Below are 288,358 nucleotides of genomic sequence, written 5' to 3'. Positions count from 1 at the left end.
CACAACTGCATTGTGTCCCACATATTTATTTAGCAACTTTTAATGACCAACTGAATTTGTTATCTAAAATGAATTTTAGCGTCATAATGCAATTTACATTTTCTGAAGAAGCAGAGCACATGCGATCCAAGGTAAAGAGGATTAGATTTAAAATATTTAAAAGTTTTAAAATGTTCAAAAGCTAGTTTTCTGAAAGTGAACTCAGCATTGGACAAATAGTTCTGATAGTTGATAGTCTTTAAAAAAGTGAAGAACATTCTGAGAATGTCATTCAGCAGACTTTTCTCATCTACAGAACAGGGTAAGGCTAATTTAAGTTTGTATAAAGAAAAGGCAATTATATAGACCTAACAAAATATTTTTTTCATTTGGTAATTAATAATTTTATTTAATGCTTTATTCATTTGGTAGGCTAATTTATTTTATTTAATACAGGGAATTTTGCTGGCATTTTTTCAAAAGTAAGCTAAACAATAATTTTATAGAATTGGGCTATACGTTAGTGTTCCAAAAAAGCACACTGAAGCTTTTCTCCTAGTATTGTGTATTTATTTTTAATTTAAAACATCTTTGTGCACAGAAATGACATGTTCTTTTGTTGTTGTTGTTGTTTTGTTTGTTTGTAGCCTATTGTGGGCTAATTCCATGACTGCCGTCTATTATTTTGAATGGTGTGGAAAAGATACTTTAATAAATAAACGGATGTCTACCGTGATTAAATTAATCACAAACAGTGGCCATTCATTTGTTCTCCTTGTACTTGTGATGACAGGTGCATGATACAAGATATTGTGTTGGTACTCCTGGAAGTGTCATGTTTGCTGCATCGGATCTATATGCTGTTAAGATCAATCCATAATCACGTACAATAAATTGGCTTTCAAGGATGTATACTGTCGGCATGATTAATGCCAATTTTCTCGACAAAAAGTGTTTCCAAACCAGTTTTTCGCGACATTTTAAGTATCGACATAGAGTTTATGCGCTAGAGTTAAACGGAAAAATATTATGTCGACACTTGTGAAATTTTAGCGATAATTTGCGTTTCCATCAGCTCTATTTTGATGCGCTAAAACTTTTTTCGCAAAAACTCCTTGGATGGAAACATACTGTTATTGTAAGTCTCCTCACAGCCTCGTTTTCATTCCCGTCAAAAATCAAAGATGGCGTTACTGTGAATAAGGTATATTGCTATGGCTGATTAAAGTTAAGTGTCATTTGGGATTAACAATTTAAACTCAATTGAAACTTTATTCATTTTATTTCTATCCGTACCTGAAGGGTGACCGCTAGGAACTATTGTCGCTGGATCTGTTTCCACACGGACTGCACCTTCTCTCTTCCTGTTGAGGTAACCACATGGGTGCGATGTGCATGCTGGCTAGCATCAATTTTTGTACATAATTGTATGTGTTATATTTGACAGTTCCACCTGACCGCTGTAGAGATGCAGGTGTCCAGTGTAAATAATGTGAAGATATATAATCTGAGCCATGGAAAATCTCTTCCGGAGGTAAAGTTAATCATTTGTTTGTGTTAGCTTAAAAGAGTTGTTTAGCAAGGCAAATAAAGTGAATGACGGTAAACCTTCTAGTGTAAATTTGTATCCTCTACTCATGAATCAGGCAAAAAAAATATTACCTTATTTATTTATTTATTTTTGTACATGTTAACCTGGCAATTTTAGGTAAACAATGTCCGCTTGTAAAGACAGTGACCAGTAAAGCAAATTGTATGTTTTATCTCTTTTTTTTTTTTTTTTTTTTTTTTTTTTACTTATTCGTTTATATTTGATTAATAGTTTACTGTAATCATAATAAGGCTGTTTATGCATTGTTTACAAAAAATAAGAGTCTAGAATTACATGCGTCTTCCTAACTGGAAAGAGTACCCTGCAAATAATGATTTTCTTACTATTTTTGGATTGTTTTCCAGTGAAAATATCTATACATTCTTAATACAAGAACCATTTACTTTAGAGGAAAAATTATATAATATATTTTGTCTTTTTCAGAGAAATCTAACTAAATTTAGTAACATTTATGCCTATAACAAGACAAACATATTTGCTCATGGGGTAAGAAAATAAAACTAATAAAAAGGAAAACTTTTACATATTTTTTGTGTAATTTTTAACCCCATTGGCATTTTTTCTCTCTTGTTTTAAGCATAACCTATACATTTTGTTAGATTTTTCTGAAAACAAGTACATCTTGTGTAATTCTTAAGTGTCTCAAGTCATTTTTCTTGTTTTAAGGATTTTTAGGTATTTTATTTTTTATTTGTTTTATTTAATTTTTGCTCTGTAAATAACCCATGCTTTGGTATTATGTAATAAATGAATTGCATTTGTTCTTGTATGTGTATTATTGTATTATATATTAAAATAATAATTTCTTCAATAGACTGTTTGTTATGCAGTGTTTTATGATATGTAATGATTGATGTTATTGAGGTTGTTGACATGTTTCTATGTTTGAGTAAATCTGTACTGTCAGATTATTAAACGATGCATTACATGTTCATTTCAGTGGCTATCTGATCAAAAGAAGAGAGCTTTACAGAAGAAAGATGTTGGTGAGTCTCTTTTATATTTAAAGCTGTTTTTCTTCATGCATTTATGTAAAATATGCTACATTTAAAAAAGAGCTTTCTTCTAACCCAATCGATTTTGTCAAATCATCAGATATCCAGAGAAGAATCGAGCTCATTCAGGATTTTGAGATGCCAACTGTCTGCACCTCCATCAAAGTGTCCCGAGATGGCCAGTACATTCTAGCTGCAGGTCCGTATCAATATGCCTTATAATGTGAAAGGAAAAATAATATAAAGAATTGTAGGTCTTGTTAAACTTTGTTTTGAAACTTGGTGTACTCTTTTGAAATACTTTCAGGCACATACAAACCGAGGGTTCGATGTTACGACACATACCATTTGTCTCTGAAGTTTGAGCGTTGCTTGGACTCTGATGGTAAGCGTTGTAATCACTAGTAATGCATGTCATTAATGAAAATGGTCTGTTTGGGGTGACAAATAACTTGCAGAAATGTTAGAAAGTCAAAATGGTTTATTCATCACATACACATAGTTAACTTGAACCTACACTGACCTAATCTTGTAGTGTAAGGGTAAAGTTCTTGAATAGTAAGAATAAAACTTGATGGGGGTCCCTCCTTGTATGTAAACCATGGAATTTTTTGCCTGTTTTACTGTCCTCCAAGCAAAAATGGCCAAAGTATGTTAACATAGAAAAGTAACAGCACACCTCTCATCAACAAACCATTCGATTTGATGGATCATTCAAGTGTAAAAGTGCACATAGGGAGTCATACATCTGTAAATGTTTAATGTTGTTAACCCTTTAAGCTCTGAGGGTGTTTTTAAAATTTCCTGTCTCAGTGGCTTACCCAAAATTAAGGGCTTATAACTCAACAACTCAACTTGGCGCCATTTCCTGGTGGTCATATGTAACAGTGACCAATCACATCTCTCTGCCCAAATATGGGTTATTTTTTTTAACTGATCTGACCCAGTCCATCATTTCCGATGACATCATGTGATCCAGGAAAGCTAACGTGTTTTCAGAACGATTGGAAGATGTCAGATTCTGTGTGCACATTATCTAACGATCTGTGCATCAGATTACCTTATGTGTGGGGCTTGTTTGCATGTAAGCAACACCTGTTTACATGAAACATAAATATCCAATACATATACTTTACTGACATTACACGCTATATTTTTAAAACATATAGGCTGGTTGTATTCTACTCTTTGAGAGCTTTTCCTTTCCAACATATGACACATGGCTATTTGACGAGTTTGATATTTTAACTAATTACAATAATATTTACAGTGCATTTTTTATTTTTTATAAATGATCAAAATGGAACACTTCTGATTTGTCTGCAAATTCCAAAGCACTTGTTCAGTTTTGGTCATAATGCCTGCATGCATTGTAAAGTACAGCTTCGAAGCTTTCAAATGATACCTTTTTTGTGTTGGTCAAGACTGTAGAACTTTGTTAATATTTTGAAATTAAAAAGTTTCTCGCGAGGCCAGTGGCCGGGTGGGCCCATCCGGGTTAATGTTCATGCACACATATGCAACATACAGTGTTCTTCCAACTAAGACAAGCAAGCAACAATTAACTGGGTTCAACCATTCGAGGGCCTTTAAGTGCATGCGTAAAAAGATATTAAGTATTGTTGAGCTAGTCCATTAGCACCTAAAATAGAGATAAAGTGCTATAATTATTAGAACTATCAAGTTGAGAACCACCGAGATATGGCTATTTTAACATTCCTGTCTGTTATAGCGCAACCTATTGTCTGATCTCCATTCAGAATCATATCGTATGAAATATTTGTACTAAATTTGATGAAAATCTTGTGGGAAAGTTGTTAAGAATGAGGAGATCTATCAGATGATATGAATAACGTGTGACTATTTGAAACACCATTGAATATTCAACCATTTGCATGCATGTAAAACGTGATGGCGCCTCCTGTGGCCAATTTTATTTTTTATTTTTATTTTGCACAGACCTCTTGGGCCAAGAGTCAAATTGGCCCACCATGTTTCCTTCCGATTGGCCTTTGTTAACCTTGTCTAATAGTGTCTAAAAGTTGATTGGTCGATGGCGGCCAGGTTTTTAAGATATGCGACTGTCCTCATAGGCATTGATGGATACTTAGACTAAGACACCGCATGTAAAATATCAAGTCGTTTTTTCAAACAGTTCCATAGTTAGCTATTTTTAGTTTTGCCATTTGTATAGCGCTGAGGCATCTTGACACTTTTGTCAAGTGGCCGAAGCATGCAATTTTTTTTTCCTAAATGTGTCCCAAAATTTGGTGAAAATATCTCATTCCGTTCAAGAGTTATAACCATTTAAGTAAAAGTGGCCACGCCCACTTATGTTTTGACATGCTGTTGTGACGTTGAATCAAAACGGCCTAGGACTAGTTCGAAAAAGTAGGTTTTGCAAAAATTCCAATGTGGCGGAAAAATTTTTGTGATGGAAATTAAATTGTAGAGTTTTGTTCATCTTGAGCCAATGATTCCATTGATATAAGGCACTTGAGTCTTTTTTGGGGGGGGGAATGCCCAATGCGCTCTAAGTCCTCATAGTGGCGCAGTGACTTGCCTCAATCTGGGTGGCGGAGGACAAATCTCAGTTGCCTGAGTTGCTTGTTGAGCACGTTACCGCGGAGACCTAGTACTATAATTTCCCCAAGTTTCAGGCCTTATGGTTTGTTCTTTACTAGGGATGCACCGATACCATTTTTTGGTGGGGGGGGGGGATTTTTCCCTTTTTTCTCCCAATTTGGAATGCCCAATTCCCAATGCGCTCTAAGTCTTCGTGGTCGCATAGTGATTCGCCTCAGTCCGGGTGGCGGAGGACGAATCCCAGTTGCCTCCGCGTCTGAGACAGTCAACCTGCGCATCTTATCATGTGGCTTGTTGAGCCCGTTGCCACGGAGACAGCGCGTGTGGAGGCTTCACGCCATCCACCGCGGCAACCACACTCAATTCACCATGCGCCCCACCGAGAACAAACCACATTATAGCGACCACGAGGAGGTTACCCCATGTGACTCTACCCTCCCTAGCAACCGGGCCAATTTGGTTGCTTAGGAGACCTGGCTGGAGTCACTCAGCACGCCCTGGGATTCGAACTAGCGAACTCCAGGGGTGGTAGCCAGCGTATTTTACCACTGAGCTACCCAGGCCCCACCGATACCATTTTTTAAAGTACGAGTACCGATATATTTTTTTTCTGGTACTCTCCGATACCTGTACCTGTACTTTTTTTTGTGATGTGGCAGTTTTCCGAGTACAACACAGTGAGACTAATGATTTTAGGGCAGATTCTTTATAATTATGAACAACTGTAACTCAAATACATTATGAAAAAATAAATCATTTTTATCTGCTTGTCACAGAGTTGTCAAAGTACAAACAAATTTCAGTGTCCAATAATCTCCACTACTAAACCAAGGGCATAATAAAACATCAAGTAATTTTTTTATCTGTCTGTTACAAAGTTGTCCAAAAGCTCCAAACAAATATCACAGAACAAATGTTTATAACACTGTGTAACGGTGTAATCACAACCAAGAGTTTAGTACAGTGAAATACAACAGTGCACTGTTTAATCATGGTGATAACTGTAGGAGTAGTGTTCATAAGAATTAAGCTATATAAGCTAAGGATGTTCCTCACAGCATTTGTACAGTAGGTTTTTGAAGGTGAAAATTCTAAAAGACAGTCAGTTAGAATTATTTTTCAAAAGTAAGTGGCAGGTTCTTTTTAAGGAACAGAAGCATCTCTGCATGTTCAGCTATAAGCCTGCTTCGGCTTTCATACAGAATGTGTGACACTGAGCTGAACAGTCTTTCACTTTCCACACTACTGCATGGGGCTGAAAGATATTTTTGTGCCATTTGAGCCAGAGCTGGAAATCGCAGATTATTAACTGCCCAGTACTTGAAGGGTTTGTCTGAACGATGCACAGTGACCTCTCCAAGGTATGTTTCCAGCTGTATGGCAGAGGCTGTTGGAGCTGTGCTCTTAGATGTAGATGCACATCTATCTGCAATTTCTTCAAAAACACTGTCCAGACTGGTACCTGGCTGGTCACTGTGAGGCCTTTTGACAGCTGGTTCTCCATGCTCCTCAGGTGTGGCTGTCTCTCCAAGAGATATTTTTTGCAGCTCCAGTACCAACATTTCTTTGACCTGCCTGGCAGTGTCTGTGTTGGAGAAGAATCGATCCTTATACCTAGAACAGAAAACAATGATGATATAATAAGCATTCATTCTGTGCAGTAAGAAAAAAAAAATCTTGCATATTATAATTTAAATGTAATAGATCACAACATTTAATCTTTTTATATTTTATTTATGAATTATTATGATCAAATTAAAGTTTATTTATCATAATTGAATTTAATAGCAAAAAACTATTAAACAATTACCTTGGATCGAATAAAGTTGCAGTGCCATAAAGCGGGTTTTGCTCCACGTTGGAGAAGCGCTTCTGCAAAGCAGCAAGCAAAGTTCATCGTTTTGATTCCGTGGTCCTCATCCATTTCTTTCAATAACAGTCTCTGTAGCACAGTGACAGCAGGAACTACATCTGAAGAACTCACTTGACGAGTCATTTCTTCAAAGGGAGCCAAGACTTTTACCATCTTCTCCATAAGATTCCACTGGTTTGCTGTTAGAGTGGCAGGGAGCTCGTTTTCAGACACATACTCCAATGGCCCGTTTCTGCTCAATCAGAGACTACAGCATGTAGAACGTGCTGTTCCAACGAGTCTGCACGTCTTGTTGGAGTCTTTTATTTGGTTGACCGAGCTGTATCTGAATATCTTGTAACCGAGAGTATGCCAGGTTTGAATGTTTAAAGTGGCCGACTATTTTGCGCCTAACTCCCACAGCCTCCGCAATGCTGCGCTGTGATAGCAGCCCCTCAGCGACAGCCAGCTGCAGCGTATGTGCCACACACGGAAGACTAGGAACTTCGGCCTCCTCCGTCCCCTTTATCATGTTTCTGGCATTGTCACGGACCACAACATGTACAGAACTTTTGGGAATTGCCCAAGTCGCAAGCATTTCCTCAAATACGCTCGCTATCGCTTGACCCGTGTGCGAGCCTCGGATTTGCTTTGCATGGAGCATGATTTGTTGTAGAGTGAAATCGCCATCTATCCATTGTGCTGTTAAGCTGATGAGAGACACTGGACTTACACTACAACTCCAAATGTCAGGAGTAAAGCTAATTGCTTTTATGTCATGCAATAAGCTGACAGTGTGCTTTTTCACTGCGTCGTGTATCTGTGGTAATACAACATCTGTGACATGGCGGTGACTAGGAATCTCATACTTAGGCTCCAAAACATTAAGAAGGTGACGAAATCCCACGTTATCAACAACTGACAGTGGTTGATCATCAAGAATAATGAATAGGGTAAGCATCTCTGTTATTTTTATAGCTCTTGGGTTATCTCTTGGCATTTTCTCTGGTCTCGCTATGGTTTGCTGCAGTGTTTGTTGCCGAGTGCTACCGCTAGCGGCACATTCTCTGTGCTCATTTTTGTTTCAATTTCAGATGTTTTATCAGATTACTCATACGAGCTAGTTTTGGTACCTCCTCTTGATACTTTTGAAGAACAAAGTTTGCAGTCTGCCATGCATGGGTTGTCATCATTAATTTTGAAATATTTCCATACCGCTGAGACTGACATTTTGTCTGCTGCTGCCGCCGGTGTTTCTGTGCGCTGAAAGTTGTCAATTACGTCACGAGAGGTATCGGTCTTTGGTATCGGAGTATTTTTACGAGTACATGAGCTCAGTATCGGGCCCCCATCCCTATTCTTTACGATCAGTTTTAGGACAGAAATAAAAATATAATAGTTTTAAAAATCCTAACAGAAACTGAGCTCAAACCCCTAAAAAGCACTGGCATGATTGGCAGAGTTTTACTGTTTCCAGCTCTCTGGTGTTCTCAGTGTCTGTAATAAAATCCCCGAGCACTGCATGAGTAACACTGTGGTTAATATTTAATCTGTGTGGTGACACACGAACAACCTGAGCTTTCATTAATACACATTTGATTACACATAACAAAAGAGACAATCACTAAGACTTCAGTTGACGTAATTAAGGAGGCTTCAGCATTTACCAAATGTTTTTACTCTCCTCACAGTGGTGGCGTTTGACATTCTATCAGATGACTACTCAAAGGTAAAACCCATAACCTTTTTTTTTGTTTTTTGCTGTTTGTGGTTTATTTACATGTGTATGTGTTTGCACACCACCGATTACAACTTTTTTCAATCTTAAAGCTGTGTGTTTTTATCATCTTTTCCAGTAAAAAACATCTGTACGACCTTAAAACAAGATACATTGGCTTGAGGAGCAAAATTGTGTAAACATTTTTGTGAGAATATATCTTGAATAAGTTGATTTTTCTTTCTCCATTGCCAAATAGTTTTTTCTTGTTTTAAGCATAAATCTAAGAACACTTAGTGAGGTGTAGGCTTAAAACAAGAAAACGTATAAATTGGTGTTTCTATAACTTCGTGCACTTTTGGCACTGTGTATTTCTAGAAAGTCTTGATAAAACATTTTGTACACACTCAGTAGTTTATTACATTTGTCAACTAACAATGTCCAACAGTGTATGTACATGCATCTTAGGAGATTTGTCATTTTTGTCATTTCTTTTGAAAATAAACCTCACATCTGAAAGACAAAAGAAAAAATCCTATACACTACAAGCAAAGACGATCAGAATTTATTGCAATGTTTCTGTCACGACCTTCATCAAGCATTTGTAAAAAATATGCTATAAATTTGAATCATCGTCGCAAGCTATTGTAGTGATTTTTTTCTTTTATTCAGAACATCTAATTCTGTATTGTGTTTAATAGGATTATATGGTGGAAATGATTATTTTTTTTATTTTATTAAATGATGACTCTCTTGTCTGGTTAAGGCTAATTTAATAGCTAACATTTTATGTATCCTCAATAATACACGATTAAATCATATTTTCACACTTTTTGCATAATTTGGCAAAATTACAGCTTGATTGGAAATAAAAATCTTCCGCTAACCAGTGATATTTACCTTGATTTTTCTTTGTGTTCTTTAAAAACAGACACTTATAGACTTGCTTTAAAGCTACACTGTGTAACTTTTGCCACTCTAGCGGTTGAAACAAAACGGCAAGTTACTCGCAGAGGAACACTTACGTCAGTTGTGATTAGGCACTGCTCTTCTGGTGGATTAATCTCATGATTTGAGAACTCTGAGATGACCTGCAGAGCGGATACATGACGAGCTATTTTCATGTTGATATGTTATTCACTTAAAATATATATTACTTTGAGGAAGATAAACAACATTCAATTATATTTTAATGATTATTAAAGCGTTTTATCCACGACACAATTTTTTTTCATTTTGGATGTTAATGCCAACGGCATAAACTTTGCCAAAGGTGTGTATTTTTGGGGGAATTTTGATATTTCAACCTCAGTTCCTATAATACATCTATAATACATTGTGTACACAAAATAGTTACACTCAGGAACTTAAGGACAAAAATGTCCCCATTGAAACCCATTAAAACGGCAATATTTGATCCCAGTGCCATTAAAGCATAAAATCATGAATTCTATGATATTATGCTTTCATTCCGGAGCCCTGGCTTCAAAACTAAAAAATTTTATATTTTCCACCAGATGGCGCCATTTTTCTCATGTTTAGCCTATGGAGCATATACATGCTTTTTTTTCCTATTTTCTGTTTGCTGTATTATAAAGCACTGCAGGCCAGTTTATTAAATGATGCAGCTAACATTGTGTGGGTGTGTTGGTATGGATGTCAGAGTGTATTTTGTATGTGTGTATAGAGAAATGTGTGTGTGGGTATAAAAAAAACAACAGTGGCAATATGTAAACAAACTGGCATTTAAAGGGTTAAAATCCTGAAAATGAATGAATAATTGTTAGTTATGATCAGGACTGATGTTGGTTTAAAAAATTAACTAATTGAAAGTGGAAAATAATAATATATAATATTATTATGGCAGTTTTTTGTCGTGGACATTTTTGACCTCGAAGGACTTCTGAGTAACTTAAATTAAAGCACAAGGGTTAATAATGATGAAATACTTTGAACATGAAAATAATATGCAGAAATATGCAATATAACATTTACAGTAATACATTTTGAATTGTTTATTTGGAAGTAAATTTACAATAGAGAGATGTTTACACGCTAAATAAATGATGAAATCGGTACATTTATTGACAACTTGAGATGAGCATACATTCATGGGGAACATACCTATAGTGGCTTTTAAGATCTGTTTAAACATCTGCTAAAAGGATAAAATGGCAAGTGTCCGTACCGATGTATTGCTCCAAAAATATTTATTGGCTTACAATTGCTTGCAGCGTTTAGACCATCAGGTATTCGTCAGGCAAAAAAGAAATAAAAAAATTCTGCTAAAGGGACTATGTAAGTGTAACCAACAGTGCATTTCTGTGACTGAGGTAAAAGACTAAAATAGCCTAAAAACACACATTTAGAGTCACACAGTTGGGAATTTTGAAACTGCAGCAATGTTGTAAAATACTCAGAAGTTATGAATATTAGTAAACATGTAACAGTAACTTCACTGAAAAAAACGAAACTTATAAACACATTGCAATCGGTACACAAGTAATGTTCGATTCATTAAAGCATGACAAACAATATAAGCTTCAACGATCCTGTCAGAAAGCATATCCAAGCAGTATAGCAGGTAAATAACTTCGCCAAACAGTAAAAAAAACATTAAATCCATTAGGAGAGTGATTTCACTCCGCTGCTGACCTGACTCCTGAAACCGCTGTCGCACTCGCTTCCCGCTTCTCGCAGCTGGACCTCCTTTCTCAGCTTACGGATATGATGTAAACGCAATGATGAATGACATATGCCTGCTATTTCGTGCCAAATCTGACCCGACAGCTCAAATTCCCTCAAAATAAAAATCATTATTGTAGGCTTACTGTAGTGAACCGGGGTAAGACAAGGACGTAGTTTTGAACATGGGTTTTTTATGTACTCGCTCAATAATGAACTTGTTAATTGTTACCAACAAAATCTTACATAGTGCAGCTTTACAACTATTTTAACTTTTGAAAATGCCACAACTGTGGGGCAGATATAATTTTTTTTAAATGTATTTAATTAAAAAATATATATATTTCAAATAAACTTTTAGATTATCATAGTACTAAACATGTAATCATTTTTATAATGGATTTTCCTGGTTTAATATTGAAAGTCTGGGATGAGGCTAAATCAATAAAATATTTACATAAGGCATTTGAAAAGTACCAAAACCTTTCATATATTAAAGAAACAAACATAGAAAAATTGTCTTGTCTTACACACTTTTGCTTCAATTATGTTATAACTTGTTTTATGGTTTAGATATATTTACTGGAAAACAAGACACAATTATTAAGAAAATGTTTTTTGCTGTGCAAGTATAATTGATCATTTGTATAATGTTGTCTTTGTTTGCTTATAGCTGGTGTTCCTGCATATAGACCGCTATGTGGAATTCCACTCGCAGCACGGTCATTACTATAAGACTCGCATCCCGAAGTTTGGCAGAGATTTCTCCTACCATTATCCTTCCTGTGACCTTTACTTCGTTGGTGCCAGGTGAGAGGCCACCCCAACAATTTATGTTTTTATTCAGGCCTATTTACAGCAAGAGTGAAAATTATTGTCATTATATTGCAATTTATTACTTGTATACAGTTGTGCTGAAAAGTTTGCATACCCTGGCAGAAATTTTGGCATTGATTTTGAAAATAGGGCTGATCATGCAAAAAAACCTGTGGCTTTTTAAATTGCAAAGTTGTTTCAAGGAGCACAATGCGATGATATTTGAACAAAAATGAGCTGCATGGTCGAGTTGCCAGAAAGAAGCATTTACTGCACCAATGCCACAAAAAAGCCTGTTTACAATATGCCCGACAAAACCTTGACACGCCTCACAGCTTCTGGCACACTGTAATTTGGAGTGACGAGACCAAAATAGAGCTTTATGGTCACAACCATAAGTGCTGTGTTTGGAGAGGGGTCAACAAGTATTGTGCTCCTTGAAACAACCACACCATCTTTTTCCAGAGCAGCCTGTATTTCTCCTGAGGTTACCTGTGGGTTTTTCTATGTATCCCGAACAATTCTTCTGGCAGTTGTGGCTGAAATCTTTCTTGGTCTACCTGACCTTGGCTTGGTATCAAGAGATCCCCGAATTTTCCACTTCTTAATAAGTGATTGAGCAGTACTGACTGGCATTTTCAAGGCTTTGGATATCTTTTTATATCCTTTTCCATCTTTATAAAGTTCCATTACCTTGTTACGCAGGTCTTTTGACAGTTCTTTTCTGCTCCCCATGGCTCAGTATCTAGCCTGCTCAGTGCATCCACATGAGAGCTAACAAACTCATTGACTATTTATACACAGACACTAATTGAAATTTAAAAAGCCACAGGTGTGGGAAATTAACCTTTAATTGCCATTTAAACCTGTGTGTCACCTTGTGTGTCTGTAACAAGGCCAAACATTCAAGGGTATGTAAACTTTTGATCATGGCCATTTGGGTGATTTCTGTTATTATTATGATTTAAAAAGGAGCCAAACAACTGTGTGATAATAAATGGCTTCATATGATCACTATCCTTAAATAAAAGACAGTGTTTTTTTTTTTTTTTTTTTTGCATGATCAGTCATATTTTTAAAATCAATGCCAAAATTTCACAATTTCTGCCAGGGTATGCAAACTTTTGAGCACAACTGTATATATTTACACTGGCGGCCAAAAGTCTGGAATAATGTACAGATTTTGCTCTTATAGGAAAGGAATTGGTACTTTTATTCACCAAAGTGGCATTCAACTGATCACAATGTATAGTCAGGACATTAATAACGTGAAAAATTACTATTACAATTTGAAAAAAATGTCCAGAACTTCTTAAACTACTTCAAAGAGTTCTCATCAAAAAATCCTCCATGTGCAGCAATGACAGCTTTACAGATTCTTGTTATTCTAGCTGTCAGTTTGTCCAGATACTCAGGTGACATTTCACCCCACACTTCCTGTAGCACTTGCCATAAATGTGGCTGTCTTGTCGGGCACTTCTCACGCACCTTATAGTCTAACTGATCCCACAAAAGCTCAATGGGGTTAAGATCCAGAACACTCTTTTCCAATTATCTGTTGTTCAATGTCTGTGTTTCTTTGCCCAAAAAGTTCCTTTTTCTTTGCAATTCTTCCCATAAGGCCTGCACCCCTGAGTCTTCTCTTTACTGTTGTACATGAAACTGGTGTTGAGCGGGTAGAATTCAATGAAGCTGTCAGCTGAGGACATGTGAGGAGTCTATTTCTCAAACTAGAGACTCTGATGTACTTATCCTCTTGTTTAGTTGTACATCTGGCCTTCCACATCTCTTTCTGTCCTTGTTAGAGCCAGTTGTCCTTTGTCTTTGAAGACTGTCGTGTACACCTTTGTATGAAATCTTCAGTTTTTTGGCAATTTCAAGCATTGTATAGCCTTCATTCCTCAAAACAATGACTGACTGATGAGTTTCTAGAGAAAGCTGTTTCTTTTGTCATTTTTGACCTAATATTGACCGTAAGACATGCCAGTCTATTGCATACTGTGGCAACTCAAAAACAAACACAAAGACAATGTTAAGCTTCATTTAACAAACCAAATAGCTTTCAACTGTGTTTGATATAATGGCAAGTGACTTTCTAGTACCAAATGATCAATTTATCATGATTACTGAAGGATAAGGTGTTGGAGTGATGGCTGCTGTCTAGATTTGATCAATAATGACTTTTTTTCAAATAGTGATGGTGAAAATAGTTGTTTTTTACATCAGTAATGTCCTGACTATACTTTGTGATCAGTTGAATGCCACTTGCTAAACCGTATATTTGACAATTGATTTCTTAGCACTTGTTTCTTCATGCATGATAATATTGTTTAATCTCAAATCAATGTTTCATGTAAATTTATTTATGTATTTGGTAAGCAGCCATAAAGTCTGTTGTGAAATCAAACTGCCACTGCATTAAAGTGAGAGAAATGTACATTATTTGATGGCTTGTATTGTGCATAAAATTTTTTGTTGTGTTTTGTTTCTTTTGGGCCATTAGTTCAGAGATCTTCCGCCTGAATCTTGAACAAGGCAGATTTCTCAACTCCTTAAAGACAGATGCAGCGTGAGTATCTCACCACCAGAGGCCGCCATTATATCTTGTATATTGTTCACAACTTTTCTTTCCCATCGCCCCATACATACTTCAAAATCTCAGAAGATAGCAGACTGCTGGTTCGAACACTTTGTGGATGCGATACCATTGACTAAAGCATGCTTTCGGTGACTGATAGTTTGCAATGAATAGGATATCCTTTATTTTGATGAGTCCTCTAGTGTTCATAAAGCAAACGTTTAAGAATGCTAATACTGTTGTGTTCAATATGAATTCTAAAAATCACATGTCTTTACAGTGAAATCAATGTATGTGACATCAACCCTGTTCATCATTTATTTGCTGCGGGGACATTAGAGGTATGTATTATTCTCAGTAATGTATGACTGATATTTGTGTTGTTGTGTATTAATGAGATGTGTGTTTGTGTGAAGGGGAGAGTGGACTGCTGGGACCCTCGAGTGAGGAGTAGAGTGGGTGTTTTGGACTGTGCTCTCAGCAGCATCACTGACGGCACAGAGTAAGTTACAGTCACATTACCTCCATTATTTCCAAAAATCTAAAATCAGGTGGTTAAATGTGCAAATGCCAGCAGCCTTAATTCAGGGTTCTGAACGCAACATAAGTTAGGAAATCTAGACAAGAGGCCTTTTCTTAATATCTGAGTCTCAAAATCTGAACGAAATTGTATGCCATGGACACATTATTTATTTATTTATTTTTAGAAAAATAGGGATGTCAAAATTATTTTCTGTGGTAATCAACATTATTCCACAAACACTGTCAAAAGAGTTTAACTTGTATTAAATTCTGAAACATTCCTTGTAAGAATAATTAGTTAAATATTTTCACACCCCATTCATGCCCATTTCTTTAGTATGAGGTGTGAATGACTGGTGCTGAACTAGGGGGGTTTCATGACACTTTAAGCAGTCAGAAGTACCCATAATTGAAGTCATGAGAATCCCTTTGATTTATGGATTTTGTTAATGATTAAAGTGTTGTTGGTATCAGTCTCAATGTGCTTTTAGTTAGTTTAGCCTGTTGTGTATACTTTACCAAAGATCGTAATTCAGTTTTTGTCATATTCCCACATGTCCTGGAAAATCTGGAATTTTGCAATGCAGTTTTCAGTCATGGAAAATTAGAATAATACCTAAATGTCCTGGAAATTAATTATTTGTCCTGGAAAATACAGTTTGCATACCCTGGCAGAAATTGTAAAATTTTGGCAATGATTTTGAAAATATGACTGATCATGCAAAATAAAACTGTCTTTTAGTTAAGGATAGTGATCATATGAAGCCATTTATTATCACATAGTTGTTTGGCTCCTTTTTAAATCATAATGATAACAGAGATCACCCAAATGGCCCTGATCAAAAGTTTACATACCCTTGAATGTTTGGCCTTGTTACAGACACACAAGGTGACACACAGGTTTAAATGGCAATTAAAGGTTAATTTCCCACACCTGTGGCTTTTTAAATTTCAATTAGTGTCTGTGTATAAATAGTCAATGAGTTTGTTAGCTCTCATGTGGATGCACTGAGCAGGCTAGATACTGAGCCATGGAGAGCAGAAAAGAACTGTCAAAAGACCTGCGTAACAAGGTAATGGAACTTTTATAAAGATGGAAAAGGATATAAAAAGATATCCAAAGCCTTGAAAATGCCAGTCAGTACTGTTCAATCACTTATTAAGAAGTGGAAAATTCGGGGATCTCTTGATACCAAGCCAAGGTCAGGTAGACCAAGAAAGATTTCAGCCACAACTGCCAGAAGAATTGTTTGGGATACAAAGAAACACCCACAGGTAACCTCAGGAGAAATACAGGCTGTTCTGGAAAAAGACGGTGTGGTTGTTTCAAGGAGCACAATACGACAATACTTGAACAAAAATGAGCTGCATGGTCGTTGCCAGAAAGAAGCATTTACTGCGCCAATACCACAAATGACAACACCTTGACACACCTCACAGCTTCTGGCACACTGTAATTTGGAGTGACTAGACCAAAATAGAGCTTTATGGTCACAACCATAAGCGCTGTGTTTGGAGAGGGGTCAACAAGGCCTATAGTGAAAAGAATACCATCCCCACTGTGAAGCATGGTGGTGGCTCACTGATGTTTTGGGTGTGTGTGAGCTCTAAAGGCAAAGGGGAATCTTGTGAAAATTGATGGCAAGATGAATGCAGCATGTTATCAGAAAATACTGGCAGACAATTTGTGTTCTTCTGCACGAAAGCTGCGCATGGGACGCTCTTGGACTTTCCAGCTGGACAGTGACCCTAAGCACAAGGCCAAGTTGACCCTCCAGTGGTTACAGCAGAAAAAGATGAAGGTTCTGGAGTGGCCATCACAGTCTCCTGACCTTAATATCATCAAGCCACTATGGGGAGATCTCAAACGTGCGGTTCATGCAAGATTACCAAAGACTTTGCATGACCTGGAGGCATTTTGCCAAGACGAATGGGCAGCTATACCACCTGCAAGAATTTGGGGCCTCATAGACAACTATTACAAAAGACTGCACGCTGTCATTGATGCTAAAGGGGGCAATACACAGTATTAAGAACTAAGGGTATGCAGACTTTTGAACAGGGGTCATTTCATTTTTTTTCTTTGTTGCCATGTTTTGTTTTATGATTGTGCCATTCTGTTATAACCTACAGTTGAATATGAATAAGAAATAAAAGAAATGTGTTTTGCCTGCTCACTCATGTTTCCTTTTAAAATGGTACATATATTACCAATTCTCCAAGGGTATGCAAACTTTTGAGCACAACTGTATTTTAGTATAAAAATAACTGTTGCTTAAAAGGTTTTTATTGCATGCACAGGAGTCAAATGCCATTCGAATTGTTTTGTCACTGCCGGTGCCTGCGCATTATGAAACGACGTCAGCGGTTAACTGTCACATACATTCTGTGCTCATCTGCTGGCATCTCTGCTTTGCTTCAACAAAATAGTTTTAAGTATTGATATAGTACAAAATAAAAAAAAGTGTTCCAACATTGCTGTTGCGTTAACTACAAAAACATTTAAATTATATATTTTAGACAACGATGATGGTCAGACCATGGATTTTTTTGACAAGGAATTCACACTCTGAGTTGGTGATTTGGCCTTCATACCTCGGGATGTGTATACATTTTTAATAATTCAACAATCTGAGTCTGCTTATACCACGGTTACCACATGTAGTATGTGGAAAACTTGGAAGGAATCATGGAATCTAGTTAAAAATGCATATGTTAAACAGAGAAACGCCATGATAAAAGCTCGATTTAAATAGACGCATGTGTTTTTGTTTAAATAGTACACTTGTTGGACACATTGAAATGTCCTGGAAAATAGTGCCTTGAAAAGAGTGGGAACCCTGTTTGTGTTCGTCAGTAGCGTGCTTTAAATACTCTTTTCTCTGTTTGTAGGGTGAATGGCTTGCCTTCAGTCAGTGCACTAAAGTTTAATGGCTCTCTGGGTATGGCGGTGGGCACCAGCACTGGACAGGTCATTGTTTTACCTCTTTAACCCAAATATTTAAAGTGTAACAACGTCATGTAAATTCAATTCTAGCACTGAATGATTGTCATGGTTCATATTGACTTGTAGTTGTGCTGTTTTCTCAGATTCTTATCTTTGACCTGCGTTCCTCACGTCCACTGCTGGTTAAAGATCATTATTATGGTCTCCCAATCAAAGCCCTTCACTTCCATGACCCGCTGGACCTGGTGCTGTCTACAGACTCAAAAATCATCAAGATGTGGAACAGAGACAATGTAAATGAATTCTGGACTTTGATGGTATATTTACATCCAGACTTGGACATGTTAATTACAAAGGAATTGTTTATTTTCATTTCAGGGCAAAGTATTTTCTTCCATCGAACCTCAGGCCAACATCAATGATGTGTGCCTCTACCCTGCTTCGGGTTAGTACACACATATTCATAAAATATTGCGATAAGTAAAGCTCTACCACCAGATACCAGTTCAGTTCAAACTAGATAGTAAAAGAACAGTTCACCCAAAAATGAAAATTCTGTCATCAGTTATTCACCCTCGGGTCATTCTAAAAAAGACTTTCTTCCTTCCACCAGCTAGCAATAGCAAGTAGCAGAGTGCCTTAGATCAGTGATTCGCATCTGGGGATAAACAAAAAAGAATTACATTTTGCCATGTTAAGCCTAACAAAATCTTAAATGTATGGCTAAAAATAATAAAATTAGGGATGGGTTAAAGTACTGATTTCCCAATTAATCTCTATCTTCATTTGAACAATCCCGATATCGATCTTTTACTCTGAATTTTGGCACTGAGATTTTCACTGTGTTGAGAGTAAAGGTTTGGTTTGACTCGTCCCTTCAGGGCCGTTTCTAGCTCTAAGCGGCCGTGACGCAAGGTCGTTTTTATTTTATTTTTTTAAATATACTAAAAGATGCGAGTAAGACTCGAAGAGAGACAGTTATATGGGGACCCGCCTTGCTTCCTTGATTGTGCTCAAATGAATGAACGTTACATTTATATAGCTCTTTTCTGACACTACACTCAAAGTGCTTTACAGTGAACAGGGGAATCTCCTCAACCACCACCAGTGTGCAGCGTCCACCTAGATAATGCAACGGCAGCCATAGTGCACCAGTACACTCACCACACACCAGCTATTGATGGAGAGGAGAGAGTGGAGTGATGTAGCCAATTTATAGATGGAGATTTATTAGGAGGCCATGGTTGATAAGGGCTCATGGAGGGAATTTGGCCAGGACACCAGGGTTACACCCCTACTTTATGAGACGTGCCCTGGGATTTTTAATGACCACAGAGAGTCAGGACCTCAGTTTAACGTCTCATCCGAAGGACGGTGCCTTTTTACAGTATAGTGTCCCCGAACTTTATTAGGAACACACATTTACCTACTTTTTCATGCGATTATCTAATCAGCCAATCGTGTGTGCATAAAATCATGCAGGTACGGGTCAGGAGCTTCAGTTAATGTTCACATCAACCATCAGAATGGGGGAAAAATGTGATCTCAGTGATTTCGACCGTGTCATGATTGTTGGTGCCAGATGGGCTGGTTTGTGTAGTTGCTGATCTTCTGGGATTTTCACACACAACAGTCTGTAGAATTTACTCCAAATGGTGCCAAAAACAAAAAAACATCCAGTGAGGGGCAGTTCTGTGGATGGAAATGCCTTGTTGATGAGAGAGGTCAACAGAGAATGGCCAGACTGGTTTGAGCTGACAGAAAGGCTATGGTAACTCCGATAACCGCTCTGTACAATTGTAGTGAGCAGAATAGCATCATAGAATGCACAACATGTCGATCCTTGAGGCGGATGGGCTACAACAGTAGAAGACCACTTCGGGCACATTATTAGGACCATAGTGTTCCCAATAAAATGCTCAGTGAGTCTAGATTAAAATCTGAATCTTGGGATTTAAGAATCTATATCGAGATTGTTCAAACAAAGATCGCGATGCATAGGAAAATCAATATTTTTACCCAGTTACCTAGTTGTAAATATTCTTTGGCAAAATAATAAAAAACCGCTAATAAGATCCATTATTCCTGTGTTTCTCAACTGTGGGTTGCAGGTTTGTTTAAACTCTTAATAGTTTTAAAATTCATAATTTAAGACTTTTTATTTAGGGACATTTTTAACTTTTGGACAGTAAATAATCGAAAACCAGTTAAGAACCATCAAATTATTTAATGATATATCTTTATTGGGAGTATATCAAGAATGTTTCAATCTGCATGCACACGTTCACACTGCCACATCAAATATGATCACATCAAGTATGAAGAACAAGCATTCAATGACAAAGTATCACTGACCTGTGCTGTTTAACTGTGCTTTTCTAATGAAGTGTTTTATCTAATCACTGTTACAGGTATGCTCTTCACTGCCAACGAAGATCCCAAAATGAATACCTTTTACATTCCTGTAAGTCATAAATGACATATTATGAAGTATGGTATTTAAAAGCAATCAAAACATTGAGCACACTTTGTTCCATGTTTATGGTTTAGTCACTGTGTTTCTGTGTACACCCTGTTTTGCAATTACTCCTTTTTCTGTCTTTCTAAGTAAAAGCATGCACACCTAAAGGAGACATGGTTATAGTTACTAGAGCGTAGTAGTTCAAGGTAAACAAAGCATTTCTGAGAAACTGTGTTGTGATTAAGACCGTCATATTATATAGCTGAGTGTGTTTGGCAATATGAGAGAGAGTCTGCGCTCGAGTTGATTAGAACACACACATTTTCTTTGCAATCTGTTCATCAGTACAGACTACAACACACACTCGAGAACCCAATAAAAAATATAAAACAACACACCCTTCATGAGATCATATACAGTGGCAAGAAAATGTATGTGAACCCTTTTTGAAATTTGCTGGTTTTCTGCATTAATTGATTACAGAATGTGATCTCATCTTCATCAAAGTCACAAGTATAGACAAACACAATGTGCTTAACACACAACCAATTATAATCTTTCATGTCTTTATTAGACACTTATTTAACATTCACAGTGTTGTGGAAAAAGTAAGTGAACCCTTGGATTTAATAATTGGTCGATCCTCCTTTGGCAGCAATAACCTTAACCAATAGTTTCTGGTAGCTGTGGATTAGACCTGCACAACGTTCAGAAGGAATTTTGGATCATTCTTCCTTACAGAACTGCTTCAGCTCAGACATATTCTTAGGATGTCTGGTGTGAACATCTCTCTTGAGGTCATTCCTCAGCATCTCTATTGGGTTAAGGTCTGGGCTCTGACTGGGACACTCCAAAAGGTGGATTTTCTTGTTTTGAAGTCATTCTGTAGTGGATTTACTTCAATGTTTAGGGTCATTGTCCTGCTGCATCACCCAACTTCAACTGAGCTGGCGCACAGCCACCCTGACATTATCCTGTAGGATATCTTGATAAACTTGGGAATACATTTTTCCCTCAAGGATGGCAAGTGGTCCAGGGCCTGAAGCAGCAAAGCAGCCCCAAATCATGCCCCAAATCCACCTTACGTCACCACTGAGATGATGTTTTCATGTTGGTATGCGGTGCCCTTTTTACACGATACAATACATAGTGCTGTGTGTTCTTCCCAAACAATTCAACCTTAGTTTCATCAGTCCACAAAACATTTTCCCAGTAGCGTTGTGGAGTGTCAAGGTGGCCTTTTTCAGGCATGCAGCAGTTTTTTTTTTTTTTGGAAAGCAGCCGCTTCATTCGTGGTGTCCTGCCATGTCTCCATTTATAGTTGAGTTGAGACTACTATACTAGTCTTAATGTCTGCTGAAGGTATTATCAGATTAAAGGGATTAGTTCACTCAAAAATTTAAATTCAGTCCTTGTTTACTCACCCCTGTGTTGATATTAACCTATATGACATTCTTTTTCTTAACACAAAGGGGAAAATTGTGGAGAAATGTTGTGCTCCATGATGTCATACAATGGCAGTTTATGGTGACCACCTCTTTGAGCTTCAAAAGAACACAAAAGTATAATTCAGAAGTCTAATAAATTATTCCATGAGACTTATGATTATTATGAAAGAATACGATAAGGTTTGGTGCGAAACAAACCAAAATCTTATGTATTATTTTGTGAAAATGTTCACTGACCGTTGATCTCCTGTGTGCATTCATGATAGGACACGAGAGCAACAGTTCACACAGTGGCTTCACAACATTAGGGCGTTCAAGCGAAAACTCGTTTATCTAAAAACAGTCTGCCATAGCGATAGCAACATCAGAACACAACACAGCTGCACAAAAAACAGAGAACAGAACTTCCAAACATGTCTGAAAAGTTTTAGATGATCAATTGATGCATTTCTATGCCCAGCCTCGTATCTTATGCTTTCATAACAATCATGAGTCTCATGGAATAATTTATTAGACTTCTGAATTATACTTTTGTGTTCTTTTGAAGCTTGAAGAGGTGGTCAGCATAAATGACATTGTATGACATCACTGAGCACATTTTTTTCCCCCCAATTTCTCCTTTTGTGTTAAGAAAAAGAAAGTAAGTCATATAGGGTTATAACAACACAGAGGTGAGTAAGCAATGACTGAATTTTCATTTTTGGATGAACTTATCCTTTAACTAAAATATTTATTAAACAAACAAATGAGAAGGCAGGGAATGTGTGGAAATTTGTAAATGATGTGTCTCCCAGTTCTGCTGAATTCTGTGCCTGCATTCCTAAACATTCCTAAAGAGAGTTTAGCACAGTGTGGTGGACGTTTTATGTTTTGCATGAATGCAGTTTTTAGTTTTTTAGCTGTGTAGCCTAAATAAAGAATATGGAATGCACTTGCTTTAAACAAATGTTTTTTTCATGTAAATTCTATCCATTATAATTTTTGTAATTGTGCAGTGCTATTTTCCATTCAGTCACATTAACTGTGGTTGGACCCTCTTTTGCGTTGCGCTGTTTTTAGGCTCTTGGTCCGGCTCCACGCTGGTGCTCTTTCCTGGATAACCTTACAGAAGAGCTTGAGGAGAACCCAGAGAGCACCATCTATGATGACTACAAGTTTGTCACCTGCAAGGACCTGGAGAACCTGGGTAAGATTTCTATCAATCTCTCAATCTCCTGCCTGACTGCTTTAAGAACAGCAACCAATCAAATACCTGCATGAGATGTACCTGAACTGAACCCGACCTGGAAAACTGCCATTTCAATGGCCTCATTTGTAAAATGCCTGGATTCCTTGGATTTGATCCTACGTCAAAAGTGAGGAACAAATCAGGATTTATAAAGGCAGAAACTGACGTGAAAATGTTCTTGTGTATGGCAACTGACAAGTATGTTTATTAACGTTTTTTATTCATGCTGTAGTGTTCCAGTGTGCGCTTCCAGTGCAAAGCAAGTCACCACTTCATTCAAATCTTGTCAGGTGTGCACATTGAAGAAGGCCTAAGTGCCGAAACATCCCCAAACATTGTAATTTTGTTGTGAGGCCAGTGAAAATGTTGGCAGGGCATGTACATATCTAAAAAACTGGCTCCACCAGACCAGCAAATAAAATCTGTTGATCTGTGCAGTCTATCTACTAAAAGTCCAAAAATGACGTGTACAAAGGAGGAGTGCTCAGACTCTGGCCTATAGCCATGATTAGATCCGGTCCAGTGGACAGAAGGTGGGAGACACAGAGTAAAACAGATCAGGAATGCCGCCATCAGCAGTCCGCGGATCATTTGACGTAGGGGGGCAGGGGGTTCACCACGCTTGCAGAATACAGATTATATAACAGTGGGCCTTGAGAGAGAGGAGGGGACGCATGTGTCGTGAACTTTTTCTTGTCTGACTTTGGTGGGCTCCACACACAATATCCTTTCTTTTGAGAGGGAAAACCCTGCAGTATAAAGAGTTTTATTGGCTTGGAGAGAATGAGAGGCCACACAAAGCTCAATCACCCTGCCTAACATTTTGTCATGGGTTCCTTATACACACTCGAGTGCAAAAGTATACTGACAGAATTTTTAAAACAATGGGCCTCATTCATGAAATTTTCGTAAATCTATGAGTAAATTGGAGGTTATTTACGCGTAAAACGGACCTTCCCAAAAACTTTCCTCCAGGTTCACAAATGCTGTGTACACCCAAGGTTTGTTCTTTAAATGTGTGTTAGTGAATTCCAAACATTCGTAAATATGGGGTGTGTGCAGGTTCATTCATAATTATCGTAATTCACGGCAATGAAAACAGCATATAAGGAAGTCACCAGACTCTCTACTAAATGCTTTTAACATCTATATGGAACAGTAATGAAATCTTTTTTTAAGAATGAAGTGGATTCACAAAATAAAATACAGTGACATATATTTTTGCTGTCATTAAAGATCTTTGGTGAGTCAAATAGTTTTAGAGGTTAAAAAAATGGTTTGACATGAAGCTTTAGTGTAAAAAAAAAAATTTCATGCTGGCAGGAGGGTGTCCACCACCATTAACCTTCTCTGATTCTTTTCTTTGGCTGAAATGCTGTAAACTCAAAGATTTGCAAACTACAACAGTGTGCCCATGATGTGTGTATTTATGGATTTAACAGCATTAGCATTGACTAAACATTATCAACTGAACGAGATTTAGCGATGCCTATATACACACATTTTAAAACAAAAACAAGTAAAATCCCAAGATCGATATTTGACTTTATAGTCTACTTTAGTTTTGGTCATGTTGATTATTTTATCTGTATTAAACTACACAGTTTGGGCACTGAACAGTGTAGCTGTGAGAGAATTTCTTTATGTAAGCAAAATGGACATTATAACTAAAAAATATACCCAAATGAATCAGAATGGAATCAAATTGTATCAAAATCGGTAACGAATGGAGAGCTTGTAAATTGAAGCAAATTGGGGATTGTGTATCAATACCCAGCCCTAGCTCATATGAACTAACATAAAATGCTTTTACAATTTTTTTAAACTTGCCCTGGGAAAAAAAGGACAAAAAATAGTAAGATTTACTTTTTTTTTTAAGTGTTTTGTGACTGCATTCAGTTTTAAGTAAATTCTAATTATATAAAATTAAGCAAAATACTTAATGACATAATATTGATTAAAGTGAGTGCATACATTTTACTTAAACATTTCAGTTCATACAGTAACCTTTTTACTTACAAATTGAATGTACATGGTACTTATACATTTATATTAACATTTTATCAGAACATTTCAAACTTCTTAAACACATTTAATCATGCTTCACATGACAAACAGAAGCCTTCCTGTTTAATGCATTCTTTTTAGTCTATTAGACAACATCACTTTACAGGCGGTAGAAACAAGATACAGAGCTGCTCATGCAGACCTCAACACTTTGTGCACAAAACAAAACATGATGACGGTAACTGACGATAATTTTTTTGATCATTAACAGTTCATTTTGATTAGAAAATTAACATCAGACTTCACAAAACAAGAAGTCATCAAACGTAACAACAAAACCAACAACAACAAAAAAAACTATGTAGATAATCTTGCAAACAGTGAAACCATGCAAGCTCATTAATTATTCAAGCACGGTGTGTGCTGGGAACACCAGCTTCGAAAAGTCACATAAAATGTACTTATTTTATTGACCTGTGAAATGTACTCAAATTAGCATATAAAAATGACATGGTTTTCTACTTTAGGATTGAAACATGTTGACGCATTATAAAGATAACAATCATACATATTTACTTGGAGCATTCATTTTTACATATTTGAATTGAGTACAAATGCAGAATTTACCTAATATGTTTAGGTTCGACGCTTTAACTTTTTCAGTGTAGAAAGTAGTTAATCTTTTCTGCTATATTTACTTCACTAAATCATTGTTTAGTGTGGTTAATGTTTATTTCTACCTACCTATACATTTTTAACATTACAGCACTTATAAACCTTCGTTAAATTTTTAGTTAGTTTTTGATAACCTGCATTAACTAATGTTAACTTACAAAACCTTACTGTAAAGTGTTGGCAATAATTACTTGTGTGCGTCATTATTTGAATGAACTGAAGGAAAGATTTTCAGTCAATAAGATCTTAAAGTTCTGTCTATTCCTCCCACAAAAAAGAGTTGAGGACTTGGAATATAGCACATGAGTCATATGGACTATTAAGATACTTTTATTGGGTTGTTTTTCCCCTTTTTGAAGCTTGACAGCCGAGGTCACAGTAAACTGTGAACACTCCTTTTGTGTTCCAAAACAAAAAAAACAAAAAAACCTTTCCTGATATCAACAGATGTTTTGAAAGAGTGGATCAGTGGAATAGCTCATCCAAACTCAATACACTCAAAGGTCACTTGAGCTGTTTTTTGTTTTTGTTTTCAGAACTATCTTTTTCCATTATTACAATGACTTTTTAAGCAACTGATATTAGGTGTTTTTTAGATGAAGTCAGTTCACACAGTTCTCCTAGTAGAGTAAACCGAGAGTTCCGCACATAAACTTAAGACAAGTTCCACTAACAACCAGAAAGTGTCATTACTTTCTGTCTTTATTTTACATTGTGACTTTCATGCATTTTTAAATGTGGCTTAAGTGTCCAATACATTTTAGGACCACACTATGTAAATGTACAGTGGGGGTCCAGAGTAGAGTCCACTTGTGAAAATACTTCTATTTAGCATTTATCTATTTTTATTTTTTTTATTTTTTTATTACAAATTATCAGCATAAAAATTTGAATGAAAATTGGATTGGGTTTCTTCGAATTTGGTATTAATGTTAGAACGATATATCGGCCAGGCCGATGTATCGGTCGATATTTGGCCAATTTGCGATTTAGCAATATCAAGTGTTCACTTGACCAATTAACCAAAGTGTTAACTTTCCCTTGCGTCAGTTTCAAAATCTACCAAAATGTTTGTTAATGGATATTAAACCATTTCTATTTTCAAGGATATTTTTTCATTTCTAGCAAATTTGAGTGAATATTGTATAAAATAAATGTTTGTTTCACATTAGAAATCTTTTGTACATCTGATTTGCAATTGTTAAATTGTATTATATCAATACCTATAGTAGATTTTGCCGATACCGATAACTAAGATGGTGAAAAAGGCTGATAACCGATTAATCGGCCAGTAGTTTTAAAAATTGATTTATAGAATGTTAAAAAACGTATAAAATCCCAGTTGCTGTTCATTGTTCAACCAAAATCACAATAATAAACAAACCCCCCCCCCCCCCCCCCCCCTCTTATTCTTATTTTACTCTTATTTTGAAATGACAGAAACTTGGCTCCGTTACAATGCTCTATATTTATGTATTAGTCAAATAAAGCTTTTTATAGCCTATATATTCACCAGATGAAGGGTTATGTGTATAAATATATATGTATATTTCACCAGATGAGGTTTAATGAGGAATAAGGTTTATTATTCAAAAGATATGAAGTTGGAGACACAATGTGCTGATGGAGCATATTTCCGTATTTTTCTTTGCATGCCCTTCAATTTAGAGCACTTGATTATTTTAGAAAAAATAACAAAATATGCATTGAAGTGAGGACAAAATAATGGATGAATATTGTCAATGATGAAAGATTTGAATACAGCAAATCCCCACGAGTTGTCAGTGTTTTTATTTAACCGTTGGCGCTGTTATAGGAACTATAAGCATAGTTTTTGTCGATAACGATAGTTCCAAAAAGGAACTATCGGCACCGATTAATCGGTAAAACTGATATATCGGCCTACCTCTAATATGAACATTTATATCAGCCATCCTGCTCTCTAGATATCGGCATCGGCCACTAATTGGTATGTCCCTCTTTTACTTAAACCACATCATGGAGTCCACAACTTTGTGCAAACCCTGATGATCCTTGTTATCCGGCATGATTTGAGAATGTTTCAAAGAGCATCTGGTGTGCTTCACTGAAAGCAAGGAAATCTGACTTTTTTGTACATAGTTGCATACAGTCAATGTCATAAATTTGCTTATTTGATTAGCGACATAGAGCAGCATGGTTTTTCAGTTTACGTTGGACCCCACTGTGCATTTACTATGTACAATGTACATCTTCATCAATAATCAACTTTTTCATTTTTGACATGGAATGGGACCAACTGAGAAACCTTGGTGCAACCGCACCTCCATAAGGAGTTCTGTTTTTTTAATTTCCTAACTTTTTTTTTTTTTTTTTTTTTTTTCTCCAGGTCTGACTCATCTGATTGGCTCTGCTCTGCTCAGGGCTTACATGCACGGCTTCTTCATGGACATCAGGCTCTATCACAAGGTTCTGATGAGCTATACATTGTGTCGAAGCATTTGTGCATGTTGATGTGTTTTACAATATTTATATGATTCATTGTTGTGGATTGATAATAAATGTTCTATTGCACACTGCTCCAGGTCAAGACCATGGCAAACCCATTTGCGTATGAGGAGTATCGTAAGGACAGAATCCGGCAGAAGATTGATGAGTCGAGTGCGCATAGAGTTCTGCTCAAGGTGACTGGGTTCATACCACATATCCACCCTGTGTGTGACATTGTTCTGTGCTTATCTTAGTTGTATAAATGAGTGAGCTTGTTTGTTATGTTGGGTATCTGTTTACTGCTAAAAATACATTTGATATATAATAATTAGGAGAACCTGCCTCTCACATTACCAGGGAGATGAAAACAAAAATAATGTATTAAAAAAAAGACCATGACAGAAATTTTACAACTCAGTACATCAGAGTTACAGATAATGATAATTTGTAGCACAACCTCTGATCGGAATAAAAACGCCAATGTTGAATTAAAGGAAATAAAATGTATAATTATTAAAACAGAACAATAATGTAATAAAATTGTAACAAGAAAAATAAAAATTAAGCGCAAAGACATAAAATGAATAATGTTTTGAAATGTTAGCATTATTTGAAATATCACGGGGTACTTCAAGTAAATAATTTAGATCATAGGGGTTCAGCTGACAAAAAAGTCACTCTGTGTTTGGAAGGCACGCTGCTGTCCAAGTGCCTTTATCACCTATGCTAGGATCCACCTCTGATAAGGGGAGTATACAGAGTATATGTGGCAAAATGGCCAGAAAACATTACATTTATTCAGATTTTCAGCAAATATAATCCATGTCAGAAATATTCAAATAGTCATGGTTGAGTCAATGCAACAATCTTTTTTTAGAGAGTGTTTTACATTCACATGGCCAGTTATCTTCAAGGCTTTGACTGTCTCTGTTATCTCTGTGCATAACAGAAGCTGCCCAAGGTCAATAAGGAGCTGGCCATCAAACTCATGGATGAGAGAGACAATGAGCTGCGAACCAAGAAGAAAAAGAACAAGGTGAGAAATTCTTTCATCATCTCACAATTCCAAATTAAAGATTGGATCAACCCTTTAAAAGACTTGCTGGGAACGTCTCCCTTTTTTTATTCTGTATTTCTCTCCTTGTGTTATCTTCTGTTTGTTATCAAGGCCTCAGCCAATCTCCTGACGGACGACCGTTTCAAGGTGATGTTTGAGAACCCTGATTATCAGGTGGATGATCAGAGTGAGGAGTTCCGTCTGCTCAACCCCATCGTGTCTAAAGTGGGTGAGCAGAGGAGGAAAAAACTCAGACAGCTCATCCAGCAAGTGGAAAAGGAGCAGGTACAAACACTTAAATCTAGCATTTCTTAGTTCAAATAAAAAAATGTAAAAAAATTTAAATCCTGCTTCAATCCAATCTCAATAGCAGGATGAGGAAGAAGAAGAGGTGGAGGGTCGTGCCAGCTCAGAGGAAGAGAGCTCTGATGATGATGATAAGAGTTGGGTGAAGGAGGTGAGGGAGCAACGGCGCCTTATACGGGTGGAGGAGAATGAGCGCAGGTTCAACGAGAGGAAAGAGCGAAGGCAACAGGACCGCAACACCAGCTTACAGAGTTCAGATCCAGCCAGAAATCCCCAACAAGAAACTCAAAACCAGCCTCGATTCTACCAGCTCAAAGCAGGAGAGGAGTTCCGTAGCTTCAGTGACGTGAACCGCAAACAAAAGATGCAAAAGTAGGTTAATGTTTTCATCTCTATTAGTGGTCATATCTTTAATTCTTTTTATTTTACCCTGTGCTCCATTGATATTCTCAGTCAATGTTTTGTGTGCTAAAATGAAAGAGCATATTGCTAAGCTCACGCACGGGCTGCGGGTTTGCTGTCGGGTAAGTCTTTAACTGCCCATCCTCTTGCCATTGTAACAAAAATTTGCACTGATATATACTGCTCAAACGGATAAAATCGGGACTGATTTTCGGCTGTTTAGGCTTGTTTCTATCCTACATTCTCTTTACTTCAATGGGACTGGCCGGCCAAGTTTCTGATCACCCAATAGGCATCATTGATATGTAAATGTGGGCATCATGTGTTGATTAGGCCTGTGTAAAAATATGGATTTTCTGATTAATCAGATTTTTTTTTTCTTTGAACAATCCTGATATCGATTCTTACAATACCAAGATCAATCTTTTACTCGACGCACCACCATCTACAATGCGAGTAAATCACAAATTACGTGCTATGCGACTAAAAAAAGTCTGTGATTGGCCAATGAATGGTTCATTTTCAGATTTCACTCACCAGTGATTGAGTAGTTTAGTGATTAAGCCTGTCATAATTATGAAATAACCTTCTGATCGCGGTTATTTGAGACAACCATGATTATTGCGTGTTCCAATTCCAATCATGTTTTATTGCCCAAATAAGGGAATTTTAAGTGAATATACTGCATAAATGCCATGAACGGTGCGTTTGTGTGTCATTCATTTGAAATCGAAGTCCAAGCGTCACTGAGCCGCACCGCAGATGTCAACCAGCTCCTGTCCTGAAGAGCGCGTGAAGTGCTCTGATGCGTGCACTGTTAGCAGAGGCTCGTGCCAAACTCCCGCGGAAATACAGTTGTGCTCCAAAAGTTTGTGTACCCTTGGAGAATTGGTAATATATGTACCATTTTTAAAGAAAACATGAGTGAGCAGGCAAAACACATTTCTTTTATTTCTTATTCATATTCAACTGTAGGTTATAACAGAATGGCACAATCATAAAACAAAACATGGCAACAAAGAAAAAAATGAAATGACCCCTGTTCAAAAGTCTGCATACCCTTAGTTCTTAATACTGTGTATTGCCCCCTTTAGCATCAATGACAGCGTGCAGTCTTTTGTAATAGTTGTCTATGAGGCCCCAAATTCTTGCAGGTGGTATAGCTGCCCATTCGTCTTGGCAAAATGCCTCCAGGTCATGCAAAGTCTTTGGTCGTCTTGCATGAACCGCACGTTTGAGATCTCCCCAGAGTGGCTCGATGATATTTAGGTCAGGAGACACCTTTTTCTGCTGTAACCACTGGAGGGTCAACTTGGCCTTGTGCTTAGGGTCATTGTCCTGCTGGAAAGTCCAAGAGCGTCCCATGCGCAGCTTTCGTGCAGAAGAATGCAAATTGTCTGCCAGTATTTTCTGATAACATGCTGCATTCATCTTGCCATCAATTTTCACAAGATTCCCCGTGCCTTTAGAGCTCACACATCCCCAAAACAGCAGTGAGCCACCACCATGCTTCACAGTGGGGATGGTATTCTTTTCACTATAGCCCTTGTTGACCCCTCTCCAAACATAGCTCTTATGGTTGTGACCATAAAGCTCTATTTTGGTCTCGTCACTCCAAATTACAGTGTGCCAGAAGCTGTGAGGCGTGTCAAGGTGTTGTCGGGCATATTGTAACCGGGCTTTTTTGTGGCATTGGCGCAGTAAAAGCTTCTTTCTGGCAACTCGACCATGCAGCTCATTTTTGTTCAAGTATCGTCGTATTGTGCTCCTTGAACCAACCACACTGTCTTTTTCCAGAGCAGCCTGTATTTTCCTGAGGTTACCTGTGGGTTTTTCTTTGTATCCCAAACAATTCTTCTGGCAGTTGTGGCTGAAATCTTTCTTGGTCTACCTGACCTTGGATTGGTATCAAGAGATCCCCAAATTTTCCACTTCTTAAGTGATTGAACAGTACTGACTGGCATTTTCAAGGCTTTGGATATCTTTTTATATCCTTTTCCATCTTTATAAAGTTCCATTACCTTGTTACGCAGGTCTTCTGATAGTTCTTTTCTGCTCCCCATGGCTCAGTATCTAGCCTGCTCAGTGCATCCACGTGAGAGCTAACAAACTCATTGACTATTTATGCACAGACACTAATTGCAATTTTAAAAGCCACAGGTGTGGGAAATTAACCTTTAATTGCCATTTAAGCCTGTGTGTGTCACCTTGTGCGTCTGTAACAAGGCCAAACATTCAAGGGTGTGTTAACTTTTGATCAGGGCCATTTGGGTGATTTCTGTTATCATTATGATTTAAAAAGGAGCCAAACAACTATGTAATCATAAATGGCTTCATATGATCACTATCCTTAAATACAATTTTTTGCATGATCAGTCATATTTTCAAAATCAGTGCCAAAATTTCACAATTTCTGCCAGGGTATTCAAACTTTTTAGCACAACTGTATAAAGAATGAGTATAAACTGTGATAATGAATGCAAAGCGCTCTGGTTTCACTTTAAAGATCGTGTAATGGCAAATGTTCCGGGTTCATACACACAGTGTTAATGACACGCATGCAGTGACAAAGACGAGGAGAATCATGCTCACTCTATTTCTGTAAAGTGATGAAATTATAAAACTAGGGTTAGGGTTAGTCCCAAAGGTTTTACTTCATGACAAATAAGGACTGTGGGTTTAAAAAGAGCATTAAATAATGTATGAAATTGGGAAAGAAATGTTTTACTATTGCATATTCTAATACAAATATAATATGAATATAATAAATTATTTAAAAAAATTATAAAATTTATGAGTTCAAAAAAACAAGTGTAAATGTAAAATTAACCAAAACTGTAGTTGACCAAAAAGAGACAGTTTTTTAAGTATTTAGGAATATTTTGATATTTAAAACATTATTTTTCATGTCATTCATAAGTTTTTAAAGCCTTAAAAGGAAATCATAGTTTATTCCTATTTTATTATTTGATTTATTTATATAAAAATGAGTTCTTAAGGTGAATGAAGTGCACATGCAGGAAAAAAAGCACACCTTTAATATGACAATTTATATGACGATTAATTGTGAAAGCCCTTAACTAGACAGTTAATCGTCATAATTGCAATTATTTGTTGGACAATTAATCGTCAGCCAAATTTCATAATTGTAACAGAAGTTCAGCAGCTAAATCTTTTCACATTTAATTCTAATAACACGTAGCACAGCTTCGACTCGTTTATCTGCGCTCTGCTCAACCAAACACTTGTGTGAGATGCTTTCTAAACTGCTGCTATTCTTAAAGAGACTGTTCATTTTTAGCATTTGCTCTACATATCAATTTAAATATTAGAGGTAGACCGATAGTTTTTATTTTTTTATTAATCAGTGCCGATAGTTGCATTTTGGAAATATTGGTTATCAGCAAACAAATCTATGCCGATAGTTGCCTATATATATATATATATTTTTTTATTTTTATTTATTTTTTATTCCTCCATATTTCTTTGTGGTATTGCACTATTTTTAATTAAATGAGTAATCCAAATTGAAGCAAGGGCGTGCAACAAAAAATGAAATGTATATACAAACTTTTTATTTGATGAATATATAGGCTATAAAAAGCTTAATTTGGTAAATACTTAAATATGTAGCATTTTAACAGAGCCAAGTCTCCATCATTTAAAAAAAAAAAACGAGTCCCTTATGGGTTTTGGGCCTGTTTACATTTAAAAGTCCCACTTTATGCACCAAATCTTTATTTTTTGGGTTATTATTGGGATTTTGGTTGAACAATAAACTGAATCTGGGATTTTATTCATGTTGGACTCTTGTAGCCTCTATGTCTGTGCCTGTTGTAGTTTATCAATTTTTTTTTAGCATTCTTCAAATCAAATGTAAAAACTATTGGCCGATTAGCTGCCTTTTCCACCACCTCAGTTTATCGGTATGGGCAACATCCACTGTCGGTCAGCCGCTAGTAAATATTTGTAAACATATAACTACATTTATATGTGCAATATATCTTTAAATCTGTGCCTGCTTGCAATTTATTTTACCGCCAAGCTGGCTTTTTCAAGTGCTGGATAATCGAGTCAGGTCCCGTCTTTCACCGGACCATGTTGATGTTAATTTTGTTAGAAGTTAGAAGCCTAGAAAATTATTATTTTAGGCGAGATATGCAAATTCTTTTTACCCTGCTGTTTAAGAAGGCTATTTTCAATGATGCTAAACTGCTTAATACAGTATATCTTTTATTCTGTGTTCACGTCATGTTTAGAACAATACATTAGGTTTATTGTACATTTCTCACAGGCCCCTTTTTTCTATGCTAGCTATTTTTTATTTTTATTTTAACATCGTAACTGTTATTGGTAAACATTCTTAACCGAACAGATGTCATATTAGATCACACGCTAATGCACGATGTGAAATACGTACAACTTTTCAGCAAATTTTTTCTCTCTCGTAGATTTGGCTTACCTGTTAATTATTTTCAAAAATGTCTTGACTGTTTTAATAATTTAAGTAACTTTTGGTGAATTCCGTTTAGATGTATTCGCTAATGTTGATTCAATGAATGCGTGTCATGTTCTATATTTAATGTACAGTGATCACAGTGCAAGGCAAACACGTTGCAGGAAAATGCCCCTTTTCAGCAGAATTTAGTGTTGGATTTGACTTTTTGACTGTTTTCTGAGGGTATCTTTCTTTTTAGACTAGTTGACTCCAAAATGTATGTTTCAATGACAGTAAAATTAGTCGTTCCGCACACCCCTAGTCTACACAGCTAATTCGCATGTCATAATTCACCAAACTTGAACTCCACGCGAAATCGGCGAGTGGAAATTCTTCACCACCGGAAGTCCATCGCGCAGTATTCACAATCAAGCAGATTCCCATTGAGATGACTGTATTTTGCTCGTGGAATTTCATAGTGTGAAGGTAAACATAGTTAAACCCATAAGTTTTACTACTCATTTTTAATTCATCTTTTGCTGAATCATTGTGCATTTAGGCAATCTGTCACTCTGTCTACCTGCTCAGAATATTCGATGTTAAAGGTGATATTTATGTTTCTCATCGCACAGGACGTCTCTAGAGGAGCGACTCAAGCGGGAGGAGAGGTCGGGGATGTTAAATCTCAGTGACACAGCAGTTGGAAGCAAACAGCTCACTTTCACTCTCAAGAAGGTAAGAAAGAGGGCCCTGTTACCACCTGTAAAGATGGAAGTCTAATGCTTAGGTGCATGAAGTATGTATATATATATATATATATATATATATATATATTAAAGAGGTCATAGTCTATACTTTTTAGGATTTCATTTTTTTCCCTTTATAATGTTAGTCAAGTTCATGATTTAGTTTTTCATGACCATTTTCCAGTAGGGGTTGCACGACAACTGATTTTTAGTAGTCGACTAGTCGAGGCCATTTTGAATTGAGACTGTTAATGGAAAATTGGACAATTTGAAAAAAATATAATACATGTACATTCACTAGAGGTCTGCAAAGGCCTTAAAATGAAACGCCACCCATACCCAAGACTGCGAGTCCGAAACCTACCCAACCCAAATGGTACTGTCAGATTTTAAGCCTGAACCCAACCCGAAATCGCTCACTCTCTTTATAAATTCTTCTCCAAGTAGTTGTTGCAATTGGCTGTTTTTTATGTAAGCATTGTAGGCAACATTCATAATTGTGTAACAGTAAACATACACAGTTTTAACAAGGCACTGCAGCTCCTCGGCACACCAGAGCAGAAGAGAAAAAACATTGGTTTACCATTTATCAAGCACCGAAACTTTGCTCGGTGTAGAAAGATCTGGAATCATGTGTAACAATAGCCACTTTTCCACTATTGGGCCAGTGCGAGCCAGGGCTATCAACTGGCCAGCTGGGGCCAATTAATTTTTGGACCTTGGACCTCAAGCCACGAAATCAAAATCGATCTGCATTCCCACCATCGGGCCAATAACTCCAAAGCGTTGCCCAAAAATGCTGCTGTGGTGCCAACATCACACACCCTACCCATTTCACAAACAAGAGGGAAGCTGAAGCTGAGGTATCATGTTATCTAGAATATAGAGTTTATATCGAATGTAAAAGCAAAATAAGTTGACAACTCACCGACTGTAACTGCCATGGTGTCCCAAGTAGTCTCTTCACTAACAGCAGGACGATGTCCCAGCTTTCACACCATCTGTGAAAGTAATTACTTTGGGGCACCGCTTTGTCCATTTGGCATTTTAAAGGATTTATACTGTGGCCGCATTTTTTTTATTTTTTTTTTATTCCCCAAACCTGTACAGTTGTACGCTGCTTACACAACCTGGGAAGATCACCGAAACTCCGCCTTTGACATTTAATCCACCTCAACCCCAAGTTGGCCTTGTTTAGCCCAAGGGTAATCGGCGGGGCCAAAGGCTATTGCCCGTTGGCCCTGAGAAAGCCCAGAGGAGGCACGATGAAGCCCCGGAAGTGACGGTTAGAACACAACTGGCCCTGGCATGCAATAGCATGCCCTCGTTTGGCCCGACAGTGGAAACGCGGCTAACGTAACAGTCACATGAAGTCCTTTTCAGCTTGAACTTCTTCCCAATGTTGAAACTTTGTGCCAGATGGGCTGGTTTGAGTATTTCTGTAAGTGCTGATCTCCCGGGATTTTCACACACAACAGTCTCTAGAATTTACTCCGAATGGTGCCAGAAACAAAAAACATCCAGTGAGTGGCAGTTCTGCAGAGAGAGGTCAACAGAGAATGACCAGTCTGGTTCAAACTGACAAAGTCTATGATAACTCAGATAACCGCTCTGTACAATTTTGGCAGCACGAGGGGGACGTACACAGTAATAGACAGGTGGTTTTAATGTTGTGGCTGATTGGTGTTTAATGCTACAAGGGGTGCTGAAGTCAGCAAATTTTAGTAATAGACCTACTTAACTCTGTGTAAAAAATAAAATATCACTGCCACCTTTTTTTTTTTTTTTTTTTTGCTCAAGTCATAGGCAAAAAAAATATATTTTGACAAAATAATGGATTACTCTGTAAATATTGATCCATGGCATTTTATATGTAGGTTTTATCTTTTCTATCTTCAGAAAAAGTATTAACCAAATCAAAAATTTCAGCTGAAACTTGGTTGATTTAACTATAACAATTCATAAATAACCGTATTCATTCACGTTTAACATCTTGGATATTGTACTCCTATATCTGTGTACATATTATATTTGTCTTCATACAAACATTCAGGTGCATAACCTATCCACAGACATTTATATTCTTGTGTATATCTCTTTTTCTACTATTCATATCAGCTTGCATATTATTTGTTATGTAAATCTCTTAATTTCTTATCCGATGAGTTCTGAATTCCATACCATGTACCTCATTTATTGACTTTTCCCAGTCTCCTACCTAAGGTGGTATTGATTTTTTTTTAGAGCTGTAATTCTCAGAATTCTACAAATAAATTTTCAACTGACCCAAAACTATAATTTCAGGTTTCTGATTCAGTGAGTATCTGAAAATTTGGCTTTATCAATAACAGGAAAGTAAATGGAACAGGTTCGACAAGTGTTGTTCACGGGTCTGAGAAATTAGATACACTGTAGTTTTTAAGTCTCATGACCTTCATAAATGCATCACCTGCAACTTACCCTTGAACTTCATCTCTATCATTGTTTATCAGACGGAGAAGCAGAGATTTCAACAGCAGGCAGAACGAGAGCATCATGAGGAGAGGAGGAAGATCAGACGCTCTGCAGGACACTTACATTCTAACAGAGGAGGAAGAGGCAGGGGAAGAGGACGAGGAAGAAGACCCTTCTAATATGTCTGACATACAGGACTGTGAATTATTATTATCCCTGGAGGAACGTGTATTTTAGTGTGGAATGCACAAGATGTTTAAAAGATGGATGGACACTTTAAATTGCAAATGTTGTTCATGAGCAGGAACTGTTTCGCATTGAGAGTGTATGCTGTTTATGTGTGTGTATGTCAGACCTCCCTTTTTTCCAAAACATCTCTCAGTGCAGTCTAAACAGAACTTTTGTTTTGTGAAGAACTATAAAACATTTTTAACCACGTCTGTCTGCGCTCTGTCCTGTTACATTGAATCTGGTCTTGTCTGGTCTGGTCACATTGTTGCAATGCAAAATTACTTTTACGTCTCATTCTAAATTTCGCGGCAGTTTCCTGGTGAAATGAACACTAGAGGCGCTACAACAACAATGACTTTTATTAACTTTCACACATCACAAGTAAAACGGCAGTTAAAAAAACACTTTTCACCCTGTTTCTCACACAATGCTTTCTTATGACATCTAAACCCTTTTACTATAGCGCATGACTCATTTTAACGTTTGCAGGGAGGGAGGTCAGTTTTGTTGATTTAAAACTCAGAGCATTAACATTTAAAAACCTAATTTGTTTGGGAGAAAATGTAACTCTTAGCGCCAGACAGTGGACATTTCACCTCGGAACTGCCACAATACATTATGGACCACGTAATATCATTTTACAAAAGTCATGCCACAGCCACGTACTTTTCACAAGATCATGCTGGTTACATTCACACTACTCAATTAATTTTGAAGCCGTAATTCACTTGAGAGCTAAAGATTTCTGAAATGTTTGGCTGACAACATGGTTTTAGACTTATAAAATTAGTTCAACAGAAACATCAATACAAAGAGGTTGGCAAAATAAAGCATTAGCATGAGTCACATGCTGGCCCACATGGAATCTGTGCCCGCAGATTTGAATCAATGTCTACACATTGCCCTGCCCTTGCTTGTTTGATGATTAAATAGCTCTGTTTTCAAGTACTAATAAAAGTACTACAAGCTTAAAATAAATCTACCAAATCTACTAACAGCAGTTGCGAGGCGAATGGGTCTTATTAGAGCAGACGCGATAACAATGGCGGTGAACCGTGAAATATCATAATTTATGACAAATCCCAAGTGTCCTGATACACTGATTGTGGCAGGGAGGAGGGCGGGGCCGGGTCGAGATGCTGCACGTCCGGCCCCTAATCAGGCTAATCAAGCCCTCGAGAGGGATAAAGGCAACCGGAGGCGGCAGTTCCAGAGAGAGAGTGAGTTATGGGCAGCTTCCCGGCATGTGTTTGTGTTTGTCTTTTTAAGTTTATTATTAAATTATTATTTATATTGTCAAGCCGGTTCTCGCCGCCTCCTTTCACTTTTACCTCGTTACACTGGTGCCGTAACCCGGGAAGGAGGAGGGATGCGCGTAGTAGAGTCCGTGCCACTACCATCCACCCCAACGGAGCCGCTGCGGCCATCCGCCTGGGGACGGAGGAGCGCGGCCGCCTGAGAGCGGAGGAACGGCCGCCAACCGCAAGGGGAGGAGGGGCTCCTAGCCGACCGCCTGGCACAGTCAGGGCAGCTGCCAGGGGCGGAGGAGACCCCTACCAGCCGCTAAAATGCGGCGGGGTCAAGAGGACCGCCTGGAGTGGGAGACCCGCTGCCAGGGGCGGGGGAGACCCCTTCTACCCACCGAAAACGGGGCGTTCCATCCGCCAGGGGCCGGAGGGCTGCCTCCGATCCGCCTGGGGAGGAGTGGCCGAGGACCAGGCTATGGCATATCAGAGAACCGGCGTGTACGTTTTTTTTTTCTCTCTCTCTCTCTCTCCCGCTGTCGCTCCGTGTTGGCCTTTCCTACTCGTTTTTTGTTGTTGTTGTTTTTCCCTCCCAGGTCCGAAGAGGCGGGGATGACCTGCCAGCAAGGGGGGCCGGGAAGGCACCCTGTCTCTGGCCCTCTGTCTAAAATGCTCTGTTTTAAATTGTCTGGCCCTTTAAGACTTTAATGTAAATGCCCACTGTTGTGATTGGCTAACATTTTGCAGCCCTTCCAGTTCAGCCATTTGAAACTCAATCCGAAGAAAATGAACAAACTCCACACAACATTATAAAACTACATATCAGGATTAACGTATAACGCACGCCCATTACATTTTATATGAATATACTGTAAACTGTTCACTCAAGCAGTACCATAAACTATCAAACAGTCATGACATATGACATATTTATGTATTAAATTGTTTACTTATGGATTTCCAGTACAATAGTGTTTTAAATGCCCCATCCTTCAATAACAGTTCCTGTGACTGGATCACAAGCATACAACGCAATCCATGCTGAAATCTTCTAAATAGGCAAACGTAATACAGTCCATGGTGATGTTGGGGTGCTTCAAATCTTGTGTGTTTGTTTACACACAGTACTGCGTGTGTTTCTCCCAGTCAGTGGCAGCTTGAGAATGAGACACGTTTTTAAAAGTTGTGCTTGTATGCTCTTAAAATGCGGTGCACATCGCCAATGTTGTGCAGAAATGCACTGATACGATCAAAGATGTCCATGTTTACAAAAGACACACAATTAAAAATAGCACAGATGGGTGCAAAAATGGTCCAGGATGCCTTCAAAACAGCACAACAGCAAGGCAGCGCAGCTGAATGAAACACATTGGGGGTCTCTATTTTAGAGTTATAACTTGACATCGCATCTTTTAAAAGTGGCACGAGATGTAAGATAATGGTCAAAGCCATGCACGTTTATGTAGAAAAACATTTAAATCTAGACAGGCACATAAAGGTGTCTTGTGTAAGTCCACTTTGGATGAATCTCCCATGACAGGCCCATCTCTCTCCTTTTCACCTGTGTGACTGACTGAGAACCAGTGGGCGGGGCCAAGGGTGCAATGACAAAAAATAGGCATGGGTGGTTTGCTGAAGAGGCAGTCATATGCAGATGTATTTAGTCCTTGTGATGTCACAAGTTCCACAAATTCCAAACGAGCCATATTTGCAGCTTGGTTTAAATAAATGCTCTTTTTCTATAAAGGAGGAAGTTTTGAGTTCTGAAACTTACAGTATGTTTTTATAGTACAATTACCTCTTATATGTCAAAAGATCAAGGAAAATTGTATTCCTCATGTCATGACCCCTTTAATTCATTTTTAGGTTCATGCATTTCAAAACTGCTTAGTGGTCTTTCCAGTCTTGAGACATTCTATCTATTTAACTAATGTCACACTCCAACTAGTAGCCAATTTTTATAAATAGTATTTTTTTTTTTTTTTAACTCAACCTTTTAGTCTTAATAAATAATGTAGAAAAAAAAAACTTTTAAAAAGATTATTTTATAACTATATTGTTACCTTTGAAAATTAAAGTAATAGTTGCTAAATCACTGGGCTTTTTAGACCTTTTGCTCACTTTGAAGTGATAGAGAAAATTCAAAAGAAGATCTGCTTCAACAGAACATGAAACTTTCAGCTGCTAATATTTGAATATTGCGAGTAATATTGAGAAGTGAAAACACAGAATTCCCCGTCCTATTTGAGATTTGCTGTTAAACACTTCATCCTGCCCTCTGTTTCACATTTCCAGTGACCTTATGGCACCCAAGCAGCATGTATACTGCAAATAACAATATCAGAGTTTTTTTATTTATTTTTTTTAAAGATTGTTTAAAGGTGCACTTTAAAGTGGCTTGGATGCAGCATAATTTAAAATCAATAGTTTTCAGTTTCAGATGACATTGTAGAAATGTAGTATTCACAGTCAGTCATGATTACTTTAATCAATGAGTGAAAGTGTCAAATAACAGAACGGTTACTGAGATTAAGTGAGTAGTATTCAGCTGGTCATGTGATTTCAACATGGCAGCCCCCATGTGTGGACCCTCTCCATGTAGAATAAAACAGCTTTTATAAGTTTACTGATATGACTGGAGTCTTCATTTTAATGTGAGTGCTCATGATTTCCTACATACAGTACTGTGCAAAAGTCTTAGGCACAAAATGTTTCAAAAAACATTTGTTTTATATGGTTATCTATATTTTCAGCTTTAGTGTGTTAATAGGAAATATACATTTTAGACTACCAAACATTCTATTTGCAAATAGAATAGGATAGAAGAACGGGGAGCAACAGATGGCATGACACCCACAGAGCCCCCCACTGAACATCAGGTCAGTCTGGGATTACATGAAGAGACAGAAGCAATTGAGAAAGCCTAATTAGATAGAAGAACTGTGGTGAATTCTCTAAGAAGCTTGGAACATCCTATCTGCCAACAACCAAGAAAAACTGTGTCCAGGTGTACCTAGGAAAATTGGGACTGTTTTAAAGGTGGTCACCAAATATTGATTTAGCTTTTTTTATGTTTACTGGAATTTGTATGACATTAACTGATAAATGAAAACTATTTATGGCATTATTTTTGAAGACATCCTCACTATGCAACATTTTTCACAAGTGCCTAAAACTTTTGCACAGTTCTGTATATTGCAAAATTACAATTCATGTTTTTAGGAATTCAACTTTTTAATGAGGAAAAAATTATTGAGTGCATCTTTAAACATCTCACCACTGTTCAGTTGCAGAATTTTTTCTTTATTGGGGTTCCTAACGGGACCGGTATGAGAATGGGTTAGTAATTGAACACAGTTGCTGCTGGTGTGAACAGGCAATGTTCATTCCACGGTTAGTAATTAATCCTGAGTTTTCATGTTCTGAGGTTTCACACTGTACATTTGTAAACCCTGAGTTAACTTTCGTATTTGCATATTTATGAGGTCAGTAACATTGATTGGACGTTCAATGCAAAACAACTCGCTGTGACATTATAACACTGAATCGTTTCACACTGTATACCTTTACCACCACAATTTGGGATTGACGTTGGTTAGAAATTTTGTCTTGACTTTAGTTGCTGCCTCATCACCATGACGTACTTGCAGTATACCATCAAATAACTGCGAGAGCGATTCGAAATCTGCCAGCTGGCTCAGCTGGTGCAGTTGCAAATTTTTTGATGATGACACTGCTTATTCACTATTAGTCAGACTCTCAGATGACAAATATGTGGTACGTTTCATGGGCTGAGTTCACAATCGCATACTACCCATATTACTGTTTTACTTAGCGCCTGATTTGCGACTAAGGTGATACATTTTAAAGTTTGCATTACTTAACTAACTACATTTACAAGCTTGTTCAAGTGTGATCAAATTGTGTGGTAGCTCAACTGATAGAGCGTTGCACTTAATTGCGATGCAAAGGACCGAGATGCGAGTCCCGAAGAGCACGCAAGACGACACGTGAGCCGAAAGTGTCTTTGAAGCACCACAAAATGATATGGTTGCATCAGCAATTGTGTTTTTAATCTCACATTTGCTTTTTTTGACACTATTGGTGAGGTTTAGGTTTCAGGTTAAGGGGTAGGGAGGTCGGATTTGTTTTAAAACTCAAAGCATTAACCTTAAAATCTCTAAACACCTCAGAACTGCTGCAATACGTGAGCCATGTAACACCATTTTGCAAAAAGATTGCCACAGTCACGTAATTTTCATGAGATCAGGCTATTTCAGTTAATGAAATTGTTTCTATTTACTCTTTTTCGTTTCATTTTTACGTTAACAATAACAATACTGATGCAAAGACATTTTTAAGTGCACAAATACTACACATACTTGTATTGTATATGCATCATCTCTCTGGGATGTGCATTATGAATATTGAGACAAAAACCCAGTTCCAGAGTTTTTCACTTCACTTCATGTTCAGTGGGTAGATGATATGGAAGGAGAGAGGAGTTTTGGTTGGATTTCACACATCCAGTGCCTGAACGGGTTTCAGACAGGCAAACAAAAGGGGGTCTGCTTATTCAGTGTAATCCTCCCGCAGTGATCCAGGTCAAAAGAGCTCCTTTACACGTCACTGTCTGATCCTAAGAGCCGCAATAGGATTTGCAGGCTCAATGCTGCAGAAGGAAGCTGGGAATATCTAAGAGAAGAGACTGTGTCCCTCTTTAGTTCATCACACTATTCATCTATGAAATGGGTCCTTCCTGCTATGCAGTACATTTTCATTCCTTCATCAAATGTCATAACATGTCAAATAAAATATACAAATTGTTTAAAGATCATATTATTTATTTGTTATCACAATTAAAGGAATATTCTGGGTTCAGTACAAGTTAAGCTTAATTGGTAGCATTTGTGGCATGATGTTGATAACCACAAAAACTATTTTCAACTTGTCCCTCTTTAATAATAAAAAAAGCAAAATTGCAGTTACATTGAATTACTTATAATGGAAGTCAATGGGGCCAGTCCATTAACATTAAAATATATGATAAAATTGCTTAAACCTATCTGTGTAAAGTTATATCCAATATTAAAACTTTGTTTCCATGGTGAATCAACCCCGATAAAACCTATAAGTGATTTTATTATATTAAAATCATTTAGAAAAGAGATTTTATTCTGTTCAATTTGAAATAAATTCACTACTTCGATTTGATAAGATGTTGCCATATTTTCCATGTCTGTATGTGTTATGCACTCATTTTTACAAAAAAAAAAAAAAATAAGTTTCATCAAAATATTTCAAACAAAACATTTTCTTGAGAATACTGTTTTAATTCGTAAACAAATTATTGGGTTTTTTAATGTCCTCAAAATCACTTACCATCAATATCAATTTATCAATATCACCATCCTGTTAGTCTTTTGTAATATCCCATTAACAAAAAATAGTAAATTAAAAAAAAAAAAAAAACTGTTCCTTAATGACATCCTCCTCCAGGAAGTGACATCATTTTTAAAAGAAAAACATCAGTCAGCATTTTATTGCAATGAATTTAATTAATGTGATGTTATGCTGTATTAGTTGATTTGTCTAACTCTAAAACCTTCCACCCTTATTTCTTTCTTTTTTCTTTTCTTCCCCTTTTCCCCCAATTTGAATCCCCAATACTTACTAAGTCTTCATGGTGGCATCTGGGTGGCAGAGGACAAGTCTCAGTTGCCTCCGTTTCTGAGACCGCCAATCTGCGCATCTTATCACGTGGCTCGTTGTGCATGACACCGCGGAGACTCACAGCATGTGGAGGCTCATGCTACTCTCCGCGATCCACGCACAATTTACCACGAGCCCCATTGAGAGCGAGAACCACTAATCATGACCACGAGGAGGTTACCCCATGTGACTCTACCCTCCCTAGCAACCAGGCCAATTTGGTTGCTTAGGAGACCTGACTGGTGTCAATCAGCACACCCTGGATTCGAACTTGCAACTCCAGGGGTGATGGACAGCGTCAATACCCGCTGAGCTACCCAGGCCCCCAGTTTACACCCTTTTTGATAAAATTACACAAAAAATATAAATATTAACATGTAAGCAGGGTTGTGAGGGTTACTTCTAAAATGTATTCCACTACAGATTACAGAATACATGCTGTAAAATATAATTTGTAACGTATTCCGTTAGATTACTCAAGGTCAGTAACGTAGTCCAAATACTTTGGATTACTTCTTCAGCACTGGCAGATTTTTTCACTTGTTTTGCCTATAACAGAAAATACATTCTTTGAAAAAAAAACAAACAAAAGAAAGAAATAAAAGCAATGTTGCATCTCAAGTAAATGTATCTTGTTTTAAGGAGTTTTAGATATTTTTTACATTAAAAGTTTTTAAACAAGAATAAGATTCTTGCAGTACATCTTTGCCCTAATGTCAAAGATCTTATAGAGAAAACAAATTATGATCAAACATGGATTTTCTTTTAGGAATTCATTATCTTGTTTGGTGAACGGTGCATGTAAAAGAGCTAGAAATAGCATTTTAGCTTAGCATAAAGCTAAATATTCACATGACAATTTACACAAGGTTAACTATTTCTGCTGCTCCAAATTTACTTCAAAACCCCACAGAGTGTACACAACAACATATTTTTCTGATCTTATGTGGATTCTTTTTATAGAACGAGGCAGAAAATATATTATTTGTAGCTTTCTACACGATGCTAAAGGCTACATTGGTTAGCATTTCTCATATGAACATCTTTTATCCTTGTTTAAATACCCAAACCATTTAAAAAACATTGACAAACCATTTATTATTGAAACTGTATTTAATGGATGCATGTTTTATCAGTCGAAGCATTTCTAACTGTTTTCTGTTAAGCTGAAGAAACATGCTGTAGTTTCTCTATTAAGCTCCCAAGAGAAAGTTTCTCAATAACGTCCACATTTTCAGGCATAAAGGTGTGAAAGCCCCCTCTGTCTGCTTGTATGAATAAAACATATAATAAGAAATTGTTTCAAACACTATTCAAACGCTCTTCAGATTGACTAAGTATTAAATGATACAAATGACAATAAAATGCAAAGTAATCTCTTCAGTAATCAAAATACGTGTTGAATGTAACTGTATTGTAATTACCAATGATTTAAACTGTAACTGTAGTGGAATACAGTTACTTATATTTTGTATTTTAATGTATTCCGTTACTCCCCAACCCTGAATGTAAGCCAACCCTCACTTAGCAATGGCTAACTTTAGCTCTTTATTTCCATCCTGTAAAGCATCCAGTTCATTTTCTTGCCATTGTGTACATTATCAAGTCAAAATGAATAAAGTTGACCAGAGAATATTCTGTACAATAGTCTGGTATACCCCTCTGGGTGATTCCATGTCAAATCAACCAAATTTCAGAAACTTCCCCAGCTGAAATTTTAGATTTGTTAGTACTTTTTCTAAAAGGTAAACATGAATGATGATGAAAGACAACAAATTAAATTCCATTCATCAATATTTATTGTGATAACATAACGTGTTATTCTTAATAATACTGTATTATTATACTCTTGAAAATTGAGATTTTTACTATTGTTTTTATGTGAATAAGTACAGGCACATTTTCAACATTATTTGTACTTCAGACCATTGTTTTGTTGGACATGAAAAACTAGCTTCATACCATGTGACTCACATTTGGCTTTTGACTAATGAAAATGGGTCAAATGTAACAATTTATGAATGGAGCACAGTTTAGAGCCCCATATCTCTGGGATTTAACCATATAGGGCTGTAAAAACAAAAATACAAAAAGGATATTAAGGCAATATACACATACACGCTTTTTTTCTCCATTTTTGGACTTGCATCATTAGCATATAATGCAACAAGGGGTTCTGTTAACTGATTTTAGTAATAGATCTATCTATCTCTGTAAAAAATAAAATAATGATGCTGCCACCTTTCTAAGGTTATTTGTTTGACCTGTAGTTTTGCTTCAAAATCACAAGTGAAAATTGTCGTTTTGACACCCCTTTACAAAATAATGGATTACTCAGTAAACATTGATCCATAGCATTTGATATTTTGACTTTTGTTATCATTTATGTTAATCTTTCCCCAGTACATTTTTTTATTAAAAACTAAATTTGGAGCCAGGGACCTCTGATTGAGTTAAAGGAATAGTTCACCCAAAAAATGAAAATTCTCTTATTTTCTCACCCTCATGCCATGCCAGATGTGTGTGACTTTCTTTCTTCTGCAGAACACAAATTAAGATTTGTAGAAGACTATCTCAGCTTTGTAGGTCCATACAATGCAAATGAATGATGAATAGAAATCTGAAGGTCCGAAAAGCAGATAAAAGCAGCACAAAAGTAATTCATATGACTCCAGTGGTTAAATACATATCTTCAAAAGCGACAAGGGCGTAGCAGCCGTGGGGGACGTGGGAGACACATCCCCTGCACACTTTAAAAAGGTGCACTTTTTCAAGCTAAATCCATACTGTGTCAAAATGCTGGATTTGTATACAGTATTCTTTGCATTTTGTTTCTTTGGGCTGATTGAGCAACCCTCCAGCCAATCACAGGTGAGTTTCATGAGCTGAAACAACCCTTATGTAATAGGCCGTCAGTCAGACAGTCTAATCAACACGGCTCCGTTCATTTCTACAAAGCTGCTTTCAGCAATGCTCATTTAGCCTTGTTTTTTATCGGCAGTGATGTTGATCTAAATGAATAATCTAGAGATGAGGAACACGCAAACGAGAGTTATTTATCGGTATATCGTTCTTGATTGGCAGCATTACGTGAAATGCACTGCAGAAAAAAAACAAAGGACAATCCTTCTTTTAAGCACACATTGTAAGTGGAGTTTATAACAGCGCATGAGTCTTCTTTAAGTTATGCTTTTTACATTATGTTTGTGAGGTAATAGTTTGATCAGTTGTTTTTGCCAATTTAAGTTGATCTGTGTTAAATATGTAAAGCTATTTTTAATATCAGCTCCTGTTTTTTACCTCTATGTTGGTGTGCAGTCGACAAACTGTAGGAATAAAGACAGATCTGCTGTGTTCTTAGAACACTTATGCATTTTACTGAAGTCAATAGATATGTAGACATGTTTTTTATACATGAAAACGTACGGACATTATTCAAACTTATTATAATTGTTATAACACTATTATTGTTGTCTTTTGATAAAAGTCATGCTCAGCAGCTCACAAACTGTAGGGAAATGATAGATTTCATTGTTCTTATAAAGCTTAAAACCTCTACTAAAGTCTCTTTGTAGATCTGTAGACATATACATTTTAAAGGATTCAAATTTTCTTTTGATCGTTGATTCAGTGACTAACTAATTTCACACAAGATACTAATTTGTCACCACCTTCTGGCATCACCAGAAACAGTCACTGAATCATTAAATGGATCTGAACGAATTTTGGTGAACGTAGTCAAAACACTCAGACACTTGGATACATTTAAATCCCACAATGAAAAAATAAATTGCTCATGCACAATTTTCATTATTGTAATTGATTAAATAATTTATTCAAGGACCAGCTTGTGCTCAGTCTTTTATTGTCAAGTGCTCCACAAGATGCCCTTTATTTTTGCAGCTAATTATGTGAAATTTTGCAATACTTGATTTGAAAGTAAATAATATGTATATATTAATATAATACTTGTATCGTACATATATTAATGTATACTGAAATATATTAATACTGCACTGTAAGTGTTAGATCTGTGCGAGCCACCTACTAACAGCTGTGTCCCCCCCACTTTTAAAATGATTGCTATGCCCCTGAAAAGCGATATGATAGTTGTGGGTGAGAAACAGATCAATATTTAAGTCCTTTTTTACTATAAATCTCCACTTTCACTTTAACATCTGAGAATCACATGTGGTGCCTGTTTAGTTGTGAAAGTGGAGATTGACGGTAAAAAAAAGGACTTAAATATTGTTCTGTGTTCTGCAGAAGAAATAAAGTCATACACATCTGGGATGGCATGAGGGTGAGTAAATGATGAGAGAATTTTCATTTTTGGGTGAACTATCCCTATAACTCGGAATGTCCCTTTTATAAAAATACTTAATTAAATTACACAAAGTACAAAACCAACGGTGTCAGAGAACACTAGCATTAATTCTAAGTGCACTCCTGACAATATTCATATTGAACTATTTCTGGTGGCAGATTGTCATTCTCCACAAATGTTTGTCCATGTGTGTGAGAGGCACCTCAATCATGCAAGCCCTTCCTTTGATTTCTCTCTTGCTCTCATATCCGTCTGTCCTCATTTATCCCTTTTTGATCCCTCGCTCATTGACGTACCCCTTCTGATCTCTCTTTTGTTTCCATCCTTTTCTGCGGGAGGAACAGAGGAGAGAAATGTGCTGACTCGAGCACTGCTGCCAGAGACAGGGATCTCACCACACTGAGACTTGGCATTTGTCCTGTCGGTCTCTCTGTCTTCTACCAGTCTCACATAGACTGACTTTTGACTATCAGAATATAGTCTGGCCCTCATTTCATCTAATTCTGGCCAAGAACTGCCCATTTAGGAAGGAAAAGACCATCTAACCAACATGTAAAACGACTACCAACAGTCGAATTTTCACATGCCTTTCAGGGCCGGGTTTATCTGAAATAGATTATAGCAGAATGATAGACCATCATGGAAAAATTAATTCATATAATGAAACGGCAGTCTCTGCAATAATTGTACAGAAAAGAATAGCAGAAAATGTGTCTAAATCAGTATTTTCTGTCCTTACAAAAGCAATTAGTAAGTTCAGAAAACAAAGCGAAATATATACAGTAGTTCTGCCCATCAATGTAATTTACTTGCCTCAAACAAAACTGTGAATGTCTTTAAAAGATTTGATGTGCATGCCAACCTGGCACATTGCGCACCTTCACACGACGCACTGCGCCAGAAATGGGCAAACATTATAAGAATGAAACATTTGAACGGAAGTGACGTGATTGGCACAGCGTCCATGATTTTTGAAAAACTTTGAGTAATAATTACATTAATATACTCCAAATCCTACCCCAAACCCTAAACCTAATCATAACTATTACAGTACTGAGACCAAAACAATGCTTTTTCACTTCTTTGAATGGATGAAATGGATATGACGTAAAAGGATATTCCAACCTAGTCTCATAGAATGAACGTTATATAACTTCATTTTTGCAAACTGACTTTCTACGTTTCACTGCAGTTTCCTGGTGAAATTAACTCTTGAGGGGCTATAACAACTGTGTGTTTTATTCACTTTCACACAAATCCCACGTGATATACACAGCCATCTCAACTTTGTGAAGTATCGGCACGCCACATGGTTTTTGTTTTGTTTGTTTGTTTGTTTTTCTTCACTTTTTACAAATGTAATACTTAACCCGCTAAGAATAAACGCAGATGCGGGTGAAAACACTGAAAACAGGTGGATCGTGGAACACTTCCATGTTCAGGAAAAAGGTGGATACCTAGGGCTTTACAGTACCAGTAATGGAGAAGCTACTTTTAAAACTCTTGTTTCCCAAGTTACTCATATCCTAAAGTATTTCTAATCATAGTTTATTTGCAGTAAAACCATAGTAACCACAAAATTAACCATGGTTTCTCCAGTTATGAAGAACAATATTGCTATAGTAAAACCATGATTCATTTTCGTAAGAGTTAAACAAATAGAGTAACAACATAAAATTGAGCATACATTCATACTTACTGTACATTAATAAAATAGAAAACACCATATTTTATATAACTGAATCGAAATAAAATGATAAACAGCAGAAATACACCAAAAATTGCTCCATTTGCAATACAATGTGACAAATGTAGCGTGTTGTGACGCTACAGCGATATACGTTTGAAAATGTAGCTCGTTACTGGAAAAGCTACAAAATAGCTGAGCTACTGTCACGTGTTACTAGCTTCGCTACTTTTAGTTACCTATAACTGAACAGTGCAGAGACCAAAACAGCTTTCTTTCACTTACTTCTTTGTAAACGTAGCATCTTGCTAGCTGGAGATCAAAAGGGATAACATGAAGGGCACAGAGATGGTGATTTCTGCAGCATGCATATACGCTGCATGGTAGACTTGTCTAGAATTCGAAACATTGGGTCAGAATGTAGATGGTAAAATTTGTAAAAAACACACAGATTTCCAGTTTGATCAAAAACTTGTTTGTCCTTTTACTCCTGGAGTGTACGTAAAGCTAGCCAGTTGGACCTCACAAATTCAGCCAGCACTTGCCATTTTTGTTTGCAATATGCATCAGACGGTCTGTTGATGTGATGTCTGGGTTAAGACTGTCTTCTGGAGCTCCAGACATCACAATTAAACAGGTCATAAATGACATTTATCCATGCAATCCTTTTATTTCAATAGTTTTAATGCATGGAGCAATAAGTGCATTTGTGCTAAAATAACCGAAACTATGCAATAATTTGATTGTTTTCATTACCATACTTCAAATAAATATTTCATTGTGCATCGTCCTGACTGTTTGGCTGCTTTCAGTGGCCTGCGGCTGTGCTCACCTGCTAAAGCCATATTCCAAACAGATCAAAAACAGCATGTAGCTAATCGAATGTGTTTTGTCTTTAAATAGGAATTAAATGCGCCCAAAGAAGAGTGCGGTCTGAAACCTCTTGATTTGTGCTTAACTTCAGACATGATGTAATAAAGGAAAGGATATGCAAATCCCTCCACGTCTTTTCTCCAAAACCCAATTGGAGTTGGATTGTTAATGTCTTTACCCGTTTAACTGTCATTAAACAAGCTGCTAAAACAGAGTAGGCTAAAAGGTGGCATTATGTTCTCTAAATGACAGTAAATAAAATCTGTTCTAACTTTTGTCTTATTAAAGGATTAGTTCACCCAAAAATGAAAATTCTCTCATCATTTACTCACCCTCACGCCATCACAGATGTATGACTTTCTTTCTTCTGCTGAACACAAATGAAGATTTTTAGAAGAATATCTCAGCTCTGAAGGTCCATACAATGCAAGTGAATGGTGACCAGAACTTTGAAGCTCCAAAAATCACATAAAGACAGCGCAAAAGTAATCCATGTCTTCTGAAGCAATCCAATAGGTTTTGGGTGAGAACAGACCAAAATATAATGCACATTCTGTATGTATTTTATAAATTTGTTTGATTCTAGTCTCATTCATTTTAATACTTGTGTGGAAGCAACTTTATTACACTAAAAACTGCATTTGCCCTGTGTCATATTTCTATAAGGTATTTTATAAGCATGTTCTTATCGTGATAAAAGAAACAAAAATCATTTGATTCTTCAATTCCGTCTTATACTAATGCCATCGTATAGAAAAGAAAACGTAGCTCTCTATATAACAAATATTCAAAAGCAAAATAACTTTTCATTATGTGTCTTATGTATCAAAGTCTGGAAGACCCACTTTACCTGAAGAAGGCCCATGCCGAAATGCGTAGTGGAGTTTTTTAACTTTTTATATATAGCCATGTGATAAATGCATTTTTAATAAGAGAAACATGATTATTTTGAATTTTTGTAATATCTCTACATATAGTTTGGACTTCATAAAATCTCTCTATTTTATTTGACACCTGCAACACAGACACCAAACACGTATATCTTTATCAAGTAGTAATCGACCAATATATCACCGAGCCCGATAAATTGGCCGATATTTAGCAATGTAAAATGATCTGCATCGGTCAATACATTTTCCCATTTGGCCGATTAGTTTCTTGAGCCACAATGGTGCCGAGAATCGCCTGCCTGAATGTGAAGGAGCCGTCTGAGAGCCGTAGCTAATGGGGTGAAAGGTGGCAACGATTCTAAAGGCCCACAGGTCCAGGGGGGCCCATAACAAATTTGAAACTGTATTTTTTCATATAAAAGGGGCACGGAGCAGTATACAGTCAAGGGATGCAGAATTCCTTGCCGTGGCCCTGCTAATGACCAATCATACTTTGTTTTGTTGCCATCGTGTTACTACAGTAATAGACTGGTGTGCAACACAGTCTCATTTAAATGGTCCTGCATATCAGAGCTGCGGCAGACGCGTAAGAGCTCATCATTTTAAAGTGTTTTCTCTCTCTCTCTCTTCTCATCAGTTCCCTGTAACTGTTAACTGTCTTGTCTAATAATAAAAAGGCAAATATTAACCATTGTGCACTGTTCATTTTAGAATCACACTTGTACTGTACAGGTCAAATTTGACCTGAAAACAATAAATGTGTATTTTTTTATTTTTATGAAAGAAATGTAATAACACTAAAGTTATGAATTTCTTTTGTGAGAATTTCATGTTATCTTCACTTCTATAAAAACCTTTATTTCAGTAAATTGAAAGATTGTTAAAACATCAAAATATGTCATGCAATGCATTTGCCTCTGGTGATATCTGCTGGAATAAAAATAACAATTACATGAAATGACAGCTATGGCCAGTAGATGGCTTCAGTCCTCCATGCATTGGTTGATCTCTGAAAGCCAATGTTGTAACAAACTTAATTTCTAGATATTATCACATTTAATGCATTATATATATTTAAACTTTATTTTATATATATATATATATATATATATATATATATATATATATATATATATATATATATATATATATATGGGAATTGACTGAAAAGGAGCGACTACTAGCTGCTTTGAGACATTGATTTCCTGTTCTTGATAGAGAATAATGATCAAACTGATGTCTTGCTCTAACAATCAATAGATCAGGCCTCAACAAACTGAAACAAGTGATGAGCGCATGAGAATCACACTTCATTAAGATCTGAATACTTCACGAATAATTCGTTCATTTTGAACGAATCTTTTATGTGACTCAGAAGAACGAGTAGTCTCAGTCAGTGATTCATTCATTTTGTGTTGGCCGCGCATGCGCATTGCGCAACCTCTGTTCGTTTGTTACGTGAAAACTAAATAGGCGCTGTACAGGAAACAGAAATTATTCGTCCACCTCTGGAGTCTTCTGGTCCGAGTCGTTCGTTCTTTTGTCACGTGACAGCCGTATACTCAGCGTACGACTTGGACAAGAAGATTCATTCCAGAGGTGAACTAATAATTTCTGTTTCTCATAATTTGTCTTTGGCTGCATTATCAATTTTACCTTATTGGAACTATAATCAAAGTTTGTGTAAATAGACGTGTTGAGAGATTTAACTACAGTAAATGTAACAGTTTAATTTAATTCTGCTCAAATTAACGAAATGACTCAAAGATTCAAGTCACTAAAATGACCCAAGCTTCCCATTCTTAAAATCAACTGTCTTTCTTCAACAGTATCATATGTAACTCAGAAGAACACTAATCTCACCCAGGGTAACTAAAAAATAAACTCGTCATAACATAAAACAACATAATTAAATTTAAATGGAACTAAAAACATAACTATAACCCCCAATAACTTTTAAATGTTAATTAATAACACTCCCCAAAACCTGCACAAATGTACCTCATTAATTATGCAATGACAACAGCCAATAGCAAGCCCTCAAGCATAAACAACAACAGACGTTAAAGTGTATTCCTGGTAAGGACTATAGTTCGATGTAGTTTTAGCATCTGATATTCATTTAAATAGCTAAACGTGCCATTTTGCCCTTTACACTTAGAAAAGTGAAAATCTGCTGACGTTTGATCGGTCCACAACCACTGATCTACAAACGCCCCGGAACCTGAATAAAACAAGCAAGAAATGAATGAAAGTTCATGAGGGCGTGCTGACTATCACTGCCATTCTATGTTGTTTGTAGACATGTGCTGAACCATAAGGAGATGTTCTGTTATACACAAGTCCAGATGTTTATGTAAGTAGTTATGATAACTTGCATGATATGACATATGATAGTCGTAGAATGACCATATACTCTTTGCACAATGTTATCAAGCTTATCAAGTAAAGTAACGGTCAGTTATTTTATCGAAGATCAGTCATAAAGTCAGCAGCATTAGACAAAGTAGGATAATGAACAAATATTTCTTTGTATCATATTACTGGGAATGAGGAAATAACTTTAACCCTTAACTCTTCAACTCACACAATGTCGAATGCAATATGCTGCTTTAAAAATGGTATAAAACACAGTACATATTGTGCTTGTGTAAAATTGCTGAATGAAGACACAAACAATAAAACGACTGTCAAACGATTTAATAGACACATAAAAAAGAGGGACCCATACACAAGAACACGCAGTTGAACCAACAGTGTTCCAGTAGTATCTGAAACCAAAGATAGCTGCCTCATCAAAGGTATGTGTGAACTGTGAATATAATGCAGTCTCTCTCTGTGTCAGCACGAAAGCAGATTTGAATCTCTTTTGTTAGATTACTTAAGTGTTCTTACTGTGTATGGACTAGTCAGTCACCATCATTTTGACAATCTTTTTTCCAAGTAAAACTTTTTATTGATTTACACAATTGACACAGAAAAGCAAAACATATATTCACAGAATCAACATTTAACCCCCATTATTCCCTTTCCCCCTCCCAATCCTCAACCCCACCCTGATCCTCAACAAATATCCCTGTGGTCACACTTGAGTATACACACACACACACACTAAAAAGGAAAAAAATATATATATATATATATAAAAATAATCACACACATTTAAAACTACACTTCTCTCTCGACTGCCCCTCCCTGAGAGCCCTCCAAAATGGCCAAATAGCTGCCCCATTTTTTATTAAATAAATCTAAGTTGGCTAGCCTCCTACATGACATTTCCTCGAATGCCGCTACCCTCCCCATCTCTGCACCACTCTTGAAATGAGGGTGCTCCAGCCGACTTCCATCCCCTAAGAACAATCTGTCTGCCGATCATAACACTGGCTAGGACCCAATTCGCCGAAAATATAGAGTCTGGGGCAAAATGAAATTTGAGTGCCCAATTCGGCACACATAAAACTCTGAACCCTCAACCAAAATTATTGGATCTTAACACACGACCAAAAAACATGAGTTGTGTCCCCATCTTCTGATTGGCATCACCAGCAGGTGGGTGTGTCTTTAAGACCATGCCTATACAATCTAGAGGGGCTCCAATAGAATCGATGTAAAATCTTAAATTGCATAAGGCGCACTCTTGTATCTCTAGATGTAGACTTGATGTTTTTTTTAATCCTAGCCCACACTCCCTCCTCCAATACCAAGTTTAAATCTTTCTCCCATAATCTCTTGAGAGAAGTTGAAGCTCCGTCCCCCAGACTCTGAATTAGCAAGGAGTTATACACTGATGCCTCATGACCTTTTCCAAAAGCAGTAATCACCACTCCCAGAGTATCTGCCGCTTTAGGGGGATGTATGCTACTCCCCAAAATAGTACAGAGCAGCTGGCGCAGCTGTAAATACCTGAAGAATTGAGACCTGGGAATCCCAAAATGTTGAACCATATTTTCAAAGGATCTCAACACTCCACTCTCATATAGATCACCGAGTGTAGTAACCCCCCTCACAATCCACACTGACCTGCAGAAAGGGGATTTATTAATACATAATTTGGGGTTCAGCCATAAGCTCGAGGCAACATTTAAATAAATGTCCGAATTAAACACTCTGGACACTTTTGTCCATACTGTGTGCAAATGCGAGATAACGGGCTGTAATTTAACTTCTCCGGTTAGTTTGACAGAAAGGCTTTGCAATGGCGAAATAAGGGCAAGAACTTCCTGTTCAATACAAAACCAGGGAGGGGCTCTCTCAGGTGGAAGCGACCAGTGAACCAAATGTGTGAGACTGAATGCATTATAATAAAACAAAATCTTGGGTAGGCCTAGCCCACCCTTGTCAATCGGCCTATGCAATTTACTAAAATCTGGGACGTTTACCATTCCAAATGAAGGACTTCGCTACGCTATCACATTGCTTGAAATAAGAGAGGGGGACATCTATAGGGAGAGATTGTAGCAGGTAGTTGAATTTTGGAATACAATTCATAATAACATTAACCTTCCCAATCATAGATAAATGTAATAAAGCCCACCTGCCCACATCACTCGAAAACCTTTTTATTAAAGGGTCAAAATTAACTCACACAAATTTGCTGGAAATAAAATACCCAAATACTTAATGCCCTGTTTGGGCCACTGGAAGGCGCCTGGCTGAAAAGCTGTTACTGAGTAGTACACTGACAGAGCCAAAGCTTCGTATTTAGACCAATTAACTCTGTATTCCGAGAACTTAGAAAAGGAATGAATAATTCTGTGGAGGCAAGGCATAGATCTAGTGGGGTCGGAGACGAATAATAAAATATCATCTTTGTAAAGCAAAAGCTTATGCACCACACCTCCCGCCATCACCCCTGGAAAATCATCCTCCTTTCTTATCACGACTGCTAATGCTTCCAGGGCAAGACAGAACAATAATGGGGAAAGAGGGCAACCCTGCCAGGTGCCCCTATCCAGAGTAAAATAATCTGAAATTAATCCATTCATTTGTACCACCACTACAGGGTGTCTATATAGTAACTTAATCCATCCAATAAAAGTTTTCCCGAACACGTACATTTCCAAAATCTTAAAAAGATCATCTCATTCTACCATATCAAACGCCTTTTCGCGTCAAGTGAGCGACCGGAGTCTGATCATTCACCATTGACCACATAATATTCATGAAACTCCTAATGTTATCAGAAGAGCTGCGGCCCCGAATAAACCCCACCTGATCTATATGTATAAGAGATGTCATAACTTTACTTAATCGGTTAGCCAAAAGTTTTGACAATATTTTAACATTCAGCTGGATCAGGGAAATTGGATGGTAACTCTTACACTTGCTTGGATCTTTGTCCTTTTTAAGAATCAGACTGATCCGGGCTTGTGTCATGGTTGGTGGAAGCTTTCCATTCTTTAATGATTCCGTATAAACTTCTAGCAAAAGTGGAGCCAGTTCTGTAGCATAAGATCTAAAAAATTCAGCGGCAAAGCCATCTGGCCCCGGAGCTTGCCTGTAGGCAAGGCCTTATTTACCTCGCCAAGCTCCTCCAAGTTTATTTCAGAATCAAGAGAATTGTTTTGCTCAGCCAACAGTTTAGGAAGTTCTAATGGTTGCACAATGTTTCTAATATCCTCTTCAGTAGATGAAGATGTGGAACTATAAAGATCGAGATAGAATTCTTTAAAAGCATTATTAATATCAGTGGCCGAGGTAAATATTTCACCACCAGCAGATTTCATGGAGGGAATGGTAGAAAAGGACTTTCTCTGTTTTATATATCTAGCCAGAAGCTTCCCTGCTTTGTCCCCCGACTCAAAATATGACTGTCTTGCTCTGAATTGCCAAAACTCCACCTTCCGTGACAAAATAGTATTATATCTGTATTTCAATCAGGTCAATTCTCTGAGACCATTAGACGACATTTGGCGCTTCAGCTCTGCCTCTGCACTTTTAATATTCCCTTCCAATTTCACGAGTTCTTGTGCTTTGGATTTTTTGGTGAATGCGACATACTGTATGATCTGGCCACTAAGAACCGCCTTAAGTGCCTCCCAAGCCACGCCCACAGAGGATACTGAAGACCAGTTGGTCTCCATATAGACACTGGTCTCCATATAGACATTGATTTCAGCCTTTAGCATTTATTGGAATTCAGGATTTTGCAAAAGGGATACATTAAAGTGCCAACTATATGATTTCCTTTTCTTCATATGTGGCAACACCTCTAAACACACTAGGGCATGATCTGAGACTAAAATGTTTCCAGTTGAGCAATCAACGACAGATGAAATGATTGACTTAGATATAAACAAAATCTATTCTAGAGTAAATCTTATGGACTGATGAAACAAATTTATAGTCCCTACCAGGTGGGTTCCAAAGTCTCCAAATATCTGTAAGACCAAGATTTTTACACATCCTGTGAAGCGTCAATGTTGCTCTAGGGCAGTGTTTCTCAACTGTTGGGTCGCGACCCAAAAGTGGGTCGCAGGTCTATTCGGACCGGGTCGCGGACAGCAGGGAAAGAACAATGCCATGGTTCTCCCATTTAAAATTTTTCGACGGCTGTCCAAGTGATAGCCTATTTAGGACTGCCGAGGTAAATTTAATGATACTCTCTCATTCAGCTAAAGGATTCTTATCTACACTGCGATATTTTCGCGGTTCGATTAATGCTTTCACGTGAGTGTAATGAAACCAGCTCGCACTAATGATCTGCTCTGATCTCTGCCACGCACGTGCAACAATAGGGCCTCCCTCGATATTGTGGCGCACAGACCTCAAAACTGATGTGACCCATTTCAGTTCTAGCGAGACTTTTCTAGTTTAAAGTGTTACAGAGGAAGTCAAGTCAAACCTCTCAAACAGTAGGCAGACCCAACATGCCATACAGCACTGAGGAGGAAAAGAGCAAAACTGTGCTATGCGCTATTATTTTTTGAGCACGTAAGTGTCTTTTAATGTCTCCAGAGCTCCTAGAACAGTTATGGAACAGAGTGTATCGAATCTCACCTGTTTATGTCATAAAAAGTATTAAAACTAGCAAAGTGCGCAGAGCTCGCCGTTCACACGTCCAATCCTCACATGGCATCACGTGACCCATGTTGACAATCTTGGAAGCTGGTATAAACTGGCCATATTATTATTTTTTTTATTTTTTTATAAACTGGCCCTATTGACTGCAGAATGTTGTTGTGATGATCTCACAACCATCCCAGTTTGCTGCCCCCCACTTCAAAACTTGTTCCTGCGCTGGTGGTCCAGCACATCCCACAGATGCTCTATCAGACTGAGATCTGTGGAATTTGGAGACCAGGTCAGCACCTTGAAATCTTCATTATGTTGTTCAATCCATTCCCGAGCAATGTGTGCAGTGTGGCAGGGCGCATTATCCTGCTGAAAGAGGCCACTGCCATCAGGGAATACCATTGCCATGAAGGGGTGTACCTGGTCTGCAGTGATGTTTAGGTAGGTGGCACATGTCAAATTGACATCCTCATGAATGGCCGAACCCAGGGTTTCCCAGCAGAACATTGCCCACATCATCACACTCTCTCCACCGGCTTGTCGTCTTCCCACAGTGCATCCTGGTGCCATCGCTTCCCCAGGTAAACTGCCCACATCCACGGCCGTCCACGTTATGTATAAGAAAATGGAACTCATCGGACCAGGCAACCTTCTTCCACTGCTCCAAGTTCCCAATGTAAGCGCTTTGGGACACTTACATTGAAATTTGTGTTGAAGTGTCAGATTTTGCAATGATGTTCCAATATATGCTGTCAAACCAGATAAAATCTGACTGTTACAAATAAAAGTAATTAATAATTTATTTCAAACAACAAACATCAAAAGTTTAGCATAAACTTAGTCACATAGCGGTAGACCTTTGTGGTATTTTTGGTATGTGTGGACAGGTTTGTCTAAAAATTTGTTGCTTTTTTTTTTATGAGCCCTTAAATTTATTGAATCAAGTCCAGGGCCCATATTCATAAAAAATCTTAAGGCTAAAAGTAGCTCCTAATGTGGAAATTTAGGAGAAACTCTTAAAAATTAGGGGCATGTCACTCCTAATTTTAGGACTCGTAAAATTTTAATCTAAGAGTAATTCATGAATCATTTTAACACTAAAAGTAACTCCTAAACCAACGACAGCTTAGAAGTCATCCTGAGGACTTCTAACTCCTTAAGAGTGACTCGATCCGAAGCATGGCTTCTGCTGTCAATCCACATTAAAAACAATATATTAGAATATTATTATGACATTGACCGTTTAAAAAGGTATCTTTTGAATCACAATTGAGTGGATGCATTTTAATAATATGATATTATATTATAAATATTATAATGTTGACATAAACCTTTAAAAAAGGTATCGCCTGAATCACGAGGTTGTTTTCATTATTGTAAACCAAGTTAGAGATGCAGTTACCTCTCCCAAAAACTGAAACAACCCAATTACACTGGAGATAAAGGTTTTGATAACTCTGTGCTCCCTGGCCACAGGCAAAATGAAACTGTGTAGCGCGGATGAATTGGAAATTTCCGTCATTTATATGTACATACTATATATACAACTGTATGCACAACTATATATGTCCTCTCCAGACTGCACATCATCTGACAGTTCATAGTGTATATTTTTCCTGAGGATGCGTGCTCGCTGTTTTGTGAATAGGTTTTAAGCAAAAACTCCTAGCTAAGAACTCTTTGGAGAACTCCTAGTAGTAAGATAAAACTCTTTGTGAATACAGCCACAGATCTGAACAACCTTTTGCAAGTAAGAGCCTGTTCACACTTGTTTTCTAAACAACATTGTCTTGATTCATTCTAAAGTATACTATATGCTCCATGTGACTGGCAGAAATTATACAGTATTTAAAACATTTTTCACTCTGATAATACTTTGATGGTTTAAAGTCAAGCTTTGTTTTATATGTAACCAAACTACTCCCTGATCAATGGGCATATGAAAAAACTATTTTCAGCATTAGAAAACAGAAAGTGTTTTGTTTGGCCTGAAAGTTTTGATTTTGTTTTGTAGTACACTCACGTCACATCACAATGAATGTATGTCATTGAGAATGTGACCTCTTATTTCAATGGTGGGTGAACAGTGAATCATTTCTGTCTGTACAATATTATCCAACACGGAACAACATATTTACACATATCCAAGTACATCCATTACGTAACTTATGACGTTGCTTTCTAGAATGTTTCCTCTTGAGAAAGTCTGATGTTTCATGACACATGTAGATCCATATGGAAATAGAGTTTTGTGTTTGTGGTAAAGTCTAGAGTAATAACATACACTTACAGGCTGCCATGTCCTGGAGATAAAATTGAACTCATGGCAATAATCTGACATCTGGTTCTATTTTATTACGCTTTATTATGTTCTCTTTTATTATCCAACACTGTACTTGTACAAGTCCAACACAGTCCCATGATAATTCATATAAGATGGCGAAATCGTAAGATTTCGTACCACTTGGCTCGTACGCAAAGGTATCACTTTTATTCCCATACAGACCAACCAAATAACAGAATTTTTAATCGATACAAACAAAGGCATCAAATATTAGCTAGCCTCCTATCCAACACTTTATTTTAAGAAAGGAAAAGTCTATGAACAAATCTGGTTACTCATTCCATGTTTATATATCTTAAAGGTGCACTCAGTATCTTTTGTCTTTGTGTCATCTTGGACTTACACTGACACCTAGCGGTGTGGATGAAGCATCATTTAAAATCAATCGTTTTCAGTTTCAGATGACATTGTAGAAATGTAGTATTCATAGTCAGTCATGATTACTTTAATCCATGAGTGAAAGTGTCCAATAACAGGACGGTTACTGAGATTAAGCTGAGAGTAGTATTCAGCAGGTCATGTGATTCTAACATGGCCGCCCCCATGTGCGGACCCTCTCCATGTAGAATAAAACAGCTTTTATAAGGTTACTGATATGACTGGAGTCTTCATTTTAATGTGAGTGATCATGATTTCATACATATATTGTAAAATTACAATTCATGTTTTTAGGAATTCAACTTTTTTAATAAGGAAACAATTACTGAGTGTTCCTTTAAATATTTCTTATTAAGTTTATGTTTTAACATTTCTTTGTTTTAAACATTTAAAATACTAAAACTTAGATTTTGAATCACAGATTTTCAGTGTGGACTTTTTGACCACACTATCCATTTTTCACAACATCTAATCAGTGTTTTATAAATATTTTTAATATGAAGTAACTGCCTTACACAATGCAATGCACATGATACTTTTCATTTGTTTTTGGTCTCATTCATTTTAATACATGAGTAGTACTTAAAAGCAGTTAAAAAAAAACTGTATTTGCCTTGCTCGATATTGATAATAAATTATTTCATCTTGATAAAAGAAAAATATCATTTGATTCCCCATTTTATAGCTTCATCATTGTGATTTGTATTTATATAAGAGTGTGTCGTGATCAAATGAAACAATTTTTCCTATAGGTTGTCTAGAAATGCATTCATGCATATATGTTTCTGTAGTTCTGGAACTGCTACCAGTGCCTAGGTCATGGGTTCAATTCCCAAGGAACACATTACACTATACAGAAGCATTTGCCAAATGCATAAAATGTAAATACAGTGTCAATGTGTTAGTTACAAGGTGTGTGACACCACTTATGTAAAGAGTTAGCATGCCCTAAGGGCACATTACACACTGTGTGTGTGTGTGTGTGTGTGTGTGTGTGTGTGTGTGTGTGTGTGTGTGTGTGTGTGTGTGTGTGTGTGTGTGTGTGTGTGCACGTGTGTGTGTGTGTAAATCAGCTGTAACAGGATGAAGAGAACAAGTTTGATCCAGACTCTACCAGCTCAAAGAGGAAACAATGTCTTTAAACAGTTTACACATCCACTGAGGATTTCAAGACTGCTGTCTACACTATGTCATGACCACATTTACTGTCACTTATATTAAAAATACAGACACATACGAATGCGGGGGTGGTTGCCAGGGCATTGATATGCGGTTGGTAAGGTGTTCTGGGTGTGTTAATCTAACCTCAACACTTTGTGCACAAAAAAACCAGGACAGTTAAACTTTTTTTTTTTTTTTTTTTTTTGATCATGAACTTGTAATTTTGAGTAGAAAATAAATTTCAGACTGCACAAAACAAGAAGTTACCAAACCTAACAAAAGAATATGGTGTAAATAAACTTGCAAACAGTGAAACCATGCAAGCTCATAAATTATTCAAGCCCAGTGCATGCTGGGAACACCTTTACTTACTTAAAAGTTCACCCAAAAATGATAATCTTCTCATGATTGACACCTTTAAGCCATCCCAGATGTGTATGACTTCTTCAGCAGAACCAAAGTGAAGATTTTTATAAGCATGTTTCAGCTCTGTCCATACAATGAAAGTGAAAGGGTGCCATCAGGATGCTGGCTGATTGATTGATCCAAAAGGCATATTTAGGTAGCATAAAAGTGATCTACACGACTCAAGTCGATCACTGAATGTCTTCTAAAACAAATCGATAGGTTTGTGTAAAAAATAAATTGATAATTAAAACCTTATTAACTTTTTAAAAATGCTTTCTGCCATTTCGACCCATCACGGCTGTTGCGTGATGTAAGCGCAATGGCAGAAGTGCGCTTTGTATACAGCAGAGGAATGAACGTCACGTGAGAGTTAGGTAATTTCAAATTTTTGTTTCTTACATAAACCTATCCATTTGCTTCAGAAGACATTAATTGATCGACTGAAGTCGTGTGGATTACTTTTATGCTGCCAACATTTTATTTTTGGACCTTTAAACAGCCAGCAGCTTCACGGCACCCATTCGCTTGCATTGTATGGACAAACAGAGCTGAAATGTGCTTATAAAAATCTTCATTTCAGTTCAGTTGAATAAAGAAAGTCATACACATTTTTGGGTGAACTAATCCTTTAAGATGTGTCCCAAACGACACACTCAGCCAAGTAGTCTATGAATTTTCTAAATGTAGTATCGTCCCAAATGGAACACTTAACGTTTTTTTACAACAAGGAAGCATTCACCGTTTAACAGCTGACAGAAGTGACGTTTCAAGTGCATGCGACGTGTTGCCGTTAGCTTTAGCACGTTAGCCAACCTCACTTCAACACTTGTATCTCAAACAATGTACATATTCACACAGCGTAGGGTGACTGTAAAGCATTCAACTCACATTTGTAAGGTGCTGTATCCACTAAAGTTTCGCTACCTGCTACATGCTCTTGTATTTATAACTGTTTTGTCAGACCAGCAGCACAGCCAGGAAACTCCGTCCCTTCCACTATGTACGGCAAGCCGCGTGCGCTGAGTTCATGAAGTTAAGACATTTGTTAAAAAAGTTCATCATCCGGATACTTAAAGTACACTTCTTTTTGCTGCATTTTCAGTGTAAACAAACTACTCGCACCACTTACACTATAAAATGGCGTAGAATAGTGCAGAAGTGTTCAGTTTTAGGTATGCACCTTTATTTTATTTACCAGTGAAATTTACTCAGATTAGCAAATAAATATGACAAGGTTTTCTACTTTGGGATTAAAACATGGTGACACATTGAAAAGATAACAAACAATCATAAATTATATTTACTTATGAGCTTGAGCATTCATTTTTACATGTTTGAATGTAGAATTTACTTAAAAAATGTTAACCACGCTTAAACTAACTTGTTTAAATGTAGAAAGTACTTAATCTTTTCTACACTATTTACTTTTTAAAGTCTAGTCGATTAAGAAAATTGCACATCCCTAGTACCCTTTACCTGCAAATTCTGTATTACATAGTAAAACTGTTCCTCAATAAACAGTACTTACTGAGAAAAAATGAGTTAACATCAAATCGCAATACTTGCAAAAATTGCAATACATATCGAATCAGCAACTAAATAACGTGTAATATCAAATTGAGAGGTCTGTAGCAATTCTGACCCCTAGTTTTTAGCATGTTGCTCTAGGTTCTAAGTGTTTTTTAGCTCGTCACTATGCGGTTGCCAAGGTGTTGCTATGCAGTTTTCTAAGGTGTTCTATTTGTTTTTAGCATGTTGCTGTGATGTTACAAATGCATTGTGGGTGGTTGCTAGGGTGTTGCAATGCAGTTTTCTAAGGTGTTTGTTGCTATGCTGTTGCTAGGGTTTTCAAGGTGGTTGCTTACTGGCCCAAGTCAAAAGGGCCCACCTCAACACCTCAACTCCTCAACAAGCCACATTATTTGAGGTATTCAAATCTATTGTTTGTAGGACAGTGCAGGACGAGTAACATTCTGAAGTTTAATACTTGTGGTTTCGAGAAAAAAAAAAACACTAATCCTAAAACTGCAAACTCAACAACCCCTGCAAACTCAACAACCCCTGCAAACTCAAAGACTGTTATTTCAGGATAAGCCAATCAAAGAGTGTGTGTCGTTGTGTCACCTGTGATGACACACATACTGTGTTCACTTAATGCTCTTAGAGGTCTGTAAGACCTGAGGCCATCCATCACAGATGCTGCTCCCAAATAAATGTCACCTAACCAGTCCTGGTAAACACAGAAGGCTTAAAGGCACCTGTGACATAGAAACCTCCTTTCCTAATCACTGTCACTCCACACACTTCAAAAGTTCACACCCTGCTTTATGTTTGTTTACAAACCACACCAATTCCACTATTGATCTTTATTTCCTGTTGTTGATAATGTGCTACTATTTCTTTTTTTTAAATATCTGTAATTAGGTTTGCACTTGTAATATCAAAAATGGAATTTCAACTTGTAAAATCTGTAATTTTTTATATCTGCATATTCTAGTATAACTAGTAGAACACAGTGATCTCAAAACGTGATTACAGATATCTATAATTAATTTCTTACTAGCTGAAATTCCAATTTCACATATCAGCAGTGTACTGCTTACAAGTTGAAATGCTAATTTTTTATATCAATTACTACATTGCTACTAGTGCAAAAGTCTACTGATATCTGCAATTGAATTACAACTGGTAAAAATGTGCTTTTTTGGTAATTTGGTTTTCACTAGTGGCAATGTTTCACTAGAGCCTCTATGATATTCTGGTCTCTAGATATTGCTCAGGTCACTCCTTCAATATAAAGGTGCAGCCACATTTACCTTGGTATGGTGAATTTCCGCAGGCTAAGAAGGCGTGGGCGGACGTTGAGCGTGTGTAAAACCAGAAAAAAAATAATAAATTGTCATGCTGCTCTTTATACGGGGCAGTGGTAGCTCAGCGGTTAAGGCTCTGGGTTACTGATCAGAAGGTCAGGGGTTCAAGCCCCAGCACTGCCAAGATGCCACTGTTGGGCCCTTGAGCAAGGCCCTTGACCCTATCTGCTCGAGAAGGGGCGCCGTATCATGGCTGACCCTGCACTCTGACCCCAGCCTAGCTGGGATATGTGAAAAAGAAGAATTTCACTGTATATGTGCAAATGTATAATGTGTGATAAATAAAGAAAATTATGAAATTAATTAATTTAATTATAATTATTATTATAATTATACTCTGGGAGAGTCAAACTAAAATCATATCCTTGTCCATACTGTGAATATTCAGTGTAGCTGTATATGAAGCACAGCCCACACAGAGGTCACTGCCAAATTGGGTAATTTCCTATCGGTCAACGTTCACCAAACTTGAACTTTTACCTTCACATTTACCTTACAGTCATCTCAATGAGTATCTGAGTGATTGGGAATTTCGCACCATGGATTTCTGGTGGCGAAGAATTTCCCCCATATATTCACTGTTGACCAAGTTGCTTGGTTTAGCAATGACATAGTGTGGGCGGTGCTTCATACACATCTATACTGAGTATTTACAATGGACAAGGATATCATTTTAGCAGTGAGTATAAAGTGCAGCATAAAAAAAGGCTGCATGGCAATTTTTTTTTTGCTGGTTTCACACGTGCGCAACGCCCATGCCTTCTTCAACAGTGGAATTTCATCGTGCAAAGGTAACCGTGCGTGTCCACTGGCATGTGGAGAACAAAACGAAGCTGCCGTTTTCAATACATTCCAATGGGAGCCAAGCGCCATGCTGGCGAGGTGGATTCTCATTGAAATGAATTGAAAACGCCCGCTTCGCTCACCATGCACCAGTTTGGTACGTGTCCACTGGCGTGGATGAAATCTGCTCAACGATGCTCCAATGGTACAGAGCTGCTGATTTGGGCCGTTTTTTGTAATATGTAAAGTGAGTGTGTATTGTCTATCATTGTTTTCAGTACACAAGAAATAACATCATCTTATATACAGTATGCGTGATTACAGTTGGAAAGATGCCAGCTTTATTTCCAAATGCCCAAAGTATGTAAACACTGTTTATTACACTTTTGTTTACCCAGCCACAGTATTGCCACAATGAATGCATGCAATCCAGCAGAAACATCAGCATTAAAGGCAGATTTTGAAGTGCATATGACAGACGTCACTGATTTCATCTCAAAGTGATCAGCTAGCCTATAGCTTTCCACATCTCATTTGCATAGCGTCAAGCACTTCTCAACTTTTTGACGCTCTCGACCGCCCTCAACACTTTCTCCGCACCACTGTCAATCCCATAATCCACCTTGCGAGCGTGGCTCTCGAAGCTCCGCTCGAAATGCGCCAGTGGACACGTACGGTAAATATGACCGCATCTTTAGAATAGGGATTCATTTGCAAATAGAAAATGTCCATCACTAAACTATGAGGATATTTTACCTTAAGTGCCTTTGTAACTTCTCTCCATAGCTTTTTTGTTTGACCACTCTCGGGACGTTGTTCTCAGTGATTTATATTGATAACTGAAACAAAAACTCTTGTACAACAGTGTCACTCGCTCAGTTATTTACCCAGCATGTTCTCTGTGTTTAACTGCTTTGACTCCAAACTATCCATGTTGCTAGAAATAAAGCTTTAGAGGTTAGAGGTTCAAGACTATGTATACTGTACATAGAGCATCTTAAGAGCAAGGTTACAAACAATAGCCTTATATTATGAATTTCTAAAATAGGCTTATACACATCCTTTACAGCTGTAAACATCAAGCTGTTACAATAATCTATATAATCTATAATAATATACTGTATTCTGGGAAAGGGGAAAACGTAAACTAGAGCTGGTCACTCCATACCTTCCATTGCATGACCTCTCTCCATTTAATGGCAAGGAAAATACATGATTAACATCTCAACATCTTGATAAGAGTGGAAAATGTGGCCACTTTAAAAGTTGTCTGGAGCCTTTAAATAGTAAAGGGAGGGGAAGCACTGACAGAGGGACACATGGGCATGAAAGAGTGATGTGGTTTTTGGTGTTTGAGGCTAGTAATCAAAAACGACCTCATGTACCAGCTGACCTCTGTAGAAAAAAGTCACAGGTCTGGCAAGACATTAAGAGCAAGACGATGAATTTGAGAAGGTCAAAGCGACCGCCACCACAGCGATGTAGACTTCATGGATCATAGAGTTCCTCAATATAGCGGAGCAGAGAGAATGGAAATACAGACGTCTACAGGACATTTTCCCAATTTTACATGACTCTCAAATGATAGAAGAAATAATGCACAAATTCAGCTTAGGTGCAACTCTGTAAGAGTCCAACTCAAACTTAATGCAGCAATATTTTGTTTGTATGTTGATTGATTAAAGGTGTCCAACATTAATTCAGATGGTCTAGTAAAAGCACAGTTAATTTTTTTAATGGTTATACAATCAGATTTTTGCACTGTCAAAACAGTATCTTTATAATAAAAGTCTGAACCCATGCAACAGTAAAACTCACTGTGCAATATGAATTTGTATTACATTTGCATGTGTACAGATGATTGCTAATGTTAAGTGAAGCTATTTGATTACATAATTGTGGTTGAAATACAGTAGTCTCATTGTACATACCATAAAGATAACGGCATGGCTATTGGCCAACTGAATGGCCATCATGAAATGTTATTACCTACTCACTAAATTATCAAAGATAACTGTTGCCTGATAATCTAATGCTATGATAAAATATAGTTAGAGAGGAAGTGGCAACTGAAATGTCTGAGCTGACCAATAAATTAATAACAAGGTATAAGAATATCTAAATGGGGCTAGTATGGTGTGTATGGTGTGCATGCAAATCTGTGTTCAAATTCTTCTGAGCCTGACTGGATCAGCGTTTCTATACAAGTATCATGTATTTTAGAGGGGAAAATTATTTCTTCTACATTGCCCTTTCTGCCTTTCCTGTACCAGGTGCACAGGATATAAGCATGATTAGTCTACTGCTCTGATTATAGGAGAGTTTTATGGCTGATATATTTAGGTGTAGTGTCCACTAATATCACGACATCGGGAAAGATGACAACAAAGTGTGCAGAACAGAGATAAAAGACGGAAGTGGACGTTTATGCAAAAGGTGATGAAACATCCATTTTTGAGATCTTCAGCGAAGTCCTGCAGTGTTGATTGGATGCGGCTGCCATGAAAGTGATGCAACCAGAACCAGATGGCCCAATTACAAGGAAGGAAGTTACAAAAGGCACCGAAATGTGAGGGCCAAACACTCCACAACATTACATCATCTTGTCTGCACTGGACCAGTTAGAACATGATAAAATCAGTGATCGGCAAAGGTAACTCTAATGTAACTGCTAGAACACTATGTTTTGTTTTTTTTCATGTTTAGGCCTACATGTACATTATATTTACATATAAATAAAAATGTATATATTTATATTTACTTCAACTCTCATTTGCAACTAGATCTTTAAGAAGGTTGTTAAATAAACACATTTTAAACTTTTCTACTACACAATAAATTTTAGTTGGAAAGTTTATAGATGTTAAAGGCCCGGGTATACTTAGTTTTTCTGCATTATGTATTGTGTTGATAAAATCTGGGTCGCACACAAACAGTCCTTTGGCTTGTAAACTTATACTGTATATTTTTGTGCGTTTCAGATAGGATTGCGCCGGGTCGAACACATTGCCTTTCAAAGTATACTCTTCTGACCACGAGGGGACACGAATGCGCACTATGACTGCTTTGTGATACTCTTTTAGTGCAGTCAACGTCAGGCGCATGCACCAACGATTCGCACAGATGAGGACTGGCCCACGTGTGGCCCAGATTTTCTCGAACACACAGACAGTACATGCAGACTGTAGTAATGACGGAATCTGAGTCACACATACTGTGTGTGGAGCGATCAGCAACACAGACAACCGAAGAATACCTTGGCCTTAAGGCCTGGGTATTTCTTCATTTTTGCGCGTTGTGGATCGGATAGCACGGGGTCGACCACGTTACCTTTAAAAGTATACTGTTCTGACCGCGAGCAAACACGAACACGTTCAACGAATACGCACTACAACTGCTTTGTGACACTCTTTTAGTACTGTCAACAGCAGGCTGATGCTCCGACGATGCACGCAGACGAGGATGTCCGTGTGTTTGAGAAAATCTGGGCCACACGCAAACAGTCCATGCAGATTGTGCTGATGAAGAAATTTGCATTCTGCATACTGTGCATGAAGAGATCAGCAACACGGGCAACCAGAGTACACTTTGATCTGTATACTTTGGCCTAAAGGCCCAGTTATACTTTATTTTTCTGCGTTTCGGATCGGAACACGCCAGGCCAAACACAATGCCTTTCAAAGTATACTCTTCTAACCGCGAGCGAACACGAATGCACACTACGACTGCTTTGTGATACTCTTTAATTAAAATCAACGGCAGGTGCATACACCGACGATGCGCACTGACGAGGACTCGCCCACGTGTGGCCCAGATTTTCTCAAACACACAGACAGTCCATGCGGACTGTGCTGATGATTAAATCTGAGTCATGCATACTGTGGGCGGAGCGATCAGCAACGTGGACAACCGAAGTATACTTGGGCCTGTATACTTCATTTTTGTGTGTTGTGGATCGGATAGCACCGGGTCGACCACGTTTTTCTGACAGCGAGTGAACGCGAACACGTTCAACTAATGCACACTATGACTGCTTTGTGATACTCTTTATTACAGTCAATGGCAAGCTCATGTGCCGACGATGCGCACAGGACTGTCTGCGTGCTCGATAAAATTTGCGCCGCACACGGACAGTCCGTGCAGTTTGTGCTGATGAAGAAAATTTGCGTTACGCATCCTTTGCACAAAGCAATCAGCAACGTGGACAACCGAAATATACTTTGGCCTAAAGGCCCAGGTATACTTAATTTTTGTGTGTTTCATATAGGATCGTGACCGGCTGACCGTGTTGCCTTTAAAAGTATACTCTTCTGATTGTGGCTGAATACGAACGTGTTTGACGCAGGCGCACGAAAACTGCTTTGTGATACTCTTTTAGTACAGTCAACGGCAGGCACAGGCTGTGCTGCTGACTAAACTTCTGTCTTGCATACTGTGCACAGAGCAGTAGCGGTTCTAGCTTGTATGGCGCCCTGGGCGAAACCCGCTTCAACACGCCCCCGAAGTTGCTGCAGCACAAGATGCTGCCTTGGGCAACTGCCCATGTCGCCCATGTCGCCCATGCCTAAATCCGCCCCTGGCACTGAGTAATAATTTGGCTTTTAGGCATCCAGGAAACCCTTATGTAGGCTGTTCTATTTTACATCATAATTTACGCATCTGTTGCATTAGTTTTAGTATGATCATTATTGATCATGTAAAAATGAGAATGCATTTAGGCACAACATGACATCATCTTACCTGCATTGGCAGTTAGAACACTATAAAATCAAACATTTGTAAGTAGTGAACTGTAAATGTAATCACTGTCCTCAAAAACAGAATACGTTTTTTTTTTTTTTTTTTTTCCAAGATTTACATTTATTCATATATCTTTTTCCTTACAAATTTGAGCTGTTGTAGCAGTAAGTCAGCTGTTTGACTTACAAATTAGCATTTTTTTTAATTTTTATTAAGCTACATCAGAAGTGGGAGGTAACAGAAAACTTTTCTGGTAAACAAGAAATGTTTAGTTGGTTAGTTTTTCAGGCAACCCTATGAATTCATTTTAGATTTCTGTCCCATCAGTGTGGTAATTATTCATAAATTTAAGATGTAAATCACATTGTTCCATTCAGACGCCTGAAACTCCTCCAGGCAGACACACACACAGGCGTGAGGCCCGTAACAAGAATGAACCGGTTCGCTCTTTCAGAGGAAGCCGGTTTCAACTAGTGCGTCACACTGGACACCACGTCACTATATATACAGCTGCACTTCAGCGCCGACATTTGCACTGAATTTGCGCTTGTAGATTACACACCCGTCTTGTGTGCGAGGAGAAACCGGTGTCCTTCATTTCCACCACTGTGGTCTAATGGGAAAAGTCTTTGTAAATGCGTTTTAAGGTGAGTCAGCGTTATTCGATCCGTTGTGTTGGCTTCGACTTTATCAGTCTCATAAATTAATGAAGAAACCGTTGAATTCGCATGTGTTAACATTTTTTGTTGTATTTATTTGGTGTATTTAAAGTTGTGTTTTATTGCTTGTATATATGTGTCGTATGTTTTATGGCCTCTTCAGTGCGAGTCAACGTGGCTGGTGTGTCACACTTTCCAACTCCTATATAACTTAAGCTTTGATAAATCATTTCTCGGTGACAGCTGTGTTAACCACAGAGAAGCTGCTCAAATATTTCTGGAATCTTTGGTCGAATCCGACCGTTATTCGGTACTACTGACAGATCAATGAAGTCAGTCAGTACGCTCACGCCGCAGAGCCTCACTAGCCCGAATGCGCGCGTTCGATTGGTTGAGCTGAAAACAGAAGCCCGCTCGATTCGATCAGTGATTGGCTGATAGCAATGCCTGTTATAGTTTTCCAAACAGGGCATCTCCTTATTGGGTAAATGGTGCAGTCGCGCTCTTGGTAGAGGAAGGACTTATTTTGCCGGATTTGCGTAAATGCTCGGCAGCAAATGTATCCAAAAATGTGCGTGTCAGTGCCAGCTGCATTGGGAAACCATTACCTAATTTTGCAGGAAAGAGATGCTTTCGATGAATACCTTGCTATGAACGTTTTGCACATATGCTATATTTCCTATACTTAAAAGTAATGCTTTGTTGCATTTATATGCGCTTCTCTAAAGAATGTGAAGTTAATGATTTGACTGTAATTCATTCTTTCAGAATTCTTGCTTGAGAGAAGTACACACTGGCCCTGGCCTTGAGGCTTATCTGAAAGGATTCAACTTCACTGGTGAACCGCCTTGGCTTCTGGACTTCTGATAGCTGCCGTATAATTCCATCTCTTCCTGTGAGTCACAGTCATTCCAGCCTTTCATGAATCAGTCCTGTACATTTGGGCTGTAAAACAGGATTAGTTGCCATTACATAAAAATATGCCGTTCTGCTTAGTTTTGATGCCTAAATATAGCAATATAGTATAAGGTTTCTGTTATGTTTGCGACTGCTCAAATTTAAGATTTTAAGTGAATGTTTTAAGGGCTTCAACATATCTTGTAATTTTAACTTCAGTAGATGTTATACTACTAAGCTTTCCTTAAAGAAATAGTTCACACAAAAATAAAAATTCTCCCGATGGTATGAGGGTGGGTAAATGATGAGAATTCTAATTTTTGGGTGAACTATCCCTTTAAATTTGTTTTATGGTAGCTGTAATCGCATGGTAGCTAAGCAGCGATTTCCTGTGCTGTATTTTAACTTTTAATAGTTGTCAGACTGTTGCTCAGTATACAGTCACACATAGTCACTTTTTTTTTTAAACAGCCACTGAATGGAGTCTGTTATCTTAGGTCACATTTTGTAACATCCCTGTCATTTTCATCAACAGTTTCTTTTGCAATCAAATCTTGAGATACGATGACCACTCTGACTGGTGCAGACTTTGATTTTACCTTCCTGGAGGAGGGCTTCTGTGCACGTGATATTGTGGAACAGAAGATCAATGAGTCATCACTATCTGTAAGTTTACACTTCGCTTTATACCCACTCATCCAAACCCACCCAACATACACTGCGTTCGTTGGTATTCTCAATGTATCTCAGTTCATACTGCCTTTTAATATATGCTAAATTAATTTTAAAAAATCATTATATTGCAGTATTTTCCATTTGCCTTTCAATTCTGATCACATGCCTATGTCTTGTTCCTTTAGGATGACAAAGATGCCTTTTATGTGGCAGACCTGGGTGACGTCCTGAAGAAGCACCTCCGGTGGGTGCGCGTGTTACCCCGTGTCATGCCATTCTATGCAGTAAAGTGCAATGACAGCAGGGCTGTCGTCATGACACTGGCAACTCTGGGAGCTGGTTTTGACTGCGCAAGCAAGGTATGTGCTAGATTCTTCACGGCAAATTTAACTTTTCGTCCATGTGTCTCAGTGAGCAAATGACATCTCCAAACTGTAAGTATGCTTACCTGCTTTAATCCTGTATTAACCCGAGTGTCTAATCCTATCCTCTCAGACGGAGATCCAGATCGTGCAGTCTGTGGGCGTGGATGCGAGCAGAATCATCTATGCTAACCCCTGCAAGCAGGTGTCTCAGATCAAATACGCCTCTGCACATGGAGTGCAGATGATGACATTTGACAGTGAAGTTGAGCTCATGAAGGTGGCACGAAGCCATGACAATGCCAAGTGAGTAACTTCACAGAATTATCTGTGAAACTCACAACAATATACCCGGGTCACATTTCGCCCCAAAATCAGAAAGGGAAAAAATGGATTGTTTTAACATAACATGGTGATATATCTATAAATGTACTATTTAAAAGAGCACTGTCGACTTGATTCAGTGTGATTAATTATATAAAAAAAAAATGCACAAAAAAATTACACAATCATTCCTCCCGACCCGCATGTAAATTCTGTAATAAAAGTACGCATTTTTTTTTGCCATCAATTCAATCTTGTATATGTATATGTAACTTTAGGTTTTTGTGTTTTTATGAGCCGCTTCAGCAGGGGGCAGTCAGCACGCTTCAACAAACCTCACAAACAGTTCAGCCATAGAATAAGAGCCGCTCACACAGGACGTGTTCTTGGCAGCTGAACAACAAAATGCAGGGATCTCTACATGCGACTTTCAGCGTCCTAAATACATGCCGTTTTTGATGCTGAGAACCAGTGAAACACTCCAAAAGCATGCGTCTGATGTACATGTACATAGACCGCCAATTAAAAAGAACAGACGGAACGTAAAACACAAGAGGTTGACTGATAGTGGATTTTGCAGAAACTGATAACTAAGGTGGTGAAAAAGGTCGATATCTGATTAATCGGCCGATAATTAAAAAAATCGATTCATAGAACATTTTTTTAGTCAGCACAGACATAGAGGCAAGAGTCCAAAATGAATGGAATCCCAGATGTAGTTTATTTTTCAACCATAATCCCAATAATAATCAGGAAAAAAAGATTGGGTGCACACCAATAAAAAAAGCCTGAAACATACCATGACTTTTATTTTGAAATGATGGGGACTTGGCTCTGTTACAGTGTTTAGTATTTACCTAATTAAGCTTCTTATAGCCTATATATTATTATTATTTTCACAAAATATGAAGCTGGAGACACGATGTACGTGCTGACGAGGGATGTTTCCATATAGTTGTATTTTTCTTTGCAAGCCCTCGCTTCATTTTAAAAAACGTCATTATCAGAGGAACACGGAGGGGAAAAAAACTATCGGCATAGATTTTTGCCATTTAACCGATAGTTCTAAAAACTAACTATCGGCACCAATTAATCTGTAAAACCGATATTGTTCTACTTGTAGTAAGAACACATCCAGTGAGAATGGGACAGATTGACTAACTCTATTGCAAAATGGATTTCCGTCGACTGTAGGTTTATGTCCAATGAAATGGGAATGAAACTAATAATATATTGACTTCCAAAGCCACTTTTTGTTTTGTCTAATCAATTCTCTACTCGTCTGCCACAATAATGCAATATATTTCAATCTGAATTATTATATTTGTTTTTTAACATATAAGAATGTATATAATATTAATATTGAATTATCTTTATTTCAGGGCCTTTCTCCGCAAATACTGATATACGATTAATTGCAATGAATTAATCTGCATGTCTAATTTAAAAATAGAATGTGATGAGTAATACAAATTATAGAGGTTAAATGTGCTTTACTGTTAAAAATATAAATATTTTTTTCAAGCAAAATATAATTTAATTTCTTTTGATCTTTGGGTGAAATATGACCTGCGTGTGGTTTTGACAGCTTTTTTGAGATGTAACTTTTTCTGGTCATGACTTCGGTCTGCTGACCCGCGTCTTTTTTTTAAATGGATTTTTTTATTGCAGACTGGTTCTCCGTATCGTCACTGATGACTCTAAGGCGGTGTGCAGGTTAAGTGTGAAGTTTGGAGCTACATTAAAGAGCAGCCGGCTGTTGCTGGAGAGGGCGAAGGAGCTGGGACTGGATGTGATTGGAGTCAGTTTCCATGTGGGCAGCGGCTGTACTGATCCCGAGACATACAGCCAGGCCATCTCAGATGCCCGCTGTGTGTTTGACATGGGGGTAAGGGACCATGTATTGTAAAAACTGAATCTATATACTGCCAAAAATGTGAGATTCTATTATATCATAATCTTGAAATTGTATTGTCCACCAGGCGGAGCTGGGATACAACATGACCCTGCTTGATATTGGTGGAGGTTTTCCAGGCTCTGATGATACCAAACTGAAATTTGAAGAGGTAAGTTTAGTTTTTTTCCTCTTTGTTTTCTTTTTACATGTGATGATTTGAAGATGTTCAAAAGTTGTGTTTTTATTTACAGATCGCTGCTGTGATCAACCCTGCACTGGATAAATATTTCCCCGCTGATTCTGGCGTGAGGATTATTTCTGAACCCGGCCGCTATTATGTTGCATCCGCATACACGTTGGCGGTCAACCTCATCGCCAAAAAGGTCATCATGAAGGAGCAATCGGCCTCTGACGGTACACTAAAACGGCCAAAACCATGTTTGTTTCTAAAATGTTGTTAATGTTTATTCTCAGACTTGACCTTTTATTTTTTCCACTTATACAGAAGAGGAGGATGATGCCAGTGACAGAACCCTGATGTATTACGTGAACGATGGTGTCTATGGTTCCTTCAACTGCATTCTGTATGATCATGCCCATGTCATGCCCACTCTGCACAAGGTACGGAATTGCTTCCATACAGAAACCGTTTCAGATCATCAGATTGTTCTCTTGCTACATTCACAATAGCATAATGCATATACTGTTACTATTAGTGCAATATGTAGTATGTATTCTATGTAGAGGTAGACCAATATATCGGTTTTACCGATTCATCTGTACCGATAGTTGCAAAAAAATCTATGTCAATCTATGTCTTCATTGTAAGGAAAGACGAAGATATTTTTTAACATTCTAAAAATCGATTCTAAAAACTATTGGCTGATTAATCATTTATCTGCCCTTTCCAAAACCTTAGTAATCGGTATCTGCAAAATCCACTATTGGTCGATCTCTAATTCTATGTGCAGTATGAACATTTTCTGCATGTATGGAATACAGTGGGGGATATCTGTGTTTTTTTTTTTTTTTTTTTTTTTTACTAACATGAACCCTTAACCAATCTCTTGTAGAAACCCAAGCCTGATGAGCGCATGTACCCGTGCAGTATTTGGGGTCCAACCTGTGACGGTCTCGACCGCATTGTTGAGCAGTGCAGCCTGCCTGACATGCAGGTGGGCGACTGGCTGCTATTTGAGAACATGGGTGCCTACACTGTGGCTGCATCCTCCACCTTCAATGGCTTTCAGAAACCCGATATTTATTACATCATGTCCCGAGCAGCCTGGTGAGAGATTCCGTTCTTGCATGATGCTCAATAAAATCTTATAGGCTTGTTGGATTTTCTGCTTTTTGAAGGTCCTTTTTTTTTTAATGTCTTTACCTAATGACACCCTTGTTTTATTGCAGGCAATGCATGCAGCAGATCTGCGCCCAGGGATTACCAGCTCCAGAGGAGCAGTGCACTGCGAACATGCCATCCCACTGCGGCCGCGAGAGCAGCTTAGATGTGCAAGCCAAACCCTGCCCAACTCGTGTGCTGTAACCAGATGACCACAACGAGAGCCTGTTCAGTTCTAAGCTATCGAATGATAGCAGCAGTTGTGTTTAATTCTAAATACAGCTGTTTTTGCCTCTGTGTGTATAAGCTGCAAACATTCAGACCTGTTAGACGCACAATATGGCTCACGGTTCTGTGACTTTTCCAAGTTCATTATTTCCGTTTTTTTTTTTTTTTTTTACTTTTTCTTGTTTTTAGATATTTGTTATTTGAAGTCAGATACTTGACTGGAGGATATGAGAGGGCTTAAAATGTATGTCCACTTGCATTTTGGATGAAGATCTATTCCATAACATCCAAATGTATGTCATGCAATAAGAGATTGCTAGGAGAACACTTGCAATGGCTGCAGCTGATTTTAATCCATTTTAAGATCTTGCTCTTAACATGTCATACAGATGTTCTCTTCAATGACCATTTCTGATTTATACTTGAGTAGTAACTTAATATTCTAATAATATTATTGACAAGAAATATGTAAGAATTTGATACATTTGCAAATGAATATGAAAGAGATATCATATCGCTTTCCTATGGAAACTTTTTTTTTTTTTTTTTTTAAGTTTTGTATTTTTTTATATAAATAAAATGTAGCTAAAAATGTTCTGGCTGCTCTCTGGTGCTTATTTAAACTATAAGGCATGAGAGGCTTTGCTATATTGTGAATATAGTCACGGCTGTAGGGCGTTGTTAGGCACGACGTGGAGCCCTTTCAGCCGTGACAATATTCACAATTTGGCACAGCCTCGAGTGCCTTTTTGCTTTTATATTAAGGTAACCACATCGTAAACTGGTTAAGGACACAAATGTTCATTCAAATGCAACATTTTATTGGTAAAATCATTAAATGCCATCCTTCTGCCAGAAAATATAATCCCTGGCAGTAATCAGAATGCAAAAATGACCGAATGCAAAAAACTTTAAGATAGTCTTGACTATGAGCACAGACTATTTAGCAGAGACAGGCCACTTCTATTAAAATGAATGGGAGAAACTGGAATGCCCAACTGCAGCCAACGGATGTAGGAAGGAAGTCCTGCCTTGCAGGAAAAATAACCAATCAACTTTTAGATACAGACATCACCTGTCAATTAACTTGATAATGCGCATTAGCTATCCACCTTTTTCCTGGGGGTCTTACCTGGGAAACAAATGTGGGTGGGACTGCTGCCAGAAGTTGTTCTACAGCATTCCCTTGCTCTGGGTGCAGTCATTTTAGATCCTGTATACAGCTGGTATTATGATGCGTTCCGGATGATCCGATCGCAAATGGTCAGTGCTAAATATAGCTGTAAATGAGGTGCAAAATGTTTTGTGATTGAATCACAAAAAAACATACAGAGGTTGTCAAATACTACATCGCATTTGAGGTTAGGGCGTTTTCACATCTAGTTCGTTTGAGCACACCAAGCACTCTCAGAGCTGAATAAATTGTCAGATTTTACTGCTGACCTTTGATCGTAATCTTGACCAACCGTTTAGGAGATTTCGGTCTTTCCCCATTCAAGTAGACAGGAGCTGCTGCAAATAAGTTACCTCAAGTTGTACAACACGTTGAGGTGTAACGACGCTCAACAGGTTTCAGTGACACCACTTTTTCCCTCAGCCGACATATCTGTGACCATCAGCGGTTGGAAACTACACCCGTAAAACTAAATCAAGAAAAATCTCAAATGCTTTTGATCCACGCCAAGTCCCAGGAAAGGTGTATTGAGGTCTGCACAAATATTGCCAAATTTCACTTTCGTGGACATTTAAATATATTTGATCTACGATTCATCTACGTATTCCGGTGTTCTGAAATTTCTGGTTTCTGAGATTTTTGGTTGCATACAAGAATATTCATGAGTTTCCTGTGTCATGTTAAAGCGACACTGAAAATATGAGTGCTGCTCCCTGAATTTCAATGCATCTAAACTATGTTTTCGCAAAGGTAATTGCATTAAACAAAGTTAGGCTTATACTATAACGGTTCATCTTTTCACAACAATTTATAGATTGTGTTGTGTTTTTTTCAGAATGATTACAGCCATTGATTTGGTTCTGGTATCGTAAAGATGCCGCTTCAAGTAAATAAATTAATCAACAACCATAAGTATTTTTTGTTATATTCTTCTGTTTTCCCTTGTGACACTTTAAATACCCCCTCCAGTGAAAATCAACTTTTTAACCTTGTTTACATGGTGTTTTTTTATATGCTAGAAGTCATACCATAAGTGAAATCAGCAGTCAACAACATGGCTGAGCATTTTCACCTTGGAACTGCAGTGTACCAAAGACAGTCTCAAAAACATGGATTCAGACAGCCAAGGTTTCATACGTCACTAACCTAATGAACCAATCCCGTCAACTTGCAGAGTGGGGCTTTCCATATCGTTCGCATACGCTATGGCGAAGCAAGGGGTATCAGGAGAAGCAGGTGTAGCTATGGATCGGTATTTTGCAAGGCATGTTCTGATTTTGGATACAAAACTGTGAAAGAATAAATGGTGAGCCTTCATGTGTTACCAAAGAATCAGAAAATCAGAGATAAATGGGTGCAGTTTATTGGGGAAAATCGTAATGTCCCAGCAAAACTTCCAGAGAAAACTTGGATTTGCAGTAGTCATTTTGCAGAGAACTGTTTTGAAACGTTTTACCCAAAACAGATGGGTTTTACCACAAAAATTATATTGAAGTCCAACGCAGTTCCATCAATTTATCCTGGGGACACAGCGAGCCCGAGCTGCAGGGGTGAGTGGAGATGGAGGCGGGAACTCATTTGCATATTCATAGATCTGCACATACTAAATGAGGCAAAGGTGTAGAGTTATATCTAAGCCATTTTAAGGCATGAAGGGATTATATTCATAGAAAAAAAAAACTTTTAAATATGTAATTTTGATGAACAAAGATGAATTTTTAGGGGTTAAACCAGTGACTGGAGAGGGACTTTAAAACTGTATTGTTGGATATTTTGTCACAAATGTATTTGTGGTTTCATAATAAAGTTTCTGTTGTAATTATTCGTTGCTATTCCTTAATCTCTTGCTCATTTGGTAAATAATTTCAAACAGGCTTGAATTCAAAAGATGATGCAAGGATGTGAACCGTTTTTCTATGACCATCTGCTTTGTTGATCTGGATTCAAACACACACCCACACACACAACTTTAATTCAAAATTATGGAAAGGTCATCACAAGATAAATGGCATTTATATTTTTAAGAACGCAAGTGAAAGACTGGTCCTAATATGAATATATTTTAATGTAAGCCGGCAAGCCTTAGCTTTGATATTTAAATGTGTCATAAGAGGACATAATGTAACATGCACTTAATTGTGAAAACAAACTGCCTAGGATTGTGAAATTGGCCAAATTGATAGTGAGTACGATCAACTGTAATGTTGCCATTCAGAAAACTCCAACACATTTCTTTTTTTTTTTTCCAATTAAATTTTTATTGATTCATAAATATATAACAAAATAAAAAATAAAATAAAAAAAACACAACATATATACACTGAATCAACATTTAACATTTAACGCTCCCCATCTCCGCACACCACTCTGGAAATGAGGGTGCCCTATCTGACTTCCATCCCCTTAAAATAATTTGGCTGCCCACCACAATGCTGGTCAGAACCCAGTTTTTTATGTGTTTATCCCCCAAATTCATGACCGCTCCATCACCCAAAATACAAAGTCTGGGAAGAGTGTTATTAATGACACCTGTGGTCGTTAAGTGAGCTGCAGCCAGCTACCTGTTGCTCGTGCTCGTGCACACACTCCATAGGGATGCGAGCGAGCATCGGCCAAAACAATGACGTAACATACAAAGAGACTGAGCGTGATCCACTGGCATCATGCTGACAGATGAGGTAGCATAATTAAAATTACACAGTTATGATTGTTTTACTACAAACTTTGTGACTAAACTAAAACTACTTATCAGCTAACATAGCATACTGATACACACATACAGCTACATACTACCGAAATATACCAGACAATTTACTTTTGCACTGCACTGTTATGTTGCACTATTGTATGTTTTGTATGTCATATGTTGTACTACGATCAAGAAACCAGTGTATTTGCTTAAATTTATCCTGTATACCTGACTTTTAACATAAAGAGAAGATCGTTGAAATTATTTGAAAGTTCCGAAGCAAGGCAGCTTGCAATTTGTCAGAGTTAGCAGGCAAGATCAAGTTAGCTAAAATTACACAGATCAATTCTTATGGCACTATATTTCACATGCTTTGCAGTTATGTAAGCTTACCTGTCCAATAAGAAGAACGCCAATTCAGGGTTGGTTTTGATCCCCAAAACCAAAAGAAGGTCCCTCCAGGAATCAAATGCCTTCCGATGTTCACTCTAGTTTTCGCTTGACCACGATCATGTTCCCGCTTCAGTAGAAGGTTCTCAGGAGCACGCATAAACGTCACATCCTTTGGATTTTCCTGGCAAAACTGACCCGCTCCTTTCGCATGAAAATCAGTCTACAGGCTTTAGAAGGCAACCTAAGAAGTCTGGGAAGGGCTAATTTTTTAAGTTGCATTACAAGCCGTTCACACATTGGCAAAAAAAAGGTGAATATTACATGAAAATTGTTACATACTGCACCTTTAAATTGCATAAGGCACACCCTTGCATCTCTAGATGCAGACTTGACATCTTTTTTAATCCTAGCCCACACTCCCTCTTCCAATAACAAGTTTAAATCTTTCTCCCATAATCTCTTGAGAGAAGTTGAAGCTCCGTCCCCCAGACGCTGAATTAGCAGGGAATAATACACTGATGCCTCATGACCTTTTCCGAAGGCCATAATCACCTCTCCCAGAGTATCTGCCACTTTAGGGGGGTGTATGCTACTCCCAGAAATAGTACAGAGCAGGTGGCGCAGCTGTAAATACCTATAGAACTGAGATCTGGGAATCCCAAAATGTTTAACCAAATGTTAAAAGATCTCAACACTCCACTCTCATATAGGTCACAGAGTGTAGTAACCTCCCTCCCAATCCACTCTGACCAGCAGAAAGGGGACTTATTAATACATAATTTAAGGTTCTGCCATATGCTTGAAGCAACATTTAAATAAATGTCTAAATTAAACATTCTGGACACTTTTGTCCACACCGAGTGCAAATGCGAGATAATGGGGTGTAATTTAACTTTTCCATCTAGTTTGATAGACAGGCTTTGCGATGGCAAAATAGGGGCAAGAACTTCCCATTCAATACAAAACCAGGGAGGGGCTCTCTCAGGTGGAAGCGACCAGTGAACCAAATGTCTGAGACTGAATGCATAATAATAAAACTAAATTTTGTGTAGGCCTAGCCCACCTTTGTCAATCGGTCTATGTAACTTATTAAAATGTAATCTAGGACGCTTACCATTCCAAATGAAGGACTTTGCTATGCTATCAAATTGCTTGAAGTAAGAGAGGGGGACTGTTATCTGTAACAGATAGTTACATTTTGGAATACAATTCATTTTAATAACATTAACCTTCCCAATCAAAGATAAATGTAATGAAGCCCACCTGCCCACATTGCTCGAAAACCTTTTAATTAAGGGGTCAAAATTAACTCTAACTAAATCAGACAAATTTGCTGGGAATAAAATGCCCAAAACTTAATGCCCTGTTTGGGCCACTGGAAGGCGCCCGGCTGGAAAGCTGTTACTGGGCAGTACGCTGTCAGAGCCAAAGCTTTGGATTTAGACCAATTAACTCTGTATCCTGAGAATTTAGAAAAATAATTAATAATTCTGTGGAGGCAAGGCATATATCTAGTGGGGTCGGAGACGAATAATAAAATATCATCTGTGTGAAGCAAAAGCTTATGCGCCACACCTCCCGCAATCACCCCTGGAAAATCATCCTCTTTTCTTATCGCAGCTGCTAATGGTTCCAGGGCAAGACAGAACAATAATGGGGAAAGAGGCCAACCCTGCCGGGTTCCCCTATCCAGAGTAAAACAATCTGAAATTAATCCATTTGTTTGTACTGCCGCTACCGGGTGTCTATATAGTAACTTGATCCATCCAATAAAAGTATTCCCGAAACCGTATATTTCCAAAATCTTGAAAAGATAATCCCTTTCTACCATATCAAATGCCTTTTCGGCAGCAAGTGAGATGGCAGCAACCAGAGTCTGATCATTCGCTACTGACCACATGATATTGATGAAACGCCTAATGTTATCAGAAGAGCTGCGGCCCCGAATAAACCCCACCTGATCTATATGTATAAGAGATGTCATAACTTTACTTAATCGGTTAGCCAGAATTTTTGAAAATATTTTTATGTCTAGCTGGATCAGGGAAATTGGATGGTCTCTCTTACACTCGCTTGGATCCTTTTTAAGAATCAGACTGATCTGGGCTTGTGTCATGGTTGGCGGAAGCTTTCCATTCTTTAATGATTCTGTATAAACTTCTAACACTGAGGGAATGGTAGAAAAAGACTCTCTCTGCTTTATATATCTAGCCAACAGCTTCCCTGCTTTGTCCCCCGACTCAAAGTATGACTGTCTTGCCCTGAATAGCCAAAACTCCACCTTCCGCGACAAAATAGTGTTATATCTGTATTTCAATCGGGTCAATTCTCTGAGGCCATCAGACGACATTCGGCGCTGCAGCTCTACCTCGGCACTTTTAATGTTTCCTTCCAACTCCACAAGTTCTTGTGCTTTGGATTTTTTGATGAATGAGACGTACTGTATGATCCGGCCCCTAAGAACCGCCTTAAGTGCCTCCCAAGCCCACAGAGGATACTGAGGACCAGTTGGTCTCCATATAAACATTGATTTCAGCCTTTAACATTTGTTGAAAATCAGGGTTTTGCAAAAGGGATACATTAAAGCGCTAACTATACGATTTCCTTTTCTACATATGTGGCAACACCTCTAAACTCACCAGGGCATGATCTGAGACTAAAATGTTTCCAATTGAACAATCAACAACAGATGAAATGAGGGACTTAGATATAAAAAATCTATTCTAGAATAAATCTTATGGACTGATGAAAAACATTTATAGTACCTAACAGATGGGTTCAAAAGTCTCCAAATATCTGTAATATCTGTTTTAGAAATACTGTGAAGCGTCAATGTTGCTCTAGGGGACTTGCACACTTTTGCTTCACTATGATCAAGGACTGAATCCATCAAAAGATTAAAGTCTCCTCCCAATATTATATCATGAGGGGTGCCAGCGGCTTGCAACATCCTTTCAAGATCTATAAAAAAGCCCTGATCTTCAGCATTAGGTGTGTAAATATTAGTCAAAATCAACCTTTGCTCCTGAATTTCTGCTAAAACAATAATGGCTCTTCCTAATTTATCATTAATCTGTTTGAGATATTTGAATTGTAGATGTTTACTTATCAATGTAATGACTACCCTGCTCTTACTTGAGCCAGCACTAAAGAAAACACGTCCACCCCATATCTTCCCAAATTTTTCAGTTTCCTGCGGGGAAAGATGTATTTCTTGAAGAAACACTATATCATATTTCTTATGTTTAAGAAAAGTAATAACATTCCTTCTTTTTATGGGATGCCCCAAAGACGCTGACTACCACCCCTGGAGTCACGAGTTCGAATCCAGGGCATGCTGGGTGACTCCAGCCAGGTCTCCTAAGCAACCAAATTGGCCCGGTTGCTATGGAGGGTAGAGTCACATGGGGTAACCTCCTAGTGGTCGCTATAATGTGGTTCTTGCTCTTCATGGGGCACATGGTGAGTTGTGCGTGGATGCTGTGGTGAATAGCGTGAAGCCTCCACACAAGCTAGGTCTCCACGGTAACACGCTCAACAAGCCACACGATAAGATGCGCAGATTGACGGTCTCAGACGCGGAGGCAACTGAGATTCATCTTCTGCCACCCGGATTGAGGCGAGTCACTACGCCACCACGAGGACTTAAGAGCGCATTGGGAATTGGGCATTCCATATTGGGGAGAAAAAGGGGAAAAAATCTAAAAAATAAAATAAAAAAAGGATACCCAAATCACAGAAAGGTTCACCTAACAAATATGATTTTTTATTTATTTTTTTTATTTTTTTAAACGTTGATTTGGATTCCTTTACACAGAAGTAATTTACACAGCCGAGGTAAGGCTGTTGTGTGTCTGCTTAAAATTCATTGTAAAAAAGCAATGCCACATCAAAGCCAGACTAAATTATGCCTGCTCTGACCCACCTCAGCTCCTAGCAAAGGCAGTTTTAATGCTGCTTTGGTTCTGTGTAAATGAAATGCAGCATCAGAAGACGCAATTTTCCCGACTTATATAGCTAATGCGCATGTGCGTTCTCGAGTTGATTGACAGGTGATGTCTGTATCTAAATGACAATTGGCCTTTTAACCTTTCTACATCCATTGACTGTTTGGTGCGAGCTTTTTGGTTGGGTGTTTCCAATTTCTCCCATTCATTTTAATGGAAGTGACCCATCTCTGCTGAATAGTCTCTGTTGTTACTCAGCATTATTGCCAATATTTGTATATTTCAATTAAAAAAAATATTCAACAATTCGTTTGAGTTATGAAGTGTTCAAAGAAGTCCCTGTTAGGCAGTTCTTTGTTTTTAAAGCAGTGCTGTCAGTTGCTGGGTTTTATCATCTGCGGTTCTACGCTAACTGTTACAAAGCAACTGAGAAAATGTCTAAAAAAAAAAACATACTGTAATTGTTTAAAATACACCCTTTTGATGAATGTACAATTTTTTTACATTTCACACTGTTTTACCATTAAGAAGACTGCAGACGTATTTAGCCTGAGATGGAGCACTTGTATAAAAATGAATTTGAGAAATTGGAACAGTTAATAGGGCAGGTGTTAAAAAATTATGTCCCGCCTTACAAGTCAAAGAGCCAATCACCTTTTAGAAACAGACATCACCGGTCAGTCAGCTCATTAGCATTAGCTGGGAAAATCTGAAAAATAGTGTTTTTTAGCGTGATTTGAGCTTAAGAAGTACAATTTATGACACCATTGTAGTCATATTTAACTGCTACTATCCATTCAAGTAGGCAGGAGCTGTACTTATCTGCCGCTTGTATCCATCGAACATAGCTGCCCGGTAGCATTCCAAAGATGGCTGCCAAGTGGACTGACTTGCCTTAAAAGGGACTTTTGACCGAAATCTCCAAAACGGTCATACAGAAGGCAATCAGTGTCAATGTGTGTGTGTGTGTGTGTGTGTGTGTGTGTTTGTTTGTCTGAGACAGAAGATAATTGATGGGGCTTGCTGCCTGTATGACTGGCCATAACTGTTATTATGTGTTATGTTCCTTAAAGGTGCACTCAGTAACTTTTGTCTTTGTGTCATCTTGGACTTACACTGGCACCTAGCGGTGTGGATGCAGCATCATTTAAAATCAATAGTTTTCTGTTTCAGATGACATTGTAGAAATGTAGTATTCAGAGTCAGTCATGATTACTTTAATCCATGAGTGAAAGTGTCCAATAACAGGACGGTTACTGAGATTAAGCTGAGAGTAGTATTCAGCAGGTCATGTGATTCTAACATGGACGCCAGCATGTGTGGACCCTCTCCATGTAGTATAAAACAGCTTTTATAAGGTTACTAATATGACTGGAGTCTTCAATTTAATGTAAGTGGTCATGAGTTCATACATATATTGCAAAATTACAATTCATATCTTTAGGAATTCAACTTTTAATGGCACCTTTAACAAGTACTAACTTTTGAAAAACTTTATTAGAGGAAAATTGTGTAGTATAGTGGAAATGACATGCCACAACTGTGGGACAGTCATATTTTTTTTTTTTAATCGTTAGAAATTATTTTCCCGAAAGTAAAAATTTAAATGGTTTAGTTTATGTGCATTTGACTCTTTGTTTAGATGACCATAGTTTTAAATATGTAATGGATAATAATGGATTTACATATTAAAAGTATATGTCTGGGACAAGGCTAAAACAGTCAAATATCTACATAAAAGGCATTTAAGATTATCAAAAATAAACGATGAAGGCTTGTTACATTTTTTTTTTTAATTTTTTTATTATTAATAACATTAATTATAATTTTTTATTATTATTTTATTATTCTGTGTGTACTGGAAGCTTCTTTAGGCACTGAAAATACCTTGTTATTGTGAGTGTACTTGGAAATTTGAGGTATTTATTTGTTGTTGTTATGTTTATTTAATGTAGCTTCTTTGTTGTATCTTAGGGCCCAAACATACTTCACGCAAGTACGTAGACTCGAGCGCTTCGCCAACGCATGCCCATCACGTGGTCCCGTTGTACATACATACATACATACGTGCGTTCTTGCGTTGCTATGGCGTTTTTTAGGCGCCACGAAACCGGATGTGGTAGAGACATCATGTTGACAGTTGAGCATTGTGCTTTTTTATTTGCTTAAAAGACGACAGAAACATATGTTTGTATAATCTAACTTGTTCAGCAAGACTGTCTTCAAATTGCTGCTCCGTCACGACAGTTGTTGATTGAAAAATAATATCTGCTGTAGCGCCCCTTGCGGCAACGCTGAGAATACAGCGCTTACTTGCTCTGACACATTTCACAACGCAACGACGCGTGAAGTCGAGCTTGCGCCTGCGTTCACGTACTTACGTAGAGTAAGTTTGAGCCTTTAAGCCGTGACGCCTGTACATAAGTACTGCAATAAAAAAATCTCTCTCGTTCGCACTGAGACTTTTATTTTGAAAGGCAATCCAGTCAACACTCAGTCACCGGAAGTAGTCACCAGCCGCGACTTTCGTTTGCACATGTTAGCATACAGCAAACGCTAGCAACGTTTGTTTTTTTTTTTTAATTTTTTTACGACAATCGTTTGTTTGCCAACCGCCATAAAACGCCAAAAGAAGACGAACGTTTTTACGTTTCATTCATCGTAATTATTTGAATGAAACATGGAGAAGGACTCGAGAGTTGTAAAGACATCCGCGCCCTCCGTGTCTCAGATAAATGCTGAATATGTCACTCAGGTGAGCTTCAGAAAAGAGTTTATGTGTTTACATGTACTGCAGATTTACATTAGATGCTCATTCGTTTCTGCGTGTTATGTTTTTTCTTAAGCTCTCAAATAAATACTGGGCTCCTCATGTGAAGAATAAACTCCCATTTGATTCTCAGGTAAGACTTGTGCACACACAAGGAGTACTTTAGAAAACTTCCTGTGGTTTGATCCTCATATTTAGCTAGGATATGCAGGGTTTTCTTTTCATTGTTTACTAAAGAGTAACCTATTCCGTACAAGGTGGAGATCATGTTAATGTGTGGTGAGAATATGAAATGTGTTCTGTTTTCAGATCATTGAAGACATCTATCAGAATGAGATTCTTAAATCAAAGTGAGTCGTTTCTCTAGCATAAGAAATCACTGTCAGCCTGTCCTGCTTGTCAGTACACAGTTTTGTTTGACAGTGTTAAGCACATCATTAAACTTTCACCACTTTTTCTAGATTTGCTATCCGAAAAATTATGTTGCTGGAATTCAGGTTGGTGATTTACCTATGTGACATATTAAGTAGGCTATATTTTAAGTCTGTATGTTCTGTTAGTTCTGTGTTGCATATCGTTTGCTATTGTTAAATGCTTTGTTTGCAGTCAGTACCTTGAGAATTACCTGTGGGTGAACTACACACCTGAAGCTTCAACTAACAGCTACCTGATGTCCATCTGCTGTATCATCAATGAGAAGTTTCGTGAGAATGTGCCCGCCTGGGAGGTTTGTATTAAAATGTTGACGGATTGATTAACTTACAGCTGAAGTATGTGATTTCTGCGACACTTGCGCCGGCGAACGGGACTGCAGAAATAAACAATGATTTCAAAACAGCTTTCCGAATACGCCCCTCTTCTGCTGTTGTTCAAACAGTCAGATAGTCCCGCCCCCAACTCACGCCATTGCTTGAGTAACGCTGTTGGGGCGGGTTGCTCAGAACAAACAGGAATTGTTATAGCACCACAGAGACATAGTATTTACAGATTTCGAGAAAATGAACCTCTGAATGGTTTATTGTAGTTGTTTGCTTATTAAGCTAGAATAGAAGAAAGTATTTTAACACCGACAAAGTTACATACTTCAGCTTTAACATTAAAGGGACAGTTCACCCAAAAATGAAAATTCTCTCATGATTTACTCACCCTCATGCCATCCCAGATGTGTGACTTTCTTTCTTCTGCAGAACACAAATGAAGATTTTGCTGAATATTTCAGCTGTGTAGGTCTATACAATGCATGTGGATGGTGATCAGAACTTTTAGGCTCAAAAAAGCACATAAAGGCAGCATAAAAGTAATCAATACACCTCCAGTGGTTAAATCCATGTTTTCATAAGTGATATGATAAGTGTGGGTGAGAAACAGAACCATATGTAAGTCCTTTTTTTACTATAAATTCTCCTTCGTGCCCAGTAAGTGGCGATATGCATGAAGAATGAGAATCGCCGAAGGTAAATGCTAAAGTGAAAGTGGAGATTTAATAGCAAAAAGGACTTAAATAATCTGTTTCTCACCCCGACCTATCATATTACTTCTGAAGACATACATTAAATCACTGGAGTCATGTGGATTACTTTAATGCTCCCTTTATGTGCTTTTTGGAGCTTCCAAGTTTTTTACCCTGTTGACTTGCATTGTATGGACCTACAGAGCTGAAATGTTCTTCTAAAAATCTTCATTTGTGTTCTGCAGAAGAAAGAAGTCACACATCTGGGATGGCATGAGGGTGAGTAAATGATGAATTTTCATTTTTGGGGGAACTGTTGCTTTAACATGGTCTCAAAAGGCTCAGAAATATAAATAAATGATGCTCCTTTTGAGAAGTTTTTTCGATTTCTATAAATAATTTTTAAGAAAAGTGAAATGGATTTATGAGCAGATTTAGGATCTCATAAATGCCATCTGTTGAACAAAACCATTCAGATGCCACTTTTTCCATGCATTACATGCTAAATTTGTGCAAATCTCGCAGAGGAACATGTTTGTACTTTATCCCCGCTCAGGTATTTAAGAAAGCACCTGAACACTTCCCTCATTTCTTCAAGTGTGTGATGGAAGCGTGTCTGTCGGGCGAGCGGCTCGGTCTGTCTCTAAAGGAACAAACAGTGCTGCTGCTCTTCCTCGATCACTGCTTCAACAGTCTGGCAAGTGACTCTTTAACTACATCATTAGCAGTTCTTAATGAATGCTTATTTTGCATATATGTGTCACTGTTGTATATACCTCTTGTACATATTTGTATTAGGATTAATCAGTGCCAATAGTAGTTTTTGTAACTTGGTTTTCGGCATATGTTTTTATATATATATATATATATTTACACTGGCGGCCAAACGTTTGGAATAATGTACAGATTTTGCTCTTATAGAAAGAAATTGGTACTTTTATTCACCAAAGTGGCATTCAACTGATCACAATGTATAGTCAGGACATTAATAATGTGAAAAATTACTATTACAATTTGAAACAAATGTTCAGAATTTCTTAAACTACTTCAAAGAGTTCTCATCAAAAAATCCTCCACGTGCAGCAATGACAGCTTTACAGATTCTTGTTATTCTAGCTGTCAGTTTGTCCAGATACTCAGGTGACATTTCACCCCACACTTCCTGTAGCACTTGTCATAGATGTGGCTGTCTTGTCGGGCACTTCTCACGCACCTTACAGTCTAACTGATTCCACAAAAGCTCAATGGGGTTAAGATCCATAACACTCTTTTCCAATTAACTGTTGTCCAATGTCTGTGTTTCTTTGCCCACTCGAACCTTTTCTTTTTGGTTTTCTGTTTCAAAAGTGTCTTTTTCTTTGTAATTCTTCCCATAAGGCCTGCACCCCTGAGTCTTCTCTTTACTCTTCTACATGAAACTGGTGTTGAGCGGGTAGAATTCAATGAAGCTGTCAGCTGAGGACATGTGAGGCATCTATTTCTCAAACTAGAGTCTCTGATGTACTTATCCTCTTGTTTAGTTGTACATCTGGCCTTACACATCTCTTTCTGTCCTTGTTAGAGCCAGTTGTCCTTTGTCTTTGAAGACTGTAGCGTACACCTTTGTATGAAATCTTCAGTTTTTTGGCAATTTCAAGCATTGTATAGCCTTCATTCCTCAAAACAATGATTGACTGATGAGTTTCTAGAGAAAGCTGTTTCTTTTTTGTCATTTTTGACCTAATATTGACCTTAAGACATGCCTGTCTATTGCATACTGTGGCAACTCAAAAACAAACACAAAGACAATGTTCAGCTTCATTTAACGAACCAAATAGATTTCAACTGTGTTTGATATAATGGCAAGTGATTTTCTAGTACCAAATGATCAATTTATCATGATTACTCAAGGATAAGGTGTTGGAGTGATGGCTGCTGTCTAGATTTGATCAAAAATGACTGATGACTATTTTGATTCAAATAGTGATGGTGCTGTTTTTTACATCAGTAATGTCCTGACCATACTTTGTGATCAGTTGAATGTAACTTTGGTGAATTAAAGTACCAATTTACTTCTGAAACAGCAAAATCTGTACACTGGTGGCCACAAGTTTGGAATAGTGTTTTTATATATATATATGTATATATATATATATATATATACACACACACACACACACACAATATTTAATATGGTGAATGTATAGGCTATAAAAAGCTTAATCTGGTAAATACTTAAATATAGAGTACTGTAACTGATCCAAGTGTCCATCATTTCAAAATAGGAGTCCTGAAATAAGTGTATTTATGCTCTGATTCTTCATTTTTTGTTGTTATTGGGATTTTGGTTGCACAATAAACTGCATCTGGAATTTTATTCATTTTGGACTCTTATAGCCTGTATGTCTGTGCCCGTACAAGTAAGGAAAGACTGAGAAAGCTTTTTAACATTCTTTAATATGATTTTAAAAACTATCAGATGATTAATCGGTTATCAGCCTTTTCCACCTTGTTAGTCGACCTCTAGTTGGATATACACTATCCTGTTGGATACCCTGTTTTTTGAGCACATCACTTGGTGGCACTGTTGTCCTGCTCAATGCAACATGAAATATTATAGGGTTCTTTTCTAGTAAGATATAATGCATTCTAATATCACTATGCAAAATGCTTTTAGAAACAAAACTGTTGCTCAGGCATTTATACATAAAATCATTTTAAATTCAAAGTTGGTCTATTTTTGGATTGCTTACAGCTATTTTAAAGCATGCTATCTCTGGATTTATAAGCTCATCCTCTAAACGTGTGCTGTGGATGTTGGACAGAGGCCGTATGGTTGAATTGCTTACAGCACCTTAAACTTTATGATCTCACATGTGTTTGATGCTCTTTTCTACAGGAAGTGGATCTGATCCGTGAGCAGGTGCAGAAGCTGGTGTCTTTGCCCATGTGGATGTGTCTACTGCCGGTAAATAATACAGCATCCCATACATTTCACATCGCATATGAGCTATCCGTCATTCACATGTACATTAGTTTACTATTCAAACAGTGTGCTTTGACTAGTTGTAGTATAACATGTATTGGTAAGAACTTACATTTGCTCCTTAATTACATTTATGATAACAGTAATAGCTGTGCTTTGTTATACACAAACATTTGTATATGTGCTCAACAAACCAACAACTTGTATGTATGAACAGATATACTATATAGTACCCTGCAAAAATATTAAGGGCCTTTAACCAATACTCACATTTTACAAATTATATATAATACATCAAAATTGTTGTTCATTGTGAATTTTGAAGATTCTTTTACTTTAAGTTTATAATTGGCATTTTAAATTATTATTTTTATTATTATTTTATCTTTGACTGTGTAATTACTCAGACTAGACTGCAGCAGGAATTGAAGAAAGTCCCAAAGCTGCAGAAGTTCTGGAACCTCATTAAGAAGAACTATGAGAAGATGGACACACAGGATATGGAACAGTAAGACATGTCATCTTACCTGATTAAGCTGAAACAAACTAAATCAATATCCTGAAGAACTCATAAAACTGTGTTTTTCACAGAGCTAAAAAGGAGCGCACCTTCCTCGCTGCTCTCATAAAGAAATTCCTTGTGGTTCTGATGTCCATTCCAGCATCAGGTAAACACTCTTAAGTGTCCTGCTCAAGTGCACAATGGTGACTGTTTACAATTCACTCCTAATAGGTCTCAAACCAGTAAGCCTCTGGTTACCTTTAGCCCCACTGCATCACACCATCATATATTTATATTGGCATTGTATAGGCCATCAGCTACCCATATCATGATATTGATATTGAGAAACCCATTTGACAGTGCATATAGAGTGATTCACGTTATACACTGTTGAGCCAAAACATTACAACCACTCACAGGAAAAGCGAAGAACATCAAGGCCACATGTCAAGGTCTGGGTAGATTAGATGGTAAGCAAACAATCAGTTCTCGTAGTCAACGTGTTGAATGCAGGAGAAATGGGCAGGTGTAAAGAACTGAGTGACTTTGACAAGGGCCAAATTGTTATGGCCAGATGACTGGGTCAGAGCATCTCTGAAACGGCAAGACTTGTGGGGTGCTTCCGGTCAGCAGTGGTGAGTACCTACCGAAAGTGGTCTGAGGAGGAACAAACCACAAACCGGCGACAGGGTGTTGGGTGCCCAAGGCTCAACGATGGCTATCCCGTCTGGTCTGAACCAACAGAAGGTCTACTGTGGCACAAGTCACAGAAAATTTTAATGATGGTTACGGGAGAATTGTGACAACACACAGTGCATCGCACCCTGCTGCGTATGGAGCTGCATAGCCGCAGACCGGTCAGAGTGCCCATGATGAACCTGTCCAACGTTGAAAGCAGCTACATTCATGTGGACACCAATTTGACACGTGCCGCCTGCCTAAACATCGTTGCAGCCCAGGTACACCCCTTCATGGCAGTGGTATTTCCCTGATGGCAGTGGCCTCTTTCAGCAGGATAATGCACCCTGCCACACTGCACACATTGTTCGGAAATGGTTTGAGGAACATGATGAAGAGTTCTAGGTATTGTCCTGGCCTCCAAATTGATCTCAGTCCAATTGATCATCTGTGGGATGTGCTGGACCAACAAGTGTGATCCACGGCGGCTCCACTTCGCAACTTACAGGACTTGAAGGATCTGCTGCTAATGTCTTGGTGCCAGATACCACAGGACACCTTCAGAGGTATTGTAGAGTCCATGCTTAGGCAGGTTGGTGCTGTTTTGGCGGCATGCGTTGGACCAACAGCATATTGGTCATAATGTTTTGGATCATCAGTATATATTGGCATTGTATCAGCCACTCTGATCACTACGGCACTGATATTGAGAAACCCATTTGACAGTGCATATAGAGTGCTTCACATTAAGATTCCATGTTCCTTCTGCCTCCTCAGGCTGTGATTTCTGTTTTGAGGGTCTCATCCTGAGATGTGACCCAACTTTGGTGCAGCTGATCATTGCCCGCTGGGCATCCGCCCACCTGTTCAGGCTAGAGATGGTGTGTCATTCAAGTGACTGCCCTGACCTCTTAATGAAAACATCATAATACTGTCACTGTCTCGCTTTTCTTTCCCTCTCGTACCCAGATCTGTCATGTTTCACTCCCATCTGGTGCTCCTTCTGATGTTAAAAACCACAGTTCTCAGTCTGTGTGAAATAATGTGTGTTATCAGTGGTTTCATGTGTGTTTTTGTTGCTGTAGGCTCCATCTCCATGGAGAAAGTTCACTACTGTGAGAGATTCATTGAGTTCATGATTGACCTGGAGGTAAGAGACAGTAAATGTGCTTTTAATGGTCGTGTTCTTCTCTGAACATCCCTTTGGTGATTATTTTAAAGGGACATACAGATTTAAACATATACAGTCAACTAATTTTGTGACTAATATTCTCACAGTATTTTTCAGTATTTACATTTATTCATTTAGCAGACGCTTTTATCCAAATGAGGTGTACAGCATGAGCGATTCATCTTAAGGAAGAACTAAAATGAAAAGACACATCACTTGCTTAAAGGGGTTAAAGTTTTTTATAATTTTACTTCCCCAGAGTGCTCTTATAATATTTGTAAAGATTTTAGTTTTTTATGAACTTTAGAAGTAAAAGCTTTTTTTTTTTTTTTTTTTTGCTGCTGTGTCTTTAAAACTTCTATGTAAATGCCCTATTTGCATGTGAAATGAGTAACAGCACTTTGCTGTGCTCACACACGAGCTACGGTTTTGCTGTCGTGTTCAGTTTCATTTTATCTCCTCATCCTTCAATAACCTTTTTGTAATGCTGCGTAACATTGTGACATTCTTGCCACAATCTGTGGCAATCTTTTATTTATTTATTTATTTATTTATTTATTTTTTAATGTGAAAGTGTTTCCTGGTGGTGCTTTATTAGCAGTTCTGCTATTTCTCTACCTTTCCTGTCCTTCTTGTTGATTAAAGATTTTTAAATGTTTCTTGTTGTCAGGCTCTGCTCCCAACCCGTCGCTGGTTCAACACAGTGTTGGATGATTCTCATCTAGTGGTGAACTGTCATCTGTCTTACCTCACACACAGAGAGAAAGAGGGTCACCTGTTCTGTCAGGTACCAGCACAAAACACAACACTGCACTGTTGTATACACCAGTAGATTACAGCAATGAGCCACAGGCGTTGTATGTTACTTTGATTTTGCCACTGTTAAAGGGGTGTTTTAGGCGAAAGTGGAAAAAAATCACTGTTGCACACTGAAGCAATGAGTTGCTTATTGTTTAAACGAATAGTTCACCCAAAAATGAAAATTCTCTCATTTACTCACCTTCATGCCATCCCAGATGTGTTTGACTTTATTTCTTCTGCAGAACACAAAGATTTTTAGAAGATTATCTCAGCTCTGTAGGTCCATACAATGCAAGTGAATGGTGACCAGAACTTTGAAGCACATAAAAGTAATCCATATGACTCCAGTGGTTTAATCAATGTTTTCAGAAGCGATAGGATAGGTGTGGGTGAGGAACAGATCAATATTTAGGTCCTTTTTTTACTGTAAATTCTCTTCCTTGCCCAGTAGGTGGTGATTTGCATGAAGAATGTGGTAGTGAAAGTGGAGATTGATAGTAAAAAAAAAAAAAAAAGACTTAAAATTAATCTGTTTCTCACCCACACCTATCATATCACTTCTGAAGACATGGATTTAACCTCTGGAGACTTATGGATTACTTCAATGCTGCCTTTTTATGATTTTTGAGCTTCCAAGTTTTTTACCCTGTTGACTTGCATTGTATGGACCTACAGATCTGAGATATTCTTCTAAAAATCTTCATATGTGTTAAACAGAAGAAAGAAAGTCATACACATCTGGCATGGCATGGAGATGGAATAAATTATGAATTTTCAATTTTCGGTGAACTATTTCTTTAACAAACAGCAGGAACCGCAATAAAGTGTCTTAATACACTTAACATTAATTCAACTTGTGAATAGTTTAATGCTGTTACTTTAAGATAATCTACTATAATAATTAAAAAAAAATGTTTTTTTTTTTTTTAATTGTGTAAAGCTGCTGGACATGTTGAAGTTCTACACTGGTTTTGAGATCAATGATCAGACAGGAAATGCTCTCACGCAGAAAGAGATGACCAACCTTCACTATGACAAAATCATCTCACTACAGGTAACATACACAAACATCTCATTTGTACCTCATCTCTTTGTAAAAATCTCCAGAGTTTTAAGTATGACAAGTGAGCAGTCTATTAATATGTACACACCTACATTTCACATAGTGTCTTTCACATAGTATGCTCCCTTAGCTCAAAAATAGCCTACCGAAAATCAGATGTGGTTCTTGATGATTCATTAGTAAGAGAGTGTAAAATATGAAATGCTTTATAATGTTTGATGTTTGAGGGTGTGTGACTGATGATTGTGTTTGTTTTGTAGAGAGCAACGTTTGCTCATTTTCCTGAGCTGAATGATTTTGCACTGTCTAATGTGGCGGCCGTAGACACTCGTGAGTCTCTCACCAAACACTTCGGCCACCTCAGGTATTAGACACGAGCAACCTGCATTACCTGTGACCGTTCCTGTGTGCAGTTAACTTTGGTACTAAGTACTAATATTTTAATAGGGATGTCTCTGTACCAGTTTCGTAATCTGGTCTGATACTGCGCTCACGTACTCATACTCACTTACAGTTGAAGTCAGAAGTTTATATACACTTAGGTTGAAGTCATTAAAACTCATTTTTTAACCACTCCACAGATTTCATATTAGCAAACTATAGTTTTGGCAAGTTGTTTAGGACATCTACTTTGTGCATGGCATGAGTAATTTTTCCAACAATTGTTTACAGACAGATTGTTTCACTTTTAATTGACTATATCACAACTCCAGTGGGTCAGAAGTTTACATACACTAAGTTAACTGTGCCTTTAAGCAGCTTGAAAAATTCCAGAATATGAGGTCAAGCCTTTAGACAATTAGCCAATTAGCTTCTGGTAGGAGGTGTACTGAACTGGAGGTGTACCTGTGGATGTATTTTAAGGCCTACCTTCAAACTCAGTGCCTCTTTGCTTGACATCATGGGAAGATCAAAACAAATCAGCCAAGATCTCAGAAAAAACAATTGTGTACCTCCACAAGTCTGGTTCATCCTTGGGATTAATTTCCAAACACCTGAAGGTACCACGTTCATCTGTACAAACAATAGTACGCAAGTATAAACACCATGGGACCACGCAGCCATCATAACGCTCAGGAAGGAGACGCATTCTGTCTCCTAGAGATGAACGTAGTTTGATGCGAAAAGTGCAAATCAATCCCAGAACAACAGCAAAGGACCTTGTGAAGATGCTGGAGGAAACAGGTAGGCAAGTATCTATATCCACAGTAAAACGAGTCCTATATCGACATAACCTGAAAGGCTGCTCTGCAAGGAAGAAGCCACTGCTCCAAAACCATCATAAAAAAAGACAGACTACAGTTTGCAAGTGCACATGGGGACAAAGATCTTACTTTTTGGAGAAATGACCTCTGGTCTGATGAAACAAAAATTGAACTGTTTGGCCATAATGACCATCGTTATGTTTGGAGGAAAAAGGTTGAGGCTTGCAAGCCGAAGAACACCATCCCAACCGTGAAGCATGGGGGTGGCAGCATCATGTTGTGGGGGTGCGTTGCTGCAGGAGGGACTGGTGCACTTCACAAAATAGATGGCATCATGAGGAAGGACAATTATGTGGACATATTGAAGCAACATCTCAAGACATCAGCCAGGAAGTTAAAGCTCGGTCACAAATGAGTCTTCCAAATGGACAATGACCCCATGCATACCTCCAAAGTTGTGGCAAAATGGCTTAAGGACAACAAAGGTATTGGAGTGGCCATCACAAAGCCCTGACCTCAATCCGATAGAACATTTGTGGGCAGAACTGAAAAAACGTGTGTGAGCAAGGAGGCCTACAAACCTGACTCAGTTACACCAGTTCTGTCTGGAGGAATGGGCCAAAATTCCAGTAACTTATTGTGAGAAGCTTGTGGAAGGCTATCCAAAACATTTGACCAAAGTTAAACAATTTAAAGGCAATGCTACCAAATACTAACAAAGTGTATGTAAACTTCTGACCCACTGGGAATGTGATGAAAGGAATAAAAGCTGAAATAAATCATTCTCTCTACTATTATTCTGACATTTCACATTCTTAAAATAGTGATCCTAACTGACCTAAGACAGGCAATGATTTCTGTGATTAAATATCAGGACTTATGAAAAACTGGGTTTAAATGTATTTGGTTAAGGTGTATGTAAACCTCTGACTTCAACTGTACCTATAGGCTACATGATGAGGGAGACCATTCAAAACACTTTGAAACCAGCAGACTTTGACTTCTGAGATATTATTCTGATATCCATTAATGTTGCATGCATGATTGAATTTTTTTTAAAAACCTGTCTTTATTGTGATTTTATAGACAAAACATCCATACAGTCAACATTAACATAAACATATCCCTCCCCCAGCATCTTATTAACAATCCACAAGTACAAACATAAAAGATATACTCCATTCAGAGCATTGGCACCCATAGGGAGGTATGTAAAGGTGAATGACAAATCTAAAAGTCAGTGTATATATATATATATATTAGACATAATTTAACTCTATTAATTAATATTTATAAGTATGTGTTTTAGTAAAATGAACATTTTTGTTTTCTATAAAGTACTGACAATATTTCTCCCAAATTCCAAATAAAATTGTCATTTAGAGCATTTATTTGCAGAAAATGACAACTGGTCAAAATAACAAAAGAAATGCAGTGTTTTCAGACCTCGAATAATGCAAAGAAAACAAGGTCATATTCATTTTTAAACAACACAATACTAATGTTTTATCTTAGGAAGAGTTCAGAAATCAGTATTTGGTGGAGTAACCCTGATTTTCAATCACAGCTTTCATGCGTCTTGGCATGATCTCTGCCAGTCTTTCACATTGCTGTTGGGTGATTTTATGCCACTCTGGTGTAAAAATTCATGCAGTTCGGCTTTGTTTGATGGCTTGTGGCCATCCATCTTCCTCTTGATCACATTCCAGAGGTTTTTAATGGGGTTTAGGTCTGGAGATTGGGCTGGCCATGACAGGGAATCTACCCGATTCCAACCTTGCTGAAGCACCCCCAGATCATCACCGATCATCCACCAAATTTCACAGTGGGATTGGTGATGATCTGGGGATGCTTCAGCAATGCTGGAATCGGGCAAATTCGTCTTTGTGAAGGACGCATGAATCAAGCCACGTACAAGGTTATCCTGGAAGAAAACTTGCTTACATCTGCTCTGAAAATGTTCCTCAACTCTGAGGATTGGTTTTTCCAGCAGGACAATGCTCCATGCCACACAGCCAGGTCAATCAAGGTGTGGATGGAGGACCACTGAATCAAGACCCTGACATGGCCAGCCCAATCTCCAGAACTGAACCCCATTAAAAACCTCTGGAATGTGATATTGGCGAGATTTTTGCAGATAACCGAAAGTTCTAAAAAGCAACTATCAGCAGTTTTAATCTGTAAAATTGATATCGGTCTACCTCTTTTGAGTAACAGTTGCTGAAACATAAAGGTGCTGTAAGCAAATTTTTTTTTTTTTTTTTTTTTTTTATACATGGACTCACCGGTCTCTGTGACAGCTCTAGACTTTGTAAACGGCAAACAAAAATGTGTCCGCGTTCCGTGGACAGTGACACTTTCTGCCTGTCAATCATTTTGTGCATTTTCATAGTATTGTAGTTGCAGTGAATTATTCAGGCATAATGCATTTTTATGCCATGTTGTTCATAACAGTTGTCAGTTGAGGGCGCTATTTTGCAGCTGTTGTTTTTAACAACCGTTTCTGCTCTCAATAAAGCTCATTTTGGGATCTTTGGAGTTCGGGGTTTTAGAAATTGGGGGTGTGGCTGATCCAGTGGCTCAGTCTTGTGGAAGTAGAACGGCTGAAATTGCTTACAGCACCTTTAACAGGCTGTCCTCAAATCATCCGTCTCTCAGTATTGTATTTGAAAACTAACACATTACAAAAGAAAAAGAAATGGGTATCGGTGAGTACTGAAAAGGAAGTATCGGTACTCGTACCCTGTCTCCAAAAAATGGTATCGGGACATCCTTAATTTTTAACTCCTTATAGTATAGTGAGATACACCATATAAGCGTTGACGATATACCAGTTGAAATTTGTGAACTGGTGCAAATGCAAAAGTGTCATGACAAAAGTAAAAGAATACCTGATTAAGCATTTCACTTACACAGCCAAAAACTAAAGCTAAATCTTTAACACTATTCTTCTGCCGCCTTGCAAGCACTGGCGTTTTTTCAGGAAATCTCCTTGGTTTGCTCTCTGAAAAGAAAGCTGATTCATCACCTTTCCTTTGAAGAGAGGATGAAGAGTGTTTGCTTCTGCTGCCTAGAGACAATCTCTCTCTCTCTCTCTCTCTCTCTCTCTCTGAGTTTAAGGGGTATTTTTCTCATAAATTGGCTGTGTGTATTATTGTATTGTATGAAGCAGACATCTGAGTCACTGCACGGCGGCTTCACTGTCATTGTAGGAGCTTTAAACGCTCTAAATGTGCTGATCACTAGCGAAATATGTTTTTCTAAGTTGTGTTTTCAGCACAAGCTGCCCAGGCTGAGCTCCCTGACGCCTGCCGTTTCAAACACATTCTGTATCTCCTCAAAAAACTGTGTTTTATCTCTCATACATGAGCCTTTTTCGTCTTTGTCAGCTATCCCAATATTTAATTAAAGATGACACGAGAGTACGCTCATTGGGGGGGGCAGCAGTGTGGAGCCTTTCCTTGATGTACAGTATATACTCAATAATGCCAACTGTTATTTGAAAAGTGTGTGTGATGTGCATTATCCATTGGTAAACATTTCAAACTGTAGTATGCTACATTGTTGTTGTTATATGACCTTGTTTTATTGTAAGTTTAATTCAGTTGCGTTTAATTATCTCCAAAATAAATGAAAACTTTTCATTTTGTAATTCCAAATTTGCGTAAAAATGACTTCCCATTTGGCATTCCAGTCAAATAACGAGTCAAGAAAGACTCTGTACTTCTGGTTCATCTGTAATACTTGAATTGGAAGGTCAAGTTGAGAACATTGCATCATGGGATGCTTTTCGCCAGCAGAATGTTGTACTTGTGACATCTACCAGCTGGGGCTAACTGGACCATGACAACAAGCCAAATGTCAGAGACTCAGTGTTGATGTTTTCTCTTTCTGCCTGCAGTTCTAACACACTCCAGCGGGTTTCAGCATACCTGTGTCTCCTACCTGAGCTGCCCGATGGAGAGGAGACAACCTACGATAAAGAATTCCTGTTGGAATTGCTGGTAGGTGCTTTGTTGCTTCTAAAACTAGTGTGCTGTCTGTCTATGCAGCATCATAGGTGTACTATGCATTTCAATCAGTGGCAGAATTGTGCTGCCTTACAAGATGCCTTATTTTAGCCAAAAGCAGAATGGAATTTGTCCTTCATAGGAAAGACAATCCTTAAATGCTTTGCAACAAGTGAAAAAATGGTGGATGGAGTCAAAAGAAATGTTATTTATAAATGTATTACATTCAATAGATAGAAGAAAGTTTCATCTAATTAGAAAAATCCTTTTTTACTAAATAGTTGTGTGCGCTGTGAATTTTGAGCTTCCATTTCGGTTTAAGATACTACCTTAGAAGTAGACAGACGATAATTTGGTAACGCTTTATAATAACTGCACGGTATTAAGTATTTGTAAACCATTCAATTATAGCTAATTTATCATTTTTAAATTATTGTTCCAATATTATTAATACTTTAATAGGTTACATACAAATAATCTATAATTCATTTGTTCACTAGGGCTGTGTGGATACAATCAAATATCAATATATTGCGATACATTTTCTCATGATATTGTGTTGATACTTTAGATCCATGGATCAATATTTATATTAAACTATTTGTGTATTTATATCATGTAAACACACAACAAAGTTGGCACACTGTTTCTTCCAAATTCATTTAATGAGCTCACCAATAGACAAAAACATGCTGTTTCAAGCTACATGCTTTTCGTCAGACATCAGTATGTAACTAAAATATCAGTATGTATATAAAATATTGGAATTGATTCATAACACTGTGTAACAAATTATTATTACTATTATTTTTTTCTGGGTAGTAAGTGTTATGTTCTAATTGCTTATGCCTCAAAAGTATAGAAAATGGCTATTATTCTCCACAAACTTTGCTTTTGTGACCAGGACAGTGATATTTAGAAATTTACCTATTTTCCAGAACATTCCAGATAGATTCAGTACTGTGTAAACTTGGAGTAACTTCTAGAACTTTCCAGTAATGTAAATAGTAGTATAAATACAGGGGCCTTAAGCCCACCAGTTCAGTTTAGTTCCAGCTGCCTAAGTGGATACATATCAAGACCTTGCTGGACATCTTGAAGCATGATGAGTACGGCTGGGAGGTCATATGAGACTTCAAAATGGTGGCATTCCTGATGGGTCTCCAAGGCGGTTTTACCAAGTTTCCCTGCTATCTTTGCCTTTGGGACAGCAGGGACACCAATGTGCACTACCACAGGCGGGACTGGCCACAGCGGACTGAGTTCTTTGTGGGGAGGAACAACGTCAAGTGGGTGCCACAGGTGGACCCCCGGAAGGTGCTGATGCCACCACTGCACATCAAATTGGGCCTTATGAAACAATATGTCAGAGCTCTAGATAAGAAGTCGGCAGCCTTCAAGTATCTTCAAGACTTCTTCCCTAAGCTGTCTGAGGCAAAGGTCAAAGCCGGTGTCTTCGTCGAACCACAGATAAAGAAGGATTTTGGATTCATATGTTGTTTTTTTTCGGACTTTATGTGAACAAAAAGACACAAATTCGCCCGTTTTCTCATTGGAAATAGGTACATTTCAAAATATCACTGTCCTGGTCACAAAAGCAAAGTTTGTGGGGAATAATAGCCATTTTCTATACTTTTAAGGCATAAGCAATTAGGAAATAACACACATTACCCAGGGACAAAAATTGTGTTACATAGTGTAATCGAATCACATTATGATATCATGATGTATCGTAAAATATCGAATCACGATATGTGTATTGCTATATATATCATATCGTGAGGTGCTAGGCAATACCCAGCCCTAGTGTTCACTGATGTAAACAGTTTATTATTGTTTAATAAACACAAATATGAGCAGTCTGATAATGGTTATTCATCCTTATTAAACAACTTTAATCATACCTATCTTAATGTATTTTAGGTGATGCAAACCAGTGGTAAATAGGTGTTGAGAACATTAAGAAGGCATAAATTCATAGTAAATAAAGCAATTATATATGTATTGAAATGGATATATGCATATGAATGGATCATGGAAGTGAATGGGACCAATTTTTAAGAGGGTTTAAAGGCAGAAATGTGAAGCTTGTAATTCCATAAAAGCACTTAAATGTATTCTTATGGTAAAACTTGTGTGTTTTTTGAGCTGTAAAGTTGTTTAAATCGTTTTTACGATTGTCATGGCAACAAAATTGTAAAATTGGATATCAAAATCACGTTAACATGCATATCATTTACATTTTGTGGCTATACTTTTGAAATGGTGAGCGCTTTTGTTTTTAGAAAAGGAGGGACAATTCAAAACATTATTTTGGTACAAATGCTATCGATATGACCTTAACTTATGTTGAACCCAGAATATTCCATTTATTAAAGGAATAGTTCACTCCAAAATGAAAATATTCTCATAATTTACTCATCCTCATGCCATCCCAGATGTGCATGACTGACTTTCTTCTGCAGAACACCAAGAATATCTCAGTTCTGTAGGTCCTCACAATAATGATCAGAACTTTGTAGCTCAAAAAAGCACATAAAGGCAGCATAAAAGTAATACATACAACTCCAGTGGTTTAATCCATGAGAAACCGATCAATATTGAAGTCCTTTTTTACTATAAATTCCACTTTCAAAGTCTTTTTGTTTGTTTTTGGCTATTCTCATTCTTCGTGCATATTGCCACCTTCTGGGCATTTATAGTGAAAAAGGACTTAAATATTGATCTATTTCTCACCCACACCTATCATATCACTTCAGAAGACATGGATTTAACCACTGGAGTCATATGGCTTACTTTTATGCTGCCTTTATGTGCTTTTATGAGCTTAATTTTTTGTACCCATTCACTTGCATTGTATGGACTGACAGAGCTGAGATATTCTTCTAAAAATCTTTGTGTTCAGCAGAAGAAAGTCATACATCTGGGATGTCATGAGGGTGAGTAAATGATGAGAGAATTGTGATTTTTGCGTGAACTATCCCTTTAAGCATCCATATATGTCCAATTCATTGCATATAAAAATGTACAAATAATTTCTTCATTAATTATGGATTTATAACACCTTAATGTTATCATAAACACTTTACTACTCATTTGCATTAAAATAAATTAGTTAGTTGTTAGTAGTTAATTAGTTGTTTGTTTACCATTATCAAACTGCTTATATATAAACTTAAACAATAATAAATCATTTGCACCTTAAAATATGAATGAATAACATACTATTTTTTGTACTGTATTAATGTATTAACATTATGATGATTTATAAATAATAAACTATAAACTAATGCTTAAACACTTTATACCATGTAGTCATTAGAAAGTGTTACAAATAACTGATATTATATAGTGCATTTTAAACATATTTTCTGCTGAATTCAGTCGCTAATAACAATTTTGATCTTTAAATGCAAATTGCTACTTGCCACATCCTTTGTTTTGGAAATTCAATTAGTGTTTGGTGTTGGTTTGAAATTTAGAACGGGAGGGTATGGCCAACTTCTTTTTTTCCCCACTTACTGTATGTTTTCAGTCTCTTAGTTCTTTGGGATGTTTGGGGCCCATCGCTGGTCCTGCTTTGGCCAGTTTTAATTACGCTCTCTAAATCTCATCAAGAACTTATGAGTTTCCTCTTAAATGATGTGGCTGTGTTGATGGAGTGGTTTTGTGCAGTCAGGGTTCCCTTGAGTGACCAACTATAATGTCAGTATAGGCCACAAACTAGATAAAACACTTAATTAAACTTGGACAGGATAAGCTGCCTGACACACTCCTAATTTAATTCATTTTTGATTTTCTGTGTCCCACATGAACCACTCACTTGCAAGCCCTCATTTTCTCATGGAAATTGTTCAGTGTTTTCTCACAGCATTTGCTCATTTAATTTTAAACAGTTAAGACTTCAGACAAATCCACATCATTAGTATGCAGTGGTGTACTGTGTATAACAATTTATCTTAAGATCGTTTGAGACCATGGGATTTGCATTGCAGAATTGAGGGGGAATGGGAACACACACACACACTAGAGGTGAGCACACGGACATGAAGCGGAGTACAGGCTTTTTAATTTTTTTTACATATTAGCAGTTAAACGTTAATTCTCTTTTTTTTTATTTTTAATTTCCAACCTTGTGAACATTTTTTGATAATGTGTAGTTGGCATGAAATTTCAAACAATGACAGCTCGTATAATTATTATATGTAATTTCATGACATCATATAAATTGATATCATCTTTTTTTTTTTTTTTACCTTTAGGAAGTTAAAATGTGATCAAGATGATGAGAAATTAATTATTAAATAAACTAGTCATTAGTTCAAATCCAATGTGTGCTGAGTGACTCCAGCCAGATCTCCTAAGCAACCAAATTGGCCCGGTTGCTAGGGAGGGTAGAGTCACATGGGGTAAGCTGCTCGTGGTCGCGATTAGTGGTTCTCGCTCTCAATGGGGCTTGTGGTAAGTTGTACGTGGATCGCGGAGAGTAGCATGTGTCTCCACATGCTGTGAGTCTCTGCGGTGTCATGCACAATGAGTCACGTGATAAGATGCACGGATTGACTGTCTCAGAAGCGGAGGCAACTGAGACTTTTCCTCCACCACCCGGATTGAGGCGAGTAACCGCGCCACCGCGAGGACCTACTGAATAGTGGGAATTGGGCATTCAAATTGGGAGAAAAGGGGATAAAAAAAAATTATTAAATAAACTATACTCTTTCACATACTAAAGTGTGTGAAGTCACATTTAAATGAATACTATATACAGGGTTTTTCCTGTATTGATTTTTTTTTTTTTTAAAGCAAACTCGATAGTATTCATCTTGTGTTCTGTGCTGCATAAGAGCTAAATATGCTTCTCAGCTCAAGCATTCATCTGCATGGCGTGATTGAAGCCTGTTTTAAAGTGAGTGTTGCGCGAGCACCACAGAATCACTTATGCCAATGATCTGTTCTGCGCAATCCCTGGAGCAGCAGATGCACGCATGTCAACCGGACATCCCTTCATAGCACAGAGCCTATCACTCGCACAACTCAATCAGGCTTCTCCTGATATTGCGGCGCAGATCACAAAACTTATGTGACCCATTTGAATTCTACTTGGAATTTTACTTTTCTTTAAAGCTCTATAAAGAAGTTATTTGGTATATTATTTTATTTGACTTATTACCACTTTACAATGCCTCATACATGGTCTTACCTGTGGTTTTGGCATTCCTAATGCCATGGTAAAAGAACTATGGTGAACATAAGGGCAAGCAGAATAAAGGGCTTTAAAATCTGGGCCTCCAAGAATTATGAACAAATTATGTTTTTTTTTTTTTTTTTACTTATATTAACTTCCTGTATAATATGCACTGTACTAATAAGGTTTAATTTGATATTTGGAAACAATGCTATGTTTGCCTTTAGATATTCATAGAGATTACTTTTTTTTTTTTTTTTTTAAATATCTGTTAATAATATCGAAATATCTGTAAGGAGTAGGAACAAACTTTTTCATTTAAAGCACTGTCTCACTTCTGAAAGGTGCTATATTCATGTTCAGTCAGAACAATATAACTAGCCTTAAAGAAATAAGGTGTTAAATTAAGTTAGTCTAGTTTGATTTCCCATAGCGCATTGAAAAAACAAAAACCTGTAAAATTCCAGATGCTTAGATGATCAAAGCTTGGGTCCCAATGTACACATGATATGCAACTACATTATTATGTTAAATATAAATTAATTTCTGTTAAGAAACCTACTCGAATGAACGTGTACGTCAGCCACCATCAAAGACCATTTTTGACAAAAGAGACATCCTGTGTATGTGTGTGTGTATAATGTATATATATATATATATATATATATATATATATATATATATATATATATATATATATATATATATATATATACTGTATATACACACTGATGAGCCAAAACATAATAACCACTCAAAGGTGAAGCGAATAACATTGATCATCTCCTATCAAGGCCACATGTCAAGGTCTGGGTAGATTAGATGGTAAATGAACAATCAGTCCTCGCAGTCAACGTGTTGAATGAAGGAGAAATGGGGAGGAGTAAAGACCTGAGCGACTTTGACAAGGGCGAGATTGTTATGGCCAGATGACTGGGTCAGAGTATCTCTAAAACAGCAAGACTTGTGGGGTGCTCCCGGTCAGCAGTGGTGAGTACCTACAGACAGTGGTCCGAGGAACAAACCACATACCGGCGACAGGGTGTTGGGCACCCAAGGCTCATCGATGGGTGAGGCAACAAAGGCTATCCCGTCTGGTCCAAACCGACAGAAGGTCTACTCTGGCACAAGTCACAGAAAATTGTAATGATTGTTACAGGAGCAATGTGTGTCAACACACAGTGCATCGCACCCTGCTGTGTATGGAGCTGCGTAGCCACAGACTGGTCAGAGTGCCCATGATGACCCTGTCCACCGTCGAGAGCACCTACAATGGGCACTCGAGTGTCGGAACTGGACCTTGGAGCAGTGGAAGAAGGTTGAATGGTCTGATGAGTCCCGTTTTCTTCTACATCACATGGACAGCTGTGTACGTGTGTGCCGTTTACCTGGGGAATTGATGGCACCAGGATGCTCTATGGGAAGATGACAAGCTGGTGGAGGGAGTGTGATGCTCTGGGCAATGTTCTGCTGGGAAACCCTGGGTCTGGCCATTCATGTGGACATCAATTTGTCACGTGCCACCTACCTAAACATCATTGCAGACCAGGTACACCCCTTCATGGAAATGGTATCCCCTGATGGCTGTGGCCTCTTTCAGCAGGATAATGCACCCTGCCACACTGCACACATTGTTCGGGAATGGTTTAAGGAACATTATGAAGAGTTCAAGGTATTGCCCTGGCCTCCAAATTCCCCAGATCTCAATCCGACTGAGCATCTGTGGAATGTGCTGGACCAACAAGTCCGATCCACAGCGGCTCCACTCGCAACTTACAGGACTTGAAGGATCTGCTGCTAATGTCTTGGTGCCAGATACCACAGGACACCTTCAGGGGTCTTGTACAGTCCATGCCTTGGCAGGATTGGCACTGTTGTGGTGGCGTGCGGAGGACCAACAGCATATTAGGCAGGTGGTCATAATGTTTTGGCTCATCTTTGTATATACAGTATAATATACAGCTCTGGAAAAAATTGAGACCACTGCAAAATTATCAGTCTTAAATAGTAAAATGTACTATTTATAGGTACGAGTTTGAGTAAAATGAACATTTTCTAGTTTTATTCTATAAAGTACTCACAACTTTTCTACCAAATTGCTTGGGAGAAATGTTGTCAGTACTTTATTGAATAAAACAAAAATTTTCATTTTGCCGTTTTCCATTACACAACCACTTTAAAAATGTTCCTGGGATTTGACTCGCCCCATTCCTCTGTGATATATGTAGCCTACATAGGGCCATCTGCCGTGTTAAAATGGTGAACATTACTAGCACAGGCTTACTCAGCGTGATGTGTCTAGTGGGCAGAGGATGTAGTGGCTAAGAGGAATCAAACCTTATGAAAAACTTCTTCATTTATGTTCAGGTGTCTCACCATGAGAGGCGAATCTCTCAGATTGAGCAGCTCAATCAGATGCCTCTGTACCCCACTGAGAAGATCATCTGGGATGAGAACATTGTTCCCACTGAGTACTATTCAGGAGAAGGTGAGCATCTCAGTCTCTTTATTCCATACATCATATTGCTGAATTAATGGAATGAGTAAAAATGTACTCTAAAGCAGTGGAACTCAACAGGTGGGTCATAGAACTGTTCTGATAATCACGGACAGCAGGAAAAACAATGTCAAATGCAAATAATAAAATGAAACTAACTATTTAGTTGTCTATAGTAAAGAAGATAGCAACATAAATAGGTTTATACATTTTTAAAAAGAGGATAAACTTCCCAAACTATACGCTTCACATATCGTTTGTTGTTGACAGCAAAGCCTCCAAGTAGACTCGCTCTACAGTAGTTTGGTGTAGCTTAGTAGAATTCGACAGATGTCAACATGGACAGTGTAACAGTTCAAGGTCGGGCAAGGAGGCGGGAACCGGCAGAACAGTAAACAAAGTTTTGATGTCAAACTTAACTTAAAACAAACATAAACTAACACAGACACACATGCAACACGGCTGCGTGCGTCTCTCTCTCTCTCGAACTAGTGCCTCCGGCTCTCCTTTATCTCGCTCTCCCACTGATCAGCTGATTCAGGCCCGGCCATGCCCTCCTCCTCGTCTCGCACTCATCCCCCACACCACCGGTCCTCCTGCTCTCTGCGGCCGGTAGCGACCCCTCTGTCCCCAGGCAGACGGCCACGGCTGCTCCCCTGGCGGATGGCAGCAGCGAGGACTCCCCGACAGCGCATCCCTCCTTCCTCCTGGGTTTCAGCACCACTGTAACAGCTAAAGGTGGGCAAGGAGGTGACGGGAACTGGCTGAACAGTAAACATAAACTTTAATGATATAAATGAACTTAAAACAACATAAAACATAAGGAAACAGACACACATGCAGCGCACCTCTCTCTCGAACTGGCACCTCCGGCTCACCTTTATCTCGCTCTCCCGCTGATCAGCTGATTCAGCGCTGGCCGTGCACCATCACGGCCCGGCCACGCCCTCCTCCTCGTCACAGACAGATTGTACGACAAGCACTCATCCTTAACCATGAACAAAAAAAGAAAATACCATCCAGACTACATTTAAATACAGATTCACACTAATTCAGAGTTAGTCGGCCACAGTTTGTTTTGTCTGGTGAATTCTTGGTTGCCGAGAGCAGTAAACCATTCAAGAGACACTCAATTTTGCATATTGTTGGGCCTATGCAGTAATACATTTCAGTGTTTGATTTTTCAGGTGATCTTTTCTATGGTGAACAATATTTTTACTGTTTTAGTCGCCATTTTATGTGCAATGTAAAATATTTGTAAACCATAGCAAAACCAGTTAAGAACCACTGCTGTAGAGAATATAAAAATATGCACATTCAACTTTGTGTGCACTCTTCAATTGCCTTGTTTATTTTATATCTTAAGGATGTTTGGCTCTTCCAAAGCTGAACCTGCAGTTTCTCACCCTGCACGATTATCTGTTGAGGAACTTCAATCTCTTTCGTCTGGAGTCTACCTATGAGATCCGTCAGGACATCGAGGATGTCGTGTTACGAATGAAGCCATGGTTGGTTTGCAATATGACTAGAGGTCGACTGATTGTTGATTTTGCCAATACGATAACTAAGGTGGTGGAAATAAATAAAAGATTAGAGGTCGATAAAAGATTAATCGGCCGATAGTTTTTAAAATCGATTTATAGAATGTTACACTTTCTCAATCTTTCCTTACTATGACTGGCACAGACATAGCGGCTACAAGAGTCCAAAATGAATACAATCCCAGATGCAGTTTATTGTTCAACTAAAATCCCAATAATAACCATAAAATCTTTTTTGGTAAAAAGGCATGTCCTTTTTGTCTACTGAGATGTCTTGGAAAGATGTTTTTTTTTATTTATTATTTTTTTTTATGTCTGAAACACTTTAACCCTGTTATGAAGCCCTGCTCAAGAGGCCAAAAGGAAACTGTTGCAAAGGTGAAACTGCTCGAATATAATGGTGAATCGTTAAAAGACAACCAATCCTAAATATTCATTAAATGAACCCTTCAATCACAGAAACGTTCATGTGCTGTGTTTAGTTTAAGCGTCTAAGAGAATTATTTTTGAAAAAGTGACAAGAGACAGTAATATTTTTGTAGTATGTTTCAGAAGATTTAAGACGACTAAAAGCGAATTTATGTTGTGACATATCCTCAGACGGACAAGCAGTTATTTAAACAGGTTGCGTGCTTGTCACATGGTGTACTCATCCAATCAATGTTATTAACCTTGGAATTATGCAATTAAGAACACTGACCCTGAGAAGTGACATACAGTGTGAATCTTTAAACATAACGGAACTTATTTATAGTAGCGCCATCTTTAATTTTAGACATGAACGTCACCGTGTCTGTGAGGATATACTTACAGTGTCTTCAATGGGTTTTACTGTTGTTTAATCTTTTAAGCTCAGATGGGCCCGCGAGAAAAGAAATAATCGTCAAAATATTAACAACTACAGTCTTGACCAGCACAAAATAGTTTAAAAGCTTAGAAGCTCAACTTTCTGATGTTTGCAAGCATTATGATCAAAACTGAACAAGTGCTTTGAAATTTGCAGACAAATCAGAAGTGTTCCGTTTTGATAATTTATAAAAAATTTGCACTGTTCAAATTATTGCAATCAGTAAAAACATCAAACTGATTAAATAGCCATGTGTCATATGTCATTAGAAAGCTCTTAAAGAGTAGAATACAACCAGCATATTTGTTTTACTCACAGAAATATAGTGAGTAATATCTAAGTATATGTCTTTGACAATTAAGTTGGTGTTGCTTAGCCATGTGTTGGGTTATAAATGTACGAAAAATAAATGGAACATAAAATATCACATACCATTACTTAGAGGAGGTGATTATCTTTCAAATGAGTCCACACACAAGGTAATCAGATCCATAGATCATTAGATTATCCACAGATGGCGCCAAGTAAATGACAGACCCGGTGATGACTCATTGATTGAAAAGAATCATTCTGTAAAATCTCATTACTAAAATCATGTCTCTCTGCTATGTAAACCTTTAGTCATTGTTGTGTTTGCATGTGTAATTAGTTCCTATGTACAGTTATGTTTTATTTGTTTGGAGATGCTTTTGGACACTATGATAAATTATTTTAGATTGGGATCAAAACAAAAGCAGTTTTTCAGAGCAACCTATTTACACCCAGAGTTTTATAATGTCAAATAAGAAAAAAAGTAAATTTTTGGCTCAAATCTCAGAATGTATCATATTCTATATCATTAAAAAATGTGAAACATTTTCTTTACAGTGATACAAAACACTTGACCGTCCTTGTTTTTTCTTTCTTTTTTTTTTTTTTTTTTTTGAGTTATAAGCCTTTAATTTTGGGTATGCCACTGAAACAGGAAATCTTTAAAAACACCTTCAGATCTTAAAGGGTTAAAATCTCTTAAAACCTGTTGGACCTGCCGGCGGTTTCCATATACATAAGTCAGGTATATGAGGTATCAGTTGAAAGCTTAAAATCTGAACTTTTCAGAGATCACAATCACATCTGCATTTGTTACTTAAAATAACAAAATAAGGCCTCAAATCGTTCACATTGAAAATTGGCGCCCCCCAGAGGTAATGGGGTAGAAATAATTATATAATAATAAAAGTCCTTCCCATAGCACAAAAATGGACAAGTCATATATCAAATGAAAGCTCTCATACTCAGGAATGTAACTGTATAGTTTATTTTGTTGCCCAAATACCACAGTTTGAAAGATTTTCAAAAGAATCACAAACTGAAATATGATTTCTGTAAGTTATCAAATACAGACGTCTCTTTAATGCGCCGATCGCTGCTGTAAGCCCCAAGTAGCTAAAAACTTTACATCCGCTTTTACCTTAGGCAGTTCTCTAAAAAATGAGCCATTTTTTACTTGTCTGCGAGCTTGCTTGGCTGAACAATCTAACGTTATATCTTAGATGTCCAGAACAAAATATGCCATCCAATAGGATAAGCATGCTAAACAAAATTATATTTTCAACTGTTGATAAAATGTTTTATATCACCACAAAGGGGAGGATCTCTGCTTTCTAATGACACTTAAATTCAGAGGATGAGATATTCAATGAAATAATGAGGGTGCTGCTTGAACTTAAAATTAGACTGAATGTCTATGGACGAGCATGTGGAATGTGCTAGAGAAAAAAATCTTTTTTTCTAGTGCTTGCTGCCATCTAGTGGAATGTAATAAGACTTTTCCATGTAAGTTGGAGTGAACGGAACCAGAATTACATTTACAAAGTTAGGACAACAACAAAAAAAGAAAAAAATAAATACAAAAAAATTGTTTATCATAAGATTATAAACACATACAATATTATTTATGAATAATTGGAGTATTTTTATTTTGGGGATTTCTGAAAAAATTAGACCAAATTTTGCAATTATTCCACAATTTTGCTTTTACATTTGAGTGTGAAAATTCCAGTGAAATTATAAGCGGTGATTCTAAAATACAAGTGTGAAACATTCATTAATACAGGGTTAAAAGTGTTAGATGAGATGTTAACCCAGTGTTAAGTATAGTGTACAATTTGAACTGATCAGATTTGTCCAGTTTCTCTTTTGATGTAGTTGTTATCATGCTGTTGTGCTGATGTGGTGGGTTTTTTCTTCAGGCAGTCAGAGTATGGAGGAGTGGTGTTTGGCGGATGGGCTAGAATGGCACAGACCATCGTATCATTTTCTATCGTGGAGGTGGCGAAACCAAAAATCGGAGAGAACTGGCCTGCCCGTGTGCGTGCTGATGTCACCATTAACCTTAACGTCCGGGATCACATCAAAAATGAGTGGGAGGGTAAGATATTCTATCTTTTCATTTGTCTCTCTCACCTCATTAGTTATACATCACTCTCTCTCTTGTTTTATTTGAGATGTTAATGTATCTCTGTCTCCTCTGCTCTTTTACATGGATCCTTTCTTCCGGTTTCCACTTAACCATCTTCCTCGCATGATCTGCTCATTCTTCCAGGGCTGCGGAAACACGACGTGTGCTTCCTGATCACGGTGCGGCCCAACCTGCTGTACGGCACACGCTTTGACCGCCGGCAGCCATTTGTGGATCAGGCTGGTCTGGTATATGTCAGAGGATGTGAGGTGCAGGGCATGCTGGATGATAAAGGACGAGTTATAGAGGAAGGTGAGTGCAGATCGACTGATATTGATACCAATACTGTTTTATTTATTTGTTTTTTTAATGTTTTAGTGTCAAATAATAGAACTTGCTCAAAAGAGTCATTTGTTCAGGAATTGGATGACACTGGTCGAGCTGTATGTTTTGTGTTGTAGATTCAAACGAACTTGCTCAAAAGAGTCATTTGTTTGGGAATCAGACTACACTGGTCGTGCTGTATGTTTTGTGTTGTAGATTCAAACGAACTTGCTCAAAAGAATCATTCGTTCGAGAATTAGATTATACTGGTTGAGCTGTGTGTTTTGTGCTGTAGATTCAAAAGAACTGGCTCAAAAGAGTCATTTGTTTGCCAATTGGACTGCACAGGTCGCTCTGTATGTTTTGACTCAAATGAGTCATTCATTCGGGGATTGGACAACACTGGTCATGCTCTGTTTTGTGTTGTAGATTAAAAAAAGAACTGACTCGAGTCATTCATTAGGGAATCAAATGACACTGGTGGCGCTGTAGATGCAAAAATACAGACTCATAAGAGTCATTCCTTTGGGAATCGGACTATACTGGTCACGCTGTGTTTTTCGCATTGTAGATTAAAAGGAATTGTCCCAGTCATTTGTTCGACAATCAGACCAGACAGGTTGCTCTGTATGTTTTGCGCTGTAGATTCAAAAAAACTGGCTTAGGAATCAGACTAAAATGGTCATGCTGTAGATGAAGAAAAAAAACAACAGCTGTTTTTTTTAATCTACAGATAAACTGGAAACAGAAGTAAGGATCCATGTAAAAGAGCAGTGGAGACAGAGATACATTAACATCTCAAATAAAACGAGAGAGAGAGTGATGTATAGATATACAGATAAATACAAAAAAATGTCAGTTATTCATTCGGGAATCCAATTACACTGTTCGTACTGTATGTTTCACACTGTAGATTCCGAAGCGGGCAGAACTGGTGCTGAATTGTGCTGCAGGAAACACTGTCAAGAGTATTTAAGTATGGTGCTCTGTCCGCATCAGCGGCAACTTGCAAGTTTAAGAAGCATTAATGGAACTGAAAGTCATAAATCGTACGGTTTCTTTAATCATAACCGGTTCCGATTAAGAACCAATTGTTGGTTCCCACCCCTACCAATAATACCAGCTATTTTTTGCTAAATAATTAAGTAAAAAAAAAAATGCTTTCTAAATACATTAATTAAAAGAATAACACATCAGCCATTTATCAGCAGACCCGACATTGCATAACCAATAACTGTAACCAGTTAAGTAGAACAGTGTGAATATTGGTAAAAATATTAGTCAACATGATTAACAGTCTTTCTCTTAAGACCTCATAGCAGACGCCCTCTGTGTTAGTGGGAATTGGAACCTTGGGTATAATTAGTTAGCATGGGCTGGAGGGAAGTTATATTTCAATTTATTTTAGAAAAAGTACGTAGAGATGTCCAGAATCGCTGGTCTTTTTTCTTCGGGTAAAGAAGCGCTGCTGTGATTTCAATGCCATTTACTTAAACGAGCCTCAATTTAGACAGATTATCAGTTTTTACATCATTACATTACATTTATTCATTTAAGAGAGGCTTTTTCCAAAGCACATTACAAATGAGGAATCATTAGATTGCTTCGTCATTTGGTGCTTCTGTAGTCAAACTGTGCTAAATTCCTACGCAGATTGTGTGCTGTTCAGTTTGGATTTAATTCTGATATATAAAGATAAATTAATGTTTTCTGATGTTTATCTAAAGGTCCTGATCCAAAGCCCAAGCTAAGAGGTAACACCAGAACAATCCGGGTGTGGCTCGACCCAAACCAGTACCAGCAGGACATGACCAACAGCATCCAGAATGGAGAAGAAGATCCCTACGAGACCTTCAACGTCATTATGAGACGCAAACCCAAAGAGAACAACTTCAAGGTCAGAGCATTCCTCATATGTACCTGTCAGGAAACTGTAGACTAACAGTATAAAGTCTGAAGCGGGGCCGTTGACACCAAACACATTTTGCATCTGTCTGCACTGTTTTTATTTGTTTTTCAGTGCAAACATGCGCAAGACGGGCATCTTTGACTGTTAAGCCGCATCTCGCTGTGTTTTTATCTTCTTGTGAAGGAGTGCTGCATATAGACTCTGTGCCAAGTTAAACACTTCTGTTCAAAACACGTTCTGTTCAATTCGTTGCGCTTGATCTAGCTTTTTTTTATGTATAGAAGCGTTGGTGAGAATCTCACCCAAACATACTGCTCACTGTAACTGTTTTGCGCACAGGCTGTGCTGGAGACGATTCGTAACCTCATGAACACTGAGTGTGTGGTACCTGACTGGCTTCATGACATCATTCTGGGATATGGAGATCCAGGAAGTGCCCATTACTCAAAGATGCCCAATCAAATTTCCTCTCTGGACTTCAATGACACCTTCTTGTCCATTGAGCATCTGAAGTCCTGTTTCCCCAATCACACGGTGAAGGTCACAGAGGAAGACCCCGCTCGGCAGGTCCCGCCTTTCAGGTTAGACTCTGAGATTAAAGCTGTAAATGTCATTAATGATAAATGTTGTTTAGTATTTTTTACAGCAATGCAGCTCACTAAGGTTTGGAACAGAGTTCAAATATACTCACTGAGCACTTTATTACGAACACCTGTACAGCCACTTATTCATGCAATTATCTAATCAGTCAATCATATGGCAGCAGTGCGATGCATAAAATCATCCAGATACGGGTCAGGAGCTTCAATTAATGTTCATGTCAACCATCATAATGGGGAAAAAATGTGATCTCAGTGATTTGGACCGTGGCATGATTGTTGGTGCCAGATGGGTTGGTTTGAGTATTTCTGTAACTGCTGATCTCCTGGGATTTTCACACACAACAGTCTCTAGAATTTACTCAGAATGGTGCCAAAAACAAAAAACATCCAGTGCGGGGCAGATCTGCGGATGGAAATGCCTTGTTGATGAGAGAGGTCAACAGAGAATGGCCAGACTGGTTCGAGCTGACAGAAAGGCTACGGTAACTCAGATAATCACTCTGTACAATTGTGGTGAGAAGAATAGCATCTCAGAATGCACAACATGTCGAACCTTGAGGCGGATGGGCTACAACAGCAGAAGACCATGACAGGCACTTTATTAGGACCATAGTGTTCCCAATAAAGTGCTCAATGAGTGTATACTTCATAGAGTAATTTGTAGATTTTATATGATAGAGGTAACATGGACCAGGTTTATTGAATTGTGTCTCTTTCCATGCAGAATTAAATTCCCTGTGCAGAATGTGAAGGGTAAAAAGCGTAAAGTGAATGAAGAAGAGGTTCAGGATGAGGAAGATCTCACACTGGTGGTGGAGCCTCACGTGATTCCTAACAGGGGGCCGTATCCATACAACCAGCCCAAAAAGTATGTTGAAGTCATGAACATGGTCACAGGTCAAACTCGAGGTCATGACACCAGAACTGTGTGAACTACGCTAATGTTAAGTTAGTGTGGAAACTCGGGGTCTGTTTTTTGTGATTTTAAAATATCTATAGTGAATGTTTTGCTCTAAAATACTTTTGAGTTAGGGCTGAACGATTTGGACAAAAAATCTAGCATCACAATCATTATTTTTTTGAATCCCAGTCAACTTGAATTTTATATTATTACAATAATAATAAGTTGTTGAGAAATGTTAAGAAATTGTTATAGAAATATATTATTGTACAACCCCAATTCCGAAAAAGTTGGAACAGTATGAAAATGCTAATAAAAACAAAAAGGAGTGATTTGTAAATTATATTCACCATTTTCTATATTGAAAGTACTACAACTACACATTATATGACAATATAAGAATTTAATTGTTTTTTGAAAATGTACAGTAATTTCAAATCAGATGATTGCAACATGCTCCAAAAACATTGGGACAGTCGAGTGTTTACCACTGTGAAACATCACCATTTCTTCTATTAACACTTATTAAGCATTTGGGCAGTGAAGACACAAGTTTAAGTTTAGAAAGAGGAATTTTACCCCTATCATCCATTATGCAGGTCTTCAGCTGCACAGTTGTACGGGGCCTTCCTCTAATGCGCATCATAATGCGCCACACATTCTCAATTGGAGACAGGTCAGGACTGCGGGCAGGCCAGTCTAGCACCCATACTCTCTGCCCACACAGTCATGCACTTGTAATCCGGGCACTATGTGGTTTGAAGTTGTCCTGCTGGAAAATGCAAGGACGTCCCTGGAAAAGACGGTGCTGGATGGTAGTATATGTTGCTCCAAAATTTCTACATATCTGTCTGCATTCATGGTATTCTCACAGATGTGTGAGTTACCCATGCCATGGGCACTGACACACCCCTTACCCATACTGACACTGGATTTTGAACCTGACGCTAATAACAGCTTGGATGGCCCTTTTCCTCTTTGGCCGGATAACATGACGGCTTTGTTTTTCAAAAACTTTATGAAATGTGGACCCATTGGACCAAAAAACACGGTTCCACTGTTCTACTTTTTTTGCTTCCTGCTTCGCTACTCTTTGGATGCTCTGTTTACTGCTCCGCGCTTTACGTATTATATCAGAAGTTCAGCACAGTGCTCAAAACGACATAATTTGGCACCCACTCTACAACCAGAGACACTTGGGACTGATATTTTACTACAAAAAGGGAGTTTTTCTGTGAAAGCGGTCTACCAGCCTCCTCCAACTGGCAGTTTACATACCTGAAAATAGACAACACAGCTGCCTTCACACAGACAGATGAGGAAGAAAATGCCTCCTTTCAGATCAAACGCCACTTGCTGCACAAACTGCCATAGACTTCTACAAAAAAAATCACAGTTCTTGAAACAAAACTACTTGCAGTATGGCCAACCTTGATGGATTACACAGGAGACTGTCACCGTGGACCTCCTCAGCCTACAGCCGGTGAGTCCTGTGAATCAAACGTTCCTTGACAGGCTATACTGAGATTTGAAAACCCAGCAAAACAGATGGCAGAAGTGACTGGTGAAAGTGAGGGCAAAAACCAACGGCATAAACAGGGAGCTAGACCCAATGGTGCTTGATATATCAGACAGTCACAAGCATATCACATATTGCAGCATTGGCATCTTCCACTCCAGTTATGACTCGACTAACCAATACTGGTATTCTTCCACCACCGATATGTCTTGAAAATAGAAACCATTAATGAATGTGGAGGAAGAAATCCCAAACGTTATCAGGCTTATATCACAACAGCCAGCAGCTAACACTACAGCTGGCATGCACTCAAGGTCAAGCAGGCAGCGGCATTCAGCTGAGACCACAGCTGAGCCCAGCACTCTGACCATTATCAGAAACATTGGTAGCGGGGCTACTACCACTTGCTGCATTCCTCGAGCAACAGTTTCTGAGGTAAATAAGGAACTTATGAACATTCTGATTCATAAGACTGTGAATCGAGTTATTATACATGTGGGGGAAATTGATATTCAGAACGAGCTGAATATCAACAAATCCAACAATAACACAGCAAAGACACAACAACATGGGGCTGAGCGCCACACACAGAGCATACTACAGTCAGACTGTGACGACTTAAAACTGCTCCAAGATACAGGACCCAAGGATGATTTCCGGGAAAAAAGCCAAGAAAGCCAACATAACAACAACATACATCACTCATCACTCAAAAATGGAGGAACTAGTGTATGCTGGTAGCTCTCATACTCCATTGCTGCGAGCCCCCAGAAACCAACCAAAAAATGGCGGGCTCCTCTACCACCAAAACCTGCAGGCCCAGCTCAACCTCCCTCTGAGAGAGCTCTCCAGCCACTGCCACAACGCAAGGGTACATCTCGTCGTCCTCCTGCTCTCGATGAACAACAAACAACTGATAACAGCTCTAATTGATGTGTATCTTGTCTCGCTACGGGAGCAGCAATACTCTCAAATGTTTACAGAACAAGGAGGAACCCGCTGTGCCAGTAGCTTTTGCAATATCTGTTATGTTAAGTGAAAGGAAGCCTAAGCTTTTTCAATACGGATTGCAAACCAATCTAATCTGTTGCATATTAGACGTAGATGAACTCGCACACAATCACGGACACACACTTAATCTGCTCATTAGTAAGGGTCTGAACATTGCGTCCACTCTTATTAAGGACGTTGCGCTGTCTGACCATTTCTGTATTTTCTTTGAAATATTGATTTCTCCTGCCACTGAAGTTACATCTGTCTCTGTCAAAAAGAGGTGCATAAATGAGGACACTAGTGTGCAATGTATCAAGGTTATATCTTTGAAACTGGGTATATCCGCAGACCGTGATGATGTTCTCCCCTAACTTTAACTCAAAAGTTAAAAAAGCTATTGATGGTATTGCTCCTGTAAAGGTCCGGACAATTGCTGGCAGGCGTAAAACACCTTGGAGAAACACAACAGCAATGAAAAACATGAAAAGAACATATAGGAAAGCAGAACGAATGTGGTGGAAAACACAACTTGAAGTCCATTACAATATCTAGCCTTCATGCTTTCAATTTGGAACTAGGCACAGCTAGACGGACCTTCTCAAACATTATTAACAGCAATATAAACAACACCCGCACTCTTTTTGCTACTGTAGGGAGACTAACAAACCCCCCAACACAGGTTCCCTGTGAAATGCTGTCTGATAGAAAATGTAATGAGTTTGCATCTTTTTTCATGAAGATCAATGATGTTAGAATGGCGATCAGCTCGTCCTCATGTTGCACTGAGGTCAGACAGAAATTAGTCACTATGTCTGATTTTGTGGAAATTGATGGCAAAACCCTGGAAGAAATAGTACAGCATCTTAAAACATCAACCTGCTGTCTTGACACACTCCCCACAACATTTTTCAAAAATATGTTTAGCTGTCTGGAAAAAGATCTGTTAGAAATAGTAAATGCGTCACTCCTTTCAGGCACGTTTCCGAAGTTCCTGAAAACCGCAGTTGTCAAGCCCCTTCTTAAAAAGTACAATCTAGATAACTCCATTGAACAACTACAGACCAATTTCAAATCTTCCTTTCATAGGCAAAATCAGTGAAAAGGTTGTTTTCAATCAGCTGAACAAATCATAGCACAGAGACGGCGCTCGTCAAGATCCTAAATGATATTCGGCTAAATACTGATTCAGGCAAAATATCAGTGCTGGTATTATTAGATCTCAGTGCTGCTCTTGACACTGTTGACCATTAACAGCTAAGTACTTGGTAAAACGAATTTGTTCAAATATAATCCCTAAACAATCTGAGACATAAGTGGAATATTCAGAATAATGTTATAATTATCAGAATAATAAAATACAGAGTAATGAAACTTAAATTCAGTTTAAAATTAAAAACAAGTAAGGCTTAAGGAAACATTTACAGTTTTTGTTCACTTCAACAGGAACACCATCCAGTTTACCCCGACTCAGATCGAAGCCATTTGTGCAGGGATGCAGCCGGGCCTTACAATGGTGAGATAAATGTACCTGTATGCAAATGTCACTACACATTTTTTCCCATATTTTTCTTGCATAACATGATCAGCAAAATAGTAGATAAAAATAATTATCATTCTCTAGGGATGTGCACAAGTAATCGATTAATCGAGTACTCATTCAGCTTTAATTATTCGTCTATTAAAAACACCCCTTGAATATTGCAATTTGATTTTCCTTTGTATCTTTGCCTGCCATTAACAACAATTAAACTGCCTCTCCCACCTAAATCTTGTCGTCATAACTCAATGCATTGGGTGGTGATGTACCTGCATGACGTTGTTAATGGAATAATTTATTTAAAGTGATTATACTATGTGTGAGTGCAATTATTTATTTAGATGTTATTGCTTATGCATAGTGATCATTTAACTTCTAAATCACTTAAATTCACAATTTCAATTAATCGATTACTCGTTTTTATGTGTTAGAGTACTTATCTACAAAATTAATCGAAATGCCCATCCCTAAATCTCTCTCACTGCCATAACTCATCATCATATAAACAACAGCTTTTATCTTTAAAGATGTTTTAACGCTTGTAGCTCTTCTTAAAATAATGTTTGAGAGAGAAGAAAACATGTTTTAATGGTATTAGTTAACCCTGACTGGTAAAGCTGAATTGCTTTTTGTTTTTCTTGATATAGTTCATCAAATCATCTACTGTGTTCTTTGCGCTGTAGGTTGTTGGTCCTCCAGGAACAGGAAAAACAGATGTGGCTGTTCAGATCATCTCTAACCTGTACCACAATTTTCCCGAGCAGAGGACACTGATTGTTACACACTCTAATCAGGTACGCACCACAAACTACATGACAAACACAACTAGAAATCACAAAACTCTACAAAATCAAAAGGTTAGCATCTGAAATGAAAACTGTGTCATCATTTTCTCAACTCTTGTCCTTTTAAAACCTGAATATCTTTCTTCTGCAAAACACAAAAGGTAATAATTGAATGTCTCGTTGGCTGAATTCAATACAATGACAGAACATAGTGACAAAAGTAGTCCATGTGACTTTTCTGAGAGCATATGATCACTTTGTATGATGACCTTAATTTAAAATGTTATTCCCTCTTAAATCAAATCATTAATAAACTACTGTACCTAAACAGTGCTGATATCCAATATGGCAGCAATGTGGATAACATTTACCTAGGGCTGCAACTAACGATTATTTTAATAATCGATTAATCTTCGATTATTTCTTCGATTAATCAGATAAAGTGACTGCATGCTATACATTATATTTTAAACCTTTTTAATACACATATTTCAAAATATAATATACTGTATGTAATGTGTACATTGAATATATGGGTTATTTTTAAATACAGTGCATCCGGATTAAATTCATTTTTTTCCTCAAAATTCTACAAACAATACCCCATAATGACAACATGAAAAGTTTGTTTGAAATCTTTGCAAATTTATTAAAAATAAAAAACAAAAAAATCACATGTACATAAGTATTCACAGCCTTTGCTCAATACTTTGTTGAAACACCTTTGGCACCAATTACAGCCTCAAGTCTATTAAAACTTTTCATAAGTTTTCCTTTCATCAGGCTTTTAATAATGTGGATAAGGCGATGCGTTTTTAGACGCTTTCAGAGGTTGCGCTAAAAATAATCCATAATTTTGACAAAATGGGAAGATTAAAGTACTAAAATCATGGATGACTGACAAGCGTGAGTTTGGAGAAACAGAAAAGTTCTGTTCATTAAATTGGTCAAGAAATGTGATTTTCGATTTGAAAAGGCACTTATTCACTTATTGTTCAATAAAATTTTAGCATCTAATTTACACCTATTTTAGAGCACTTTTTTTTTTTTTTTTCAAGATTTTCTGCTGGAAAGAAAAAATTCTTGATGTTTTATTTATACAGTGAACAAATATTAAAGGCCTTTTATGACACAATATCTGACAGAAGCTTTATGTTAACAAAATATTCTGGCTTGGCCCGCATGCCCCGGAGATTTTTTTCCATCTGGAACACTTGTCTATGAAGTTGAATAGCCCTGCTGTAGGCCTATTACAGAGTTCCCATGGGTCCTTAACCCTGTAAAGCCTGACATATTAAAGAATTGTCAGAAAATTAAAAATGTTTTTGACATTAAACTGTTTTTAGTACCATTAGAAAAACTATAAAAAGTGTTGGTTTTTTTTATGTATCATATTTGATACATTAGGCTTTAAAGGTCATTATCCTCCTGAGGCCCAGCAGTTCATTTTTGTGTAGGACATTTGTTATTAAAGTTTTTCTTAGCCCATACATGCTACAGTGGTAAATCTTGGGGTATTATTACAGATATTACAGCTTCATTTTCTGTTAAATCATGATGTTCTGTAAAGCGGCTTTGAAACAGTGTGCGTTGTGACAATCGCTATACAACTAAAAATGACTGGACTATTATCAGAAGATCCCCTGGGCTTTTCAGAGATACCAAATGTTTGAGAGTTTGGCCATGACAACTTCCTCTCTTTGCTCTATAAATATGGATTGAAATGTATCATAGTTCAATTCAGCACATCCTCAGGAACTTATGGTAAAATGACATCATAATAGCTTGTAATGCTTATACAATGTATATGTCAGAATTTTCAAAGCTCTGGGATTTTTTTTTTTTTTTGTTGTGGTTGGCATGAATGTAAATGTAATGGTGATTGAGAGATGAATCTCAAAAGCCTGTTGTATCATATTTGAAAATAATATACAAAATTTTAACCAAGTTGCTTATATTCAGCAAATACTCCTTTTAAAATATCAGTAAAACTGTAATCGTTACTGTTTTACTTCATTAAAATATTTTACATTAAAAAAAACTAGTGCATGCAATACAAAAGCGGACATTTTTGAAAAACAAATTTTTCTTCAAGAAACGTCCACCAGGTGTAGGCAGACTTCTAGTACATTGCAGACAACAGGGTTTTCGCCCAAATTTTGATTGTTAATGATGCACAGGCTTTAGAAAATAGTGTTGCAAATTTGATACAGGCAGCGTTACAGGGTTAAAATGTCCTAAATTCAGTTTTCTAAAATGTATTGTCATAAAAAGTCTTAAATATCTTAAATGATCAAACAAAAGTCTTAATTATTATATAAAGAGGTAATAAATTTAGGGATGGAAAGATAGGAATTCTGATATGGCTAATGTGATTATTAAACTTGAAAAGGCTACTATTTAAATAAATGCTTATGTTAAGTGTGAAGACGTGGCACTGTTGCATGTAGGGAGCTCTTGATACAGTATTTCCAGTAGTGGATATTCCACTTATGACAAGCGATGATCTATTTTTAATGAATAATGACAATGTTTTCTTTAAAGTGTTTATTTTTAATATGTTGTGGATAATTGTTAGAGTGCATATTTTTTTTACCTTATGCATCGTTATGTATCAGATCTTTTTTTTTTATGGTTATCGTTGTTTTTTTGGTTGCACAATAAACTCGATCTGGGAATTAATTTAATCTGTACTGTTGGTTACAAACTTTTTCTCTCTGGCCAACCACATCACAGGAGGGAAAGATAATTAAGATAGTCTAAACTGAATGTGTTAATTATCAATTGCGAAAAAAAACTATTGGCTGATTAATCTGTTATGGCCTTTTTTCTACACATTATTATCATATCAGCAAAGTCCAATATTGGTCGACCACTACTTCATACTGTATGTATTGATATATTATTACATAAACCAATTTTAATGTTTTATATATATATATATATATATATATATATATATATATATATATATATATATATATATATATATATATATATAGTCAGTCGATTAAAACATTTTAATTGCAGAAGTTTTAGAAGTTAATTGCTATTAATGCAGATTTTGAAACATTTGTTTTCTTTCCAAAAAATAAATAAATGCATTTTGACATGAAACAAAGTGTAAATAGTGTCAAAATCTGCGATTTAGTCGCGATTAACCACAAAAAAATACGCCATTGATCGCAATTAAAAATGTAACTTACAGCACTGATATATATATATATATATATATATATATATATATATATATATATATATATATATATATATATATATATATATATATATGGTTAGGTCAATGTAGCTAGTCTTTCTAAAAAAAACATAGTATTATTATAGTATTCATTATGAAAAATAATATCCTAAACACATTATGAACTTTACCATAGTTGTAAAAAATTGAAGTGTAATAGATTACTACTGAGATAATATTTAAATGTAACATTTCTGTTATTGTACCGTGATACATTTTAATAAGTGTGGTAATGTGTAGTTTAAAAAGCCTGCAATTAATGTTGTTGCAAGCAACTTTTTCTTTTCAATGCTCTTTAGAATGTCAGGGCTGTCTAGCAGTTTGAGAAGGTTGAGTGCCTCCATAGCGCTTTAAAGTAGAAAATTCTCAATCGAATTCAAATGGCTCGCATAAGTTTTGTGGTCTGCGCCGCAATATCCACAAGCATATTTAGCACATGTAAAGCACAGAACGCAAGATGAATATCTGAAACATTTCAGTAATCAATAATGAAACTCATTGTCGATAACTTTCATTTTAGATTATTATCGATTTTATCGATTAGTTGTTGTAGTAAGTCATTTAACCACATTGAAACTTGTGCATGACCAAATGTCCCATCATGTTGCAAGAACCAATTAGAGAAGCTCGTTCATCATAGTATGCGTGGTTAAATGAGAACTTGTTTTATTGCTAAACGGCACATGAGCTTCTTTCATAGAGCTCATGAAAGGGAATAGACGTCAAGATTTTCATTGAAAAATGACTTCAATTTTGAGTTGCCTCTCACTATCATCTATCGTTTGTCTTGTGAGACACATGCACTGCTTTTATGACACTTTGGGTCCTTTTAAGCTTTAAAGTGAGACTATAGACGGAGCGCAATTTTCATTGAAATCTCTTTTGTGTTAAGCATAAGAAAGTACATCATACAGGTTTGCAACAACATGAGGGTGAATAAATTATGAATTTTCATTATTGGGTGTTGCTACTATGCTTTAAAAGGACACATGCATCCTTTAGTCCTTTTCTGAATTCCTGAAATAATTGGAATTGTTTGTTTTCAGTCTGTGTAAGGCAGACTTGTCAACTATATTTAAACATCTGTATTTGTGTTGTCCAGGCTCTGAATCAGCTGTTTGAGAAGATCATGGCTCTAGACATCGATGAACGCCATCTTCTGCGTTTGGGTCATGGAGAAGAGGAGCTGGAAACAGAGAAAGATTTCAGCAGGTTAAATTATTGTTCTTAAACTCACTAGCTCACTATGCAACATTTTTAGGCATCATAGGTGGGCTTAGTAGATTGTTTAAACATTTCGGGAACGTCCCTACTAATGTGACTTGCTTTTAAGCTTAAAAGAGTTTCCATAAAACACTATAAAAGTAGTCCATGTGACTGGTATGTCATATTCTGAGTCTTCTGAAGGCATACGATAGATTTTGGTAAGAACAACGCAAACTAAGTTATTTCAAAGGGAAAATCTTGACTATTGCCATAAATCTAATGAGTGCTTGAGAGAAACTCATTCTCAATGGTTCATTCAGCTTAATGAACTCTCTCGTCCTCTGTGTTCAGGTATGGAAGAGTGAACTATGTTCTCTCTCGGCGTCTAGAGCTCCTCCGCGAGGTTGCTCGTCTACAGGAGAGTTTGGATGTTCCTGGAGATGTCTCCTACACCTGTGAGACTGCCGGACACTTCTACCTCTATCAGGTACTCTGTGATAACCTAGTTAATATGGTCTACACATACACCCTTCTTCTGCTCTCCTGCTTACTTCTGGCTGTGAGTTTTCTGAAGACGGCACAGGAGGAGGTAATGGCTGCTCAAACAAGAGCTTCTCACAAGTTGCTGGAATTTTGGCCCATTCCTCCAGACAAAACTGGTGTAACTGAGTCAGGTTTGTAGGCCTCCTTGCTCGCACACACTTTTTCAGTTCTGCCCACGACTTTATCGGATTGAGGTCAAGGCTTTGTAATGCCCACTCCAATACCTTGAATTTGTTGTCCTTAAGACATTTTGCCACAACTTTGGAGGTATGCTTGAGGTCATTGTCCATTTGGAAGACCCATTTGCGATCGAGCTTTAACTTCCTGGCTGATGTCTTGAGATGTTGCTTCAATATATCCACATGATTTTCCTTCCTCATGATGCCATCTATTTTGTGAAGTGCACCAGTCCCTCCTGCAGCAAAGCACACTCACAACATGATACTGCCACCCCCATGATTCACAGTTGGGATGGTGTTCTTCGGCTTGCAAGCCTCACCCTTTTTCCTCCAAACATAACAATGGTCATTATGGCCACACAGTTCAATTTTTGTTTCTTCAGACCAGAGGACATTTTTCCAAAAGTAAGATCTTTGTCCCTATGTGCACTTGCAAACTGTAGTCTGGCTTTTTTATGGTGGTTTTGGAGCAGTGGCTTCTTCCTTGCTGAGCATCCTTTCAGGTTATGTCGATATAGGACTCGTTTTACTGTGGATATAGATACTTGTCTACCTGTTTCTTCCAACATCTTCACAAGGTCCTTTGATGTTGTTCTCGGAATGATTTGCACTTTTTGCACCAAACTACGTTCATCTCTAGGAGACAGAATGCATCTCCTTCCTGAGCGGTATGATGGCTGCGTGTTCCCATGGTGTTTATACTTGCGTACTATTGTTTGTACAGATGAACGTAGTACCTTCAGGTGTTTGGAAATTGCTCCCAAGGATGAACCAGACTTGTGGAGGTCCACAGTTTGTTTTTCTGAGGTCTTGGCTGATTTCTTTTGATTTTCCCATGATGTCAATCAAAGAGGCAGTGAGTTTGAAGGTAGGCCTTAAAATACATCCACATCAGAAGCTAAATGGCTAATTGTCTAAAGGCTTGACATCATTTTCTGGAATTTTCCAAGCTGCTTAAAGGCACAGTTAACTTAATATATGTAAACTTCTGACCCACTGGAGTTGTGATGTAATCAATTAAAAGTGAAACAATCTGTCTGTAAACAATTGTTGGAAAAATTACTTGTGTTATGCACAAAGTAGATGTCCTAAACAACTTGCCAAAACTATAGTTTGCTAATATTAAATCTGTGGAGTGGTTAAAAAATTAGTTTTAATGACTTCAACCTAAGTGTATGTAAACTTCTGACTTCAGCTTTTAATAGCATATATATTCACCAGATAAGGATTTTATATATATATTCAGTGCCTATAGAAAGTTGACATACCTTGTCAAAATCCTTATTTGTCACATTACACTCGTAAATTTAAATAAATTATATCTAACCTTTTCTGGGTAGCTCAGTGGTAAAAGACGCTGGCTACCACCCCTGGAGTTCGCTAGTTCATTAGTTCGAATCCCAGGGCGTACTGAGTGACTCCAGCCAGGTCTCCTAAGCAACCAAATTGGCCCGGTTGCTAGGGAGGGTAGAGTCACATTGGGGTAACCTCCTCGCGGTCGCTATAATGTGGTTCGTTCTCGGTGGTGCACGTGGTGAGTTGAGCGCGGATGCTGCGGTGGATGGCATGAAGCCTCCACACGCGCTATGTCTCCGTGGCAATGCATTCAAGCCACGTGATAAGATGCGCGGGTTGATGGTCTTAGACGCGGAGGCAACTGAGATTCATCCTCCGCCACCCGGATTGAGGCGAATCGCTACGTGACCATGAGGACTTAAAAGCGCACGGGAATTGGGCATTCTAAATCAGGTGAAAAAGGGGAAAAATCCAAAAAAATAAAAAAATAATGAATTAGTAATATACCTGGTTTAGATAAGTGATCTGCCCCCTAACTGTAACTATAAGCATACTTGGCAATAAAGCTGATTCTGATTCTAAGAGTAACCATTACAAACTAGCTCAGGAACAACCAGTCACCTTTCAGATCACATACCTGCCTAATTGGCCCCCACCTGACATCAGTTGTAGTGGTTTTGATTACTTCAGACTAAAACCCGGCTGTTCCATGAGGATTCCGTTACTAGTAGTGCATGGTAATGAATTCAAGAATTCACCATGGTTGGAAAGGTTCTTACAAAAGTGCTCTGGGATAAAATTGTGGAAAGGAACAGGTTAGGAGAAGGGGGAAAAAAAAATATTTCAAGGGCTTTAACTATCCCTCTGAGTACTGTTCAGTGCATTATTAAGAATTGGAAAGCACATGGCACCACCAATATCTTGCCTAGATTGGGCCATTCCTCCAAAAGTTACTAAAAGTAACTTTTTGGACTGAACTCCAGGCGCTATATTTGTAGAAAACCACACCAACCAGAACAAACCTGTGGATGGACTTGAGAGCAGTCAATCACCACTCACCCCACAATTTGACTGAACTCAAACAATTCTGCAAGGAAGAATGGGCAAATATTCCCCAATCTACACTGGCGGCAAAAAGTTTGGAATAATGTACAGATTATGTACTTTTATTCACCAAAGTGGCATTCAACTGATCACAATGTATATTCAGGACATTAATAATGTGAAAAATTACAATTACAATTCTTAAACTACTTCAAAGAGTTCTCATCAAAAATCCTCCACATGCAGCAATGACAGCTTAGCAGATCCTTGGCATTCTAGCTGTCAGTTTGTCCAGATACTCAGGTGACATTTCACCCCACACTTCCTGTAGCACTTGCCATAGATGTGGCTGTCTTGTTGGGCACTTCTCACGCACCTTACAGTCTAGCTGATTCCACAAAAGCTCAATGGGGTTAAGATCCATAACACTCTTTTCCAATTATCTGTTGTCCAATGTCTGTTTCTTTGCCCACTCTAACCTTTTCTTTTTGTTTTTCTGTTTCAAAAGTTCCTTTTTCCTTGCAATTCTTCCCATAAGGCCTGTGCCCCTGAGTCTTCTCTTTACTGTTGTACATGAAACTGGTGTTGAGCGGGTAGAATTCAATGAAGCTGTCAGCTGAGGACATGTGAGGTGTCTATTTCTCAAACTAGAGACTCTGATGTACTTATCCTCTTGTTTAGTTGTACATCTGGCCTTCCATATCTCTTTCTGTCCTTGTTAGAGCCAGTTGTCCTTTGTCTTTGAAGACTGTAGTGTACACCTTTGTATGAAATCTTCAGTTTTTTGGCAATTTCAAGCATTGTATAGACTTCATTCCTCAAAACAATGATTGACTGAGTTTGTAGAGAAAGCTGTTTCTTTTTTGCCATTTTTGAACTAATATTGACCTTAAGACATGTCAGCCTACTGCATACTGTGGCAACTCAAAAACAAACACAAAGACAATGTAAAGCTTCATTTAACAAACCAAATAGCTTTCAGCAGTGTTTGATATAATGGCAAGTGATTTTCTAGTCCCAAATTAGCAATTTAGCATGATTACTCAAGGATAAGGTGTTGGAGTGATGGCTGCTGTCTAGATTTGATTAAAAATGACTTATTTCAAATAGTGATGGTGTTGTTTTTTACATCAGTAATGTGCTGACTATACTTTGTGATCAGTTGAATGCCACTTTAGTGAATTAAAGTACCAATTTCCTTAAAAAACAGCAAAATCTGTACATTATTCCAAACCTCTGGCCACCAGTGTAGGTGCGCTAAGCTAATAGAGACATATCCAAACAGACTGATTGTTGTCATTAAAGCAAAAATTAGCTCTACAAAGTATTAAATCCAGAGGTATGATCACTTTTCAAACTCTGTTATTCTATTTTTTTATGTTTTTTACATTTTTGGAACTGTAGCCTTTTTTTTGTTACTTGAAGGCAAAGGTTTTACATTTTAAATAAAGCTGCATATTTTTATTTTTTTATTTATTTTTTTTTATTTATTTTTTTTTAGAAAAATATAGGAATATAAATATTCCAAAGGGGTATGATGATTTTCTAAAGGCAGTGTAGATAATTCACCAGATGAGTTTTTTTTAAATGATTATTATTCACAAGTTATGAAGTTTGAGACATGATGTACAGTAAAGTCAGAAGTTTACATACACTTGGGTTGAAGTCATTAAAACTAATTTTTTAACCACTCCACAGATTTAATATTAGCAAACTATAGTTTTGGCAAGTTGTTTAGGACATCTGTGCAGGACAGGAGTAATTTTTCCAACAATTGTTTACAGATAGATTGTTTCACTTTTAATTGGCTATATCACAATTCCAGTGGGCCAGAAGTTTACATACACTAAGTTAACTGTGCCTTTTAAGCAGCTTGAAACATTCCAGAAAATGAGGTCAAGCCTTTAGACAATTAGCCAATAAGCTTCTGATAGGAGGTGTACTGAACTGGAGGTGTACCTGTGGATGTATTTTAAGGCCTACCTTCAAACTCAGTGCCTCTTTGCTTGACATCATGGGAAAATCAAAAGAAATCAGCCAAGACCTCAGAAAACAAAAATTGTGGACCTCCACAAGTCTGGTTCATCCTTGGGAGCAATTTCCAAACACCTGAAGGTACTACGTTCATCTGTACAAACAATAGTACGCAAGTATAAACACCATGGGAACACGCAGCCACCATACCGCTTAGGAAGGAGACGCATTCTGTCTCCAAGAGGTGAATGTAGTTTGGTGCAAAAAGTGGAAATCAGTCCCAGACCAACAGCAAAGGACCTTGTGAAGATGCTGGAGGAAACAGGTAGACAAGTATCTATATCCACAGTAAAACGAGTCCTATATCGACATAACCTGAAAGGCTGCTCTGCAAGGAAGAAGCCACTGCTCCAAAACAGCCATAAAAAAAGCCAGACTACAGTTTGCAAGTGCACATGGGGACAAAGATCTTACTTTTTGGAGAAATGTCCTCTGGTCTGATGGAACAAAAATGTAACTGTTTGGCCATAATGACTTTCATTATTTTTGGAGGAAAAAGGGTGAGGCTTGCAAGCCGAAGAACACCATCCCAACCGTGAAGCATGGGGGTGGCAGCTTCATGTTGTAATGGTGCTTTGCTGCAGGAGGGACTGGTGCACTTCACAAAATATATGGCATCATGAGGAAGGAAAATTATGTGGCTATATTGAAGCAACATCTCAAGACATCAGCCAGAAAGTTAAAGCTCGGTCGCAAATGGGTCTTCCAAATGGACAATGACCCCATGCATACCTCCAAAGTTGTGGCAAAATGGCTTAAGGACAACAAAGTCAAGGTATTGGAGTGGCCATCACAAAGCCCTGACCTCAATCCGATAGAAAATTTGTGGGCAGAACTGAAAAAGCGTGTGCGAGCAAGGAGGCCTACAAACCTGACTTAGTTACACCAGTTCTGTCTGGAGGAATGGGCCAAAAACATCTTATTGTGAGAAGCTTGTGGAAGGCTACCCAAAACGTTTGACCCAAGTGAAACAATTTAAAAGCAATGCTAACAAATACTAACAAAATGTATGTAAACTTCTAACCCACTGGGAATGTGATGAAAGAAGTAATTCTCTCTACTATTATTCTGACATTTCACATTCTTAAAATAGTGATCCTAACTGACCGAAGACAGGGAATGTTTTCTACGATTAAATGTCAGGAATTGTGAAAAACTGAGTTTAAATGTATTTGGCTAAGGTGTATGTAAACTTCTGAGTGTATGTGCTGACAGTGCACGTTTCCATAGTCACATTTTTCTTTTCATGCTCTTGCTTCAATTAAGAGCACATGATTTATCTAATCAAAATAACTACATTTGCATTGAAGTGAGGATAAAAATATGGATGAATATTGTCAGCCAGTAATTGTTTTCATTTTTACCTCTGGAGGCTGCTGTTATACTGTAGAACCAAGTTGCTCAAGCTATCGGCAACTATCGGCATAGATTTTTGCTAATAACCGATAGTTCTTAAAAGCAACTATCTGCGCCGATTCATTGGTAAAACCAATATATCGATCTACCTCTAGTATAAATGTGTCAGATGAACATCTTTGGCCATTTCGTCGCATCTTATTGTGTTTTCAGTGTCTCACGAAGATGCTGTGTTTTTACGGATACCAGTTATGATTATTATCATATTTCTTGACGTTTGAAACAGAACATTGTCATCAAATTAAAAAGCAGTAATTTAGAGTTTGTCATATTGCCAGTATGTTATGTCCAGATTTTACGCTGTTTTGTGTCAGTTGAGTGTTTTTTTTATTTTTTATTAATCTGCTAGCTGCTTCAGGTAAAGGGTTAAAAGCGAGATTTTAACTATTCTATTGAGAAAGGAATGAAACAGGAGGAGGAACAAAATGATCTGTTCAGGACAGCCTTGTGTTGTATTGTCTATCTAAATCTACCTGTAGCAGTGCACATGCATATTGCTGCTTTCATTTGTATTCATCTCTCATCACTCTCTGTAGTCCAATCCATCATGCTGTGGTCGTTAGATTCATATCAGTGTCTCACGGGATCAGTATGGGCCATTAACTGTGATCGTAGAGATTGCATTAAAACTCGTGTAGCACTAATTAAGTGTAGATTGTGACTAGGCTGTTTGTACAGGTATGTGCTGCTTTAACTCTTAATGAGTTCTGCTCGATAATCCCCTGGCACTGATCATATCTGTCTCTCTCGTGTGCTGTAGGTGATGTCTCGCTGGGAGGAGTACATGAGTAAAGTGAAGCCGAAGCCCGATGGAGAGGTGCGGACAGAGGAGGTAGCAACACACTTCCCTTTCCATAAGTACTTCTCCAACGCTCCTCAGCCAGTGTTCAAAGGCCAGTCTTATCAGGAGGACATGGACATAGCCGAGGGCTGCTACCGGCACATCCGCAAGATCTTTACACAGCTTGAGGTAACTGTATGTGTGAGAAAGGAAGTGTAATAGTCTCTAAGCAAACCTTGCTCTGGTGTAACCTAAATGTCTATTCCTCTACTAAAGAGAAACCAGTTCATTGTTTCTTACTTAAAGGGAAAGTTAACCCAAAAATGGGGGAATTTTGAAGAATGTTGTAATTCCTCTTTTAAATACAGTGGGAGTGGATAATCGTTTCACTTTTAAGCTTCAAAATGGATGCAACAGTATCATAAAGTTCTCTTTCAACATTCGTTTGGTATCTCACTATGGGAAACGCCCTTGTAGGTGTAAACGATGGAAGCAGTTTTATAGCACTACATCTGTCCAATGACAGACAAGACACAGCAGTGACCAGGAAGCCCCGCCCTTCCTGATATAAGCCACTGTCACCTGCCTTTACATCATTCTCGTTCTCTTCCCCATGAAGATAGTTTTTTGGGATTGTTGGCGTTTAACTGTTTTCAAGGACGAGCCGTTGAGGTACGTCACTAAACATGGTTATATAAAAAAAAAAAAAACTGTAATTGTCAGAGAATTTACCAACATGTTACGGTGGGTAATTTCTCTATCGTCTCTCTCACGTTACTGACGGTCATAGTTGGTAATATTACTGCACTGGTGAGGTGTTTTCGCGTTTAGTTACGATAAATAAGAGAAAGTGATTTTCTGCCTCAAACTAACACGTCGTGGTGAGTCGGGAGGATAATCACTGGACCATGGCCACCGCAAAACCAAGAGGATCGAAAGAAAAGGAACCTTCTCGCATGTGTGCTTGCGGGGCTATGATTTCGGTCAAGGACTTACACCCCCTGTGCATCGCTTGCCTGGAGGTAAAACATGCGCAGGCAGCCTTGGCAAATCCTGAGTGCTGCCCGCACTGCATTAGATTCCCGTTAAGGGTTTGTGAGGCAAATGCGAGTCTCGGCTGCGGGAAAAGTTGACTCGTATCTTTCTCCGCTCCCGGTGGAAAATGAACCCTCAAAACCTGAGTCCAGAAGTTGGGGGGACATTATGGAGGAGGCCTTGCCGAATCTCCTTCCTCTTTTCGATGTCTCCGTTGAGGAGAGACGAGAGGAGAGGAGGAGGATGACAGTATGAGTGATCACCTTTTCAAGGATGATTAGGAGGACGAAGAGGATGCGATCCTTCCACCTGAACCATCCAGGTCACTGAGCGGGCAGAGCGGAGGCTTCCCTTCTCCGACACCCATGGCACCAAGCTGTCTATTGACTGGCCATCTCAACAGATGGAACAGGGCACGGAAAGGGACTTGTATGATGGGAAGAGGCTGCCGTCGCGTCTCTCTCCCACAAAACAGTACATTCCTGCCATTCCGGCGTGCATGGCAAAGATGAAAAGGTTTTGGGATAAACCCTTTTCACACAGGGTGCCCATTAAGGGTTTCTTATGCTTTGACATACATAATATGCAGGAGATGGGTATGTCCCCGGTTGAATCGCCGGTGGCAAACCACCTCCATCCGTCATGCCGGGCAGCTTTCTCCTCTGCAAGCGCTTCTCTGCCTGGGAAAACAGAAAATTTACAGGTCATCAGCTCTTTCAGTGAGGGCTTTGAATGCCACATCCCTCCTGACGGCATACCAAGCTGAACTGCTGGAAGAAATGGGGAAGCAGATTGACGCAGAAACCCCAAACCCAGCAGTGTGGGAGAAAATCTGCGTTATAGCATATTTTAATTTACGCACCTCCCGAGCGGCAGTTCAGAGCTGTGGCCACAGCATTGGCCTCTCAGTGGTGGGAGAGAGGGCATTATGGCTGGGACTGTCGGATCTCTCTGACAAAGAGAAACTTGAATTTCTCGATGCCCCGGTGGAGCCTAAAGCTTTATTTGGGGCATCAGTCACAGCCATGAGGCAGTAGTGCGATCTCCGGAAGAAAGAAGCAACATTTCAGACATGCCTCCCTTGCAAGGTCATTGCACGGCCGTCTCAGCTGGCTCAGCAAGCTCCACAGCACCTCAAAGGGGGACAGGCAGGTTTTCGCCCCAGGCCCTCCCTCGCGCAGCAGACACCACCCGTGAACATGCTGCCAAGACTAGCTCAGGCAAAGAAGCCATCCTTCGTGGCAGCAGCTGCAAAACATCGCCCTGCCCATCCCCATGGAGGGAAGAGGCGGGCAACCTAGCTGCATCTCTGGTGGGAAAGAGGGGACAGTGAACGGCACCCAGGGTTTTCTGTACACCACCCCTACTCACGAAATGAGCAAACTATTCTCCCCCCTAAACAAGAAGAGAAGGTGGATGGAGCAGTCGCTCTATTTGAAGAAAAACTGTTCAGTGGCAAGTTCGGTTCTTCCTCTTCTCAGTTTAAATGGTGCGGAGGCATGAGTTCGAGTGCCCTCTGTATTAAACCTCCCCCATCCACCTACGGGGTTCAGTATGAGGGGAGTGTCTTGAATGTGAAAATAAACATGTTCCCTGTGCATCCAGGCAGTTCGCCAAGGGCACAGAACAGTATCGAAATAATAACAAACAAAACAAATAAAAAATATCACTATCGGGGGGCCTGGGTAGCTCTGTGGTAAAGACGCTAGCTACCACCCCTGGAGTTTGCTAGTTCGAATCTCAGGGTGTGCTGAGTGACTCCAGCCGGGTCTCCTAAGCAACCAAATTGGCCCGATTGCTTGGGAGGGTAGAGTAGTGATCGCTATAATGTGGTTTGCTCTCGGTGGGGCGCGTGGTGAGTGGTGCGTGGATGCCGCGGTGGATGGCGTGAAGCCGCCACACGCTATATCTCCACAGTAAAGCGCTCAACAAGCCACGTGATAAGATGCACGGGTTGACGGTCTCAGACGCGGAGGCAGCTGAGATTCGTCCTCCGCCACCCAGATTGAGGCTAGTCACTACGCCACCACGAGGACTTGGAGCACATTGGGAATTGGGCATTCCAAACTGGGAGAAAAAGGGGAGGGGAAAAAAAAATATATATATATATACTGTATGTATATATATATATAATCAATATCAGAGCTGCAGTTCCCAACTCCGCCACTGCATGGTGCCACCACGCCATCAGTGAGTGAGAGCTCAAGCGGCCGGCCCGCTGTTCGGGCAGAGAGCTGGCGCGCATGCGCAGTCCACCCCTGGAGAAGAGCCTTGATATAATGACAAGTGATTTTCTAGTCCCAAATTAGAAATTTAGCATGATTACTCAAGGATAAAGTGTTGGAGTGATGGCTGCTGGAAATGGGGCCTGTCTAGATTTGATCAAAAATGACTTTTCAAATAGTGATGAAACTGTTTTTTACATCAGTAATGTCCTGACTATACTTTGTGATCAGTTGAATGCCACTTTGGTGAATTAAAGTACCAATTTTCTTCCAAAACAGCAAAATCTGTACATTATTCCAAACGTTTGGCTGCCAGTGTATGTAACCTTACATTTTCTTAAGATTTTAGTGAGAACACATGGTGGCACAATTATGACACAAATCATAATTGTCAATTACTTCCCTTGACATTGTAATTGCAGTTAATATCGATTAATATGGTTTACATAAAAATACTTAATTTAGGTGGATGAACTGCATGCCATATGTTTTATGTACGCTTCACTTCCAAAACAAGCTGAGAACGGTTTCTGAATTACTTTATAGCTGTTTATCAGTAAAGGAAGACTAGCAACAGACTTGTCTGTGATTGGTTACAGCACTCAACCGCTGCTAAAAAACACATTAAAAGGAAAGTTTTGACGTGAAATGAATACACCTGCTACAATTGACACTTCGTGATTAGTTAACTGTAGCAGCTGTAATTGTAATCTTGATTATCTGTTCGAATAATTGTGAAGCCCTTAAACCATCTGAAATTTTAGTCATAATTCAGTGAAAATCTTGACGTTAGTTGTGCATGCATGAGGCACATGCGTGTTCACGTTTTTAAAGCACTTTGCTCTCGGTTGTAGCAACAACAAAAAAACCTTAGTGTGAACAAGCTTCTCTCATGAATGCGTAACAGACGTCAAGATTTTCACTAAATAATGACTTAATAGCATTAGCTGCTACACACAGTGGAGAACAGGCCCAAGTGTCTTGTTGCTTTTTATAAAACTGTTACTACATAATAGAAATATTAAAAATACAAATTTTATTAAAGTTTTCATTTATTATGCAAAAATTATTTAAAGGGGTCTTGAAATGCTCTTTCTTTTAAATAATTATATTATCTTCCCTGAGGTCCACTGATAATGTTATAAAGGTTTTTTTTTTTTTTTTTGCACCAAAACATAAGTAATATATGATCATATTCCACCTTGTTTCTGGCCCTCTGTCTGAAACGCTCGGTTTTGGCCTAAGCGCCTCCTTAAAACTTCAGAGTAAACGGCCACTGTAATGATTGGTTAACATCGTGCAGCCCCTCGAAATCAGCCATATTTGAAAATCAGTCGGAAGAGAGTGAACAACCCCACAATATTATAAAACTAAATTTCGGGGTTTACACATAATGCACATCCAAGACATTGCATCTGAATATATTAAACTGTTCATCTTAGGGCTGTTAATTGGGCAGAACAATCTAAATTCGAATTTTTACCTCAAATATTTTCAAAATTCAAGTTAAATTCAATTTTAAAGTCAGCTGATTTTTTTATATTGACATTGTTTCCTTAATCCACAAGAGTTGCACCATGTTATATTACTGTAAAGAACAGTCCTGGCTGTTAAAAAAAGAGCATTTCATTTTCAACTAATGTGCATAAAATAAATTAATATGAAGTTTTAATCTGTAAATATTTTCAAGTATTAAGTCAAAAGTAAAATGTAAATGTCAATAGACAGTTCACATGGTGGTGTTACACTTGCACTGATGCCACAGTATACTACCCCAAACTCAAGCTTCATAATAATAGCGAAATACCACATTGTTTTTTGTTCATTACAGTTGTATGTATTGTAGCAATATTTCCAGATAGCAGTGGTATTCGGCTGAACTCTGTGGTGAAGCGGCTCAGACTATGAGCACAGGCAAGGGGCTGTTCAAACAGACTAAATACAACAGAATGGAACTGAACACGAGGATCTCGAGATGCACATTTCCAAGTTGAACTCCTTTCCTGAAAAAGCGTTTAAAACAAACCTCATTGCTTAGTCTGAGAAACACTTATAAGAGAGCAAGACTCAACGGCCAAAGACCTCCACCTACTTTAAGGGGCTGTTCACACTGAACACACGCTTTTGCAATCATCCATTTGGTTTTCTTTGTAAATGTGTGCTAGACGAACATCTTTTTCGCTTTGTTTTTGTTTATTCAGCATCTTGTGCAGGAGCACTGTTTTTTTTAGATGCTGTGTCTAATTAAAAGAACTTTAAAATGCATCTTGAGACACCTGTTTTCTGTTAAACTGTATTTGTTGTGCTGTGTCTAGCCTTTTTAGCACAAGAATGTGATCGTTCTGAAGTCATCATCAGTGCTTGGCACACATCCAAAATTTTAATGCACAGTTTTAGCATTCGAATGTAAATTTTTTTTTTCTTCTGAAATTCGACGAATATTTGAATTTTAATTTGACAGCCCTAGTTTCAAGCACAACTGTTAACACACAGCATCATATACTATCAAACAGGCATGCCATCTAAAATATTTATGAATAAAACAGTTTACTTATTTTGCGATCGAGTCCACGTGTTTTTAACTGCCCCATTCTTCAATAATAGTTGCTTTGCAAAGCTTGCAATTATGACTGGTTCACAAGTAATTCACGCTGATATGAGACAAAAAACATGCAATCCACGCTGAAATATTATGAAGTCATATCCACATGACACGCACACATAATCCAAAGCACATTATGAACTAGACACACACACATCCAGCATCACATTGCCGGAAACGTATCAAAATGGTTAAAGACGTCCATCTAGCACATTTTTTCACACACCAACAATTAAAAAAAGCACAGATGGGCGAAAGAATGCGTCCATGATGCGTTTGTGCTCATAACAACAAGAGGCACAGCAGCTGAATGAAGTCGGAATAGATTCTCCTTTTCAGAGTTGTAACTTGACAGAGCATCTTTTAAAAGTGGCCCGAGATATGTATCAAGCGGTCAAAGATGTCTCTCTAGTGCATGAATATATACAAAAATAATTCCAAATAGTCCAGATGGGTCCCCTTTGGTGTTCAGGAATAGTGAGACCTGTCCATCTGGGCGGGGCCAAGGATGCGATGATTTTAAGTAGGTGTTTATGTTTTTGAGGTGTAGAGGCGGTCATGAATTAATGTACCCCAAATGACGTAGGGTGGTTGTGGAAGTAGAGAACGAGGCGTTTTTTGCAGCTTGGTTTCAATAAATGCTTCTATTGCATTGGGGATTAAGTTTTGAGTTCTGAAATTTACAGTATGATTTTATTGTAGAAAGACCTCTTATGTCAAAATATCAAGGAAAATTTGATTCCTCATGACATGACCCCTTTAAGTGTTGTCCTTCTGATAGCATATGTAGTCCCTGACATAGGACTATTGTTAACAATAAACTGGCGATGCACCATTGTATCAGCTGCCAATATTTATCTGCCAATTTTCGACCAAATTTAAACCACCGGCATCTCAGTTATAAGCATGAAAATGCCGATATGAAAAACCGATGGTATATTTATAATTAATTAGTAACACGCTGTAAAAACTCTGTGAATTTTCCCCTCCCCTTTTCTCCCCAGTTTGGAATGCCCAATTCCTAATGCGCTCTTAAATCCTCGTGGTGGCAGAGGACAAATCTCAGTTGCCTCCGCGTCTGAGACCATCAATCCGCGCATCTTATCACGTGGCTTGTTGAGCGCATTACCGCTGAGACATAGTGCGTGTGAAGGCTTCACACTGTTCTCTGAGGCATCCACGCACAACTCACCACGCGCCCCACAGAGAGTGTGAACCCCATTATAGCAACCACGAGGAGGTTAACCCAACGTGACTCTACCCACCCTAGCAACCGGGCCGATTAGTTGCTTAGGAGGCCTGACTGGAGTCACTCAGCATGCCCTGGATTCGAACTTGCGACTCCAGGTGTGGTAGTCAGCATCTTTACTTGCTGAGCTACCCAGGCCCCGTTGCATCCCTATTATCAAATAAAGGCCAAAGTTTACTTTGGTTGTCCTTGTGCTGGTTCGACACTTGCAGCCTACTTTTTCTAGACACGCGGACAGTACGTGTATTTGTGTGTTGCCAGCACATGCGCTGTGTTAAAAGAGTATCACAAAGCAGTTTCAGTGTGCATGTATGTATGGGCATGCAGTCAAAAGAATATACTTTAAAAGGCTGAGAGCTGTTTGTTTGCGTCTGTCTGTCGGCATCTGCAGGAAACAGTGTCTCTGTCCCTCAACTGTCACTGCTGATGACTCTGGGTTAAAAAATGGCCTCGATTGAATGTTTTTCATATTAATGCATCATCACATCAAATATTCATTTCCCAGTGGACAGAGTCCTGAAAATAAGCATGTGTGTTAAGCTCTCTTCACTGTAGAAAGTTGAGCTACTATTGAACAGGAACGGATACTCTAATGTCAAAAGTGTGCTGCCCATAGTGAAGAGGAAACTAAAGATTCTCATTTCTTACATAACAGGAAGTGGAGAGAAACACAATCTCCACCATCGAACCCTGAAATTGATCATGATTATGAAAATTGTGGTTAATCTAGCAGTAATTGCAGCAATACTCCAGCAGAGGTTGTGCATTACAGTGATTTTACCACAGGAAAGAAGAGTTCTGGGGTTCCAATTTGAAGAAGAGTGCCTAAAACCCTCATTACTGTGGTAAACGCACAGACTCGCTTTTATTTAACTGAGGCAACAGCAGTATGATAAAAAAATGGGTCAATGACGTGATGCAAATTTTTTTTTTTTTTGTCCAGATCTATTAAATTAATCAAAAATGCACTGCCTGGCCAAAAAAAAAAAGGTCGCCGTTTGGATTTAAATATGCATATATTTAAGAGCCAATGATTGGATTATTATTTCTTAAACAACCATGTCGGAAGACGTATCCCATGGACGTGGAAATTGTTACTGCTTTACAGAAGGGGCAAATTATTGGCCTTCATCAAGCAAATAAAACAGTTAAGGAGATTGCTGAAATCACTGGAATTGGGTAAAGAACTGTCCAACGCATTATTAAATGGATTGTGGTAAACCATCAGCTTCACGGAAGAAATGTGCTCGTTAAAAAAAATCTCTAATGATCGTGATCGTAGATCACTAAAACACTTGAAATTACATCATAATAAATCAACAGTAGAACTCACGGCTATGTTTAATAGTGAAAGTAAGAGCATTTCCGCATGCACAATGTGACGAGAACTTACAGGATTGGGACTAAACAGCTGTGTGGCCACAAGAAAGACACTTGTTAGTGAGGTTAATCGGAAAAAACAACTTCAATTTGCTAGGGAGCGTAAAGATTGGACTGTGGAGCAATGGAAAAAGGTCATGTGGTCTGATGTCCAGATTTACCCTATTCCAAAGCGATGGGCACGTCAGGGTAAGAAGGGAAGCGCATGAAGCGATACACCCATTATGCATAGTGCCCACTGTACAAGCCTCTGGATTCAGTGTTATGATCTGGGGTTGCTTCAGTTGGTCAGGTCTAGGCTCAGCAACATTATGTGGCAATAAAATGAAGTCAGCTTATTACCTGAATGTACTGTATGACCAGGTTATCCCATCAATGGATTTTTTCTTCCCTGATGGCACAGACATATTCCAGGATGACAATGCCAAGATTCTTGGGGCTCAAATTGTGAAAGAGTGGTTTAGGGAGCATGAGGAATCATTTTCACACATGAATTGGCCACCTCAGAGTCCTGACCTTAATCCCATTGAAAGTCTTTGGGATGTGCTGGAGAAGATTTACGGAGTGGTTTGACTCTTCAGTCATCAATACAAGATCTCGGCCAAAAATTAATGCAACTCTGGACGGAAATAAATGTTGTGACATTGCATAAGGTTGTCGAAATAATGCCACGATGAATGCCCCCCGTAATCAAAGTTAAAGGCGGTCCAACAAAATATTAGAGTGTGCAAATTATTTTTTTTTGGGCCAGGCAGTGTACATTTCAAATGTGTTTACACAAAACAATTTCTTAAAAACACCTTTTCTATAATGAACATATTTTCAATTACTGACTTATATGTCATTTTAATATTTTTTGGGGGGTTAATTATAGTAAAAAAATTTCATGTGGTGTGTCCAGAGATGGTGAAAAAGTCGAATTAAAAGTTGAAATTCTTGAAAAAATAAATGTTGGTATTATTATTTCTTAACAAAAATAAGTAGTGAAATTATTTTAAAATATTATTAATATTTGAAAAACTTTTGTTCGCCAGATCAAAGTCATGTAGTGTACCTAGGGCTGCCAACGATTAAAATATTTAATCACGATTAATCGCAAAAATGTTTAGTAGTTAATCGCGATTAATCGCAATGGGCAAAATATGCTTCATCCAGATGTATTTTTCAGTCATCCACACAAAATCTACCCCATCAACATAGATGAACAACAGAAAATGAACACAATTCAATTCAGATTATGTACAAAATATGGTAGTTGTAAGTGTATTATGACAGGATTTATTTGCTTCTGTTTATGGAGTTTTGACAGTCATAATCTTTCCAGGAGCACAGTGGAATTAAATAGCTCTGGTCATGTGACTATTTGCACCAATCATGCAAAAGAGTCTGCACTGTCATTTACAATTGACAACTCTGTGCAAAATACATCAAAAACTCCTTTTAGACCCGGGTCACAATTGTAACCGGTGGGATTAAATGGGTTGATGACAATGTAGATTACCTGTAGGGTTCCAGCAATGTCTCCAACTTCTGCATTGGCTACTTCACTATCAAACAGAGAAACTGTGACAGAACCTTGGAGACAGCAGCAGGGTTTCTGTTAACCGGTAATCAGTACTGCCGCTACCTATACGCATATTACGCAGTCTGCGTAGGGCACCAACTCCCTGAGGGGGCACCAGAAACTCCATCGGCTGCCCTTACTGGCACGTTATACATTATTCAAGGACCCGGTAGCAGTCGCGGAACACTGACGATTGCCTCGCGCTCACGCATTCACTTTGCGCTTGAACTGCGCCTCACAACTTTCATACCGCGCCTCGCAGTGCAAGGCAGGTGTTCAAATGGCAGCTGTCTTGCTGCTGCAGTCAAGTTACAAAGTTCAGAGCTCTATCTGTGCTTTGCGGGCATGTTCATTCTACTGTGCTACACGGATAAAATGCTTGACCATCCGTTTTCCCGACGGTCAATACATGTGACACTTGCGCCGTTTACATGAATTGACTCGCATCTCATGAACTACAGTTTATTCAAACACGTTATTAACGTGTTAACTTCGACAGCACTAGGTGTAACCAACATATAGGGTGCCTTTTTGTTGTTGTGACAAAAAAATATAAAACGGAGAGGACCCCTTTAGACCCTTAAAGGCGCATTTTGTTCAGGTCATTTGGATTAACCCTAAGAAAACAATTCATGATTTTTGTAAAAAAAAAAATATATAATAATCTTGAAAACTTTAAATTGCATATACTAGGTGCAAGGAAAGTATTTTTTATCCCGCCCCCCACCCCCCAATGAGCTCATTGTTTCCTCATCTCATCAAATCACTTTTATTGTCACACAGACATTTACCCAAGTGCAATAGTGGGTGAAAGTCTTGGGTGCAGTTCCGAGCAACATAGCAGTCATGACAGTGATGAGTCATATACCAATTTACAATAAACATCAGATTTACACATCACAATTTACATATCTAATATACACATAATTACACACAACACAATATACAAATAATAATATACAATGTACATTATACAATACAAACAATATAGAATACACATACACACAATATAGAATACACATACACACAATATAGAATACACATTATACAATAAGAATAGTATATGTAGTATATATAAAATGTGCAGTAGGTTGTATTGTACTGTATTGACGTTCAGGCTGTCGGTTGATAGTTACGTGTGTTGTGAAGAGAGAATATAATTTATGGCAGTCCAGTGTGAGATAATAAGATTAATAAAGTGCAGTGTTGATGTATGTTGATCGTGAGAGATCAAGAGTTCTGAAATCTGATTGCTTGGGGGAAGAAGCTGTCATGAAGTCTGCTGGTGCAGGTCCTGATGCTGCGATACCGCCTGCCTGATGGTAGCAGTGAGAGCAGCCCATGGCTTGGGTGGCTGGAGTCTCTGATGATCCTCCGAGCTTTTTTCACACACTGCCTGGTATATAAGTCCTGGAGGGAGGGAAGCTCACCTCCGATGATGTGTCTGGCAGTTCACACCATCCTTTGCAGGGCTTTGCGGTTGTGGGCGATGCTATTGCCGTACCAGGCGGAGATGCAGCCAGTCAGGATGCTCTCTACAGTGCTGGTGTAGAACCATGTGAGGATGTGGCGGTTCATTCCAAACTTCCTCAGCCGTCTCAGGAAGAAGAGGCGCTGATGAGCCTTCTTCACAACGGCCTCGGTGTGGACAGACCATGTGAGTTCCTCAGTGATGTGGACACCCAGGAACTTGAAGCTGCTGACTCTCTCCACCGATGCTCCATTGATGGTGATGGGGCTGTGTTCTCTGTCTTTTCTCCTGAAGTCCACCACAAGCTCCTTTGTCTTGCTGACGTTGAGGGAGAGGTTGTGCTCCTGACACCAGTGTGTCAGAGTGTGCACCTCCTCTCTGTAGGCTGTTTCATCATTGTCAGTGATCAGACCTACCACCATCGTGTCATCAGCAAATTTGATGGCATTGGAGCTGTGTGTTGCCACACAGTCGTGTGTACAGGGAATACAGCAGTGGGCTGAGAACACAGCCCTGTGGGGCTCCAGTGTTGAGGGTCAGTGAGATGTTGCTGCCCATTCTAACCACCTGGTGTCTGCTTGACAGGAAGTCCAGGATCCAGCTGCACAGCGAGCTGTTTAAGTCCAGAGCCCGGAGTTTCACATCAAGCTTGGAGGGCACTATGGTGTTGAATGCTGAGCTGTAGTCTACAAACAGCATTCTCACATAAGTGTTCCTTTTTTCCAGGTGGGAGAGAGCAGTGTGTAGTGTAGATGCAATGGCATCATCAGTGGAGCGGTTGTTGCAGTAAGCAAACTGCAATGGGTCCAGTGAGAGAGGCAGCACAGAGCAGATGTAATCTCTGATTAGTCTCTCAAAGCATTTGCTGATGATGGGGGTCAGAGCAACAGGACGCCAGTCATTTAAGCAAGTGATTTTGGATTGCTTTGGTACAGGCACAATGGTGGACGTTTTAAAGCATGTGGGGACCACAGACAAGGAGAGGGAAAGGTTGAAAATGTCCGTAAAAACACCAGCCAGTTGGTTCGCACACGCTCTGTGACGCGGCCCGTAATGCCGTCTGGACCCGCTGCTTTACGGATATTCATCTGTCGGAAGGATCGGGTTACATCCGCTACAGAGACGGAGAGTGAACTAACCTCTGTAGCTTCAGCTGCGAGAGCTCTCTCCGTGAGGGCGGTGTCATTTCCCTCGACATGAGCATAAAAAGTATTAGCTCATCCGGGAGAGAGGCAGCGGTGTTCACGGCAGAATTTTTATTCCCTTTAAAGTCCGTGATTATATTATTTCCCTGCCACATGCTTCTAGAGTTGGTGGTGTTAAACTGTCCTTCAATCTTGTCCCTGTACTGGCGTATGGCTGCTCTGATAGTTTTGTGGAGAGCATAACTGGCTTGTTTATGCTCCTCTGCATTCCCAGAATTAAAAGCGGAGGTCCGCGCATCAAGTGCTGCGCGAACATCACTATTTATCCATGGCTTCTGGTTGGGGTAGATCCGTATTGTTTTGGTCGGAACAACGCCCTCTACGCACTTTCTGATGAAACACGTTACGCTATCAGCGTAAACCTCGATGTCGTCATCAGAGGTGGACTGCGAACATCTCCCAGTCCGTGTGATCAAAACAGTCTTGTAGCGTAGGATCTGATTGGTCCGACCAGCACTCATTCTGAGTGTGGGTGCTTCCGGATCGTTCTGAGGGTGGGTGCTTCCTGTTTCCTGTAAGCGGGCAGAAGCAGAATGGAAGAGTGGTCCGATTTACCAAATGGTGGGTGGGGGAGGGATTTGTAGCCATCCCGGAAGGGAGAGTAGCAATGGTCCAAAACCCGGTCCCCTCATGTGTTGAAACTGATGTGTTGGTGGTATGTTGGTGCGATTGATTTGAAATTGGTTTTGTTAAAGTCCCCGGTCACAATGAACGCGGCCTCAGGGTGTGCGGTTTCCTGCTCACTTATACTCCCATACAGTTCCTTGAGTGCCCGGTCTGTGTCGGCTTGTCACAATGACAAGCACACACAATGACAGACACACCAGTCTGTGTCGGCTTGTGGGGGGATGTATACAGCAGTGATAATGGCCGCTGTGAATTCCCTCGGTGGCCAGAATGGTCGACACAGAAGCATGAGAAATTCCAGACCAGGAGAGCAGAAGGACTTGATAGAATGTATGTTCCTCTGATCACACCAGGATTTGTTGATCATAAAACACAACACCACCTCTGCTTTTACCTGAGAGGTCTTTCTCTCTGTCTGCTCGGTGCACGGAGAATCCAGCGGGTTCGATGGCTGAATCTGGAATCTCAGCAGACATCCAAGTTTCTGTAAGGCAGATAATGCAGCAGTCCCTCGTCTCTCGTTGGAAAGAGATCCGTGCTCTCAGCTCGTGGAGCTTGTTGTCCAGAAACTGAACATTTGCCAGTAGAATACTGGGTAGCGGGGGTCGATTTGCATGACTTCTTAGTCTGATGAGAACGCCAGCTCTCCTTCCCCTTTTCCTTCTGCGTTTCTGCGGCCGGGCTGCCCAGACAAAGGGCTCTGCTGTCGTGTTTGTAAACAGCGGGTCGGCATTGAGGAATTTGAAGTCCAGTTTGCGGTGTGTAATTGCAGAACCAATGTTCAAAAGTGTTTGTCTGTCATAGACAAAAAGGCAGACAACATCCAAGACAAAAAACATAAGAATTGTAAACAAAACAAACAAAAAACTGCAATGTTGTGTCGGAGCTCACAACGCAGCAGCCGTACTCGGCGCCATCTTGAGTCCAATTTCATGTTGACAGTGACAGCCGCTGACTGTGATTTTTATTGCTGTATTGTTGCACGTTAGTAGCCATTCTGTAAAACCAGCAAAAAACTAATTGTCAAGCAGCCTCTTTAATGCTGCACTTTATACTCCGTGAAAGTTAAGTTAAACTAATTCACTAAAGTTCACCAAACGTCATGTGAAATTCACAAGGGAAGATTCTTCGCCATCGGAAGTCCATCGTGCGAAATTCACGATCGTGCAGATTCCCATTGAGATGACTGTATTTCGCCCACGGAATTACGCCGTGCAAAGGTAAATGTGAATGCACCTTAAAGCATGTTTACTTGGAAAAACAATGTAGAACCACACAAGACATTTGGTGTGTCCGTTTTCGCAAGTCAATTTTCATTAATTACAAACCCAAAGATATTCTTAAACTGAACTGAACCCATCCCAAAACCTGATGGTTTGCCAGAGCTTGGATCAGGTAGCAGACCTCTACTTAAACTGAACGTAGGTCATGGAATTACACAAAGTTGTGGCAGTTTTCTTTTAAAATCTAATTCTTCTCTCCTGCAGGAATTCAGAGCATTTGAGCTGTTGCGCAGCGGTCTGGACAGATCCAAATATCTGCTGGTGAAGGAGGCCAAGATCATCGCCATGACCTGCACACACGCCGCCCTCAAACGCCATGATTTGGTGGAGCTGGGCTTCAAGGTATCATCATCATCAGTGTGTTGTAGAAGACTTCAGCATCCTATGTGCAGCCTCAATACTCACATTCAGCATCTTTATTTCAGTATGATAATATCCTGATGGAGGAAGCAGCTCAGATCCTGGAGATTGAAACCTTCATTCCTCTACTGCTGCAGGTACGACCCACCTATCCGATCACGCAGTAAATCAGACAGGATTTTTAATGTCAGAACTTTGAATTCTAAGAATGCATACCAATTATCCATAATTCTGTAGTTGTAATGTGACCTCTCTGACAACCGTTTCTGTATCCATGTTTTCGGCAGAACCCGGAGGATGGCTACAGTCGACTCAAACGCTGGATTATGATTGGTGATCACCATCAGCTGCCTCCTGTCATTAAGAACATGGCCTTTCAGAAATACTCCAACATGGAGCAGTCACTTTTCACACGCTTTGTGCGTCTGGGCGTACCGACTGTAGACCTGGACGCCCAGGGCAGAGCACGCGCCAGGTCAGTACAGGGCATTTTCACACTTTTGGTAAGGACCCGGGTACATTTGACATGAGAATTTAGTTTGGTCTGTGTGAAAGATGTTTTCTGAACTTGGGTCAAACCAAAACCAGGGTCAACGTCAGGACACAGTGTAATACATGAGTAGGAACTTCAAATACATGGCTCGGCCTGAAGTGTCCTACTTTGACTCTCTATCTCTCTCATCTGTCTCTGTCAGTCTGTGTAACCTGTATAACTGGCGTTATAAGCAGCTGGGGAACCTGCCTCATGTTCAGCTCCAGCCAGAGTTCCAGGCGCCAAACCCCGGATTCACATACGACTTTCAGCTAATTAACGTGGAAGACTTTAACGGCGTGGGTGAATCGGAACCCAATCCATACTTTTATCAGGTGAGCCCTTATGCCTGCTTTTACACAATATACATGTTTATTTTTGTTTTAATTCTGTCATCGTTCCAAAGCCATATGACTTTCTTTCTTCAGTGGAACACAAAAGGTGAAATTGGTTGATTTTTTTCTTCCGTATGATCAAAGTGAACAAAAACTGGGGCTGTCAAGCTCCAAAATGAAGCAAAAAGCAGCATAAAATATTGTAAAAGTAGTCCAGGGTTTTCAATGTCATACGGTAGCTTTGTGAGGAACAGACTGATATTTTCCACTGATGATCTTCCCCTCTGCGATGCTCTGAAATTAACTACAAAAGTTGAATGGTGCATTGATGCCACTGATGCCAAATGCTGTATCATGATCAAACATAATGAACGTTGATGATACCATCTTTGATTTGAGAGCTGCAGCAGAGAGGAAACTTTTCACTGTATAAAAAGTCTGAAACGATTAGTCAACATTATCATAAAAAATTTACGATAAAAATATTTGTCGAATAGTCATTTGATCTCTTCTAACTAGGGCTGTCAATCGATTAAAATTTTTCATCTAACTGATTACATGGTATGTAGATTAATCGCATACATAAATATTTGCTGAGAAAGCCCTTCTGATTAAATAATTCTAAATATATATATATATATATATATTATAAAAAATAATAATACAGATAATTAAAATGCATTACATTATTTAGGCACGCAAGTTAAAAAATGTGTAAGACAATACAAAAAGTGGCTTTAGAATACAATAAAAATATTGTTTATTTCCATATTATTGAACATAAGCCAATCATTGGCCTACAGTTCACAGCAATCCATTTTGCAGTTAAATTCGTCAATCAGTCTGAGATTTATTATAAGAGCTTGTTTCAGGACGCATCAATGTTCATCTGTGTGAGACGGATGTTTTTGGAGCGTCTCAGTTGCGTCGCATCATAAACACTGTTTTTAGGTCGCTGTGTCAAATTAAACGAAGTTTGAAACTCAGAAAAACATGTCTTGGGATCCCTGCCTTCGGATTTGCGCTCAAAATGTGTTGTAAGCTAGAACATGTTCTCATCTTGTGTTGTCTGCTTTTGGTAAGTGTGGTTTGTTGTGTCTGTTTGAGCTGCACAGTGAGTTCTGCTTACTGCCCCCTGGAGAAAACAGGTGGTACTCCATGCTTGAATTGTTATATGGAAGGAATATTTCATATTATGGTCCGAGGACATGATTAATTGCATTTATTTTTAGAATGCGTTATTTTTTTATATAATTAATCGCACTGAATTAAAGCGTTAAATCGACAGCCCTACTTTTAACGTAACATGAGATCATAAACTCAGCAAAAAAAGAAACGTCCTCTCACTTTCAACTGCTTTTATTTTCAGCAAACTTAACATGTGTAAATATTTGTATGAACATACAAAGATTCAACAACTAAGAAAGTAACAGTCAGTATTTGGTGTGGCCATCAGCTGCATTAAGTACTGCAGTGCACCTCCTCCTCATGGACTGCACCAGATTTGCCAGTTCTTGCTGTGACATGTTACCCCACTCTTCCACCAAGGCACTTGCAAGTTCCCGGACATTTCTGTGGGGAATGGCCCTAGCCCTCACCCTCCGATCCAACAGGTCCCAGACGTGCTCAATGGGATTGAGATCCGGGCTCTTCGCTGACCATGGCAGAACGCTGACATTCCTGTCTTGCAGGAAATCACGTACAGAACGAGCAGTATGGCTGGTGGCATTGTCATGCTGGAGGGTCATGTCAGGATGAGCCTGCAGGAAGGGTACCACATGAGGGAGAAGGATGTCTTCCCTGTAACACACAGCGTTGAGACTGCCTGCAATGACAACAAGCTTAGTCCGATGATGCTGTGACACACTGCCCCAGACCATGACGCTCCAGAGTACAGGCCTCGGTGTAACGCTCATTCCTTCGATGATAAACGCAAGTCCGATCATCACCCCTGGTGAGACTCGTCAGTGAAGAGCGCTTTTTGCCAGTCCTGTCTGGTCCAGCGAAGGTGGGTTTGTGCCCATAGGCGGCCTTGTTGCCGGTGATGTCTGGTAAGGACCTGCCTTACAACAGGTCTACAAGCCCTCAGTCCAGCCTCTCTCAGCCTATTGCAGACAGTCTGAGCACTGATGGAGGGATTGTGCATTCCTGGTGTAACTCGGGAAGTTGTTGTTGCCATCCTGTACCTGTCCCGCAGGTGTGATATTCGGATGTACCGATCCTGTGCAGGTGTTGTTACATGTGGTCTGCCACTGCAAGTACAAGCAGCTGTCCTTCCTGTCTCCCTGTAGTGCTGTCTTAGGCGTCTCACAGTACGGACATTGCAATTTATTGCCCTGGCCACATCTGCAGTCCTCATGCCTCCATGCAGCACATTCACACAGATGAGCAGGGACCCTGGGCATCTTTCTTTTGGTGTTTTTCAGAGTCAGTAGAAAGGTCTCTCTAGTGTCCTACGTTTTAATAACTGTGACCTTAATTGCCCACCATCTGTAAGCTGTTAGTGTCTTAACGACCGTTCCACAGGTGCATGTTCATTAATTGTTTATGGTTCATTGAACAAGCATGGAAAACATTGTTTAAACCCTTTACAATAAAGATCTGTAAAGTTATTTGGATTTTTACAAAATTATCTTTAAAATACAGTGTCCTGAAAAAGGGACATTTCTTTTTTGCTGAGTTTATGTAACTCTTAAGGAACAGAGGAAGTCAGAGGAACACTGCAGCTTATCTTATATGTTGCTTCTCAGGTAAATGTATATTGTTTTAAGAATTGATAGATATGTTTAAATGGAAAACAAGATGAAAACACTTGATAACAATATAATTTTGTTATTTTAAAAGTGATTTTACTGATTTAAACTAAATAAAAATCCTCAAGAACATTTTCCTGTAAATCAGTGGTGATTTTAGATGTATTCTTTAAAAGCTGCTTTCATCATTCTAACATTTTTTGTTTTTCTTTTTTTTTTTTTAGTAAGCATACATTTAATACACCCCTTATACTTTGGTATTTGGTATACATTTTTAAAAATTGGTCTAATTTTTCAGAGAACTGCCCGACAACAAAAAAAGACTCCAATTATTCATAAATAATATTGTATGTGTTTAACAGAATTTTGTTTTTATTTTTTTTGCATTTTTTATAACTTTGTAGACATGTAATTCTGGTTCTGTTCACTCTAACCCACTTTGAAAAGTCTAATTTTATTCCACTAAGTGTCAGAGAGCACTAGAAAAAATATTTTTTTCTCCATCACAATATACAGATCTGAAATGTAGGTGGCGCTCTAACACATTTTAGCCCTCACAGATGTGCTTGTCCATGGACATTCAGTCTAATTTTCAGTTCAAGCACCACCCTTGTTGTTTCATTGAATATCTCGTTCTCTGAGTGGACTAGAAGCTCAATCTTATCATCAATAGCGGAAAACATATTTTCTGATGATTTGTTTAGCATGCTTTTCCTGCTGTGTTGCATATTTTGTCCTAGACATCCAAGATATAACATTAGATTATTCAGCCAAGCAAACTATTTAGGGCTTACAGCAGCAGTTATCGGAGCATAAAAGAGACGTTTGTATTTGATGACTTACAGAAATCATATTTCACTTTGTGACTCTTTTGAAAATCTTTCGAGCTGTGGTATTAGGGCAACAAAATTTGTAACAATTTTTTACAGTCACATTTCTGAGAGTGAGAGCTTTCAATTGATATATGACTTGTCCATTTATGTGCTATGTGAAGGACTTTTATTTTTATATAAATATTTCTGCCCTAGTGTATTTGACTCCAATTTTGAATTTTGAAGATAGCTCAAGAATCGTACTTTTATGATAGCTTCTTTTGTGATGCTTTTTTGTCATTTTGCACTTTGAAAGATCCTGTCCCCATTTGCTTGTATTAAATGGAAAAGAGTGGCCAGGACATTCTTCAAATTTTCTCCTGTGTGTTCTATAGAAAAGAAAAATTGCGACCTCTAAGTTAAGTTCAGACGAGACTTGACTTACTTGACACACATTTTTGGAGAATTCAGGCAGATTTGGCCCTCTTAAATGGCCATGTGTTTGCACTGAAACTCTGTATTGTTTATAAGTAATGATCATGCACTGGGTGGCATGAAAATCACGAGTCCAATGATGTGCCCCTGATACTCTTAATGGGAAGCTGGAGGGAATTGTCCTCATTACAGTATCCATGCTAACACACATCACCCGTGCACATACACAACTCTAATGGGCTGTATGAATGAGCCTCTCGCAGGACTATAGGGAAGACACTGTTTGCTCAGTCAGTGCTTACAGCTTCTGAACAAATGTCTCTTAGTTTATTAGTTTTGTCTCTTATTAGTGCACTACTGGAGGCTGTTGCCATGTCAGCAGTTAATTAAAAGTTTAAGCTCAATCCAGAGCTGTTCAATGACTTTAGGTTCACACATACACTGGCAGCCAAAAGTTTGGAATAATGTACAGATTTTCCTGTTTCAGAAGGAAATTGGTACTTTAATTCACCAAAGTTACATTCAACTGATCACAAAGTATGGTCAGGACATTACTGATGTAAAAACAGCACCATCACTATTTGAAAAAAGTCATTTTTGATCAAATCTAGACAGCAGCCATCACTCCAACACCTTATCCTTGAGTAATCATGATAAATTGATCATTTGGTACTAGAAAGTCACTTGCCATTATATCAAACACAGTTGAAATCTATTTGGTTTGTTAAATGAAGCTTAACATTGTCTTTGTGTTTGTTTTTGAGTTGCCACAGTATGCAATAGACTGGCATGTCTTAAGGTCAATATTAGGTCAAAAATGGCAGAAAAGTATCTGGACAAACTGACAGCTAGAATGCCAAGGATCTGCAAAGCTGTCATTGCTGCACAAGGAGGATTTTAACCCTTTGAAGTAGTTTAAGAAGTTCTGAACTTTTTTTTTTTTTTTTTTTTTTTTTTTTTTTTTTAAATTTGAATAGTAATTTTTCACATTATTAATGTCCTGACTATACATTGTGATCAGTTGAATGCCACTTTGGAGAATAAAAGTACCAATTTCTTTCCAGAAGAAAAAATCTGTACATTATTCCAAACTTTTGGCCGCCAGTGTAAATATTGTTATATACTGTGTATAGGGCCTTGCTGAAGTATTCAGACCCTTTACCAGGTCTCTTGCTTTACTGAATTACAGATTATAAATTAAAATATCACAGAGTTACATTTCAAAGCACAAACTCAATCAAATTACAATATGACTTCATTGTTAATGTCATCATGAAATAGCATTGGCAACCTAATTTATTATTAACACATTGAGAATACTTTGTTACTAGTGCAAATGTTTAAATGTCCATATTGATATTAACAATAAAATTACAACTAATAAAAATGCTTATTTTAAAACCTGTAATTTGATTGTAACTAGGATGAAAGCTTTTTAAAGTTTCTTAAATTGCTCTTAAATTTACTGAATACCGAATTCATGATGAAACTTACATTTCACTATTATTTTCTATGTTTTACAATGTATAAATGTTATGAATTCAAAATCAGGCATGTATTTCCATCTCGCAAATCTGTTTGTCTTTATCACAAGCCAGTCTCTGTTAAACTTCGAGCAAGCGAGTGCGCACGCATCCGTGTCAAACCGATCACAACAGAGAAAGGGAGCACATTTATTTTGATTAAACTGTGCCGTTTAATAAACAAGGTTTTTTCTGTATTTAATGTTTTGTGGCGGCTGTCCATGCGAACATTTGTGCCGGAGAATCAAATTTAATTCTCTGCACTATCCTGTCTCTGGAGCACCATAAAAGTTATGCGACCTGTGAATTTCACTGAGTATTTCTACAGAGAAGTCAAGCCTCTCAAATGGCAGACAGGACTGATGAGAAAAAAAGACAACATAGGAGCCTACTATACACCAACATAAATTGCAAGGCTTTGTAAACTGCACATTACCACACTTGGGCTTCTAAAATTTATCAGGACAAATGTTTCAAATTCAATATTTGAATTTAGATTCAGAGGGAATCTACTAGACTTCATTTTATAACAACCGTGGTGTTATAAAACTATAAAAACTATTATTATTATTATTTTATTTTTTTAATGAAGACTAGCTACATTGAACAAACCACAGTAATGGTCTTTAAATATTTTACTGTTAACAAATGGAAGAAGTGTGCTAAACATAATGGCAAGTACAAACCTTTAATAGTTGTGAACAAATTATGGATAAAGTTTCTCATATGTGTATTATATGCTCATTTTTAATGATGTCTGATATTAAGAGACAAACTGGCCTGGTTTGACATCATAATTCTAAAGATTACCTAAATAATTAAGAGCCTGGTTAAAAGAAAACAATATCTGTTGTGGAGTAGGGAACTAACTTTTCACTAGAAGCACAGTCCAAACTCATTCAAGTAGTCTACTTGTGGGTACAGTCATAATGTTATAATGGCTGATTAGATAATGGCATGAATAAGTAGGTGTACAGGTGTTCCTGAAAGTGCTCAGTGAGTGTATATTATTGTAACATTTAAATTTTAAACCTTTAATACACAATGTATAGCTTACAATATATATATAAAAAAAATAGCATTAAATAATGGAAATAAAATGTGGCTTTTTTATTTGATTAATCGAATAATCAAAGATTAATCGATTATCAAAATAATCGTCAGTTGTAGCCCTTGAAATTATAGATATCTGTAATTGCGTTTTGAACAGGAGTAAATGACAGATCAGTAGCTATGGTTCCATCCAAGTTGTTTATTTTATGCAAAAAAAAAAAAATATTGCAAACACAATGTGCGAATAAAGTTTGTTTTTAAATGCAGTTACAGATATAAAAAATACATTTTTTTTTTTTTCTAGTTGTAATTTAAAGGGATAGTTCACCAAATGTTGACTATTGTGGCATCATTTACTCACCCTCATGTTGTCCCAAACACTTCCTGTGAAACACAAAGGTGTTTAGCTTTCTGTTTAGTTTAGATTATTTTGAAACTTCTTACATATTTCCTATATACTTCCTATATACGGTATTTTCGTTTATTCTAATTTAAATATGTGATTGATTGATATGTTTATTAATGACACTGTTACCAGAATGTTTTTATTCAGTCATTGTGACTGCACATAATTACATGTTCTCAGGTGTTGATTCCAGTACAGCTGTGTTTACTATGCAGATGTCCATATGTTCAGCCTCCATCACTGGGCACATTATGGAGCTATGTTTCCAGGCTCTGCTGTTGCTATGGTTACAGGGCTCTATAGATGCCTGAGAAATTAGACTTGAGTAACAGCTGCTGTGAATTAAATTACCAATGCAGTTTAGTAAACTTTATTTGATGCTTAGTACATGGGTAGATATAACAATAAAATAAATGTGTGAAAATTAGCCCAAATGTCTGGATTTGCTTCATGATATAACCAGAAGTCAAAATTCCAAAGATTTGTTTTTTCCTTGTTAGGCCTGCCACAATTTTTACATAATTGTCTGATCGCAAATATTAGAATGTTATATTTTGAGATACGTGATAATTGTGCATTTTAAATTGCAATCACATATTGACACCCAAATATGGAAGTGTTCTGAGCATGGTTCAAATGTGCATTGTTTTGTGGTTTCTTTTTATTTTCATGTTTGCTTGAACAAAAAAGACAAATTGTTAATTGCAATTATTTGACCATTACAGTTAATCTCCAGCCAAAATGCAATGATCTTGACAGCGCTATTCCTTGATAAACATCCAATACAAGCATGGAGACAAACTGTCCTCTACTACATACAGTACATTTACTACAATAACACAGGATGCTAACCAAGTTAATGTTAGTACCTTTATTCACCATGCATACATCATCTTCTAATACTTTCATTTTTTAACCCTATAGTTGAAACTGTACTGCATGTCGGCCAGTTAAGTGTTTTCCATCTGTATCATAGTCACAATTGCATGTTTGTCTGGCACTGCTGGCTGTTTCCTGATGCTCCAGGCGTGTTTAATTGGTTTATGTTGCAATATTGACTTGTTGTCTAGTAAAGTGCTCAGGATTGTTCAAGCAGCTTCAGCCTGAAATCAGTAAAGCTAATCATGATCAGTTAGTTTGGTTAGTGTTGGTGCTGTTCTGGTTATATAATGCTTAATAGAATGCAACAGTCTGGCTCTGGAAGTAAAAATCCCATTCATTTATCTCATAGATGAATTGATTTTCAACGATAACTTATAAAACTTTAAAGACAGACCTACCGTGAGCTACGAGGTTGTTCATCAATGGTATGCTTCTGTAAAAGCCATCCGTCTGCGTTATCTGAACTTCATTGTTTAAAAATCGTGTTTGATAGCGGAATTTATGGTAAACAACTACATTACCCATGATACAGCAGAGAAAGATCCACCAATCAGAGAACTGCGGCCAACAAAACCTGCGAAACGTGCCTCGGATTGACCACGCGCTCCCTTGACGCACTGTGAATGATGAAATCGAGTTGGTCTCCCTTCACACTTAAATTATTTATATATTTGTACATATCAGAATATTTTGCAATAAATGTCAAATATATTGTTTCTATACATATAATCAACCTGAAATCAATAGTTTTATATGTTCGCATCGTTTTTTATTCAATAACATCATTCGCAATGCTTCATGGGATGGTAGTCCGTGTCCTCATGAAAGACGATAAATACACAGTCTTGTATCTTTGTCTTTGTTCAATTTTCAAATACATTTTTTGCCTCAAAACAAAGTTTGTGATGTTGTGATTCTCCTCTGAGCTGGGTGGTTTGAAAATACTTTATGAAAATAATGTTGCAATGCAAATAAATGTAATCTTAAAAATGTATTTTGTAATCTTTCTGTAGAATCTGGCAGAAGCGGAGTATTCAGTGGCTCTGTACATGTACATGCGTCTGCTGGGATATCCCGCTGAGCGCATCAGTATACTCACCACTTACAACGGACAGAAACATCTCATCCGTGATGTCATCAACCAGAGATGTGCCAACAACTCATTCTTTGGGCAGCCCAATAAAGTAAGTACAACCATATTTGATGTTTCCATGACAGACGCTACAGTTCACAAGTGAAACCTCTCCCATAAAGACTGACTATGTTCAGAATGGAATACTAGTTTACTTCTTAATTAATGCTGCCCTGTATGCAGACTACTGTTCTTTTAAAAATAGTATGTGGGGGGGGCATGGGTAGCTCAGCGAGCACTGACGCTGACTACCACCCCTGGAGTCACGAGTTCGAATTCAGGGTGTTCTGAGTGACTCCAGCCAGGTCTCCTAAGCAACCAAATTGGCCCGGTTGCTAGGGAGGGTAGAGTCACATGGGGTAACCTCCTCGTGGTCGCGATTAGTGGTTCTCGCTTTCAATGGGGCGTGTGGTAAGTTGTGCATGGCTCGCAGAGATTAGCATGAGCTTCCATATGCTGTGAGTCTCCGCAGTGTCATGCACAACGTGTCACATGATAAGATGCGCGGACTGACTGTCTCAGAAGCGGAGGCAACTGAGACTTGTCCTCCGCCACCCGGATTGAGGTGAGTAACCGCGCCACCATGAGGACCTACTAGGTAGTGGGAATTGGGCATTCCAAATTGGGGAGAAAAGGGGATAAAAATAAAAAATGGTATGTGAAACGGTAGGCATCATTTCACGATAAAGTTTCAAGCACATAGTTGTCTCATGACGTCATCATGTTGCATGTGAGTGGCATCCTGTTATAATGTTGAACATAAAAGGGTGTTTCTATTCAACTTTGGGAAATTTCACGTCCCAGGGGTTTGATTTTTATTAAAACATACAGATTTTAACTTTTTTCTTTTTGTTAAAGGTATATTCCAGGTTCAATACAAGTTGAGCTCAATTGACAGCATTTGTGGCATAATGTTGATTACCACAAAAAAATTATTTCGACTTGTCCCTCCTTTTCTCCTTTTGTAAATGTCTCACTGTAACCCCGATTTTTGAAAAGGAGGGTCGAGGGGTAATCTACATAACGCCACAAATGCTGTCTATTGAGCTTAACTTGCATTGAACCCGGAATATTCCATTAAATTAAGGTCACATCAAAACTGACTTGCCAGACATTCATCATTTATTTTTGGTACAGTTTATAAGCCTTTTATGTATAGAGTGTATTGTTTTAACCTTGTCCCAGACTCAAACTTTCATTATTAAACTATAAAAATCCAAAATAAAAATACATATTATTAAATGTTTAAAACTATAATAAATCTAAACAAATAATACAAATAAGCACAAACCATTTCAATATTTAAAATGATTTCTATCAGCTTTTCAAAAATTACGACTGTCACACAGTTTTGACATCATTTCCAGCACACCAAATACAATTTGCCCCTAATAAAGTTTTTTCAGAAGTTAGTGTACTTGTTAACCAAGTGGACAAAAGTGTCAGTGAAGAGCACGCTGGAGATTAAAAATGCTTATGATGGAAATGTTTTAATTTGCCATCATTTCTAATCTAGTTGTAATTTTGCAGAATTACTTAATTACAGGACAAAGGAATTGGCTGTTTTATTATTTTTTTAAAAAGTAAAAAATGTCGGTAACACTTCTGTGAAGCCCATATTTATAATGCATTGTAAAGGCATTATAATGAATTAGTAATGTCTCATAATACACATTATAATCTGTTAGAACTTCTCATAAATAATTGTAACCACAATTATAATACTTACCTATTCATAGTTATACCTTTAGATTATGATGCATTGTAACACAAGCAACATCCAGTTTTATCTGCAGAAGATATAGTGTATTAGATATATTTGTAATATACATAATAGGTATGCTTTAAGTGACAAATGCAATGTCTTATAAACATCCATAAGATATTTTTAAGTGGTTATAAGACATACAGGTGCATCTCAATAAATTAGAATGTCGTGGAAAAGTTCATTTATTTCAGTAATTCAACTCAAATTGTGAAACTCGTGTATTAAATAAATTCAATGCACACAGACTGAAGTAGTTTAAGTCTTTGGTTCTTTTAATTGTGATGATTTTGGCTCACATTTAACAAAAACCCACCAATTCACTATCTCAAAAAATTATAATACATCATAAGACCAATAAAAAAAACATTTTTAGTGAATTGTTGGCCTTCTGGAAAGTATGTTCATTTACTGTATATGTACTCAATACTTGGTAGGGGCTCCTTTTGCTTTAATTACTGCCTCAATTTGGCGTGGCATGGAGGTGATCAGTTTGTGGCACTGCCGAGGTGGTATGGAAGCCTAGGTTTCTTTGACAGTGGCCTTCAGCTCATCTGCATTTTTTGGTCTCTTGTTTCTCATTTTCCTCTTGACAATACCCCATAGATTCTCTATGGGGTTCAGGTCTGGTGAGTTTGCTGGCCAGTCAAGCACACCAACACCATGGTCATTTAACCAACTTTTGGTGCTTTTGGCAGTGTGGGCAGGTGCCAAATCCTGCTGGAAAATGAAATCAGCATCTTTAAAAAGCTGGTCAGCAGAAGGAAGCATGAAGTGCTCCAAAATTTCTTGGTAAACAGGTGCAGTGACTTTGGTTTTCAAAAAACACAATGGACCAACACCAGCAGATGACATTGCACCCCAAATCATCACAGACTGTGGAAACTTAACACTGGACTTCAAGCAACTTGGGCTATGAGCTTCTCCACCCTTCCTCCAGACTCTAGGACCTTGGTTTCCAAATGAAATACAAAACTTGCTCTCATCTGAAAAGAGGACTTTGGACCACTGGGCAACAGTCCAGTTATTCTTCTCCTTAGCCCAGGTAAGACGCCCCTGACGTTGTCTGTGGTTCAGGAGTGGCTTAACAAGAGGAATATGACAACTGTAGCCAAATTCCTTGACACATCTGTGTGTGGTGGCTCTTGATGCCTTGACCCCAGCATCAGTCCATTCCTTGTGAAGTTCACCCAAATTCTTGAATCGATTTTGCTTGACAACCCTCATAAGGCTGCGGTTCTCTCGGTTGGTTGTGCATCTTTTCTTCCACACTTTTTCCTTCCACTCAACTTTCTGTTAACATGCTTGGATACAGCACTCTGTGAACAGCCAGCTTCTTTGGCAATGAATGTTTGTGGCTTACCCTCCTTGTGAGGGGTGTCAATGATTGTCTTCTGGACAACTGTCAGATCAGCAGTCTTCCCCATGACTGTGTAGCCTAGTGAACCAAACTGAGAGACCGTTTTGAAGGCTTAGGAAATCTTTGCAGGTGTTTTGAGTTGATTAGCTGATTGGCATGTCACTATATTCTAATTTTTTGAGATAGTGAATTGGTGGGTTTTTGTTAAATGTGAGCCAAAATCATCACAATTAAAAGAACCAAAGACATAAACTACTTCAGTCTGTGTACATTGAATTTATTTAATACACGAGTTTCATAATTTGAGTTGAATTACTGAAATAAATGAACTTTTCCACGACACTCTAATTTATTGAGATGCACCTGTAAGTCATGCTGGATGTTCTATATACTCACCAGCCACTTTATTAGGAACACCTGCTTATTCATGCTTATTATCTAATCAGCCAATTGTGTGGCAGTAGTGTAATGTATAAAATCATTCATCAGTTAATGTTCACATCAACCATCAGAAAGGGGAAAAATGTGATCTCAGTGATTTGGAGCGTGACATGAATGTTGGTGCCAGATGGGCTGGTTTGAGTATTTCTGTAACTGCTGATCTCCTGGGATTTTCACACACAACAGTCTCTAGAGCTGGGGTCGGCAACCTTTTTGAAATGGAGTGCCATTTTTTTATTTTCCTGGTCAATGGCTTTGCTAGCCAATCAAGTATTTAGCCCTTTTCGGTAAATTGCACCTTCAAAATCCTAAAACTTTATTTCCAGGTTTAATTTATATTTTGAATAGACTCAAATTTTTGAACCCCAAATTCATCACACTTGCATTTGCAAATTTCAACAAATGTTGTGGCTCTTTACAGAAAATGCACAGAATGCAGACTATATATACTGCAGAAATAGTGAGAGTAGCATGTTAGTATGCTTTTCCAAACATTGCCCATGATAGTGTTTCATGCTGATGTATCTTCCTTTGGATGGACCTCAACTGCAGTGGTATTTGATTAGTGTGTGAGTGTATAATTTGTCGTGTATCACACTGCCCTATGATCTTAATTACATTGCTCTTTGCTGCACATAATTTTCTGCCCAGCAGCCACTATTGTGACTTTTGCAGCAGTGAGCAGGTTTCATTTTGCTGCTGTTTCAGTATGACTGGCAGAAAAACTTACTGAAGCCTCTACAGGTCCTACTGGTTAAAGCTTTGCTAACAGGATGTCAGAATAGCTAAAGCAAAGCAAATTTAACCCTGAGCGGCTTCTGTCGGCTGAGAGTTCAATAAAATACTATTCCTTTAAATAGACGACAGATGACTGCAGCCATTTTCACTGCAAAAAATAACTTCATCAGCACTAGGAGAAATAATGAAGACCATTTTTCATGGTCTACTCAGAAAACCAAAGAAATAGTTCAATGTTGTTTCAAACATGTATGACTGAAAATACAATAATGCAAACTCAATGGTAAAACGATGGTGGTCTTACCCTAAAGACAACAGCTGAATAAGACTGATAATATGTTGTAGAAAGGGGTGTGAGACCAGTCAGTGTCACGCTCATTTGTATGTAAGGGGCTTTGCAGGGTTTAACTGGATGATCTGGTTGGGGACAGTTCAGTCCCTTATTAGCATTTAACATTTCACTGCAGAAATGGGCCACTCTCACTTTAGTATGCACATCATGTGTGAAACGGGAAAAGAGCATGTGTCCACACTCCTCGAGACTCGCTGATAAATTTCTCATTGAAAACCATCTGCTGAGAGGCAGCGCTCCAGTAACTGAACCTGAGGAAGAGCAGAATTATAATGACTATCAGATGTGTACAGTATGACATCACACTACCTGCTATTAGGGCTTGCACGACTACTAATTTTTACTAGTCGACTAGCTGCCCAGAAAATTAACCGACGATTCCATCATTCTTAGATTATAAAGTGCATTTGTAAAGAAGGGTTGTAAGTATACATCATGGTAGTATATACAGTTGAAGTCAGAAGTTTACATTCACCTTAGCCAAATACATTTAAACTCAGTTTCTCACAATTCGTGACATTTAATTGTAGAAAGCATTCCCTGTCTTAGGTCAGTTAGGATCACTACTTTATTTTAAGAATGTGAAATGTCAGAATAATAGTAGAGAGAATTATTTCTTTCAGCTTTTATTTCTTTCATCACATTCGCAGTGGGTCAGAAGTTTACATACACTTTGTTAGTATTTGGTAGCATTGCCTTTAAATTGTTTAACTTGGGTCAAATGTTTTGGGTAGCCTTCCACAAGCTTCTCACATTTAGTTGCTGGAATTTTGGCCCATTCCTCCAGACAGAACTGGTGTAACTGAGTCAGGTTTGTAGGCCTCCTTGCTCGCACATGCTTTTCAGTTCTGCCCACAAATTTTCTATCGGATTGAGGTTAGGGCTTTGTGATGGCCACTCCAATACCTTGACTTTGTTGTCCTTAAGCCATTTTGCCACAACTTTGGAGGTATGCTTTGGGTCATTGTCCATTTGGAAAACCCATTTGTGACTGAGCTTTAACTTCCTGGCTGATGTCTTGAGATGTTGCTTCAATATATCCACATCATTTTCCTTCTTCATGATGCAATCTGTTTTGTTAAGTGCACCAGTACCTCCTGCAGCAAAGTACCCCCACAACATGATGCTGCCACCCCCATGCTTCACGGTTGGGATGGTGATCTTCGGCTTGCAAGCCTCACCCTTTTTCCTCCAAAACATAACAATGGTCATTATGGCCAAACAGTTAAATTTTTGTTTCATCAGACCAGAGGACATTTCTCCAAATGTAAGATCTTTGTCCCCATGTGCATTTGCAAACTGTAGTCTTGCTTTTTTATGGCAGTTTTGGAGCAGTGGCTTCTTCCTTGCTGAGCATCCTTTCAGGTTGTGTCGATATAGGACTCGTTTTACTGTGGATATAGATACTTGTCTACCTGTGTCCTCCAGCATCTTCACAAGGTCCTTTGATGTTGTTCTGGGATTGATTTGCACTTTTTGCACCAAACTATGTTCATCTCTTGGAGACCGATGCATCTCCTTCCTGAGTGGTGTGATGGCTGCGTGGTCCCATGGTGTTTATACTTGCGTACTGTTGTTTGTATAGATAAACATGGTACCTTCAGGCATTTGGAAATTGCTCCCAAGGATGAACCAGACTTGTGGAGGTCCACAGTTTGTTTTTCTGAGGTCTTGGCTGATTTCTTTTGGTTTTCCCATGATGTCAAGCAAAGAGACACTGAGTTTGAAGGTAGGCCTTAAAATACATCCACAGGTACACCTTCAATTCAGTACACCTCCTATCAGAAGCTAATTTGGCTAATTGTCTAAAGGCTTGACATCATTTTCTGGAATTTTCCAAGCTGCTTAAAGGCACAGTTAACTTAGTGTATGTAAACTTCTGACCCACTGGAATTGTGATATAGTCAATTAAAAGTGAAACAATCTGTCTGTAAACAATTGTTGGAAAAATTACTCATGTCATGCACAAAGTAGATGTCCGAAACGACTTTCCAAAACTATAGTTTGCTAATATTAAATCTGTGGAGTGGTTAAAAAATTAGTTTTAATGACTTCAACCTAAGTGTATGTACATTTCTGACTTCAACTGTAAATGTCTGGACAGGGTGATTTTCAAGAATGTGATTTCTTTTAAGCAACGGCCTACTTTTAAAACTGCCTGGTGTCTTGTAGGTGACGACAGTAGACAGGTTCCAGGGTCAACAGAACGATTACATCATCCTCTCTCTTGTCCGTACTAAAGCTGTGGGACACTTGAGGTGAGCGCTCCTATTTGCATAGTACACTAACCCCTCTCAGTAACATCTGTCATTATTATTATTTTCATCAATTATCATTGTTTTTACAGCTTTAATTCGTGGATGTTATTGCCGTAGCAATATCATGTAAATTTAAAAAATGTCAGTCTCTTCCTGTTTAAGTGGGCGGAAAAGCAACTTTATGCTGATAGTCAAATGTCTGGTGATTGAAACTGGGAAGTAATTGATATCATTTGTCTTTTCTCTTTCCCCACTTCCTCTTTTCTTCTCTCTTTTTCTTTACCTCTTCCTGCTCTGTCCATGTCACTGTGTTTGTAGAGATGTGCGGCGTCTGGTAGTGGCCATGTCCCGTTCGAGACTCGGGCTCTATATATTTGCACGAGTATCCCTTTTCCAGAACTGCTTCGAGCTGACACCGGCCTTTAACCAGCTGACCGCTCGACCACTGCAGCTGCACATCAGACCGCATGAGTGCTACACCTCTGTGAGTACTGCTGTCATTCTGACACATTCAGTGTCTGTTTTACATGATTACACAGTGTCATACACCATTTGGGCATCGCTTTGATTTTTACACTCCCTTAGTCTTGAAAAAAATCTGTCATCGTTTTTGTTGTTCCAAACCAGTATGACTTTCTTTCTCTTAGCTTTTAGAAATGTAAGAACAGGAAAACCTGGAAAATCAGCTTGTTTTGTCAAAAAAGTGCACAAAAGTGCTTGAAATTAAATTTTTATGCAGTTATCATGTATAACAAATATAAATTTTCCACACATCCTTGATGTTTCCGATATCCCCTGCACACAGTACCCAAAAAGGGACCTCTGACCGACTTGAAAAGTGATCGACCACTTTGAAAAACCGCTTTGTTTTTTTACATGATGTTTAGGGGCGGGTAAAAACAAAGATCCTGCTCTTCTGTGAATGTCGAGGTAGATACACAACCCTCTACAATGCAAGTAAATCAGTTGCATATGCGACCAAATTGCATGTTAAGCGACTAAAAAATGAGCCACGGGCTAGTAAATGTTCACATTGATTGAGTTGTGTAATGGCAAAGAAGTTTAGCACCGAGATTCTTTAGTTGCGTGTTGTCGCATGAGTGTAACTGTCTATTTAAAGATAAGATCCACACACAAACGTCTTTTAATATTCTTTCTGTTCTTTACACTCAGTTGTTGATCAAAAAGTAAAAAGAAACATTAATCGCACATTGCACAGGTGGGGTAAAGAAACCATGAGATGACTCTCATTAATGTGCATTTAATCAAAACACTTTAAAGAGACAATACTGTTAAGCACTACATATTTATATATACTCTGATAAATTGTACAAATTATTTCAAACAGTAACAGCTCATATCATTGTTATACCATATATTCAATTGCATGACTTTAGTTGATAGAATATGGAATTTATACACTTTTAAAAATTAAAAATGTGATTATGTGAACGTTCACATACTTTACATTTATAGTGTTACTTTTCTTGGCTGGTTACATCCTTTAGGCTTTTCATTTGATAGTGGTCTGTTTCACGCAGTGTTGGAATTACTGCAATTACAAATTTCCGAATTGTAAATACCTTTCTGATCACTCGTAATTCAAGTTGAAAAGCTCCTGTTTTCTCACTTCTATGACGTCCTTGAAAATAGAAAAATTGTGCTGGAAAAAGTTCTGATTTTCATTCAGTGATTTCTGTATGAACCCTGGTTGGAGAAATGCCCTATTCACAGAGTTTATACAATTTTTTTTTTTTAATGTGAAAGTGTCTAATAATAGCAGCAGATATATAAGTGAGACAAGTGAGTAGTATGCAGCTGGTCATGTGATCTTAGCATTACTGCCACCATGACAAGGCAATCCGTCCCATGTAGAATAAAACCGCGTTTTCTGGGACATAGATCTGACTAGAGGGTTTTCAAGTGATTGTACATCGTTTTAAACAGATTTTTCAAGCTCCAAAATAGACAAAAAAAAAAACACCATAAAAGCATATTCAAACGTGATGTATCAAGACTAGGGATGTCATCTAGGGAGTACATGTTTTTGTACTTCTTTGAAAATGACCAAAGTGACATTGATTTTGCAGGTTAGTGTGAAACTATGTGACATTTATTATGCAGTTTCTCTGTATGTAGCCATGAATAGGTCTTTCAAGCTGTCAAACCACAAAACGATATACTTGTTACTGAAAATGCATTGTGTAAGTTATATGAAAGATGCATGTTCACAATAGATCATCCAGTGATGGCTAGAGTAAATACTCTTTGACCTTTATTAATGATTTGGGTCGAATTTAATGGAAAACTATGCGAGTTGCACTCTGTGGCTCCGTGAGCGTTGGCGATGTGTGCGTACCTTTTGTAGAAAATAAATAATTGTTTTGAATTTTAAAATGCACCATGTCGTCCGGTGTTGTGTTGAGAAATATGTCTGAAGAGAACAAGCAGCTCTATTTATATCTGGGGGGAAAAAATCGATATATATTGATAATCATCTGGAATATCTTCCAATTATCGATGCGTGAAAAAGGCATCGATCCCAAAGCTAAACAAGACACATCGTGACAGTTTTGATGGCAGTGATGCCTTGGGCTGTCACAATTATGAAATTTGGCTGGTGATTAATCGTCAAACAAATAATTGCGATTATGACGATTAATTGTTTGTTTTAGGGCTTTCACAATTATGATGATTAATTGTAATGCTTTTGTCATAGGTGTATGTGTACTTCATAAACCTTAAGAAGTCATTTATTCATATTTAACTTCTATATGATTTCCTTTTAAAGCTTTATAAACTTATGAATGACATTAAAAATTATATTTAAAATATCAAAATATTTCAAAGTACTTAAAATATCTGTCTCTCTTTTTGGTCAACTACATCTTGGGCATGACACAGGGCTCCTCTGTGTCACTGTGTGTCATTAACACTGCATGTATGAACCCACAATGACAAATAACATTTTCCATTACACAATCATTAAATTAGAGTGAAAGTGGTTCAGTTGGACGGTCGGAGTTCAATTGAATGAGATACTCGAACACACCTTTGTGTAAATGTGATTGATTGGAATTTAAAGTGCACGATAATCGGGGTTATCTCAAATAACCATGGTTAGAACAAGTGGTAAATACGCTGGCTACCACCCCTGGAGTTCGCTAGTTCGAATCCCAGGGCGTGCCGAGTGACTCCAGCCAGGTCTCCTAAGCAACCAAATTGGCCAGGTTGCTAGGGAGGGTAGAGTCACATGGGGTAACCTCCTCGTGGTCGCTATAATGTGGTTCGTTCTCGGTGGGGCGCATGGTGAGTTAGGCGTGGATGCCACGGTGGGTGGCGTGAAGCCTCCACACGCGTTATGTCTCCGTGGCAACGCGCTCAACAAGCCACGTGATAAGATGCGCGGGTTGACTATCTCGGACGCGGAGGCAACTGGAATTCGTCCTCCGCCACCCGGACTGAGGCGAATCACTACGTGACCACGAGGACTTAAAAGCACTTTGGGAATTGGCCATTCCAAATTGGGAGAAAAAAAAATAATAATAATCACGACAGGTCTAGTGATGCCAAACATTATTGGTTCGTGCGTGTCATGGAGTGATTTTGATGCCGTTAGTTTGAGTACGCTAAAGTGCAAATTACATTTGTGAGTTACAGCCAAATGGAAGATAGTAAATATACAATTTCGGTCTGTTCCTCACACACAGATATTATGACTTCATATAGCAAGTCAGGTCGATTACTTAATAATTTTTCATGGTACTTTATTGTCATTTTTGGAGCAGCATAAACATTCTGCCTAACATCTCATTTATTTGCCATGGAATAAGTCATACCGCTTTGGAACAACAGAATTTTTCATTTTTTGGTTCTCTACTCCCTTCTAGGTTTATAACAAGGGTATTACGATGTGGAAGACATCTGTTTCTTGATTTTATTTTACAAACTCTCTTATATCAGTAGATTTATTTCTCTCTCTCCTTTTCTCCGTTTATCAGACAAAATATACTGACAGGTCAGAGCATCGTTTTAAATTTCAGCCTTGTAACTAAACGGCAACATTTTTTCCTGGAAAAATGTGCTGATACATGCCTCTCTCTCTCTCTCTCTCTCTCTCTCTCTCTCTCTCTCTCTCTCTGCCTTTGTCTTTCTGTCATGTAGACGGAGCAGCGTTCCACCCAGCCGGATCAGGTGGTTAAGGACATGCCGGAGATGGCAAATCTGGTGTATAACATGTACATGCACATGATTCAGAATACACAGCAGTACAGACAAGTGAGTGTGCCTTAAATCCCATTTATTCAGAGACATTTCTGATGTTTCAGGTTTAATGTGTTAGTTGTGCACATTGTTAAAATTGACATAAATTGCTGTTTGGATCTCAAGTGACATATGTCTGAGTGAAATGGGATTTTCAACGAGAAACAAATGTAGGGTGGGACTTGATTCCCCCCCCCATCAGTAATAGATTGGATTGTGAAAAGGGGCCGTTCAGTACCTGGATGGAGCCAGACTGAATTTGCAACAATAATGCCTAAGGAGCTGTTTGTTTTTTGGTTAACAACATCCAATAGCCCGAGGCTTAATTGATGTCATCATAAAGATCAATGAACAACTAACCTCACACACCTGAAAAGTAATTGATAGGTGCGTAGGACACAAGCTGTAGCTAAGTCAAGAAAAAAGAACAAATCCAGCACACTGGCTTAGCTTGCAAAGCGTATTACAAAATGTATTTATGGTAATGTCGTCATAAAGAAAAAAGTGAAAGAGTAGTTATTACATTTTGATTAACCTTAGAATGCAGTTCCGGGTCAGTTTGACCCATTTACATTTTTAAAACAGATTTACATCAATGTAATAAACGTTGCTATAAAAATAGTAAAGAAGTTGTTATGGGACAATTTGACCCAGTTCATATAAAGAGAAAGCTGTAACATGCCTGAAAACTTGTATTTTAAAATTGAAATGCAGTGTCAAAATGACACCAGAGCCTAGAACTGTTTAAAAGCAATAGAAACCAATATCAGTATGATATATTGACCATGATGGGAACACCCACCCACCCAAAGCACACACATGCAAACCAACACGCATACATACATAAATTGTTATTAGCTCAATATAAAAACAATGGAAACGAATGGGGGAAAAAATGGAAACAAATGTTTGTGCGTGTGTGTTTTTCAGACAAAACCTGGCCCACATACACCTACCCACCCATCCACAAACACACACGTACACACATAAATACTAGGCTTAAGATCAATGCCTTTTTCATGCATCGATAATCAGAAGATTTTCCCGATAATATTTTCAGATATACTATAAATAGGGCTGCTCGTTGCACAATAGTCTTTGTCTCTTCAGACATGTTTCTCAACACAACTTTGGTAAAGTATGAGCGGCAGGGTAAATTAAAGGGGGTCACACACCGGACGCGTCTAGCGGACGACATGGCGCGTTCTAAAACTATTTTCTACAAAAGGTACGCACACAACGCCAATGCTCACGGAGCCACAGAGTGCAACGAGCATAGTTTTCCATTAAGTTCGACCCAAATCATTATTAAAGGACAAAGATTATTTAATCTAGCCATCACTTGATGATCTATTGTGAACATGCATCTTTCATATAGCCTACCCAATGTATTTTCAGTTACAAGTATATAATTTTGTGGTTTGACAGCTACATACAGAGAAATTGTATAATAAACATCGCCATTTCTAAATTGTTCAGTTGCTCAGTTAATGTGCAAATTGTGACTGCTGAACTGTGATTTAATGAGTCAGGTCAATTTGACCCTTTAAGTGCTACAGTGTTACTTAATTGCCAACTGCGCAGAAGGGTTAAAGAGTATGAAGACCAAAAAAAATTATTTGGAATAACATGAAAGGATAAATCGTTCATACTAAGACCAGGAATATGAATTAAAGGATTAGTTCACCCAAAAATGGTAATTCTGTCATGATTTACTCACCTTTAAGCCATCCCAGATGTGTATGACTTTCCTTCTTCAGAAGAACCAAAATGAAGATTTTTATAAGCACATTTCAGCTCTGTTTGTTCATACAATGCAAGTGAATGGGTGCCGTGAAACTGCTGGCTGTTTGACGGTCCAAAAGGGATATTTAGGCAGCATAAAAGTAATCCACATGACTCCAGTCGATCAGTTAATGTCTTCTGAAGCAAATTGATAGTTTGTGTTAAAAAGAAAATCGATAATGGGGGCCTGGGTAGCTCAGTGGTAAAATACGCTGGAGTTCGCTAGCTTGTTAGCTTGAATCCAGGGCGTGCTGAGTGACTCCAGTCAGGTCTCCTAAGCAACCAAATTGGCCCGGTTGCTAGGGAGGGTAGAGTCACATGGGGTAAACTCCTCGTGGTTGCTATAATGTGGTTCGTTCTCGGTGGGGCACGTGGTGAGTTGAGCGTGGTTGCCGCGGTGGATGGCATGAAGCCTCCACACGCACTATGTCTCCGTGGCAACGCGCACAACAAGGCATTTGATAAGATGCATGGGTTGACGATCTCAGATACGGAGGCAACTGGGATTCGTCCTCCGCCACCCGGACTGAGGCGAATCACTACGTGACCACGAGGACTTATAATCGCATTGGGAATTGGGCATTCCAAATTGGTAGAAAAAGGGGAAAAATAAAAAAATAATAAATAAAAAAATCTATAATTATAATGTTTTAAACTTTAAATCGTTGCTTCCGCCCACCGCTGTATTTCTGTTTGAAATGACCTAACTATTGCGTGGCGTTCGTTTCTCTGTTTTATACAAAGCACGCCCTTCCGACTTCTCGCGTGAACGCGGCATTGCGCTTGTGTAAGTATGCATATGTCACGCATCAGCTCCGTGATGCGTCGACTGATGGCAGGGAGCATTTTTTAAAAGTTAATAAAGTTTTGGGGCCTGGGTAGCTCAGCAAGTAAAGACGCTGACTACCACACCTGGAGTCGCAAGTTCGAATCCAGGGCGTGCTGAGTGACTCCAGTCAGGCTTCCTAAGCAACCAGTTGGCCCGGTTGCTAGGGTGGGTAGAGTCACGTTGGGTTAACCTCCTCGTGGTCGCTATAATGTGGTTCTCGCTCTCGGTGGGGCGCGTGGTGAGTTGTATGTGGATGCCGCGGAGAATAGCGTGAAGCTCCACACGCTATGTCTCCGCGGTAACGCGCTCAACAAGCCACGTAATAAGATGCACAGATTGACGTCTCGGACGCGGAGGCAACTGAGATTCGTCCTCCGCCACCCGGATTGAGGCGAGTCACTACACCACCACGAGGACTTAAAGCGCATTGGGAATTGGCCATTCCAAATTGGGGAGAAAAGGTTAAAGTTTTATTTTTTACACAAACCTATCGAATTGCTTCAGAAGACATTCGTTGATCGACTGGAGTCGTGTGGATTACTTTTATGCTGCCTAAATATGACTTTTGGACCATCAAACTGCCAGCAGCCTCATGGCACCCATTCACTTGCATTCGATGGACAAACAGAGCTGAAATGTGCTTATAAAAATATTCATTTCGGTTCTGCTGAAGAAGGAAAGTCACACACATCTGGGATGGCTGAAGCGAGTAAATCATGAGAAAATAAAATTTTTTGGGTGAACTGTTCCTTTAACAGTATACAGGGTCCATTTTGATTTCATATTGATTAAGTTAAAAACCATGAGCATGACATTTTGAAGGCTGCTCATTGTGGTTTGACGTGTTGAGTTTGGAGCTTCAGACACTTTCATCCCCATCACACCAGATTAAAATGTCAAAAGTTTAGAATATTGAGCTGCACTCCTCACTCACACAGCTTGTGCGGCCCACTGCTCTTAGCACACACGCACAATAACATATGGTGATGAGGTGTTGTGGTATGCTGTGAACTTATTTAATTTTTCTCGGTCATTTTTAAAATACATTTTAAACAACTGTTGTCAAGATTGTTTTTAGTGGATGAATGAAGTCAGTTCCCCTCAAGTTCATACAGGTGTCCTAGCAAAGTGTAACCACAAGTGGAGTATAGCACATTGGCTATCAACATGTTCCACTAACATTTGATAAACACAAATGTCTTCATTTTCAACTTTATCATAAACTTGATGTAAATACTATGCTTGGAAATTAGCTTGTGCTTGCTTTCTTTTAAATAAATGAATCGTTCTTTGATATTTTGGTGTAATGGCATTCCTACATTTTTAAGTCAAATCAATTTGATTTGTATAGCTCTTTTCACAACACTCATTGTTTCAAAGCAGCTTTACAGAAAATTATGCAGTGATGCCTAAAGTGTGTGGTTTAAATTAATAACACGATTGAAAATAATTCCTTAAATATTATTTGTATTTAGACCCCCAGTGAGCAAGCCGAAGACGACTGTGGCTAGGAACACAAAACTCCATAAGATGTTAGTTATTGAAGAAAAAACCTTGGGAGAAACCAGGCTCAGCTGGGGGAGCATGAATATAATGCCAATATTAGTTATCTGTGTGTAGTTCAAGTCTTGTTTTATGTAAGTAAACTGAGTAGATGTTTGGTGGGCAACGTTTAAAACTAAAGGATTGCGTATGGGCTTATTATTAAGTGTTACTTAAATGTTCAAATACCTTTTTGGGGTCACTGTACTCATTGATGCATGACATCATCATACTGTTTTTCTGCCTGCAGCAGCACCTGCTGAATCCCCCTCGTCAGGTGCGGAAGGCTGAGGAGCCCATGCAGGCTGATGATGGGAGTGCTGAGACTCAGAGTCAGAGTGAGCAGACGGCTGGTGCTGGGGAAGAGGAGGGTGAGAAGAAGATAAAGCAGGACCGCAGTGATGAGGAGGAGGAGACTGAAGAGCATGCTAAAATGCCTGAACATCCGGGCAGAGACAGTGACAGCGGGGACAGCGATGAGGATGAAGAACCCTAGAAAGTCCATCTGCCCTCCTGTCTCATTTGCTAAATTTATTTGTTTACTTGTGTTTTTTAGATTATTAAAATATAGGGCTTTGGAATGTTAATTTACCTTTTGTAAGAGAATTACATTTTGTAATAAAATAAAATCAGTCTTGAGGTTGTGCATTAATTCTCTGAACTACAACACCACCACTTATTGTTTTTATTTTTTAGAATTTCCCTTGCAAAAACCCTCTCAAAAATAAAAAGTTCTGTCCAATATGCAACAAATTTGCCACTCATTTTCAAATGCAAAGGAGCTTTGCAATTTGCCACAAATTTATTGCCAGAGGTGTTATGCTCTGAATTAAGAGTTTTGCGCAAAGCTCGTATACATGTGAAAATAACGAGTAGCAAATTTGCAGCATGTATGCCAGAACTCTAGGTTTTGTAAAGTAACTGTTTATTTGCAGCGCAAACTGGTCACTAGTAAACAGTTCTGTGGTGAATCTTTTGCAAATATCTGCAACTACTGGCAAACAGTTATTTGGCAAATATCTGCCACTACTGGCAAACAGTTCTGTGGCGAACCTTTGGCAAATATCTGCCACTACTGGCAAACAGTTCTGTGGCAAACCTTTGGCAAATATCTGCCACTACTGGCAAACAGTTCTGCGGCAAACCTTTGGTAAATATCTGCCACTACTGGCAAACAGTTCTGCGGCAGACCTTTGGCAAATATCTGCTGCTACAAGCAAATGGTTCTTCTGTCAACCTTTGGTAAATATCTGCCACTACTGGCAAACAGTTCTGCGGCAAACCTTTGGCAAATATCTGCTGCTACTAGCAAATAGTTCTTCTGCCAACCTTTGGCAAATATCTGCCGCTACTGGCAAAAAGTTCTATGGCTAACTTTGGCAAATATCTGCCATTACTGGCCAAATATCTGTGGCGAACCTTTGGCAAATATTAGCCACTACTGGCAAACAGTTCTTTAGCAAATATCTGCCACTACTGTGAAACAGTTTTACGGTGAACCTTTGGCAAATATCTGCCACTACTAGCAAATAGTTCTTCTGCCAACCTTTGGCAAATATCTGCTGCTACTAGCAAATAGTTCTTCTGCCAACCTTTGGCAAATATCTGCCACTACTGGCAAACAGTTCTGCGGCAAACCTTTGGTAAATATCTGCCACTACTGGCAAACAGTTCTGCGGCAGACCTTTGGCAAATATCTGCTGCTACAAGCAAATGGTTCTTCTGTCAACCTTTGGTAAATATCTGCCACTACTGGCAAACAGTTCTGCGGCAAACCTTTGGCAAATATCTGCTGCTACTAGCAAATAGTTCTTCTGCCAACCTTTGGCAAATATCTGCCGCTACTGGCAAAAAGTTCTATGGCTAACTTTGGCAAATATCTGCCATTACTGGCCAAATATCTGTGGCGAACCTTTGGCAAATATTAGCCACTACTGGCAAACGGTTCTGTGGCAAACCTTTAGCAAATATCTGCCACTACTGTGAAACAGTTTTACGGTGAACCTTTGGCAAATATCTGCTGCTACTAGCAAATAGTTCTTCTGCCAACCTTTGGCAAATATCTGCCACTACTGGCAAAAAGTTCTATGGCTAACTTTGGCAAATATCTGCCACTACTGGCAAACAGTTCTGCGGCAAACCTTTAGCAAATATCTGCCACTACTGTGAAACAGTTTTGCAGTGAACCATAGGCAAATATCTGCCACTGCTGTGAAACAGTTCTGTGGCAAACCTTTGGCAAATATCTGCTGCTACTGGCAAACAGTTCTGTGGAAAACCCTTGGCCAGTTATCTGACACTAATATCAAAAAGCTCTACTGCAAAAATTTGGCAAACATCTGCCACTACTGGCAAACAGTTCTGTGGCAAACATTTGCTACTGCTGGTGAACAGTTCTGTAGTAAACCCTTGGCAAATATCTGCTACTATTGGCAACTGTTTCTGCCACTACTTAGTTGTGGCAACAATGGACAATCCATCACAGCTGTCACACTCAAGTGAAATGTGATTATTCATTTATTTCGTTTTAAATTGTGAATGGAATATATTTAAACCAAGTTTAAATCAGTTAGAGAAACATTTCTCACTTGTGCACAATCATTGAGGCATATGTTAGTGTTTTGTATTCTGGGACAAACAGGGAATGAACAGCTATTTCAATATCTTCCCTTCCAAAAATTGTTTATTTGTGAAAAAGTGGCAGGTAATCTGTGGTCAATTTGCGGTAATAAATAATAATAATAAAAAAGTATGTTAGTGGTGAACCTGCAGCAAACCTTTGGCAACAATGAAGAGTTTTCTGCAAAGCTCATTTGCATGTGAAAATAATGAGTGGCAAATTTGTGGCATGTTTGTCAGAGCTCTTAAGTTTTGTGAGGGTTGTATTCTTGTTGCATCTCAAGGTTTGTCAGTGTTTCATAAGACATTCTCTTAATACTGTGAACTTAAGCACATATCGTCTGCCGGTATATCACATGAATGTGTTTATTGTGTAATTTGTGAAAGACGTCCATTCTCACAAAGCAGGAAGACAAGTCTTTCACCAGCTCTCTACTTCAGCTGATAGTGCTGTACATTGCTGCTGGAAATCTAAAGCTGTCTGCGTTTGGCCAGGGTCTCTGGCATCAATTAACAGAAACTTTAACGTTCAGGAAACATTTACAAAAAGCTTTCAGACTTGACAACTACGGAAAGGAAGAAGACACTCCTAGTAAGTTTGCGTTGTGTGCTTTTATCTAAAAAAACAAAAGTTGACTCTTAGAGGGTTTGGTCAATACTTGTATCATTTTAGGATAACTAAATAGGTAATTTAATCAAATTTTTAATGCAGCTTTTCAACAAAATAGGTGTTTTTCTATTTCATGTATTTCTCATGAATAGTTAAACTTTTCCTTTTTGTGAGATTGCACCATGAGACTCATCTTGTGATTTCAACCAGCAGCAGGAAGTCTGCTTTTATTGTCATACGTTTATCACGTGTCTTGTGTTATGTTTTTATCAAATAGCACATTCTTAGAATTATCGTGTGACTACTAGTGATGTTTGTATCAAACCAAATCTGAATTTCGTTCTCGGAATAGCATTACTGTCAATTAAGTATGATTTATGGAAGAGTGAGGGAAGATTTGCCACTAAAGTTGTCCTGACACTTTTGAAAATATGTTTAACAAAGTTAGACCAGATATATAGTGTTTATCAAAATAAGATTTTAAAAACATGTTTTCTCTCAATGTACCTTTTATTGCGTTTTAACCTGGTTTCCACCATGAAAATAGTCATGGTGCTAAATTGCAAACAAACTTAAATTTTCCTCTTGTCAGGGAGAAAGAAGGCAGATATTTCGGGCTGTCTCCATTTCATTGAAATCTTCCCATTTTAAAGTCTTTTATTATTTTCCATAAAACATTTAGTTTAAAAACATAAACCATTTTAGGAAGATTTAATTTTCAGAATATTGTGTGAATGTATGTGGTGAAACAATGTTGGCTTTTCCTTTTTAGAAACGACAACAAAACTAAATTCTTAAAGTTTACAGAAAGTGTTTACTTTTTTTTTTTTTTTTTTTTTTTTACTGCCAAAAATAGGCCGTTTACACGACAATGTTTTCAACTAAAAATGGAAAAAATGTTATGCGTTTTGTCTGTTCATTTACACGACAATGGCGTTTTGGGGCCTGAAAACGCAAACTTTTGAAAACGGTTTCAAAGTGCACGTTTTTGAAAACGATGCCGTTATCCTCTCCGTGTAAACATACAAAAACGCGAATTTGTGAAAACGATGACGCCATGCGCACACGTATTATGTGTTATATAAAGAATGATGGTTTGATAGGCATCAATTTGAGATGTATAATTATCAGTATGTATACTGGTGTCTGTGCAAATAACAATAATCAACAATTTATTCATTTGGAGTGTTTTGTATGGAGTGTGAACATTGTACCGTAGGCAGAACCTGCAATTTGAAAATCTTGAAATTAATAGATTCAGTTGGGAAAAATGTATTTTAATTTGAAATGTTATTTATTTACTTTATTTTATTTGATGTACAGTACCTTTACCCTGCAATTCATTCACCCACCGCTTATGTATATAGCCTATAGACAGAGATGTGATGCCATGTACAGTATTCAATGATATGCTTAGAATATGAAAACATGAGGCAGTGAAAATGCATGTTAGATCCAGTGTGCACAAGACCTCTCTCTCCATCAGAACATATCCATATATCAGCGTTCTGTCTGATATCCAAAACCAGTCGACATCAACAGGTTGTTATGTTAACTTACTCTCCTACCAGCCCAAGAGTCAGCAGGGGGAATACAGAAGAATGCAGGAGACAAAGTGATGGTAAAAATGAGCAGAGTTTATTGAATAATCTTGAGAGTTCAGTCTATAGGCATGCGCGCGAGTAATTTAAAACAATCCGTGAGACATTTAAAACTACAATGGGGGACTACAGGACTGTGTTTGTGCTGCTCAAGATTGAGTTTATTGATATTTCTCCAGCAAAGTAATTGTAGTAATAAAGAAACCTCATTGTCCATCCAGACAAAATTGCTCGATGCTTTCTCCATCTTCATTGTTTGTATTCACCACTCTGTGGAAGAATGCTTATGTGCGCAGGCGCGTAGTGTTTCTTTACAAAGTGACATCGCCAACTACTGGCCTGGCATGCATAATACAGCCGTTTTAGTCGTTTCCGCGGATCCGTGTGAACGGGGATTGTTTTGACAACGTTGTCCTCTGTACGTGAAACTTTTCCTTTTTTAGTACATCGTTGTCATGTAAACGTACCCTAAGTTAAGGGGGTTGTGCTGCTTAACCTCTGGCTTATCTTACCCCACTCTCCCCTATCTATTCCTGTTATCAAATCAAAATCAAATCACTTTTATTGTCACACAGCCATATACACAAGTGCAATGGTGTGTGAAATTCTTTGGTGCAGTTCCGAGCAACATAGTAGTCGTGACAACTGAATCACTGATCACTGAAACTATTACTGTTTCCCATGCTGAGATTTATGAATGTCCTCAAGGAATGTTCTGAATATGCATTTATGTTTTTGTCAAGAAACATAAACCCTCCTGTTTAACTTTAATCCTGCAGGTGAGAATGTCATGTGGCTCATGTTTTTGGGCCATCATCTGGCTGGTGGTTCTGCTGGTTCTTGCCTGGCCTTTGAGTATTGTGTTGGGGGGGCTGTATGGTCTCATCGCCCCTCTCACCGTATGCATCGGTCTGGACCGGCTGGCTGACCTGCTGATGGAGGGTGCCAGTCTGGGCCGAAAGTGTGCTCAGAACATGAGGCATGGCAAACCGTTGTGTTGAGATTCAGCTCAGCATGACAACGTACCTTTGAAGAACAGTCTGCAGAGTTTCAAAGTCTTTGAACCTTTTAAGTGTTTCGCCGGGCAAACCTTGCAACTGTATTAATAGTAGAGTTCCTGTTCGTCATAATGTTTTCAATGAGATGCAATTTACTGTTCACCCTCAATGGCTAACTTAGATTGTGATCTTGATAATGGTGCTCTATCTCACTCTCTCTGTATCACTGTTTTAGGCTATATTTGAAAAAATAAAACATTATTTCAGTATTCTTTGTGTTATGTGCAATGTTCAAATGTGCACAAAAGCGATAAAGGGGGTTTAAAATGAATTTTAGTGTAGTATCGTCTCAAATGGAACACTAAAATATTTTTATTACACGGAAGCATTTGGCATTATTCAGATGAAGGAAGTGGCATTTTAAGCACACACGAAGTGTTGCTGCTAGCTTTAGCATGTTAGCCACCCTCAGTCCAACAGTCTGGGATAGATAGATAGAAAGAATTGGGATGCAGCTAATTATTTAGAATAGAGAAATCTAAAGATTCTCTGTTTGACAGCTAACAGTGTTGACAATGAATTTTATTAATCAGCTTTTACATATTACACAAGTAATAAATGCATTATTATTCTTTTTCTATTGATGCTAGATAGACTACTTAATTTAAAGAAATAATTATAAGAATAAAGCATTTCAATTTCATAACAAAATTAATTCAAATTGAATTGAGTAATCTTAACTAAAATAAAATAAATATTTTGTTTTATTCATTACATTTTGGTATTAAATTCAAATGCATAAACCTTACATTTACATTTATTCATTTGGCAGATGCTTTTATCCAAAGCGACTTACAAAAGAGGAATATTACATCATTAGCTAAACATCTTAAGGAGACAGCGGTACGAAAAGTGATGCATTACAAAGTTTCACTAGCATCAGAATAGTAGTATCCAGGACAGATTAGAGTGCAAAAAGAATACTATATATATATATATTACACACACTGGTGGCCAAAAGTTTGGAATAATGTACAGATTTTGCTCTTATGGAAAGAAATTGGTACTTTTATTCACCAAAGTGGCATTCAGCTGATCACAATGTATAGTCAGGACATTAATAATGTGAAAAATTACTATTACAATTTGAAAAAAATGTTCAGAACTTCTTAAACTACTTTAAAAAAAAAAAAAAGAGTTCTCATCAAAAAAATCCTCCACGTGCAGCAATGACAGCTTTGCAGATTCTTGTTATTCTAGCTGTCAGTTTGTCCAGATACTCAGGTGACATTTCACCCCACACTTCCTGTAGCACTTGCCATAGATGTGGCTGTCTTGTCGGGCACTTCTCACGCACCTTACAGTCTAACTGATCCCACAAAAGCTCAATGGGGTTAAGATCCATAACACTCTTTTCCAATTATCTGTTGTTCAATGTCTGTGTTTCTTTGCCCACTCTAACCTTTTCTTTTTGTTTTTCTGTTTCAAAAGTGGCTTTTTCTTTGTAATTCTTCCCATAAGGCCTGCACCCCTGAGTCTTCTCTTTACTGTTGTACATGAAACTGGTGTTGAGCGGGTAGAATTCAATGAAGCTGTCAGCTGAGGACATGTGAGGCGTCTATTTCTCAAACTAGAGACTCTGATGTACTTATCCTCTTGTTTATTTGTACATATGGTCTTCCACATCTCTTTCTGTCCTTGTTAGAGCCAGTTGTCCTTTGTCTTTGAAGACTGTAGTGTACACCTTTGTATAAAATCTTCAGTTTTTTGGCAATTTCAAGCATTGTATAGCCTTCATTCCTCAAAACAATGATTGACTGACGAGTTTCTAGAAAAAGCTGTTTCTTTTTTGTCATGTTTGACCTAATATTGACCTTAAGACATGCCAGTATATTGCATACCGTGGCAACTCAAAAACAAAAACAAACACAAAGACAATGTTAAGCTTCATTTAACGAACCAAATAGATTTCAACTGTGTTTGATATAATGGCAAGTGATTTTCTAGTACCAAATGATCAATTTAGCATGATTACTCAAGGATAAAATGTTGGAGTGATGGCTGCTGTCTAGATTTGATCAAAAATGACTTTTTTCAAATAGTGATGAAACTGTTTTTTACATCAGAAATGTCCTGACTATACTTTGTGATCAGCTGAATGCCACTTTGGTGAATTAAAGTACCAATTTCATTCCGAAACGGCAAAATCTGTACATTATTCCAAACTTTTGGCCCTGTGTGTGTGTGTGTGTGTGTGTGTGTGTGTGTGTGTGTGTGTATATATATATATATATATATATATATATATATATATATATATATATATATATATATATATATATAATATTATTATTATTATTATTATTTTAATGAGTGCATGGCTAAGTGCTCATGGAAAAGATGTGTTTTTAGCCATTTTTTGAAGACAGAGAGTGAGTCTGCATCACAGATGGAGTTTGGAAGGTCTTTCTACCAACGAGGTACAGTGAAACCAAAAGTCTGGGAAAGTGTTTTAGTGCCTCTTTGTGTTGGTACAACAAGGCGCCACTCATTAGCCGACTGCAGGCTTCTGGTGGGAACGTAATCTTAAAAATAGGTTAAACATTTATTTTTTTGTATTTATTTTTTTTAGTAAGAACCTATAATTGAAATGAGGGAAATTAACTAAAAATCCTAAAAAATTTACTCATAATGTTGGTGATGGTGTTTTTGACATATACACAGATGAGCCAAAACATTATAACCACTCAAAGGTGAAGCGAATAACGTTGATCATCTCCTAATAAGGCCACATGTCAAGGTCTGGGTAGATTAGATGGTAAATGAACAATCAGTTCTCATAGTCAACGAGTTGAATGAAGGAGAAATGGGCAGGAGTAAAGACCTGAGTGACTTTGACAAGGGCATCGCACCCTGCTGCGTATGGGGCTGTGTAGTCGCAGACCGGTCAGAGTGCCCATGTTGACCCCTTTCCACCATCAAAAGTGCCTACAATGGGCACGCGAGCATCAGAACTGGACCTTTGAGCAGTGGAAGAAGGTTGCCTGGTCTGATGAATCCCACTTTCTTTTACATCACATGGACAGCTGTGTACGTGTGTGCCGTTTACCTGGGAAAGTGATGGCACCAGGATGCACTGTGGGAAGATGACAAGCCGGTTGAGGAAGTGTGATGCTCTGGGCAATGTTCTGCTGGGAAACCCTGGGTCCGGCCATTCATGTGGATGTCAATTTGACACGTGCCACCTACCTAAACATAGTTGCAGCCCAGGTACTCCCCTTCATGGAAATGGTATTCCCTGATGGCAGTGGCCTCTTTCAGCAGGATAATGCGCCCTGCCACACTGCACACATTGTTCGGGAATGGTTTGAGGAACATGATGAGGAGTTCAAGGTGTTGCCCTGGCCTCCAAATTCCCCAGATCTCAATCTGATTGAGCATCTGTGGAATGTGCTGGACCAACAAGTCCGATCCACAGCAGCTCCACCTCGTAACTTACATGACTTGAAGGATCTGCTGCTAATGTCTTGGTGCCAGATACCACAGGACACCTTCAGGGGTCTTGTAGAGTTCATGCCTCGGGGGGTTTGTGCTGTTTTGGTGGCACGTGGAGGACCAACAGCATATTAGACAGGTGGTCAAAATGTTTTGGCTCATCAGTGTAATAATGACACAGAAAATAGAAGCACAATCAGTTCATTTTGAACAGAAATGTAATTTTTTTAGATCCGGCTCTGACATTCTGCAGCCTCCTTTAGAAGTGGTTACCAGTTACAACGAAATAAAAGGATGGTTAATAGCATTCTTTTTTTAATGACAGTACTCTGTGTTAAGAGTGGGTGATATACCAGTCGCAGTGTTACCAGATCTTGCAACAGACACAAGCGACCTCGTCTCGTAAAACAAGCTCAAAATGTCTTGCTTACCCAAAACAAGCAAAAATTTGCATTCCATTTTTTCCCTGTGTGGATGTCATTCATTTACATAACTTTATATCGATTTAATAAACAACATTGGGGTAAAACAGAAGGGAGCACACACTCGTTGCTCTTGGCTCTTTGACTTTAATAAGCCATATGAAACCGAACATTATCACAAAGTAAGGCCTAAACAAATCAAACTGAAATAAAACTATATGGATAATTTAATTTAGATTACATATCTGATTCTCTGTCACAATCCTGCAGTATCAAATCTGTATTATTGCATCATATCTAACAATAAGTAATTGAAGACTCTGAAACAACTGGGAAATTCACTTGTTACCTCAAAATTAAAACCTTATTAACCGGCAGTGATCAGCGTTTAAAAATAACATTTATACAATGGAAAGGAAGTTTGTTCCCGGTTTTGGTTATGTTCTGCAAAAAGTTTTGTTCATTTTCTGTTTTTTGTTTTTCTCCTTGAACCGTTTCTAGTCCATGAGTACAATTGCTTAAAATTATATATAAATCTATACTAACTCACCAGATGCTGTGTCATAGCAGGTGAAATATGAACTGATGTTGACATTCGGTGCTATCTATCTGTCTGTCTGTCTGTCTGTCAATTAATTCTTGCACACTTTTGAGACACAATGTCCCAATCCTTTAAGAAAAAAAAATAGTGTTTCCTTCAAGAGTGTTTTGTGATAACAGCACAAGACCTACTTTGACTATCTGTGTATAGCCCCTCTCTCTCTCTCTCTCTCTCTCCCCTTCTCCTCCTCTCAGCCCTAAGGGGAAACTTCACCGGCCAACAGCACAGGCCATATACACACAAGGCCCGTCTCACAGCATGTGGTGCAGGGAACACATTTGACAGGCGCTGTGGCTGTAAATATTTCATTTGGCTGAGAGATGAAGGATGGAAAAAGGCCTGAGGGCCTCACTTCGCTTCTGCCATATGTGAAGAACTCACACACTCACACAGAAGAACTGATGAACCCCTCACACATGCAGATTAGACCCTCCTGTGGTGCTGTTTCAACTATATGAGCTATATCAGGAGGGAAGTCTGTGTACATGGTTTAACATCCTGATTTTGCTTGTGACTTCTAAAACCAATCCTAGTTTGTTATCCTGCCATGCAACAATTCAGTGTGTGCTTTACAAAAGAAGAAGAAAAAATGATATATTTTTACAAAATGTCTTCTTGCTCACATTGAAGCACACAAGATGCTCTTCGGAACATTCACAAATCATAGTGGATAACATGATCATCAGGTTTTGTTTAAAGTATGTCATCTTCAGTGTATGCTGTCATTAAAGCAGAAGAGACATACCAAATACTAAGACATTCTAAATTCATGCTATTTTTCCAACTGAACGTTTCATTCAAGTTCTGCTGAGAATATAATTTGTAATGATAAAAATGTAATAAACCAGAAAAATGCAAAACAGAAGCACTTTCACTTGTATGCTCTTAGACTTTTGGACCTCTGTGTATTTAATCCAATGTATCAAGTCCTCAGGAGGGCCTTCATTTTGGAAAACCTGATAAAATTGTAAAAGTAGAAGGAAAAAGTTAATATAATAAAATGTTGATGTTTTTTCTTTCTTTTTTACACGTTTAGTGATGCGAGCAGTCTGTTCCATCAAAGCTGAGCTTTTTTTTGTCATCTTCCCTCTCTCTCCTCATTGGCAGAAAGGGGTTTGTGTTGAAACCTGCAAGTTTGAAGTGAAGGGTTGAGTAAGCTACTCAAAAATCTGAATCCACTACAAATTACTCATTACTTCTCTAAAATGATTATTAGATTACTTTACTAAATACTTCATGGGAAAAGTAATCACATACAAATTACATTACTTTTAAGTTTTCACATAAATTCCACTCGACCAATTCAAAATAATGTCCATATTTCTTCCTTGTTCATTATTGCTGTCCCAGAAACAAACATACATATGAACATAATTCATGTTTTAAATGTATTCTACATAATATTAGTTTTGAAATACCCTGTGTGTAACACAAGTACTGTACTTAAAAGTAATTAACTCGATTGAAAGTCAGTAACTGTAATCTGATTACAAGAATTTGAATGTTAATGCATTGCACTACTTAGACAACAGTTACTATTTACTTTTGAATTCAGTTAATCTCCCAACAATGGAAGGGAGTGATCTCATCTCAAGTTTTGCTGGGTCGGTCTGGTGACTACCACAGACAAAGGCTGAGAACATCATTGGCATTGACTTCACTCACATTCATTTTTGGCTTTTACTGCCTTTTACAGGCTAGCCCTTTTCTATAATGTTTTAACACTGTGTTTTTTCCATAAGGGGAATACTCTACATGACCAAAAGTATGTGAACACCCCCCTTTAATTATTGGGTTTGGTTATTCCACTTACACTGTTGAGCCCATACATTATGACCACCTACCTAATATGCTGTTGGTCCTCCGCGTGCTGCCAAAACAGCACCAACCCACCAAGGCATGATCTCTACAAGACACCTGAAGTTGTGTTGTGGTATCTGGCACCAAGACATTAGCAGCAGATCCTTCAAGTCCTGTAAGTTGCAAGGTCCAGCGCATCCCACAGATGTTCAATCGGATTGAGATCTGGGGAATTTGGAGGCCAGGGCAACACATTTAACTCTTCATCATGTTCCTCAAACCATTTCCAAACAATGTGTGCAGTGTGGCAGGGCGCATTATCCTGCTGACAGAGGCCACTGCCATCAGAGAATACCATTGCCATGAAGGGGTGTACCTGGTCTGCAATGATGTTTAGGTAGGCGGCATGTGTCCAATTGACATCCATATGAATAGCCTTGGGTGCCCAACACCCTGTCGCCGGTTTGTGGTTTGTCCCTCTTTGGACCACTGTCGGTAGGTACTCACCGCTGCTGGCCGGTGGCCCCCACAAGTCTTGCCGTTTCAGAGATGCTCTGACCCAGTTGTCTGGCCATAACAATTTGGCCCTTGTCAAAGTCGCTCAGGTCTTTTCTCCTGCCCATTTCTACTGCATTCAACACGTTGACTACGAGAACTGATTGTTCGCATACCATCTATTCTACCCAGACCTTGACATGTGGGCTTGTTAGAGATGCTCAATGTTATTCGCTTCACCTGTGAGTGGTCATAATGTTTTGGCTCATCAGTGTATTTCTGTGAGGATGACTGCTATGCCATACAATGACATTCACTTTTGTGTGCTGTGGCAAAGGTTTGTAGTGGCCCTTTTCCAACGTCAGTGGCATACCTCACTGATGCTCTTGTGTCCAAATGAGAGCAAATCCCTGCAGCCATGTTCAGCATAGTGAAAAGCTCAACCAGAAGACTGGACGCTATTATAACAGCAAAGAAAGAGATTAATGCAGGAGGTTTTGAAATTAAATGCTCAACAAGTACATATGAGTGTGGTGTTTGAGTGTCTGCATATTTCTGGTCATGGAATGTATCATGGAAGGCTGCTTTTATGAAGTACACTCTGGGAATTTAAAGAGTGGGTCAGAAAATTCTGGAATTTATTCTTAAATTGCAGGAGTCCATCTGGAGTGATTTTTTCCCATTGCCATTGAAAACACCAGCAAGTGGGAAATCATTAGGAACAGCATTAATATAAACACTGGGACACCGTGGCGCTTTCAAAAAAGCTGTCCAACATGTCAATCCGTGCTCAGCAAACGACATCAGTTTGGGGCAGGACAACCAGTTTGTTCAACCAATAAGAGACAGGGGTGGTAAGAGTATTTGGGAGTATTTTGCAATTCCGTTTGATATTTCACTGAGGATAGTATAAGCTGATGTTAACACTAGTTTTTTTTAAATAAGGCGATACTGTCCTAGATCTGGTGAAATTACATAATTCTCACAGAAATGAAGTGACTCTTTACATTTTATTTGGATGTAAACTTGATATGATCAACATATTTGAATTAACTTTGTTCAAGATCAATGTAATTGCAAAATCAGACATTACATATTGATTAAAGGTCATTCAAAATTTCAGCTTGACATCTCATCTCCAATTAAGACAAAGTTTAAACCTTCAGTACACCTCTGGAGGTGTTTTAAAGGTGTTTAATTGCAGCTTTAAAGTGTTAAGTTTAATCAAAGTGGTGCAAAAGTTACATCTTACTGTCATTAAATTTGTTGCACTTTTCTGACTCAATTGACATTTTTTAAAATTTGCTCACAGATTTTACTTACTGAAAAACTCAAATCAAACTTAGTGCAAATTATTGTAAAGAAATGTTTGTGACCTGAATGAAAACAAAGATGATGTTATAACATATTTGGGTCATTTCACGAAATTGGTGCCTTTTCCATTTCAAAATGATAATTTTTAAAGTAAATTTCTGTAAGATTATTTTTATCAATCTATTAGACAATGAATGTCTTTAAGTGTTAATAAATTGCACTGTGCCATCTCAAGCTAAATTTAAAATTGTTAATATATGCAAAGTAACGGGTTGACAGTTTTACAGTTCATGTAGCCAATACTAGATGTCATTACGAGTTTATATATATATATATATATATATATATATATATATATATATATATATATATATTAATTTATGGAATTGTATGTTATTTTAATAAAATGTGCATATTAGCATAAAGGTACAGCTCCTATTTACTTGAATGGGGAAAGACCCGTAATCTCCAAAACAGTTGGTCAGGATTACGATCAAAGAACATTTTAAAACAGCAGTAAAATCTGACAACAAAAGTCTCATAAAAGGTGCTTCTTTAGCTCAGATCACAATAAAATAAACCTTTTTTTCAGACTGGCCCAGCTAATGCACATGCACATTCTTGAGATAACCGACAGGCGATATCTGTATCTGATAGGTGATTGGCTCTTTTCCCTGTAAGGCCAGACTTCCTTTTCTACATCCGCCACATTGAGTGTTCCAGTTTCTCCCATTAATTCAAGTTCTCCATCTTGGGCTAAACAGCCTTTGGTAATACCCAAGAAGAAGGCTGGGGACAGGCCAAAAGGCAGAGAAAGACCATGAAAAAAACATTTAAACATAAAATAAAATTACTGGATTTTTTCCTTATTAAAAAAGTTGAACTCCTAAAGACATGAACTGTAATTTTGCAATATGTGTATAAAATCATGAGCACTCACATTAAAATGAAGACTCCAGTCATATCAGTAACCTTATAAAAGCTGTTTTATTCTACATGGAGAGGGTCCACACATGGGGGCGGCCATGTTGAAATCACATGACCAGCTGAATACTACTCACTTAATCTCAGTAACCGTCCTGTTATTGGACACTTTCACTCATTGATTAAAGTAATCATGACTGACTGTGAATACTACATTTCTACAATGTCATCTGAAACAGAAAACTAGTGATTTTAAATGATGCTGCATCCACACCGCTAGGTGTCAGTGTAAGTCCAAGATGACACAAAGACTAAAGATACTGAGTGCACCTTGAAGAAAACTGCCTATTATAACATGTCATTCACTGTTAAATTCATTGTTTACACGTACACTATGTTAATGAGGGACACAAAAGGCATCAATTGCACGGAATTACCTATGCTAATATTGTTATCCTGAAAGGCAACAGTCATTTAGCAGATGCTACCACCAGTATTACAGTGTAAAGCAACAGATTTTAAATTCTTTAATAACAGAATGCATTTGCACTAACACCTTTTATAAACTAGCTGACGTACCGTACGTTTTTTGTACATGATGTTTTGTCAGAACTGCGCATGTCTACGCCCAACCAGTAGGCGGGGCTAAAGGTGTCTTAGAATCCGCTATAATAAACACGTTTCCGAAGGTCTCCAATATATTCAAGGACGTTTGGGTTAAAAAATACTCAGGAACAAATTTGAGACTCTAGTATAAAAATAAAAATAAAAAGGCAGAGGTCACATGCACACTCTTCAACTTGAGAGATGATGCTCAGAACGCAGGTTTCACCATCAATAGACTGAAACCACACCTACAAGCACAGCATATCCCTAGTTTATCGTCTCGAGAATATCTCAGATATGAAATCTCAATGTTTTGGCACCGGCAAATAAAGCCTCTGTTGTTCATGCATGACGCAGCAGGCTCTCCACAGCACTGATTGCACGTTAAATCCTGCCGCCCTCCACCCAAACCCATCAATTTGCTGTGGAGATCGAAAATAGGAGGGCTTACATGACTCCAGACTGAAGGCGAAGGGAAGTGTGGATCCTCTATCATCAGTACTGCCACAGCGCAGTGTGCCCGATCACAGCGGACAATAAGCAGCACACATTCACGCTTTTTCCCGGATTTCTTGCCTGTCTGCGGATGAACAGCCATGGGGGAATGGACCATATTAGAGAGGCTCCTGGAGGCTGCTGTCCAGCAGCACTCCACTATGATAGGAAGGTAAGAGCAAGTATTGGCGTCTCTGACACCGAAATCTAAAGCTTTAAAGGCGTTTGAAAGCAAAATGAAGCTTGCTTAAAGGCGGCACAGCCTGTTTCACTCATTAAATTGCCATATATATATATATAATGTAAAACAAACATGACATAACAACGGATATTATTAAAAAATTATGGAACGCAGTAAAAATGTGAATTACCTACACAGATTAAGAACACAGGTGAACTGGACATATATTGACATAATGATTTTGTGTGTTATTTTGCATTTTTTAATTTTTGGCCGTGTTTAAGGCAAAGTGATCCATCTTGCCAGCTGTGCACAAATAAATAAATAAAAAATAAATAAATAGAAATAAAACAATAATAATAATAATAATAATAATAATATATATATATATATATATATATATATATATATATATATATATATATATATATATATAGGTGTTACCGCCTATATCACTCATTAAAATGCAGTATAAAATAAAAGAGGAAACAAACATGACATTTCTAAAGTAATACATGCAATAGGATAAGATTAAACTACAGTGAAATGTAACTGAAATGTATCATTCTATCGTTGTGAACGCACCTCAATTTCAGCACCGGACAGCTCCCTTCACTCATGACTGAACCGGTCATATACAGTATATTGGCGCATTTATTCGGTGCTTTTGATTTTGTATTTTATTTGGTGCATCATTCAACGCCATGACTGAGGGAAAGTGATGCTTGCAGTATATGTAAAAAAAAAAAAAAATAAAAAAAAATAACAAGCAAATGACATACCTACATATATATTCGCATAATACATAGTATGGTAAATATAATGCAACATTATGCAACAGCAGTTAAATGTAACTGGATCCAATTGTTTAGAACGCACCTTGTTTGGGACAGCTCCCTTTGTAAATCAGCCGTTATATTGTCATATTTATTTTGTACTTTAATTGTTGCTTCATTTAAAGCCCTGTTTGAAGGCAAAGTAATGCTTCTTGCACTGTAAAAAGTGGTAACCTGCAATTGTTACCTCAAGGAGCTGCTTCTACCTGATCTAACCCTTAAAATAAATGTATACATATTCAGGTTGATTTAGTGATGGTAAATAACATTTATTGACTTGAATAAAACCAGTTGATTTAGTTGTTACCACATTTTCTCAGTGTGCTCACCGTGCATGGGTTACTGCCTATTTATCTCATTAAAATACAGTAGAAATAATAAATAAATAAATAAACACATGTGAAATACGATGGGACACAGTGAAAATGAACTGAAACATAGCGTTCAATTGTTGTGAACGCACCTCGTTTTGAGCACCAGACACCCACACTGATTGAACTGCTTATATATACTGACATGTTTATTTTGCGTTTGCTCATTTTCTAGGATCCTACTAACTGTGGTGGTGATCTTCCGGATATTAATCGTAGCTATAGTTGGAGAGACAGTGTATGATGATGAACAGACCATGTTTGTCTGTAACGCCTTACAGCCGGGCTGTATACAGGCGTGTTACGACAAGGCTTTCCCCATATCTCACATCCGATATTGGGTCTTTCAGATCATCATGGTGTGCACGCCGAGTCTTTGCTTCATCACTTACTCGGTCCATCAGGGAGCAAAGCACAAGGAGAGGCGATATTCCACTGCCACCGTCTTCCTCGCGCTGGACAACAAGGAGCAGGATTCGTTGAAACGAGAGGAGAGCAAGAATCAAAAGATCAAGAACACCATCTTGAATGGAGTACTTCAAAACACAGAAAACTCCACCAAAGAGGCCGAGCCCGACTGCTTGGAGGACAAAGAGATGACCAATTCGAAAACTAAGCCCGTCAAGTCCAAAATGAGGCGCCAGGAAGGCATTTCCCGGTTCTATATCATTCAGGTAGTGTTCAGAAACGTTCTGGAAATCGGCTTTCTGGTGGGCCAGTATTTCTTGTATGGATTCAACGTGCCCGCCGTGTATGAGTGCGATCGCTACCCGTGCATCAAAGAGGTGGAGTGCTACGTGTCCAGACCCACGGAGAAAACAGTGTTCCTCGTCTTCATGTTCGCGGTCAGCGGCTTTTGTGTGGCTCTCAATCTGGCCGAGCTCAATCATTTGGGCTGGAGGAAGATCAAAACAGCTGTGAGGGGCGTGCAGGCCCGGAGGAAGTCCATCTATGAGATCAGGAACAAGGATTTGCCCCGGATGAGTATGCCCAATTTTGGCCGCACTCAGTCCAGTGACTCTGCCTACGTGTAATTGCGCGGAAAGAGCAAATGTCCGCAAAGAGCAAAACTATGGACGAGTCCCCTTCGCCACTTAAGGGTCATGAATTGCGAGAGTGGGGTAGGACTTTTTTTGTTACTGTTTTAAAGACTTCATTGACAACTGTGGATGACAAACACGTTTGTAAAGCAGTTCAAACTGTAAATGCAACTTTTTAGCAACGTTTGTACTCTGAGATGTACACAAAGAGCAAATACTGATAGCTGAATGCATATTCTCCCAATGTAAGCTGCGGTTACACTTTACGTGACACTGTCCACAATGCATGTTATTACGATAACTATATGTTATTACAAACAGTTGTGCAAAATAAGCACTATTACTCAGTAATTACTGATGTAATTACACTGTAACGTGAACACTGGCATGTAAAGCGTGACCGAAGCTGCTCTGCTGTACTTGAAGGGAGTAAATACGTTTTGCACTAAAAAGTTCAAAACGTGATGCTGACAGTGTTTGACATCACATTTATGTGACACAATGCACATGGGGAGAGTCTTAACACAGATTTATCATTATTATACTGTATATCAAACACTTTTGCTTCAAATATGATTTCTTTCTTTTGGGTTGCCTGTACTGCACCATTGACCTTAACATAGACTATAGACTTAATTCGACTGTAAAATTGCTGTTGTGTGTGTGTGATAGCAGGGGGTGAATTTTCTGAAATCCTGTGATTTCCTTAATTTCAACACCAAAGCACCCACTGTGTTTATTTGTGAGGTGTCTTTTCGCTTAAGTGTAATCAAGTGCCATACTTGTATATAAATATATATATGCATATAAATATAAAATCTATTCTGATGAATATAATCATATCCATGAAAGTAGATTTATTGCTTGAATGATGCTTAATGCGTCCAGATTTGCATAAAGTGTATTAGTCGTAAATGAACTGAAATGGCAAAATGCATTTTTTTATTTTGAAAACGGCCAGAAAGTAAATAAAGTGCTGGTCTTTTTCTACACAAAACAACAGCAATCTATACAAATCAAATGTTTTTTCCTGCTCTGGTGCTGGCTTTTCCACTAAACAATTCCAGCAATATTTGTAACCCAGATGAGTCAGAATACATGAGCTTTGATTTGATTCTTTTTGAGATTTAAAATTCTGCCATATCTCCTCCACTCTCTATGACGATGCAAGTGTGTATGATCAGCCGTATGCTTTCTGCCATTAGGCCTTGTTCGAAATCTGATCATGATCATTCAGATGTGGTTTTGCTTTTCACATTTCAATGTTTATTATTTTTCATTATTATGATGCCACCATAGATTTATGACAAACAAATTTGTGCCCAGAGAGGAGACTTTTCTTGAGTTCTCTGCATTTCTAAGCTTGAAAGGAAAGTATTGCATGTTTATGAACCTATATTTAAGAAATCTGGACAATTTCAAGGCTTAAAATCTATTCGGCATTGCTCGGGTATTGATATATCACCCCCTCCCCCACATGGATTCCCCCCGATGTTTGAGGAAAAAAATAAAAAACACACAAGGGACGTTACCGGAGGTTGTGGACACATCCTGAAGGTCACTGATGATAAAGCGAAAGATTGGAACGGACTGTCCAGGATCATCCGGGGGCTAGCAGACCACTGAACACCTGACGGGATGACTTGGCAAAGCTGGGATTAAAATGAAAGCTCTGGAATCTCGGACCCTTAAGAGAGCGGCATTTTCTCCTAATGAAAGAAGGGATGGGGGAAATAGGAACATAACGACAAGAAATGCAAATTGCTTGGCTGTATGGTGCAATATTCTCTTTTTCTCTCAGTTCTTCCTCTATTCTTGGATAAGCATTCCAGGACTGCACAGATACCTTTTACAACTTTGCGGTTCTTACTGAGAAACTGTAAAGACCACAGAAATCCAAACGAGAGGTTTAATTGCAAACTGAGCTGAAGGACTGTACTGGATCTTAAAGAGCAAAGCTTTAATAAAACATGAAGACTCGTATATTCCTTGCCTTATATCTACTGCAGTCTCCCTGCCCCGACCCCTCCCCTTTCTGTCTGATTTTTCTCATTCTCTCCCGTGCATTTTCTGCAATAGCAGATGTGGTATTTTTACAGCTCCTTCTAAATGACAAAAGTATTGGGTTTGTCTGAATGTAATTCTGCATGCTGTGTCGAAAGGCTTGGTGAAATGATACCTGTGCTGCATTGAAGGTTGCGGCTGCGTTCATGTGAGATGCACCGATGCAAAGTGGTTTGATCTGTTAGGGACACTTGAGATGCATTCTGCACGCTGAGATGTCTCCAATGTAACTAATGCTGATTTACAAAAGGAAAAAAAATGTCTTGTTAATTCGCCAGTCTTGAAATGACGTAACAAGTTAGCATGGAATGCCATTGTTTTAAAGCAGAATGTTCTTTTGGGTATATTTTGGGCCTTTGTTTATTAGATTTTCCCTGGAGCTTCATCTCAAACCACAACAAAAAGAGAGATACCGACAGTTTGATGCAGAACTTCATATGCAGTCTCCTTGAAAATGCATCGCAATTTTATCCTTATCAATTTGCATATTGATAAAGAGGGTCTTGCATGAGGTGAACGCCAAAAAACACTGGACTGTTCCCTTTTCGAAACCATCAAGCCTCCAGTCCTTGTGTTTTGTGTAAACTGAATGAAACGAGGATGGATGATATACTGTGAATTAAATCCAATTCTTTACAAAGGTGGTGATGGAAGTGATGGGCCTGATCTTTTGTGTACTTGCCGCATACACACGCACATCCCCTCCAAGATTTCATTTAACTGCAGTGTCCTGGAAGGGCTGCGCAGAAACTCTGCAATGCACAACTGCTCTCACCTGCACAGCACTGAACATGGGCATTTGGAATCTCTATAAATGTATACATTTTGTATATATATATATATATATATATCTTTTTATTTTGGTTTATCCAGACAATAATTTGGATATAGCAGAAACTGCACAAATGTGAAAAATATTCTATTTAATGACTGTTAAATTGGGTAATGAGGTGTTGGTCAAACAAGTATATATACATATATATGTTAGTGTTTGTCAAAGTATTGTGTAATTCAACTGATGTTCAAAGAGTTTGAGAGTAAACAACAAGAGCTATTAATAAAGTTCAAATTTTAAGAACATGCACATTAAAAATTATCTTTAATTTGTTAATGGAAAAAAAATGTGAATGTATTTTTGGTCATGACAGCATTCTGTCTGGGTCTCGACGGTATGGCTCATGCTGTTTGATTTCATTTCCCAGTAAATCAGCACAAGAAATTTCGCAGTCATATTTGTTTGTATTTATCTTTTGATTTGAAAGAGTGTGTTGCATTGCACATTTATTTTGCTTGTATAAAAACAGACTTTATGAATTAAACTGCAAGTATTAACATTGAAAATGCAATCAAATATTATTATATGTCCTTCTGTCCAACTTCCTTCTTAATTGTTATCATTCACATTTGCAATGGGCAGATGCTTTTATCCAAATTGACAAAGTAATTTTAAGTTGTGAATTTTTATCTGTGTGTGTGTGTGTGCAGGGTTGGGTAAGTTACTCAAAATAAGTGATCCACTACAAATGTCTAATTACTTCTCTAAACATTTATTCAGATTACTAATTATTTTACTTTTAAATGACTTTCTAAATCACTTTTCCGACAAAAGTCTTTGGTTTTCCGCTCAAATTAAAAACTTATCTCCTCATTCATTGTCGCACACCCTTCAGCTGTCACAGAAGCGCTAACAGACATTCGTATTCGAAATGTATTATACATATTACTTTAGCGCAAGTTATGTACTTAAAAGTAGTTAGTAACTGTAATCTGATTACAAGACTTTAATATGTGATGTGTTACACTACTTTTTTGCCTAAAAAGTAATTACAGATTACAGTAACTAATTACTTTGTAATTGGATACACCCAACACCGTGTGTGTGCGTGTGTGTGTTCCAAAATAATCTCAGAATGACTCGTAATAAGTTGTACCGGATGGCAAAATCATATCACGTAATTATGACTTGGTTCGTACACATATTACTTTTTTCCCATTCAGACCAACGAATCAACAAACAGAATTTCAAATCGATACAATACAGGCAGCAAATTCTATCTAGCCTGCTATCCAACACTTTACCTTAAACTAATTTTTCCTATTTATTTATGCGATACAAATGACTGATATATGTCAATAACCTGTAATACACGTTCCTCGTCTCGTTCCAAACCGCCATGTTTTCTTTCTACAGCAGTAGACATAAGTTATTTCCCTATTAAAATCAAGGTTAAGTTTAGGGATTGGTTAAAAAGCTAGACTTTATTGGTTAGGTTTAGGTTGTGGGTTAAACATTATTTATAATGTATCTTGATGGGAGTCAAAGTCATACGTTTTTGTTATGAGCTAGCTTGTACGATGTCTTACAAATTCGCCATCTCGCACTATTATTACGACTTTTCATGAGCAGTGTGTGGGTCTAATCTGAATACACAGTAATTAGTTACTGTAATCTAATTACCTTTTGTCAAAAAGGCAGTGTAATGCATTACATTTTAATTTCTTGTAATCAGGTTACAGTTACTGACTTTCAATTAAGGTAATTACATTTAAGCACAGTACTTGGGTAACACAAAGGGTTAGAAATTAACAAGGGCTCAGGGCAAAAATGCCCCTGAAATTGAAAATGTGGGGGCTAAACATGCCCACTAATGAATTCCTTCTCATTTGTAACATAGGATAAATATTTATTCTAGGCCTAGTGTATTCCTTGAAATTATAGTACGCATTCAATTATTTGATGTTCATTTAAATTTAAAGACAACCGCTTCTCTGATTATTCAGAGTGAACATGTATTTAACCAGTTGATTACTTTGAAGTATCTGACATAAAACAATGACGTCTTATTATGTCATATTTTGTATGGTTCAAAAAATATGCCCTAAAAATGCCCTCATAAAAAATGCCCCTGAAAAACAACTCCAGGGGCAATTATAGCCCCTTAATGGAAAAGTTCATTTCTGACACTGGTCACACATCTTTCTAAAATAATATTATTTAAATATGATTACAATATGATTACAATATGATGTGTTCATATGTATGTCAGTTTGCTGAAGGGTGTAAGGAGGAAATATAGACATTTTCAATTTGCTGAGCGGAAAAAAACAGATATTTCTGTGAAAAGTGTTTAAGAAAGTATTTTAAAAGCAAAGTAATTAGTAATGTGATTACTTTTCAGATAAAGCAATCAGTAATTTTTGTGAAGTGAGTTACTTTTTTGTGTAATTTACACAATACTGTAAAACAATCGTTATCAGGGTTAGTGTGTTCCCTGAGTATTGAATATGACCTTGGCATTGCTAGTGTTTTCTACAAAGAAAGGCTTGAGAATGTAATGTAGAAACTTGAAATAATACTAGAAAACGACTAACATAACAAGATAACATTTTCAGAAAGTAATATATTCCATGAAGCCAAAGGCCTCAAAATATTGTGCATGTGGACCAATAGCTTAATAAAGCAAAACACTTTAAGACTTTATGGTGTTTTATCCTTGTCAAAACATGATGACAGCATATTTTCATCATGTATCAGTTATGGATCACGGCCTCGTGGTTTAACCTGTCCACATGTAACTCTATTACTGTGAAAGCAATTACTCTAAGAGCTTCCACTAACAACAACAACAACACACACACACACACACACACACACACATGTTGGTGCGGCTAACCTTATGAGGACTCTCCATAGACATAATGATTTTTATACTGTACGAACTATAGATTCTATCCCCTAACCCTAACCCTAAACCTAAACCTAACCCTCACAAAAAACGTTCTGCATTTTTACATGTTCAATAAAACATCATTTAGTATGTTTTTTAAGTGATTTAAATTATGGGGACACTAGAAATGTCCTCATAAACCACATTTATAGCATAATACCCTTGTAATTACCAGTTTGTAACCTAAAAAAAAGTCCTCGTAAACCACTTAAACCTGCCCACATACACACACACACACACACACACACACACACACAGTGATATCTGTCAGTCTGCACTAAAATAGAAAAGATGAGATTAGATTACATCAAAATGTTCTATATCACCCACGGATAATGGAACTAGAACCAATGACATTGAGGTTCTTTATCTCTGAAGCAGTGCAGTATTAACCTAAATAATTATATCCCCTACTGCTATAGTGAATATAATAAAACACAATTGCTGATAAAAGATAAACTCTAATGCTGTTATTGAGATGTAACACTGAAAACCAAAACTGAGCAGATTGTTTCCTAATAGAAACTGCTGAACTCACAAATCAATAATTTCTTTGACGCCATCTGCATTTTGTTGCTTTCTCTCTCTCCTTATTATCCATGTTGGCAGGTGAGGCACACGGCCCTTGCAGCCAGACCAGTTGTTCCTGATAAATCTTTACGCAACGCACCATTTAGCAGCCAATAAAATTCACCGGATGACCAACCCTAATCACTTAAAAAGCTGTTCTCTGTCTAACAAGATTAGTGCCGGCCAAACAGACCGAGCGAGGGAAAAGAGAAAACAGTAATGGCAAGTGAGAAAGAAAATGGGGGTTCGAGATAAGAAGTAAGAAGTATAGCAGAGTGAGTGGTGAACAGTGTTGGGTGTAATACGATTACAGAGTAATTAGTTACTGCAATCAAATTATTTTTAGTGGGAAAATAGTACTATAATGCATTACATTTTAAATTCTTGTAATCCGATTACGGTTACTGATTTTCAATTAAGTTGCCTGTGACAGTGACCACATTTACATGCACATAAGAAAGCGGTTTGTTCCAGGGTTTTTGCAGAAAGCAGTGTTCTGAAACATCATGCAAAGAATGGTGATTTCCTTACACTGTTTAAAGGATTAAGAGAAAGCCGTTTGACACACCTAGGTTTCTCCCAGAGATCACGGCTTCTGTGTGGTTATTTAAACATATAAACAGCGTTCTAACAGATGCGCATTTACGTGAACAGACCGAATAACAAACGTCATTGGATGGAGCCCAACAACAAGTCAACAAAACATTTTTGGGAATACAGTGGGAAAAGCACATACACTATAAACTATTCTCATTTATACACAAAAATGTAAAATATCGACGGCCCCTCACGTTCACTTATACGCACTCATACATTGAGGGAATTCCAGAGTTTTACGTAAGAGGGAAACCCCACTATTGAAGCGTAATTCTGCTGCAGGTCGCGATAGAAAGTTAAGGAAACAAACACAGCAACAACTTTGGAATAGCTATAAATAAAGTGAAGCAACAGGGAATAAAATAGTGGAAAATACTTCCTCGGATACCATGTTTGTTATTTACACGAGTGTCGCAGGTAATTTACGTTGTTGAGGAGAAAGCTGCTTACTGACCGAGCCACGTGTATACGGGAGTAAAGAGTACGCCACTTATACAGTGCAGTAAACTGGAACGCCACTTTCTCGCAATACGCCGCTTTCTGGTGTCCATGTAAACGTAGTCAGTGAAAAAGGAGGAAATTTACATTTTGAATTTGTTGAGCAGAAAAACAAACACCTCTGTGAAATGTGTTTAAGAAAGTAATTTAAAAGTAGTTAGTAATGTGATTACTTTTTAATGAAGTAATATGTAAAGTAATCTGATTATTATCGATTCTTCTGATACTGATGTTGTATTGAGAATATCAAACCTCGCTTAAAAATATCATTATTACGTTTTTTTAAACTAGTTATTTTATTATTTATTTAACATGACAATTAATGCATATAATATGCTTTGAAGTGAAACGAAAATTATATTTGCAAATAGTTGCGTATAGCACAGGAACTATTTTTGCTCATCTTAACTGGCAGAAATGCAAAAGGGATCAATGCTGTCTGATGTAATGATAGAAAAACCTCCAGCATCTGGAGTTAATTCACACTGAATAACAACGCAACATTTATTGTAATGGGTTTGCGTTATGTTTGTTCTAACTTTATTTAAATAAAAAGTTGTTAAAACATTGATAGTGTTCTGTAATTGTTGTTAAAAAATGATAAACAAGGACAGAAGTCTAATGATTTTATTTAAAAAATTTTAAAATAGTGTAAAAGCAGGCCTATAAGTGTTAAAATATTAAGGCTTTTAAATATAATATTTAAAATGACTAATTTTATTCAAATACATTTAATAGAGGTATCGGTATTGCTATCAGCGATGTTGGCATTGATAGTACTTGGTATTAGATCCAAAAGAAAATAAGTGGTATTGCCCATCTCAACCCAACACTGGTGAAAAATGACTTTATTTAAAATGAAGCTTTGGCACATGTACTATTTATCCTCCTGAGACCCGAGCGTTACTGCTGTGCACATTTTCCATTTCCCTTTTTGATTTGTAACTGGTAGCACCTAATAAAAAATAAAAAAAAGTATTCTAGAGCAAATAGTTTTCCCAAAAATTATGTCCACATATGTGGACAGCGAGACCACATTGTGAAATTTTAAATGGTTTATTATGTTTCCAGGAGTGTTGATTATTCAAGTTTTTGAGACGTTACAGACATTACATCAGAAATTATCATACATTTTTTTTTTTTTATGGATAACATTTTTTATTGATTCGACCATTAAATATCAATAGCAGAACACACATACACAGAATCAATATATAACCCCCACTATCCACCCCCCCCCCCCCACCCGACCCCCAGCAACACCCCAGTGGTCACACAACCATAGACACACAACAATAATTAATTAATTAATTAATTAATTATTAAAAAATAAAAATAAAACAATCCCTACACCTCTCTCTCCACTGTCCCTCCCTGAGAGCCCTCCAAAAAAGACAGATATCTGCCCCACTTCTTCACAAACACATCCAGACTCCCCAGTCTTCTGGATAACCCCTCCTCAAGAACAGCCACTCTGGCCATCTCTGAACGCCACTCCTGAAAAGTGGGCGCTCCAGTCGACTTCCAACTCCTCAAAGTGATCTGTCTGGTGATCATAACACTAGTTAGGACCCAGTTTTTCATGTGATTATTCTCCAAATTAATGACTGCCCCGTCTCCCAAGATACATAGTCTGGGGCAAAATAAAATTTGAGAGGCCAAAATCTTGCACATAAAACTCTGAATCCTCATCCAAAATTCTTGCATCTTAACACATCCCCGAAAGACATGGGTTGTGTCTCCATCTTCTGATTGACATCGCCAGCAGGTGGGTGTGTTTTTAAGACCAAGCCTATGCAATCTAGAGGGGGTCCAGTAGACTCTATGTAAAATCTTAAATTGCATGAGGCGAACCCTTGCGTCTCTGGATGCAGATTTGATATTTTTTTAGAATCCCAGCCCACACTCCCTCCTCCAATACCAAATTTAGATCTTTCTCCCATAATCTCTTGAGAGAAGTTGAAGTTCCGTCTCCCAGACTCTGAATTAGTAGGGAGTCATACACCGATGCCTCGTGACCTTTTCCAAAAGCAGTAATCACCACTCCCAGAGTATCTGCCGCTTTAGGAGGGTGTAAACCACTCCCAAAAACAGTACAGAGCAGGTGGCGCCGCTGTAAATACTTATAGAACTGAGATCTAGGAATCCCAAAAAGTTGAACCAAATTTTGAAAGGACCTCAACACTCCATTCTTATATAGGTCACCAAGTGTAGTAACCTCCCTCCCAATCCACTCTGACCAGCAAAAAGGGGACTTGTTGATGCATAGTTTGGGGTTCAGCCATATGCTCGAGGCAACATTTAAAAAAAATTCAGAATTAAACAGTCTGGACACTTTTGTGCATACCGAGTTCAAGTGCGAGATAAAGGGATGTAACTTAGCTTCTCCGATTAATTTGATAGAAAGGCTCTGCAGTGGCGAAATAGGGGCAAGAACTTCCTGTTCTATGCAGAACCAGGGAGGGGCTCTCTCAGGTGGAAGCAACCAATGAGCCAAATGTCTGAGACCGAATGCATAATAATAAAATAAATCTTTGGTAGGCCTAGACCACCTTTGTCAATTGGCCTATGTAACTTATTGAAATATAATTTGGGACACTTACCATTCCAAATGAAGGACTTTGCTATGCTATCAAATTGCTTGAAATAAGAGAGGGGGACATCTACAGGGAGAGACTGCAGTAAGTAATTGAATTTTGGAATACAATTCATTTTAATAACATTAACCTTCCCAATCATAGATAAATGTAATGAAGCCCACCTACTCACATCACTCAAAAACCTTTTTATTAAAGGGTCAAAATTGACACTAACTAAATCACACAAATTTGCTGGAAATAAAATACCCAAATACTTAATGCCCTGTTTGGGCCACTGGAAAGCACCTGGCTGGAAAGCCGTTTCTGGGCAGTACGCTGTCAGAGCCAAAGCTTCGAATTTAGACCAATTGACTCTATATCCTGAAAACTTAGAAAAGGAATGAATAATTCTGTGGAGGCAAGGCATAGATCTACTGGGGTCAGAGACAAATAATAAAATATCATCTGCGTAAAGCAAGGGTTTATGCGCTATACCTCCAGCCACCACACCTGGAAAATCATCCTCCTTTCTTATCACTGTTGCTAATGGTTCCAGGGCAAGACAGAATAATAATGGGGAAAGAGGGCAACCCTGTCGGGTGCCCCTATCCAGAGTAAAATAATCTGAAATTAGTCCATTTGTTTGTATCACCGCTACTGGGTGTCTATAAAGTAACTTAATCCATCCAAAAAATGTACTCCTGAACCCGTATATTTCCAAAACCTAAAAAGATAATCCCATTCTACCATATCAAATGCCTTTTCAGCATCAAGTGAGATGGCAGTGACCGGAGATTGTTCATTCGCTACTGACCACATGATATTGATGAGACGCCTAATGTTATCAGAAGAGCTACGGCCCCGAATAAACCCCACCTGATCTATATGTATAAGAGATGTCATAACTTTACTTAATCGATTAGCCAGAATTTTTGCATTTTTTTTTTTTACATCTAACTGGATCAGGGAAATTGGACGGTAACTTTTACACTCACTTGGATCTTTGTCCTTTTTAAGAATCAGACTGATCCGGGCTTGTGTCATGGTTGGCGGAAGCTTTCCATTCTTTAATGATTCAGTATAAACTTCTAGCAAAAGTGGAGCCAGTTCTGTAGCATAAGATTTGAAAAACTCAGCAGCAAAGCCGTCAGGCCCCGGAGACTTGCCTGTAGGTAAGGCCTTGATAACCTCGCCAAGCTCCTCCAAGGTTATCTCAGAATCAAGAGAATTGTTTTGCTCAGTCGTCAGTTTAGGGAGATCTAATGGTTCCACAAAGTTTCTAATATCTTCATCAGTAGACGAAGATGTGGAACTATAGAGATCAAAGTAGAATTCTTTAAAAGCATTATTAATATCAATGGCCGAGGTAAATATTTCACCACCAGCAGATTTCACTGAGGGAAAGGTAGAAAAAGACTCTCTCTGATTTATATATCTAGCCAAAGTTTTCCTGATTTGTCCCCCGACTCAAAGTATGACTGTCTTGCCCTGAATAACCAAAACTCCACCTTCCGCTACAAAATAGTATTATATCTGTATTTCAATCGAGTCAATTCTCTGAGGCCATCGGATGACAAACGGCGCTTCAGCTCTGCCTCTGCACTTTTAATATTCTCTTCCAACTCCACGAGTTCTCGTGCTTTGGATTTTTTGATGAATGAGGCATACTGTATGATCTGACCCCTAAGAACCACCTTAAGTGCCTCCCAAGCCACGCCCACAGAGGATACTGAGGACCAGTTGATCTCCATATAAACATTGATTTCAGTCTTTAACATTTGTTGGAAATCAGGATTTTACAAAAGGGACACATTAAGGCGCCAACTATATGATTTCTTTTTCTCCGTATGTGGCACCACGTCTAAACTCACCAGGGAGTGATCTGAGAGTAAGATATTTCCAATTGAGCAATCAACAACAGATGAAATGAGGGATATCAAATCATATTTGGATATAAAAAAAAATCTATTCTAGAATAAATCTTATGGACTGATGAAAAAAATGTATAGTCTCTAACAGATGGGTTCAAAAGTCTCCAAATATCCGTAAGACCATGATTTTTACACATCCTGTAAAGCGTCAATGTAGCTCTAGGGGGTTTACACACTTTTGCTTCACTGTGATCAAGGACTGGAGTCCATCAAAAGATTAAAGTCTCCTCCCAATATTATATCATGAGGGGTGCCAGCAGCTTGCAACATCCCTTCAAGATCTATAAAAAAGCCCTGATCATCAGCGTTAGGCGCATAAATATTAACCAAAATCAACCTTTGCCCTTGAATTTCAGCTAAAACAATAATTACTCTTCCTAATTTATCTTTAATCTGTTTGAGAAATTTGAATTGTAGATGTTTATTTACCAATATAATGACTCCCTTGCTCTTACTTGAGCCAGCACTAAAGAAAACATGTCCACCCCATATCTTCCCAAATTTTTCCGCTTCCTGCGGGGAAAGATGCGTTTCTTGAAGAAACACTGTATCATATTTCTTACATTTAAGAAAAGTAATAACATTCCTTCTTTTTATGGGGTGCCCCAACCCATTCACATTCCATGTGGAGAGAGACAGTACACTCATATTAACAACTGACATATTGATATAATAAAAAATAAATAAACTGTGTGTCAAAAATAAAATTATACAGACCACATTCCCCATTAGTGAAACAATCAAACCCCGAACTTCCCCCCCGAACAAAACAAACAGAAAAAAGAAAAACATGCGCATTAACCCCGCGCACGAAAGCGCCAACCAGCAACAATCCCTCCAAACTCAAAAGGTCCATGAACGCACTCGAGCCCCCACGACAACTTTGCCATCGGATTGCTCAATTTTGCCTCACAAATTTGTGAGGCAAAATTACATAACAGAAAATACTTTGTAAGATAAACCCAGCCAATAGGAAGAATGAACACAAAGAATGTGTAGATTCATTCACAGAACTGTCTCAAAGGTGTGATCTTCCACAAAACAAATTCCAGCTGATATAAAACTTTTCAGATTCCTCGGACAGACAAACGAATATTCAGTGAGCCAGCTGTTATGAGTTCAACGGATGACGTAATCATTCCAATGTCCCGTAAAAAAACTCAACAAAACAAACTACAGCCAGCAGGAGGAGTAAGCATGAAGAACGAACAGATTAATCCTCAGCTGTTCCAAAGGAGTGTTATTCAACAGAACAAGCTCCAGCAGCTAGGCGGAGCCAACACAAAAAGAAACAAAACCGGCATCCTGGATGGTCAAGTCAATTCACTCGGAGGCCGCATAAAAGTATATACCATGACTTTCATAATCCGTCAACTTTATAAAAGACTTCCTTTGTGTGAGCATGTAGATATTTTGCGGTCATCCGTAGTGTCCACTCTCAAACTGGCCAGGAACTTCAATGCAAAAGTAATCTTTCATCAATGCAGAAGTTTCTTTAAGGAAAAGTGTTATTCACAAAACAAGCTCCAGCCGCACGGCGGAGCCAACGCAAAAAACCCAAAATGTCGCCCAGCTCCCTCAAGCGTAAGTACAGTGAGTTGACCCACTCACATGAGAAACATCCAATGGTTTACTCCATTGATTCAATAAAAGACATTGCCTGATTGGGACATGTAAATACTTTGCGACCGACCTTTGTTTCTATTCTTAGTTTGGCTGGAAACATCAGAGCAAACGAGATCTTTCGCTGATGTAAGAGTTTCTTACATTCCTTGAACCGATCGCGTTTCTCTCTTGTCGAACTCGCAAAGTCCGCGAACAAGAAAATATTATGGTTCTTCCAAGAAAGTTTTCCTTTGCTCCTCGCCTGATCTTTATCGGATGATCTCAGAAATCTGTCCAGAATCGGTCGGGGCCTGTCTCCCTCAGCAAATTTGTGAGCAGGGACTCTGTGAGCTCGCTCAATTTCCAGCTTGTGGCCTGTTATGTCGAGCAGACTCGGGAAAAACTTGTCACCAGATTATAACATGAGAATAATAAAATATTTAGCAAAGTGCGCAGAGCTCGTCGCTCACACGTCTGCCCCTTGCATGGCGTCACGTGACCTCAGAAATTATCATAATTAATTCTGATACAAAGTAATTTCCAGCATCATCCAGTCACTGTCAACCATGTTAAAATAAAATGATACATTATAAATTCTGAATCTATGTACTGATTATCATTGTCACATGTCTGTCAAACATGTTGAGTGATCCAAACATCATCTGCAGTCTGAAACTGAACTTTTGATCAGATTTTAGGAGTGAATGCACTTAACTGCATAGAGAGCTATAGGATGCTCCCTTGCTCCCTATTTAGTGAATGACTTAACCTCCAGTGTGCTGTCTGTCTGCACTGGTCTTAGAACAGTTTGAAATGCACCTTATTTTCATCCTAACTCCATATAAAGCCTCTGAAAGCAACATTTTTCAGCTTTTGTATGAATAAATGTATTCTCAATGTGATAATGCACAGTAAATATTAATGTTAATGAATAGAACTGTATTGTACAATGATAAAAAAATACAATATAACAAAATGTATATTAAAATGAAGTGAAATGACCCACAGATGTGTTAATAGTGAAAGTTATTAAAAATTACTAACATGTTTTTTCTACTTTTGTGGAAATGCGGTAGGAGTTTCCTCATATGTGGACATCATGTTTATCAGCACACTGACGTGTGAAAAATGTACAGATTTTTTAAAGAGGCATATCAAACGAAACTAGAGACACTACTCTTTACAACCAAACAGGTAAACCAAACGTAAAGAAATTTCTTACCAGAGGCACTTTTGTTGGTGCTGCGTCCATAGGAGTGCTTCGTGGAAATATACGGCATGTTGTGTAACGTGACTCGTTGCGGCAGAAATTTAACCCCTAAATGACAGTCTAGAGTCTTGTGTACAGTATTCTGATGTTTTTTATTCATTTAAATAATGCGTTGCGTATAGCGAAGCCAAAATACAACATCCATGCATGTGGACGCGGGGTCGCACGAGGTTATGTTATACATATGTTATATTATTGTCTTCTCATTGATTCCAAGACATTTGACGATTGTAGTTTCAATGAACTCAGTGATGTTCCTTCCCTTTGTCTGTCACTCTTTTCTGTCTCTATGAACAGTTACGAGTGTGCATTTGTGAGAGAGACACATTTTCATGTGCTTTTCCATTGTTTCTTTGAGCCTTCTTCACCTTCTCTTTGACTTGTTGAAAATGGTGACTGCACTGAAAAAAAATGTTAACCTAAAAAAATCTAAATTAACTGGTTTGATTGAAGTCAAAAATATTACTTAACATGTCTGAATCAACTTGACTACAATAGGTTGCACCAACAAAACTAATTTTAAGGGTTAAATAAATTAGAAATAGCTCCTTAAGGTAACAATTGCTGGTTACCACAGTGTGGGAACTGATTTCTTGAATGATACATTTTGTGCATATTGAGAATCTGGGATGCATGAAAACAGGCCTTTATCATCATATGGGAATTATGTTCAAAAGAGGCACTGGCCTCCAGAATCAAAATATGAGCTAAATATAACCACAGCAATGAAACAGTATTTAGCTGGCAAAGGACATTCTTGATTGATTTGGAGATGGATTGTCATATATCTCTGTCTAAAACAAATGACATATTACATCATCCAAATGTTCATCATCCAACCACACCACATCATTACATTTTTAATTATGTCACCACAATAGTATGAGAGAACATACATTAAGAGGTTGTGTTTGCAGTACAAGAACAAACTGCAGAGTTGCCAGGATTTTACCAAGTAAGACATTTTTCTGGATTTTAGGGATAGGGTTTTTCAATGGTGTTTCAGCCACTGAAACCCATATTGGTCAATCACTTTGGTGGGCCAATATGGGTATATGTTTTTTATTATGTAAAAAAATGTGGACAAACACATTTTCTAAAAAGCACAAAGGTGCTCACCCACTTTTTCAGCCATCTTGGTTCTGGAAGTATTTTCCCTATTTGTTTCTTTCATAAGAATTACATAATATGCCTCATAATAGAGTTGTGAGCCATGAACCAAACCAGTCAGCTCCAAGGTGCATCACAACATTACAAACTTTGATTTGAAGGAAAAAAGTGATTAAATATTGGACAGAAAGACAATGGTACAAGACTGTGTGCTTAACATCTTTAATGAGCGAATGAAGTACAATCCCATAAAGCATTGCAAATGATGCAATCGACTTTAAAACAATGGAAAATGATACAACTATTGATTTAAAGTTGTTGATTATAAGTAAAGAAAGAACATATTTTAAGTTTGTAGCATAATATCTAAAAATATGTAAGTAGTTTGAGATTGTAGAGAGAGCAACTTCACTGCGTCATTCACAGTGTGTTATGGCAGTCACTACAGAGCTCTTTTGATGCACTTTGCTTGACCTGACTGTCTAATTGGTGGAGCTTTCTCCTCAGGATCATGTGTAGTGTACAGTAGCTCTTCACCAGGAATTCCCCCATTAAACATGATTTCTAAAAAATTCAGTTGAAAAAATGTGGACTGATGGCTTCAACAGAAGCAAATGCCATCAATTAACAACCTCAGGTGCTCCTATTTCCAGCAGGTTCTGCTTGTATTTATTTTTAAATGATCATGATGTTATGAGAACTGTAGATTAATTTGGCATCTAAAATACCAAATGTCCATTTTACTGTTCAGAATTATGTGTTAAATATAATTGAGTGTGGAAAGGCCAGGGAGGTTTAGATCAGAATGACATTTTTTGTCCTCTTTATAATTCATGTTGAATTCTATCACTGATTAATTATAGAGGTCATGTTGTTGTGGTGCTCGGATGGAGACTGAATCGAGATGTGTGTGTCTCAACTGGCTGCAAGCTGGTCTCTCTACAAAGAGCGCGTCGCAGTCACATGACGGTGAGGAACAGCTGCAGCGGGAGCGGGGATGTCCTCTGCAGAGCTGCAGGGGTGTGACTGATGCATCAGTGAGGGTGTGGAGGTGTGTTGTGTGTTTGTATGTTTGTAAAATGTGCCTGTGACCTGATTCGAGATCTGGCTAAGATTCCAACTGCAAAATGAAATGCAGTGTGTGAAGTGTATAATTAAGCCAGAGAGTATTCATTTTCTTCTAATGGTACCAATGGGAAGATACAATTCAGATGAATTCAGAGCAAGCAGTGGCCAATTAAAAATTATTATTCAGAAAATTGACTGATTTACTTTCTAACACACGTTCCTGATTTTATTGTGCATGATTATCAGTGCATGTTATTACAAAGAATTTTTTTATTTGTCTTTATCATCAGAATGTAAGGTCCCACTTTATATTAGGTGTCTTTACTGTGTACTGACATTAAAATACATACAATACAATGTACTTATTATATAACTACATGTTGTTCTGCAAAAAAAGCTTCATATTTGCCGCTACTGAGGTTGAGGTACGGGTAGGTTTAGGAGTAGGGTTAGAGTTTAGGGTAAGGCTTGGGGCTTTTGTAAATTTGGATAAATGCTAATGTACAATATGGATGTACTGACAGTTTCGAAAATGTAAACTTTTTTTTAACGTATTCAGAGCTTTAGAAACATGAAAATATTTACGAATCCTTTATACTGAAAATATATTTGTTTAGTTGCATTTTTACTATTTTATAGATATTTTAGATCCTTTAACCTAACCCAGACCATAAACCTAACCACTTCTCAACAATAAATATACAAAAAACAAAAACACTTTTATGATTTTTTTATTAATTTTTTTAGCTGTCTACTCAGTAAAATCCTTTTGTGTCCCACGGCAGACAAAATAAAAATTAAAGGATTAAGTACTTATTAAACGATTACGGAATTTGTATACATTTTAACATTTGAAAGTTTAGTCTTGGTTTAAGCGATAAAACACTTGTTGAATACAGCCTGATCTCATGGAAATTATGTGACTTTGGCAACACGTGACAAAAATGACGTGGTTCATTACATGTATAGCTGAAGTTTTGTGGTGAAATGTCCACTTTGTGGCGCTAAAAGCGAGTTAAATGTTCTCCCGAACAGATGAGGGTTTTTAAGGTGAATACTCTATGGAGTTTTAAATTAACAAAATCTACCTCAGTACCCTAAACCTTAAACCTAAACCTAGCCGATAGTGTCATGAAAGCAAATGTGAGATGAAAAACACAATTGCTGAAGCAACCATATCATTTTGTGGCGCTTCTGTGAAACTTTCGGCTCACATGTCAACTCGCAAGCTTTACTGGACTTATACCCCGGTCTTCAGTGTTCAAAGTGCAATGCTCTATCAGTTGCAACACCGTGCAACTTAATCACGTTCGAATATGCTTGTAAATGTAGTTAAAATGTATTGTCTTTCAAATCATGCGTTATAGTAAAAGTATTTCGATGTCATAAGATAGTATTGTGTGACTAAAGGGGGTCGCACACTGTAGGCGTCTGGTGGACGACATGGTGCATTCTAAACTTCGAAACAACTGTTTTCAATGAAGGTACGCACACCGCCACTGCAACTTGCCGTCTGTCGGTGGCGCCCAGCTACGACTCTGGAGGCTGCTCAAATTTCTGCCAAGCCATGGAGCGCAACTCGCATATTTTCCATTAAATTTGACCCAAATGATTATCAAAAGAAATAGATTATTTACTCTAGTGTTATTCATTTTTGAACAAGGGAAAAACTTGGTAACTTTTGTGTGTACTGTCTGCAACCTGAACCACATCGATGTGCCCTGCGTTTGATACCTGTGCCATGTCAAAGCCGTGATTTTCTCGTCAGGTGTGCGACCGCCTTAACAGAGCGAAAAATGAGTGTTTATGAACTGTTAATCTGCTGTTTTACTTGTGATTTGTGTGAAAGGGAATAAATCTCATGTTGGTGTAGTGCCTCCAGTGTTCATTTCACCAGGAAACTGCCAAAATACGTAGAATGAGGCACGTAAAAGTCATTTTGCAGAAATCTAGAAATAGAACCGTGATTCTATGAGACCAGAAATCACACAGAACAAACATGTCAAATTAGGTAAATACGTCAACTGGGTTAAATAAATGTAATGGCATTAAACATAATTAATTTAATTGATTATAAATACAATAAAATCAACCATTTAATTCCATTAATTCAATATAAGGATTCAGAAACATTTGTACATCTCTAAAGTTGTTCATGCGTGAAATGCTTTATGCTTTAGATGCTGTCAATATGTCAGTATTGTACGTTTCAAACAAGAGGAAATGCACGTGTACTGCAATGACCACTTTACAAAAGAATACCTACGAGTACTCATGAGATCACGTTAAATATAGAGACACTTCTCACCAGCCAATCAATTCCTAATGGATAAAATCATATGCCACACTAAATTTTTTTTTTCTCATTGAATATTGTGTGATATAAAGCACATATTAATACATTTGTTGCTTCCAAATGTAAATGCACTCAGAAATACTGTATGTTGGATTATGGAAATAAAATGGGTTGCGAATGGCATTTCATGTTTTTGAATTATTGAGGATTTTCTGGTACCACTTTACAATAAGGTTCTTTACGTTTACATTAATCATTAAGCATCATCAACTAACAAACAAAGTTTTCTTCAGCATTTATAACAGCATTTATTATCCTTAGTTAAAGGATTTATTAACTTAGTTGTTTCTTACACACCTATGGATTTGCTTCAGAAGAGCTTCATTGAACGACTGGAGTCATATGGATTACTTTTATGCTGCCTAAATATGATTTTTGGACCGTCAAACAGCCAGCAGTCTAATGGCACCCATTCGCTTTCATTGTATGGAGAAACAGAGCTGAAATGTGCTTATAAAAATCTTTACTTCGGTTCTGCTGAAGGAGAAAAGTCATACACATCTGAGATGGCTTAAAGGTGTCAATCATGAGAGAATTTTCATTTTTTGGTGAACTGTTCCTTTAATGTTGATTTATACGTACTATTGTTCATTTTAGTCCATAATGCATTAACCAATGTTAACATATACAACTTTTAATGTAAAAAATTCTTAATTTATGCTGAAATTCATATTAAACAAGATTAATAAATACTGCAAAAGTAATGTTCATTGTAAGTTCATGATAACTATTGCGTTAACTGATGTTATTATTACACAGAACTCTGACACACACCGGAGGTGGAGTTTAGCTGTTTCTGGAGACTCTGGAGATAATATAATTTCAGCTAAAATCAATATTTTATGTCCATTTATTTATTTATTTAGTAAGTAGTCTTGTAATAAGTGGGAAAATGAGCGGTCTGATGGTCCGACACTTTATAAATGCAAACTGGAGGGTAAATTCTGTTTCTGGAGACTCTGCGCTCTCTTTCTTCTCACATGAGGTTTGGGCCGGGTTAGGTAAGCCGGGCGGTTAAGGTAGGTAGGCCGGGTTAGGTAAGCAGGTTAGATAAGTGGTGTAGTAAGTAGGAATATTTACAGTTAGCTGGTCATTATCGTAAAATATCCCCTTTCAGGGTAATACAAAAATCTGCTCAGCTTTGATTATCCCTTACTTACAGAATACAACCTTGTTACATTGTAAAGTGTTGCCATGTACTAACTTTAAATCATAAAATAAGCCATAATCATTACATCCATGTAATTTTCTTAGTACAAGACCCATTTATTATTGCATTGTATACAATGCATTTTCCTTAATGAGCCAGAAAAAGCCATTACCAGAAATGGACTAAACTGTTTCAAGAGCACTAATAGACCTCATTGGCATCCAGTTTGGCAGTGCAACAGTTTATGAGCCTGTGCAGAATGGACTGCCCTCCTATGCTACTGGATTGTGTTTTATGGTGTGATTCATGTCCCATCAACCCTCTCCTCCCCACCAGTTCAGGCTTGAATTAATGCAGGCTGCATCACAGGGGCGGCATTATCAATCACCCGCAGCCCCAGTACAGCAGCACAACCGTATTATACTGCAGCTCAGCGGAGGTGCTTTACTGTAACACTACGCCGTACGGTAACTCCCTGATCACCTTTGCCAGGCTTCCTTCCATTTTATATCTGTCTATAGCGTTTTTCTATTATGCAAATGATTGATTCTCACCTGCCTAGATATCCCAGAGGGCACGGCGCATATCTATGCCACAAACACTATGAATATTTTAGAGAAAATGATCACTTGCTTTTGTCATTTTTCTTTGCTTCCATTTGAAAAACTGTGATTATCAGATGCTAATGTTTGAAATATTGTAAAGAATTTGAATACCTTATTTTCAGATTGACAATTAAAATAGCTGATTCAAAGGAAGAACCATTTTTTTATTATTATTTGTAAACACATTATCCTTCCTTGATTCCAGCTTTTCTCTATATAGTTATGAATGAAAAATTTTGACCTCAATGATTCTTGACTCTGATTGATCAATTACAGCATTTTGCGGTCAAATATTTTTGTGTAATGACCACAAAACTGTAAAATTGACCATTGTCACACACTGAAAAAAGTTAACCTTAAAATGTTCTATTTGTACACTGATGAGCCAAAACATTATGACCACTCAAAGGTGAAGCGAATAACATTGATCATCTCCTAACAAGGCCACATGTCAAGGTCTGGGTAGATTAGATGTTAAGTGAACAATCAGTTTTCGTAGTCAATGTGTTGAATGCAGGAGAAATGGGCAGGAGAAAGACCTGAGCGACTTTGACAAGGGCCAAATTGTTATGGCCAGATGACTGGGTCAGAGCATCTCTGAAATGGCAAGACTTGTGGGATGCTCCCGGTCAGCGGTGGTGAGTACCTACTGACAGTGGTCCGAGGAACAAACCACAAACCAGCGACAGGGTGTTGGGCGCCCAAGGCCATTCATGTGGATGTCAATTTGACACGTGCCACCTACCTAAACATCATTGCAGACCAGGTACACCCCTTCATGGCAATGGTATTCTCTGATGGCAGTGGCCTGTTTCAGCAGGATAATGTGCCCTGCCACACTGCACACATTGTTCAGAAATGGTTTGAGGAACATGATGAAGAGTTCAAGGTGTTGTCCTGGCCTCCAAATTCTCCAGATCTCAAGCCGATTGAACATCTGTGGGATGTGCTGGACCAACAAGTCAGATCCATGGTGGCTTCACCTTACAACTAATAGGACTTGAAGGATCTGCTGCTAATGTCTTGGTGCCAGATACCACAGGACACCTTCAAGGGTCTTGTAGAGTCCATGGCTCGGTGGGTCGGCGCTGTTTTGGCGGCACGAGGAAGACCAACAGCATATCTGTCTGACTACATTATCCACTACCTTTTTTAGATTAATATAATATTCTAAAAAAATTTGTGAAAAGAGAATGTAAAAGGAGACTGTAAGGGGGTTCAGTGGAAAGGAGGAGGCGAGAACCGGCTTGACAACTTTAATAATAATTTAATGAACAACTTAACCAAAAATACACAACCATAAACGCACACAGCGCAGCTGCCTGCAATTCTCTCTCTCTCGAACTGTCATCCCCGACCGCCTTTATCCCTCACACACCCCATCAGGCTAATTGGGGACCGGGCGTACGTCATTCCAGCCCGGCCCCGCCCTCCTCGGCTCTACACTCCTCCCGGCGTTGCCTCATACATCCCCCCTTCCTCTCCGGGGGGGGGGGGGGGCGTGCCTTGCACCCCGACAGCCGGCGGGTCATCCCTGCCTTCCTCGACCTGGGAGGAGACAGGAGGGGAAAAACATCAACAAAAACAAAATAGGCGCGGGAAAGGCCAACACGGAGCGACAGAGAGAGAGAGAGGAGAGAGAGAAAGAGAAACTCACCGGTTCTCTGATGCGCCATCGCATGGTCCTCGATCACTCCTCCACCCTCTCAGGTGGACGGCAGCCGCTCCTCCCCGGGCGGACCGGAGTCAGACCTCCGACCCCCAGCGGACAGAGCGCCCCTCCGCGTTCCCGCCGTCCCGTGGGGACACTTCTCTGCCCCTGGCAGCGGCCCTACCACTCCAGGCGGTCGGGGAGTCACTTCCCTCCTCCCGCCACGGACGGCGGTCTTCTCTCGACCCCTCCGCATTCCCGGGGGACGGCAGGGCACTCCTCCGCCCCCGGCAGCGGCTCCCTCGCTCCAGGCGATCAGGGAGTCCAGTCCCCACTCGCCTCGCGGACGGCGGCCGTTCCCCGCGTCCGGGTGGTCGGGCTACTCCGTCCCCCGTCGGATGGCAGCGGCGCTCCCCTGGGTGGACGGCAGTGTCGAGGACTCTGCAACGGGCATCCCTCCTCCTTCCCGGGTTTCGGCACCAGTGTAAGGGGGTTCAAGGGAAAGGAGGAGGCGAGAACTGGCTTGAGAATATAAATAATAGTTTAATAATAAACTTAGACAAAAACACACAACCATAAACACACACAGTACAGCTGCCTGTAATTCTCTCTCTCTCGAACTGTAGTCCCCGTCCGCCTTTATCCCTCGCGCGCCCCATCAGGCTGATTGGGGACCGGGCGTGCGTCATTCCAGCCCGGCCCCGCCCTCCTCGGCTCTACAGAGACATACAAGCTAAGTTGGCCCATGTTTACACTGCCACAAAGAAAGATTATCTTCTATGTCATGAGTTATAAGGTGTTTTCTGTAGTCAGAGGGATCAAACTCTCAAGATCAGTTCATGGCTGTTCTAAAATATATTATTTAAAGTGAGTGTCAGCTACATTAAATCAAGTAGGCCATCTAGAAAAGTTCAGTGCTTCATTCTGACTAATGTACAGGAATGAATCTCACAAAATTTAACTCCAAAAAACAAAAAACCCAAGAAATTATATTTTGCATAAAGAAACTGAAACTGTAATTGCTGTAATGCATCCACCATTTTACTGTTGTGTCTTCTTTTTTTAAATTAAAGGCAGTACAGCAAATACTACTGCTTCAATTCCTTAGCATTTAAATAATCTTTTTTTTTTTACATTACAGTAATAAGAATTTGGGGTAAAGTTATGCTTAATTGTCATCAGTTGTCAATGCAAAAAAATCTTAATGCATTGTAGTTGTAGTAGTGTTTTGGGAGAAAATAAAAGTGCCTTTTAAGTTTGATTTTGAGGTAATTTGATCTAATATTTAATACGTTTTAAAATGTTCCAGATTTATGTAGCTAATGAGAATCCCTCAAAGTATCACCTTTATTTTGAGATGAAATACTTATTTGTCATTTTCAGTTTTGTTCAAGGTGATTAAAACAAAAGTTTTTTTAATAACTGTCCAATAAGTGAAAGGACAGTATATGGGGTAAAAAGCCCCCCTGTTACCCCAAGTGTGGGGTAAAATGCTCCCTCACCACCATTTATGATTGTTTTGTTTTTAATAAAACAACTTTTGTTATAATTTTTTCACACAAATTATGTTGCTCCATCAATATTTAATAAAAATAAATGTATTTTTCAATCTTGATACACTTTGTGACCAGAAATAAATAATGGGCCTTTTGCCCCATTATGCCCCATTAAAGAAAAATATAATGTATTACTTCTTTCTTTTGATTTTGTGAAAATGTGACATGATCTTGATAGGTTTCTGAGATTGAGCCTCAATGTCAATACTCAATATGCTTCTAAAGAAATAAAATATCTGAACATATTTATTCATATTTAGTTCATCTAAAAGTTGCCTCTTGCCCTGATTTCTCTCAGTACTTCTTTCCTGCCATAACTATACAAAATTATGCTTTAAGAGTGCTGATCACATCCCCACAATGCAGCATGTCAGTGAGTGTTTTTTCTCGACTCATCTCTTCTGTAAAGCTGCTGAATCATGTGCCCATCTCACTCTGAGCTCACACTCGGGCAATGCTGCTTCAGAACTGATGGGCCCCGAAAACATGGTTTAATGAACCTCACCACTGTCACATCTAAGCCACTCATGAGCTCCCCGTCAGCACTGCTGCTGTTTACAACAAAACATTATGGTTTTCTGCCATAGAACTACTATATATGTTTAAATTATAACCATAAATCTAGGTAAATTAATAAAGCCGTGACTTAAGTATTGTGAAAACACAACTCCTTTTGGTCCCACTTTGTATTAGGTGTCTTTAACTACTATGTATTTGCATGAAAAAATTATGCATTTCATATTGTGTACATGTGTGTTGTTCTGCAATGATCTCACAAGACCCGCATTTGCTGCTACTGAGGTTGAGGTACGAGTAAGATTAAGGGTATGTTTAGGGTTAATGTTATGACTTGCAGGAATTTTAAATGTAAGTATACAATGTAAGAACACATTTCTACACAATAATTATATTGTTTTAATGCTTCTTTTTTAAAGTACAGGAAATTAAATACAAATTCTATAAAATGGGTCTGTCTTTCATTTAGCAGCTAATTAATGTACAGATACAAATACTGTAATGCCTCTTGAAGCAGTTTTCACTAGCTGATGGAAATATAATTAAAATATTTCTTCACATCATTCACAGGATTCTCATTAAAGAAATCATTCACCCCAAAATGAAAAATCTTTCATTATTTAATCACCCTAATATTTCTGCAAACCTTTCTTTCTTCTATTGATCACAAATTAAACATTTATGTAAGTTTTCAAACTCTGGGCTGTCAAGCTCTAAAAAAAAATAAATAAAAAAAAATAAAAAAGAGAGAGACTAAAATCATGAGTCATGCACTATATTCCAAGTCATACAGCCATACATTCACTTTGTGTGATGAACAAAATGAAATTTAAGTTGTGATTCACTCTCAAATCCAATCATTTATGAGTACGCAGTGGCCGAGTCAAATATTCAAATTGTATGTTGTTTTTTGTCCTTTTTGGAGCTTGACACTCCAGAGTCACCTTTCACTTTCATTATATGGCAAAAATGTTCATTTTCTGTTCCATGGAAGCAATGTGATCTTATAAGAATTCAAATGTATTCTTCTGTAAAGTGTGGTTCTAGTACACATACCTTTGCTTACGCTTGCACAGACAGCAAAACGTCCAATATTGAATCCAGGGTGTGCTGAGTGACTCCAGCCAGGTCTCCTAAGCAACCAAATTGGCCCGGTTAGGGAGGGTAGAGTCACATGGAGTAACCTCCTTGTAGTCACGATTAGTGGTTCTCGCTCTCAATGGGGTGTGTGATAAGTTGTGCGTGGATTGCGGACAGTAGCATGAACCTCCACATGCTGTGAGTCTCCGCGGTGTCATGCACAACAAGCCATATGATAAGATGCACAGATTGACGGTCTCAGAAGTGGAGACAACTGAGACTTGTCCTCCGCCACTCGGATTGAGGTGAGTAAAAAATGAAAAAACTGAAAAATTTTGATTTTCAAAACTTTCAGTTACATTAACATTTCTGAAACGCCCATCCTGGTTTGGAAACGCCCACTGATTACTTCAATGAGATTCCCTACTTTCATTGGATAGTTTAGAAACTCCCATCCTGGTTTGGAAACGCCCACTGATTACTACTATGAGTTTCCCTACTTTTATTGGATAGTTTAGAAACGCCCATCCTGGTTTGGAAACGCCCACTGATTACTACAATGAGATTCCCTACTTTCATTGGATAGTTTAGAAACTCCCATCCTGGTTTGGAAACGCCCAGTGATTACTACAATGAGTTTCCCTACTTTTATTGGATAGTTTAGAAACGCCCATCCTGGTTTGGAAACGCCCACTGATTACTACAATGAGATTCCCTACTTTCATTGGATAGTTTAGAAACTCCCATCCTGGTTTGGAAATGCCCAGTGATTACTACAATGTCCTTCGGATGAGATGTTAAACCAAGATCCTGACTCTCTGTGGTCATTAAAAATCCCAGGACACTTCTTGAAAAGTGTAGGGGTGTATCCCTGGTGTCCTGGCCAAATTCCCCCCATTGGCCCTTATCAATCATGGCATCCTAATAATCCCCATCCATTAAATGGCTGTATCACTCTACTCTCTTCTCTCCACCAGTAGCTGGTGTGTGGTGAGCGTACTGGCGCACTATGGCTGCCGTCAAATCATCCAGGTGGATGCTGCACACTGGTGGTGGTTGAGGAGAGTCCCCTTGTTCACTGTGTAAAGCGCTTTGAGTGTAGTGTCAGAAAAGCGCTATATAAATATAACGTTCATACAATGAGTTTCCCTACTTTCATTGGATATTTTAGAAATGCCCATCCTGGTTTGGAAATGCCCACTGATTACTACAGTGAGTTTCCCTACTTTCAATTGGTAGTTTTGAAACGCCCATCCTGGTTTGGAAACACCCACTGATTTCTACACTGAGATTCCCTACTTTCATTGAATAGTTCTGAAACGCCCATCCTAGTCTGGAAATGCCCACTGATTACTACAATAAGATTCCCTACTTTCATTTGATAGTTTAGAATTGCCCATCCTGGTTTGGAAACGCCCACTGATTACTACAATGAGTTTCCCTACTTTCATTTGATAGTTTAGAAATGCCCATCCTGGCCATTAAGAGGAATTGGAATCTAAACCGTAATCGATAAATTCCTACGATTCCCATCCTTACTTGCCAGCATATAAAATGTCATTATTTTACATATCAACATCTTTAGAGACATACAAATGTTTACAAATACAAATACTAAATTAATGAATATTGAATTCATGGAAATAAGCGGTTGATTTTAGTGTAGCCTATTTATAAGCAATGAGATGGTTTATTACATGTTCAATGGCATCAAATTTATTTATTAATGCAGTTGATGCAATTACCGAATTTGATACTATAATGGTTTTATTCTGTTCTGTGTGATTTCTGGTGCCATATTATATGGAGGGCCAGAAATATGTAATGTAATTAAAAGTAATGAACTTAATTGAAAGTCAGTAACTATAATCTGATTACAAGAAATTAAATTGTAATGTGTTAAAAAAGTAATTAGATCTATTTGAAATACTTTAACAGACTTTGAACTGACAAAACTACAGTGACAGCTATCTAGAACAAGCATAAGTGCAAAACATTACAATCTGTCCTTAGTAAAAGACACATCAGATACAAGATCAGTTCTTACAGTAAGACCAAAGAAAAAGAGAACTGATGTTATTGTGAACATGCGCTGTGTAATTTCACTGCTGTTTCATTTGTCACACTGGAAATGGAAGGTCAGATCATTGTGGGATATGGTCTTCCTCACATTATGTTCTGTTCTATATTGCAAATGAGTATTCTATAAATGCAGAATATTTACATACTGTACACAGAGTGCGTACTGTATAGTACTATTTGTAATATGCTATTCTGAACATAAACATTTTACTAAATATTCTTACTATTACAACAGCAATCAAGAGGAATTCATATTCTAAATGGGTAACACTTTCTATGAAGCCCATATTTATAATGTATTGTAAAGGCATTATAATGAATTAGTAATGTCTCATAATGCACCTTATAATCTGTTAGAACTTCTCATAAATAATTGTAACCACAATTATAATGCATTATAACACAAGCAACATCCAATTTTATCTGCAGAAGATATAATGTATTATATATATTTGTAATATATATAATGGGTGTGCTTTAAGTAAATTGGCAAAAGCAATGTCTTCTTATAAACATCCATAAGATATTTTTAAGTGGTTATAAGTCATTACAAGTGATGCTGGAAGACCTCTTATAATATGATCACGCCATAAAGTCTTTTGACTGTTTACACTATACAGCACTTATATGATTAACTTTATTAACTTCTGCTGCGTTAAAATTGGATGTTGCTTGTGTTATAATGCATTATACTCTAAAGTATAACTATGAATAGGGGAAGTCTTATACTATTTTATAAATGTAGTTATAATTATTTATGAGAAGTTATAACTTATTATAAGGTGTATTATGAGACATTATGAATTCAGTATAATGCATTTATAATGCCTTTACAATGCATTATAAATATGGGCTTCATAGAAAGTGTTACCCTTAAATGCTTTACTTCAGGCAAGTTAATGGTGCAATCTACATTTGCTGCCCATATAATCCAACTAAGCCTAAGGATTTATTTAGGGCCCGTATTTAACAGGTCCAACTAAATTACACTATGGCATATATACACACACTGTAAAAATGTTTTATCAGGTAATCTAAAAAGTGCTTCATGTGGTAAAATGTAGAGTAACTGGTTTAAATCATATAAATATGATGCTATATGACCTGACTACATTAGGTTACACTAAAGAAAGAACTTTTTTTAGGGTCTAATCAAGGGGGGAAAAAACCCTTAAAGGAACAGCGGCACAGTTTCACTCTTTACAGTTTAGACATCATTTGGAGGATGCACAGCAATGCAGAGGTGTTAATCTGTGTTGAATCTGCAGCTCAGACTCCTGTAGATCTGCTCATCTGGACCCTCAGCAGGAGTCTGGCAGAGATCTCCACTGCAGATGAAAACTGAGGACACGATAAACACGAGATGAAACGCAGAACAGGAACAGAGATGAAAAGAGAGAAAGAGGAAAGTAGGTGAAGGTCTGAGCAGGGATAGATACCCAGAAGTATTTACAACACCCTCATGTTGTTCTAAACCTGGATGACTTTCTGCGGAACACAAAAAAAGATATTTAGCTGCACGTTCATGCTGCACTTTAAATGAAATGAACGTGAAGATGGACTGTTGCTGTCAAGATAAAATAAAAAGACAAAAGTGCCATAAAAGTAGTCAGCCTGATCTCATGAATATTATGTGACGATGGTACCATTTTTGCCACATGATATTACATGGTACACATATTATGGCAGATTCAAGGTGTCCAAATGTCCTCTGTGTGGCACTAAAAGCTAGTTTTTTTAAGGTTAATGCGCCATTGAGTTTTAAACAAAACCAACCTCCATACCCTAAACCTTAAACCTAAACCTAACTGAGTGTCATCAAAAGAAAATGTATCACCGTACAAGTCATGCACTATAGTAAAAGTGTTTAGATGTCCAAACTTAGCATTGTGTGAGGAACAGAGTGAAAAGTAAATGTTTATAAACTGATAATCTGATCAAATGTACTTTTGCCTAATGTTTTGGGCATGTGCATCAGAAACATCCACTACGTCACAAAAATCCACGACAGTACATCATCTTTAAAACAGCAGTCTCACTCTTTTCAGTTCGGCCTCCTTATTGCATTTTTTAATAACCAGGATCTGATCTGTGTTGGCTGGAGTTCCCATATTGTAAAGGCTCAAAGAATCATGCCCCATTTATTTTAACCCAATTATTATCAAAGCTTTAGTGAGCGGAGTGAATGATAGAGATTTGTTTAAGCCTCACCACTGCAGACACACACCTAATTTCTCCCCTTGTTTACCCGCAGATTTCCTGTTCAAATCAATATAGTTTACGAGTGCCAGCTCTCACATTCATCATGAGGGAATGTTTGAGATGGCAACAGAATATGATGAGAACAGGTCGGTTAATCAGAATTTGGGTCCATCGGGTCCATTGGGCATTGTAGTTCTTGTGTACCTTTGGTCCTCTGTGTCAAGGTCCCTATATGGTAGAGAGAAATGTGATTATGTATTTGTAATTACATAGCTGGGAAGTTAATTTTAAAGTTAATTGGGCTCCAGCAGTGCATCCGGAACACTCTGGCAGTCTAGAGAGAGGTGCAGGGCAAACCCAGGCCTGAGGGATCTCCGAAACACTGGCAACCTTCCAACAGCTCCAGCATCTCGGCTCACCCATATTTACAGTGTCTTTGGTACTTAATGCAGCACTGTGCCTCTGAGTGTGGTTATAGTTGTATGTATGAGTGCATCTACACCAATTGTAGTGTACTTAGAACAGGATCCAGCTAACAAGCATTATGGGTTTTCCTTGTTTTACAAGTACAATTTATTCCTGAAACATATGCTCATAAGCCAATTTGACTAAAATGAGTCCTTAATTATCATTAACTTAAATGGGGAAATGTGAAGCTTTACTGATTCACAAGAACACGAGTATTAGATTTGAACAAGTTAAATAAAATCTAGACAATCAGAACACTGCCAAACAGGATTAAGGTTAAGATTAGAGCACTTCATGTAATGTATTTACTCAGCATCCCTGCAAATCCAGTGACTCAAAACCATTCATTTGTCAACCTCACTAGTGTATCTACAACATGCATCATAACATACTCCAGCAAACTGTATAAGGTGTATGTGTACATTAAAAGATAGGTCAGAATCATCCCTTTTTCAGTTGAAAATACTGTACAGCTAGTTACAGTTCTGATATGTAATAAGTTTAGTGTATATTTCAACACAATGGCAATGATAGTTTAACTGGGAGAGTGTATGAGAGCTGATGCACACTTACTTTTCAAATCAAGGACACTGTTGTGAAAGGCGTTGAATGTCTGAATCGCTTCCTGAACATCAGTGTCATAGGAAGTCACTAATTAGAAGGGGGCAAAAAATCCCTGGTAAACAACTGCCATGTCACTAGGGACCAAGAAACTTAAACCCTTAAACAAGATTGTTTGTATTTACTCATAACACAAAAGGGGAACATCCACTGATATATACAGTATATACACCGATCAGCCACAACATTAAAACCACCTGCCTAATATTGTGTAGGTCCCCCTCGTGCCGCCAAAACAGCGCCAACCCGCATCTCAGAATAGCATTCTGACATGATATTCTTCTCACCACAATTATACAGAGCAGTTATCTGAATTACCGTAGACTTTGTCAGTTTGAAACAGTCTGACAATTCTCTGTCGACCTCTCTCATCAACAAGGCGTTTCCGTCCACAGAACTGCCACTCACTGGTTGTTTTCTGATTTTGGCACCATTCAGAGTAAATTCTAGAGACTGTTGTGTGTGAAAATCCCAGGAGATCAGCAGTTACAGAAATACTCAAACCAGCCCATCTGACACCAACAATTATCTATGCGATTATCTAATCAACCAATCCTGTGGCAGAAGTGCTATGCATAAAATCAATTAATGATCACATCAACCATCAGAATGGGGAAAAAATGATTTCAGTGATTTCGACCGTGGCATGATTGTTGGTTCCATATGGGCTGGTTTGAGTATTTCTGTAACTGCTGATCTCCTGGGATTTTCACACACAACAGTTTCTAGAATTTACTCTGAATGGTGCCAAAAACAAAAAACGTTCAGTGAGCGGCAGTTCCGCGGATGGAAATGCCATGTTGATGAGAGAGGTCAACAGAGAATGGCCAGACTGGTTCGAACTGACAAAGTCTACGGTAACTCAGATAACCGCTCTGTACAATTGTGGTGAGAAGAATATCATCTCAGAATAATATTCTGAGATGCGGGTTGGCGCTGTTTTGGCACCTAAATTGCCTATTTGGCCTACAGGTCCCATATGACCCAAAGATTGGCTATGATATTATATTTAAAATGCAAAGAGACTTGCCGAGGTTAGAGTGAGAAACAAGTGTGGGTTATCTACAGGTGACACTGTCTACAATCCTCTCAGGTTTCAGGCCAAAGGGTTCAAACGATACACACTAAAGAAAAGTGAATATTTGAACTAGTGGTGGAGCTATAGAGTTTGTCTTAGAGACCCCAAATTTTGTCTGGTGGCTACTGATGCCCACCTCTATCAGTGTAACAAATTTCATAATTTGTCTATGTATGGTTCTATGTAGTGCCATAGACTCCCTTTAAAGGACCCATAGGACCCAAAGAGTGGCTATGATTTATATTGCAAATGCATATGTACCTTTCCATATTACATGTCTGTGCAAAATTAATTGCAAAATGCTGCCACATGGATGACAGCCATCAAAGGGACATACCAAGCTGAGAGTAAGCACAGTGGTTATCATGATCAACTTCACATTGATGTAACTTTTCAACAAAGATGAAAATCAAAATTCAATTAGCCCTGCAACCATCCAGTAGGCACAACAAAAAGAGCCCCAATACAAGAGAAACTAAACCAGATGACCTGCCTAGGTAGGGATTCTAACCCATGATCTTTGAAACTATAGTCCAGAACTTAACATGGTGTGCCACTCAGCTGACATGGCTTACTGATGGCAATGAGACATGCCAAGGTTAGAGTCAGTGCACAGAACTGTTGGTTATCTATTGAACTATAAGTGGCGCTGTCTCTAAAATAACTTTGTTTTGTTTCCAGGACAAATGGTTCAAAAGGTATGCACAAAAGATAAGTAAATTTTTGAACTGGTGGTGGCACTATAGAGTTTGTCCTAGAGACCCCAAATTATGTCTGGTGGCTATTGATGCCCACCTCTATCAGTGTGCCAAATTTTATAATTTCCCTATGTATGGTATATGGGCTGCCATAGACTCCCAATTGTGGAGGAATTATAATAATAATAAGTTGCCCAGAGCTGAGCTTGAACCAGTATCCTTTCAACCTCTAAGTTTTACAGCAATGGCGCACAGACCACTACATCACATAGCCACAAGTTGTACAGGTTGCTAAAGAGACATACCAAGCTGAGAGTCAGCAGGTTTTAAATGATCGAATGATCGAATGAATAAATAAAAAAATAAATTTCTCTCCAAAAATTCTCAAAAAGAATTTTGTTTCCAGGAAAAACGGTTCAAAAGATATGAACAAAAAGGGAGTATTTGAACTGGTGGTGGCGCTATAGAGTCTGGCCTATAGAACCCAACATTTGTCTGGTGGCTATTGATGCCCACCTCTATCAGTGTGCCAAATTTCATCATTTTCCTATGTATGGTTCTATGGGCTGCCTGCTATAGACTCCCATTGGGGAAGAATAATAATTATACTAATGGATTTCGAATCCAGGGCGTGCTGAGTGACTCCAGTCAGGCTTCCTAAGCAACCAATTGGCCTGGTTGCTAGGGTGGATAGAGTCACGTTAGGTTAACCTCCTCATGGTCGCTATATTTGTGGTTCTCGCTCTCGGTGGGGCGTGTGGTGAGTTGTGCGTGGATGCTGCGGAGAATAGCGTGAAGCCTCCACACGCGCTAGGTCTCCGCTGTAACATGCTCAACAAGCCATGTGATAAGATGCGCGGATTGACGGTCTCAGACATGGAGGCAACTGAGATTCATCCTCTGCCACCCGGATTGAGTCACTACGCCACCACATGGACTTAGAGCACACTGGGAATTGGGCATTCCAAATTGGGGAGAAAAATAAATAAATAAATAAATCATAATAATACTAATGGATACAATAGGTGCCATAGCACCTTTGGTACTTTGCCTCTAAATATACATATTCTTTAACCAATTTCTTGCAAGTTTTTGAGACAGTCATCATTTATTTTAACTATTCAAATATAAACATGGTAAAATGTCAGTTAATTCGACACATATTTACAGGTAATTCTTTGATACAAGTATGCAGTATGTATAATTGCCATAAAATCAGTTGACATGCTGTCATTAAAAGTTTACATTTTGTGCCGTTTTCCAGTGGACTTTTTAATAATAGGTCGAATGAGCAGATTAAATTCATTTGACACTGGTTCACAATTGACACTGGTTCAGATGACAGTAAGTGAGTGTTTTGGGCAATGTGAAGAGATACAGTAAGGCAGCTGCCCGTATCTTTTCCACACCTGGCTAACCACTTGCGGGTGAAATCTCCATTCTCCTACAGTAAACACATTCCCGGGACATGTGTCGTGCTTCATGAATAAGTGTGCACTGCTTCACACAATCAGTTTCTGTGGTAGGATGTACAGTCGTGTTGAGCATGTTTATATATACCAATTTTAGCCATAAGGAAGTAGGGGAAAACAACAGGGAGGTTTCAGGAAGTGACCCCTCCACCCCCAGATAATGCATAATTTATACAAATATATTAATAATGGATTTGTGGATTCAAATATATTTATAATGGATTCGTAAGTATTTTACATTTATAAACCTTTTTAGAATCTATCCAAATGTTCAGTTAAATGTTACGTACAAATAGCTACATATAATAATTAGATCAGGCTGGTCTTCTTATCCTAAAATATAATTATTAAATAGTGGGAGAATGAGATAGACAATATAATGGTTTCAATTAATCCTGGCTGAAACCAGCAAGTGACTGAAATGTTTGTTAATATACAGTAGATTTGATCCCTTTTAGAAGGGCCACTAATGTTTATTACCAAATTTCAAGTGTATGTTTTTTGAGCTTGGGCACAATTTCACTAGGGATGAAAGCAATCAAAAGCTGCAAGTAGACAATAAGTGAAACATCTTTAAGATGTGGGGTAGTGTAGCATAGGGGTAAAGATTTGGGCCGTTATCTAAAAGGTTGTAGGTTTGATGCCCCGAGGGGTGATCCTTGAACCATCACATTGTACCCATGAGCAAGGCTGATGTACGTTCCCTGTAACTAAACATGGTTATGTTGTGTATCAGTCACCAGAACAAATTCCACAGCCTTGATGTTGGGGATAAATAACGATTGCAGGCAGACTCAATGAGAAATGGTTGATGCTGTTTTCAATTTGTGTTTCAAGTAGATTCTTGTCCAAACAAGTATCTCAGTCATATGTTTCATGAGTGCAAATGATGTCATGCCCATTGGGTAATGTCGCATACATGCCTCGACCTTCAATGAGAACAATCCCACAAAATCAACACAATGGAGCAATGGAATCTACTCAGAGAGATCAATCTCAGCTGGTTATTCCACTGGTTAACTGAAGCCCAAAAAGCTTAGTAGAGAATCTCTCTCTTGGCACAGGATCAATTTGAGATTCTGGCTAAAGCATTCCTTTTGATTTCCTTTTGTGAGTAACCGTGAGGCTAGTCTGACACTCTAGACACTGTAAGACTTATATGATCTAGTGTAATCAATTTAGGTTACAGAGTGTGGTAATTGTGTCCTCCAGCCACTAGGGAGAACTTATTTTTAGAGTTTATCATTCAAAGAGGGATTTAAGTTAAGGCAGCCATTTGGTTGTAGGCTAAATTAGTTGGGTGTGGCTGTATATTGTAAAGGATTTAAGGCCCAGATATACTTAAAAGGAAATCAAAGAACGAATGGGTATGATGTCATTTAGAACAAAATCTGGCCAAAAAGGTGTATTTGCTTTCGTTTCGGTGGTTCGTAACAGCTCACCTGGGTGAACTTTTAGGAAAACTTCTAGCTGGCTGCTAAACACCTTGCTGCCATTGGTCCACGTCATTGGTAGGTGTGGCCTGAAGCTCCACCTACCCTTGTGTTTACATTTTGCAGTCAATATTAAATGTGAACACATCAGCGTGCAATACCATGTCATGCTATTTTTTTGTTTAATTAGTCTACAAAAGGAATCAAATCTACTCAAATACTCTCAAGTGCTCATTCACTCATGTGCCATCTGCAGCAAAAGCCATTTACACATCTACCTTAGCCTCTCTTATCATCATTCTTTTGTCTGTATTTTGCACATTATTACTCTTTTATACACCCATCTTTGCAGTTGTATCCGTGTCATCATAAATGACAAAACCAGAGTGTAATCAGTGCATATTATGGCCGCGTATAGCATGTTAGCACATTAGTGTCATGAATTCAGAATGTAAACAAGAAAAATTAAACATTTTCTACTGCATATGTACAGTATTACTTTAAATAATCATTGAGTGGTTAAAACAGCTTCTTGTACTGATCTCATGTGAATCCTACTCATAGAATGAGGCATAAAGTGATTGATAACACATTTTAATGCACATTAGTTTAGGTTTTACATGTAGTGTCCTTATTTATAAATGCTCCTCTAAACGCCTCCCACAGCAGTGTGACTGGTGTCTGAATGTTTGGAAACAGTATACCGTTGCTTGGCTGTTTAGAACTTCTTTTTACCCCTGAACGAAGAATGAAGAAGAACCTCTCTGGAAGTAGATTGGGGCCTTTAAAAACAATTGCTCAATTGTTTGAACTCAACTTGGGCTATTTACTGCTTTTTAAAACCTTGTAGGGGTTGTAGATGACCTGCACTGTTTGTAGTAGGCCATCACACCCTTTTAATTTATTGGACCACTGCACCACTGGACTGATGAACAATCAAATGGATTTGTGGTGAGATCTTTTCAGTTTGGAACACATTAGTCTCGTTTCCACTGTCAGGCCAAATGAGGGCGTGCTAGTGCATGCCAGGGCCATTTGCGTTCCCACTGTCACTTATGGGGCTTCATTGTGGCTGATCCTCGGGGCTAATGGCCTTTGGCCTGCCGAATACCCTTGGGCCAAAGAAGACCACCTGGGGATTAAGGCGGTGTCAATGTCAGAATTTAGTTCAGGTCAGAGGGTCAGCACCAAGATACTCATTTCCCAATTTTTCATATCTGGCTGCCAGCTTACCTCAGCAGATCAATGGAGAATCGTCAGTAATGATCAGAATAAATCAGGGCTCTTCTGAATATTTGGGCTTATGAAAATGTGCAACGTCAGATCGACAGCGTCTGCCGAAGCGAAGAGGTGATTAAGTATATTGTCGCCAAAATTGGCAAGTTGAGTATCCATCGCACAATGGTACAGGTTCGGGAAAAATGTAAAAATATTGTGGGCACAGTTCAAATCTGCATTCATTTCAAGAGCTAGCTACAATCTGAAACAGCAGCTTGAGCTTCCCTCTTGCTTGTGAAATGGGTGGGGTGTGTGACGTTGGCACCAGAATGGCGTATTAAGCGCAGGTTTTAGGGCAACGCTGCAAGACTATTGGCCCGATGGTGGGAATGCAGATTGATTTTGGTCTTGCAGCTCGAGATCCAAGACTATTGGCCCCGGCTGACAAGTTGGTCGTTGGCTCGAACTGGCCTGATGGTGGAAAAGCAGCTATTGCGTACTAGATCTTTGCAGTTTAATGGTTGTAATAGACGCTCCTCTCACAGCAGAGGACATTCTGGACTTCACATTGTGATTGTGGTCTCACCTAGAAACCTAAAGCTGACTATATCCTGAATGCAGATGGCTGTAGAAGAGTGTGGCCATCTGCAGTAGCAGTAATACTGGGGTAAAGGAGAAAGTCATATTAAAAAGCCAGAAAACAGCTGTTGGGTTTTATGGATGTGATTGCATTTATAAGAAGCCAAATTAATATGGAATGCACTCTATTGTTACTGTCTCATTTACATTGTGTATTTTACATGTATATTTACATGCATTATGCATTATATGCAAATTTATTGTGAATGGATGAAAACGCATATTTATATTTGATGGAAAAGAGCAGCCAAGCTGGTCACCAACATAGTATGTTGTGTTTTGGACAGCTAACTAGCTTAACCCACTAGTTAAGCTACTGTCAGCTTCTTTAGAAAGATAATGTGTGTCGAGCCAAGATTTTCTTGGTTAAGCTGGGCCATCAGGCAGACCAGCAAACCATAATGAACCAGCATAGACCAGTATGAAAATTCATGGTCTTTTCAATTGGTCTAGAACATTCTTTTTTTTCTCCCCTTTTTCTCCCCAATTTGGAATGTCCAATTCCCAATGCGCTCTAAGTCCTCGTGGTGGCATAGTGACTCGCCTCAATCCGGGTGGCGGAGGATGAATCTCAGTTGCCTCCACATCTGAGAGTGTCAATCCGCGCATCTTATCACATGGCTTGTTGAGCGTGTTACCACGGAGAGCGCATGTGGAGGCTTCACACTATTCTCCATGGCTTCCACACACCATGAGGAGGTTACCCCATGTGACTCTACCCTCCCTAGCAACCGGGCCAATTTGGTTGCTTAGGAGACCTTGCTGGAGTCACTCAGCACGCCTTGGATTCAAACTCGTGACTCCAGGGGTGGTAATCAACGTCTTTACTCGCTGAGCTACCCAGGCCCCGGTCTAGAACATTCTTAACACATTACTTGTGTCAGAAAAGATACATTTTGACAATGCCAGTCCTACAGCACAGTTTTAAACTTGCGCAAACTGAAACCTGGCACGCTATTATGTCATGATCACGCCATTGGTTCATGAGTGATTGACAAATAAGGTTGTCCGAGGTGATAAAAATGAGAAATCTATTAAAGGGTCATGAAACACTACAACACATTTTTTGAGATGTTAACAGGTACAATATGAATATGTCTTGCACACAAGGGAAGAGAATTTCAACGTTCGTTATTTTTAACTTCAAGAGGAAAAGGGTTAATTTAGGGATTTTTATGGCTATCATGTCAACGTCACAGGATGTGACATACAGGGTTTAGCTTTCCATTGAATTTCAGTGCCTCTACATCGCAGGTGTTCTGGATATTATTCATGAGAAGGCGTGGCATTTACCCTTTTTGACAAGCAAGCGCTGCAGGTTTGTCAGCATGTGGTTGCCATGCACATGACCAGTGCTTCAAAATCTCAAGCGCCTCAGCTGAGAGAGTTGATAGTACCATTACAGAGGGACAGGACAGGCTTTTAGTCAAAGGCAACACCTTTTAAATGTTAGCAAAGCACTTTGCCAGCTATACAAATCTTACAATTCATCATTATTTATCCTGGTATTTTGTGAGAGCAACTTACAGATGACAGATTGCTCGCACCCCTCTTTCTCCCTTGCCCCAACCACTAGGGCCCTTGTTCTCACAGCTGTCCATGCCCAGTTGAGTTGCATTTTTCAAAACGATTGTGAGGCAGACTTGAGCTGAAAGACTTGAACCTTTAAAAAATTAGTTTAAAACATGGGTGTCAAGTTCATAGAAATTTTATTTTTCTGTTCTTTGTTTGTGGGGGGGGGGGGGGATTTTTGTTATGCCCAATTCCCAATGCACTCTGATTCCTCCTGGTGGTGCAGTGACTCATGGATCTGGGTGGCAGGTGAACTAATCTCAGTTGCCTCTGCTTCTGAAACAGTCAGCCCATGCATCTTATCACGTGGCTTACTGAGCACATTACTGCAGAGACCTAGTGCATGTGGAGGCTTCACGTTATTCACCGCGGCATCCACGCACAACTTACCACGTGCCCCACCGAGAGCGAGAACCACCTTATAGCAACCACAAGGAAGGTAACCCATGTGACTCTACCCACACTAGCAACCGGGCCAACTGGTTGCTTAGGAAGTCTGGCTGAAGTCATTCAGCACGCCCTGGATTCGAACTCAAGACTCGAGGGTTGGTAGTCAGCGTCTTTGCATGCTGAGCTACCCAGGTCCTCTGTTGGTGTCATGGTTTTATATGTTTTTGTTCATGTTTTGTGTTAATGTTTTTTATTTTGGAAGTTTAGTTCCTGTTTTACAGTCATGTGTTCCATGTCATGTTATTTCCTGTTTCCCTGCCATGTCATGTGGTCCCCTGGTCATGTGATTTCATGTTTCCCTCCATGTTCATGTGTCCAGCTATCATTGGTTTATTGTCTTGTTACCTTGTTATCAGTTCTGTCTTGTCATTGGTTATCATTGTCATGTTTCTCCCTTGTCCATGTATTTAAGCCTCATGTTTGCCATTGTCCATTTTCAGGTATTGAGCTTATGTAACATTGTTTGGAATTCAAGTCAAGTCAAGTCAAGTCATGTCAAGTTATGTTATGTCAAGTCAAGTCAAGTTATGTCAAGTTTAGTTTAGTTCATGTTTATGTTTTATAGTCACGTTTTTGGTTTTCACGCTTCATGTAAATGAACTGCACCTTGGTTCTATACTGTCATTGCTAGCATCGTTACAGTTGGTTTCATAAACGTTTAAAAAACATATAGCATTTTCTACAAAATATAGATTAAATGACTTTAAAAATATCATGGGGTGTGACCGTCAAGTAAAAGGTATTAAAATACTTTCTTTGCACCTTGAATACATGTGAGTGTATACAACTTAATTATTAGTTTCAAAAAAGTTTTCAAACATATTTTTCAAGGCAAAAAGTATTTTAAAGAAATATAATGAATTTATGAGACAAGAATATCAATGGTTACTCCATGTGACCTGAACAAATTGTGCCTTTTCATAAAATAAAAACTTCACTAACAGTCTTGTGGGTCTAAAGGGGTCCTTTCTGATTTTTCAGTAAATAATAATAAAAAGATTACTCTGGACTACTCATGCCAAAACATTTTTTTTAAGGATTTCAGCTTTTATTGAGACTTTTTTTTTTTACTGTCTCCGCTATGACAAAACATGTCCATGATAGGAGAGGTGTATTCAAGTAATTGTTTAGTGTGAATTGCATTGCATTACACTCTGATGAACTTAAAGTTTGCTTGTGATTGGTGGCAGATTCCTTATGTCTGTGACAACGTTCTGGGACAGACAGTTGTGGGAGGTACAGTAATAGTAGCCAGTCATTTTGATGACAGGCTTTGACCTCAGCATTTCAGAATAACCAGACTAACATTTAATAATAATTATGATTAAAAAAAAAAATACATGGATGGAAACCCATCTACTGTCAACTTTCATATGGAAAACAGCAGCCTGGACAATCTACTGTACATCTCCTTTTTTCTTCCATGGAAGAAGGGTGAGTAAATAATGACAGAATCTTCACTTTATGTGAGCTATTCCTTTAAGAAAACCCCATATTTTCTCTTCTTGCTTTCATCAGACAGCTTGATGTGTCATGAAGATACCTGAAGAAGTCTGATGTACGATGAAGATGAAGTATATACTTTTTCTCTACACACAATACACAAGTGCATCTCAGTTTACAGTATATGATCATAAACCTCCGAGCCTTCTCTGGTGGTGTATGAGGGAGGAGTGTGATAGATTTGGCTCTGAGGGTGGTTTACAGTCTTCATTCTCCTGCAGGTTAAAAATAGCAGAAAGCCCCAGTAGAGGTAAATCCCTGTGGATTAGTGACCGCTGCTTCACGACTGCAGTCACAGAATCACCTCGCACTGAGAGGAGCTTGTGTGCTTTAGTGGTTAAATAGTGTGTATATCTGTGAAACTGCACTCTTCTGCTCACAGGTCATGTGTTTGTGTTGGAAAAGGAAGCCGGGTCTTCATTCAATTTTGCTGTCCTTACATGAGTTTTTTACATTTGATGGTTAAAAAAACAAAAAATAGGGATGTCCCAATACTGAAACTGGTATCAGAATTGGGTTTGATGCCACGCTCATGTACTTGTAGGCAGTGTTGTAGTCGAGACCAGCTCATCCGAGTCCAAGTCCAGTCCTAGACCAGAGTAGGTCGAGTTTGAGTCAAGACCGAGACCAGAAGAGGGTTGAGTATGAGACAAGACCAAGACCAGAGAGGGCCAAGTCCGAGTCAAGACGGAGTCCAGTAAAGGCTGAGTCTAAGACAAGAGTTTTTTATGAATGTATTAAATAGTTTAAAGAACTATAGGCGCATATATCAAATAAACCTAATTTATTCTTTTAACATTTCTGCTTAACAAAATGCAGTATAACTGTACAATAACTCAAATGGGCCTAAAAACCAAACAATAATGTATTACATAAGACAATGTTTATACAGAAATTGATATAAACATTTACATTCAATTTAACAATTTCCTCAATTGCACTACTATATTTCATTCATTGTAAGTCAAGTAAGAATTTCTGCTTACTTCTGCCTGCAAGATTTCATTTCGGGGTACGCACAGAAACCTTTTTGCTAACCTGTTTGGCCAATTTGCTGAAAAGACCAAGTCCGGTCTCGAGTACTTCAACACTGCTTGTAGGCTACATGTGCTCGTAAAAATGCACCGATACCAAAAAAACGATACCAACCAATACCAACACACATATTAAAATCATGTTGTAAGCAAAGGCTACAATTTAATGAGATACATATATAGTTTGCATGTGCTGCACGCTTTAAAGTGAATGTGTGAAGCTGGTGTTGTGCCGAAACCTGCTGCTGATACATTTTAGAGTGTATAATCATTTGCTTTCTGCCAACTGTCATCAGTTAAACTATGTTAAACACAGCTGGAGTGTTTTGAAGACACAGAGTAGGTGTGGCGGCTCCACCTATTGTTGTGGTGCTAGATCTGACCATTCAAAACTGCAGATGAGTTCATATTGCTCCTTGATATTTACATAATTTTGGATGAAAAAATGAAACGAAAACTAAAAGTACAAAATCTAAATATAGTTTTTGTGTGTTTTGTATGTTTTATTTTAGTTCAAGGCAAGATTTTTCATTTTCGTTTATTTTTTTATTTTTTTTAATCTAATATTTGCATCTTATGTTTGTTTATGAAAATGTTTTTATTAGTTTTATTAGTTTTAGTTAACGATAATAACCCTGCATCAAACCATACAGATCTTTGTACATATGTGTACACTCTACATCAAGGTACATTTTCATAGGTTACTAAATTTGAAAAAACTTTTATTTATAACATGTAAGGTATAAAAGCTCACTATTCGGCAGATACTTCATACAAATCACCCTTTTTATGCATATTGTTATAACTGCATATCAATTATTAATAATGCATTTTTAAATAAATTATAAGTCATTAATAAACCCCGTTATAAACCCTTAACAAAGGGAGCATTAATGTAAAGTGTTACCAAAAGTACAACCATATTAAGTACAACCATATTTCTGAATTTGCTCTGATTTTTCAGTAAGATTCAGTACTCATCAGAAAGTATGCCACATACAAAAGTTAATATGTAACTCTTCCATTTATATCTCACCCACATGTAAAAGTATTTTCTATTTTCAAAGCTGTATCTCTGTGCTAATGTTTTTTAGGATATTTTCTAGTATGGATGGTAATAATGGCTCTGGTTCTGGATGGAAAAGGGCTTGCACTTGTGATATTCATATTCCATATCGTAGCCATATATGTAGATTTCAATACAGTCCAGAATATACATAGGCTTATTAAAATTACAGAATATCCATATTATAATATTCAGTTACAGATGTATACATTTTAAAATCACAGAAATCTACATGAAAATAAACTGCAGAAACATATGGAGAAAGAAACAAATTAGAGACAAATTATAAAATGTATAGCATGCTAATTAGTTTCGATATTGTTCATTATTAGGAAATCACATACCTTGTAATGATAACCCTTACCACACACACACAGACACACATATATAAGTTTGCTTCATCAGCACTGTCTGAATTTCAGTCCCCTCTTTCACACTGCTGGTTATCATGGATCTGTTGCTACAGTATGTCACTGTGGACTACTGGTAATGTTGACAGAGTGTTTAATCAGACAGAGCAAATGTCAGGCTCTTACACTGTCAGCAGTTGTTCACTATTACAACATACGCGCATCCTCTGTTCTCTGTGTGTACCTGAGGAGCTACAGTACTTAGTCCTGTCCACTGACAGTTAGTTGATTAGTACAGTTGATTGCAGCAGATACATGCAGCCAGGTCTGGCAAGATCAGATCTCCATGCAACACGGTTCTAGAGGACATCCTGCCTGTGTTACATCCTTGATCTCAGTGTTCTAAGCAAAATCTCATCATCTCTACTGTTCTGTACTTGTACTTCTTCACTAGCTCTGGACACTTCTGGTTTAATAGAGTCTGTGCTCTAACCTTCTGACACATGTAGCACACAAAATTGGAAAATGCTTTCTCAATCAACACGACATAAATCTTATTGGTTGGTTTGATGGAACTTCCTCGAGTTGAAGCTCACAGGACTTTGGATACAGTCCGCCAGGGAACAGAGTCATGCTCACATGGTTCTGGGTTGATACACTGAGTGCTTTTGAGGACTAAATAATCAAAGAGTTTGCCAGGTTAGTGATGTCAAACTTTTTACAGATATACAGAGTTTCGTTTGAGGCATGTAGCAGGAAGTAAAGCAAATATCCACAATACTGCATGTTCTGCTTTGTTTACTTGGTTATTAGGGCTGTACTGACTTCGATTAAAGTATGATTCTATACCTAACGTTACGATGCATAATGAAATCTAAAATGTGGTCACGATTCGATTATTTTAGAACGATTCATAATTATTTTCAAAATTATGAAGAAAAAAGATTTTAAATGTTATAATATATATATATACACACACACACACACACTGGCAGCACTGGAATAATGTACAGATTTTGCTGTTTTGGAAGGAAATTGGTACTTTTATTCACCAAAGTGGCATTCAACTGATCACAAAGTATAGATATATATACACACACACACACAAATCAATCATTTGGCAACACATTTAATCTGTGTCATCTCTAGAAAGTCCGATGGAAAAAAAATAATTCCACTTACATCCCTTTCCACGCGGGGATCGAAAATGGCCTCATGATCGGTTTTGTTTACCTTAACTGCATGTTGTTACCATACATTTATGTTGGTACACTTAATTAATCGTGAAAAACTATACGTCATTAGAAAGGTCTAATACTCCAGCTTTGATATTTAGCCACTGTTTCACAATAGAAATGTTACTACGAGAGTTATTTCTTCATTTATGTCCATTTTCCACAAAATTATACGATTTGAAGCACTAATGCGCTCTAATACTCTCATATGATGAGCTGTAATCCTCCACGAAGCTAGAGGCACAGAAGGTCGGTTCTCTTTCTAAATATGGTTTTATAAAAAAAAAAAAATTCTGACATCATACCTATCTCTGTGCCCACATCACAGTATCTTCTGCGTACCATACCATATTAGGATATTAGCCTTATTAATTCTGTATAAAGCATGAAACTAATGATTTGACTGATGAGACATGCTGTAAATAAATAGACGATTACAAAAATACGTTTTTTCTATAAATTCCATGCGTTCTCTGGCATTTTTATATGTTTATTGATAGTTCGGGAGCTGCCACTGCATTAGAGCTGCACATCTGCTATCAGATATTCTATAAATAATCTGACCTCATTCTGTGAATGGAAACCACTTGAGATCAGTAAAACACTCCGTTGTAACAACTCGATTATGAGTGGAAGTAAGATATATAGACTGGATAACGTGTAACTTGTTGTGTTTACATTCTGCATTCATGACGCTAATGCTAATGGCTAATGCTATACGTGGCCATTATCACATTACATGGTCTTGGAAAATGTTTCATAAAACTCAGTTTTAAAGTTATCAACCTCAAGTTTGAAATGGAACATTATCAGACTTGTGGCTTATATGGATCTACCAGGTCAGTGTTATATATTATTTCATATTTTAAAAACTGCTGATCACTTTTACAATACATCTGAGCTTTTCTAACTATTTTTCTTCATGACTTTTATTCATTCTGACTTTTAAACAACAAACTTTTTAAGTGTGTACTTTCAAAAGAGACCACAGTTATGCATGTAATACAATGGTGGTGAACTATAGCCATTGTTTTTTGTGTATGTCCTTTTAAGGCTTGTGCTCAAAATAAGGAGGCGCCAGGAAACGGGTTAAATGCTTAGAAGAAACAAGACATTAAGTGAACAATGCAGACAAGCACATATACACATCTCATCTCAGTGTCTGCAGCAGAACAGATGTATTTACTTCTGCAGAATGTACACTGCACAATGAATTTTCTGTTTGCACAGAATACCCAGACGGATGATTTTATCCAAGTAGTAAGAATTCTAAATAAGAATGAAAAATAACTTCAAAACAATCTGCTCTGTTGTACTCTGTGTAATTGTAATGAATATTTATTAGTCATTAATCAGGGTGAGTTTTTCCGTCCATTCTAAGGAAATGCAGCACAAGTGTCACGAGTCATTTGTGTGGGATCAGCTTAGTATAAATCAGATCACCTTTAGTGCACTGTGCCTTTAAACCATGACTCCCAACCCCCATTTAAAGCACACGCTCTGCCCTTCATTATCACAGTCACGTAAACGTGTGAACCCTGCTGAGTTTTACAGATGGTAATGCCTTTATAAATCCAGTCCAGAAAATTGCTTTGTGCATTTTTTACCGCAGCATAACGGGGTGCTACACAAAGCTGTGCATCACCACTGCTTCCATGCTGCATGAAAAAACATGGCATATAATAAAGCAACATTAGCAAACACACACATTGTGATACTGTGATGTAAATGCTTCTTAGTTCATAGCATTAGAATGGAATATATTCTTGGCTGATACATGTCAAAGGATTGATGCAGATTTAACTGCAATATGTTTTGTTATAATTATAAATATATTTTATATGCTGTTTTACGTCCCCTAAATTAACCCCTAAATCTTACCACTTTTCAACAATATGAAAGATGTAAATTTACAGTCACAATCATTTTATTTATATGACACTATTATATAGATATTTTGGGACACCTGACCCCACTCCTACCCCTAAACATAACCAATTCTCAACAGTATACTGTAAGATGTAACAAGCAGTACAGTCACAATAATTTATTCCAAAAAAAGCACCATAAAAACTGAAACTTGAGGTTTTTAATTGCTGAAGGCAACTCTCTGTAATTCACAAATTAGTGATGGTAAGTCGACTCCAAAACAGTCGATTCCTCGACTCTGACTCGTCCTAGTATTGGAGTCGACTCTAATACAGGAATAGATTATTTTGTTCGACTCAGTAACTTTACAAACTGGATGTTGTGTCAAATGAACGAATTAGCACTCTTAAGAACCAATCACATTCCCTAAAAATACCTGTTGGTTGGTGGGACACTCATTTATCATGTGCATTTTAGTGAGTGCTAATGTGCATATGTGCAAAAGAGAGAGTGGGTGTGTGATCGATTTCAAAATTTTGGAACATTATTAGCCCCTTTCACACATACAGCCTTTTCCAGAAAATGTATAGCAATTTTCAGGTTAGAGGTCATGTGTGAACACGACCCTTTTGGAAATGCTGGTATAATTTGGTCTGGCAGTTTCCCTTAATGAGAAGTTGTATCATTATGTATACATTTCCATTCTGATGGTATGTGTGAACAGAGCCATGAGATTACCAGTTTCAGTTCGTATGACTTCAGGATGCGCTGACGTAAGAAAGTTCTGACGGAGGAAAAACTGAAAACTTTACCAACATTACAAAACGCATACGTTCAGAATTCAGATACAAAATATTCCCCCGCCATGTTTTCAAACTAGAAGCCTACATTTCCAGTGCAGCGGTGTAGAGGTCATTTCCGGCAAAGGACGTCACAGAGTTTAAAGGCATTTGGTGCTGATGTGTGAATAGTACTAGCAAAACAGAACAAAGACAGAAAGTCGTTGCATGTGTGAATAGCACATGTAAAGGCAAATAAGACAAATTTGAACAGTCATAATAAAAGTGTGCTGTTATAATAGCAGGAGTTTATGTCTTCATGTCACACATTTTAAAAACTCTTAAGCGAAAATATAAACTTCATTTAGTGTGCGATAAAAACTGCAATCTTCACAGGGCTATCGCTAGAACATATAACACTGGAGGAAACATACTGGAAACACTATTATCTAAAACATACAGGTAAGCTAGTGATATTTTTCAAAGCAATAACCACACCAAAATATCTTAATTAAACCCACTGCTATTTAATCCGTTGAGGTTGTGTTTAAAAAGCTGCTGTTTAGAAATTTTCACCATACATTTAATAAAAAAGCGATTTTGCATCCCATAATGTATGTTCAATTTAAAAACAATGGTTATTTTCTCATTTGATTACACCTCCATACTATGCCTATTGATAATTACTGAAGTGAATTGATCAAGAATATGTGTATTTCCATCGGCATGAAAGCCATCTAGAGTCAGCTTCTCCCATCCCACTAACAGTTAGGGTTTGGGTAAGAGAAATTGACCAGCAGTTACAGAAAAACTTCACCATTAACACAGAGCAGCAATCGGATGCAGTAAGCAGTGGATTGAGCTATATACAGTGCATCCGGAAAGTATTCACAGCGCTTCACTTTTTCCACATTTTATGTTACAGCCTTATTCCAAAATGGATTAAATTCATTATTTTTCTCAAAATTCTACAAACAATACCCCATAATGACAAGGTGAAAGAAGTTTGTTTGAAATCTTTGCAAATTTATTAAAAATAAAAAATGAAAAGAAAAATCACATGTACATAAGTATTCACAGCCTTTGCCATGACACTCAAAATTGAGCTCAGGTGCATCCTGTTTCCACTGATCATCCTTGAGATGTTTCTACAACTTGATTGGAGTCCACCTGTGGAAAATTCAGTTGATTGGACATGATTTGGAAAGGCACACACCTGTCTATATAAGGTCCCACAGTTAACAGTGCATGTCAGTGCACAAACCAAGCCACGAAGTCCAAGGAATTGTCTGTAGACCTCCGAGACAGGATTGTATCGAGGCACAGATCTGGAGAAGGGTACAGAAAAATTTCTGCAGCATTGAAGGTCCCAATGAGCACAGTGGCCTCCATCATCCGTAAATGGAAGAAATTTGGAACCACCAGGACTCTTCCTAGAGCTGGCAGCCCAGCCAAACTGAGCGATCGGGGGAGAAGGGCCTTTGTCAGGGAGGTGACCAAGAACCCGATGGTCACTCTGACAGAGCTCCAGCATTTCTCTATGGAGAGAGGAGAACCTTCCAGAAGAACAACCATCTCTGCGGCACTCCACCAATCAGGCCTGTATGGTAGAGTGGCCAGACGGAACCCACATGGCACATGACAGCCCACCTGGAGTTTGCCAAAAGGCACCTGAAGGACTCTCAGACCATGAGAAACAAAGATTGAACGCTTTGGCCTGAATGGCAAGCGTCATGTCTGGAGGAAACCAGGCACCGCTCATCACCTGGCCAATACCATCCCTACAGTGAAGCATGGTGGTGGCAGCATCATGCTGTGGGGATGTTTTTCAGCGGCAGGAACTGGGAGACTAGTCAGGATCGAGGGAAAGATGAATGCAGCAATGTACAGAGACATCCTTGATGAAAACCTGCTCCAGAGTGCTCTGGACCTCAGACTGGGGTGAAGGTTCATCTTCCAACAGGACAACGACCCTAAGCACACAGCCAAGATAACAAAGGAGTGGCTACGGGACAACTCTGTGAATGTCCTTGAGTGGCCCAGCCAGAGCCCAGACTTGAACCCGATTGAACATCTCTGGAGAGACCTGAAAATGGCTGTGCACCGACGCTCCCCATCCAACCTGATGGAGCTTGAGAGGTCCTACAAAGAAGAATGGGAGAAACGGCCCAAAAATAGGTGTGCCAAGCTTGTAGCATCATACTCAAAAAGACTTGAGGCTGTAATTGGTGCCAAAGGTGCTTCAACAAAGTATTGAGCAAAGGCTGTGATTTTTTTTTTCCTTCGTTTTTTTTTATTTAATAAATTTGCAGAGATTTCAAACAAACTTCTTTCACGTTGTCATTATGGGGTATTGTTTGTAGAATTTTGAGGAAAATAATGAATTTAATCCATTTTGGAATAAGGCTGTAACATAACAAAATGTGGAAAAAGTGAAGCGCTGTGAATACTTTCCGGATGCACTGTACGGGTGAAAATTAATTATAGTTTTTATAATTCCATTGATTTTCTGCTCATGACTGACAAGCAATTTTGGGGGATGAAAATATGTCACTTGGGAAGGCACTGCCAACTAATGGCTACCCCTGGTGATGGCCCTGAATTTTGACTCTACTGATTAAAAATAAATGGAGTGGAGGAGTCGACTCCATCGACTCCAACAGCTGGAGTCAGGAATCGGAGTTGACCCCAAAAAAACTTGAAATCGAACACCCCTATCAAAAATATACATCCAAACCACTGATATATATATATATATAGAACTGGATCGCTGATGCAACAGTAAACTGCCTGCAGGAGGTGAAGCCACAGGAAGTGTTCGAGCAGCCATCAAAGTATGCTCAACCTCTCATAGAGCATCAATAACTGACCCCCGTTTCACCGTCTCCGACCTGCTGATACGACAGTTGCATTTCACCCTCTAGTGACTATCATGTTTAATTTGCTTGTTACGGTTAACATTTGTTACGAGGGAGAAGATAAACATGGATCGCAATGTCCAAGCATTCACCTGCCCCAGTGACAGCACAAGCATCACCAAAGGAAGCAGGAAAACTGTCCACAAGTTGTAATGTAAGTAGGAAAAGCTGAAATATCTGCTTGTTTAGGGTGACAATACGTCCTTACCCCCGAAAGGTACTTTAAAAATGTCAGACGGGATTTCAAAATGGCCTTAAATGCCCGGGATTTGCTTGTTTTCATATTGAAATGCTCTCTGTAGTCATACATGGAAACATGTCATAAATATGAGTTCGTTTGCCATTTAAACCTAGCATATCAGTTTAATTTTAACCAACTTTTCTTTGCGTGTCTCCCTCTGCACGCCAGCTGCACGCGTGATAGAGGGAGAGTGTGTGCTTTTATTCAAGTGACCGCAAGAAAAAGGCACTTTTTGATGAAAACATAAAACAAGAAATTCTGAACAAACATTTCGATGGTCACAATAAATAAGTCTGAAAATGTCTGTTTGGATCTTACCTCAGTTTCAGTGAACTTGTTTACATTCAGCTGATCTGTTCACTGAAGATGTTTTTTAGAGGTGGATACTGTTTGATACAGATACACATAACTCGCTCGGGCTTTCAAGAAACAGGAAAAATTCCCGACTTTAAATAAATAAATAATTACATGTGTTGGACGTTTGCGTTGTAGGGATGTACATGCAGATTTCAGATATAAAATCTGTGATTGAAAGACTAATGTTTACTCGCTGAAATTAGATGATTTCCTATTAAGTCAATAGGGACATTGGAATGTTTGGGCATAGCAATATGGCGGCGCAGTGGTTTCACTGATATAACATCATGAGCAATCCAGTTCTATATACAGTATATCAGTGATCCAAACATTAGAATGTCGCAATTGGTCACAAGACACGTGAGAGTCAATGGCATTTGACATCACTGATCACATCGCTGTTGTAACTTGTCGAGTATTGGCAATTTTAATTCTTAAATGCATGCTAATTTTCCCAAACACTCTTACATATTCTGGTCTTTACTATATCTATCAAAAATGGATGTACAAACTGCTCAGATAATGTAAAATTGTAAAAATATTTTCAAGACAATTAGAAAACAATAAAATATATTTTTATATATTTTAATGTTTTATTTTTCATAAATGAAAGAGATAATGCAACACATCAGGACAAATCAAGAACAGGATTCATTATTTTCACACTGAAAAATTTCATGAGATGCAGCTGGCTGTCAAACACATATTGAGCTACACATAACATATAATCTACACGTGTAATGTATGTGTAACTTATGTGTTGCTTATGTGTATTTTCTCAGGCACTTGTTGAGTCTAAATAGATGCACAACTTACATTATTTCAGTAGTACACCCAAATGACAATAGTCATATCATACTGTTCACGTGTTACACTTGCTATAGTTTACTTCATCAAATTGCAATGCCAAATTTAAATCATGTCAATCACTGAAACATCAGTGCCACCTTGAGTAAGAAATAACATGCATATTATGTATGTGTATACGCATATAAAATACTGATAATTCACCATTGTTGATAGATATATTGTTTATTTGTATGAATATAGTACTAATTTCTCTTGTAATACACAAAGAAATAGATATCTTATTATAGTAAATTTAAATAGATATATAATATATATATATATAATATAACTTATGGAAGTGCTAAAAAAAACCCCGACACTCTTACATACCTCGGGTCTCTAGAGATCCTATACACTTTTGGTACTTCAATTTACAAGCGATAGATTGAGGAATACTAAAGAGGTGTGGTCACAACTCCAAAAAATGTATGAGGTACAGGGGGTGGAATGAGGTCCCGGGTCTCTAAAGACCGAGGTATGCGTTTAAGGGTTAAATGTTTGAATGAGTGCAGGATTTGAGTGTTACCACGGATGGGACTGGAGACTGAAATTTGGATCTGTTCCTCACACAAAGCATTCAGCCTCGGAAGATCCAGAATACAGCGCACAAATAGAGGATTGCTTTTATGTTCATTTTTATGGTGATTTTCTCATTAATTGAGCCACAGTTAAGACATTCTGAAATTCTATTTGTGTCCAATGGCAACAACAACAAAAATTAAATGGTAAAGCAATGAGTAAAATATTACAGAATTTTCCATTCATTTCATTTTATAATGTAGCCTTGGGCAAAGTATACATATCCTCTGAAACGAGTTGAACATAGGAATTACGTTAAAATACGGACCAAGAAGGATGTTTTGGTAGTGCAGCTGAAAGGTCGGTATAATGACAAATCATTATGTTTTGCTTATGCAATTTAAGTGAATTTTGTTCTTTATTTTTATCGCATGCCAGGCGTAAATCACAAGTCTGATCAGTAAGTAAAAGTGCAAACGGTGCAAAATGAGTTACCTGCCGAAGCTTAATACCTAGGGTTACAGGTTTGTACGAATCCCTAACCCTAAATATGAGCAATAGTAATAATAATCAAAATCAAATCAAATCAAATCAAATCAAATCACTTTATTGTCACACAACCATATACACAAGTGCAATAGTGTGTGAAATTCTTGGGTGCAGTTCCGATCAACATAGCAGTCGTGACAGTGATGAGACATATACCAATTTACAATAAACATCAGATTTACACATCACAATTTACATATCCAATATACACATAATTACACACAACACAATATACAAATAATAACATACAATGTACAGTATACAATACACACAATATAGAATACACAGTATACAATAAACGTAGTATATATAGTATATATAAAATGTACAGTAGGTTGTATTGTACTGTATTGACATTCAGGCTGTCGGTTGTTAGTCAGTTGCATGTGTTGTTAAGAGAGAATATAATTTATGACAGTCCGGTGTGAGATAATAAGAGTAATAAAGTGCAGTGCTGATGTATATTGATCGTGAGAGATCAAGAGTTCAAAAGTCTGATTGCTTGGGGGAAGAAGCTGTCATGAAGTCGGCTGGTGCGGGTCCTGATGCTGCGATACCACCTGCCTGATGGTAGCAGTGAGAACAGCCCATGGCTTGGGTGGCTGGAGTCTCTGATGATCCTCCGAGCTTTGTCACACACTGCCTGGTATATATGTCATATATATATATATATGTGTATATATGGTATATATGGTATATATATATATATATATATATATATATATATATATATATATATAATAGTGATGCTTACCTTAGCACACACCACTAAAAATAGCCTCAAATCCCTGCACTAGGACGATTTTATTTTTGTTGTTTTTTTACTGCACAATGTCACAGTATTTAAAATGCAAAGGTCTCAGGTTACTGTGAGACTGACCTCTCTCATGCGACTGAAAGAGAGAGAGTAATGCACAGGCTGCTGACACACCAACACACTCAAAGGTCAGAGCGTCACATGATCCGACCTACACAAACCTCTTCTTAAAGAAATACACCCAAGTACACCCCAAAATTACAATTTTGTCAATGTTTTTTCACCCTCATTCAAGCTTTGTGAGAGAAAAACTGAAATGTAAGTAGTTATTTGCTGAATAATCATTCTGTTTGCAGAAGATCTGGAATCACATTTGCATTCGAATTCAGAAATGGTGTGTCAATGTATTGTGACAGAGCTGATGCAAAAATGCCATTGGTTGTCACATCGTAACCAAATTCAATGTGCCAGATTGAATATGTGAAAGGGGAAGATTTTCAATGAAATGTTTCTTTTGTGTTTCATGAAAAAATAACAGCACACAGGTTGTGAATCAGATTTGGAATATTCCTTAATAAATGTAAAGATTCTAACTGTTCATCCACCTTAAAAGAGGATCTAAATCTTCTATCAGTCCAGCAGAGTGTGTGTGTGAGTGCTTGTGAGAATCCCTGAGGTCCCTGTGTGTGCTGACCAGTGTGTAAATTTAGCTGCTCCAGCACGCTGTTAGTGAGCGGCCACTCTAACGTGACGCTCAGTACTGTGTGCATTAATCACAGAGTCGTTTAGCCATCAGCATACCTGTCATACTGTCGGTATATCTCTGGATGTACCTGCACTCCAACACCACTGAAACTAAATACAGTTTTCTCACATATATATCCATGTATGCATATTAGCTCTATTCCAGAACCTAGTGAACTACCTGGCTGTTAACCGTCTAGATATGCAGTGACTTCCTAAAGGCAGCATACTTATCAAATTGGAAGCTCATAAGTGAGTGATTTGGAACATAGGCATAAACTTCCGAGCATTAGTGTGGAGTAAGCTATTTTGAAATGGTAGCTTCACCAGCCACAAGCTACTCATAATTTAAAGTAAATAAAGTACAGTCAAGCTGCTCTTTTAAAAAAGCAGTTAGCTACAAGCTACTAACAAAAAGTAGCATACTACATTGAAAATATTTAAAGAAGAAAATAGATACAACCTATACAACCAAAGTATAAACTGCATTTCTTTTGACCCGTCCGCCATCTTGGATTTTTTCACTGCGCTCATTGCAATACATTCTGGGATTGCTTTATCTATCTATAAATTCTCGTCCTTGCCCAGTCATACACATCTGAAATGGCTTGAGGGTGAGTAAATGATGAGAATTTATTTTGGGTGAACTATCCCTTTAACACTTCATCTGTATTATCAGCTGCGATAGTTACTCATATTTCAGTATTTCAGCATTGTGATGCTGCAGGTATCGACTGACAGACCCTACAGCAGAGCCAATCTGCTGCTCTCTGTTGAAAGCAGCCCAGTGCAAGAGCCAATCAGATGGGAGATGAGAGGAGATGAAGAATCCAGAGAATGTCAGAGACACGTCTGCAGTCTACTGAGCAGACATTTGCCAGCTCCACTCCACAAACACTTTTGTTTGTTTGTTATTTAAAGGTGGTGTGTCCTTAAATTGAACCCTTGCAAAAAGTGACCTACACAGCTAGATCAGAGACTATGGAGTGCCGCAGGGATGACGTATTTTTGTAGGCCAACCCGGAAGTTAACATCTCCCTGGTTCCCTCGACAAAAAGCCAATAGAATTTTCCATTGACTTTTGGATAATTGCAGAAAATAAGCTCTGTGACCAACAAAAGTGTATGATTCTTACACGTTTTGTTCATCATGATAATCTTCACAAATGAACACAACTTTTAGGAATTTTGAAGCATAAATGCAAACTCCAGAAGTAAAAAGCTAAAGTTAGGCTATAAAGAACTACACCACAGTTGCATGACTTCAACATCACCACCACTAAGCTTCCAACAACTCTTTCAATCTTTATTTAAAAAACATGTTCCCTGATAAGGATCCTGTGATATTTTTGTGGTATTGTGGATGAATCTGCCCCCCATCTTTTTTGGGAATGTGTCCATTTTGCATTATTTTTCATGCATTAAGTCTGCATTAACCAGATGCACAAATATCAACATGCAGGCTCCACCCCCCTTTATTTATATTTCAAAATAGTTTAAATAGCTTGGTTTAAATGTTTTTCAACTTTGTTATCTGCAAAAATGACGGACAGCATTTGGAATTATCTGTCAATGTTTTAAAAACTTGGCAAGTGATGGAAAATTAGGTTAATGCAACCTCTGCTAATTACATCTGGTTTAACTCGAAAAGTTTTGGCATTGGCACCTGGGGGGGTTGGGTTTATTGTTGTAACATTCATTTTCCAGTACTTTTTAAGTCAACTGTAGTTGTTATAACACCCTCTAACAGCACAGCTTCTTCCAGAGCCTCCGCTGCTCGACATCTCCAGGATCGTTTGTCTAGCTGAGCAAAGGTGCGGAGCATCCAAGAGGAATTCTCTCCCCGTAATGGCACTGACCATGGAGAAGTCAGGAAAAAGGTGGATAAAAATAAAGAAAATATACAATATGTGGCAATGTCGCAATATAACCCCTTACCACTTTCATCCCTGTGACTTTAAGATAAATTTCTCAAATTGCAGAATGCAATTTCTGCACCATGTTTCGCTGTTTAGTTTAATATTTGTTGCATTTTTATCATCTAGAGTGAAAATACAGAAATATCATGCATTATGCATCAGAGTAGATGTTTATGCAGTGTATAGCTGTGAGGGGAGCTCAACTGTACACGCGTTTAAAGGGGTCATGTCCTACATATTTTTTATTTTTTTGTTGTTCTCCTTGAAGTCCACTTATAATGTTAGTCAAGGTTTCTTGACTCACAGGCTTTGGGTTTGCTGTCAGGTCCAATATAGTTTTTAGCTGACCCAATAACTGCCTCTTTGAAAGCTGCATTAGGCCTGTTTCACACATCCTGCCTCTGGGGTCATCACTGATCTTAATAGAATCTAATTTAAATGAAAGGAACCACATGTATATCCAAATGGTAATATAGATCTACTACAACATGAGGGCCAAATGGAAAATTTTGACCCAGAATATTTTTTCAATGAAAAGCTTCTATCCTACTGTACAACCAGGGCTGGAAATGGGGGTGAACGTGGGGGAACGGAGTCCACAGAGTGGCGTTCCCGTTCAAACTGGCTACATTTGTTAGGGGAACGAATAGTATTTCTACTGTATCTTTTCTCCACTAAACAGCCTACGAAAGCTTTGCGGGTTCCGCCCATAAATGCGTGGGATCTTCTGCGTCTGTGGTTGCACAATGTTTACTTTCGTGAGTGGCCAGAACACATGATCGCAACAGACCCACACATGCTCTATTCTCAAATCCACGAACCAGAAGAATGCACAAATACATGGTTTTCTTTGCTCACAATACCATCCATAAGTACATAATGTGTATTTGTAATTAAATGCACAAATAAATGCTGAGGCGTTTGTATTGGTATTCTTCTTCGAGAATGTCTATTCTGCAGTATTGACATACACTCCCGCACAATGCTGGGGCCGTGGTTTAGCGTGGCTGACAGCAAATGGCCATTCATTAAAATGAAAGGAAATATCCAGTAGATTTGGCTATTTTTTTAATGAAAATTTTTTTTTATCCAAATGTTCAGTTTCGACCAATAATTTTCATTTCTCAAGTGTAAAGTTGTTATAGATTACAGAGATATAATCTATATTATACCTCTATATTACACACGACCATTCAAAGGTTTAGAGCTCTAAGACATTTTTGTTTGTGAAAAAAAACAGATGCTTCTCTTCACCTCAGATGCATTTAATTGATCAGAAATACTAGCAAAAACATTAGAAATGTTGCAATTTAATATTACTGTTTGAAATAAGTGTTTTATGTTAATGCAATTTTTGCCCATGATGTGTTGAGTACGCTTGCATTTTTTTATGTTACTCTACACTTGCACGTCAAATTTCAGTTTTTAAAATAACCAAAAAGAAACATATTTCTCCTCAAATTCATCAATATATTGTTCTTTTGAGAAATGAAGGCTATTCCATGCACTTCTGTTTTGAAAGAATAAAACAAACTTGATCTAACCGGGACAGAGAGAGAAGTGGAAAACCCAGATGCACAACACTAGCAGCTTTAATTAACATTATATGCCGAACACTTGCATTGCTGCAAGTAGAGGATTCTTGGATGAACAGAAAGTTTGAAGAATACAGAATAAAGAATGTAATTTTTCAATTATATTCAATCAATTTAATGCATCTATGGCAAACAAAGCTCCTCCCTCCCACCCACAACTAGAGTCCCCCCAGTGAATCTTGGCCATTTCCTGTTATACAATCTTACACAATCTGTGTATATAGTGTTATAATTGTTCACATAACAAAAAAAAAAAAAAAAAAAAAAAAAAATGCATTTATAGCATTCATTAATTTATCATGAGAAATATTTCCACCTAGCAGGAAATTCTGAATAAATACAGTTAACTTGAGGCAAAAACACAACAGAATCATACAAAATCAACTACAAAGTGCTTTCAAAATTGGCTAATAACAGAGCGAGTAAATCAGACCGATGGCTTGTACAGATGCGAGAGCTCTGCATTGATATATATGGCCTCCTCATATAATTCTTTACTATGGTTCCAGTCTTGTTTCATTAAAAACACATTGGTTATGAGTTGCTTTCAGTAGCATGAACCACTTGACAGTCCATTCTAGATGGAACTAGAACTGAACATTTTCCATAATTTACAGAATTTCAAATACATTGACAGATAATTCAAAATGCCTTCTGTCGCTTTGACAGCTAAGCTTAACGATAGTATTACGGAAATAATGGTGTCTGTAGTTACCTACACAACATCTATTATTTGATTTGACTTTATTTGCAGTATAAGGCTGCCATTTTGTTTAAACATAATGTTTATATGATTAATGTGTCATTTGGCAATATCTGCACAACTGTTTACTGAATTACAGCCCTGTATTCTGCAAGTCTGGAGATGGCTGAGGTTAGGGGGGGCGGGGGAAATTCTAGTGTTCACTGTGACTTATGGCTGAAGACACGCAGGTTTGGGAATTGATGTCTCACAGCTTGGGTTCCTTCAATCCTGAGGCCTGATGAAAATCTTGGATCAATGTAGACGTGTCAAGTAAAGAGCAACTGAGGTGGATTCATCAGCAGTTTGTGTTGGGTTCAGACGCCACAGACAACATTAATTGTGCTTGTAGACAGTGTCCTCTCTCAATCATGTCTTAAGGCCAGCCAGAGGTTACAAACTTAGTAACTGCTCAAACAGCAGCCATGATAACATGTTTAGAGTGACACACATCATAACCAGGCAATACATGCTACTTACTCCATATGGACCATTTTTCTATCATTCAATCATGCTTGAGCCAGAGAACACTTCGTTTACTATCAACATGAAACAGCGAAACACACCATAAAATGAAGTGCAGCATGAAAAACATTTCTATCAAGAAGACTTGCAGACTTGAGTGAAATTCAAGAAGACATTTATTTGATGAATATAAAACAGAAAATGTAATGTCTTTCTTTGGCGTAAGCCCCGTCTGGCGGTCCGAAGAAGTTGTACTCGGAACCGTCATATCCTGCCGGAGACAGGAGGCAGGGGCGAGGAGCCTACCCCTGTGCAGGACAGGACTTGACTGGTGGTGGTGGGGTGGTGGAGGTTGCCGTGTTAGCACACTGAAATAGCAATGTGACAGATTGTGAGCAGACTTATAAAGCAATGGCTTACATGTGATTGGTTAGGAGTTACCTAGCTAATGGTGCGATGATGTACAGCTGCTAGTCTTCCCACTAGAACTACGCTATGCTTACATATATGTTAGGTAAGGAGAGCTGTTATCAATAATTGTTTCAGATTTATAGTTATCTATAAAACATTCTGATATGGTTTGAGAAATATAGAAACTTTGTTTTCTGTGTGAGTGACACGAGCAAAGAGTGCTGTTGCATATACCTATGTATATTTCCATGCGCAGATTTATTGTCATGGTTTTATGTGTTTTTGTTCATGTTTTGTGTTAATGTCTTTTATTTTGGAAGATTAGTTCCTGTTTTATAGTCATGTTTTCCATGTCATGTTATTTTCTTTTTCCCTGCCAGGTCATGTGATTCCCTGTTTCATGTCATGTGGTCCCCTGGTCATGTGATTTCATGTTTCCCTCCATGTTCATGTGTCCAGCTTTCATTGGTTTATTGTTTTGTTACCTTGTTATCAGTTCTGTCTTGTCATTGGTAATCATTGTCATGTTTCTCCCTTGTCCATGTATTTAAGCCTCATGTTTGCCATTGTCCATTGTCAGGTATTGTAAGTGTAACATTGTTGGATTGGTCAAGTCAAGTCAAGTCAAGTCAAGTCAAGTCAACGTTTGGATTTATGGTTTTTGGATTTCACTTATGAAAATAAACTGTACCTGTGTTCTAACTTCTTCATCGTCTTCATCAGCCTGTCTTTGCCAGCAATGTTACATTTATAAAAAATTATCGAGAAACAACCCAAATAATTTTTCAGTGAAAACGTTTGTTGCACGTTCATGAGAGCTATGAGAGGTGCTCGTTCACAGTGGTTCATGTGTTAATGTTAGAACTTTAGTTGCATTTCTAAATAATGCCAGTTCTCGAGTGACCAATAACAACTGCCATGGTATTGAAGAAAGTCACATGGGTTTGGAACAGCATGTGGGTGAGTAAACAGAATTACAGACATGACAGACATGACAGAATTAAAAATTTTGAGTGAACTCAAAACCTTTTAGACAAACAAGTAGTCCAGAGTCAAACAAACAGAGCAAAGTTTTGAAAGCTTTGGGGAGTCACAGTGTACTCTTTAGGAAGTCAGCCTACTGTTCAAATGGCTTACTTCTAGTTGTCTCTTCACATTATATTGGGTTAGTAGAAAGTCTTTTAACATAAGAAAAAAAATTAAATACATCCCCAAGAATATTGATTGGACTGAATTGGACTGATAATTTGAATTTCTTAAATACTTTCTATATCATGTATGTACCAGGCAAAGTAAGTTTCTCTGCATTAGCAAAATTGATTTCCTTAGGCACTATTCCTGAGGTGGCACAGTCGAGGTGGTGAAACTGATAATCTTGTTCAGAAGATCACCTACGGCTGATTACACAAAGAAGAGGCGCAAATTAAATTAAACTCAAGACTGAATACATTTGGAATTGCAGCTTCAATAGTACTATCTAAGCAGTCACTGGCTTAGATATAATTTTGCTCTTAATACAAAGTAGGTACTGTACAGTATATTGCAGACAGCATTACAATATCCACTTAGCAAAACTGATACTGGAGTCTTGTCTGGTGTAAATGGGTCCAACTCTTTTGTAGAATTAAAAACTCCTGGTCCTGGGCCTGGTCAATTTTAAGAAAGCAAGCAAGGGACTCTCTTTTCATTTACCCATCTATAGTCTCAGTCTTGTCACAGACCGTCAGATGTATATTTGCATCACATCACAAGCTTGGATCAGATTTTCTGACTTAAACACCAGTGTTGGGTGTAATTTGATTACAAAGTAATTTGTTACTGTAATCTTGTAGTGTATCACATTACAATTTAAATTAGTGTTATCTGATTACAGTTAGTGACTTTCACTTAAGTTTTCAGTACATTACATAGGTTACACATAACCTAATCTAAAAATGATGTTTATATAGAAAACATTCAAAACATAAATTATGTTCATATGTACAGTATGTCTATTTGTGTTTCTGTGACGGCTTAAGGGACAACAAAAATAAACAAGGAGGAAATATAGACATACTTTGGTTGAAATGAATTTGTTGAGCGGAAAAACAACCCTAACCCATTTCTGTGAAAATTATTTTAGAAAGTAAATTAAAAGTAATTACACTGTAAACCCTAATGGTGTCATTTCTAAAAAATCAAGTTGTCTCAATTAAACATTACTTGAAATTTGAAGTTTTGGGCTCATAACTCAAATATCTATGTTCCTTGAGCTTATTTATCTTTAAACTCCAAAGACTTAAAGGAATAGTTCACCGAAAAATGAAAATTCTCCCATCGTTTACTCACCCTCATGCCATCCCAGATGTGTATGTCTTTCTTTCTTCTACAGAACAAAAATTAAGATTTTTATAAGAATATCTCAGCTCTGTAGATCCACAAGTGAATGGGTGCCAAAAGTTTGGAGCTCCAAAAATCACATAGGTCAGCATAAAAGTAATCTGTATGACTCCAGTGGTTTAATCCATTTCTTCAGAAGTGATATGATAGGTGTGGGTGAGAAACAGATCAATATTTAAGTCCATTTTTGCTAGAAATTCTACCCCCTGCCCAGTAGGGGGCATATACATATAGAATGTAAATCACCAAAAACAAAGAAGAAGAATGTGAAAGCAAACGTGAAAGTGGAGATTGACTGAGCAGAGAGGAGAATTTATAGTAAAAATTCCTTAAATATTGATCTATTTCTCACACAAACCTATCATATCGCTTTTGAAGATATGGATTAAACCACTGGAGTCTGACCTATGTGATTTTTGGAGCTTCAAAATTTTGGCACCCATTCACTTGCATTGTATGGACCTACAGAGCTGAAATATACTTCTAAAAATCTTAATTTGTGTTCTGCTGAATAAAGAAAGTCATACACATCTGGGATGGCATAAGGGTGAGTAAATCATGAGAGAATTTTCATTTTTGGGTGAATTATTCCTTTAAGATTTTAAACGTTAATAACTCAAACAATTGAGTACAAAATTGAGGCTATGGGGAATACCCAAAATCCCTTGTGCTTGAATTATTTAATTATATTTTTACTTGGTCAAAGGGAACATATGGGGGAATTTAAATAGTTGTTATTAAGAATTCATAGAGGTTTTAGCTCTTTTGGAGTATTATTTATGTTGTTTTGTTGCAAATAATTGTTTTGTGTCATGCCATCATTAGGGTGAACTGTGTTCCCTTTGGTCAAGTTGGACCCTGTTAACTCCACTTCAGTTCACCTTGTACAGTGCATCCGGAAAGTATTCACAGCGCTTCACTTTTTCCACATTGTGTAATGTTACAGCCTTATTCCAAAATGGATTAAATTAATTATTTTCCTCAAAATTCTACAAACAATACCCCATAATGGCAACGTGAAAGAAGTTTGTTTGAAATCTTTGCAAATTTATTAAAAATAAAAAATGAAAAAAATCACATGTACATAAGTATTCACAGCCTTTGCCATGACACTCAAAATTGAGCTCAGGTGCATCCTGTTTCCACTGATCATCCTTGAGATGTTTCTACAACTTGATTGGGGTCCACCTGTGGTAAATTCAGTTGATTGGACATGATTTGGAAAGGCACACACCTGTCTATATAAGGTCCCACAGTTAACAGTGCATGTCAGAGCATAAACCAAGCCATGAAGTCCAAGGAATTGTCTGTAGACCACCAAGACAGGATTGTATCAAGGCACAGATCTGGGGAAGGGTACAGAAAAATGTCTGCAGCATTGAAGGTCCCAATGAGCACAGTGGCCTCCATCATCTGTAAATGGATGAAGTTTGGAACCACCAGGACTCTTCCTAGAGCTGGCCGCCTGGCCAAACTGAGCAATTGGGGGAGAAGGGCCTTAGTCAGGGAGGTGACCAAGAACCCAATGGTCACTCTGACAGAGCTCCAGCGTTTCTCTGTGGAGAGAGGAGAACCTTCCAGAAGAACAACCATCTCTGCAGCACTCCACCAATCAGGCCTCTATGGTAGAGTGGCCAGACGGAAGACAATCCTCAGTAAAAGGCACGTGACAGCCTGCCTGGAGTTTGCCAAAAGGCACCTGAAGGACTCTCAGACCATGAGAAACAAAGATTGAACGCTTTGGCTGGAATGGCAAGCTTTATGCCTGGAAGAAACCAGGCACCGCTCATCACCTGGCCAATATCATCCCTACAGTGAATCATGGTGGTGGCAGCATCATGCTGGGGGGATGTTTTTCAGCGGCAGGAACTGGGAGACTAGTCAGGATCGAGGGAAAGATGAATGCAGCATTGTACAGAGACATCCTTGTTGAAAACCTGCTCCAGAGCACTCTGGACCTCAGACTGGGGTGAAGGTTCATCTTCCAACAGGACAACGACCCTAAGCACACAGCCAAGATAACAAAGGAGTGGCTACGGGACAACTCTGTGAATGTCCTTGAGTGGCCCAGCCAGAGCCCAGACTTGAACCCAATTGAACATCTCTGGAGAGACCTGAAAATGGCTGTGCACTGCCGCTCCCCATCCAACCTGATGGAGCTTGAGAGGTCCTGCAAAGAAGAATGGGAGAAACTGCCCAAAAATAGGTGTGCCAAGCTTGTAGCATCATACTCAAAAAGACTTGAGGCTGTAATTGGTGCCAAAGGTGCTTCAACAAAGTATTGAGCAAAGGCTGTGAATACTTATGTACATGTGTGTTTTTTTTTTTTTTTTTTCCATTTTTTATTTTTAATAAATTTGCAAAGATTTCAAACAAACTTCTTTCACATTGTCATTATGGGGTATTGTTTGTAGAATTGAGGAAAATAATGAATTTAATCCATTTTGGAATAAGGCTGTAACATAACAAAATGTGGAAAAAGTGAAGCGCTGTGAATACTTTCTGGATGCACTGTATACTGTATACATTACTATGGAGAATTAAGTTGATTTAATGACTTGTGAAATCATGTTTACAAATTGGGCACTTCTGAGGAAAACTAATCATTGGATTTGCCAAAGTTTGCCAGGTTCATGGCAGTTAATCATTGAGAGATAATTGTGTTTTTGAGGCACTTAGTAATGAACAATATTCAGGAGAAGAACTATAAATATTATGTTATATCTATTAAATAATCTAATTAATTATTTGGAATGGACAGAAATTGTTAAGGATTTACAGATATATCAAATTTCATTGGTATTGCCTGTTCAACCATTTGTGGTGATTGCTGCCCATTTGCTAATCTGAATGCGCTACAGCTTTAATGTTCACCAGTCTATTATTGTCATCGATGTAACTCTTTACAATAAGGTTCCATTTGTTAACATTACTTAATGCATTAAGTATCATGAACTAACAATGAACAATATATATTTACAGCATTCAATAATCTTAGCTAATAAAATATAGCTACTACAACTTTAAATTTGAAAAAATGTAATACTAAATGTTAAATAAAACTATGTCAGGACAGGATCTAGCATGGGGAAATTCACGCTTGCAATAACAACTCATCACCTACTGTAACTTCCTGCTGTTGTGCATTCTGCAAATGTAAAACTTAATTCTTAAGTCACCATTCCTCTGTCTGAAGAAGCATGGGGCCATCAGGGTTTTTAAAAAAAATTATAATAAGTGAGTATAAATTATTGAATAGATTATGAGGCACAGAGTGGGTTCAGAGAACTGCCTGCAGATAAAGTCATCTAGCGTTCAATTATAATTAGAAATTATGTCTGCTTTATTAGATATTATGTAGTCATCTCTGTTTAAGGGTGGAGGTTTAATGAATAATAGCTTTATAAGGACAGCACTGAGCTCTTCACTTCAAAGAATCGGGTAAATGAGTCCCACTAGACCAGGGGCGGGTTTACGATTTCTGAGGCCTCAAGCAACCGACCAAGCTGGGGCCCCATTTTGAAAATGTCTGCTTAAAAAAATTACATACAATTTATTTTAAATCATAATTTTAAATTCATCCTATCAACCATTGTAGCCAAGTATATTCAAAATGTTTAATGAAATAAAAATCTAGTTAAAGATAATTAATGCATGTTTTCCAGTTTTTCCACAATACAGTAATTAAAAAAGCAATATTTACCAACATAAATTTATACAAAACAATTTTTTTTGAACTGGGTGTGCAAAACCTACTACTTCACTCAGTAACATTTTGGAATTCAGTTGTTATTTATTAATTTGATAACCCAACAATTATTTATTGTTGTCCAGTTTGTCATTATAATATGATACAGTATTATTATTATTATTATGTTGAGGATTTGTTGTATACAATAGTAATATATTCCTGTCTTATTTACTTTCACCTGGAGCTTATATTCTGATGCTGAGGCTGTATTTTATGTAAGCACTATAGGCAACATTCGCAACTAACAATAAACATATAAAGCACGGCGGCCCCTAAGCACACTATAGCAGAAGGGAAAAAAATATTGCGGTTTATCAAGCGTTGAAGAACAATCTGGAATAATGTTAAACATTGTAACAGTCCCCTCTTTGCAACCTGAACTTGTTCAAAACGTAAAATCTTTGTAATGCCTGTGCTAAAAAAAAACTGAACGCAGGTGTCTCGACATGCGTTTTTGAAACCTGAAGCACTTATTAACTTGACAAAGTGTCTAAAAATGTGCCAGTCCTCCGTGAGACACTGAAGAACGTTCGTCCAGCACGTTTGCACAGGAAAACAATGGTTCGGTGTGAGTGAACAGCCCCTAACTCATTCGTTTGCATGTATCTGTGAGTGAAAGCGTGTGCGCGAAATAATTTCGGACCTCCTATATATTTTTCATAAATTACAAACCCAAACCCTACTTAAAACTCAGCTGTCCCGACCCCAGCGGCTTCTAACGTGAACCACTCCAAGAGCGCTGACAACAGCGTATTCGCACGTATTGAACAACATGTCACCCCTCAAGCATTTCTTGCAGAGCTCCCCCCCCCCGACGTCTGGGGCCCCACGCAATTGCGTGGTTTGCGTTGTGGTTAAAACCGCTACTGCACTAGACTACTCTTCCATCAGTGGTGTAGTAGTGTCTGAAGAGGTGGGCATACTGTGAATTTATGAAAAATAAAATAAAAATAAAACATGCACCGGTCTCTAAAATTCCTATATTTACAGTGCATCCAGAAAGTATTCACAGCGCTTCACTTTTTCCACATTTTGTTATGTTACAGCCTTATTCCAAAATTGATTAAAATTCTACAAACAATACCCCATAATGACAACATGAAAGAAGTTTGTTTGAAATCTTTGCAAATTTATTAAAAATAAAAAATGAAAAAAAAAAATCGCATGTACATAAGTATTCACAGCCTTTGCCATGACACTCAGAATTGAGCTCAGGTGCATCCTGTTTCCACTGATCATCCTTGAGATGTTTCTACAACTTGATTGGAGTCCACCTGTGGTAAATTCAGTTGATTGGACATGATTTGGAAAGGCACACACCTGTCTATATAAGGTCCCACAGTTAACAGTGCATGTCAGAGCATAAACCAAGCCATGAAGTCCAAGGAATTGTCTGCAGACCTCCGAGACAGGATTGTATCGAGGCGCAGATCTGGGGAAGGGTACAGAAAAATTTCTGCAGCATTGAAGGTCCCAGTGAGCACAGTGGCCTCCATCATCCATAAATGGAAGAAGTTTGGAACCACCAGGACTCTTCCTAGAGCTGGCCGCCTGGCCAAACTGAGCGATCGGGGGAGAAGGGCCTTTGTCAGGGAGGTGACCAAGAACCCAATGGTCACTCTGACAGAGCTCCAGCATTTCTCTGTGGAGAGAGGAGAACCTTCCAGAAGAACAACCATCTCTGCAGCACTCCACCAATCAGGCCTGTATGGTAGAGTGGCCAGACGGAACCCACTCCTCAGTAAAAGGCACATGACAGCCCACCTGGAGTTTGCCAAAAGGCACCTGAAGGACTCTCAGACCATGAGAAACAAAGATTGAACGCTTTAGCCTGAATGGCAAGCGTCATATCTGGAGGAAACCAGGCACCGCTCATCACCTGGCCAATATCATCCCTACAGTGAAGCATGGTGGTGGCAGCATCATGCTGTGGGGATGTTTTTCAGCGGCAGGAACTGGGAGACTAGTCAGGATCGAGGGAAAGATGAATGCAGCAATGTACAGAGACATCCTTGATGAAAACCTGCTCCAGAGCGCTCTGGACCTCAGACTGGGGCGAAGATTCATCTTCCAACAGGACAACGACCCTAAGCACACAGCCAAGATAACAAAGGAGTGGCTCTGGGACAACTCTGTGAATGTCCTTGAGTGGCCCAGCCAGAGCCCAGACTTGAACCCGATTGAACATCTCTGGAGAGACCTGAAAATGGCTGTGCACTGCCGCTCCCCATCCAACCTGATGGAGCTTGAGAGGTCCTGCAAAGAAGAATGGGAGAAACTGCCCAAAAATAGGTGTGCCAAGCTTGTAGCATCATACTCAAAAAGACTTGAGGCTGTAATTGGTGCCAAAGGTGCTTCAACAAAGTATTGAGCAAAGGCTGTGATTTTTTTTTCCTTCGTTTTTTTTTATTTCATAAATTTGCAGAGATTTCAAACAAACTTCTTTCACGTTGTCATTATGGGGTATTGTTTGTAGAATTTTGAGGAAAATAATGAATTTAATCCATTTTGGAATAAGGCTGTAACATAACAAAATGTGGAAAAAGTGAAGCGCTGTGAATACTTTCCGGATGCACTGTACATCTGTATACAGTACACAAGTAAAATGTGTAAGAAATGTATTTGTTCCACAAAAAAAAAAAAAAAAAAAATACTGTTGTAATTATAGACCCACATGACCTTACAAAATGTATATCAGGGTAAGTTTCTTGTTGGTGTACAGTACACTACTAAGCACCATGCTCAATATGTATTTAAATAATAGGTGTCATTAATGTTCCATTCATTAGGCTACTATGAAAATTGTTAATACTTTAAGTACTCTAATAAAACTAAACTAATAACTAGATAATCTAATAAAAAATAAACTAATACATACATAATACACAATAAAATTTTTAGCATTGTATATAAGTGTAGTAATGTTCAAATTAACTTAACACATCGTTTTGTATTACCATATACATAGACTACATAAGAATGAATGGTTATTTGTTTTATTTGTGTACTATAATGTGCTTTTCTGTGTATAGTGAAATTGTTTTCCTACTTAGAAATATAAATTGAAATGATTTGATATCACGAGAAATAGGCATTACATTTAGCAAGGAAATACATTTACAGTGCAAATTATGGTTACTCCAGGGATGCTTGTGCATCAGCATTAGATGCTGGAAATGTCCCGCCCCTTACTGAAATGGAAAATATGATTGGTTAACAAATATCCAGTCACGTCTGAAATGAACGTTCTGATTGGTTGATCAGATTAGTCCGACTGTCTGTCTTGCCCATGCCATCAGCTGCCCTCTCGCCTCCTGCAGCTTTAGAGAGAATCTCTGTACACTTTTTTCGCTCAACGGTGCTGCGGCATCGTGGTAGTAGATGAAAAAGTTCCGGGTCAAAAGACTACTTGTTGTTCTGCCGGCCATACGTATCATGACTTATTTCAGGTGGGCATACGCAAAATCCTAAGAAAGATAGGTGGGCACATGGCAGATGCCTGCGTATGCCCTAGACTACACTACTGCCTTCTGTCTGCCTTAGACACATTACTACCAGAGTAGAGCCCAACAGTTGGGTTCTGGAAGTTTTTTTTTTACAGAGGAATTGATTTTTCATAATCATGACATATAAACCTGTAAAGACAGCTCTACCATTAGCTCTGAGGTTTTTAAATGATGATATGTGCTTCTGTTGAAGTCAGATGTCTGTGTGATTTCAACTTCAGAAGAACTAATCTGAAGAACTACTCTACCCATAATCCTGCAGAGAGATCCACCAATCAGAGAAGTTGTCATTACCATGGTTACGGGTTCACGCAGTATTCAGTCTACCCATGAAATCCTTTCCCCCAGGACGAAGCAATTTCATTAACTGAAATAAGTTGTTTTGGGTATTCTCTTCAGTGTCTAATCGAAAATCCTACAATATTGCATAAATATTTATGTTGTTGCATACATCATAAATACATTAATTATCCTTACAAAAATGAAGTGTTCATGGCAAATTTGCAGCAAACTTACCGCAAATTCGCAACTGATTATTTTCACATACAAACTTGCGGCAAATTGTCCATTGTTGCCAAAGGTTTGCTGCTGGTTCACCACTACCGATGAAGAGCTGCAAACGTCTGGCATTTCATTTGCATGTGAAAATAATAATCTAGTTTGCCAGAATTCTAGATTTTTTGTAAGTGTAATGTTGTGTAACGTATATATGAAATATAGGTAACAAATGGTCAAATAAAACATTTCTCATTGTGTTTTCAGTTAGTATGCTAATGATTAGCCTGCTAAGCTAACATTCCATCATGCACTCCCTACAGTTAGCAAGCTAAATCAATAGCTGTGTCCCAAAAGATGCACTATGCACTCAGCCATGTTGTGTATGAATTTTCAAAGTGTAGTATCATCCCAAATGGAACATTAATAGTTTTTACTACACAGAAGCACTTGTTTTTTATGGAAGTTACTTTTTTAAACTCACGCAATGTGTTGTCGTAAGCTTAAGCGCGTTAGCCAAACTCAGTTCAAGTCAAGTTATTTTTATTTGAATAGCGCTTTTCACAACACACATCGTTTTAAATCAGCTTTTCAGAAAATTATGTTATAACAGAAAATTAAGGTGTAATGTCGTAGATTCATCATTGTGTGAACTGATAAGAAAATGATTGTAAATATTGCCTTAATAAATAAATACATAAATAATATTTTTATTTAAAACCCCAGTGAGCAAGATAAAGGCGACTGTGGCAAGGAACACAAAGCTCCATAAGATGTTAGTTAGTAGAGAAAAATAATCTTGGGAGAAACCAGGCTCAATGTGGGTGCCAGTTCCCCTCTAGCTAACAGCATGAATATAATGCAAATATTAGTTTATGTGTAGTACAAGTCATGGTTTGAATTAGGAAACTAAGTAAGTGTTAGTGGCCAATGTTTAAACAAAACGATTTTGTATGAACTGTAAAATTAATGACTAAAGTCTTTGAAGTCCATCCTGAATAAACTGCGGAAGTGCACACTGATGCACTGTCCTTTGTTATGTGGCTGATGAAGGCTTTAGTTGGCAATTAATTAATTGTCTATGACTATATTCCATTTTAAGATTGTAATCCATCCTTTGACCAAGATGATACAGGCTGAGGCCAGTGAGGTGCATCGCTGTGCAACTGGCAGCTTGTAGCAGTTCATTTCGGTGAAGTCCATCCCAAGTCCAAGGTTCAGGCAGTGGCCAGTGAAGTATCCCATGTCTTATGGTTGGAGCTGGCATCAGTTCATCTGGCATGTGTAGTCCATCGTAGAAGACTGAAGTGATGCAGACAGTGATCATCGAAGTGCCCCTCGCTGTCTGGCTAGCAAAGGCTGCAGTTAGTCATCATCACTCAGCGACACGTAGCAGTGGGAGTCAGACATCAGGCAGGACCAGTGCAGGCTCCGATAACCTCAGGATATGTATCCCGAGGTTGAGACAGGAAAACAAATAGAATAATATTACCATAGATCCCATTCAATTTAAAGCAGAATTATAGAATATGAGAAGTGTTTCTGGTTCTGTCAGACCTGACTAATGCAGCATAACTATGTGTTGATGGATAAATTAGATTTATGTCTGGCTGAAGAAATGAGTCTTTAGTCTAGACTTAAACTGAGAGACTGTGTCTAAGTTCCGAACAATGCTAGGAAGAATGTTCCATAGTTTAGGAGCCAAATAGGAAAAGGATCTACCTCCTTTTGTGGGTTTTGATACTCTAGGTTTTTTTAACAAGCCAGAATTTTGCAATCTTAGTGAACGTGATGAAATAGTCAAGTAATTTTTATTTGTATAGCACCTTTCACAACACACATCGTATCAAAGCAGCTTTACAGAAGATCATACATTAACAGAAAATGAAACTGTAATATTTATAATCTCTTAGAGTCACCATTGTGTAGTTTGATAACATATGATTGTGAATTGTGTTTAAAAATAAGTAATTAAATAATAATTGTATTTATAACCCCAGTGAGCAAGCCGAAGGCGACTGTGGCAAGGAACACAAAACTCCATAAAATGTTGGATTAATGGAGAAAAATAACCGTGGGAGAAACCAGGCTCACTGTGGGGGCCAGTTCCCCCTGGCTAACATCATGAATATAATGACAATATTACTTATGTATAGTGCAAGTCATGGTTTAAAATTATTAAACTATGTAAGTGTTAAGGGTCAGTGTTTAAACAAAGATTTTGTATGAACTGTAAGATTAATGACTAATGTCTTTGAAGTCCATCCTGGATTAACTGCAGAAGTTCACATAGATGCAATTGTCCTTGTTAGTTGGCTGATGAAGAGTTTTGTTGGCAATTAATTGATAGTCTATTTATTCCATTTCAAGAGTGTAGTCCATCATTAGACGGAAGTGATACAGGCAGAGATCAGTTAGGTGCATCGCAGTTCAACCGGCCGGTAATTTCGGCAAGGTCTATCCTAAATCCAAGGCAATGGCATGTGAAGTATCCCATGTCTTATGGTTGGAGTTGGCATCAGTTCATCCTCTGAAGTCCATCGTAATAGACTGAAGTGATGTTTGGCTGGCACCGGCTGCGTAGCACGTAGCAGTGGAGTCCAACACGAAGCAGGAATGGAGCTGGATCCAACCGGTTCTGGTGACCTCAGGATAGGAGTCCCGAGGTTGAGACAGGGAAACAAACAGAATAATATTAGCATAGATGCCATTACATTTATTGCAGAGTTATAGATCACGATCAATGTTTCTGGTTCCGGCAGACCTAACTAAAGCAGCCTAATTGTGAGTTGAATGATAGATTAGGTGTATGCCTGGCTAAATAGATGAGTCTTTAGTCTAGACTTAAACTGAGTGAGTGTGTCTGCATCTCGAACAGTGTTAGGGAGACTATTCCATAGTTTAGGAGCCAAATATGAAAAGGATCTACCTCCTTTTGTGGATTTTGATATTCTAGGAACTATTAACAGGCCAGAGTTTTGAGATCATAATGAACGTGATGGAATATAGCGTGGTAGAAGGTCACTTAAATACTGCGGAGCTAGACCATTCAAAGCTTTGTATGTAGTTAACAGAATTTTAAAATTAATATAAAATTTAACAGGTAGCCAATGTAATGACGATAAAATGGGGCCATATTTCTTGGTTCTAGTCAGCACTCTGGCTGCTGCATTTTGAACCAATTGAAGTTTATTTATTGATCTTGCTTGACATCCTCCTAGTAATGCATTACAATAATCTAGTCTTGAGGTCATGAATGCATTAATTAGTTTTTTTAGCATTAGCAACAGAGAGCATGTGTCATAATTTAGCAACATTTCTTAGGTGGAAGAATGCTGTTCTACAAACATTGATCATTTGATTTTCAAAGGACAGATTGGTATCAGATATAACACCTAAGTTCTTCACTGTTGAAGACAATGTAACAGTACATTCATCAGGAGTCAAATGATATTTTAGCAGCTTGTTTTTAGAGGTTTTTGGTCCAATAATTAGTACCTCTGTTTTGTTGGAATTGAGTAGAAGGAAATTTCTGGCCATCCAATCTTTTATTTCATTGATACGCTCTGCTAATTTGGAGAATTGTAAAATCTCATCAGGTTTTGAAGAAATATTAAATTATCGTTGGCATAACAGTGGAAACTTATTCCACGATTCCTGATAATATCTCCCAGTGGGAGCATATACAAGGAAAAAAGCAGAGGCCCTAAAACTGATCCCTGTGGCACTCCATATTTTTGTTTGGTTTGACAATTCCTCATTTACATAGACAAAGTGTTATCGTTCTGCTAAATAGGACTTAAACCATGCTAATGCAACTCCACAAATGCCAACATAATTCTCTAGCCTATTCAAGAGAATGTCATGATCTATCGTGTCGAATGCAGCATTAAGATCTAAAAGCACTAGAAGTGAAATGCAGCCACGATCAGATGATAAGAGCAAGTCATTTGTAACTCTGATAAGTGCAGTCTCTGTACTGTGATGGGGCCTCAATCCTGACTGAAATTGTTCATATATACTATTTCTCTATAGAAATGAACATATTTGGGAGGATACCACATTTTCTAGTATTTTCAACATAAACGGGAGATTTGAAATCGGTCTATAATTTGTCAGTTCTCCAGGATCAAGTTGTGGCTTCTTAATAAGTGGTTTGATAACTGCCATTTTAAAGTTTCTTGGGACATGTTCTAAGGATAGCGAGGAGTTAATAATATTAAGAAGAGGTTCTGAGATTACAGGGAATACCTCTTTTAAGAGCTTGGTTGGTATTGGATCTAACATACATGTTGTGGCTTTTGATGTTTCGATAAATTTGGTTAGCTCTTCATGACCTATGGCAGCAAAGGATTGAAGTTGCATGTGAGGAAAATTATGAGACACTGTTTTCTGAGGTACTGTAACAGATGATTGCATAATTCCAATTTTATTTCTGATTATTTCAATTTTATCATTTTATTTAAAGTCATTACTCTTGTGCTGCAACGGAATATCTGGTTCTGTTGAGGCTTTATTCCTAACCAATTTAGCCACAGTACTGAATAAACACCTAGGATAGTTGTGGTTATTTTCTATGAGTTTGCTAAAATATGCTGACCTGGCAGCTTTTAGTGCCTGTCTGTAGCTACAGACACTATCCTTCCATGCACTGGGAAATACCTCTAATTTTGTATTCTTCCACTTGCGCTCCATTTTCCGAGCTGCTTTCTTGAGAGCATGAGTGTGATCATTGTACCATGGTGCAGGGCTTTTTTCTTTAATTTTCTTTATTTGAAGGGGGGCAACACTATCAAGAGTGCTAGAGAAGACTGTATTTATATTTTCAGTTATTTCATCAAGTTCTTCTAGGCTTTGGGGTTTACTGAGTGTATGAGATAGATCTGGAAGATTATTAGTGAAGCTATCTTTAATGGTCAAAATAATAGTCCTACCTGAATGATAGCATGGTGTAGATTGAGTAACATTAGCTGATCGCAGCTTACAAGAGATGAGGTAATGATCTGAGATGTCATCGCTCTGCTTCAGAATTTCTGTAGTATCAACATCACCTCCATATGACAGAATTAAATCTAGTGTATGATTATGGCGATGAGTTGGTCCTGTTACATTTTGTCTGACTCCAAGAGAGTTGAGAATATTGATAAATGCTAATCCCAATGTGTCATTTTCATTATCTATGTGAATGTTGAAGTCACCAACTATTAAAGCTCTATCTACAGTAACTACTAGATCTGATAGAAAATGTGCAAATTCACTAAGAAAATCAGAATACGGCTATATACTGTAGCAAGCGTTAAAGACGAAAGAGTTTTTTTATTTATATCTGACGGTGTCACATTAAGCATTATTACTTCAAAAGACTTAAACTTGTATCCTGTCCTCTGAGTAACACCAAAAACTTCACTGTAAATTGTAGCAACACCTCCTCCTCGACCCTTCAAACATGTTTATGACATTAACCTGGGGGAGTAGATTCATTTAAACTAATATATTCATCCGGTTTAAGCCAGGTTTCAGTCAGAGTGCATCCAAACTATGATCTGTAATAATTTCATTTTCAATTAGTGCTTTGGTAGAAAGAGATCTAATGTTTAGTAGCCCTACCAAATGTTTTTGTTTTGTTCAATTTGTTAAAAAATTTTCTAGATGATTTAGTGAGAGTTTTGTGTTTGGTAGTTTGGGGAACAGACACTGTCTCTATGTGATATCTAGGTGATACAGTCTCTATGTGTTGTAGTTTATGTGACCTGTGTGACGTCTCAAGGCAGCTAGCAGACATTCAGATTAACCAGTTTGTCTGCTTCCTGACCTGGGCCCCAGGTAGTTGAATCCTATCATTATTAAGACTATGAGCCAAATTACTAGAGAGGAGAGTGGCAGGGAGGGGGCCAGAGCACATTACAGTGTCTGATATCGTTTTTGCAAATTCACACACCTCTTTAACATTATCTCTAGTGATTTCCGACTGGCATCATTAGTGCCGACATGAATAACAATTTTAGAAAATCTACGTTTAGCATTAGCCAACGCTTGTAAATTTGATCTGATGTCAGACGCTCTGGCGCCCGAAATGCATTTAACAATAGTGGCTGGAGTCTCTATTTCCACGTTCCTTACAATAAAATCACCAATTTTTAGGGCTCTTTCAACATGATTCTCAGTGGGTGCATCACTGAGTGGGGAGAATCGATTGGAAATCCTAACAGGAATGGGAGAGTGGTGTCACTTTGCTGAGTGAGTATGCCACCGAGACGGCCCTAAAACTGATCCCTGTGGCACTCCATACTTAACTTAAGTTTGATTTGACAATTCCTTGTTTACACAGATAAAGTGGTAGCGGTCGGTTAAATAGGACCTAAACCATGCTTATGCCAGTCCACAAATGCCAACATAATTCTTAAGCTTATCCAAGAAAATGTCGTGATCTATGACATCGAAGTCAGCACTAAGATTTAAAAGCACTAGAAGAGAAATGCAGCCCCGATCAGATGATGAGAGCAAGTAATTTGTAACTCTGATAAGTGCAGTACTATAATGGGGCCTAAATCCTGACTGAAATTCTTCAAATATACAATTTCTCAGTAAAAAAATAAATAAACATATTTGGGAGGACACAACATTTTCTAGTATTTTCGGCATAAATGGGAGATTTGAGATCTGTCTATAATTAGCCAACTCTCCAGGATCACGCTGTGGTTGATAACTGCCAGCTTAAAGTTTCTTGGGAAATGCCTTAAGGATAATGAGGAGTTAATAATATTAAAAAGAGGTTCTGAGATTACAGGAAACACCTCTTTTAAGAGCTTATTCGGTACTGGGTTTAACATACATGTTGCTTTTGATGTTTTGATAAGTTTTGTTAGCTCTTCCTGACCTATGACAGTTTAAGACTGAAGTTGCTTGTAGGGTATAATATGAGACACTGACTTCTGAGGTGCTGTGGTACACGGTTGCATAATTCCAAATTTTATCAGTAAAGAAATTCATTACCATCACATATTTCCAACACACATTTCTAGTAATTTAAGTATTGACACAGCGTGGGGTAATGGTAAAGCATTCAACTCACATTTGTAAGGTGCTGTCTTCACAGAGGTTTCGCTAGCTGCCACATTCACTTTTAATCACAATTGATTTGTAAGTCCATCATCGGGGCCAGGTAACCCTTCCATTGCATAGGATGAGCTGCAACCGTTGAGTGCATAAAGTGTCCAACATTCCACACTTCGTTATTACATCATTGCGTTAAGTACATCACTCAGGTACTCGTAGTACACTTCTTTTTGTTGCATACTGTGAACACACTACTCGCACTACTTACAATACAATGCACTATTTATAATGGCGTAGAATAGTGCAGCAGTGTGTGATTTAGGAAGCACTTTATTTAAGTTTTTTGCTTAAAATCAAATGTAATGTTGCGATTCATTTCTGTGCGGTTGGTTTGGTTCATTGTTTGGAACTACTAAAATGTTGTCATAATTGCCTGTGAGAAAATAAATGGGAAAAAATACTTCTACAGCCAAGGCTGCTGAAAACATCGGCGGACATTGTTGCACTTTATTAAAATGACTGGATAGAAACTGAGTTTGTTCAGAAAAGTGTATGCAGATGAAGTCATCTAGCATTTAATTATAATGTATCTTAATAATGCAAATAATGCATTTAATTGTAATTATATGTTATATTTATTATATTATATATTTAGTCATATCTATTTAGTAATTGTTTTAAAGGGGTCATGAAATGCTCTTTTTTTATCTTTATTATCTTCCTTGAGGTTCACTGATAAATGAAATGGTCATTTTCCACCCTGTTTTTGGCCCTATGTCTGAAATGCTCAGTTTTGGCATAAGCACCTCCTTAAAACTTCAACGTAAATGCCCACTGTTATGATTGGCTAACATTGTGCAGCTCCTCGGATAGAAACTCAGTTGGAAGAGAATGAACCAGCTCAACAACATTATAAACTAAATGTCAGGGTTTACACATAATGCACATCCAACACATTGCATCCAAATATATTAAACTGTTCATCTCAAGCACAACAGTTAACATTCACACCCTGTCTACACCAGACACGAAAGTCACGTCAAAAGCAGTAGAACCCATTATTATCAATGATGCTTTCTACCATGGAAGCATCCATTGCGTTGCATTGCACTGACAGTAAACAGATGTCTCGTTCCATTTTGCACTGCATGCGGTTGCGCTATTACTGCCAACAACACAAATAAACGGTTTAGAAAGTTTGTGTCAATGGACGTGCCTGGTGTAAACAGGATGTCAGCACTATAAACTATCATACAGTCATGACATATGAAATATTCATGAATTAAACGGTTTACTCGCGGTTTTTGCAATCACGTCCAAGTGTTTTAACTGCCCTATCCTTCAATAACAGTTCTTTTGCAAAGACTGAATTGTATTGGTATGATCCAAACATACAGTCTACTCTAAAATACACTGCAGTCACATCCAGTATCCAGTATTACTCCTTCATGTATGCATACACCAACAACTAAAAATAGTGCAGATGGGCGAAAGAACACATCTATGACTAGAGCTTCTCCTCTTCAGAATTGTAACTTGACACGAGATATGTATCAAGTGGTCAGAGTTGTCTGTCTGTGCATGATTATGGAGAAAAACATTTAAATCCAGACAGGCACATGAAGGTGTCCTGTGTAAGTCCATTTAGGATGAATCTCCCATGACAGGCCCCATCTCTCACCACTTCAACTGTGTGACTGACTGAGAACCAGTGAGCGGGGTCAAGGGTGCAATTACGGAAAAATAAGTGTTGCATATGCAGATGTATTTGGTCCTTGTGATGTCACAAGTTCCACGAATTCCAAATGAGATGTTTTTGCAGCTTGGTTTAAATAAAGGCTCTTTTTCTATTAAGGATGAAGTTTTCAGTTCTGAAACTTACAGTATGTTTTTATAATAAAATTACCTCTTATATGTCAAAAGATAAAGAAAATTTGATTCCTCATGTCATGACCCATTTAAAAGATAATAGTGAACTTTTTACTTCAAAGGACTGGATAAATGTCGGTCTAATATATGTCCATCAATCTACCCTTCTATCTAACTTAGATTAACTACTACAATACTCAGTGAGTTGAGACATGAGTATGAGGCTAGACCTGCATACAGTGCATTCAGTTGTTATGTTGCAGCCTTATGCTATAATGCTTTAAATAATTTTTTTCCTCACATCAGTCTACAATCCATACCCCATAATGACAAAGCAAAACCAGATTTTTGATAACTTTGCAATTTTATTAAAAAGAAAAAACTTAAATATCACATTGTTATAAATATTCAGACCTTTAACTCAGTACTTAGTTGAAGCACCTTTGGCAGCGATTACAGCCTCAAATCTTTTTGGGTATGATGCGACAAGCTTTTCACACCTGGATTTGGGGGATTTTCTGCTATTCTTCTCTGCAGATCCTCTCAAGCTCTGTCTGGTTGGATGGGACCGTCGGTGGACAGCCATTTTCAGGTCTCTCCAGAGATGTTCGATTGGGTTCATGTCCGGGCTCTGGCTGGGGCACTCAAGGACATTCACAGAGTTGTCCCGTAGCCACTCCTTTGTTATCTTGGCTGTGTGCTTAGGGTCGTTGTCCTGTTGGAAGATGAACCTTCACCCCAGTCTGAGGTCTAGAGTGCTCTAGACCAGGTTTTCATTAAGGATATCTCTGTATTTTGCTGCGTTCAGCTTTCCTTCAACCCTGAGCAGTCCCCCAGTCCCTGCCACTGAAAAACACCCCCACAGCATGATGCTACCACCACCATGCTTCACCGTTGGGATGGTATTGCGCAGGTGATGAGCAGTGCCTGGTTTCCTCCAGACATGATGCTTGAAATTGAGGCCAAACAGTTCAATCTTTGTTTCATCAGACCAGAGAATCTTGTTTCTTACAGTCTGAGATTCCTTTAGGTGCTTTTTTAAGTATCTTGCACTGAGGAGAGGCTTCCGCCTGGCCACTCTGCCATAAAGCCCAGATCGGTGAAGTGTTGCAGTGATGGTTGTCCTTCTGCAAGTTTCTCCCATCTCCATACATGATCTCTGGAGCTCAACCAGAGTGACCATCGTGCTCTTGGTCACCTCTCATACCAAGGCCCTTCTCCCCCGATTGCTCAGTTTGACCAGGCGACCAGCTCCAGGTAGAGTCCTGGTTTGTTCCAAACTTCGTCCATTTAAGAATTATGGAGGCCACTGTGCTCTTGGGAAGCTTCAATGCAGCCAAAATTGTCGTAGTCTTCCCCAAATCTATGCCTCGACACAGTCCTGTCTCTGAGCTCTGCTGGCAATTCCTTTGACCTTATGGCTTGGTTTTTGCTCTGATGCATTTTCAGCTGTGAGACATTATATAGACAGGTGTGTGCCTTTCCAAATCATGTCCAATCAATTGAATTTTCCACAGGTGCACTCCAGTCAAAGTGTAGAATCATCTCAAAGATCATCCAGAAAAATGGGATGCACCTGAGTTAAATTTCAAGTGTCAGAGCAAAGGGCCTGAATACATATGTCAATGTGATATTTCAGTTTTTTCTTTTTAATAAATTTGCAAAGTTATGAGAAATCTGTTTTTTGCTTTGTCATTATGGGGTATGGAGTGTAGATTGATGTGGAATCTTTTTTTTTTTAAAGTCTTTTAGCATAAGGCTGCAATATAACAAAATGTGAAAAATGAAGGGGTCTGAATATTAGCTATAGTGCTATAGTACAGTTTCAGTGAATAGTGACTATAATGTCCACAGGCAAAGAAAACCCACTGATGCCTGATAGATCACACAGTGGACATTTCTGTGTAGTATATGATACTGCAAATTTTGACAAGCAGCTCTACATTTTGTCACTCGCTTGATTTCTGTTTCTGTTGCAACATGCTGGGTAGTCCAAAACACAGTTCAATCTCATTTGTTCAAAATTCTGCTTCTCATGCACACTAAACATTAAGCAGAGACTGTGGACAAGGCATTATTGGGACAGTTGAGAAACATTAGAGATAATTTGACAAATCCCACAAGTTCAACAAGAACAACACTAAAAAGCTGAAAATCTTGAGAAGCATTGCAGACATCATGGCAAATGTGGTAAGGTCTGTGTTTTTAGTTGATATTTTTATATGCAATATTTTTATTAAGATTTTCCATTATACAACAAGCACAAATCAAAGAAGAAAAACTAAATAGAAACCAAAGACAAAAGCAGAGAACAACTCTGGCGTATTTAAGAAAGGATTGAGTTACGCTACTGAATCAGTAGCACAGCATATCTTAGAACAAGCACTCAATGAGAGGTGGGAAGCACCCTATGAGCTTCGTTGCCGGTCAGGGCCAGCATCGTACTGGGCAAGGCGATCCAGAAATAGCTGCCATATACCAGAAAATGTATCAAAGTTGTCCATTATGCCATATCGGATTCTTTCCATGTGTAATATACCAGTGAGCTCAGTCTACCAGGTCTTAAACTGAGGGACAGTATCTGACTTCCAGAGCCTTAGAATGACCTTCTTAGCAATAACCAAACACCAGACTTTGTGGTTTAGTAGGGAAAGAGGATACCCAAATAATGCAATCTCTGGGTCAGGTTCAAACATTCAGCCATATATGTCAGAGAACCACTTGGATATGTCACATCAAAAATAATAGAGTTTTGGGCATGTCCACAAAAGGTGGGTCAGAGCGCCTTCAGCAGATTTACATCAGTCACCAAAGAAGAGATGGTGGGAAAGATTCTATGCAATTTAGTTTTAGAATAATGAAGTCTATGCATCACCTTGAATTGGATTAAATTATGCCTAGCATTTATAGAACAAGATCGGATTCTGCCAAGGCTCTCCTCCCAAACATCATCCCCAATCTGTATGCCCAGTTCCTCCTCCCAAGCATTTTTCAGAGAGTGCGTGGCATAATTCACTTTTTCGGAAAAAACATTTACAAAGTCCGAAACCAAGTTTTTGAAGTCAGGTGGGCCCAACAAAAGCGTATAAATCCTTCTTTCTTCAGGGAGAGACTCAAAGTTATGCACCGAATGACGTACATAATTTCTAATCTGTAAGTGTCATAAGAAATGTGTTTCGGGAAGAGAAAACTTGTTTTTTTAACTGAGTAAATGAGGCAAAAGTTTATTAATATACAAATCTTTCAAAGTGACTATACCTTTTAGCCTCCAACTGTCAAAAGTCGCATCCGAGAGGGATGGGGGGAATGCGTAATTGCGATATACTGGTGTATGAATAGAAGTGTCAGGCAGTCTGCAGCCCTTCTTAATTTGCTGCCGTATTTTCAAGCAATTCAAAATTATTTAGTCGTCCACCTTAATGGTTGCAGGCAATCCGGGTGTTAAAAAAGGAGTGCTGGAAGTGTGCTGTTTTTGACATCATTCTTTTCAATTGCAACCCAGGGGGGAGTATCGGTAGAGATTTCCGTTCTGTATTCTTCCCGTCAGTAGACAAGTGCCCTTGCATTCGCTGCCCAGTAATAATGCAAGAAGCACAGGAGACCTATTCACCCTTTTTCTCTAGGTTTCTGTAAATGTATTTTTGATATTCTGTGAGCTTTAAGGCCCCAGATAAAAGACATGATTACTGAGTCTAATGACTTGGAAAAAGTCTCGTCAGAAAGATGGGTAGGTTTTGAAAGAGGTACAAGAATCTGGGCAGAGAAACCATTTTGATGGCATTAATACGGCCCACCATAGAAAGAGGAAGGGTCCTCCATTTGTCAATATCACCCTTCAGTTCTTCCGCTTTCTGAAGAAAATGCAACTTTTTTTTTACAGATCAAGATTACTGCCGCTTACTGATGTTTACTGGAGAACATGGACTGAAAGATCTGGCCGACCCAGCTGCATCTAAGCAACTTCTCTTTTGTGGGTCTAAAATGTGTCTCTTGCAAGTACATGACATCAACAGACAAAAGATTTTAAATGGGAAAACACTATAGCTCGTTTGAGCACATGACCCAGGCCACGCACATTCCAGTTGGTAAAAGTAATGCCATCACCCCTTGGAGGTAAACTAGGATGCATACTGAATTTGAAAAGTTCCAATATACATACATGACACCCTTGTAGAACACTGATAAAAGTAAAACATAAAGAAGAACAATAAAAACATTACCCCCCTCCCCCGTCCCACTTTCCCAAACAAAGTGAGAGCACACATCCCACAGATTCACTTGGGGGTTGCCAGACCATCGGAACAGCTATACTGCAGCTTAATGAACAAAAGAGCCCTGCTGCCCCCTCTCCAATAGTGTGAACAGATGCTTATAAACAAGAAAAACAGTCATGCAAATGTCCCAGTCTGAGAGTTTTCATAATAAAAGTCACATACCAGAATATGCCATGCCAGCATATGGATAATTAGTGTTCGAGTCTCAGCAAATGCCTCAGCCTCCCCCGGGGAAGAAAACACCATATCAGAAGTACCATGATTGATGCACATTCGTGCTGGGTAGATGAAGCCAATCTTCACGGCGGCATCCCAAAGTCGCATTTGGACATTGTCAAAAGTCTGGCACTGCTTCATTATCTCTGCCAGGAGGTCAGGAAAGAAGTGAATCTGTCTGCACTTGTAGCGCAGAGGAAACTGCTGGTGAACCAGTTGAAGTATTTTTCCTTTGTTTGGAAATGATGAATCCGAGCTATCATTACGTGCGGTCTTGCATCTTCTCCGGAAAGCTGCCTCCCCAGTCAGTGTGCTCGATCCACTTCCAGTGGCCTGGAGAAGTTGCTAGCACCCAGCAAGGCAGGGAAAAACTTCGTCAGAAACTCTCTCAGGCACCATTCTCGATCTTCTCAGGCAGGCCAACAATTTTGATATTCTGTTGCCTGGAGTGAGCCTCCAGGTCGATCACTTTCAGGCAGAGAGCTTTGTTCTCCGACCGTATTTTCATGCATGTTTGTTCAATGAGTGAGAGGCAGCGGTCATGGTCCAAGCTAGCACTTTCCACCATTATTATTTGGTCCCCGAGGCTAACCAAAGATGCTTGGGTAGATGACAAAGATGCCTCTAAATGGTCGAATCGGTCGGTCATCATCTCGGCTCATACTTCGCATTGCCAAGAGGATATTTGTAGATTCCGCGTCAGCCTCGTTACCAGACTCCGAGGCTACAGTGGCCTGCTCTGTTAGCTCTGAGGAAGTTGACCATCAGCCTCATTTGGAGATTAATCCAGCTTCTTTCCCCTTTCGGCCTTCAGATTTGTCATTCTGTGTCTCTTAGGCATACAGAATTATGAAGTAATGCCGGCAAGATAATTAAACATTAAGTGAATGACCAAATTATTTGGAATATGGAGAGGAGCACATAAAAACACTTCTACTCCATATGGTGCTCACTAGCACCCCCCCTTAGTTGACGTTTTTAACTATGCATTGCGAGTGTAAGGCCAGAAAGGTACTTTACTCAAGTACGTATCCACAGATGCGGGTGCTTCGGTTCGGTTGAGCTTATTGTGTGTTCTTTGCGTTACTGTGGAAACAAACCTCAGTACTCAAGGGGGCATTCAAAAGTCTCTGTCATTAAACTGAATGTGTTATTATTCAAGTAAGTTGCTATAAATACATTGACTTTAACTTACTTGCTCAGCAATATCCTCTTCAAACTGTTGCCCCGCAATGATAGTAGTCAGCTTGAAACAGTTCACACAAATTTTGCTTTAGCGACCCCTTCTGGCAACGTTAAGAATACAACACGTACTTGCATTGTTTTATGAATTGCGTTCTTACGCTGGGCTCACACTTCCTCCATGAGCGGGTCATGAGTGAGGCGTGTGCAGAGCGATCATGTTGGATGTTTGCATTGGCCATGTCTCTTCTGCGAGAAACAGCAGCGCAGAAAATAAAGTTATCTATGGGTCCTATGACAACTTTTTTCTTTCATAAGGTCATAATTAGCTGAGGTTATTGCTGAGGTGATTGCTTCAAGGACAACAGTAGGCAGTCACGTACACTTCATCTTTATCAGCACACTTGGTTGTGATTGGTTAATGTTTTGTCTGTACTGCACACCTATATATACAGAATGACAAAAGGTCCGGCAATTTATTAATTATTTCCTTTTTAAGTTATCTTATCGAGTTTACTTGCATGCAGACATATAAATTGTAGTGTACTCTAGGTTCGGTTTGAATAATTTTGATTTGCTTTTGTGTCTTTTCTATAATCTCCTGATTATTTTAGTGTTGTACTGCACCCAGAGCCACTGAGCTCACTATCTGCTCACTGCCATGTCTGGGACACTTCTGGGATGCATCACCTCACAACTCACGCTTGCAGTGGGAATGGTGTAATCTGTTAATATGGGCGCTGAAACGAAAACGGGCTGCTCACGCCTCGCTCACACCCCACTTACGGAGGATGTGTGAACCCGGCATTACACATTCTGGAACACACAACAATGAAAGTTATGTCATGAGTATTTGTAGGTATTCTTATGTAAAGTTTGGTTCTAGCACACATACAGTACGTTTGCGTACCTTTGCATAGAAATTGAAATGTACAATTTTGACATATTGACAGCACCCAAAACATTAAAGGTTCACTCAGTAATTTTTTTCCACATTTAAAAAGTTTTACTTCTAAAGAAATTAATAGTAATTTTGAAACATATGTATAAAATCATGACCACTCATGTGAGATGAAGAGTTCAGACATATCAGTAACCTTATAAAAGCTCATTTATTCTACATGGGGCATGAGCGCCTCATGGGGGCAGCCATGTTAGAATCACATGACCGGCAGAATACTACTCACTTAATCTCAGTAACTGCCCTGTTATTGGACACTTTCATTCATGGATAAATTAATTCTGGTTTACTGTGCATAGAGAATTTCTATAATGGCATGAGTATCTGAAAACTACTGTTTGAATGATGCTGCATCCAAGCCACTAGGTGTCACTAGCAAATGTAAGCCATTTTGACATACTCCAAAACATTACTGAGTGCACCTTTAATCAAAACTTTTATTTAACATATTGAACAACTTTAGAGACTTACAAATGTTTATAAATTCTTATACTGAATTCATGGAATAAATCAGTTGATTTTATTTTATGTATAATCAATTAAAAACAGTGAAATCATGCCCTCATTTAAACATACTGACTCTCTTTATATTAGGTGTCTTTAACTACTATGTTCTTAAGAATTTGATACAATGAACTTATTATGTACATACGTGTTGCTGCATTGTACTTACATTTAAAGAACCTGCATTTAATAACATCTGTGGTTACACTGTTAACCTTACCCTTAAACCTAAACATAACCCTACTCCAAATCTAAACCCTAACCCAAAATCTAAACCCTACCCGTACCTCAACCTCAGTAGCAGCAAATGTGACTCTTGTAAGAACAACACATAGTTCCACAATAAATACATTGTAATGTATGTATTTTAATGTTAGAACATAGGTGTTATAGACACCTAATATAAAGTGGGACCAATCATAAAAAATTGCCGCTTCAAGAAGCTTTGTGACACAGATTTTACATTTACATGTCAAATCTTGTGACAGATTGCAACATGCCAAATTTTGGATTTATCTTTTTGAATGATATATGATGCATTCACAGAGGTGATTAAGGGAAGATTTTCAGTGACTTAAATTCCACACCCAAACTATTGAAATACCTACAAAAGCAGAAATACTGGATCTATAAAATAATAAAAATGTAACCATACAAATACAGTGCATCCGGAAAGTATTCACAGTGCTTCACTTTTTCTACATTTTATGTTACAGCCTTATTTCAAAATGGATTAAATTCATTATTTTCCTCAAAATTCTACAAACAATACCTCATAATGACAATGTGAAAGAAGTTTGTTTGAAATCTTTGCAAATTTATTAAAAAAAAAAAAAAAGAAAAAAAAATCACATGTACATAAGTATTCACAGCCTTTGCCGTGACAATCAGAATTGAGCTCAGGTGCATCCTGTTTCCACTGATCATCCTTGAGATGTTTCTACAACTTGATTGGAGTCCACCTGTGGTAAATTCAGTTGATTGGACATGATTTGGAAAGGCACACACCTGTCTATATAAGGTCCCACAGTTAACAGTGCATGTCAGAGCACAAACCAAGCCATGAAGTCCAAGGAATTGTCTGTAGACCTCTGAGACAGGATTGTATCGAGGCACAGCTCTGGGGAAGGGTACAGAAAAATGTCTGCAGCATTGAAGGTCCCAATGAGCACAGTGGCCTCCATCCGTAAATGGAAGAAGTTTGGAACCACCAGGACTCTTCCTAGAGCTGGCCGCCCGGCCAAACTGAGCGATCGGGGGAGAAGGGCCTTAGTCAGGGAGGTGACCAAGGACCCGATGGTCACTCTGACAGAGCTCCAGCATTTCTCTGTGGAGAGAGGAGAACCTTCCAGAAGAACAACAATCTCTGCAGCACTCCACCAATCAGGCCTTTATGGTAGAGTGGCCAGACGGAAGCCACTCCTCAGTAAAAGGCACATGACAGCCCGCCTGGAGTTTGCCAAAAGGCACCTGAAGGACTCTCAGGCCATGAGAAACAAAATCCTCTGGTCTTTGGCCTGAATGGCAAGCGTCATGTCTGGAGGAAACCAGGCACCGCTCATCACCTGGCCAATACCATCCCTACAGTGAAGCATGGTGGTGGCAGCATCATGCTGTGGGGATGTTTTTCAGCTGCAGGAACTGGGAGACTAGTCAGGATTGAGGGAAAGATGAATGCAGCAATGTAAAGAGACATCCTTGATGAAAACCTGCTCCAGAGCGCTCTGGACCTCAGAATGGGGTGAAGGTTCATCTTCCAACAGGACAACGATCCTAAGCACACAGCCAAGATAACAAAGGAGTGGCTCCGGGACAACTCTGTGAATGTCCTTGAGTGGCCCAGCCAGAGCCCAGACTTGAACCCGATTGAACATCTCTGGAGAGACCTGAAAATGGCTGTGCACTGCCGCTCCCCATCCAACCTGATGGAGCTTGAGAGGTCCTGCAAAGAAGAATGGGAGAAACTGCCCAAAATTAGGTGTGCCAAGCTTGAAGCATTATACTCAAAAAGACTTGAGGCTGTAATTGGTGCCAAAGGTGCTTCAACAAAGTATTGAGCAAAGGCTGTGAATACTTATGTACATGTGATTTTTTTTTTTGTATTTTTTTGTATTTTTTTTTATTTTTTATAAATTTGCAAAGATTTCAAACAAACTTTCACATTGTCATTATGGGGTATTGTTTGTAGAATTTTGAGGAAAATAATGAATTTAATCCATTTTGGAATAAGGCTGTAACATAACAAAATGTGGAAAAAGTGAAGCGCTATGAATACTTTCCGGATGCACTGTATATTTATAATACTGTATAAAGGATTCAGTATGCTCGATCCACTTCCAGCAGCCTGGAGAAGTTGCTAGCACCCAGCAAGTCAGGGAAAAACTTCATCAGAAAGTCCGTCGGGCGCAATTCTCGATCTTCTCAGGTAGGCCAACAATTTTGGTTCACAATAAACACATTGTGTTTATTGTGTTTATTCATAACCTAACCTTACTAAAACTAAATCTAACTAAATCTAATTCCAAACCTAGTAACAGTGAATTAAACTCTCGCAAGACTTGGTCTGCTAGGGGTTACCTTCTAGACACAGTCTGCTTTGAAAATTTTTTTGATAAAAAAAGATTAAATAAAATTCAACACAGAAGGTAAAAGTATGCCAAAATATTTATTTATTATTAATTAAGCAACTCAAGAGTAAGCATACAGTTTATACGATGCAGAAATATAAACTGGCTTTTACTCCTGGAAGTTGTGTTTTACTCAGGCAATCCGCAATGCTTGTAGTAGCTGTATTTGTGTGCAATATGCATCAGACAGTTAGTGAACAGATTGTGGCTGGTCTATGGGCGTGCCGAGGCTGAGACAACACAGGCAGCACAAAACAACACTCAGAGGGGGAAACTATGATACTGACTGCCACTTTTACTTTGATCTTATTAGTCACCATCAGTACGGCTCCACATGCAGCAAGACCACCTGGAGTGCACAAGCCATGCTGAATTTCCACAAGAAGAGGCCGAGTCGCAGCACGGTTACAGAGGAACAGTAGAGAGAAATAGTAACTTATAATATTGCAGCCATTTCACAAATTTTTAGGAATCTACAAAATGTATCTTTAGGGAGTTGAATGTGATAATCTGGACGTAGCCTATATTGTTGTCAGGCGGGAGCAGTGGCTGTAATGTGTAACATGACAGGAGTGGAAAACTTGCAGTGGTGGTCTGTCAGAGGAGGCAAGCGAAATTTAGACTCCTCAAAAATGTATTCAAAATGAACATATCAGCTAGACGAGTGACAAAATTAAATGGTGTTTCTTTAATTTTCTTACTAATGTAAACACACTAATGTTCTCACCGATATGCAATTTTGTACATATACTATATACTATATAAAATAACAACTGTACCATCATGTGTCAAATTCCACCAAAAATGCAATCGAAAACGGCAAAAGGTAGAATATATGAAATATTCCTCCTTCCATATACAGTAAATAAACAATAATTATCAAATACATTATCAGTGGTAATCTATCACACCATTTTTATTTCAGGGAAAAATAACATATTATTACGTGTATAACAGTGGTGAAGCCTTCGCTGCTGGTGTAACAGGTTTCTACATACATACATAAATATTTTTTTTTCTCTTTGTACATAATTACACAAGAGCACAAGAGACCAGATTAAACAGGTAATGAGGGCTGATTTTCACTTTAAATAATCTCTGGTGAATCCTTTTGTTCGAGTTTTCATGAGTATTTTAATTTGTCGATTGCCAATGGGTTTACTGAAATTTAAACTAAACTTGGTGATTGCTCATTAAATCCCGTTATGTGGTGATCCGATAGTATATTAAAACATCAATTTTCTCTTTTCTGGGAACAGGAGAATCACTCACTTGTCAAATAATCATATCAATAATGGCGATATCTATAAACTTTCTATTATTTGCCAATTTTTCATGTGTCTTTTTTGCATTATTAATGACAGTCTAACGGACTGCCAGTGGTCATAATGTGCAAAATGATAACAGATCAAATTTGACAACAAAAACTCCCCTCAACCTGGCCAGACCGAATCACTATAGAAAACGGTATCATAAATCTGTATTTTTTTAGTTTCTTCTCCTTTAAAAGATTAGTCATTAAGAGTGCTTTCACATTAACACTTTTGGTGCGCACTCGGGTTTGTTTAACGTCAAAGTTCAGTTCGTTTGGATGATGTGAAAGCTGGTTTTCTAACTCGGGTATAAAAAAATATAATGTGAACAGAGACCAGCGGGTAATGGGGAAGAAACGAACTCGATTTCAGACCAAGCAATCGAACTTAATGTGAAAGCACCCATAAATACCGACCGGGCCATGCTCTAGGACTCCAGCGAAATGATAACACAACTTGTCATTTTCAGCTCTTTCCTTTATGAAATACTTGATTGATGTGTGTGTATGCCCCCCATACTCGCACACACACTTAATACAGCAAGCACTACAGCCTGCTGTGATTAATAGCTGACTCAGGTGAACAAGGGATGGGCTTGCAAATTACCTCACACTACTTTTAGAAAGGAAAGCAGGTTACGTCCTGAGAGACTGAGGTGAAACATGTTCATTTCTCTATTTTTAGTTATGCAAGAGAGATCAGCATAAATACCCCTCTGTGAATGCACACAAACCCATACGACACCTGCAAATACAGATAAAGGAATACGAGTCAGGTGTATTGTACTGTATCCCCAAGTGTTCTTATTGTTTCTTATCAAGCCCCTTGCACACTATACTCACTGTTCTACCTGTATATGTGTGTTAAGTGCTGTCTGTCGCTGTGCTATTTCAGGTGCGACAGCTTTATCCGAATCAATACTCAAAAAGTGAGAAAGACACTTGCATTCACCCTTCTCTGCAGTGCAGAGGAAACAGCTCGTACTCTTCATTATATTGCTGCTGTCAACCTCTCTGCATCTTCATCACCACTGTACATGGTTACAATTATAACGAATGAACAAAATAAAAATCAATAAAAAGATGAATATTGACCTTAAGACATGTCAGTCTATTGCATACTGTGGCAACTCAAAAACAAACACAAAGACAATGTTAAGCTTCATTTAACGAACCAAATAGCTTTCAACTGTGTTTGATATAATGGCAAGTGATTTTCAAGTACCAAATTAGCAATTTAGCATGATTACTCAAGGATAAGGTGTTGGAGTGATGGCTGCTGTCTAGATTTGATCAAAAATGACTTGTTTCAAATAGTGATGGTGTTGTTTTTTACATCAGTAATGTCCTGACTATACTTTGTGATCAGTTAAATGCCACCTTGGTGAATTACAGTACCAACTTCCTTCTGAAACAGCAAAATCTGTACATTATTCCAAACTTTTGGCTGCCAGTGTAGATATGGCTGGATGGATGGATAGATAGATAGATAGATTTTGCAAAGTATATTTAGCCAAAAATATGATTTTAATGTGTATTTTTGATTGTTTGCACGTCACAGGATGCCTCGTATCAGGGTGAGGAAACGTCATGGTTACTGGTGTAACCTCCGTTCCCTGATGGAGGGAACGAGACGTTGGTGTCGATGTTGTGACACTAGGGGTCACTCTTGGGAGCCCGAGACACCTCTGGTCTTTGATAAAAGGCCAATGAAAATTGGCGAGTGGTATTTGCATGCCACTCCCCCGAACATACGGGTATAAAAGGAGCTGGTATGCAACCACTCATTCAGGTTTTACGCTGAGGAGCCGATATAAGGTCCGGCCATTTCAGCGGGTAGTTCAGCGTTGTGGCAGGAGGGACCAACGTCTCGTTCCCTCCATCAGGGAACGGAGGTTACACCAGTAACCATGACGTTCCCTATCTGTCACTCACTCGACGTTGGTGTCGATGTAGTGACACTAGGGGTCCCTATACAAAACGCCACAAGGCTGAACTGTGTTACGTGAACTGGCGGTGTGTGGTGGGCAGACTTGCTGTGTGCCTCATAGCCAGCACACCAGGTCGACACGTAACCTCCCCCAACACAGTTATGAGTGTCGAACGGCCCTTTTTGGGGACAAGTCGACTACCCAGAGATAGAGACAGGCTTAACCCAGTCATGGCCTCTTTCCCCTTCTCTTTTTCCACTCCCTAAAAAAGAAGGGGGATTATCCGACTGGGCCGCCAGGTCTAGTCGGGGGGTGTCCCTCCCAAGGGGAGGACACCGCGGAGACCACACCTCGCCCCAAGAGAGGGGGGATATTTAAGTGGAAGAATACATCACATGGTCTTTCCAACCATGTGGAGAGCCTTCAAGGTAGATCCTACCCAATGGGGGAGGAGTTACTACAACATGGAGACTGAGGGGCTCTGCCCAAGGAAGACGCAGTTTGCCAGTAGGGAAACGAACTAGCGGAAGATATAGATTGCATGGGGTTAGCCTTACAGGGAACCGCCACATGCGGAGCACCTACCCCAGAACCGGGCTCTTAGTTAGCGCGTGTACTGGGCCGGCAGCGAGTCTCTCCGAAAACTCGACTGCCACAGGGCTCGGAGGAAGTCAACCAGGGAACAACCTTTGTGAACACTACTGGGAATTAACAGCGCACGTCTTCAGCTCAAAAGGAGGTGGAAGGCGCTATGTGCAAGCGATACACCCGGCCGGCTATCCCGGGCTTATCCGCTTGTGTTGCGTGCCACTACCTGGGACGAAACCGGTTCCACCCGGAGGTTGTAAAACCTTGCAAAGGTGTTGGGTGTTGCCCAGCCCGCTGCTCTGCAATGTCTGTTAGAGAGGCACCTCTGGCCAGGGCCCAAGAAGCCGCTACACCACGAGTAGAATGGGCTCGTAGCCCTACCGGGGGCGGCATGTTTTGGGCGAGACATGCCATAGTTATGGCGTCAATGAGCCAGTGGGCGATCCTCTGCTTGGAGACAGCACTTCCTTTCCGCTGTGCACCGAAGCAGACAAAGAGCTGCTCAGAGAGTCTAAAGCTCTGCGTGCGATCCAAATAGATGCGCAAAGCGCGCACCGGACACAGCAACGCCAGGGCTGGGTCTGCCTCCTCCTGGGGCAGCGCTTGCAGGTTCACCACCTGGTCTCTAAAAGGAGTGGTGGGAACCTTGGGCACA

At 38.4% G+C, this 288,358-nt stretch overlaps 4 protein-coding genes and 1 long non-coding RNA gene across 6 annotated transcripts; all 5 read left to right on the top strand.

Annotated features, from left to right (window-relative positions):
• Positions 1-1,336: 1,336 nt before the first annotated feature.
• Positions 1,337-38,416, top strand: nol10 (nucleolar protein 10). The gene is made up of 21 exons (XM_051723199.1): positions 1,337-1,513; positions 2,532-2,577; positions 2,687-2,785; positions 2,894-2,971; positions 8,716-8,753; positions 12,100-12,236; positions 14,746-14,811; positions 15,101-15,161; positions 15,237-15,322; positions 18,235-18,313; positions 18,433-18,582; positions 18,668-18,734; positions 20,701-20,753; positions 23,258-23,384; positions 28,477-28,556; positions 28,673-28,771; positions 29,527-29,613; positions 29,746-29,919; positions 30,005-30,312; positions 35,413-35,515; positions 38,019-38,416. Exons 1-21 carry the CDS (start codon positions 1,448-1,450, stop codon positions 38,157-38,159), a joined length of 2,145 nt encoding a protein of 714 aa, XP_051579159.1. The 5' UTR covers positions 1,337-1,447; the 3' UTR covers positions 38,160-38,416.
• A 34,681-nt stretch (positions 38,417-73,097) lies between these two features.
• On the top strand, positions 73,098-79,622 carry odc1 (ornithine decarboxylase 1). The gene is made up of 11 exons (XM_051723232.1): positions 73,098-73,289; positions 74,070-74,196; positions 74,734-74,864; positions 75,059-75,232; positions 75,369-75,541; positions 77,231-77,447; positions 77,542-77,625; positions 77,708-77,870; positions 77,962-78,077; positions 78,530-78,744; positions 78,867-79,622. Exons 3-11 carry the CDS (start codon positions 74,763-74,765, stop codon positions 79,000-79,002), a joined length of 1,380 nt encoding a protein of 459 aa, XP_051579192.1. The 5' UTR covers positions 73,098-73,289; positions 74,070-74,196; positions 74,734-74,762; the 3' UTR covers positions 79,003-79,622.
• A 10,088-nt stretch (positions 79,623-89,710) lies between these two features.
• aqr (aquarius intron-binding spliceosomal factor) lies at positions 89,711-177,515 on the top strand. 2 transcript variants are annotated; one of them, XM_051723163.1, is made up of 35 exons: positions 89,711-89,984; positions 90,076-90,132; positions 90,309-90,349; positions 90,461-90,496; positions 90,606-90,726; positions 92,006-92,146; positions 94,328-94,396; positions 94,822-94,922; positions 95,006-95,082; positions 96,680-96,744; positions 97,436-97,552; positions 98,507-98,620; positions 98,890-98,993; positions 103,736-103,838; positions 111,397-111,517; positions 112,893-113,034; positions 116,146-116,324; positions 116,499-116,666; positions 118,406-118,575; positions 118,927-119,168; positions 119,914-120,057; positions 124,046-124,115; positions 124,823-124,933; positions 129,283-129,392; positions 129,738-129,873; positions 136,659-136,868; positions 151,525-151,662; positions 151,746-151,817; positions 151,968-152,155; positions 152,376-152,547; positions 161,425-161,595; positions 168,372-168,457; positions 168,776-168,941; positions 172,622-172,735; positions 177,127-177,515. In XM_051723163.1, exons 1-35 carry the CDS (start codon positions 89,910-89,912, stop codon positions 177,370-177,372), a joined length of 4,377 nt encoding a protein of 1,458 aa, XP_051579123.1. In that variant the 5' UTR covers positions 89,711-89,909; the 3' UTR covers positions 177,373-177,515. The 2 variants fall into 2 exon arrangements, with proteins under 2 accessions (XP_051579123.1, XP_051579124.1); XM_051723164.1 differs by having other exon boundaries at positions 92,006-92,150; positions 94,332-94,396.
• A 2,306-nt stretch (positions 177,516-179,821) lies between these two features.
• Positions 179,822-182,973, top strand: LOC127455411 (uncharacterized). The gene is made up of 2 exons (XR_007899666.1): positions 179,822-180,087; positions 182,486-182,973. It is a non-coding gene; the product is annotated as an uncharacterized LOC127455411 (long non-coding RNA).
• An 8,737-nt stretch (positions 182,974-191,710) lies between these two features.
• Positions 191,711-198,686, top strand: LOC127455396 (gap junction delta-2 protein-like). Its single transcript, XM_051723265.1, has 2 exons — positions 191,711-193,028; positions 194,420-198,686. The coding sequence occupies exons 1-2, from the start codon at positions 192,958-192,960 to the stop codon at positions 195,276-195,278; spliced, it is 930 nt and encodes a 309-aa protein (XP_051579225.1). The 5' UTR covers positions 191,711-192,957; the 3' UTR covers positions 195,279-198,686.
• The last annotated feature ends 89,672 nt before the right edge of the window (positions 198,687-288,358 follow it).

The sequence above is a fragment of the Myxocyprinus asiaticus genome, chromosome 17, assembly GCF_019703515.2.
Source record: "Myxocyprinus asiaticus isolate MX2 ecotype Aquarium Trade chromosome 17, UBuf_Myxa_2, whole genome shotgun sequence".
NCBI classification, from domain to species: domain Eukaryota; kingdom Metazoa; phylum Chordata; class Actinopteri; order Cypriniformes; family Catostomidae; genus Myxocyprinus; species Myxocyprinus asiaticus.
The sequence above is the reverse complement of the archived record's forward strand: the minus strand, read 5'-3'. Positions and strand labels throughout refer to the sequence as shown.

What these genes read in the sequence shown, in the direction of transcription:
- nol10 (XM_051723199.1), top strand. Translation starts at nt 1,448, where the DNA reads ATGCAGGTGTCCAGTGTAAATAATGTGAAGATATATAATCTGAGCCAT. An exon ending in GCGTTGCTTGGACTCTGATG is followed by an intron (nt 2,972 to 8,715) that starts GTAAGCGTTGTA and finishes CTCTCCTCACAG; the next exon opens with TGGTGGCGTTTGACATTCTA. An exon ending in CGCATAGAGTTCTGCTCAAG is followed by an intron (nt 28,772 to 29,526) that starts GTGACTGGGTTC and finishes TGTGCATAACAG; the next exon opens with AAGCTGCCCAAGGTCAATAA.
- odc1 (XM_051723232.1), top strand. Translation starts at nt 74,763, where the DNA reads ATGACCACTCTGACTGGTGCAGACTTTGATTTTACCTTCCTGGAGGAG. An exon ending in GTTTTGACTGCGCAAGCAAG is followed by an intron (nt 75,233 to 75,368) that starts GTATGTGCTAGA and finishes CTATCCTCTCAG; the next exon opens with ACGGAGATCCAGATCGTGCA. An exon ending in TCATGCCCACTCTGCACAAG is followed by an intron (nt 78,078 to 78,529) that starts GTACGGAATTGC and finishes AATCTCTTGTAG; the next exon opens with AAACCCAAGCCTGATGAGCG.
- LOC127455396 (XM_051723265.1), top strand. Translation starts at nt 192,958, where the DNA reads ATGGGGGAATGGACCATATTAGAGAGGCTCCTGGAGGCTGCTGTCCAG. An exon ending in CACTCCACTATGATAGGAAG is followed by an intron (nt 193,029 to 194,419) that starts GTAAGAGCAAGT and finishes CTCATTTTCTAG; the next exon opens with GATCCTACTAACTGTGGTGG.
- aqr (XM_051723163.1), top strand. Translation starts at nt 89,910, where the DNA reads ATGGAGAAGGACTCGAGAGTTGTAAAGACATCCGCGCCCTCCGTGTCT. An exon ending in ATCACTGCTTCAACAGTCTG is followed by an intron (nt 92,147 to 94,327) that starts GCAAGTGACTCT and finishes TCTTTTCTACAG; the next exon opens with GAAGTGGATCTGATCCGTGA. An exon ending in AGTTCATGATTGACCTGGAG is followed by an intron (nt 96,745 to 97,435) that starts GTAAGAGACAGT and finishes TCTTGTTGTCAG; the next exon opens with GCTCTGCTCCCAACCCGTCG.